General features: G+C 37.8%; 15 protein-coding genes and 1 long non-coding RNA gene across 32 annotated transcripts in view; 8 read left to right on the forward strand and 8 right to left on the reverse strand.

Moving 5' to 3' along the window:
- Positions 1-2,516: 2,516 nt before the first annotated feature.
- LOC127412256 (PDZ and LIM domain protein 1-like) lies at positions 2,517-9,576 on the forward strand. The gene is made up of 7 exons (XM_051648480.1): positions 2,517-2,735; positions 5,039-5,190; positions 6,791-6,878; positions 7,645-7,829; positions 8,120-8,265; positions 8,503-8,620; positions 8,874-9,576. Exons 1-7 carry the CDS (start codon positions 2,643-2,645, stop codon positions 9,058-9,060), a joined length of 969 nt encoding a protein of 322 aa, XP_051504440.1. The 5' UTR covers positions 2,517-2,642; the 3' UTR covers positions 9,061-9,576.
- Positions 9,577-10,145: 569 nt separating this feature from the next.
- neurog3 (neurogenin 3) lies at positions 10,146-13,277 on the reverse strand. Its single transcript, XM_051648428.1, has 2 exons — positions 11,723-13,277; positions 10,146-11,634 (listed from the first exon to the last, which is right to left on the reverse strand). The coding sequence occupies exon 2, from the start codon at positions 11,623-11,625 to the stop codon at positions 10,948-10,950; it is 678 nt and encodes a 225-aa protein (XP_051504388.1). The 5' UTR covers positions 11,626-11,634; positions 11,723-13,277; the 3' UTR covers positions 10,146-10,947.
- Positions 13,278-16,266: 2,989 nt separating this feature from the next.
- On the forward strand, positions 16,267-28,839 carry LOC127412264 (sphingosine-1-phosphate lyase 1-like). 2 transcript variants are annotated; one of them, XM_051648493.1, is made up of 14 exons: positions 16,267-16,442; positions 19,383-19,548; positions 20,361-20,428; positions 21,104-21,251; positions 21,460-21,539; positions 21,659-21,787; positions 23,315-23,403; positions 23,755-23,863; positions 23,976-24,074; positions 24,193-24,339; positions 24,604-24,842; positions 25,046-25,192; positions 25,495-25,615; positions 26,784-28,839. In XM_051648493.1, the coding sequence occupies exons 1-14, from the start codon at positions 16,431-16,433 to the stop codon at positions 26,946-26,948; spliced, it is 1,719 nt and encodes a 572-aa protein (XP_051504453.1). In that variant the 5' UTR covers positions 16,267-16,430; the 3' UTR covers positions 26,949-28,839. The 2 variants fall into 2 exon arrangements, with proteins under 2 accessions (XP_051504453.1, XP_051504452.1); XM_051648492.1 differs by lacking the exon at positions 16,267-16,442 and adding an exon at positions 18,877-19,008.
- A 5,169-nt stretch (positions 28,840-34,008) lies between these two features.
- LOC127412399 (pterin-4-alpha-carbinolamine dehydratase-like) lies at positions 34,009-37,573 on the reverse strand. Its single transcript, XM_051648715.1, has 4 exons — positions 37,351-37,573; positions 35,756-35,887; positions 35,458-35,538; positions 34,009-34,669 (listed from the first exon to the last, which is right to left on the reverse strand). Exons 1-4 carry the CDS (start codon positions 37,351-37,353, stop codon positions 34,577-34,579), a joined length of 309 nt encoding a protein of 102 aa, XP_051504675.1. The 5' UTR covers positions 37,354-37,573; the 3' UTR covers positions 34,009-34,576.
- Positions 37,352-86,885, forward strand: si:dkey-192p21.6 (uncharacterized protein LOC565246 homolog). The gene is made up of 20 exons (XM_051647406.1): positions 37,352-37,437; positions 38,594-38,604; positions 39,212-39,238; positions 39,339-39,433; positions 39,637-39,758; positions 42,410-42,528; positions 48,198-48,267; positions 48,386-48,452; positions 50,480-50,559; positions 55,082-55,158; positions 57,571-57,601; positions 58,981-59,141; positions 63,563-63,675; positions 65,897-66,018; positions 66,859-66,982; positions 67,186-67,272; positions 74,605-74,682; positions 83,824-83,894; positions 85,639-85,751; positions 85,867-86,885. Exons 1-20 carry the CDS (start codon positions 37,352-37,354, stop codon positions 86,046-86,048), a joined length of 1,836 nt encoding a protein of 611 aa, XP_051503366.1. The 3' UTR covers positions 86,049-86,885.
- LOC127412273 (uncharacterized) lies at positions 78,847-80,750 on the forward strand. Its single transcript, XR_007892401.1, has 3 exons — positions 78,847-79,058; positions 79,145-79,196; positions 80,532-80,750. It is a non-coding gene; the product is annotated as an uncharacterized LOC127412273 (long non-coding RNA).
- Positions 86,886-89,719: 2,834 nt separating the features above from the next.
- On the forward strand, positions 89,720-138,522 carry LOC127412272 (proto-oncogene tyrosine-protein kinase receptor Ret-like). Of its 3 annotated transcripts, none has more exons than XM_051648505.1 (20): positions 89,720-90,191; positions 116,283-116,528; positions 118,293-118,586; positions 119,775-120,013; positions 123,441-123,636; positions 123,735-123,934; positions 125,264-125,546; positions 125,801-125,932; positions 127,545-127,655; positions 127,983-128,093; positions 128,229-128,485; positions 128,666-128,813; positions 128,961-129,068; positions 129,165-129,379; positions 129,526-129,648; positions 130,109-130,179; positions 130,346-130,483; positions 131,034-131,133; positions 135,689-135,836; positions 137,707-138,522. In XM_051648505.1, exons 2-20 carry the CDS (start codon positions 116,375-116,377, stop codon positions 137,862-137,864), a joined length of 3,186 nt encoding a protein of 1,061 aa, XP_051504465.1. In that variant the 5' UTR covers positions 89,720-90,191; positions 116,283-116,374; the 3' UTR covers positions 137,865-138,522. The 3 variants fall into 3 exon arrangements, with proteins under 3 accessions (XP_051504465.1, XP_051504463.1, XP_051504464.1); XM_051648503.1 differs by lacking the exon at positions 89,720-90,191 and adding an exon at positions 93,710-93,914; XM_051648504.1 differs by lacking the exon at positions 89,720-90,191 and adding an exon at positions 93,710-93,914 and having other exon boundaries at positions 125,804-125,932.
- Positions 138,523-142,714: 4,192 nt separating this feature from the next.
- LOC127412054 (chondroitin sulfate N-acetylgalactosaminyltransferase 2-like) lies at positions 142,715-153,763 on the forward strand. Its single transcript, XM_051648089.1, has 8 exons — positions 142,715-142,821; positions 145,093-146,005; positions 148,891-149,107; positions 149,434-149,535; positions 151,230-151,411; positions 151,715-151,809; positions 151,915-151,996; positions 152,103-153,763. The coding sequence occupies exons 2-8, from the start codon at positions 145,354-145,356 to the stop codon at positions 152,393-152,395; spliced, it is 1,623 nt and encodes a 540-aa protein (XP_051504049.1). The 5' UTR covers positions 142,715-142,821; positions 145,093-145,353; the 3' UTR covers positions 152,396-153,763.
- A 151-nt stretch (positions 153,764-153,914) lies between these two features.
- On the reverse strand, positions 153,915-165,826 carry LOC127412053 (SEC23-interacting protein-like). 3 transcript variants are annotated; one of them, XM_051648088.1, is made up of 19 exons: positions 165,639-165,760; positions 165,114-165,198; positions 164,458-164,972; positions 163,039-163,246; positions 162,514-162,707; positions 161,687-161,776; positions 161,470-161,590; positions 160,490-160,579; positions 160,190-160,331; positions 159,829-160,037; positions 159,581-159,678; positions 159,282-159,449; positions 159,091-159,186; positions 158,819-158,992; positions 158,508-158,663; positions 158,246-158,348; positions 154,763-154,948; positions 154,477-154,642; positions 153,915-154,378 (listed from the first exon to the last, which is right to left on the reverse strand). In XM_051648088.1, exons 2-19 carry the CDS (start codon positions 165,187-165,189, stop codon positions 154,297-154,299), a joined length of 2,874 nt encoding a protein of 957 aa, XP_051504048.1. In that variant the 5' UTR covers positions 165,190-165,198; positions 165,639-165,760; the 3' UTR covers positions 153,915-154,296. The 3 variants fall into 3 exon arrangements, with proteins under 3 accessions (XP_051504048.1, XP_051504046.1, XP_051504047.1); XM_051648086.1 differs by lacking the exon at positions 165,114-165,198 and having other exon boundaries at positions 165,639-165,826; XM_051648087.1 differs by having other exon boundaries at positions 165,114-165,775.
- Positions 165,827-167,656: 1,830 nt separating this feature from the next.
- On the forward strand, positions 167,657-188,966 carry LOC127412363 (mini-chromosome maintenance complex-binding protein-like). Of its 2 annotated transcripts, XM_051648654.1 has the most exons (16): positions 167,657-167,827; positions 168,087-168,172; positions 170,083-170,223; positions 170,388-170,429; positions 170,580-170,669; positions 170,804-170,933; positions 172,436-172,590; positions 173,289-173,386; positions 173,468-173,637; positions 174,773-174,896; positions 175,053-175,170; positions 175,720-175,885; positions 178,924-179,057; positions 185,988-186,152; positions 186,260-186,348; positions 186,620-188,966. In XM_051648654.1, the coding sequence occupies exons 1-16, from the start codon at positions 167,770-167,772 to the stop codon at positions 186,744-186,746; spliced, it is 1,893 nt and encodes a 630-aa protein (XP_051504614.1). In that variant the 5' UTR covers positions 167,657-167,769; the 3' UTR covers positions 186,747-188,966. The 2 variants fall into 2 exon arrangements, with proteins under 2 accessions (XP_051504614.1, XP_051504615.1); XM_051648655.1 differs by lacking the exons at positions 167,657-167,827; positions 168,087-168,172 and adding an exon at positions 168,214-169,461.
- Positions 188,967-189,112: 146 nt separating this feature from the next.
- On the reverse strand, positions 189,113-220,729 carry inpp5f (inositol polyphosphate-5-phosphatase F). 3 transcript variants are annotated; one of them, XM_051648650.1, is made up of 20 exons: positions 220,289-220,729; positions 210,987-211,067; positions 209,348-209,484; positions 204,167-204,295; positions 203,892-204,059; positions 203,102-203,158; positions 202,812-203,010; positions 199,470-199,649; positions 197,362-197,429; positions 195,527-195,651; positions 194,241-194,318; positions 194,030-194,150; positions 193,455-193,583; positions 193,029-193,146; positions 192,716-192,908; positions 192,069-192,140; positions 191,898-191,971; positions 191,649-191,777; positions 191,179-191,266; positions 189,113-191,063 (listed from the first exon to the last, which is right to left on the reverse strand). In XM_051648650.1, exons 1-20 carry the CDS (start codon positions 220,383-220,385, stop codon positions 189,938-189,940), a joined length of 3,369 nt encoding a protein of 1,122 aa, XP_051504610.1. In that variant the 5' UTR covers positions 220,386-220,729; the 3' UTR covers positions 189,113-189,937. The 3 variants fall into 3 exon arrangements, with proteins under 3 accessions (XP_051504610.1, XP_051504609.1, XP_051504611.1); XM_051648649.1 differs by having other exon boundaries at positions 203,892-204,077; XM_051648651.1 differs by lacking the exons at positions 209,348-209,484; positions 210,987-211,067; positions 220,289-220,729 and adding an exon at positions 206,845-206,936 and having other exon boundaries at positions 203,892-204,295.
- A 1,757-nt stretch (positions 220,730-222,486) lies between these two features.
- LOC127412365 (BAG family molecular chaperone regulator 3-like) lies at positions 222,487-231,055 on the reverse strand. Its single transcript, XM_051648658.1, has 4 exons — positions 230,757-231,055; positions 225,771-226,076; positions 224,695-224,982; positions 222,487-224,419 (listed from the first exon to the last, which is right to left on the reverse strand). The coding sequence occupies exons 1-4, from the start codon at positions 230,946-230,948 to the stop codon at positions 223,718-223,720; spliced, it is 1,488 nt and encodes a 495-aa protein (XP_051504618.1). The 5' UTR covers positions 230,949-231,055; the 3' UTR covers positions 222,487-223,717.
- Positions 231,056-238,204: 7,149 nt separating this feature from the next.
- On the forward strand, positions 238,205-259,353 carry LOC127412368 (nucleolysin TIAR). 6 transcript variants are annotated; one of them, XM_051648661.1, is made up of 12 exons: positions 238,205-238,371; positions 249,133-249,229; positions 249,477-249,629; positions 251,781-251,835; positions 251,933-252,020; positions 253,515-253,590; positions 253,916-254,024; positions 254,164-254,259; positions 254,359-254,443; positions 255,023-255,146; positions 256,307-256,446; positions 257,996-259,353. In XM_051648661.1, exons 1-12 carry the CDS (start codon positions 238,343-238,345, stop codon positions 258,108-258,110), a joined length of 1,167 nt encoding a protein of 388 aa, XP_051504621.1. In that variant the 5' UTR covers positions 238,205-238,342; the 3' UTR covers positions 258,111-259,353. The 6 variants fall into 6 exon arrangements, 5 of the variants coding, with proteins under 5 accessions (XP_051504621.1, XP_051504622.1, XP_051504624.1 ...); XM_051648664.1 differs by lacking the exons at positions 238,205-238,371; positions 249,133-249,229; positions 249,477-249,629 and adding exons at positions 252,750-252,819; positions 253,031-253,098 and having other exon boundaries at positions 251,788-251,835; XM_051648662.1 differs by lacking the exons at positions 238,205-238,371; positions 249,133-249,229; positions 249,477-249,629 and adding an exon at positions 253,031-253,098 and having other exon boundaries at positions 251,933-252,819.
- A 195-nt stretch (positions 259,354-259,548) lies between these two features.
- On the reverse strand, positions 259,549-268,123 carry pkd2l1 (polycystic kidney disease 2-like 1). Its single transcript, XM_051648652.1, has 15 exons — positions 267,823-268,123; positions 267,196-267,309; positions 266,371-266,498; positions 264,701-264,954; positions 264,206-264,430; positions 263,745-263,973; positions 262,964-263,134; positions 262,682-262,863; positions 262,383-262,503; positions 262,191-262,289; positions 261,893-262,014; positions 261,656-261,773; positions 261,436-261,512; positions 261,016-261,154; positions 259,549-260,489 (listed from the first exon to the last, which is right to left on the reverse strand). The coding sequence occupies exons 1-15, from the start codon at positions 268,112-268,114 to the stop codon at positions 260,319-260,321; spliced, it is 2,442 nt and encodes an 813-aa protein (XP_051504612.1). The 5' UTR covers positions 268,115-268,123; the 3' UTR covers positions 259,549-260,318.
- Positions 268,124-273,139: 5,016 nt separating this feature from the next.
- On the reverse strand, positions 273,140-273,754 carry atoh7 (atonal bHLH transcription factor 7). Its single transcript, XM_051648682.1, has one exon. It carries the CDS (start codon positions 273,633-273,635, stop codon positions 273,225-273,227), a length of 411 nt encoding a protein of 136 aa, XP_051504642.1. The 5' UTR covers positions 273,636-273,754; the 3' UTR covers positions 273,140-273,224.
- Positions 273,755-283,333: 9,579 nt separating this feature from the next.
- The window catches only part of LOC127412376 (RING finger protein 122-like), a 15,944-nt gene continuing 10,919 nt past the window's right edge, over positions 283,334-288,358 (reverse strand). For all 4 annotated transcript variants that reach the window (XM_051648679.1, XM_051648678.1, XM_051648680.1 and 1 more), the window contains exon 6: positions 283,334-288,358. This exon is cut by the window's right edge and continues 2,276 nt beyond it. The gene's annotated coding sequence lies outside the window, so the exon portion shown is untranslated.

Raw genomic sequence — 288,358 nt, forward strand, 5'->3', positions numbered from 1 at the left:
CAAAGTTGACAAATTTTGCTCTATAACTATTACCCTTATTACATTATATCACTATAACCCCCAAGTCTGGGTGTAAAAGGCCCTCTCGCCACATAAAAAAAAGAAGAAGAAGAAAAAAAAGGATTTTAATCAAAATCAAAAGTTATTATTAATAATTATGTCTTTTTACACAAATTATGTTGCTCATCAATATTCAGTAAATGCATTTGTTCAATTTTGATACACTGCGACCAAAAAACAAAAACAAAGTACACATACACATTTATGTGTATACTGTATACTGTATATATGCAGGGTTGGGGAGTAACGAAATACATGTAACGGGATTACGTATTTAAAATACAAAATATAAGCAACTGTATTCCACTACAGTTACAATTTAAATCATTGGTAATTAGAATAAAGTTACATTCAAAAAGTATTTTGATTACTGAAGAGATTACTTTGTATTTTATTGTCATTTGTTTCATTTAATATTTAGTCCTTTCAGAGATGGAAAACATTTATACATTAAATGATGTGATCTAAAGTGCATCTGAACAGCATTGAAACACTTTCTTATGATGTGTTACAGTCATACGAGCACACAGAGAAGTAAGTTTGAAGTAAGTTTGGAGCAGAAGAAATAGAAATAAACCTTGTGTAAATTGTCAGCTTTATACTAACCTAAAATGCAATTTCTAGCCATTTTACATGCACGTTACCAGGCCAAAATCATATTTTTTTATCAAGAAAATTCACATTAGATCATAGTTTCTTTGCAGTCCTTTGATATTAGGGCAAAAATCATATTCTTGATAATAATTTTTGTATTGTTTTCCTGTAAAAATATCTAAAAATCCTTAAAACAAGATCAATTTGATTTATCTTGTTTTAGAAACAACACTGCATAAGATATTTAGGTTTTTCAGAGAATGTATTTTTAACATGTGTATTTTGTCTTTGAGTTTTTATAGTCAAAACAAGTGAAAAAATCTACCAGTGTTGAAGAAGTAATCCAAAGTATTTAAAATACGTTACTGACCTTGAGTAATCTAACAGAATACGTTACAAATTACATTTTACAGCATGTATTCTGTAATCTGTAGTGGAATACATTTCAAAAGTAACCCTCCCAACCCTGTATATATGGTAGAAATAGTAAGAGTAGTACTGTAGTATACCATTCTGAACTCAGCTATTATCAGAGGGGTGATCCCCAGGAACAGGAACATCTCAATCAATCACTTAAAAATGTGAAGGACACACATTCCCAAAGAGAACAGGTTAGATACAGGTAAACCACTGAATCAGGGACCACTTCCAATTTGTTCTTTATTAAGGGCCTAAGAGAAAGCATGGGGAAATATCTGTAGAACTTGCAGATGCCTCCGAGGCCAAGCAAGCGGAAATAGTATTCTATGAAGTCAGTAATTACACGTGAAATAGAAATGTCAGACCGTAACACGTTACAAGTAATGCAATGTATTAGTTAAAGGTAGGGGGAGAGATTACCTTTGTTTGTGTTTGTGTGTGTGTTTGTGTATGTGTGCTTGTTTAGCTATAGTTTGGGGACAATTCTGTATCCAAAAGTGAGCCAAATCGGACAAAACATTGCTTTGGCATATTTTGGGACGCCCTCATAAAAAAGAAAAATAAATAAATAAAAATAAATTTAAAAAAAAAGATTCAAACATAATTAAAATAATGATTTTTAAAATTCTAATAATTCAAAAGGGTTTCTGTTAGGGTTAGGTTTAGCATGTGGGTTAGGGTTAATTTCTAATAATTATAGTTAGCTTTACAAAAAAAAGTCTATGGTGTTTCCCCATTTAGATAGCTGAGCAACGTGTGTGTGTGTGTGTGTGTGTGTCCATGTATTCCCTACGTTGTGGGGACCTAATGTCCCCACAAGGTTAGTAAAACCTGAAATTTTCGACGTTGTGGGTACAATCAGTTGGTCCCCATGAGGAAAACAGCTTATAAATCATACTAAATAATGTTTTTTGAAAATGTAAAAATGCGTTTTCTGTGAGGGTTAGGTTTAGGGTTAGGGGATAGAATATAAAGTTTGTACAGTATAAAAACCATTATGTCTATGAAGATTCCTCATAAAACATGAAAACCCAACATGTGTGTGTGTGTCTGTGTGTGTGTACTCTCATATGGGCAGCTGCCTTGACGTGCTGTATCCACAGGTATTTAAATTGTTAATACAAAAGTATAGGCCTATAACTGCACATTGTATGTAAATCAAAGAAGTTACATTGTACTTCTGTTGTGTTCGTTTTGTCTAAACTAATTCCACTTTTTAAGGATGCTTGTGAGCTGAGCGCATAGACATCTCCTGCCAGGAATTCGACTGAATTTGGGGAGTGGCACGTTCCAATTCCCAGGATTTAACTCTTCCATACATGGTAAACTTCAATATATCATGGCGTAACGGCCCACCCCTAAACAAACATAGGAAATAAACTCTTATCAGCACAGGGACCTGAGATTATTCGTCCACTTTTGAGGAAGCTCCGCCCTAGTATCATTTCTAAAATGTGAACGCCCTGTCACACTACAGTTAAGAAACTAAAGACTTTATACCACAGTTTATAGTGCACTGGTTCAGGATTGAGAACACCAGCCGTTTAGGCTACGTGGTTGGAAGTATAATGCCTCAACGTGTTGTTTTACAAGGTCCTGGGCCGTGGGGGTTCCGTCTGGTCGGGGGGAAAGATTTCGAACAGCCCCTGACTATCTCGAGGGTAAGACATTTTTCGGCTTGTTTGGTTGTGTTTAGATTTTGAATTTAACACAAATGAGATGGCTTTCAGTAGGCTGTATCTCATACTCACTAGACCCCGGATAAAGTTCCCTCATTCTTGCAGCTTCCTGTCGAAACGAACATATTTTCAAGAATGTGACCGTAACGAGCAGAACGTGAAACAATGTTGCAACCATCACCTGGATTAAAGGCGCTTCTGTTTTAAGTGCCAGTCTCATAAAACAAATGGAAGTTAAAGCAAAAAATCTAAATATGTAGGGGCCGAACACGTTCTTTCTTGTGCTCTAAAGGGCGCAAAAATGGGGAATGCCACAAATGCCACAGGGGCGCCACACAAATTTCCTGTAATACCTTACAAGCGCGGCCACATGTAGGCGTAGGCATGGGCATGGGCAGGGGTGGGCTGAGCCCACCCAAACGTGAATCTTGCCAACCCAATCAAACGTTTGGCAATCACAGCATTAAATAAAATATTTTATTTTTAATGATTTATGCATTGGTTTAAAGCAATTTTGGGGCAGGCTATGTGTTGCAAACATTGAGGCTGGGCTGTACCGCCCCAACCAATCACAAAATAGCACCAGAAATGTGTAGTTTTTTTTTTTTTTTTTTATGTTTGTCATTGGCCGAAAGCAACGACACACTCAGGAAGCGACTGCTAAAAACCAGAGAGTCAGAGATGTCAAGTGAGCGAGAACTGTAATACGAGATATTTTTGTGCAATGCATAGGTTTTTAGTGCCCGTAAACAAGCCTGCTGGTGTCTCCAGCAGTGACTATGTTGCTTCTGTTAATGTACCACAGACACCCTCTTCCTGCTCATCAAATATCTCCCTCCTCCTTAGTTCCCCAAAATCATGCTGTGGGTGTTTGCGAAATACTGGACCTGAATTGTAAAGTACCATACCCGCCAATGATGGTACTGTTCGCAGCACTGGCTGGATATAATGTTTTGCAGGACGCGTGCTTCTATTTCCCCTGTTGTACGTTCGCTGTCGCTGAGAGATGCTGTCTTCACCTCACGTCTTACATCTCTTATTTATATATTTTTACAGTGCTGTGATAGTTTGTTGTTTTTTGTAATTATGCTTTAAACTACTCTGTTTTCACCATGAAAATAACCTGTGGTGCTGACATGACATTACTTAGTTACTTCATTACAAGTAACTAACTAACTGCTTACAAGTTACCAAAAGCACAATTTTAAACAATAATGCAATGAGGTATTTTATTTAACTTCTATTTTATCTAACTTAAAAATAGAATTTTAAATGTGTTCAAATATGTATTTTTATTTAATTTTTATATTTGATCAAGAGGTACCTTCATAGCTACCGCTCACCCTTTGTCTACCGACGTTGCTCAAAACATGACAAAAATGTTCAGAGGATGGATGCGTTCTGGGGGGCAGACCAGAAAAAGGAATATGCATTAAATGCATTAAAATGAAGAAAACAATGCCCAAGTGGATAAAGCGAGATTGGTAGGCTCAAGTTATCACTTTATCACTGAAAATCTTCAAGATTGTCTTGAAGTTAACTGACATTTAACATTGTCGAAATACAGATGGTCAGCTAACATAAATATCAGTTCATTTTCGAGTATCTTTTCTGTCACGGTTATGCAAAAAGTTGGCATATGTTTGGGAATGGGAGTCCAATTGCTTCACATTTAGAGAGAAATGCTTATTTAAAAAAGTTGTTTGACCCTCTGCCATGTCCAACCTATATAGGCTCCTCTTTAACTAACCATAACTAAAGTTGCTGCATTTTCCTACCTTCACCTTTTGTTGTCTCGGTCAAATTAGTAAATTATTAGGAATTATTAAACAACACCTGAATCAATTATTGACTAATTCCAAAATATTGGGCAAAGAAGTATGTGATGGAGAGGCATGCTTCATTATCTATCATGTTGAACAATTAAGCCTCCTCTTTATTTAGGATGGAAATTAATGATGCAGGCATGTTATGAGTGACTGTTTTAATAGAAATATGACACCTATGCGTGCACTTCCAACTGACGTATTACGTTACCATTGTAACTTCAACCGCGACTAGATGCCTAAAGGAATCCTGACACTTAAAGGGGGAAGTCATCGTGTCACAGGTGAAAGCTGTCCCCCAAAAAAACAACATACTGACATATTTCCTTCATAGTTTGGGATGGAAAACTGCATAACTTCATTCCAAAGCAACAATGGGTGATTTATTTAGTCATATTGTGATCATTGATACGTAACAGCCCTAGCCAACATGTGTTTTCTCTGAAATAACTGTTTCAGGTTACTCCGGGAAGTAAAGCAGCCCAGGCTGACCTTTGCATTGGGGACATGATACTGGCAATAGACGGAGAGCCAACAGATGGCATGACTCACCTGGAAGCACAGAATAAAATCAAAGGCTGCATGGAGGAAATGGTGCTTTCAATTGACAGGTTGGTGGTTACTCTGTAAAAGGGGACATGTGGAGGTGTATCATCATATGAATTGTCAAAGAGGTATAGTTAGCTATGAGTATGCAGAAAGCATGAGGTGTTCTTCAAAAATGGAAAGTAAATTCCAGTTGCCTTTAAATAAATTTTACAAGACATTCTAGGATTAACATCCTTAAAGGGATAGTTTACCCAAAAAGGCAAAATGTACTCACCATCATGCCATCCCAGATGTGTATGAGTTTGACTTTATTTCTTCTTCTGAACACAAACTAAGATTTTTAGAAGAATATCTCAGCTCTGTAGGTCCATACAATGCAAGTGAATGGTGACCAAAACTCCAAAAGCTACAAAAAGGAGATAAAGTCAGCATAAAAGTAATCCAAACGACTCCAGTGGTTTAATCAATAAATAAATCAATTATTCTGAAGCGATCAAGTTGGTTTTGGTTGAGAACAGACCAAAATGTAACTCTTTTTTTTTTTTTCACATTACATCTTGTCATTGCAGTTTCTTGGCACGATCATGATTTCACACACGATTACACTTCCTATAGCACCATCTAGCGCTCTGCCCATGTGTTAAGCACTAGGAATTGTAATCGAGCTTGAAATAATGATCGCAAAGGAGACTGCTGTCAAGATATAAGTGAAAAAGGAGTTATCTTTTGGTCTATTTCTCACCCAAAACCAACTGGATCGCTTCAGAAAACATGGATTAAACCACTGGAGTCTTATGGATTACTTTTATGCTGACTTTATTTCCTTTTTAGAGCTTTTGGAGTTCTGGTCACAGCTTCAAAGTTTTGGTCACCATTCACTTGCATTGTATGGACCTATAGAGAATCTGAAAATCTTTGTTTGCACATGCCCCCCTCAGATTTTTGAGCCGAGTACATTTTTAATGCAACTTAATAAATATTTGTATGTGATTATTGTAGGTTTGTGTTTGTCAAAAACATTGGCAGAAAACTTGTAACCCATTGTCAGTTTAGTCAGTCCACTAGAGTCACACCTTTTGCAGATAATTTTGTATTTAAAACTGAACATTCTGTCATCTACCAATGCTTATGTGTCGTATGTGATGTCTCTATCCCTGAGAAACACTAAAGGATTTAAAAAAATAAATATATTTGTTTCCATACACATACAAAAGAAAATGCATGGTGATCACTGGCTGTCAAATTTAGTCGCAATTATACTTGTTTTATTTTAAATATATATATTAGGTGTGGATTCAAACCTGGGTCCCTTTGCATGCTAAATGAAATCTATACCAATACACTAACACATTTTATATTATAAAGAGCCACTAAGTTGTTTGAAAGTGTTGTTTTCCATCTCTTGCCTAGGGAACCGGGTGCCTCCTCATTAAAATATGCCCCTGTATTCAAGGCCATCTTGTAGTGTTTTGTAGATTCCCATTTAATAAAGGAAAAAAAAAAAAAGCTGTGTAGTAAATCCTAGCTAGCTGGGAAATGAATATGTGATGGGTTGGGCGTTGGCCATGCTGCTGCAGTAGCATGTTGAAAGCATTTTATATTTTCACTGTAACAATTTAGTGATTGACTGTCTGAAAGCCTTTCATGTTTTTCTCTTTGTAGATCTGAATCAAAAATGTGGTCCCCACTGGCCACAGAGGAAGGAAAGACCAATCCATACAAGATGAATCTGGCAAATACAGACACACAGGTGTGTTTCAGCTTTACTCTGATGTGAGCTTAGGGATTTTTAAATGAACCTTAGTCTAGGTTCTGTAATTTTCAAATGAGCTTTATAGCCCTGCATAGCACATGAGACTATTGTACATACTGTAACAGGACTTTTACATAGCTGCTTAACAAATAAAGGCTCGGCATTGCAGGCTGCCAAAATGAAATCATTGTTTATGCCCTAACAAGCCTTTTCCATGGAAAACAGAGTTTATCAGCCAAAACCATGATGCAAGACCCACATCCTGAATGCTAAGTTGGAAATTTAGGGTCAAATTTGGATGTTTTGAGTTTGACTATATAGTTGTGGTGTTAACAATGTTTCCTGACTCATACAGAGGAGTGTTATAGAACATAGTGTGTGTTTAAACATAAGGAACAGTTGCTAAATGAGTTATCAGAGGAAAATTTCACAATGTCATTATGTGGCAACACTTTTTCGTGTCTGTTTTGCTGTTGTTTTATGGTCTTTGTTCACATTAGCCTTGTTAAAATATTCACAGTTATAAACAAAATAATGATTGATTCTCATATATTTTCTTGTCTGAATAGATATGTTATATAGTCCACTGTGCATGTCTTATATAATGATGTAATGTCTTTGCCTTTGTTTCTATTGTTGTGTTTTAAAGCTGTGATTTTCTGCAAGCCTCTGTTTGACATGCTTTTCATGTAGGCAAGCAACACCTGCCTTATTTGCTCCTCAGATACCAAGTCTCAAGAGTAACTGGCCTTTTTTTCTGTAGGAGATTAAACATATAGGCTCTGCTCATAATAGGAGTGCTATGCCATTCAATTCTGGCAGTCCAAGGGTGGTCACCAACCAGTACAATAATCCTGCTGGCCTGTACTCCTCCGAAAACATAAAGAGTTTAAACAGTACAGTGGGTGATGTCAAGACATCTGCTGTGCCGAATGAATGCAGTAGGAAGTAAGCTTGCTGTACACAATCACTGTTATTCTTGTGGACTGTGAGATCTGTTGCCTAATATAAGGCATCATTCATATTCTTCACTGCTCTGAGAACTCTGATATTTATGTGCTGCACTCATTCCTGAATTCCAGTTCTGTGTTGTTTTAGTATTGTTATTTGAATTTATGGTTGTCTTAGGTGCTGTCTGAAACTTGCCATTTGGGACTGGGTTGAATACTATAACACCTCTGAGATAACATTGTTTGTCTTTTGGCTGTCATACGTCTAACCTTTTTCCTATTTTATAGCTCAGATGCCTCAAGACCAGGCCAGCCAAAGCCTGCATTACCTGCTGACTCTGAGGTGTACAAAATGCTGCAGGACAATCAAGAATATAATGAGCCTCCTCGCCAGTCTGCTTCTTTTAAAGTTCTGCAAGAGATCCTGGAAACTGGTATAATATCATACACACCTTGCACACAATGCTACATTCTGTGTGAATTATATGAAGGTCATCAGGCATTTGCTTCTCTTCCCAAAATGAGTGTCTGGGGGTTTTGTTATTAGTAATGATCAGTTTCTAACTCTATGTCTTTGGCCACTGCTGTGAAACCTGTTTTTTAAACTGCATCAGATGGTTGTGCCTGTAAAAAAGGCTTGTAAAAAAAGGATCTCTCTTTTTCTGCATCAGATGACTCAGATAAACCCTCTGGCTTCAGGAGTGTAAAGGCCCCCACCACGAAAATTGGAGCCTCATTAGGGAATGCCGAAAAGCTCTCAGTTTGTGACAAATGTGGTTCAGGGATTGTGTAAGTTTCCCATCTTTTGCTAATTTTTGTCAGAAACATCATAGGTCACACATATTTGCGTGTATTCCATCATAACATGTGCAATTGTGGCATTATACAGATGTTGCCATCTAATGGATCATTTTGGAACTCTTCACAGCTTTAGACATAGTCTAAAATCCAAAACTATATTATATTTTGGTAGAGAGATTTCCAATGGTGTTTTGCTGTATTTTGACTAACTCTTAATTGTATTCTTTATTTGTCTGTAAAGAGGAATGATGGTCAAAGTTCGAGCTAAGTTTCGCCACCCAGAGTGCTATGTCTGCACAGACTGCGGGATCAACCTTAAGCAGAAAGGACACTTTTTTGTCGAGGACAAGATTTACTGCGAGAAGCATGCACGTGAACGTGTCACTCCTCCTGAGGGTTATGATGTCATCACTGTCTTTCCAAAGTAGAATGTTCCTCCAATGCTGCTTTAAACTGCACATTCCCTCATGTAGGGAATTCCATAGGAAATCTGTAACACTTTATGTGGATAGTCTTCTACTGATGCTGCTTTGATGGTAAATTCATGTGTATAACAACTCTTACATGCACAGTTATTAGTGCATGGATTTCAATGGGCATGGGCGAGAGTAATCAGCACATATTATGTGAATATGGAGTCTGTCCAGGTGAAGTGCTATTTGTTATCATACATTTCATTGTCTTTGTCATTGCATACATATATCATAGTATAAACGGCTCTCGTTATTGGTGCTAGGGTATCTTATATGCTAGTACCAAATACTGCACTAGTTATAAGTTTTCAATAATTAACCACTGAATGTATGCATAAGTACTTAAGGTCATATTTCTCATGCACATCTGTATGTAAAGTCTATTCCAAGTATGTATGTGCCCACCCCCCATATTTTTATATGAAAATAACTCCCTTGTTAGAGAAATAAAATGTTGCATATCTGTTAAAATGTCTTATGGTCCATTTCCTTAAATATTTGGTTTTAACAGTCTTTTATTTTTAATCTTTGGGCTTAATAATTGTCAGTGTCACTCTGCTAAAAGCCTTTCTTTAAATTTGTTATAACTATCTCTGGATAAATAAATGTTTTTATATACCAACTGCATTTACTAATTCGATATAAATTGCTATATATTGCCATAATTTAATATGTCTGAAAAGAAAAAAAAATGTGTTTTAAAAGTTTAACATAGCCCTAAAAGCTTAATTATGAAAATAATATATTAATTAAACAATGTTTATAAGTAATGCAACATATACGCACAGAAACTGAATGTTAATGCACTAACCTCAATAGGTCAAATTGTGTAGATGTGATGAATTACAATGCAAAAAATGGCTACTATTTTTGCAATTCCTTGCATTTTAGTAGTCTCGGGTTCTGTACAACTGCACGTATTTTGAGCATTTTTTTTCTGTGTTTTCTGTGGAAAGCACGTTCAGTTAAAAAAGGGCGGGTTTTTTTTATTTTTTTATTACATTGAATAAAATATATTTATAAAATAGAGGGAACAAAAATCAACAGTACAAACACTAACAGCCAGGGGGTAAAAATAAGTCTATACAAATAAATAGCATACATAAGAGAATAAACAAAATTCTATGTGAGCAGAGAGCCGTCAATGGGCGTGACTATTCCCCATTTTCATCAACGTGTTTTTATAATCAGTTCCCATAGCTATCAGTTACAAAAATGACCAAGGCAGTAGTTTCGGCAAAAATAAATAAATAAATAAATATTGGCAGATTAATACAATACAATTAAGGGAACTTATTAGTATAATGTAGTAGTGTCAGAAGAGGTGGGTATTTTATGAAAATTGCTAAACATCCAAATGAATTGTTTTTGCGGAATGCCTGACCTGACTCAAAAAGCTTAAATGCAGGACTCTGGACACTGCATGATCTGTGTTTCGGGTGATATCCTCTCCACAGCCCTTTATCGGAACAGTATGGCCTATTTGAGGATATTTTACATCAGAAATCTAGAATATGCGTCCAATTTCAGCACCACTGCTGAACGTGAATATGACAAACATGCCTCAAAAACTTACATGAAAAGGCTACCTATGCAAAAAATAAAATAAAATAAAAAACATTATTGTCAATCATTGTCAACAAGATTTAAAAAGTTGGAAAATCAACTAATATTAAATACTATATAATATTATAATATTAAATACATTTGGGATATTAAAATGATTAAATCCAAATGCTGTGTTTACTTATAGGCACAGACAATAAGCTAACATTTGTCTATTTAAGACCTCTGTCTCTGTCCGAAATTCGCCAATTCTGCTTTGCGAGAAAAATCAGTTTGTTACTCGCAGATAACGCTTTCCCCAGCCAGACGAAATGTCAAATTTTCCTGAAAATTGCAGTTAAATTTTTCCAGAAACAAATCAGTACAGTGGTATTGTGTTTCTTGCCAGTTTGTTGATGAGTTTGCGGAGGGCCAATTGGACATGCAAGCACCCGACGCGCTGTAACGCATATCCAAGCACACACCTGACACCGTGAGGTTCTCCTGATCTCTAACATGATTTGAAATGTGTCGAACGTGGTCTACAATTCTCAGTGTTTCTGCCAATGCCCAAATGTAATTGTGAGCGAATCTCAAAGTCTCGATTTTGGTCAGTTTCGCGTCATCAGGAAAAGTTGGAAGCACGCTTCTCAGTGTATCCAGCGCGGAGTTCAGCTTATGCATGCGATGCCTTTCTCTGTCGTTTGCCTTCACTCTGCGATTGCCACGTTGTTTGCTTGGTGATTTACCTGGCATCATTTTCTTCGGGCTTTTCTTACTTGTGTTGTCATCACTAAACGTAGAAGAGCATTCTTCAGTCGACGAGTCTAAGTTACCAGGCTCAAATTCTCTGAGGTTGACTTGTTGGTCTGTGGTGATGTTTAGGGATCCTGGTGTGAGATCTAACGTTGAACTCCAGTTAGATTTAAAGGTCCCATTTCTTCCTACTGAAGCGCACGTGGATTTGGGGGTCATTCTGTAGGCCTGCATAAAAATGCAAGAGGATGAACCCAGTGTCACGCGTAAAATCGAAACTATGAGAAACATAGCCTATAATATTTCTATTGCTTACCTTCTGCAGCCTGGCTCAGTGAAACCGAGGTTCCTTGAGAGTGCTGGTCTACAGCACCGTGTTCATTCCCTCAATATATAAATCAAAGAGACAATAGAGGGTGATGCGCCCCTTCGTCATTTATGTCCCTTTATCCTATCTGCGCTCTAGGACAAACAAATTTGGTCAAGTGTCCAATCAGAACTGAGAGAACACTTTCTAAAATTTACTTTCAGGTTTCAACGATTCAATTACCAGCCAGGAGGAAACAATGTCAGTTCACATTTCTATAGGCTGTAGTTTTTTTGTCGCCAGCAAAGTACAATTAATATAGGTTAATTTCAACACGAAAATGGTTAATTAAGAGGATATTTTTTTCCATATTCATCATGATTTATTAATGAAAAATGCATATTTTTTCTTCAAGCATCAGGCGCTACGAGTAGTAAAAAGTAATTGAACGTGAACATGCATATTCTTAATTATGGAGCGCAACGGATGACTCAGTGTTCTCAATGTTTAACATACTGGCCATGTATGTATTATTCACATAACTTGTTTACAAAGGTTTTCAGGATTTTTAGTAGCATCTGTATATTCCTTTACAATAAATTATATTTTCTCAAAGCTGAAAAATAGACTTTATTCCTTTTCATTGTCATTGCCGGTGTATACCTTTAGGATATTTCTGTGCGTAAAATGTGTGTTGGCACAAAGGCTGAAAATTATTATTTTTTTCATTAAAGAAAAATGTGTAAGAACTTGTGTATATGGGCAGTGCCAGTTCATGTCACTGTCCCTAACGCAATAAAAACACAGAATATTGTGTATTGAAAATTATGCATAGAAAATAAAATGCGTGCGCAATGGAGTCTCCAAATGGAGTCAGTTATTAAGAAGATCAAGTGCGCATCAAATGTATGATCACAGTTTCGAACTAAAGAACTTTCAACGTGGTCGGGTAGCACGAGTTTACACTTGGCCCCAAGTCTTGATAAATCTTCATTTATTGGAGAGACTAAGAGCACTGCTATGGGCGAAAAATGTTTACCATGGTCCCTAAGTGTCCACAAAGGCACCCATCGGCAGTCTAACTAAATATGTATTTTGTAGGGTATCTGATAACCATATGCTTCAATAAAGTGGACAAATAAGCCAAGGAGATAGGTGCTGTTGTAAAGGCCATGAAATTATCCAAAGTAAACCACATATTACCGCTTTACAAATAACTTTTGATGCCAAATCCATATTGGGATATCGAGGGACAGGTGTGGGTTTGGGACTGTCAGATTTGTCCCCCGATTTTTATCAGTGTCGAGTAATATCTTGCTTGTTATGCAAAGTATGGGCAAACACAGGCGACCTGCTGCTGTGGACATCCTAGATATCGCTAAGAACACGATTTAACAATATTTAACAATAAATGAAGAGCAGGTGATACCTGCCCTTGATTGATACTTCTTCAACTGCTGCACTTTACAATCTGTTGTAATTATTTATCAGACAAAATCTATTTCTTATTATTTTAGCAAACAGAAGTACCAGGTGGGGCTTTATTTTCATCCCCAGCCTTTGTTTGAAGGGCATCTGAAGAAGGCAATCAAGGATTAAAACTCGCAGACCAGATTTTTGCCATCCATTTGTCCCAAACTGGCAGAAAAGCTATTTAATTCTTCTCTCTTGTTCAGACACGGAAAAGGCTGCACGTAAAGGAGAAAAGGAAACTTCACCGTGAAGAAAAAAACAACAACTTAAAAACATTTAATTAGAACCCGGATGCCATATGTACACCTCTTGTTAAAGCTCAAACAATGTAAACTCTTTTGTGTGGTAAAACGTGCACCTTTGGAGACGTGTGCGCTTTTGGAACGGTGTGCGCATCGAGACCAGAAAGATCTTGAGTACACTTCTTAGAAGAAGTAATGCAGTTTTAATGTGCTGTTGAGGCTCCTTTTAGAGTCCACCCATTGTGCTAAAACGCATATGCTTGTTATGACCGAATACACCAATTATAATTGAATAGCCAAGAGCTTTTTGCTAAAACTCTATTTGGTTTGAGCAATCGGGGGTCACACTCAATAATTAAGCTTTGGTGCAGTGAATGCGTCGGTTCACGTCAGCCTTTCTCCACATAGTGCCATATTCAGTGGCTTGAATCGAATTTATCTCACATTGGTGTAACTTGCCATTATTAAAAAAAAGAAAGAAAAAAAAGATGAATTTGTATTATTTTTTCAATGGGAATTAGAAAAAATGGGGAGAAAATAGTAAGAGTAAAGTCACTTTGGTAAACTATAAATTTGTCATAATCTTTAGGCAACTGTTCAACAGTTTGCAGGTGTTACAGGTTAGTTGCATTATTATTGTTAGACCGATTATTTTTTGTTGGGTATGGTAATAAACATGGTAGCTTTCCTTTCTTTTTTTTTTTTTTTTTTTTTTTTTTTAAGACACATACCACCTTGACCCACACACACCGTGGCCTATATTCACTTTAAGGTACATTTCGCAGGGTTATTCTTTTCATTTCACATATCAGCAAAAATATTCAAAAAGGCCTATAATGACATTTACATACATTCTCTCTTAGCCAAGTTGCTTGAAATTAAATGTATACTCTTTGAATCTGGAAAAAGGGAAAAGAAAAGAAAACTTTGAGTCTTGGTCAGTCTGAACCAAGACTATAAAAGTAGCCTAATTATTATCCTGATACTTTATTGTTGTAAAACCAAATTATGATTTGGATTGAACACACTGAACATTGAAAAAACATTGAAAACATAATTGCCTTAAAAATAGGTAAAGAATCAATCAATCAAACAAACAAACAAACAATTAATTTAATGCCAACAAAACGTTGTGTTTGTCTGTGGTTTTGACAAAGAGGCCTCGTGCCACTCTCTCCCACCAGAACCCATTTTTTTCTCAAACATAAATGGTCTCGCCGTTTAAGAGAACATCGTTATTTAATTATAAATGTGTTAAAATGAAGGGTTAAAACAGAGCAGCAAAATAACCGGTTGATTGTTTTATTTTGAAGAGCATCATTAGCGCCACCTAATGGTCATTTGGTTAAAAGCTCATGATGAACAGTACCAAAACATACTGTAAAAGTTATCCAAGAGCGAACACCAATGCAACTAGAACCAACCCAACTCAGTAGAAAATCATGTATTGTAAATAACGTATTTTATGCATTGAATATGACTCATTTTTCTGTGTTGTCTCTGCTTAACCAGATAAAAAAGTTATCTGAATTTATAGATTTAAAGATCAGACATAGTTTTTAGTCTTAAATGTGATTTTTCAAATGATTAAAAATTTCAATCACAATTAATAATAAATTAAAGATGCAATAATAATAATAGTTGATATAGTATTTAAAAAAAGTAAATATTTAATTTAAAGGAATTCAATAAAAAATTAATTAAATGATTACCAAGAAGGTCTATGCTATATGTATCCTCCCTGAAAAAAGGATGATGATTTTATTTTAGGGATATGTTATAATCCACAAATGTAAGTGCCTTAAAACAAAACCATTATTATCTGTATTTTGAAAAAAATTCTAGAGTAATTGTAAATCCTTATGTTAAAAGAAAAAAGTGTTAGAGGATGCAGAAACATCGGACTTATACACACTCACTGAGCACTATATTAGGAACACTATGATCCTAATAAAGTGCCTGACATGGTCTTCTACTGTTGTAGCCCATCCGCCTCAAGGATATATTGTGCATTCTGAGATGCTATTCTGCTCACTACAATTGTACAGAGCGGTCATCTGAGTTACCGTAGCCTTTCTGTCAGCTCGAACCAGTCTGGCCATTCTCCGTTGACCTCTCTCATCAACAAAGCGTTTCCATCCGCAGAATTGCCGCTCACTTGATGTTTTTTTGTTTTTGGCACTGTTATGTGTAAACTCTAGAGACTGTTGTGCATGAAAATCCCAGGCGATCAGCAGTTACAGAAATACTCAAACCAGCCCGTCTGGCACCAACAATCATGCCACAGTCGAAATCACTGAGATCCCCCCCCCCCCGTGAACATGGATGTGAACATTAACTGAAGCGCCTGACCCATATCTGCATGATTTTATGCATTGCACTGCTGCCACACGATTGGCTGATTAGATAATCACATTAATAATAGGTGTACAGGTGTTCCTAATAAAGGTCTCAGTGAATGTATATATAATTGTTATTACGTATAATTTTAGATACAATAGGCTACATATAATATTTATTATTATTAGCCTATTGTTTTATTTTATTTTTTGTTTTGTTTTATGTGTGCTCTGTTTTTTGGGACTCATGTTTAATGTCATAATCAGGTTGTATAATGCCTGTAATTGTGGGTTTGGAGTAAATAAAAAATAATAATAATAAAATAAAAAAAGTAAAGCGTGACGAATCTGTAGACTGCGAAACGTTAGGACGTTGGACTTTCACAGCTTCTGATCTCATCTGCGCTAAACCATTCCCTTCGATGAAGGACGTTTTCGAGATGTAAAGATCTGCGAAAGCGAGGACCTGCCTGAAAGCAAATCGCGTTCCCTTTTCTCTCACACGGCACTTCCGTGTTCCGTTCCGCCTCTGATTGTGTCATGCAACGGGGCATTCGCTTTCAAAACAAGCATAATAAAGGTTTTTCCAGCTTTCTTCCCTATTTCTCCTGAAGAAGTTGAAGAATCGACATTTTTAGACAGGGAATAACCTTAGCAAACAAAATGGACTACATGGTGAGTGGGCATGATGCCAATTACAAAAAGCATCTCTTCTTTGAATCTGTTCCAGATATCTAAACACATGAGTAGACTACAATGACACAAGCTGCACGTGAACTGCGTTTTATAGCTGGTGTAAAGCTTATAGAATTTAGAATGTGGGCGTCATGTGTGGTCCATTGTATTTTGTTACTTTGTTTCGGTAGGCGACTTCATTTACATGTAGATCTGTAATAGAGTTACAGTGTAACTGAACTAGATTTGATACTACTTTGTGCTGGTGGAACATAGTTTGAGGTTCAGTTGAAACCTGTCAGTGGATCTTATCATGAATGTCATATTATTATATCATATTTCATAACATTATATGATATTAAACGTCCATTTGAAGTGTTTGAAATCAAAAGACTTTAATTATTATAAATATTAAAGAGTTAATATTTTGGCTACAGGGAAATAAACCTTAGCTGTTTATAATGCTGTCCTTTGTTGGCTATTTCTGTTACTTTGCATGATTGATGTTAAATTAGATTGCAACCAGGTGCAGAGATGGACATTTTTTTATGTTGGGACATTTCATTGTGTGCTTGTTGATCAGAAGACTTCCTGTGACGGACTCAAACACAGAGGAAGTGCTATTCTTAACAGGGCAGTGTACAATAGGGGCAGATCTGTTTTGACTGCTGCCCAACAGCATCTGCTGAGGCTTTTTTGTTGTTGTTGTTGTTGTTTTTTAGTCTGATGCTCACATGATGCAATATGTGATTTAATGTGTGATAATGGGCATCAGGTTCTATTAATGTATAAAGGGGGAAAAAAACCCCACATTTATCTATTTATGTATAATTGGTTACATTGGTAAGACAGAACTAAATTTCTTTTCTCATTTAGTAGGCTTAATTGTTTCTTTACTAAAACACTTTATCACAGACATTTTCACAGGACGCATTACTGGAGATGATGGTTTTATAGTTAAGGTGAACTGAGCTGTTTAACACGATAGCACTCTTTCTGTTTCTTTTATGAAGCTGAATATTTCCGTTAGAAACATGAGCTCTTTTACACTGAACAAAGGACAAAAAAAATCAACGCCTGGCTAGGGAGGGTGTGATTCTCTGCAGTTACACAAGGGGGCTTCAAACAAGTGCTTAGGGGCCACAGCTCCTTTCGCACTGGCTTTTCTCTTATGTTCCAATAACCTTTGTTTGTTGTTCAAAGTATACTCGTGCAAGTGCTTTATGTTTCACGTATGGTATTTTACCTCAGTCGTGTTATCTTTCATGTTACAGAACATATGTTGTATAACTAAGCATACGTGCAAAACCATTCATCTATTTTGCAATGTGTCTCAGCACTCTCTGCCTTTTGCCCGAAGATAACATAATATAATCTCACTTGTGCGATTGTGCATTGAATACTGACAGGCCACCTATAGGTCTTATGTAAAACTGAAAGGGATGCTATCTTTAAATATATGGGATCACTGCAAATGAGTTTCCACATTTCACACTTTTGTTTTATTTGGGTCTTCCGGAATGTATGATGTGCATCAGTCCCGGTCAAAGTTTAAGTTGCTCGCTCGCACGACCTGTTTACCTGCTCCTCTGAATCCGCTTTACTTTACAAACCCTGCCAAACCTGTCGGAAAGCTCATTGTGGACTCAAAACTGCATTCAGGGGGTGGTGTTCAGCTCTGTGATGACAATGCACAGAATGCCAGATTCCTTCATTATATATTTGATGACGGTGCACACTGCTGGAGTCATTCGTTATCTTCTTGACAAAACGATTAAAAATGTATACCCTTTAAAGTCCTTTTAATTGTCTAGCCTAAATACAAGTCAGTCATTGTTCTACATTAAAGATAAGATAAGGTTGCAAGTGTAAAAATCCACTGTGCTCTACATGCTAGAAGTAAACAAAATGTAAATTAAAGCTTTTAGCCAGCCTTTTTTAAATGAAGGGATATTGTATGTGTGATTGCAAGAGTTATGCAAAAGCCTTGTTGTAGCCTACTTGTTGCATTGTTAAAATTAGTATGAGATGACATGCTCATATGAATATTTTTAGCTAAGACATTCTTCGGGGGACCTTTAGCTTTCCTGTGTGCTGTTATGGCAATGCTATAAGGACACAATCTGCACTGTTATCAAGCATGACCATATTGTGCTGTAAAAATGAGTGATTGTGAAATCTGTCCACCAGCAAACAGATATGCTTCGTTTTACTGCCTGTAAAAGCGACATAAACTAACGGTTTATAAATATTCTTTTCTGTATAATGGGCTGGTAGCAATTATTTAGCGCATAGGGCATAGATTTTTGCACCAATATCTTTTGTAGCTCATTTTGGGTCTATGATGGTTGCCTTTGGTTTTGTATAACCAGAGTTTCTCTCATAATGAAAAAGGCGTGGCCAGAGGGAACAATATTTCATAGGGTGAAAGCAGTTGTCTGCTAAGCCATCCTGGATTCTTGTGGGTGAAGTTTGTCATAGTCACTCTTTCCACAGTTTAATTTATGTATCATTTATTAGTGAGTTCAAGCTCTTGAGAAGATTAAGCATGGCTCAGTCCGCTATAGTGAGTATTGTATTGTCATTTGGAATGATTTTATTGGTTTTTTAATTTGATACAGGCTTATACTACTCTGGTAATAGAATGTCAAAATGTTTGTAGTAGTAACACTTTAATCAGTGCCTAAACCTGAAGAATGTACCAACAAAGTTTTATTTTTAATCTTCTGTCAATGTTCATTGGTCATTGATTATTTGTACTGTATCTGCTGCTTGTTGATAGTAACTGCAGGCAAGGTGTCAGTACTTGCTCTCTGTATGCATGTTCTTATTTTATATCTGCTAAAACATTTTTCAGTTGATTGCTCAGAAGAAGACTTCCATCAGTATTTCAGTCTATATGCACTGATTGTAACTGCAGTATTACTTTTCCCCATGCAGAGTGCCTTGGAGGTGTATAAGGAGTTTTTAATGCTCTACACAGAGGAGGCGCGCCGCTATGTGAACTCTCAGTGTGCTGGTCTGGAGCCATGGCAGATCATTGGGACCACTTTGCTGTCCACCCTCGGTGCAGTGTGGCTAAAAGGCTTCCTTTTCCAACAGCAGAGTAAGTCAAGTGCTAGTTTAAAAAAAATCAAGAATTAATTGAACATCTGATAAGAGGCCTAAAGGGTGCTTTAGAATTGCATTAGACATATTACAGAATATGTTGTCAGGTACATACTGAGGTACTTTTATCAGGTTACTAAGAAGTGTTTTTCTATTAGCCAACCTTGAAATACAATGAAAAGAAGTTTTATCTTCTTTTTTTTTTTTTCTCCATACATTTTCACATTCATAAGCTACTGTGTTTTGGATACTTTGAATTAAAACAGCAATTTAAGAAACAAAATTATGTAGCGTTAGCTAATTGTAACAAGTGTAGCAAAGCCTGTGACATTGTCATTGTTTGGTATTCTTTAGCCTGGAAGTCTTTAGACAAAGACACAAAATGTCAAGGCCACTTTAACAATAACAAAATCTGTGGCACTTCATAAACTGCTGTTGACTGAGATACCCATTTCTTTGTATTTTTGTGTATTTTGATGCATTGTTCCATGTTATGGTTGATTCTTCATTTAAAAGCAAAGAATTTACATGAACTGTGGGGAAAAAGCAAGCATTTAATTTTAAGGGCTCATTTAGTAGTTTTATTGTACATTTAAAAATTCAATATAGTGTTTTATATTAAAAGTATAGTGTTATTTCTCACATTTCTGTTTATTCTCAATTGAAAATAAGGGATTGAACAATCTCAAGCAGTTAATGGGCTGGAATTTGTCAAAGCAACTCAAATTTAGAAAAAAAGAAAAATATTCTTTATATTATTTCATGTCTCGTCGTGACCACAATTTCTTCATTTTTTTTGGTGTTTTCTAGGTCTGACATCAAGAGTAAAGAAGCAATTCTTCAAACTCATCAGAAAAATCCCATTTGTCGGAGCAACAGTAAGCATATTGCGGTTTTCTAGTTCCCTTTCTCCCTGAAATTATCCAGACTTGTCATTCTGACTTACTGATGGGTTATTACATCACTAGCATCATGCTGAAGGGGAAATGAAACCTTTGACACACTTTTACATATGAAGAACCTGGCCTGTGATAATGTCAGGGTTTATCTCGAGTCATGTTCCTGAATGTAACATAGCATGTCTGATTCCAGCCAGAACTGTTTGCAGGTTGATTTTAACCTTTTGTCCTTTTAGATTTTAACTAGCAAAAATGAAAATTATGTCTCATCCTCATGTTGTTCCAGCCTCAATCACAATTCAGTTTCATTGTGTGGACAAAAAGAAAAAGAAAAAGAGGAGAATCAGCATTTCTCCTCTTTTGTTCCAAGGAAGAAAGTAAATACAGGCTTGGAGTGAGAAAATGACCACCGAATTTTCAATATTGGGTGAACTAACTTTTGAACATTGCAAATTACATTTGTCCTAAACACCCTAGGTCCATTTGAACAAGCCATTGGTTGAGAAAGTCACATCATGTCAACAAAAACAATAATTAATTAATTATTTATTTTCCATTTAATTCCTCTACGCTGTCAACTAATTAATGTAATTTTTTGGGGGAAAATTTTTGTACGATGTACACCTTTTGTTTTCCCCATCTTTCCCTCTTCAGATTCAAAGTCAGCTCAACAAAGCATTGGATGACATGTCACTGAGTCTCTGCACACTGAAGGAAGGCATGAGCTACACAAAACAACTTCCAGCACAAGGCCTCAATCACAAACAGCTCCTTGACAAGATCAGAGAGTATGAGACACTGAGTGAGTCACTTGAGCTTGTCCCGACTCCTATTTGTTGTAATGACGATGATCCCAAAGGGTTTGAGCGTATTAATCAAAATTAAAGTATCACCCTGATGTTCTCTAAGAAACAATTAGCCCGTAAGCAAGTTTATTTACCACACTAAAGTTCCACAGTTGTTCTGTTTAGGGAGCATCCTCATTAAATATTTTATACCTCTGGTTCCAGGTGAAGTAGACTGGGCTAAAGGCAAGGTGTCAGGTGCAGTCTACTGGGGAGATGAGAAGCTCACAGATCTCCTAGTGAAGGTATAATGCCCCTTTGCAACCATCCAACAAAGGATATTGAAAATTGCTCACCTTCAACCACAGCTTCTTAGAATAAGGAAGGCCGATAACATTCCATATTGTGTCTCTCTTATTTGTAGGTGTATGGTGATTTTGCCTGGACCAACCCTCTACATCCAGACCTTTTCCCTGGGGTTAGGAAAATGGAGGCGGAAGTGGTGCGGATGACGTGTGCTCTCTTTAACGGAGGACCAAACTCCTGCGGCACAGTCAGTTCTTCTCACTGTCTTTCTATATGCCAAGTAGGGCTGCACAATTAATCGTAAAAATAATCGAGATTACAGTTAAAGCTGCTGCAATCAAGTAATCATGAAATGTGTCAATTACAGAATGGTCAATTAAGGTCAACATCCATTTTGATAAATTTGCTATTTACAACATTTTTTATGCAGTGGTTGAGCATTGTAAATGATAAATGTCTTGTGTACATTAAAGGGATAGTTCACCCAAAAATGAAAATTCTCTCATTGTTTACTCACCCTCATGGCATCCCAAATGTGTATGACTTCCTTTCTTCTGCTGAACACAAATTAAGATTTTTAGAAGCACATAAAATCCACATAAAAGTAATCCATAAGACTTCAGTGGTTTAATCCACATTTTCTGAAGTTATATGATAAGTGTGGGTGAGAAACAGATCAATATTATGTCCTTTTTTACTATCAGTCTTTACTTTCACATTCTTCTTCTTTTGTTTTTGGTGATTCACATTCTTCGTGCATATCGCCACCTACTGGGCAGGAAGGATCATTTATATTAAAAAAGGACTTAAATATTGATCTGTTACTCACCCACACCTATCATATAGCTTCTGAAGATATGGATTTAACCACTGGAGTCTTATGGATTACTTTTATGCTGCCTTTATATGCTTTGTGGACCTTCACAATTTTGGTACTCTTTCACTTGCATTGTATGGACCTACAGAGCTGAAATATTCTTCTAAAAATCTTTCTGTGTTCTGTAGAAGAAAGAAAGTCATACACATCTGGGATGGCATGAGGGTGAATAAATAATGAGAGAATTTTCATTTTTGGGTGAACTATTCATTTAATGCAATGGAAAATCAGAGACATCCATAACACATGAAACATAAAGAAAATGACATGCTGTTTTTTTTTTTAAGTATTTACTGTAAATTGTATTAATCTGAATTAGTAATTGCAATTACAATATCAAGAGAAGTAATCAACAGTTATGATTTTTGTAATAATCGTGCAGCCCTATCAAAATCGTATCAAAGTCCCACAATTTACGGCATTTTGTTGAACCCTCAGTTTTCCATTACCCACTTGCAAAGGCCATTTGTTAAAAAGGTTCTGTTGCACATTATTTTCAAATACAGTTGTTTGTATGATATACAGTAGACTTGCGTTTGAGTGAATAGCCAGCTGTGGAAAGCATCTCGTATTATTTCCATTTGGGAGAAGTGAAGTTTACATGGATTTACACTTGGCCGAGTCTTGTGCATGTCTCAAACCACTACGATTGCTATCTGAGCATTTACCCTTGGTCCTTCCATGTAATTTAGTAAAAAGCATTAAGTAACCCATTATGAATACCCCCACTGAAATTGTAGAAATATTCTGTTCCTGCAAGTAATTTCCTGAAATGTGTTTGCTTATTCATCTGCCTGCTGTAATAAGTGTATTTTATAACATGAAGTTGCCATTTGTCATTAGAGGGATGTTCGCTTAAACAGAACCATTTGTTTCACTTGTTCCTGTCATAAAAAGGTTACTTCGGGTGGAACCGAAAGCATCCTGATGGCATGCAAGGCGTACAGAGACATGGCCCATGAGCGTGGGATCAAACACCCAGAGATGTATGTACTGTCTCTGTCTAGACCAAACATTCAGCCTTTCAGTCATAATACTCTCTTTCTGTTTAGTGTTATCAACAGTGGTTGCCACCCAAACTCATTCTATTGTTTGAGCCAGTGTTGCTGTGTTAGGCTGGATGGGATGCTCAAACAAACAGAGCAATGTTTTGATTTCACCACAGGGCCACAGTGTTTACCTTTTGAAATCAACCTATGAATGGCTCACTTAGAATTGGCTTTGCAAATTTAACCAGGATAAGAGAAAGTATTTAAACTCACTTCACATTTTAAAGCTAGTTATTTCATTCAGACCCACTGTATAAAGAGATTGTTGTTGTTTTGTCTATGCTGTAGCATTGCACCAGTGAGTGTCCATGCAGCGTTTGACAAAGCAGCACATTATTTTGGGATGAAGCTCATTCACATAGCTCTGGACAAGAAGACCATGAAAGTCGATGTGAAAGTAATGCGGTCTTGATCACCTTAAATAAACGGCACATTTTTATTCCTTCAGTATTGCCAACATTTATGAATGTTCATTAAGTTTTAATGAGTACCTTTTGCTCTGATCATAGGCCATGAGAAGGGCCATCTCTAAGAACACAGCAATGCTGGTGTGTTCAGCTCCTCAGTTTCCTCATGGAATTATGGACCCTGTAGGAGAAGTCGCAAAGGTAAAGGCCATTTTTTATTTGTTTGTTCAGATAACATGAAATCCAATGCTTACACATGGTTTTATATACTAAGCCAAGGTGTATTATATCCTTTCATTATGTATATTTTTTCTTTTAGCTGGCAGTAAAATACAACATCCCTTTCCATGTGGATGCTTGTTTGGGTGGGTTTCTAATAGTTTTTATGCAAAAGGCTGGTTACAAACTCGATCCTTTTGATTTCCGGGTTAAAGGTGTGACCAGTATCTCAGCTGATACGCACAAGGTGAGAACATGACCGTGAAAGAAATAATAAATAAATAAATTTTGAACTTTTATGAGAAAAAAAAATGATGCCCATAATCTACTGAAAATTGAAATTGAAAATAAAAGTTGACATTTAAAGATTATGTAGATGTTCAATTTGAAAAGACATTTCTCTGACTGAATTACAACTGACATTTGTATTGTTATATGTCCAGACATCAATGCAATGGAGACAAGTCAGTGCAAAGTTTTTTTATATTCTAAAATGTCTCTTTCCCCACAGTATGGCTATGCCCCAAAAGGCTCCTCAGTGGTGCTCTACTGTGACAGGAAATATCGCCACTATCAGTATTTTGTTGCACCTGATTGGCAGGGAGGAATTTATGCATCTCCATCCATGGCTGGCTCTCGCCCTGGGGGCATCATTGCTGCCTGTTGGGCCACTATGATGCACATGGGTGAGAATGGATACGTTGAGGCCACCAAGAAAATCATTGAGACGGCCCACAAAATCAAAACAGGGTCAGTAATAATGTAATGTGTGATTGTAAATAGGAGACACAGAAAAGGTGTTGGTTTGAATGTATAATCAACTCATTTAAAAATGTTCATATTTCAGGCAGCATTTGCCTAAATATGCAAGACATTATAATATTATAGAATGGATAGTGTGTGCAGTGAATCTGTAAAGAGAACAACCTCTAAAAAACTCTTTCTACTCACAGAATCCGTAAAGTGGAGGGGGTTTTTGTGTTTGGAGATCCAGAGGTGTCCGTGGTGGCACTAGGCTCCAATGTCTTTGATATCTTCCGCTTATCCAATGCACTGACATCAAAGGGCTGGAATCTCAACACTCTGCAGTTCCCATCTAGGTATGGTAAAAAAAGAGAATATCTATTTTTTGTTGGATCTCGACCACTTTCTATTGGTAAAAGGTTACACTCAAACACTCAAAAGTTATACATAATAACGGCGCTTAAATTGCATGAAAGTTTATTTTAAATAGCAAAACAAATCAACAAAAAACTCAATCAAAAACAGTTCTGTCAATGCATTAATTCTGTAAAAAAAACATTATACATTACACCTCTAACATTTTACAGTATTAAGAGAAAAAATGCACTGTTCAGAAAAGTTATATGGATCATTTGTTCTTTTGTTGTTCCTCTTTCAGCATACATATTTGTGTAACAATGCTTCACACGCAGCCTGGTGTAGCTGAACAGTTCATCAATGATGTGAAGAAAGAAGTAGCTATTATCATGAAGAATCCAAATGAGAAAACGACTGGAATGGTGAGCTTCCATTTTAGTAGACAAAAGTTCATATGGAAACAGGCTGTCTTGATTTGATGACATATTGCACATTACTTTGCAAAGAGATCCTTAGATATAGAGTACTGTGGAAAAGTTTTAGGCACTTGTGAAAAACATTCGAAGTGAGGATTTCTTAAAATAATTATGGCATAAACAGTTTTCATTAATCAGTTAATGTCATACAAAGTCCAGTAAACAGAAAAAGAGCTAAATCAATATTTGGTTCTCCTACTTACAACTGGACACTTGTTTTTCTTGGTTGTTGGCAGACAGGATGTTCCAGACTTCTTGGAGAATTCGCCACAGTTCTTTTATTTATTTAGGCTGTCTCAATTACTTCTGTCTCTTCGTGTAATCCCAGACTGACCCGATGTTCATGGCTCTGTGAGGGCCATGCCATCTGTTGCAGGGCTCCCTGTTCTTCTATTCTATTTGCAAAAGTAATGTTTGGGAGTATAAAATGTATATTTCCTATTGACACATTAAGTAGCAAATATAAATAACCATCTTAAGACAAATGTTTTTGTGAAACATCTTATGTGCCTAAGACTTTTGCACAGTACTGTAAATATATTTTTGCTGTCTAAATGCACATTGGCAAACCAGTCCAGTTCAGACTATTTGTGGCATGTATAGTCTCGACTGATAAACCATAATAAAATAGCCATTGTTAAAGGTGCTGTAAGAGGTTTTTTTTTTGTTCATGGAAAGAATGCAAAAAAATGTCTTACTCCCTGAAAGATTTTAATGAAATAAGTGCTGTAAGATATCTCAGTTGCCTTTGTGACAGCTCTAGACTCTGTAAACAGCAAATAAAAATGTGTCGGCGGAAAATGACGCTTTCGACCTGTCAATCATTTTGTGTGTTCTCATAGTATTGTAGTTGCAGTGAATTATTGAGGCTTACTGCCATTTTTTAAGTCAAGTTGTTCATAACAGTTGTCTGTTGAGGATGCTATTTTGCTGCTGTTGTTTAAACAACCCTGTCTGCATGATGTCGGCCTCAATAAAGCTAATTTATTATCTTTGGAGTGCTGTATTTTGGAAAGATGGGGTGTGGCTAATTCAACAGCTCAGTCTAGTCGAAGTAGAATGGCTGAAATCGCTTACAGCAACTTTAACTCTGTATTCATCTTCTATGTTTCAGGGAGCCATCTATGGCATGGCCCAGTCTATTCCTGACCGGTCAATGGTGACCGAAGTCTCACAAGGCTTTTTGGACTGCCTCTATAGCACTGAGGTGCCCAAGATGCAAAGCAAGACCCACAAAAATCATAAGAACCACATGAATGGCAACTCCAAAGTGCACTGAGATTGACTGTCAGGGTCTCCACCCTTAGCTGGCTGAAGGGATGTTCACCACAATCATCTAATCGTTCATTTACTTGTTTTGTCCATTCAGTCACCTATTTACAACTAACTAGTTTAAGTATAAGCCATAGTCACCTGATATTTTGGCATTTGTGACAGAGGACCATCCTTATTCCTCTCTATAGTACTTAAAACTATAAAGGGAGCTGCACAAGTATCTGTGTGAGTCTGTGAAGGTTCTAGGACATCTTAGTCTAATTTGATTTTGGTAACCACTGACTGCAGTTTTACTATTGTTTAATTTCTTCAGTTTATCCTTTTAATGACAGGTCTTCGCCATATGTAATTGACCACACTCCCATCGTGCTGTTTGAAGAAGTATTTTCTGACACTTAAATCTCAGGATACCATTGTCACAATGATTTTTCATCTGGTGAATTTGTTCCCCACAAACTATATTGACTGTTTCCAGGAATTAAAAATTGCAGATTCGGATAAAATCCAAAATAATATCGACATGGACTAAAGCCAATACTCCCATTATCTCCTTGTCAAAAGGGACTTGAAAAACATAACATACTGTTTTAGGATGGTATTACTGCTACTGCTCAGGGGAACCAGTATTGCTAATGTTTTAGGTTTATTTACCGTATTTATTTTTAATTCCCAAGAACAAGCATAGACTCACTGCAATTTGATAGCCTAGTCTCAAAACAGTCTTACTTTAGAAACAGTATCTCACTGATTTTAAATTACTTGTGGCAAATGATATCAGGGCATAACTTCACAAATTTGTCAAGCGTTTGCTTCAGGCTGTGTAGTTCATCCACATTTCCTGGTTCTACACTTGACAATTTCCCATGAATTAGTTTTTTAAAAAAAAATAATTTCCTTTCACCCTATCTACCTCAGATCTTGTTCAAACAATTGTACTTTTAATTATTGATTGCTTCCCCTTTGTTTTGGTCTTGAGAATTGTCGCTTAAGTGGATGATGTGTTCCTTAGTTTGGTCATCAGTCAATGCCATGCTCTAGGTTATGGTACTCACTGATAACGGTTTTCAAGAAATATGAGTCAGAGACCCTGCCTCCCTTGATTCATGAATCTCATATGATGATGTTGTGTTGTATTTGTTTGGGATCTTTTTTCCAGTTCAAATTGTCCGAATGACAGCTAAGCCCTGGAACAGCAAGAAGGGAAATTAATTTAGCATGAAGTGGGAGTCTGTGTTATGAGAAAGTGATGACATGGTACCATGGAAACATCACACCAGATCTTGTCAGCAATGTAATCCCTCAATGTAAGCACTCATAATATTTGTGACCACTGTGTGTGTTTTTATATTGTAAATCACTAATATATAACTAATGTCTCATATTTCAAGTCTGGTTTATTTGTAACTTGTTTTTTTTCCCCATTATGTTTAAACAGTTTTGAGGGCTTCAGTGGTGTGGGGGCAATAAAATGTCCAGGGCAGTTTTGTATGATACCACTGTAGTACAGTGTAGTTTCAACAACAGTAACATGCTTTAGGCTTAGACATAGATGTGGGTATTTGTCAAACAATTGCCCCTCTAGCTAAATGAAAGCATAAATGTCTTCATGCAGTACCTCTGTTATTACTGTAACTACCTGAAATGGAGGCACCTTGATCTCCTGAACTTTAAAGCATTGCACGACCTGTATGGATATGGTTGTATAAAGCACAAAATCAACAGCATTCACCTACATGCCTTTCACAGATGGTCAAGGTGTGTGCTATTAGGTTAACAAAGTAGCTACATCAGCCTCAGGGACTAGGCCTTTACCACATCATGCAATCCATTTCAGTTTTGTCCTGTATTGTTTTTGTTGTTCCTATATAAATCAATAAAGGTTGACTTAAAAATCAGCTTGACAGAATAATGCATCATTCATATCTTGTTAATATTTCGAGTTTAAAGGTGCACTCAGTAATGTTTTTCCTTATTAAATAATTTTTACTTCTAAAGAAATTGCCATTTAGAAACAACCATGATGACTCAAATTAGAAGAATGCAGTCATATCAGTAACCTTATAAAAGCTGTTTTATTGTACATGAAGAGGGTCCCTGTCGTGGAGGCTTCCATGTTAGGATCACATGACCTGCCAAATACTACTGGCTAGTAACCACCCTGCTATTAAACACTTTCACTTGTGGATTAAATTACTCATTGCTGACTGGATAGGGATTTTCTACATAGGTATTTTTAACTGAAAACCCTAGGTGTCAGTGTAAATCCAAGACAACATGAACAAAAACTTACTGATTGCACCTTTAATACCTCCCGACACAACACCCATGCAATGTACACTGCCTGGCCAAAAACAAAGTTACATACTCTAAAATTTGTTGGACCACCTTTAGCTTTGATTACGGTACGCATTCATCATGGCATTGTTTCGCCAACCTTATACAACGTCACAACATTTATTTCCATCCAGAGTTGCATAAAATTTTGGCCAAGATCTTGTATTGATGACGGGAGAGTCGAATCACTCCTTAACATCTTCTCCAGCACATCCCAAAGACTTTCAGTGGGGTGAAGGTCAGGACTCTGTGGTGGCCAATTCATGTGTGAAATGATTCCTCATGCTCCCTGAACCACTCTTTCACAATTTGAGCACTATGAATCTTGGCATTGTCACCCTGGAATATGCCTGAGCGGTCAGGAAACAAAAAATCCATTGACCAATGAATCAAATCCCTTTATTGTCACTCAACCATATACACAAGTGCAACAGTGGGTGAAAGTCTTGGGTGCAGTTCCAAGCAACATAGCAGTATGACAGTTACAATAAACATATAAACACAGTTTACACATCTTGTTACACAACACAATATAAAATATACACCTAATAATATACAATATACAGTATACAAAAAAATAATAAGACTGTACATAATAAAAATAATATAGAGTATACACAATAATAAGACTGTATCCAATAAAAATACATTGTTCCCCCCTCCCCCCATGTAATCAGTGGAAATAAATATGAAGTGTTGTGTCAACAATCAGCTGTTAGTTGCCAGTGTGTTAATAAGAGAAGTATTAAATGTGAGTCCAATCTGAGGCTAATAAAGTGCAGTGCTGATATATGTATCGTGAGCGATCAAGAGTTCAAAAGTCTGATTGCTTGGGGGAAAAAGCTGTCATGAAGTCAGCTGGTGCAGGTCCTGATTCTGTAATACCACCTGTCTGATGGTAGCAGTGAGAGCAGCACATGGCTCAGGTGGCTGGAGTCTCTAATGATCCTCTGAGCTTTTTTTACACACTGCCTAGTGCAGATGTCCTGGAGGGAGGGAAGCTCACCTTCAATGATGTGTCTGGCGTTCGCACCACACTTTGCAGGGCTTTGCGGTTCAGGGCGGTGCTGTTGCCGTACCAGGCAGTGATGCAGCCAGTCAGGATGCTCTCTACAGTGCTGGTGTAGGACCGTGTGAGGATGTGGTGGTTCATTCCAAACTTCCTCAGTTGTCTCAGCAAGAAGAGGCACTGGTGAGCCTCCTTCACAACGGCCTCAGTGTGGACAGACCATGTGAGTTCCTCAGTGGTGTGGACACCGAGGAACTTGAAGCTGCTGACTCTCTCCACTGGTGCTCCATTGATGGTGATGGGGCTGTGTTCTCTGTCTTTTCTTCTGAAGTCCACCATAAGCTCATTGGTCTTACTGACACTGACCAGCGTGTCAGAGCGCACACCTCCTCTCTGTAGGCTGTTTCATCATTGTCAGTGATCAGATCTACCACCGTCGTATCATCAGCAAACTTAATGACGGCATTGGGGCTGTGTGTTGCTACACAGTCATGTGTGTACAGGGAATACAGGAGTGGGCTGAGAACACAGCCCTGCAGGGCTCCAGTGTTGAGGGTCAGTGATGAGGAGATGTAGCTGCCCATTCTAACCACCTGGCATCTGCCTGACAGGAAATCCAGGATCCAGCTGCACAGCAAGCTGTTTAAGCCCAGAGCCCGGAGTTTCACATCAAGCTTGGAGGGCACTATGGGGTTGAATGCTGAGTTGTAGTCTACAAACAGCATTCTCACATGTGTTCCTGTTTTCCAGGTGGGAGAGAGCAGTGTGTAGTGTAGATGCAATGGCATCATCAGTGGAGCGATTGTTGCGGTAAGCAAACTGCAGTGAGTCCAGTGAGGCAGGCAGCACAGAGCAGATGTAATCTGTGATTAGCCTCTCAAAGCATTTGCTGATGATGGGGGTCAGAGCAACAGGACGCCAGTCATTTAAGCAAGTGATTTTGGCTTGCTTTGGTACAGGCACCATGGTGGATGTTTTAAAGCATGTGGGGACCGCAGACAGGGAGAGGGAAAGGTTGAAAATATCCATAAAAACACCAGCCAGTTGGTTTGCGCATGCTCTTATAACGCGGCCCGGAATGTTGTCCGACTTTACGGATATTCACCCGTCAGAAGGATCGGGTTATGTCTGCTACAGAGACGGAGAGTGAACTAACCTCTGTAGCTTCGGCCACGAGAGCTCTCTCCACAAGGGCTGTGTTGTTTCCCTCGAAATGAGCATAAAAAGTATTAAGGAATAACTGATTGATGGGATAACCTGGTCATTCAGTACATTCAGGTAGTCAGCTGACTTCATTTTATTGCCGCATAACATTGCTGAGCCTAGACCTGACCAATTGAAGCAACCCCAGATCATAACACTGCCTCCAGAGGCTTGTACAGTGGCCAATATTCGTAACGGGTGCATCGCTTCATGCACTTCCCTTCTTACCCTGACGCGCCCATCGCTTTGGAATAGGGTAAATCTGGACCCATCAAACCACATGACCTTTTTCCATTGCTCCACAGTCCAATCTTTATGCTCCCTAGCAAATTGAAGTCATTTTTTTTCCACGATTAGCCTCACTAAGTGGCTTTCTTGTGGCCAACAGCTGTTTAGTCCCAGTCCTGTAAATTCTCGTTGCATTGTGCATGTGGAAATGCTCTTTCATTATTAAACATAGCTGTGAGTTCTACTGTCGATTTTTTACGATCGACATTTCTTCCGCGAAGATGATGGTTCACCACTGTCCTTCCAGGTTTTAATAATACTTTGGACTGTTCTTAACCCAATTCCAGTGATTTCAGCAATCTCCTTAGTTGTTTTCTTTGCTTGATGCAGGCCAATAATTTGCCCCTTCTGAAACACAGTGACATCTTTTCCACGACCACGGGATACATCTTCTGACATAGTAGTTTAAGAAATGAGAAGCTACACACTGCATCAGTTAGGGTTAAAAGAATTGTTGCCAGCTGAAACATATTTATCACTGCAATAATGATCCAATCATAGGCTCTTAAGAATCTGCTTATTTTTATTTTATTTATTTTTTATCCCCTTTTCTTCCAATTTGGAATGCCCAATAAGTAGGTCCTCGTGGTGACACGGTTACCTCAATCCGGGTGGCAGAGGACAAGTCTCAGTTGCCTCTGCTTCTGAGACCGTCAATCCGCTTGTGATAGGAAGATCGGATCATTTTACTGACTTGGATCTTTGAGTCTCATTCAGCAAAATGATGAAATCTTTATTCAAGTCATTTCATTCATTTGAGCAGAATTAAATTAAAATGTTACATTTTCAATAACCAAATCCCCCCCAACACGTCTACTTACGCAAACTTTGATTATAGTCCCAATAAGGAAAAAATTATAATGCAGCCACAGACAAATTATGAGAAACAGAAATTAGTTCACCTCTGGAATCTGAAAGGTGAACTAATCATTTCTGTTTCCTGTACAGCGCCTATGTGGTTTTCACGTAACAAACGAATGGAGGTTGCGCAATGTGCATGCGCAACCAACACAAAATGAACGAATCACTCTCTGAGACTACTCGTTCTTCTGAGTCACATAAAAGATTCGTTCAAAATGAACAAATCGTTCATGAATGACCCATCACACACAATCTGCACATCTTAACACGTGGCTCCCTGTGCATGACACCGTAGAGACTCCCAGCATGTGGAGGCACATGCTACTCTCCGCGATCCACGCACAACTTACCACACGCCCCATTGAGAGCGAGAGCCACTAATCATGACCATGAGGAGTTTACCCCATGTGACTCTACACTCCCTAGCAACCGGGTCAATTTGGTTACTTAGGAGACCTGGCTGGAGTCACTCAGCACACCCTGGATTCGAATTCGCACTCCAGGGGTGGTAGGGCATCAATACTCGCTGAGCTACCCAAGCCCCCAAGTATCTGCTTATTTAAATCCAAACGGCAACTTTTTTTTTTTTGACCAGGCAGTGTATTTTTGTCCTACCGAGAATAAAAATAAAAATTCTATGTTAAGTTGTCTGTTAGAACAGTTCTCAACCTTTTTGACTCCAAAGCCCCCATTGTCGGAGAAAATATTCGAAATATTCATGTAGACTATTAGATATTTATAAGATATACCTATTATAAGATATTTCCTTAAAACTTGTGATTGCAGAAATGTCTAGAACTGTATATTCTTCATAAAAAGCAAGCTGTTGAAGGGAGTTATTACATTTTTTGAATTTTCAGTAAGTTGAATTATAATAATTATATAAAAATTATAATAATCTATCATATTTTAAATAATTTTAAGAGACCTTGAGGCCCCACTGGAAGTGTGCTGAGGCCCCCTAGTGGGTCCCGACCCCCTGGTTGAGAACCACACTGTGTTAGAAGACAATTACATTCTCAGATACTAATTTTCTAATGCTCAGATGTCATTTTCTTGTTTGTGTTGTGCTGACACCTAGAGTTGTAGATGGCATCATGGAAAAGTTGTCAGTAACTGATGCCCATAGAAATGCTCTGTTCGCAGTCAGCCCTCATTAATTTATACCATGATTTATCTGGTTGGTCCCATTCTATGTAAAATATAAAACAAATTTAATAAGAATATTGATATGACAGAAATCATTATATCGTGTGAGTCTACATGATTTTAAACATACTTTTAAAAGTATTCATCTCTTTAGGGGTAAATCTTTTTAATATGGGAAAATTACAGAGTGCACCTTTAATTATTTCTGTATGATAGGATTTATTTACACTGTTCCTAGATTATTGAAGATAAAAGAGAGTTTCTGTGCTATAGACTTTATTTGTGTAATGATTAAACAAAAGGCAGGTGATTTGACACTTGACATATGATGTATTGATCTCACAGTTAATGCTGGCTAATGTTTACTGTTTAATACGATTCATTGTTGAGGCACAGTGTCTGCCATTTTATCACTGTATCCTGTTAGGGATTACAGATCTCAGACTTTCCCCACATCAACAACAAAATAAAGGCACTTTATATTTTAGTAAAAAAAAAAAAATTGGCCAAAGAACACAGTATTACATATTGCTTTACCCGGTCTCTTTAGTGTTATTTAATGGTCTGATCTTTAATATGTTTACTGTGGATATGGAATGATTTTAAAGAACTTAACCACTCCATTAATACTTCTCAGGAAAAGGTTGATTGAAACAGGCAGACTTGAAGGAGACTATACAGTCAAAACTGATATACTGCTAATCGTGATGCATGAAGTCAGTGTTATTGGTCCAGATTCACAGGCTGCAAAGAGGTCGTCTGACAAGCTCTCATGAGAGAGGGTCCTCTCAGAGGACTGAGGCCTGATCTATGAAGGTCGCAAGGGTGATGTCACGCTGTGAAAGTCCTCCACACTCATGAGTACTGAGAGTGATCTGAACCTTCAGGAGAGCAAACAGGCAGACAGGATCATTTAAAGTGAACATGAAATTAAATTGGATCCTATTTACTTTCTCACTCTTTACTAAACTACTTTTTTAACTATTTTCACATTACCTGATTTTATTGTGAACCATTAATAAGATTCTCAAAAATTATTGTCACAGTCTTTCATCAAATGTAATGACTTGCTGCATCTCTGAAATTACTTTTTTTCCGACTGATGTCACCAAGCCAAAACTTACCATTACAAAAAATCTAGACTTCTTACAAACTTGCTGCCAATTTCCCACTCATTATTTTCACATGCAAATGAGCTTGCGATTTGCCGCAAATGTTTGCCAGAAGTTTGCAGCTCTATACCAGCAGTGGTGAACCTGCAGCAAACCTTTGGTGACAATGAAGAGTTTGCAAAGCTCATTTGCATGTGAAAATAATGAGTGGCGAATTTGTGGCAAGCTTGCAGCAAGTTTGCCAGAACTTGCGATTTTTGTAAGGGCATTTTTAATCCCTCCCCTCCAACCATCTGTCAAGTATCAACTTTTCATGATTTAATCAATTCTTGATTTATAAAATCAAGTCCCATCCAAAAATTTTTTCATGTTGAATATCCTGTTTCACTCTGAAATATAACACATTACATAAGTAAAATGGGTTGGTAAGATAGCTTCATATTGACTTTAATATAAAAAATTCTACACTTCCACTGCACTCCCAGTCATGAGCCAAAAACCCTTTAGATAAAAATGTAAAGATGGTGTACTACTGACAACCCTCATTACCAATTTACCTTATTATACACATTAAACCATTCAGGGTGATGATCCATTTTCTCAGCGTGTAGTGCTACTCTGGACATGAACCCAAAAGCCTAAAGGGAAAGCAATGTTATCTTCATGACTTGATGTGAAAGATTTGTTGTGTAGCACTGTGCATATATAACTGCAATATGAAAACAGTAGAATGCAGGAGGGTGTATATGAATTTAAGTTATCAATCATTATCATTACACAAAGGTAAATTATTTGTAAACTTTGAATAGTTTTACAGCTAATTTACTCTCTTGGCAGCTCTACAGATGTGATTACCTGGTTGAAGTCTTTGAAGAGGAACTCCTTGTAAATGGCATCCCTCCCCACCACCTCCACCCACTGAGCACTCCTCAACATGGGCAGAAGGTGCTCCCTTTCCTCCATAGTAAGAGTCTGAATCTTTCCAGCCTGGGTATTTAAAATGGTTTAATTCTGATTCGATTAGAAATTAGCCCATCTTTCCATGTACAGTATGTGGTTTTGTATAGAGTTTGTGTGGATGCATGTTAACACAGAGTAAAATATTACAATTTATGGTCAATTTTAGATAACTCAGATGGTCCACACAGAAATTATATAAAAACAGTACCGTATTTAAATGCAATTGTAGTACATACTCAAATACAATCATTATTTGTTAATAGCACAGATAATATTTGAACAGTTTTGCAAACACCCACTCTTAAGCAACCCTTTTGAGGGGGATGTTTCAGAAACAAGTACTCTGATTGGCTGCTGTGAACCCCATATGGAAACAATGATGACTTGCATTTCCAATTTTAAGAGCTACCACCATATTACTGTGGTGGCTCAAGCAATGAAATTCCAAAGCAACTTAACCCTTCACGTTTCCCCTTTCAGAACAGATCACATGAGTTTCAAATCCAGATCTGTTACAGATTCAAAGACATACAAATAAAGATTCATAAAAAGGTCAATGACATGAAAATGTAGGCTTTCAATAAAGTTATCGACGCGTTTTCACATTTAGTGTACTTGACACGTGAATGGGAAATTAATTTTGTGTCAGGAGTGCACTCAGCACTTTCCTTTGCACTATCCATCCTATTGTTCCTCACTGAACCAACAGTGTTACTTCATAGAGCCTGCATAAACAGATGTCAGTCATAATAGACCTTTTACACGTTACACAAAAGAAAAAATGCACTATTACGTTTGAATGACTTCCAGAAGAGTTAAAAAATAGAGAGCGGTGGATTAAGACAGTAAAATGGGAGAAGATGCCAAATTAACTGTCACTCTCTCAGCAGCTGTAATAGAAACCCCCTCGCAGCTGTGGTAATTCGTTTTTAAACCATATTATCCTGGAATTGAACACAAAACATAATGTTTTAAATTTACACTCAATATTTAAAAAATGTATAATATAAAAAAAATAATAAGTAAATAGATTTACGCTGATAAATAAGGCGGAAACGCGTCATCACAGTCCGTGAAAAAGGTCTAAGCTTAAAAGCTGACTGACATCAACAGGTCTCTTAGCAACAGTCTAATCTGCTGATCTAATGCTACTGCATGAACAGATACAAAATGCTGACATGAATCCTATAAATTGTGGTTTTGAGAAAATCTACGAACAAGGTTTTATGGCAAACCCTGGAATCTGCACAAACCCCCTTCTCGTGGTGTTTAATAACCTGTTCACGTAAATGAAAATCGTGTAGTAGGCAAATTAAACGTCAGATAAAATAATAGCACTAACTGTCCAGCCCATTACAATACACGTAAAGCATCTCGTTTGTGTCCATGCAATGCAATTATTTGGTCTTGAGTTATACAAAAAGACTATAAAAGTGAGTGTCTGCCCACATACTATAAAATTCAAAAAACGTTATTTGTATGATTCTTACCATGTTGCGTGTGCTGTGCGACCACCGTTCCCCTGGTCTCGTGCTTCACCAAACCCCAGCGCTAGCAGCTGGATTTCAACCTATGGAGTCTGTGGCCCGAGCGCGACTTTACCAGTCTTACTATGGTGAAGGGATATCTCGTTAATATTAATTAGGTTGCGCGATTGGACGCTCTTGAAAGGTTACCAAGCAACGAGTGCATAATCTATTTCCTATTCATAAGCTAAGCCTATGAGCCCTGTTGCTTTTCCGGCTGCCCTCACATGAGCCTGAACAAAAATACGATTAGACAAACCAGAGCCCTGATAAACTACTCCGTAGCGAGGATTATTGCTGTAAATCAAAAGATCTAGATGATGCAGCTGCACGGCAGGCTATGAGATAATCTATTGAGACCAAAAATAAAATAAAACTTTTGAATTTTTTCAAAACGTAAAATAAATAAATTATATATATATATATATATATATATATATATATATATATATATATATATATATATATATATATATATGGTCTTCGGTGAATTCTTAACTGTTAAGAAAATTATTTGGATAAATAAATAAATGAATGGCATGTCTAACAGCAACAGTATGTAATCTGAAAAAAATAAATAAATAATAATAATAATAATAAAAAACATGGCATTTATATGTTCATATGCACGTTTTATATTAATCGAATGACTGAACTGAACTGAAAGCTTTTGTCCACCTAGTTCACCCAAAAAGGAAAATATATTTCTCTCCCGCATGCAATCCCAGATGTGTATGACTTTCTTTCTTCTACAGAACACAAATTATTTTGAGTGAGAACAGACCAAAATGTCACTCATTTTTTACTGTAGGCTTGCCATTACAGTTTCTAGGCACGATCATGATTTCAAGCTTGATTACGCTTCCTAGTGCTTGACACATGCAGGGCGCTAGATGGTGATAGGAAGTGTAATCGAGCTTGAGATCATGATCCTCAAGGAGACCACTGATATCAAGATTTATTGTGAAAAAGGAGTTATATTTTGGTCTTTCTCACCCAAAACTGACTGGATCACTTCTGACTGGATCACTTCAGAAGACATTAATTAAAACACTTGAGCCTGATGTATTTCCTTTATGTGGTTTTTGGAGCTTCAGAATTGTGGTCACCATTTACTTGCATTGTATGGACATTCAGAGCTGAGATATTCTTCTAAAAAAATCTTTGTTTGTGTTCTACAGAAGAAAGAAAGTCATACACATCTGGAATGGCATGAGGGTGAGTAAATTATGAGATCATTTTCATTTTTGGTGATCAATTTCTTTAACAAAACAAAATTCAACTATATAGCTGAATAACTAACATGAAAGAGAGTCAGGGTTATTGACAGAGAACCAGCATGAGAAGTGCTATTTTGTCCTCTTGCCTCTTTGCTGAGAAAAAAAAAAAAAAAAAAAAAAAAAATATATATATATATATATATATATATATATATATATATATATATATATATATATATATATATATTTTATCATAAGATTAAAAATAATTTCCCCTATTTTGTCTTTCCATTCACAGAAAATAAAAGTGTGATTTGTGCTTATTCTGAAAATATCATCCTCACATTTGTATGCCATTTAAGTTGTGTTCTTCTGTATCTGTTTTAGCTTTGTTATCCATTAATTTATTATCTTGTGGTGTCTTCTGGTAAATTAACTCATTCAGAAACAATAAAACTGTTCTGCACATCTCAAAGATCACTGTTATCACATGTACAGTGATCTTTGTGCTCTCTTTAAGCCTTGAAGAAGAACAGCAGATTTTGAATTAACAATGAAGATAATCAATTTCCTTAATGTTTTCTTTTTCACTCTTCTCTCAGCAGGATTCTGTGAGAAACCACATGATGAAGGTAGGTCATAGACTGTTATTCAAGGTGTTTAAAATGGGTATAAATAGGTGTATGAACTTGAAGTGTAAGTTAATGCAAAAAAAGTGTTTTCTTTTTCTAGCTTACAAGCTGAAAATGGATGAAGCATTGCTAACCTTCTATAGTGAACTACCACACAGCATTATGGTTCACTACACCTCAGATTACTGTTATAAGGTACTGCAAAATTGTATTTTTAACTTGCGAGTGACTGACATGAGTGACATTGCAGCACTGCTGTCCATAAAGAGAAACAGAAATGCAGATTAACTTGTGTGAATGTATGTCACATGTTTTGTGTGTAACTTCATGTACTTGCTCAAACTTTAGTGCCTGTCTGAACTGTCAAAAATGCTGAGGACTATCTCTCTATTCTACAGTGTCTTTATCAGCCCCTTGCCACAGTTGAGAATGGGCAGAGGAATGTTTCTGTCGTGTTAAGCACTACATTCACACTGACCCTAAGAATCTCACCTGTGGATGGAAACAGCACTCTGTGCAGGTAAGGCTCACCTTGCAATACCCGTAAACCCTAACTTGATATTAAAGAGCTAGTCCACCCAAAAATTAAAATTATGTCATCATTTACTCACCCTCATGCTGTTCCAAACCCAAACCATTGGAGCACAAAAGGAGATATTAGCCATAATGTTAGCCTCAGTCACTGTTCACTTTCAATGCATGTTTTTTTTTTTTTTTTCATACTGTACATTGAAAGCAAGTGGTGACTTCGGCTAACATTCTGGAACTACACTGCCTGGCCAAAAAAAAAAAAAAATTGCATACTCTAATATTTCGTTGGACCACCTTTAACTTTGATAATGGCGCACAGTCATCGTGGCATTGTTTTGACAACCTTATGCAACATCACAATATTTATTTCCGTCCAGAGTTGCATTAATTTTTGGCCGAGATCTTGTATTGATGAAGGGAGAGTTGAACCACTACTTAAAGTCTTCTCCAGCACATTCCAAAGACTTTCAATGGGGTAAAGGTCAGGACTCTGTGGTGGCCAATTCATGTGTGAAAATGATTCTTCATGCTCCCTGAACCACTCTTTTACAATTTGAGCCTGATGAATCTTGACATTGTCGTCCTGGAATATGCCCGTGCCGTCAGGGAAGAAAAAAATCATTGATGGGATAACCTGGTTACTCAGTACATTCAGGTAGTTAGCTGACTTCATTTTATTGCTGCATAACGTTGCTGAGCCTAGACCTGGCCAACTGAAGCAAGATCATAACACTGCCTCCAGAGGCTTGAACAGTGGGCACTATTCATAACGGATGCATTGCTTCATGTGCTTCCCTTCTTACCCTGATGCACCCATCGCTTTGGAATAGGATAAATCTGGACTCATCAGACCACATTACCTTTTTCCATTGCTCCACAGTCCAGTCTTCATGCTCCCTAGCAAATTGAAGTCGTTTTTTTCCCGATTAGCCACACTAACAAGTGGCTTTCTTGTAGCCACACAATTGTTTAGTCCCAATCCTGTAAGTTCTCGTCGCATTGTGCGTGTGGAAATGCTCTTACTTTCACTATTAAACATAGCCGTGAGTTCTACTGTCGATTTTTTACGATGTGACTTCACCAAGCGTTTTAGTGATCTCTGGTCACGATCATTCATCAATCATTAATTTTTTCAGACCACGTTTCTTCTGCGAAGCGGATGGTTCACCACTGTCCTTCCAGGTTTTAATAATACTTTGGACATTTCTTAACCCAGTTCCAGTGATTTCAGCAATCTCCTTAGTTGTTTTCTTTGCTTGATGCAGGCCAATAATTTCCCCTTTTGAAGCACAGTGACATCTTTTCCATGACCACAGGATACATCTTCTGACATGGTTGTTTAAGAAATGAGAAGCTACATACTGCATCAATTAGGGTTGAAAGAACTGTTGCCAGCTGAAACATATTTATCACTGCAATAATGATCCAATCATAGGCTCTTAAGAATCTGCATTTTTTAATCCAAATGGTGACTTTTTTTTGTTGACCAGGCAGTGTATATGGGGGTGAGTAAATTATGAAATAACATATTACGGAACATATTAAGGTCCTTTAGTTAGAAACAGAGATTGTCCAACAAATAGTTTCTTCTAAAACCTTCAATTTAATAAAGCAAGTACGGGAGGCTCTTGCATGGACTAGATATATGGGTCTAATAGCAGATGATTGCTTTGACAGTCACTGAGAATATTTATGGCCATGTGTGTTTGAGTGTGACCTGACTTTAGTGCTGGCCTTTGGAGAATACCTCACTGTGCATTGATCGCACTGCATTTTGGGGTTAACAAGCTGACACTAAAATAAGACAACCCTCACAATCCCCAGCTGGGATGTTTAACAGAAAAAACAATTGCCATATTTACAAACAATCTAGGTCATCAAGGTTGAGGTTTGAGCCATTTTTAAATGGGTTGGCAGGGGGGATCTGATTTCATAAGACAAGCCACAGTTTCTCCTTCCACCCCTACGGCTGGGATCTACTCCTGGCTTCTTTAAGATCGATAGTGAGGTCCCTTTCCAGACCGAGCCGTTATCGATTTACCTTCTCCCCAAAAGAACGTGCTGGCCACTATGTCATCCCCAGGTTGATCAATAAAGATGTATAATGCACATTTTGGGGGGATTAAAAAGGGAAAGGTTGAATGGGCCTAAAAGTTGCACTTCTTACAGTAACCCTCTAGATGGCCCCCTTTAGCCTCTTGTGTGTTAATGCTTACGTTCCAGTTTCTCTATATAGTCACAGTTAAAAAGAGGCATTTCTACATACAATTCATTTATTAACTATATTAACAGTTGGTGATAAACTATATATCAGCCTGCATAACTTTTTTAAAATAAGATGAAATTAGATTTTTGGACATTTATAAGTAGTACCACAACAGGTTATTGTATGGGTGACATCAGTCAGCAAACAAATTATATGTCACAAGAAAACTGCATTAAAAGCATTCCATAAATTGGAATTTATCTGAAATATGAAAATGCTATGGGTGAAATGTGAAATAAAAAATGGTAAATAAATATTCTTAAAAAGAGGATGGCTTTATTTATTTATTTATTTATAACCATCAACTTAACTATAAGGATGTGACAGATAGATCTGTGTTTTATTACATGTTGATGACATTATTTCTCCTCCAGTCTGAGTCACAAATTTGAGGAAGCCGGCCATTATTCTCTCAGGATGAGGCAGTCTGACTTGCTAAATGATGTAACCTGTTCTCTCAGTGTGGATAAGAGTCCACACAATACATACCTGCGTAAGTATATGTATAATTAAAACAACTTACAACCATTATCCCTTAAATGCATGGGAATTTCAACAAACACTCTTATATATTCAAGTATTTAAAGAACCGGCACGTGTATCTATCACAAATGGATTTACAATATGCCCAGATGGTGTAAAATGTTCAAAATATTTTCAAAACAATTAGAAAATAATAGCATAAAATTTATTTTAATATATTTTGATGTTTTCTTTTCATATATAAAAGAGATAATGCAACAAATCAGTACAAATCTAGAACAGGATTCATTACTTTAACACAAAAATTTCATGAGATGCAACTGGCTGTTAAAACATATTGAGCATAACACATAAGATAAACACAAACTACTCATAAGCTACACATGAGTATATTCTCAGGCGCTTAATGAGACTAAATAGATGCACAGCTTACATAATTTCAGTAGTAAATCCAAATGTCAATAGTCATATCATACTGTTCATGTGTTGTACTTCATATAGTTTACTTCCATGTTGTTTCTTCATCATATAGCAATGTCAGATGTAAATCAAGCCAATCACTGAAACAACAGTGCCACCTTGAGAAACAAATAGCATGTATAACATGTATGTGTACACGCATATGGAATAATGATAATTCACCACTGTTGGCAATTCACTGTTGCACAGAAAATCAACATGATATAGTATTTATTTGTATGAATATAGTACTAATTCCACTTGTAATGTAAAAAGAAATAGATATCCTGTGATTATAAACTTATATAGATATGAAATAATCATAAAAATATAATTTATGGAAGTGAAAAAAAAAAAGACACTATTGCATAACTCTGGTCTCTAATGACCCTATACACTTTTGGCACTTAAACCATTATAATGAAAAATTGTTTTCCAATTTTGGAACTTTTTTGTGTTAAACTATTTATAAGAGAAATATTGAGGAATACTAAAGAGGTGTGGGCACAACTACAACAAAATGAATAAGGTACAGTGCATCCGGAAAGTATTCACAGCGCTTCACTTTTTCCACATTTTGTTATGTTACAGCCTTATTCCAAAATGGATTAAATTCATTATTTTCCTCAAAATTCTACAAACAATACCCCATAATGACAACATGAAAGAAGTTTGTTTGAAGTCTTTGCAAATTTATTAAAAATAAAAAACGAAAAAAATCACATGTACATAAGTATTCACAGCCTTTGCCATGACACTCAAAATTGAGCTCAGGTGCATCCTGTTTCCACTGATCATCCTTGAGATGTTTCTACAACTTGATTGGAGCCCACCTGTGGTAAATTCAGTTGATTGGACATGATTTGGAAAGGCACACACCTGTCTGTATAAGGTCCCACAGTTAACAGTGCATGTCAGAGCACAAACCAAGCCATGAAGTCCAAGGAATTGTCTGTTGACCTCCGAGACAGGATTGTATCGAGGCACAGATCTGGGGAAGGGTACAGAAAAATGTCTGCAGCATTGAAGGTCCCAATGAGCACAGTGGCCTCCATCATCCGTAAATGGAAGAAGTTTGGAACCACCAGGACTCTTCTTAGAGCTGGCCGCCTGGCCAAAGTGAGCGATCGGAGGAGAAGGGCCTTAGTCAGGGAGGTGACCAAAAACCCGATCGTCACTCTGTCAGAGCTCCAGAATTTCTCTCTGGAGAGAGGAGAACCTCCCAGAAGAACAACCATCTCTGCAGCACTCCACCAATCAGGCCTATATGGAAGAGTGGCCAGACGGAAGCCACTCCTCAGTAAAAGGCACATGACAGCCCGCCTGGAGTTTGCCAAAAGGCACCTGAAGGACTCTCAGACCATGAGAAACAAAGATTGAACTCTTTGGCCTGAATGGCAAGCGTCATGTCTGGAGGAAACCAGGCACCACTCATCATCTGGCCAATACCATCCCTACAGTGAAGCATGGTGATGGCAGCATCATGCTCTGTGGATGTTTTTCAGCGGCAGGAACTGGGAGACTAGTCAGGATCGAGGGAAAGATGAATGCAGCAATGTACAGAGACTCCAGAGCACTCTGGACCTCAGACTGGGGTGAAGGTTCATCTTCCAACAAGACAACGACCCTAAGCACACAGCCAAGATAACAAAGGAGTGGCTCCGGGACAACTCTGTGAATGTCCTTGAGTGGCCCAGCCAGAGCCCAGACTTGAACCCGATTGAACATCTCTGGAGAGATCTGAAAATGGCTGTACACCGATGCTCCCCATGCAACCTGATGGAGCCTGAGAGGTCCTGCAAAGAAGAATGGGAGAAACTGCCAAAAAATAGGTGTGCCAAGCTTGTAGCATCATACTCAAAAAGACTTGAGACTGTAATTGGTGCCAAAGGTGCTTCAACAAAGTATTGAGCAAAGGCTGTGAATACTTATATACATGTGTGGGGTTGTTGTGTGTGTTGTTTTTTTTTTTCCCGTTTTTTATTTTTAATAAATTTGCAAAGATTTCAAACAAACTTCTTTCACATTGTCATTATGGGATATTGTTTGTAGAATTGAGGAAAATAATGAATTTAATCCATTTTGGAATAAGGCTGTAACATAACAAAATGTGGAAAAAGTGAAGTGCTGTGAATACTTTCTGGATGCACTGTACATGGGGTGGAATGAGGTCCCGGGTCACAAAAGATCAGAGGTATGCGTTTAAGGTTTAAATAAGCAGCCTAAAAACATGTCTTGTGTTGCAAAGTTCTACAAGTAAGTGCCTCTTAGATCCCAGAAGTCAGATACAGACTGTATCGATCTGATGAACTGCCCGTTTCTTAAAAAAAAAACAGCTCAAAGAAAAGCTTTTCTTCCCTGTTTGTTTTGGAAGATGCCCTGGGAGGGGAGCATTGTGGGAAATACATTAGAGGAGCGTGAAGGATTAAAGTGTAATGGGGTTTTGAAAGCACCATGCTCCATAATGTGGAGTCTACTCTGCAATAGTGCAGATTATGTTGTAGATCAGACTTTTAAGGGCAAGTAGCCATTATCTGTCAGCTATATGGCTAGTGTGACTAAACTCCTGGCTATATAATGAACTTCCATTAGCTGGACTGGCTAGTAATTACACTCCAGCTCTAAAGGGCTCTCAAAGTGATTAGGAGATGTTAAGAAGAGCTGATGAAGAACAAAAGATGTTGTATTTTCAATTTGGTTGCACTGCCTAGAGTGATCAAATTAGTGGAAATTTTCAGGCAGATGTTTTAAGCCTATACAGAGACAACCTTGGTCTGAAAAATAGAAACCCTCACCTTAACCTTAGGTCTGTGATGAATGCAAGCAGTAAATTACAAATACACACAGCAAAAGGTCTGCTTAACCTTAGCTTTAAATAACTTAAGGATTGAACTGTGCATATTAAGTACATCTGAGTGTTGCTGACTCCCATTTAACCAATTGCAGTTGCAATAATTTACTGCAAAATAGGAGTAGGATAGCTTAATGAGGATTATGAGAGAGAGAGAGAGAGAGAGAGAGAGAGAGAGTTCAGCATAAATTGTATTTCTCTTCACTACAAATAAAAAGAATACAGCACTTGACCTCAAAATTTGCTCTCAAAGGATTGGTAGCTTTGGATTAAAGCACCTGTTTCATTATTTTCTGTCAATTTCTCACTACAGACTGAACAAGTTCATTTGCCTCTTAAGTTGAAGGACATCTGAGGCATGACGAACATGACAGAAGTACTCTTAAGTCGGCATAGTGTTGAACGTGCATGCAGTGTTTATTTATCTCAGGGCCAGTTTGCCCAGGCTCCTCTACTCAATCATCACTATAACATCATCACAGCTTTACTGTTTCCCCTCATGTCATCAAGTGTTTTCACACGTTGATCAAATGCTCCTTTCTGTGTTTGTTTTTCCACAAGCCTCCCCTGTTTCATCCAAAAGAGATCTCTTGACATCAGTGGGCACAAAGGGCCCATTTCATTAACTGTGATACTCTAAGTATTTGAGTGTATTTAAAGGGCTTTACTTCATATTTTGATCATAAAAGATGATAAACAGTAGGTTACCAATTTAGACATTATGTAAGCATTATGTAACTCAGTTTAGTTTCATGGCAGGTAAAATCGGTGCTTATTAAAAAAATGATTCTGATCTCACCTCAGTCTGATTTTCACTGGAAAGACAGGTAGTAAACAACTATTATATCAGACTCGTGTATAGCTTCCAAATAATCTTTGATTCCTGTTATAATAAACCTTCCCCAAAGCAGTCAGTATCATGGATGACAGCCTCTGGCAGCCAACATATTCCATTCCGTCATGCACTGTGAAAATATGGCCTCATTGCATGGCCTTATTGGAGACCCAAGGCTAGGGTTTCATAGATTGATTGTACGCCTATAGATTGGTTTCAGATTACATAAAAGGACACTGTTGGCTTCTTGAGAGCTCCCTTGTGGCACAGCATGGGTGACAGAGTCTGTTCAGAGAAGAACTAGAAACTTTTCCCTGGGATTCTACAGATCTAAATTATACACATTTGTTGGTGTAATTTTAACTTCTTTATTGTTTTAAAGGAAGGTTAAGTTCAATACAAGTTTAGCTCAATCAACAGCATTTGTGGCATAAAGTTGATTACTACAAAAATAATTTCAATATTTTGTTTATTTTTTGGTTCTAGTGAGGCACTTACAATGGGAGTAAATGGGGCCATTCCATAAATGCTAAAATATGCACTGTTTCAAAACTATAGCCACAAGACATTAACATTATGTATGTTACCATAATTGTAGTGTGAAAGAATAATTTACCGGGATTACAGGGTTTACCTGGTGTTGTGTCGTCATGATAACAAAGTTGTAATATTGGATATAACTTTAAACAGATAACATTAGTAAGCAATTTTATCACACTAAAATCAGGTTAATATGTATAATGATAACCTCTTGTGGCTATACTTTTGAAATATTGTGCATTTTATGAATGGCCCCATTCACTACCATTGTAAGTGCCTAACTTTTGTTATTAAATAAACAAAATATCGAAACTAATTTTTTGTGGTAATCAACATTATGTCACAAATCTTGTCAGTTGAGCTTAACTTTTGGTGGTAATCAACATAATGCTACAAATGCTGTCGGACATTGCTTTAATCTTATTACTGTTGAATTTTTTTTATTTTTTATTTATTAAATAAAAAAGATTATATTAGATATCCTTTTTTTTTTTAGGCAATTGATCTGCATGTTTTTGAGGTCAACAAGATTTTTACAGTGTGCTCGCAACAAACATTTTACAGAATCCTTATTGCTAAACAATCTAAAAAAGTTGTTTGAAACTCACCTCACAAGTATTCCAGGAACACTTTACAATAAGGTTCCATTTGTTAACATTAATTAACAACATTAGTTACATGAACTAACAATGAACGACACTTATTAAGCATTTATTAATCTTAGTTAAAAGTTGTATTTGTTAATATTTGTTAATGCACTATGAACTAACAAGAACAATTGGATTTTTATTAACTAACATTAACAAGATTAATAAATGCTGTAAGCAATATATTGTTAATTGTTTGTTAATGATACCTAATGCATTAACTAATGTTAACAAATGGAACCTTATGGTAAAGTGTTACCAGTATTTCAATATTCTATATGAAAAACAGCAGAAAAAGTTTATATAACAATTGTTTAAATATATTTTATATTGATTCCTTTTCTCAGCACTGTTAGTGGCATTCTTGATACTGGCTCTTACTGCTGTCATTTGGGCCTCATTTCCTTTTGTCCTCAGGTAACAATGGTAGCCTATTATTCTCTTTCAATTTTGAGTAAATATGTAATCATAGCTCTGTTTTAAGTTAATAGTGCATAACAGGACTGCATTAAAATTTTATTTTGTACCACTACAGATGTAGCTGTACTCAGAGGCTAAAGAATCTTATCTGTTGTCATGGGTCCCAAAACTCTATGGATATGGTGAGGGCAAAACTGTTTATACACATACAACAATTAATTTTGTCAGTTATGTATCAAACATTGTGCATTTGTTTATGGTCAGTTTATAGCATTGAATCCTATCCTGCAATTTCCAGGATGATCATATCTAACAAATAGCCCATACAGTGGGGTTTAAGAGTCAACTTTTAAAAATGCTTATTTTTATTTATTTGCGTTTTTATAAAAAAAAAAAAAATTTTTTTTTTTTTTTTATTACCGGTAAAAATTGTATCTGCATAGTAATTTGAGGGTACAGTTAAAAAACAACAACATCAATATGAATTTCAGATTTTCTTCTGGATTTCTTCTTCTGGATTTCAGTTTTTGGTATATCCCCTTTTATTTTATTGAAAGCATGCACTCAAGCTGGACTCTACAAGTTCGTGCAAAACTGATGATCCATGCCAGCATGATTTGAGAATGATCTAAAGAGCATCCTGTGTGCTTTAGTGAAAGCAAGGAAATCTGACCTTGTGGACAATGGATATAAAGGAATATTCCGGGTTCAATATTCCAGGTTAAGCTAAATCGACAGCATCTGTGCCATTATACTGATTACCACAAAAAAATCTTTTTGTCTTGTCCATTCTTTTCTTAAAAAAAAAAAGAAAAAGACAAAATCTGGGTTACTGAGGCACTTACTATGGAAGTGAATAGGGCCAGTTTTTGGAGGGTTTAAAGGTAGAAATGTGAAGCTTATAATTTTATAAAAGCACTTACATTAATTCTTCCGTTAAAACTCATGTATTATTTGATCTATACATTTGTTTAAATCTTAATTTTTACAGTTATTTTAGGATTTTAAGGTTTATTGACATTACATCGTCATGGCAACAAAGTTGTAAAATTGGCTATAACTTTACATAGAAAAGGTTAGTAAGCAACTTTATCACACTAAAATCATGTTAACACGCATATTGTTAGTGTCTTGTGGCTTTACTTTTGAAACAGTGAGTATTTTAACTTATACGGATTGGCCCCATTCACTTCTATTGTAAGTTCCTCACTGGAAATAAGGCTCAAGTCAAAATGGATTTTTATGCTAATCAATATTATGCCACAAATGCTGTCGATTGAGCTTAAATTGTATTGAACCCAGAATATTCCTTTAACATTGTCAATGCCACTAACTAGCTTGTTTATTTGATTAGTGACTCAGGAATAGTGTAGAATCTAGAATATTTCTCATTCATATTACGTCAAAACATTTCTTTGTTTTACTTTTTTTCAAAATCCAAAAACGTTCATTTTATTTCCTATTTTAAATTAGATTTTGAATCCCTGATTTTCAATGTGGACTTTCTCATTTAATTTTCCTTGTCTGAAACGCTAGTTTGATTAGCTTTGTCTATGGCATAACATTCAGTGGTTTGGAGAGCCAGAGCAGGAAGAGACTAATGCTAATTCCTCTGTGATGGATCTCACTGCCATCGCAAGACCATATGGCAAATGGGAACATCTTCCTTTGGAAATGAGAGTAACTATTTAGGCTCTCCAAACATGTACTAGGCTACTCAAGCTCCCCAAACATGACTAAATCAATGATTGCCATTGCCACTTTCATTTATTTAGAGGTCAAAATATAATAGTGAATTGTCAAGTCATTGCTCATAGGAAAACTCATTATTATCGGTACTCTAATAAGAGGTTCTGTGTAACTTTTCCCTGATGGGATAGTGTCACGTACACTAATATGCTCATCTCACACCATACATTTTAGTAATGATAATGTGTTTTATTAATTACATTCTTGTGCACAGATTTATGCAATAAGGAGTGAGAGGCTATGTTGTGAATCTAGTCATGGCTAAGGCATTGTTAGTTCATTATAAAAGCAATTAGTGTGCCTGTCTGTCTATTTTATAATATAGATTATATAATTTCAGCTAAAAGTTGTAGCTGGCTTTGCTAAATAGAAATTAAGTTACAAATCCTGCCAATGGCAATGATTTTGTTGTGTGATCCACCTTTTAATGCCCATACTGTATTGCTTTTGTTTACTCTAGGAGGAGGCAACTGATGATCCTTGCATGGACAAAAGCATATCAAAGTCATCAAGACTGAAGTCATTAGACACATTTAGAGGGTATGTGCCAAAGAATGGCTTTTCATTTATAGAGACTAAACAACTGTATTAACTTAATTTGGAACCTGTTTAACTCTCTCATTTCTACAGATATGCCTTTTTACTTATTATTTGACACTGGCTTAACCACCACATTAACTCTGTATTGTGTGACTAAGGAGATTGTAAGGGGTCACAGACTGGACATACACTCACTTGAGCCATTGTTTATAGAGGTTGCTCTAGGCATCGTCACTAATATCTTTTGCTTCTGTGGTGGAGAACAGAGTATTGCTTTTAAGCAAGGGTGATGTGATTTAATCTGGAAGCCCAGCTTGATTGTGACTCGGGCACAAACACAGTGCACACTTCTCCCGAAACAGGAAGCTGCTGTGGCTTTGACCTCTCACTTGCCCAGTAATTTATGGAATAATACAAGCAGCATATCAGCACATATTTAGCAGGCTGTAGATCTGGAGCTGAAAAGGATATGACATCTAAGATCAAGATTTGTGTAATGGATAATCCATGTGTGTTGCAAAAGTGCTTTTCAGATAGCTATCACCAGTGGAAATGTGTACTACCAATGACAGCAACAACAATAACCAAGCTTTTATTGCTCTGAGGTTCCTGCAGCTTGACTGATAGAGCATATTGCTAGCAACACCAAGATCACGGGACTGTTTCCCAGGATATTCACATTTACAGATTAAATTAAGTCGCTTAGGATAAAAACATCTGCCAAATCCATAAACTTAAACATAACATAGACCCCCCCCCAAACACACACACTTATTTGTGTGTTTCTTAACTTTAAGCTCAATACAATATATAGACCTAATCTAATACATATAGATGCAGAGGATGACTTCACAGCTGGTGTGTCTGTTGATTTGTGATGATGGCGAGTTACAGCAGAAGTAATGTTCTGTCTGAAAGTCTCTCAACCTTGATCTTGCAGGTACTTCATAATTACTGCAGGTCCAAAACAAAATCAACATTATTATTAATTACACATAAGATCTGATTTGGCTATACATACAACTTAATGCAGTTTGTATGTATTTTTTTTCTGATGTTTGTGATGTTAGTCTTTGGTTCTTTGTGAGAATATCAACCCAGAGAAAGCCCATAGTCATAGTGCTGCTGCTCCCTATAATGCTGTGACATGAAATATGGCCGGTCCAGCAGTGAGTCAAAACATTTCACTGAAGACAGGAGCATCTGTCGTCTGCCCACCACCCTCGTGAAATTGTTGCAGCAACGTTTTTTTTTTTTTCTCAGAACAGGAAAACAGCGCTCTCAATTCGTCAGATCCCATCAACATTAAATACACTGTAGTACAACTTTAGACTTTGTTTGCATTTACATTTTTTAAAATGGACTTGGTTTGTAATCTTGGCAGTTTAAAGCCCAAAGTCAGTTTCCTCATATTTGTGATGACAAGTTTAGGTTGATGGTTTTGTTATAAGTTACAATAACAGCAAATGTACTGTACTTCACAATTTAGCCCATTTAGTTAAATGTATTCAGTATATTGTACTATGTTTAACTCTTTAATCTTCTTAACTAAAATATTTAAAGTTTTGTTTTGTTCTTGATTATTGACATTTACTGCTTATGTCAATCATCAAGATTAATTTGAAGCCTTTTAATTAATTATTTTCTTATCATATTACTGTTGTAAGTAACCTGTGACAATTTTAAAACATTTTGTTCAACTCCTCAAATGAGTAGAAAATAAATAATTTGTCATATGGAAGTTTTCAAATTTTACTTGCACTAGTTTTATTTGATATACACCGATGAGCCAAAACTAATGTTGATCATCTTCTAACAAGGCCACATGTCAAGGTCTGGGTAGATTAGATGGTAAGCGAATAATCATTTCTCATAGTCAACAAGTTGAATGCAGGAGAAATGGGCAGGAGTAAAGGCCTGAGCGACTTTGACAGGGGCCCAAATTGTTATGGCCAGACAACTGGGTCAGAGCATCTCTGAAAAGGCAAAGCTTTTGGGGTGCTCCCGGTCAGCAGTGGTGAGTACCTACTGACAGATATCCGAGGAGGGACAAACCACAAACCGGCGACAGGGTGTTGGGTGCCCAAGCCTCATCGATGCACAATGCAACGAAGGCTATCCCGTCTGGTCCGAACTGACAGAAGGTCGCAGAAAATTTTCAGGATGGTTACGGGAGGAATGTCACAGTGCATTGCATGCTGCTGCGTATGGGGCTGTGTAGCCGCAGACCAGTCAGAGTGCCCATGATGACCCCTGTCCACCGTCAAAAGTGCCTACAATGGGCACGAGAGCATCAGAAGTGGACCTTGGAGCAGTGGAAAAAAGGTTGCCTGGCCCGATGAGTCCCATTTTCTTTTACATTACGTGGACAGCCGTGTACGTATGCGCCATTTACCTGGGGAAGTGATGGCACCAGGATGCACTGTGGGAAGACGACAAGCCGGTGGAGGGAGTGTGATGCTCTGGGCAATGTTCTGCTGGGAAACCCTGGGTCCGTCCATTCACATGGATGTCAATTTGACACGTGCCTTCTACCTAAACATCGTTGCAGACCAGGTACACCCCTTCATGGCAATGGCATTCCCTGGTGGCAGTGGCCTCTTTCAGCAGGATAAAGCGCCCTGCCACACTGCACACATTGTCCGTAAATGGTTTGAGAAACATGATGAAGAGTTTAAGATGTTGCCCTGGCCTCCAAACTCCCCAGATCTCAATTCAATTGAGCATGTGTGGAATGTGCTGGTCCAACAAGTCCGATCCACGGTGGCTCCAACTCGCAACTTACAGGACTTGAAGTATCTGCTGCTAATGTAATCTGCTTCTTGGTGCCAGATACCACAGGACACCTTCAGAGGTCTTATAGAGTCCATGCCTCGGCAGGTCTGCGCTGTTTTGGCGGCACGTGTAGGACCAACAGCATATTAGGCAGGTGGTCATAATGTTTTGGCTTATTATTGTATAAACATTTTACAGTGAAAATTGCAGTATACAAGTCACAAATGTTCCCAATTGAGGACTACCTAAAGCTAGGTAAAAAGCTTTTATCTAGGATAAAGTGATAATGACAAATATGCACTTGGAATTACTGCCAAAGTAAAAAAATGTTACTTTTTAACAACAATTGTTCATGAGACGCAACACACAAACACAACATTGTTTTTTTGTTTTTTTTAAATTGGCTATTTAAACAGTATAACTGTGTATGTTTTGTTTTTCTTTGTTTTTCTTCTTTTTTTGCTAACTTATAGGAATGACAAAAAGGAAAAAGGAAAAAGTTTTTTTTTTTTTTTCACGAAGTGAAAGCCTCCCAAACACTGAGAGGTTTTTAATTAAAATGATTGGCTATAACTTGCTAAACTGCAAATATTCTGCCTTAGTCTCATCTTGAAAATGACTTCACCTTTGTCTTTGTTACTATGGATACTAATGGTTGCAGTTCCAATGTGTGTGTGTGAGAGAAAGTGAGTGTATGTGTGTGAAAGAGAGAGAGACAAGAAGAAAGACAAAGATGAGCTTACTTTAATAGTGCTCTTTAGAGGATGGCATGTGATTAAAATCTTTTATCAGCAGGTTAGGCCTGAAAGTAGCAGTAATGGCCTGTGTTCTGCTCTCCTAATTGAATTTGGTGAGGAAAAATGAGTGATGGCCAGTTAAGATAGACCTTCAGATAAACTTCGCTCTATTCTAGGCTATTACTTTGCTCTCTCTGTGTGTTCTTATACAGAGCATGGCTTACCAAAGAACACACTTTAACACATGACCCATGTGTTGTCAGTTTAATACCTAAGGTGTTGTCTTAAAATCTGATCACAAAAATCTCTTCGTGTCCACGAGTATATTTATGCTCCATAGTGCAAACTTGCATTTTCTGACTTGCAATAAAACAGCTTCTCCTGCTTTTGCTAATTCAATATAGTGTTCCATCATGCACAATATGTTGCAACTTGGCTTCCTTGCGCTAAGTTACACATCTACAATAAATTACAGCAGAGGGCTTTAGTCAGCACTTCTGGGTGAGGCGATTCAGAGGACAACCGTTCATTTCCTGAGTGATCCATAATGCTTAGGTTGCATTACCCTGCACTGCATTTCTTCTCTGATATATAAAATATAGTACGCCCCACCCACTTTCCTCTGTATTATGATCTGATATACAGATACAGTTTACCTCAATTGCACTTTTGACAAGTGACAGTTGTTCTTATGAAGCAGCAGTAATTGTTAGGATAACATTTTGTTTATTTGTTGTGGATATGGTTAGACAAGCTTATAAATTGTAAGCAAATGCAGAATTTCATTCAATCAAATGAATAAAAGTAATAAACAACAAGACACAGAGGCTTCCAGCTGCTTCAGACATGGCCTCAGTTGAATTCTACTCATTAACAATATTTAGCAATAATAGGCTCAATATATGGGCCTTGCTGTGCTATGGAACAAAATAAATTTGCTTTGAATTCTTTTAGTTTAATGTCTTTGCTTCTTATGCTGGTTGAAATTTCAATTGTGTTCATGTTTACAGATTCTCCCTGACGATCATGGTGTTTGTGAATTATGGAGGAGGCGGGTACTGGTTTTTTGAGCATGCACCGTGGAATGGTGAAGTATATTGCTTAATGGATACATACGTACATAGCTGAATTTTTTAGCCATCAGAGAGGATGTGAAGGGACACTGATCCAAAGGGCAAACTAACTGTAACATTAACACAAAACTGTTACAAGCAGACCAGAATAACAATATACAATTACATGAGTGTTATACGATGTGGCATGGGGGCGTGGTCATGTGTCTGTCTGCGGGAGAGGGAAAGCGGTAAGGCTCGTCACCTGGGTTGTAATTACTCTATCACATGTCTCTCATTATAGTGATGCCACATACAGTTATTAATTAGGCACTTATATAATATATTAGGCACTTATATAACATACAGTGGCAAGAAAAAGTATGTGAACCCTTTGGAATTAGCTGGTTTTCTGCATTAATTGGTTATAAAATGTGATCTCATCTTCATCAAGTCACAAGTATAGACAAACACAATGTGCTTAAGCAACAACACACAAACAGTTATAAACTTTCATGTCTTTATTGAACACATCCCATTAAACAGTCACAGTGCTGTGGAAAAAATAAGTGAACCCCTGGATTTAATAACTGGACGATTCTTCCTTTGGCAGCAACAACTTCAACCAAGCGTTTCTGGTAGCTGCAGATTAGACCTGCACAATGTTCAGAAGGAATTTTGGACCATTCTTTCTTATCTGCTTCAACTCAGCCATATTCTTAGGATGTCTAGTGTGAATGGCTCTCTTGAGGTCATTTCACAGCATCACTATTGGGTTAAGGTCTGGGCTCTGACTGGGCCATTCCAAAAGGTGGATTTTATTTTTTAAGCCATTCTGTAGTGGATTTACTTCAGTGTTTTGGGTCATTGTCCTGCTGCATCACCCAACTTCTACTGAGCTTCAGCTGGGGCACAGCCACCCTGACATTATCCTGTAGGATATCTTGATAAACTTGGGAATTAATTTTTCCGTAGATGATGGCATCACTTCACCATTGGGATGATATTTTCATGTTGATGTGCGGTGCCCTTTTTACACCATTCGTAGTGCTGCGTGTCCTTCCAAAACAATTCAACCTTCCAAAACATTTTCCCAGTAGCGTCGTGGAGTGTCAAGGTGGTCTTTGGAAAACTTCAGGTGTGCAGCAATGTTTTTGTTTGAAAAGCAGCGGCTTCCTTCATGGTGTCCTGCCGTGGACACCATGCCTGTTTAATGTTTTCTATATGGTAGACTCATGAACAGAGATGTTAACCAGTTCCAATGATTCCTTCAAGTCTTTAGCTGTCACTCTAGGGTTCTTTTTCAACTCAATATGCATTCTGCGGTGTGCCCTTTGAGTCATCTTGGCTGAATGGCCACTTTTAGGGAGAGTAGCCACATTACTAAATCGTCTCCATTTATAGACAGTTTGTCTAACTGTGCACAGATTAATATCTAAGCTCTTCGAGATAACTTTGTAACCCTTTCCAGCTTTATGCAAAGCAAAAATTCTTAATTATAAGTCTTCTGAGATTTCTTTTTTGTGAGGCATGGTCCACGTCAGCAGATGCTTCTTGTGAATAGCAAACTCAAAATGCTTGAGTGCTTTTTATAAGTCAACGTAGCTCTAAACCATCTATTCAGTACTTACAAGAACAATACAATAATTTGTGTGTTATTAGTTAAAACAGATTTGTGTTTGTTCATTATTGTAACTTAGATGAAAATCAAACCAGATTTTAAGACAAATTTATACATAAATTCAGGTAAAAAGGATTTACATACTTTTTCTTACTACTGTAAACTCCATTCAGGGCATCCAGTATGACCCGAAAGCCAAAATAAAACCTAATTCATCTACAGACTTCGAAGAACCTCTGTACGTTCCTGATATCAACTATCAAAGAGACATTAATTCAGCATGAACTTTGTTCTTTAAATCAAGGGTTCGTCTTTTGGATGAACATCAGTGCTCATCCTCACAGGACGCAGATGAGAAGGATTGCATGTTAAATTTTAATGGGGATCTATTACGAAGCGCATCTCCAGGAGTATTAACAGATGAACTCAATTTAAGGCTCATAATGGCCTCTTCATCAAATCAGCAGAATTATATTGATCATAAGGGAAAGCAGATGGATTTTTATATTACTGTGAGGCCTCCTCTGTCATTGCTGTATGAGCATTTATAAATCATTTGCTGCCTGAAATTCGAAGAATAATGAGAAAACAGTGTTTTTGTGAAAATACAAACTTTTATCATCAGTTACTAGGCTCTGAGTGACACCATTTGTTTACAATTAAGTGTTATTATGAGGATAAAACTAAGTTTCATCATTTATTCAACAATAAAATTATGAATTTCCTACCTGTCAATCAAAGGCAACTTTCCAACAACTGTTGACAGACATGTACCAGATGTGGATGTGTGTTTATGTGTGTGTATGTCTTTTTCTATACGTTACAGGTCTCACAGTCGCTGATCTTGTGATGCCTTGGTGAGCTGCCAGCATGTATTTAATGAATCAATGGAGAATTATTATTTTCCATTTTTGAAATTAATATGGAAGAGTGTGTGACTTCAGTCCAACAGTTTGGATCTCCCTTCAAAATGATTCAGATTTAAGGCTTTTTCATCCCAGCACCACTTATATTGCTTTGCCCATTAATCTTTTTCCCTCTGAAAGTATACATAAAGCTAGCAAAACCCAGTGACGTGCTTAAAAATGTCCTGGATGATTAAATGAATGCATATGTCTCTATGTATGGAGGCCCAAATGCAGCATTTACCTTAAACTGATGTTTATTGGTATAAAACCTTACTTAGATTTTTTTAGGCAATCAGTTTGCTTTTTCTAATAAAACATACTTATTTGGCTCAAAAAAGTGAACTAAATTATTTAAGTACAGTTTACTAGTTCAAGTAAACTTAACTCATCTGTGATTAAGGTATTGTTGTTTTTATTTAATTATTTAAATGATAGTTATAGCACGTCTTATATCCCTCACAGCCACAATGTTGTACTTGATAATTTTGAGTTAGTTGTACTTGAAGCCAAATTTCAAAGAACGTATGTAATTGTTTTTTTCTTTTTTTTCTCCCCAATTTGGAATGCCCAAATCCCAGTGCGCTCTAAGTCCTTGTGGTGGCGTAGTGACTTGCCTCAATCGGGGTAGCGGAGGACGGATCTCACTTGCCTCCACATCTGAGATCGTCAACCCACGCATCTTATCACGTGGCTTGTTGAGCGCGTTACCGTGGAGACATAGCACATGTGGTGGCTTCATGCTATTCTCCACGGCATCCACACACAACTCACCACGCGCCCCACCGAAAGCGAGAACCACATTATAGCGACCACAGGAGGTTACCCCATGTGACTCTACCCTCCCTAGCAAATGTGCCAATTTGGTTGCTTAGGAGACCTGGCTGGAGTCACTCAACACACCCTGGATTTAAACTCTAGACTCCAGGGGTGGTAGTCAGCGTCTTTACTTCCTGAGCTACCCAGACCCCCAAAGAACGTATTTATTTAAGTTATGATTCCAAAATGTGACATTTCAAGTACTGTTTAATTAGGACCACTTGATTGTTTTAATTAATGACAACTTAGGGTTTCAAGAATAATGGTAACTTCATTAAAACTAGTATGATTAGTAAAAAATAAAGCTTTTCTTTATATTTGAGATAACTTCTAGTATTTACATACCCCCATTTGACATGCAAAAATCAATAATACACAACTGCATTAAATTCAGCATTTACCAGCCATGCACAACAGTTCATTTGTGAAAATTCACAGTATGTTTACAAAAGACACAGTATGTATTATATGATTATTATGTGCAATAATACTGTCTTAATTCTTTTTGCAAGGTTTGTGTTCATCATAGGAACTTCAGTAGTGCTAGCATTCAGCTCAATGCATAGGAAAGGTGTTTCACGGTTTCAGCTCCTTCGCAAGTTAACCTGGAGAACCATAGTCCTGATGCTCATCGGGTTCTGCTTTATAAACTACAGCCCAAGAGATGGATTATGTGAGTAGGCTATACATATTTTTTATTCACCTTCCAAAACAGTAGTAATGTGATGAAACTAGAGTGCACCATTAAAAGTAAATGATAACACAACACCATTATAACATAATTTGGTTCAAATATAATTTTTTGTTTTTTCTAGCAGAAACACCTTTCACCATTGAATTTGTCTCTTATAGCACAAGAAGTCTCATTAGAACTGATATTCTGCTCTGGTTAGTAGTGACATGCACCCTTCAATCTGCACCCTTATTACCAAGGATTCTTTCCTTCAGATAATACAAAAAAGTTTATTATACCAAATCCTCGTTTTGCAAATGAAGCTCATTAGCCTCCGTTAATGATGAAATAAAGGAAGCTAAACTTGCTGATCCACGGTCTCACCGCAGCACAAAAGGTCTGTCAGGGTTAAGTGAGGAGTGCAGGGAGGACCGCCCGACAGTCTGAGGCACTCATACGTTAGCCAAAGCAATGTTTCTATCTGGGAAAATGGATGTGTAACTACGTTAACAAAAATATTGTTATACTTTCTAGTGGTAATCATCATATCTGGGGACGTTTAACAGAGGTGCACAGAGCAAAAGCAAGCTCGGCTTTAATGGTCAATTATCAAAGATAGGGTTTCATCATCCAGATGGGCAGTGGATTTTATGGAACTTTGTGTAATGTAATTACAGCTTTTGCCATAAACTGCAAAATTTACTCTCTATTTGATACCTCTGCTAATATCAGCCTCTGAATCACTCAGAATGATGCTTGTGAAACATTTTCCCCCAACATACCTGCATTCAAAAGCAACAAAATTCCCAATCATTGATAATCATTTGACTAAATAGTCAGGATGTCTCTGCTTGGCTACAGAACCCATTTCCAACTCTGAGAATGAATTTAAAGAGGGGCAATCATGGAAACATAAGCATTAACGCTTGATAATTCTCGAGCAGGCATTAATGTACATAGTCTGTTATGATGTCTTTGGTATGGACAGAAGCATCAGAACCAAGATCTGCAGGTTCAGGGTCTGGTACGCATATTGCATTTTGACATGCAGCTGTTAATTTGACATTTACTAAAGACCACTATATAACCCTACATAGTGCCTAGAACTACAGTAATAAGTACCAAAATACATAATATTTTTTTATTACTCATTTGCTGCATTATGCATAGACCTTTACTTTCTATGCTTCCATTCTAAACCTAATTTACTCTTTATTGACACCTCTAATTTTCCTAAAGCTAAACTGCAAACCATTCTACATGGTATGTTCTTGTACAGTACTTAGTTCATTTGTAAAAGATCCACTGTACCAGTCACATATGCTGCATTAAAATGCGCATAATTTAAATTATTATTAAAACAACAGAATATTCAAAAAGGGAACATTTTGTCATCACTTACTCACTCTCATGTTGTTCCAAACTCGTATGACTTTCTCCAATGGAACACAAAAGGAGATAGTAGGTAGAATGTTAGCCTCACCATTCACTTTCATTGGAATTTGTTTTCCATATAATGAAAGTAATTTGGGTTTGGAATTTTTATTTTTGGGTGTACAATTCCTTGAAGTCACATGCTGAGTTACAGTAAAGACTGGTAAACACATTTAGAGTATATGTCACGGTCCTGTCACTCTGTCAGTCTGGGTTTTTGTCTGACAGGACCGTGGCATCATCGTCCCATGTCTGTCTTGTGTTTCGTTGTCTGTCTTTGTATGAGCGCACAGTTTCGGTTGTAATCCCTGCCGTGCGCTCTTCGGTCTGTCTTGCTTCATGTCCGGAGCATTGTGTCTGGATCCTGACTTCCTGTCTGGATCAGTTTCGGTCTGTGTCGGGATCCGGACACTCATGCTCCATGTTCTGTCTATTATTGACGTGGGTGCATCGCACTTATGTCATCTTGGCAGCATGCACTTGTGTCAATAGTTTATCTGTCTCTCGCGAACACGGGTGTGCTTCATGTTGTGCTCGTGTTGCGCGCCTGGGTCATGAGCTGTCTTCACGTTGTGCTGAGGTTTGGACAACCCACACAATGTTGAGGAGCTGGGTGACATATTTTTATTTATTTTTTTACCCCTTTGGGATCTGGTGGACCACGTCTGCCATCTTGCAGAGGTGGAGGTTGTTATGCAGAGATAGAACGCTAGATCCTCAACCCCTCTCAGCCTGTGCCTGTTCCCCCCGGGCACATCTCGGTCTTCACATCGCTGTAGGAGAAGGAAGCCCAGCCCTTCGGCTGATCCCATGGCCCCAGAGGCCATTCCCCTGCCAGCGTCCACATCCACTGTGCACTCTTCGGTCTGTCTTGTTTCATGTCCGGAGCATGGTGTCTGGATCCTGACTGCCTGTCTGGTTCAGTTTCAGTCTGTGTCGGGATCTGGACACTCATGCTCCATGTTCTATCTGTTATTGACATGAGTGCATCGTGCTTATGTCATCTTGGCAGCATGCACTCACGTCAATAGTTTATGTCTGTCTCTCGCAAACACGGGTGCACCTCGCATTGCGCTGTCCGCCCGAGTCGCGAGCTGTCTTCATGTTGTGCTGAGGTTCGGTCACTTCTGTCTGAGATTTCGGGTTTGTGTATGGCTGAACTCTCGCACAGGTGTCCTGTCTTATTTTTGCCTGTTGCGTGCATCGCGTGGTGTTTGCCTCGCGATGTACGCTCAGGTTTTATTTAATGTGAGAATGCATGGCATCGCTTTGTTTGGCATTGCTACGAATTTTCTTGTCTTGTTTGTCGGTTGGCATGGACGTATGTTGCCTTACTGTCTTGGCAATGTGCGCTCATGCCGTTCAGGTGTTTTGTTGTCTTGTGAGAGCACATGGCTTTGTGTTGTTGCTGTATTGCCGCATGTCGCTCTGCCTTATGTCATACCCCGCCTCCTTGTTTGCTTATTATTAGTTAATTTGCCTCACCTGTCCCCCGTTAAACTATTTGATTTCTCTCCCTATAATAGCCTCCTCATGTGTGCTGTCCAGTGCCAGTTCATCTTGTGTGTATTCCAGTCGGTCCTGTTCGTTGGTCATGTTAATCGGTCTTGTTTCCTGTCTCGTGCCGGTCCTGTTAATCATCCCATCCCTACCCGGTCCTGTCAGTCCTGTATCCTACGCCCTGTTTTCCCTACCCCGGCCTGGATACCCTTTTTCCCCTTCGGGTAGTTTATTGTTTTCCCCTCTTGTGGGAGTTTGAGTTTTTCCATTTATTTTTTTGTATTTAATAAATTCCTGTTTTTTTTTTACTCTGCTATTGGGTCCTGCCTCTGCATTCGTGACAGTATAAGGATGTTGATTGTAAACTGAACACAATTCCTGATTCTCAATACTGAAAGTGATAAAGTACAGAGCGGAATAGCTTTAGAAAGTGTGGAGATGGGATTTAATTGACAGATACCATTAGTCACCCAAACCACTTCCTGTCTCCATGCACAGAGGTGGAGTGTTTCCGCTTTTTATTTGATTTGTTGGATCAATGATCAGTATTATACTGTTTCTCATGGCCCCTTGTACGTGCCACAAAGAGGTTTTCGATTAACTAATGTGCAGATTACCATCAATCTCTCTCTCTGTATCCCTCACTCACATCACCTTCCATGCCAGATAAGCGTGATTAGTCTCTGGCAGGGTAGATCACACCTCTACAGTCCTGCAGTAAAAGACTTCTCACCTCAACTTTTATCTGTCAGCATAACCATCATTAGCATGTGTTATGAAAATAAATCTGCTCTTCAGACTGAGCACTGTGGTAAACACAGGACATTTAGAAGTTAATGAAAATAATTTGAAGACAGACATTAATGCTTACCTAAATTCAAACTACTGCCCCCAGTGGATGAAGCTGGAAGTATTGAGGAATGTATTGGACACCTGTGAGCTTCATTTTCCGGGTGAAATGTCCACAGAGTGGCACCAAAAGCAAGTAAACTATGTAATTTTTAGTTTTAAATGATGTAATATAGTCAATGTGAATTAACATTTTATTAACACCTAACCCAAACCCCAACACTAAACCTAATTGTCAGTGGAATCAAATTTTAATCTTAGGGGGAAAATGCAACCTCTGAATCGCGCTCATGTATTATGTGAACACGATTACTTCCTGGTTTCCACAGAACCAGAACTTATGTCTTCAAGGCTGCGTGCACAACGCAGGAAAAATCAGTTGCGCCACAGAAAAAAGTAAACATTTGAATTGATGCAGAAATTAGTGATGATGGGAGATGGCACTTGTCAGTAATTTGGCGGAATGGGGTTGATTTTGGGGTACTGTAAAATTGGGTAGCAACATGTCGATTTACTGTGTGATCATGTTGTATTTTTACAGTGGACTTACTTTGTGACTTTTGTACACCACTGTTTACTGAGGCTGTATTTTCCTTATATAGTTTGTATGAGAAATCTTGTATGTTCATATGTATCAGTATCCTGGTCCTGGCTACGAATACCCGGAGTGCTCCAGCGTTTGGGTTTCACCTATTTTGTCCTGGCACTGATGCAGACCTTCTCTCCCCACAGAGAGATCCCCTTGAGAGAGGTGGGTAAAACTCTACAGCTCACATTTCTGTCAGATCAAGCCTCTCAATGGGAAGACACTGGTTCTGAAATGATTAATTGCCAGAGGTTACAGTAACATAATGTCTCCATGCAATCCTGCTCATACTGTGTCAAATAATGCTTTATATTAGCCCCTTTTTCCCTCAGTTGTATGCACATTTTTTTATTTGTTAGTAGACATGAAAAACTATACTTTTGGGAAGTTCATATGTCCTGTTGTGTGACATGCTATACTCCGTTTAAAACAGCATTTTGCTAATTATCTTATAATTATTATGCATGCAACTTTTATGACCTCATATAATAGAGACTAGATTGGAATATTTGTACTTTTAAATAGTTGTCACATTTAAAATGAACTAGTGAAGGCAGAAAATGTATAAGATGTACTGTACACTGTATCTTATGCATTTATATATACAGTGATGGCCAAAAATATTGGCACCCTTGGTAAATATGAGCAAAGAAGGCTGTGAAAAAAAAAAATCTACATTTATTTATCCTAATTTATACTAAATCTAACCTTTAATTAAAGTAAAACATTGAAACGGGAAAATCTCATTATTAAATAAATATTTTTCTCCATTTGGCCATAATTATTGGCACCCTTTTATTCAGTACTTTTTGCAACCTGCCTTTGCAAAGATAACAGCTCTGAGTCTTCTCTTATAATGCCTAATGAGGTTGGAGAACACCTGGCAAGGGATCTGAGACCATTCCTTCATACAGAATCTCTACAGATCCTTCAAATTCAGAGGTCCATGTTAGTGGACTCTTCTCTCCAGTTCACCCCACAAATTTTCTATGGGGTTCTGGTCAGTGGACTGGGATGGTCATGGCAGAACCTTGATTTTGTGGTCAGTGAACCATTTTTGTGTTGATTTTGATGTTTGTTTTGGATCATTGTACTGCTGGAAGATCCAACCAGGGCCCATTGTAAGCTTTCTGGCAGAGGCAGTCAGGTTTTGATTTTTTATCTGTTAGTATTTGATAGAGTCTGTGATGCCATGTATCCGAACAAGATGTCCAGGACCTCTGGTAGAAAAACAACCCCACAACATTAAAGATCCAGCACCACATTTACCCGTGGGCATTGGGTACTTCTTCATCTCTGTGTGAGCCAAACCCGTCTCTAGTGTTTTCTGCCAAAAAGCTTTTTTTTTTTTTTTTTTTTGTTCCATCTGACCATAGAACCCGGTCGCATTTGAAGTTCCAGTAGTGTCTGGCAAACTGAAGACACTTGAGTTTGTTGTTGGATGAGAGCATTTTCTTGAAACCCTCTCAAACAACTTGTGGTGATGTAGGTGATGTCTGATATATTTTATTTTATTTTATTTTTTTATTTTTTTTGAGACTTTCTGACCCCAAGACCCAACTAATTTTTGCAGTTCTCCAGCTGTGATCCTTGGAGATTCTTTGGCCACTTGATCCATCCTCCTCACTGTGCGTGGAGACAATATAGACACACGTCCTTTTCCAGGCCGATTCTTAAGATCTCCAGTTGATTGGAACTTGTTAATTATTGCCCTGATGGTGGAAATGGGCATTTTCAATGCTTTGGTTATTTTCTTATAGCCAGTTCCCAGTTTGTGAAGTTCAACAACCTTTTGAACCATCAGAACTATATTCTTTAGTCTAACCCACTATGTTTGATTATTAAGGGAATATGGCCTGTGTGTTACCTCATATTTATACCCCTGTGAAACAGGAAGTCAAGGCTGAACAAATTCATGTTCCTAGTCACCCAGGTGCACTAAAAAATGTAAAATATGAAGGGGAATATACTTCAGATATATTTTACTCATAAGAATTTCTAGGGGTGCCAATAATTGTGGCCTACCTGTTCTGGAGAAAAATATTTATTTAATAAGGAGATATTTCTCCTCTTTTAGTTGTTTTACTTCAGTTAAAGGTTCAATTTTTGTGAATGTTTTTAATGAAAGATCAAAAGGATAACAAATTTTTTCATAGCCTTTTTTGCTCATATTTACCAAAGGCACCAATATTTTAGGCCACCACTGTATTTAACCTAAAATCTTGTTGTAGATAACAAAAAAGTCCATGGACATTATACGTCAGCTACCAATTATGTGTTTAACTTACTGTCTGTGTGTTTGTGTTTAACATATTTGAGTAGATCAAATATCAGTTACAGTAATGTTGTTTACTAACCCCCTGTGGTTTCTGCATGTTCCCTTCAGCACCACTGGTGGAGCCCAATTCAGGATGTGGTTTTGTACTGGCCAGAATGGCTCTTCATCGTGCTGCTGGAGACCATGTGGCTCTGTGTCACTTTCTTAATGCCTGTTCCAAACTGCCCAACGTGAGTTCATATTAGCGTCAGGCTTTGACCATATACACATTTGCTAAGAAGATTAACTATCCAAACACAATAATATATTATATAAATCCTGTACATCAAGTAATTAATGTGTTATATGTCTGTCAATTCATCTGCAGTTCATCCTTTTATAAACATAATAATAATGTCAATCATACATCAAGCTAATTCCTTTATAAGGTGACACATACATTGACATTATTAAAACACATGCCTCTGAGAATATATGTGGGATAGCGCTAATTTATATCATAATTCTGCATATGAATGCAGGTGCCGCAGTACGGTCATTTGTGTGCTGTTGTGATTTTGAGTGTGTGAATGCATGTGGGTGCATGTTGTTCAGCTCTCATGAGACCTGTGATTTATGAGTGTTTGGCGGCTGCTTCAGAGGGGATAATTAGCCAATCTCAGTCTGTCATGTGCACTAAAAGAAGGCAGGGAGAAAGGATTCATCTTCCTTTCTCTCCCTCTCTCCCTGTTTTTCTCTGTATCTGTATCTTCCGTTTACGTCCTCCTTCTTCTTGTCTTCTTCATGCATTTTTTCAATGTGTCTAACCCTGTATTACACTGATGCTCACATGCACAGTACTGATAAGTCTGCCTGAATTAAACACATTATGACCTCACAATCATTGCCCTTGTGTTGCAGCACATAATACAGCTTTTGAATGCTGCAACTACTCTTTAATTTATGTCCAAATACATCTCCATCTAAAAGTTTGAAATTAAAAGTGCAAGATACAGAGTGTAATGTTACATTTTAGTTATGCATTTATTTGAGTGATAAGGTAATCATCTATTGTTTTTGACCTCTGCTAGTGGATATTTAGGGGCTGGTGGAATTGGTGATGATGGTCTATACACCAACTGCACAGGAGGAGCAGCTGCATATATAGACAGATGGTTATTAGGGGACAATATCTACTGGCATCCATCATGCAAGGTGAGAATCATTTACTGATTGTCTTCAGTTCAATGGATTAAATATCTGATCCTTAAAGGTCAAATGTGTAATTTCGCACTTCACTTTTAAAACTGCATTCATATTGGTATTAAAGGGGTTATAATAAAGATGATAATATGTATCAGTTTTGTGTTCAGGTTACTGTTTGCATTCATTCACACCTCCGTTTTCTGTGTCTAAAGGTCTTGTATCGTACAACCCAGCCCTTCGACCCAGAGGGTGTTCTGAGTACAATTAATTCCATAGTCATGGGATTCTTTGGGATGCAGGTAAGTGAATGTATAAAATAATAATTAATATGTAAAGTAAAATCTGTAACGAACCCAAAAGAACTATTTTAGGTATTGAAGAGCAAAGCTAACTCAACAGAAGTGATACAATTACAAATGAGAATTAAGAGATAGATTAAGAGATACAGGGCCCTTTTTTTTCAAAGACTGCTGTTTGCTTAAGCGCAATGCTATGCAATACGTCAAACGCCCAAGTCAGTGGGCATGGCCATTAAAGGAATATTCCGGGTTCAATACTAGTTAAGCTCAATTAACAGCATTTGTTTACCAAAAAAAATGGTTTTTTTTGACTCATCCATACTTTCCTTTAAAAAAAAAAAAAAAAAGCAAAAATCTGGGTTAAGGTGAGGCACTTAAAATGAAAGTGAATGGGGAAAATTTTTTGAGGGTTTAAAGGCAGAAATGTGAAGCTTATATTTCTTCTATTAAATCATTGTTTTACAGTCATTTTAGGGTTTTAAGGTTTGTAGACATTACATCATCAAGGCAAAAAAGTTGTAAAATTGCCATTACACAGAAATGGTTAGTAAATGATTTTATCACACTAAACATGCATATTGTTTAGGTTTTGTGGCTGTACTTTTGAAATCGTGAGTATTTTAACGTTTATGAATTGCCCCCACTCACTATTGTAAGTGCCTCAACCCAGATTTTTGCTTTTTTTTTTTTTATTTATTTTTGTGGTAATCAATATTATGCCACAAATGCTATCGATTGAGCTTAACTTTCATTGAACCCGGACTATTCCTTTAAGTTTTGGCATTTTCATTAAAGTATGCGCTAAGTCTTAGCGTAAGTGGGTTGGCGAAATCGTGCACGAAAAGCGCAGGCAATATAAAGAAAGACAACCTATTCATAAGATATTACTTATTTCTCACAAAAATAGCAAATTAGGCTTTGTGCCACTTCATTTACATGGACCTCCCATATATTTTTGCGGATAAATCCACCGTTTGCCCGCATACGCTCACATATAGCTCGAACACTCCCACCCACGCCCAGTTGGGTGTTGCGCTGACACAAAAAATGCACTTAGATTTAACACATTCGCTAAAATTGGATAAGATGTAGCCACGGTCATAGTGCATAACATTGCGCCCAGCACGAGTATGAAAATAGAGCCCGAAGATCTTCAAGACAGTGGGCCAATGCACAGATTTTATCAGAGTCCCACCATGACTTGTTATCCAAACAATGTATTTTACGGTGACGTCATGAGAGAAGCAGACGTGTGAGCGACTGGCTCTGCGCACTTTGCTAGTTTTTTTTATTATTTTCATGTGATAATCCGGTGAGATTCGATACACTCAGTTACATATTTGCTCTTTAAGGTAAACATAGCAAAGTCAAAATCCTCAGACTCTGGAGACATTAAAAGACAGTTACGTGTTCAAGCTGAGGCCTCTGATGGGCCTGCAAGCCGGTGACTCGATTAGAATGGCGCATCGGGAGAAGATAGTCAACTGTCCAACATCTCGGTGATGCTGACGAAGGTTGTTGCTGACTTGGAGGATCTCGCTGTAATACGTCTATCGATTACGGCGATGGAAACAAAATTCGCTGAGTTGGTCACAAAAGTCGCAGATGTTGAGAAAGAATCGATTACCTGGAGTTGTCGGAAAGGGAATTATCCACTAATCCGCCCGCGTCCAAAACAGACTTCGAACACATTTTGGAAAAACTTAAAATATAAGCCGAAGGAATAACATACAAATTGTTGGAATTCCTGAGTATGAAGAAGGCAGAGATATGGCGAAATTCCTGGACGAGCTCTTCCCGAGTCTGCTCGACATAACAGGCCATAAACTGGAAATCGAGCGAGCTTGCAGATCTGCTGAGGGAGACAGGCCCCGATCAATTCTAGCCAAATATCTGAGATCATCCGATAAAGATCTCGTGTTGTGCCAGGCAAGGAGCAAAGGAAAGCTTTCTTGGAAGAGTCACGATATTTTCTTGTTCCCGGACATTGCGAGTTCGACATGAGAGAAACGCGATTGGTTCAAGGAATGTAAGAAACTCTTACATCAATGGAAGATCACTTTTGCACTGATGTTTCCGGCCAAACTGAGAATAGACACCAGTGACTGCTGTTCAGTGACTCGATTGTCTGAGGAAGCTGGGCGCCATTTTTTATTTTTTATTTTTTTTCGCGCTGGCTCCGTCTAGCGGCTGGAGTTTGTTTTGTGGAATGACTCCTTCAAGAAACTTTCGCATTGACGGAAGATCGCTTTTACACTGAAGTTCCCGGCCAGATTGAGAATGACCACTATGGATAACTGCAAAATATCTACATGCTCACATAATGGACGTCTTTTATAAAGTTGACGGGCTGAGTATGTCATGATGTACTTTTTAATGCGGTGTCCGAGTGAGTTTGGCTCTTGATCATCTGAGGAACTGGGATGCCTGTTTTGTCTGTCCGAGGAAATTTAAAGGCTTTATATCAGCTGGAAGTTGTTTTGTGGAGGAATACACCTTCAAGAAAGTTCTGTGAATGAATCTACACGTTCTTTGTGTTTGTTCTGCCTGTTGGCTGGGGTCTGTTTTGCAAAGTATTTTCTGTTATGTAATTTTGCCTCACAAAATTTGTGCAGAAGCACTGGACTTGAGCAATCCGACGGCAAAGTTGTCGCGGGGGTTCTCATAGGCGTACATGGACCTTTTAAGTTTAAATGGATGGACGCTGGTTGGCGCTGTTGTGCGCGAGGTTAATGCGCACGTTTTCCTTTTTTTCTGTTTGTTTTGTTTGGGGGGAAGTTTGGGGTTTTATTGTTGCTCTAATGGGGAATGTGGTCTTTATAATCTTGTTTTTGACACACAATTTATTTTTTCTATTATATCAATATGTCAGTTATTAATTTGAGTGGATTATCTCTCTCCACATGGAATGTGAATGGGTTGGGGCACCCCATAAAAAGAAGGAAAGTTATTTCATTTCTTAAGCGTAAAAATATGATATAGTGTTTCTTCAAGAAATACATCTTTCCCCGCAGGAAGCGGAAAAATTTGGGAAGATATGGGGTGGACATGTTTTCTTTAGTGCTGGCTCAAGTAAGAGCAGGGGAGTCATTACACTGATAAGTAAGCATCTACAATTCAAATGGCTCCAACAGATTTAAGATAAATTAGGTAGAATCATTTTTGTTTTAGGAGAAATTCAGGGGCAAAGGTTGATTTTGGCTAATATTTTCGCACCTAACACTGATGATCAGGGCATTTTTATAGATCTTGAACGGATGTTGCAAGCCGCTGGCACCCCTCATGATATAATAGTGGGAAGAGACTTTAATCTTTTGATGGACTCGATCCTTGATCATAGTGAAGCAAAAATATGTAAGCCCCCTAGAGCAACATTGACACTTCACAGGATGTGTAAAAATCTTGGTCTTGCAGATATTTGGAGACTTTTGAACCCATCTGGTAGGGACTATACATTTTTTTCATCAGTCCATAAGATTTATTCTAGAATAGATTTTTTTTTTATCTAAGTCCCTCATTTCATCTGTTGTTAATTACTCAATTGGAAACATCTTAGTCTCAGATCACACCCTGGTGAGTTTAGAGGTGTTGCCGCATATGGAGAAAAATAAATCATATAGTTGGCGCCTTAATGTATCCCTTTTGAAAAATCCTGATTTCCAACGAATGTTAAAGACTGAAATCAATGTTTATATGGAGACCAACTGGTCCTCAGTATCCTCTGTGGGCGCGGCTTGGGAGGCACTTAAGGTGGTTCTTAGGGGTCGGATCATACAGTATGCCTCATTCACCAAAAAATCCAAAGCACGATAACTCGTGGAGTTGGAAGGGAATATTAAAAGTGCAGAGGCAGAGCTGAAGCACCAAATGTCATCTGATGGCCTTAGAGAATTGACCTGTTTGAAATACAGATATAATGCTATTTTGTCGCGGAAAGTGGAGTTTTGGTTATTCAGGGCAAGACAGTCATACTTTGAGTCGGGTGACAAAGCAGGGAAGCTTTTGGCTAGATATATAAAGCAGAGAGAGTCTTTTTCTACCATTCCCTCAGTGAAATCTGCTGGTGGTGAAATATTTACCTCGGCCATTGATATTAATAATGCTTTTAAAGAATTCTATCTTGATCTTTATAGTTCCATGTCTTCGTCTACTGATGAAGATATTAGAAACTTTGTGGAACCATTAGAACTCCCTAAACTGACGACTGAGCAGAAAAATTGTCTTGATTCTGAGATAACCTTGGAGGAGCTTGATGAGGTAATTAAGGCCCTGCCTACAGGCAAGGCTCTGGGGCCCGATGGCTTTGCCGCAGAATTTTTTTAGATCTTATGCTACAGAACTGGCTCTAATTTGGTTAGAAGTTTATACGGAATCATTAAAGAATGGAAAGCTTCCGCCAACCATGACAGAAGCCCGGATCAGTCTGATTCTTAAAAAGGACAAAGATCTAAGCGAGTGTAAAAGTTACCGTCCAATTTCCCTGATCCAGCTAGATGTAAAGAAGTTGGCAAAAATTCTGGCTGACCGATTAAGTAAAGTTATGACATCTCATATACATATAGATCAGGTGGGGTTTATTCGGGGCCACAGCTCTTCTGACAACATTAGGCGTTTCATTAATATCATGTGGTCAGTGGCGAATGATCAGACTCTGGTCGCTGCCATCTCACTTGATGCCGAAAAGGCATTTGATATGGTAGAATGGGATTATCTTTTTAAGATTTTGGAAATATGTGGGTTCGGAAATACTTTTATTGGATGGATTAAGTTACTTTATAGACACCCTGTAGCAGCGGTACAAACAAATGGATTAATTTCAGATTATTTTACTCTGGATAGGGGCACTTGGCAGGGTTGCCCTCTTTCCCCATTATTGTTCTGTCTTGCCCTGGAACCATTAGCAGCCACAATAAGAAAGGAGGATGATTTTCCAGGGGTGACGGCGGGAGGTGTGGCCACTTTAAACAGATGATATTTTGTTATTCGTTTCCGACCCCACTAGATATATGCCTAGCCTCCACAGAATTATCAATTCCTTTTCAAAATTTTCGGGATGCAGAGTTAATTGGTCTAAATCCGAAGCTTTAGCTCTGACTGCGTACTGCCCAGTAACGGTTTTTCAACCAGGTGCCTTTCAACAGCCCAAACAGGGCATTAAGTATTTGGGTATTTTATTCCTTGCAAATGTATGTGATTTAGTTAGAGTTCATTTTGATACTTTAATAAAAAGGTTTTTGAGCGATGGTGGTAGGTGGGCTTCATTACATTTATCGATGATTGGGAAGGTTAATGTTATTAAAATGAATTGTATTCCAAAATTCAACTACCTACTACAATCTCTCCCTGTAGATGTCCCTCTCTCTTATTTCAAGCAATTTGATAGCATAGCAAAGTCCTTCATTTGGAATGGAAAGCGTCCCAGGTTACATTTCAACAAGTTACATAGGCCAGTTGACAAAGGTTGGCTAGGCCTTCCTAAGAATTTGTTTTATTATTATGCATTCGGTCTCAGACATTTGGCTCATTGGTCGCTTCCACCTGAGAGAGCCCCTCCTTGGTTTTGTATTGAAAAGGAAGTTCTTGACCCTATCTCACCACTGCAAAGCCCTTCTATCAAACTAATTGGAGAAGTTAAGTCACACCCCGTTATCTCGCATTTACACTCAATATGGACAAAGGTGTCCAGAGTGTTTAACTCGTATATTTATTTAAATGTAGCCTCGAGCATATGGCTGAACTCTAAACTATGTATTAATAAGTCCCCTTTCTGTTGGTCAGACTGGATTGTGAGGGGGGTTAATACACTTGGTGACCTATATGAGAGTGGAGTATTGAGATCTTTTGAAAATTTGATTCAACATTTTGGGATTCCCAGATCTCAATTTTATAAGTATTTACAGCTGCGCCACCTGCTCTGCACTGTTTTTGGGAGTAGCACGCACCCCCCTAGAGCGGTAGATACTCTGGGAGTGGTGATTGCTGTTTTTTGGAAGGGTCATGAGGCATCAGTGTATTACTCACTGCTAATTCAGAGTCTGGGGGACGGAGCTTTAAATTCTCTCAAAAGATAATGGGAGGAAGATTTAAATTTGTTATTGGAGGAGGGAGTGTGGGCAAGGATTCTTAAAAACGTCAAGTCTGCATCTAGAGATGCAAGGGTTCGCCTTATGCAATTTAAGATTTTACTTAGATTTTATTGGACCCCCTCTAGATTGTATAGGCTTGGTCTTAAGGACACACCCATCTGCTGGCGATGCCATTCTGAAGATGGAGACACCACCCATGTTTTTTGGGGGTGTCGTAAGATCCAAGAATTTTGGCTGAAGGTGCAAAGTTTTGTGTGTGATGTGTTAGGCATTCAGGTCTCGTTCTGCTCCAGACTCTGTATTTTGGGAGATGGGGAGGTCATGGACTTTGAGGATAAGTACACGAAGGATGGGGAGATGGGGAGGGTGGCTGCCTTTCGAGGAGGTGTCGAGCATAAGGATGGGAGTTAGGGATTCTTACAATAAGAAATGGGGCAATTACTTAGCATTTTGGGGGAACTGTTTTTTTGTTATTTTATGAATCAATAAAAATGTTAATAACAAAAAACAATGTATTTTACAGACTATGGATAATTTTTCACATATTGATTAGCATCACCTTTAATTCAAGTCACAACAAAAAGCTACTATTGACCTGGATTTACTGGAGACAGACAGCTGTTCTCTGTCAGTGGTTCTTGTTGTTGAGGACAGATGTGTGCGTCTCTGGCAAAGGTCTGAAAAGTTTCTCGCCCTTTGATGGTGACAGTTCCCCAGTGACTGGTGAGAACTTGACATGCAAACTCGGTCACATTGCTGAAATCCCTTTGGGCAGAGGCAAAAAACAGTTAGTGCCAGGCCTGTCAATCAACGTGTCTTAGAGAACACGGCAGGTGTCTGCCTCTCCGTCTGTGTTTGTCCGCTCCAGCGTCCTCGGCTGAGGAGCATTCGTCATCACCAAATTAATCAGTAAGCGCGGCCAGCTTCACAGCCGCGCATGGCTGCACAGGGAGTATTGAAACTTGAGCCTTTTTTCAGGGACACAACCAACACTCACATCCTCTTTCTTTGTCCAGTCAACATGATATTAGTATGACGTATGAAAACCATTGTTGTCCACCGGTCTATTTGATGTTAATTATTTTAGTTTACTTAGATGATCATGACCTAATGGGGAAGCCTTACATTATATATTATTTTTTGACAGTAAAATAAATATTTAGCTGTTTACATTCGCTATTAAAAATTTAATGTTTAAGCAAAGTATTAAGTATAACCCAAATATTAATCCTTGTCTTTTTTTTAGGCTGGAAAGATTCTTCTGTTTTATCGTAATGTGAATGGCAGTATCCTGACACGATTCATGATATGGGCCCTCATTCTGGTACGTGCACACAAATATACATGAAAGATTTCAACAGCAAGAAATACACAATACAGCTAAGCCCTGTCTGTACAAGTGTTATATTGCTTGTAGTTGTAGACAGTTAATGAAATAGATAGACGACATATGATATGTGTAAATGTATAGGCACTGCATGAATTCCAAGGCAGAGATTGGTATCGTACCCCTCTTGAGACTGAACAAGATGGCTTGTTCGGCTCATGGATGTCTAGTGTTTTTTGAAGGTAGAGTTTTACTGATAATATTGCTTATTAGATTCGACTGGTTCTCTGGGTCAACATGACACAGATGTTAGAACCTTTAGTTATTTAGTATGTTTTTATGTAATAAAATATGTTGTTTCAAACCCGTATGATGTGGGTAGGAAGTCATACTGGTCTGGAATGACATGAGACATGAGGGTGAGTAAACATTTTCATTTTGTGGTTAACTATCCCTTTAAACTAACTATGGTATAAAAAATTAGCTAGCAGACTATTTGGGTGCCTGGTGAGGCTGAGATTTGCGCTCTTAAAACAAAAAAATTATTTGATTTTAGATTGAGTTGATGATTGTGAAAGGCTGGCAGCTTGGTGAGGTAAGTGCTCCATTTGGGTGGTCCTACAGACAAAGGGAGCAGAAGCTGGGCTGGCTAGGAAGGGCATGAGGATGTTTAAACCTGTGTCTCAGGATACATGGCCATGTGCTACTAGAAATGTTTTCCAGTTCTTTTAGAGCTAGTGGGACAAAGAAAGTAGAGTTCACTTAATGTTGTTTTAGCCTTACAGTAAAGCTGTTTATTTGCACCATGTGGGGTGTTTAACCCTCTGGGAATATTGTGTCATTTATTCACCCTCATGTTGTTCCAAACTTGTATGACATACTCAGTAACTATTCACTTTCATGGTATGGAGAAAAAAAAGACACAAGGAAAGTAAATGGTGACTGAGGCTGAAATTCTACATAACATCTTTTTTATGTTCCATGGAAGAAAGAAAGTCATATTGGTTTAGAACATGAGGGTGAGTAAATGATGACAGTTTTAATTTTTAGGTGAACTATCTTGTTAAGCAAGCTCTGTAAGTGACACGTTTAATCTTAACGAATCAAATTGTTTAGTCAAGGTTTTTAAGGAAGAATGTATTTGCATAATGCAGCATATATTGATCAGAGGAACTACAGGAAAAGGGAGCAGCACATTGCAGGATTTTTTTCCATGAAAGACCTTGCTGCTGTGATTTGTTTTGGAGTTCTGGTGGCAGAGCTGCAGGAATGCCCTCTCTAGAGACAACAGGTGCTGATGGAGGGGTTTTGTCTGGCTAGCTCAGGACATAGACTGGAAGACTGGAGCAAATGACCTGCATTTCTCAGCGTTGGCTTTGCTTGCTCTCTGTCATTCTTGCACGAATGGTTATATTAATAAATGCCTTCAACGAATAAGAATGTTGTCTTAGGAAAGCTTGCATCTCATGTGATTTATAAATCAAGATCTAAAGATTTGATGATAGGCCATTCTGAAAAATTTCCCATTTAAACGGACATCTGTTTTATGAGTCCAATTCATTATATTATAAAAATAAAAACTCTGCACCTCTGGAAAGCTGACAACGTCTTGTATGGTTTCTAACTCAAAGGATCTCTTTCTTTTGCCAAGACACATAGACTCACTATTTTATTGTTTCCTGTGGAACTTTTTTTATAAAGGACAGATTTTTTCAATACGTTTTTTATTTTTACCTAAGGTGATGTAATTTTTTGGATGTTAAAATACTTTCTCATAAATGTCCTATATGCTTAAAGGAATATTTGGGGCTCAATACAAGTTAAGCTCAATCGGCAGCATTTGTAGCATAATGTTGATTACCACAATAATTTAACTGACTCCTCCCACCTTTTCTTAAAAAAAATAAAAAAAAAAGCAAAAATCAAAGTTACAGTTGGAAGTGAATGGGGCAAATTTTTGGAGGGTTTAAGGTCAGAAATGTGAAGCTTATAATTGTATAAAAACACACATTAATTCTTCTGTTAAAACTCGTGTTTTATTTGCACTGTAAATTTGTTAAAAATGGTCATTTTTACGATTGTTTTAGGGTTTTTAGCTTTATGCCTTCATGGCAACGAAGTTGTGAAATTGGTTATAACTTTACACAGAAAAGGTTAGTAAGCGATTTTATCAAACTAAAATCATGTTAACATACATATTGTTTACATCTTGTGGCTATATATATGAAATAGTATTTTTATGTTTACAGATTGGCCCCACACTCAAAAAAGAAAAAGAAAAGAAAAAAAAAAGCTTGATTTAACTTGATTTAATCATGGACAGTGGTTCCATGTGTTTGAAATTTGGTTTCCTAACTTATAATTACTATGTAATCTCAACAGGAACACTTGTGAAAAAAGAATCTAGTTGAATTGGGTAAACACCAAAACATTTGATGTGTCAATATTACTCAAATCCAATAGTAACAATTAGTGAAAGGGAATGTTATCATGCTAAACACATGCTGGTTGGAAGCACTACAGAGTTTATTTTAGTAACTATGCAATGGTTAGCACAGCAATTGCTCAATGAAGTGAGCAGTCGATTTTATGTGCAACATACCTGTCCTCTTTGTTAACTCAAGCTCCACTCTTCACCATATTGGTAATCCCCAAAACTCCAACATAACAGGAACTCTTCTAAATCTCAACATAACAAAACATTAAACACTAACAAGTATCGAGTCCCATGCAAAGCATGCTGAGAAGTAAAAATCCACTGCCCAGTTTCATCAATGCTACATTAACACCATAAAAATAATTAATGTACTCCCAACACAAATGGATTAAGTAAACATTAATTTTTAAAATTTAAATGGATAGAATGCAATGGAATCCAGTTGTGGCAAAATGTTCTAGAATTAAGTACATTTTAATTGTATTAAGTAAATTGAACAAGCAGCAAAAATCATTTTATGAGTGCATTTACTTCCATTGTGAGTGCCTCAATGTAACCCAGAGTTTAGGTTTTTTTTATTATTAAAAGAGGGACGAGTCAAAATGACATTTTGCGTAATCAACATTATTCCACTAATGCTGTCAATTGAGCTCAACCCTACACTCTTGGAAAAAAAGGTTCTTTGAGGTTATATAGAAACCTAGGGTTTTTTACTCAGCTCCAAAGAACCCTTTATGCCAAAAAGGGTTCTTTGGTTGACAATTGCTTAATGTGAGTATGTATGTATGTATGTTTATGTGTAAATTACATTATTGAAAGTTTTGTTTATAAATAATTTTTAACACTACACTACATTACTTATGCATTTGCATTTCATACTGCAGAAAAAAAAAAAAACTTTTTCAATGTACTTCTACAGCTTTGGGTTTGATTAGAAACAGATAAATGACAAAAGATCAGATCCAATGTCCTTCCTCTTTTAGATGACAAGGTTTAATATACAGTCTATGGTATAGTCTATTCTTGACTCATAATTCAACAAAAGATGCAAAAAATTGTGTTTATCATAAACAGTAAACAACTTGAGCATGTAGCGCTGTTTTCTCCCCTCCTATCTTCAAAGCGCAACGGTGCATTTAAGCCATGCGCTCAAAGACGTGCAACTCTCCCGAGTGATCAAAACGCGCGAGTATCTTATTTCAAATTTTAACGGTCACGGAAAGTCGGTTGAGCTGAAAGCTGAGGGCAACGTTACCCTGGTAAATTAATTTGTTGATTAATTGTAGGCCTATGTTATTTTTTATTATTTTGACCTAATTCCTTGTCATTTATGACTTACGCGTTTATTTCAGCAAGCACAAAGAATAATGTCGACAAAACATATTCTCCGATAATCTCCGCCAGGAGGTAAGTAATTTCAAACTTGAATCACTAAAATCTCTGTTGTGGATTGACTAGTAATCCTGGTACCAGTTTATGTTATAATTTCATTTTCTTTGCACATAGAGAGCATGGAAAAAATGAAACAAGTTTCCAGGAGCACATCACAGCATTGAATTAAGCCGACTGCACTGATATAAAGAGATTAATCAAGCTCTATTCAAGAGTGTGAATATGTCAAGTCTCCACAGTTAAAGAGAGGAAGTGATGGATATGTTTCAATTTCTCAGCTTGTGAGTATTTGCTGTTTGTAGTTTTATTGTCCTGTACAAAATATGATAATTATGTATTTTTTATTGAAGATGCCATAATAATTTAATGCTCTCGGTGGGGTGCGTGGTGAGTTGTGCGTGGATGCCGCGAAGAATAGCGTGGGCCTCCACACGCGCTACATCTCTTCGGTAACGCACTCAACAAGCCATGTGATAAGATGCCAAATTGGGGAGAAAAGGGGAGAGAGAAAAAAAAATCAATGACATAAACAATGTCATAAGAAGTACATATTTTTGTATTATTTCTCATTATTTTGCATTGCATCAAGGTTTTTATGATACTAAATAATTGTTAATTTCTGGAGTGCAGCATTACTAGTTTGACCATCTTCATCCAGATAAAACACAACACTCCTATTCATGTAAGTTTTAAGATGTACACTGGCAGCCAAAAGTTTGGAATAATGTACAGATTTAGCTGTTTTGGAAGGAAATTGGTACATTAATTCACCAAAGTGGCATTCAGCGGATCACAAAGTACAGTCAGGACATTACTGATGTAAAAAACAGCATCATCACTATTTGAAAAAAGTCATTTTTGATCAAATCTAGACAGGCCCCATTTCCAGCAGCCATCACTCCAACACCTTATCCTTGAGTAATCATGCTAAATTGCTAATTTGGTACTAGAAAATCACTTATATCACTTATATCAAACACAGCTGAAAGCTATTTGGTTCGTTAAATGAAGCTTAATATTGTCTTTGTGTTTGTTTTTGAGTTGCCACAGTGAAATAGACTGGCATGTCTTATGGTCAATATTGGGCCAAAAATGGCAAAAAAGAAACAGCTTTCTCTAGAAACTCGTCAGTCAGTCATTGTTTTGAAGAATGAAGGCTGTACAATGCTTGAAATGGCCAAAAAACTGAAGATTTCATATAAAGGTGTACACTACAGTCTTCAAAGACAAAGGACAACTGGCTCTAACAGGGACAGAAAGAGATGTGGAAGGCCAGATGTACAACTAAACAAGAGGATAAGTACATCAGAGTCTCTAGTTTGAGAAATAGATGCCCCACATGTCCTCAGCTGACAGCTTCATTGAATTCTACCCGCTCAACACCTGTTTCATGTACAACAGTAAAGAGAAGACTCAGAAGTGCAGGCCTTATGGGAAGAATTGCAAAGAAATAGCCACTTTTGAAACAGAAAAACAAAAAGAAAATGTTAGAGTGAGCAAAGAAACAGACATTGGACAACAGATAATTGGAAAAGAGTGTTATGTATCTTAACCCCACTGAGCTTTTGTGGGATCAGCAAGACTGTAAGATGCGTGAGAAGTGCCCGACAAGACAGCCACATCTATGGCAAGCGCTACAGGAAGCGTGGGGTGAAATGTCACCTGAGTACCTGGACAAACTGACAGCTAGAATGCCAAGGATCTGCAAAGCTGTCACTGCTGCACGTGGAGGATTTTTTGATGAGAACTCTTTGAAGTAGTTTAAGTAGTTCTGAAAATTTTTTTTTTCCAAATTGTAATAGTAATTTTTCAATTTATTAATGCCCTGACTATACATTGTGATCAGTTGAATGCCACTTTGGTGAATAAAAGTACCAATTTATTACCATAAGAGCAAAATCTGTACATTATTCCAAACTTTTGGCAACTAGTGTAATTCAGAGAGATACCAATTTCTTTGTTTTTAATTACTTGCCATACTGACAGCAGGTCTATTAAATGTTTCACATACTTACAGGGATCAGCACATCCATCCTCAACCTGATCTTTTATATGGTGTCAAGACCCCTCATAGAGTGCAGAGAGTCGGCATCAAACCGATGACATGGAGATGGCTGGAGTGAAGTGAAGTTTTGTTTAATTTGTTGTATCCTGAAGACCTCACTCACTTTGTCAGACCAGTGGCAACAAAACGATTCTGTATCTGCCCCAGTGCTAAAATAGTTTAACAGCTTTTCATTAGTCATTTGTTTTTATTATTTACTTAGTTTTTTTACTTATTTATTAATCTTAATTATGTCTATAATGTTAACTTATAGTTAATATTAAATTATTTAATGTTTATGATTTTTATATAAATGATATTAATACTAATTAACTTTTAGCTTATTGTTACAAACCTGTGGATTTATTAAATAAATTCTCATAATTTTTGCATTATGAATTGTGTTAATTATTGCTTGTGTTGTTGTAAATAAAAACTATTAAAATACTTTACTTAATAATACTTAAATATGTTTTATATGGTTATTTCACTTTCTTAGTGATATAGTATATTAACTATTCAGTTTGCATATCAATTAAACGTTCTTCTGGTAATAAAACAAAACATATATTTAAAAACTAAACAAAAACCAAATGTTACGGTTGCATTTTGGGAACCCCTATATAGAACCTTTTCAACTGGCTCAAAGAACCATTTACGGTTCTATATAGAATCTTTTAGGGATTCCAAATATGAAGCGAGTGATAGAACCTTTTAGGGTTCAATATGGAACCTTTTCTTCTAAGAGTGTAAATATTCCTTTAATGTCCTGAGACAACCATAAGTAAGATATTCGTAAGTTGACTTCCTTGTAGTGCTCAAATATTGTCTGAGCTCTTGGGGGTCCCTTATCGCAATGAGGGAGAAACAGTCAGGGGCTGAATAATTTAGTAATTATGTCAGATGCATTATTCCATGAAATCCGAAGACTTGCTTATTACATCTGAAGTATGTTGTTGTTTTATACATTTTTGTAGTTTGTAGCCTAAACACAAAGTCCTTCCTTCTTCTCACACTGAAATATGCTTGGAGCGTGTGCTTGTTGTGAACCCAGACCCAGAGTACGCAGATGCCTGATCCTAGTATTTTAAATTCCATTATTCCCAAGTCCTATGACAAATTGGGGCATTATAGCTGTATCTTGAATCATATTGGCCGGTTTTATGTGGCCACACTGCTCGAGGTGCTGAAATAAATGAGCAGAGATATATTTCACTTCACCTAGAGGTGCTGCATGATCAAAATAAACTAGCCAACAGCAAATCATTATGGCACCACTGTTCATACGCTATTCCTGAGCCTCTGATTGAAAAACACAAAGAAGGAGGTTTGTATATAATATAGCAAATGCAGAATGTTTACATCTATTATCCTATTTGATTCAGATAATTGTAATAAGTTATTATATTTTGAAGATGCCAACAGAGAAAATAGCAAGCTTGATGTTGTGCTGTGAATTTATACTTATAATATAACCTTCCCTTAAAATGTTTTATGCCTAACCTCTTAGCTTTTCCAAAAGTTTCAGTACCGGTCTGACGTCAATGAAAATTATGGATTAAGGACCACAGAGCATATAATTCAGGGTTCAGGCAACCAACAAGACTGTTAGAGGCTTCATAACTCATGATAAACCATGTGCATCCATATCACAGGCAAAGAATTAATTATCATTGACGTCTCTGGAGAGCACTGAGGTTTGAAAATGTTTCAAGTAGCACATCTTGAACAGCCTCTTGTGTGGTTAATGTGCTCTTGACACACGTTACATCCTGGTTAAGCAAAAAATTACCTCTCAACACATCAACAAAGTCATAAAACTCTGTGTAGGGGGGAGGGGTTGTCTCGTCACTGTTTACATGAAACCTTTGTCAGATTGTGGGATGATTTTAACCTGTTTGTGCTCCAGTGTCCCAGTAAACAAGGGCCCTGAGTTAATTAAAGTTCAACGATCACTACTCCACAGTTTGAGATTAAAATTGAGCGACTGTCCCACATAACAATGATTATCCCATATCCTGCCTGCATAGCCTGGAGACTCAATCTAGAGCCAGCCAGGCTATTTCCACACCATTGATTCTGTCATCTATACAAATGATGGATATCCTCCTAACAAGCGGGTTTGGATGCTGAACTGTCCTCCCTCACAAAAGCAAAATATTATTTTAAATTAATGTGCTGCCCGTTTGAAAAACAATATACTTTATCTGTTTGAGAGATTATGCTTTTAAGGATTGGTGGGTAACACTTTATTATAAGGTTGTATTTATTAACATTAGTTAATGCAATAGGTAGCGTGAACTAATAATGAAAAATACTTTAACAGCAGTTATTAATCTTGGTACATTTTCAATTTACATGTACATTAAAAGCTGTATACTTTACCATTAGTTAATACATTAACATGGACTAACGATGAACTGTATTATATTTCAAATGTAGTTACGTGATACAGAATGCATTAACTAAACTTAACAGATAGAAACTTATTGTAAAGTGCTAGTAGTTTGGTGTGCGTAATGTGCATGTATGTAAACTGAGAATATAGGGCAGTGTAAAAACTAGATAGGTAAAGTTTGTAAAGACAAACTTTGATGTTGGCTTGACAAAGCCTTTTTCTAAAAGTTTTTTAAAGATAGATGGATAGATAGTGAAGTAGACCTTCAGATAAAACCTTAAGTAAGATACATAGATTTTGTATTGTAACCTAAAACCATGATATTGCAGACCTTGTGTGTTTGTTTACATTTTAATTTTTTGACAGTTGGAGTTTGAATTGACAAGCATTCCAATTGCCCTTTAAACATTCTGTCAATGTAAGTCCATGGGATCTTTTATATATTTGATGGTCTGCTGTGCAAACATTTTTATTATTCAGATAAGTAAGAAAATATATAGCAACATGATTCAGAACAGTCTGAAGGTCTGTGCCAAGTTTGGTGGATGTAGCTCGAAAGCTATAGGAGTAGTTACAACTGAGAATTTGTGTGTGGGGGACAAATTCTGTATAATAACAGTATGTCGGCTTTGTTAAGCCAACATAAATATGGCCCAATGTTAAACATGAGAAGACTGAGACTGCTTTTTCAGTAGGCATGAGGAGATGGATCTGTGTTGTAGATGTTTGTTTGAGGGGCTCGATCACCTCCCGGGAACGTCAGCTTATCTGCTTGATTCTTTATGGTGGTTCTGCATCTCTGATGTTTGATAATGCTTGCTTTACAGGTCTGCATTGATTTGAAATCTGTTTTATTTTGACCCTCAGGGAATCTCCGCAGCCATCCTTTCTAAGTGCACAAGAGACGAAGGATTTATACCTGTCAATAAAAACCTTTGGTAAGTGCTTCCTGACCCTCTAAATCCAGCCACTTCTCCTTCCACAAAAGAAGGGATGAGACTCCAGCAGGCACAAATCAGAGGCTGATAAAACACGTGTTTACTTACAGTACCTCTAACAACAGAATGCCCTGTAAATATTCACCACCACTGGCAGAGGAGTGAGACGCAACGAGTGATACATCCACTGTGCAACTAGATCACTCTTCTTTACAGCCAAGAGAGAGTGAGCGGTTTTATTTCCCCAACCATATATCCTGCCAAACTCTGTCTTATCTCATCAGCTTGTTGTGAAATAGAGTAGGATGAGGTCAGCCCATCATCTTCAGACCAGTGCACATTAAATTATTTGTTACCTAACACCTCAGAGTAATAAATGGCATATCAGTGAGAAACAACTGGATTTGTTTCAGGAGCCAGATGTTACATTGGGCAAGTGGCGACCCAACACACAAACCAAATGTTTTAGCATATATAAGTAAACAAAAATGTTCTTAATAGAAAACCTTGAAACTAATTAATATTGACTCTTGACGCTATGCAAAAAATTATTAATATGACATAGACTGAATAGGAAAATTGACAAGGCAATTTTGTAAATGCATAAACAACAGCGCTGTTATTTACTGTGTTAAAGTGTTTGATTTCTAAATGTCAATTTAATTTTGTTTTGGAATTTTGTTTCATGTTATTTTGGTTGCCAATAACTGTTGCAACACATGATCAGAACCACTGGCATATCCCATTATATTCCATGGTCAAATGAATTTACATTAATTAAATTAATTCATTTTGAATTTAATGGATTTTATGCTTCATGGATGAAATCATACATTATATTTGCATATAATTTGACCTAATCTTGCCTTAGCTGTATATGCTATAGTATTTAAGTGTCCTTGAGACCCTACTCTACCTGTTTTAATACAGGCATGAACCTGCTTGAATTTTATGGGTAGTTCATCATACGCAGCTTATTGAACCCCTGAGTATGTCTGTCTTCATCCTTAAAAGTAATTAACTTCCATCCAAGAGTCTTTTTTGGCTCTGCTTCAGCTAACAATGCCTGTCCATGCACTCTGGGATGCGGCCATTTTATATTAGATAAAATTTCATCGAGCATCCTGGCACTTAGGAACAGAGGGGTACATGACTTATTAACATGTTTCTACTGAGCAGGTGTCAGGGATTTGCTTTGGATGCTCTAAGCACTCTATCCATTATTTAGTTCTCTGTCCTGCTTTGTGTTGTTTACATTGTTACAAAAAGTATTTGACCTAAGTATTTGAATGCACCTCTGAAGCAGTAGTTCACAATCCTGGTCCTGCAGTTTTGAATGTCTCCTTTATCTGACACACCCAGGTCTTTGGTTATCTGTTAATGAGCTGATGAGTTTAATCATGTGTTAAATAGGGGAAACATCTAAAACATGCACCTCTGCTCTAAGGGGCCTTGGTAGGGTTGTTATGTCAGTTTTGTCTGCTAATTTCTGCTTATTTAAATTCTAAGAACAGTTTGCTACAAGAAGAGCTCTGTCCTCAAGGTTTATTGGAAATAGATGTGTTTTGATAAGTGTTAAATGTTCTATCTGCAGACAGAACTAATTTTTTAAAGCCCAACACTGAAGGGCTGTGTGGTGCCTGCTCTTTATTTTTATTTTTGTATGTTTTCAATTTCTGTATTATCAGTTTGTTCAGATCCTCTCTCTTTAGAGACTCAATTTTATGTCTGTCTTTCATTATAGGTCCCTGTCATTTGTGGTCTGCATGGGCTGCATGGCCTTTATTTTGCTGGGTGTGATGTACTTTGTCGTGGACATTAAGGAATGGTGGGGTGGCCAACCTTTCATTTATCCTGGTACGAGAATGCAAGAGACACTTATGTTATGCATCATTTTACATATACAGTAGTATTAACGAATCCGATTTTACTGTGGGGGGACATTTTTTTTTTACTATGCATTTGTTTACAGGAATGAATTCCATTTTTGTCTATGTGGGCCACTCTTTGCTGGGCTTTTACTTCCCCTTCAGCTGGGAGATGTGTGTTCAGGACAGTCACTGGGAGAAGCTGTTCCAGAACCTGTGGGGTACCGCACTTTGGGTCTGCATTGCTTACCTGCTGTATCGCAAGAAATTTTTTCTCAAAATCTGATTCTGAAGTGCACGTAGTGACAAGCTCAGTACATCAAGTGCTGTTGTTACAAACTACCCCACTACTGTGTGGGCTGTTTAAATTTTGGGCATGAATTTATTGTCGATATTAAATTTATTGCTGTGACACCACCATTTGACCCCTATTTTATTTTAAGCATTATTATTCAAAATGGTAAGCAAGTCCAAAACACACCGGGGACTCTTATTTTGAAATGAAGAAATGATGAAAAAACTATCCTCATAGTTTTGCTGATAACCGATAGTTCCAAAAAGCAACTATTGGCACTGATTAATTGGTAAAACCGATATATCAACCTACCTCTAGTCCATATGACTTGTGCGCTATATTTAACCTTTAACCTTTTAATCAAAGCAAGTAAAAACAGCAAATAAAATTGGAAACAATTATTTAATAAAAATAAATTATAAATTAAACAGACTAATTACCCTTACAACATCATTCTCAAAACTGTAGGAAATGTATGCTCTCCCATTTTGTGCAATAATTGTATATCTAGTAGAAGATTTAAAAAGAAAACTTGTAGATGTTATATATCAAATTAAACAAGATAACCTGCTGTTTCCAATTATACAAGGTCTGGCATTTAACATCCATTAACGTGATTGAGAATCACATTATAAAGACGAGATATTTTACTTTCTTACCCCAAAATTCTTTTTCTTTTTTTTTTTTTTGGTGCTGAAAATCTCCTATAAAAAAATTTACACAGAGTATTACACCTACTGCTGTCACCCCAGGAGTGTGTACAGTAGTGATATCACACTTGTAGCTCATTTCTAATGGGTTAAAGGGATAGTTCCCAAAAATCCTTTACTCACTCTCATGCCATCCCAGATGTGTGTGACTTTCTTTCTTCTGCTGAACACAAACAAAGATTTTTAAAAGAATATTTCAGCTTTGTAAGTCTTTACAATGCAAGTGAATATGTACCAACATTTTGAAGCTCCAAAAGCACATAAAGGCAGCATAAAAGTAATCCATATGACTCCAATGATTAAATGCATATCTTCAGAAGCTGTATGATAGGTGTGGGTGAAAAACTGATCAATATTTAAGACATTTTTTACTATAAATTCTCCTCCCTACCCAGTAAAGGGTGATACACACAAAAAATGGGAGTCACCAAAAACAAAAGAAGAAGAATGTGAAAGAAGTGGTGATTGATAGTAAAATAGGACTTAATTATTGATCTGTTACTCACGCACACCTATCATATGGCTTCTGAATATATGGATTTAACCACTGGAGTAACATGGATTAATATTATGCTGCTTTTATGTGCTTTTTGAACCTTCAAAGTTCTGGCCACCATTCACTTGCATTGTATGGACCTACAGAGCTGAAATATTCTTCTAAACAATCTATGTTTGTCTTCAGCAGAAGAAAGAAAGTCATACAAATCTGGGGTAGCATGAGGGTAAATAAATGATGAGAGAATTTTTATTTTTGGGTGAATTATCCCTTTAAGCTAATGGTATTACAATTTACACCGTGTTACAACACTCCACAGTCTCTCCTAATCCACACACAAAGTTTTTTTATATACTGAACAAGACAATCTTTAATTAAAATCATTAATATTTTTACTCTTTTGAGTGATTTCATAAGTGATCTCTTAGTCATGTGTGTAAAACTGGATTTGGTGTATTCCTGTGTTCAATTAGTTAATAGGCATATGAGCTGAGACCAGGGAATCAGATTTACTGTCTTCCATGGACACCTGTAATGTTTTATTTGATGTCAGTTGTGTTAAGGTCTGAATGTAGTGATTAAATCAAATTCGCTGAAGTGGTACTTAACAAATTAGAACAAGCAATTCCACCACTTGAGGGGTAGCTATTAACTATCGGTTGCCATGGCAAACCCCAAGCCCCCCCTCCCCCGTGCTGTGAGACAGAGAGTGGGTACCATCTGCTCTTCAGCTGACAGCCCTTTAATAGGGGTCAAGGTGGACGGCACACTGAGGAGTGGTTGTGAGGCCAGCACTTTCATGCTCACACTAATGCAAAATCAAGGAAATGACATTGCCAGCACACATGCATGTACATATGGAAATTACCATGTAACATAAAAACTAATGTTTTCTGTCAAGTCGTATTCATGAGACTGAATAAATTCACATGACTATTCTGATAGGATCACAGACAGCAAGGGAAAGATAATACTAAATACAAATAATAAAAAGCAAATAACAATATAAACGTGCATAGTTAGGATAGCAAAATATATAATCTTGTTAACGCCTCATATATCTTTAGGCCATGTGTCCAATCAAACTCAACACTATTTTGCCCCAAATTCAGCTGTCTCTTGCCAGCATGGACAAGTTGTGTGACAAGCCCTCATTCTCGAAAACCATGAACAAAACTATGCAAAGGAAAAGAAACTGTGATGCATTAAATATTGGTTCCCTTGCAACATGGATAAACATTGTTTATGCCAACCAAAATATGTTTCATGCTAAATAAATACATTTTATAATTTGGTTTTAAGGACTTTTTGTTAACTTTCACAAGATAAACATGTTGGTATTGTGTTGGGTGGCAACTTGATGTCCAAAGCAAAATCTGGGATCTGAAGCAAAAAGTGATTTAGAGTGATTTGCTCTAGAGTAATTTATTCATTCAGCAATTAGTCATTGCACACCATAATAAATATAATTTTTGCAATATGTCCAAATCCTGCTCTGGCACTAAGTGGTCAGAAGATGAGAATCTGCCAGGATGTAACGATTTAATCTCTCTTTCTCAGAATTGGCTCCATGCTGACCTCTCTCACTTATAAACAACTTCTACTGATAAACTGTTCAAGGTTTTGAACTCAAACAAACAGGCTTAATTATGTTATGCATCTACAGTATTTTTATCCTCTGTTATACTGAAGCAAAAAAAATAATCACATATAGTCTAAAATTATAGTTTGATATACTCCTTAATCTAGTGGCCAAGTGCTTCAAAGTATTGAACTTGTTGTAAGATATATATAATACTGAAGGGGCTGAAACATTTGAACCTGTTCACTCTGCATGGAACTCAGTTGAACCCTTTTCATTTTGAGAGGATCATATTACCCATTTAAACTGAGCAGAGCCAATAAGTGAAGCAAACTGGTCAACTGATTTTAGGAACAGACTAATGATTAGTGTTGTGCTACACTCTTATCTCCCAGTTGGAATATGGACTTAATTTAAGAGGTATAGCTTCAACTACAGCAGTAATCACTTTTTGAATCAATATAGTTTTAGTCAAGTACATCATTATTATTTAATGTGAGATATACAGATGCACAAACAACTATAGGCCTATCATGTAAACAATGTTTTCCTGTTGTCTTCTTATGCAATACTAATGAGAATCTGTTTGACAGAATCTGACAGTAAAAATGTTGATTTTTTCTACTGTATCTATTGAGTAAGCTTTTACCTGAAAATTATCTTGTCAAGCAACCACATTAAAAAGGAAACTCAGTGTGGTGGTGGTATATGTCATGAATATGCTTTTGCATTGGCTTGTCTATATTGATTTACATTGACCATATGTCTGGAAATACCACTGTGTGTCTGGTTTAGAGTAACCTGAGCTTTCTTAATATGCTTCATGAAGATATGGTTATGTGCCTTTTTACATAAAGCTATGTAAACAAAACCATTCTGTGGTTAATATGCAGAATAAGTGAAATATTTATACGACATAACATACATCTCGTATATAATCAGTGAAACAGTTTAGCTTAAAACAATACCTTTGCACATTTCGTATTTTTAGGGCCAAAGTCTGTAGTTTCATTGACCCCTATTGTATAATGTTCCAAAAATATCTGACCTCCAGTTTTTATTTCCCTGTAATATGTATTTATAAACAGTATGAGTGCATGCAGTGTGACCAACAGAAAAGCTGCTTTATCTCAAAGTAAGAACTGGTTTAACCTCGTGCGACCCTGCGTCCACATGTGGACATTGTATTTTGGCTTCGCTATACACAACGCATAATTTAAATAAATAAAAACTGACTGAATACTGTTCTCAAGACACTAGACTGTCATTTAAATTCACGTAAAACAGCATGCCGTCGATTTCCTTGATGTGCTCCTAAGGACACAGCACCAACAAAAATACCTCTGGTAAGAAATATCTTTACGTTTTTTCATTGAAACCTGTTTGGTTGTAAAGAGTAGTGTCTCTAGTTTTGTTTGATATGCCGCTTTAAAAAATCTGTTCATTTTTCTCACATCAGCACACTGATAAACATAATGTCTAAATAGGTGGACACTGGCACCGTATTTCCTCAAAAGTAGAAAAAACATGTTATTTTGAATAACTTTCAACTCTAACACATCTGTGGGTCATTTAGCTTCATTTTAATATACATTTTGTTTTGTTAAATTTTGTTATCTCAGTGTAATACAATTCTATTCATTAACATTAGTAAATGCATTCCTATATATTTCATGTGTTTTCACATTGAGAATCAATGGGTTTATCCAAAAGCTGAAAAATGTTGCTTTCAGAGGCTATATATGGAGTTAGGATGAAAATAAGGTGCATTTTTAAATGTTCTGAGACCAATGCAGACAGACAGCACACTGGAGGTTAAGTCATTCACTAAATAGTGAGCAAGGGAGCATCCTATAGCTTTCTATGCAGCTAAGTGAATTCAATCCTAAAATCCAACCAAAAGTTCAGTTTCAGGCTTCAGATGATGTTTGGACCACTCAGCATGTTTGGCAGACATGAGACAATGGTAATCAGTAAATAGATTCAGAATTTATAATGCTACATTTTATTTTAACATGGGTGGCAGTGAATGGACAATGCTGGTCATTACTTTGAATAAGAATGATTTTTTCAGCTTTACAGAAAATCAACTGTAATGTCTGTAACGTCTCAAAAACATGAATAACCAACACTCATGGAAACATAATAAACAATTTGATGAAAAAAATATGACTTTCTAGCTGAGTGTTATTTAAAATTTCACAACGTATTCTCACTGTCCACATATGTGGACATACATTTTTAGGAAAACTATTTGCTTATTAGGTGCTACTAGTTACAAATCAAAAAAGGAAATGGAAAATGCACACCGCAGTGCTCGGGTCACAGGAGGTTAATTATTGTCTACACAAACATCATAATATAATTTTTTACCATAGTCATATTGAACAATTTTGACACATTGTCACATTTGGATATAACTGCACAACTGTTTATATATACTTCCATTGAGTTCATTTAACTCTGTGGTACAATTATGAAATAATGATCTGGTTCTGTATTAATAATCTTTTTGCCAAGAATTTCCCATACTTTTGAATGGATTTAATCAATGTAAAGCAGCTCAAGTAACTGTTTTCAATCTAACCTAACAGAGCCAGAGCCTCTTTGGGTGCCCTCTTTCTCTTATGTATGCTTAATTTGAGGTCTCCACTATTGTTGCATTTGGCATCCATCAGGGCAGACGTTGATTGGAGTGATTGCCCTGTGATGCACTGGTGGGCTGCCCTGGAGGCAATGTGATGCATCATGCTTACCCCTCTTCACAGAGAGCTAAGCAATCAACTGGTCCAAGAGCTGTACACTAGCACAGATATAGACTGGCTCAGACACTGCCAGCAAACATCAGGGCCAAAATGGGTAGACACTATCTTGAACTCAGAGCAGCCCTCTTAAACATTGGCCCCTACATTGAGACATTTGATAACTAACGAAGAAAAATGCTCAGTTAAATACACTTCCTAAAAGTGACAAGCAATAATTGTACCAAAGTCTTGAAATAAAAGACTGTGACCAAATTCTTGTCAGCAATGAGTTTCAAATAAAAATCCATTGTGCTGTTCTGACAATTTTAGAGTACCTGAGGAACAATAGGCTTGTGTGTGGCTCATTCCTAAATGTGGCTTTTTTGTTGATCCTTGTTTCTGCACCTGATTCAAACACTGATGTGCATTGAATGGAATGAAAATGTTCCTACAAAGTAACTGAAGGGATGCCCTCTCACTTCCATTTATTTATTCTAATGTTTTTTTTTTTGTTTTTTTTCTCCCCAATTCCCAATGCGCTCTATGTCCTTGTGGTGGCGTAATGACTCACCTCAGTCCGGGTGGCAGAGGATGAATCTCTGTTGCCTTCGCGTCTGAGACGTCAATCCGTGCATCTTATCATGTGGCTTGTTGAGCGCATTACTGCGGAGACCTAGCGCGTGTGGAGGCTTCACGCTATTCTCCGCGGCATCTGTGCACAACTCACCACGTGCCCCACCGAGAGCGAAAACCACATTATGGCGATCACGAGGAGGTTAACCCAACGTGACTCTACCCACACTAGCAACTGGGCCAACTGGTTGCTTAGGAAGCCTGACTGGAGTCACTCAGCACGCCCTGGATTTGAACTTTCGACTCCAAGTGTGGTAGTCAGCATCTTTACTTGCTGAGTTACCCAGGTCCCCAATTCTAATGTATTTATTTTATCATGAATTGGCTTGACAAATCTTATTTAGAATGGCAGCATGCAACTGTTATCTTAAATGAATATTTTGGGTTCAATACAAGTTCAGCATTAGTGGCATGATGTTGATTACCACAGACATTTGTTTCACCATTTCCGACCATCCTTTTTTACCTTTTTCGACTATCCATTCACTTACTGTAACCTCTATTTTATTTTTTATTTATTTATTTATTTATTTGGTTATCAACATTAGAAATTATGTCAAATTTAACTTCCTCAAAATTAAGTCCTTAACATTAGTTTTGTTAGTGTATAACCAAATGCAGTGTAGGTTTATTCAGACATATTTAAGAATATTTTTGACTAGAATCAAACCAGTTCATTTAGATTCACATTTTAATTCAATTTATTTAGTTAACATTGTTTCCAGTGTACTTTTGCTCCTCAGTTTGACATACAGTTTAGACATATTTGTGCATGCAGGTTTTGTCTTTAAAACACCAAACATGTTTAATAATTTAATATTATGTATAAAGCACAGATATCTGTCAATGTATCCACAGACTACCCATCTAATTATTCTTTATTGAACTGGAAAAAGTGGTATTACCTGCATTTGTTACCTCAAGGATATATTTCTACTTGATCTTACCTATAAAAATTACTTTCGTTGGTGTAACCTAATATCTCAGGCTGATTTAGTCAGATTAAATAGCATTTTTGACTTGAATAAAACTAATTAATATAAATGTTACCAAATGGAACACATTTTTAGGTGACCTGACAAAAAAATGTTCAGTGTGTGTTCCTTGTGCTGCATGGGGTATACATGTGTCTGCACTGCAAATTTAGAATGATAATGTGCATGTTTATAAAAACGATCAATTATGAATAATAAAATGCATACATAACATGATAACTCTAATTAGTTTGGTTCATTGGACAGCCGCTGATGTGATTCAGGACCGGAACACACATCTGAGGAAATTGGCTGGATGTGATGTGAACCTCCCCCTGCTGCGCTCTGTCTCTCTCTCTCTGTGTGTGTGTGTGTGTGTGTGTGTGTGTGTGTGTGTGTGTGTGTGTGTGTGTGTGTGTGTGTGTGTGTGTGTGTGTGTGTGTGTGTGTGTGTGAGCGCGCGCGCGCTGACGGTCCAGCAGCAGTGGCAGCGCTGCAGTCACCGACCCGTCAATGAAATACTAAGGTTAAGGACTTTTGTGGCTCCTTCGCGCGCAAGGCGTAAATATTCTAAAGTTCTGCTTTTTACCGATTCAAAAGAGATTTTCACGTGCGTTTGTTTTGCCTGTTCGTTTTGAAATTACACTTATGATTGACAAGCATGGGTACAGCGCGTGGAATCGTGGATATCGCCGTGGTCCTGCTTCTCCTTTCTGAAGGTAAGGATTTTACTTTACCTTACGCGAAGTGTATATTGTTTTGGCTTTTTAGTTTCGTATAAGCTAATTATTAACTGGAATAAGTGTATTACTGTTCAGAGAAAGTGTTTGGTCGATACACTTGTCCTAGGTTACTTTAAGTTAAACAGAATTGACGTCTCAAGTGTGCATCCTTTAGTAACCAGTGACAACACGTGGGTTGTGACCCAAATCCTAGGTCGCTGACTACTTGGATTACATCATTTTTGGGGCAGCATAGGCGCGTGCAGCATTTTTGGGCGCATTTCAGCTGACCCGGATCACGGAACGCGCGCCTATTATGCCCAAAATGCTGTTTAGGTAGGCAGCTCAGTAGGTTTTGAGAAACGTCATGGTCAATGCAACGGTATCATAACATAACCATGGAACATGTTTCTCTTTGGATGTTTTTTATTTTTTTATTTTATTTTATTTTTTACTTTTACTTTGGATAAAAGTATAAGACGTCAAATATTAGAACATGTGACCTTTTTAAATACAATCTTGAAACACTGGAGTAAAATTAGGAGGGCGGAAACCCTACAAAATGGTTTTTAAAGATTTTTATGACGTTTTCCCACTGAAGGTTTTGACTCATATCGTCATCATACCATATCGTAGGTTCTTTATTTTTCGAAAAGTGTATGAAGATATAACAGCAGCAAAGAGATAGTAATGAGTCAGTTTTACTTTTTGGAATTTTTGATTTTGATAGATTGTTTCTGAGTGGTGGAGAGCAAAGTCGTGTATTTCACCATTGTGTATTTCACTATTTATTAGAATGATACACAATTTTCAAAACATTTTATCATAAAAAACTATTCTTTTTTACTTTATTGTCTTACATTTTGTTTGTTTTCACATGATATTTTATATTTAACTATGGTGTATACATAAAGTTTCATGTAAAACACCATATGGTGTATAGTTGTTATACACAAACAACAGACAATACAGAATTCCTTTGAATTACCAAGGGACACTTTAACTGTACACGCAGAACACTGAACCTTACTGCAGAGATCTAACAGTTTCATAGGGGCAAACTGGTACTGAAGCCAAAATACTTGCAACCCTAATGTGCCACATTGTCCATGCAACCAATATGAATGTCTCTTTACATCATTATATTATAATCCCATTTAAAACCTCTCTGTCCAACTGTACTAACACATCTCTCTCTCAAAATAACTTGTTCCTGAATAGATTCTAAATCTCAATGTGTGGCCAGTTGCATAGGGAATGGTCACATTGTGACAGCTTGAATATAGACAAAAGTGTAACATGTCAGAGGTTTCACAGCTATTCTGATCATTCGGAAGACATGTGGCAGTGTGTGAATGCTGAAGTGTTGCGTTTCTGTCTTAGCTCATTAGCTGTGGTTCCTGAATTAAGATGATGGTGCAGAGGTTGTTTAATGACTAAATGAAAAACTTATCTTAAAAGTAAGAGAGTCAAAAGTAAGTTGGTATGAAGACAAATAAAACTACATTCTATCTCGGTGCAAACTACAGTAGCATACCATATTGATGTTAAATGAATCTTTCAGTCTTGTGAAATTGCATTTTTATGGACTGTTTGATTCATAATGTTTTCATCCTTCTAATAATCTATCAGGAATTATGAATTCAATTGCAAAATTTAGCACCAGTATTATTAAGTCCTATTGGAAGGAGTTTATTCTTAATTCTTTAAATGCGACATTTAGACATGTAGTTGTTTATTTTGTCATGGAAGGTGAGTTACAGACTACATTTGGCCTTTTTGAAAATGCCGTTACTAGATAGAATAATACAGATTGCATTGTGTTGTGTGGTCATAATGGATGGGGTGAAGGGGGGCTACAATAACTGTAATAATAAAGCATTTTATGAGTTAATAGGATTCAATAAACTGTAACCGTATAATATGTTAATGTTTAGAAAGAAACAGAAAGAGAAACCTTGTTTTTCTTGTTGATATTGTCATGATTTTAAGTGCTCTATATTAGTTAATAATCACTTTATACATCCTGCCATTTATTATTTTCTGAATAGATTTGACTATTTATGTATGGGTTTGTCAGTGTCTGTTTGTTTATTTATTTAAATAAGAATTTTAGAATGTACATTAAATAAACATTTCACGTAAATATTACCTTATTATAATGACCAGGTGAAAAAAGAACAATAAGATTAGATTTCATCCTTATGAATGGCTCTTGTGTTAACCTTTGTTAGAGATTGTGTGAAGAAACCTTGATTCTTTGCCGTGAGGAAAAACAAAAGCCTTGTGCCGAGAGGTGGTCAGAGGGCAGGTGTGCAACAGGAGTGCTTTGCTCTGGGCAAACATAATGTGTTTGTCTTCCGAAAGGAAAATACTGGCAGTAAAATAATAGAGTACACAGCACCTGATAAAAGATGAGGCTTAAAAACCCCTCATTAAAGACACAGGATGGTTGGCAGTGCCTCCTGAAAAATAGATCTCATCTATTTTATGACAAGCCATTCCTTGAAAATGGATGATGACAAAAACAATGGGTTTCGTCCATACTGGGGACAGATGTAATCTTGTATCACTGTCAGGTGTCTCCATGCTTGCTTTAATGGGTTGACATTTAAACTACAGTTTGTATGGCAGTGCTGTACAGTTGTTTGTCCTTGAATGAGTCATCAGCAGTGTAACAAGAAATTTTACACCGATATAACACGTTTGTGTCATTTGCTCCATGTAAATATTAAATATATATAAAAAGACATATGAGAATAAATAAGTATTTATAAAAAAATAAATACATTTAAATGCCTCTTAGAACAAGATTCAAATTTTTAAAGTAATGACTTAAATAAACGGACAATTAATATGGCTATGAGCTTCTTATATGAAGGAGAGTACGAATGTGATTGATTATCAAATAAATCCTTTGACCCCTATAGTCACACAGCTGTCCATAGCTCTCCATCATAGTAGTTGTTTGCATAAAATAAGTCCAGAAACCATGCTGTGTATTGTGTATGAGGCATTGATTTGTGGATACACAGCTTTGACCCGGTTACTTTATCTGTTGGAGTGCCATGGCTTTTGACCTTTTCAACCCTCACCCAAGTAGTATTTTCTCATGATCAGGACACAAGAGATTGCCCATCCGATGGGAAGCAACATTAGGTAATCAAGTTCACACCAGCCTGCTATCCCTCCCCACCTCACTCCATTCTGCATTAGCACAGTCATTTTTGTCAACTGTTAGTGCTTTTGTGACAGTGCAGACCGATAAATCTAATTTGATACATTAGTCTATTTTATTTCCAATTTTATTACATTATATGACTTAGTTTGGCTTGTGTCTTGAGTTGCTCAAAAAAGCTTATAAATCCTGCCAGTTTCCTCTGCCATCATCACTACTTTTAGCATGATTGGAAAAACACAGAAATGGTTTAAGAAATTTTATAGCGGGGTTACTTTTATTTTACTCTATGCAGATTGTTCACGCCTAAAAGGAAGGAAAAAGAAAATCTAGGCCTTTTCCAATTGGATCAAGATTTTAAACCTTTAATGAAATGGAACTGTACATTGAGATTTGATTGCCAAAGTAGAAAAAACATTGTAACATAAAAGTCAAATCAAGTCAAATAATTTTTATTTATATAGTTTTTTATTTGTGCTTTTACCAATACACATTGTTCCAAAGTAGCTTTGCAGAAAATCATATGTAATGTCTGTAACATCTCAAAAACATGAATAACCAACACTCCTGTTATAATAAACAATTTGAAAAAAAAAATCTAACTTTCTAATGCTTGGTATTTTTTTTTCTCCCCCTTTTCTCCCCAATTTGGAATGCCCAGTTCCCAATGCGCTCTAAGTCCTCGTGGTGGCGTAGTGGCCAATCCGGGTGGCGGAGGACAAATCTCAGTTGCCTCTGCAACTGAGACTGTCAATCCACGTGGCTTGTTGAGCGTGTTACCGTGGAGGCTTCACACTATTCTCCGCAGCATTGACGCACAACTCACCACGCGCCCCACCAAGAGCAAGAACCACATTATAGCGATCTTGAGGAGGTTAAATCTATGTGACTCTACCCACCCTAGCAACCGGGCAAATTTGGTTGCTTAGGAGACCTGGCTGGAGTCACTCAGCATGCCCTGGATTCGAACTCGCGACTCCAGGGGTGGTAGTCAGCGTCTTTACTCGCTGAGCTACCCAGACTCCAAAGCTTGGTATTATTTAAGATGTCATAATGTAGTCCTGCTGTCCACATATGTGGACATACATTTTTATGAACACTTTTTAAAAAAAATGTTTATGTTTATTAGTTGCTACTAGTTACAAATCAAAAAGGGAAATGGAAAATGCACACCTCGGGTCTCAGGAGGTTAAAACTTAGATGCAGAATTTCATATTACTTAAAGGTAATATGTCGAATTTCTAGGTCACTAGTGTCACCTAATAACATTGCAAAACAACAGTGAATATTTTCAGACAGGTTTCCCAAACACTCCCCCTGTCTTCTATTGGTCAGCCAATCAGACAGCCCCACCCCAAACTTACACCATTGGTGGAGCCAATATTGCTATGTCGGGATGGTTGTAATGCTAAAAAAAAATGAAGTTATGTTGAAAGCACCACAAAGCTACAGTGTTATTCTTTTAGGGGAAATCAACATATGAATGGTTTCTAAATATTTATAGTTTTCTCTGCATGTAAAACTGGTATAGGAGAAAATATATATATATTTTTTTAAATAAATACACACAAATAATCACCTTAATGTTGAAGTGTGTGATTTCTGCACTACTACTGCCACTAAACGGAACTGCAAAAATAAAAAAAATTTCAAACAGCTTTTCCGAACAAACAAATAGTCCTGCCCCAAACTAAAGCCATTGGCTGAGTTAGTATTGCTGTGTGTCGGGCTGGATGGGCCATTCAAACATAGCAATATTTATAGGACCACAAAGAGACAGTGCTGTTTGAAGAAATAAGCCTACGAATGGTCTCTACGTCTACGTCTCTGCATATTAAGCTAAAATTGGAGAAAGGATTTAATCGAAAAAGTTACACAGTTGAGCTTTAATGTTTATAGGCATCACAATTTAATAGTTTGATAGAAACCTTAAGTAGATCTAAATTGTACTGGGCAGATTGGATTCTGATTCAGTTTCATGGTGAAGACTAAGAATACTGTTGTTCTAACGATTAATGTCTATTCTACATTAACTATAGTGTGTCTATCACAAACCAAATGACCAAGTGACCAAGTTTTGACCAAGTGGATTGTTCAGTCCACAGCTTCTGCACCTTAGAATCATATCTCAGGTCCTTCAACTAGTTATGGGTCACAATTCCATCCCATGCATCAGTGCAATCTAATTTGCTTTGGTGGAAGGACAAGAAGACATTGATCGAAATTGTGTCCCAAGGGCGTTCAGGGCTCTCGATTTCTACATGGGTCTTTACATGTTATTTTTTAGTGGTCATTGATGCGTGGTGTTTTTGACTGATCATTTACAACAATGAGCAACCAACACAATGGCTTAGTTAGGACTTAACTGTCGCTGTCCTCTGGTCTGTGAATGCTTGGAGGGGGTGGGGTGCTAAAATATTGTGGCTTGCAATTGGTTTGTGAAATTTCCTTTTAAGAGCCATTCAGTACCGCTAGAAGAGTCAGTGGGGTTTAAAATTTTTAAAACAACCATATTCACACATTTAAAAATGCACACTCACCCTTGGCATCATAATAATTGATCCTGCCCCCATCTTCCCTTTCATCTCTATCATCCTATATGGGTGGATTTACATTGCATGCTTAAAATGCAAGACTTAACATTTATGAAATGCCAGCTCTTGATGACTTAACGCCTTTAACTCACTAGCCCATGTAAATGTAAAAACCGAGAGCATATGTAGTTTGAGGCAGTGGAGGGGAACACAGAGGAACATACTGCGCTCTTGTTCTGTAATGGGGTTAACTCAGAGTAATGGATCATACTGGACGGTGACTTCACAAATGTGAGAAACTGCAAAGAAAAAAAGAGAAGTGAAAAGGAAACGGAATGCTTTTTATAATGATTTTGTTTCTGTGTTTAGTCTAATCATGATTGTTGTTTTGTCTCTGTCTCAGGCTTGTATTATAACATTAAGTGAATAATGTTGGTAATTGCTTATGGTAATGATACCATCAAAGAGAACATGTTGTTCAAAGGTCTCTCATTTATAAGCCCTAATATCCCATCCAATCCCAAAAGAGATTACAAAGTAAATTTAAACATGCTGTCTTATCCCATAGGAGATTTTTTTATTAGATTTCTTAATGACTGATCCTTTCTGTGCTCAAGTTTATGGGACTGTGGATTACATTTCTGATTATTATAATTGATCATATTAGGCATGGGATTCTGTGTTTATATCCTTTCCAGTATGCTGTATCCATACTGGAATGTCATGGCTGTTTGATAACAGCTCGCTAATGCGATCTTCAAATCAGAAAATTTGAAACTAATAACAAACTTATAAAAGTCCTGTAATTATAGGCCTCAGAAGTTATATCAATCAAAATGTGAGCTGATTGTTTCAGACTGATCACACAGTGAAATCGGAAACAGTAGGTTAACTTTATCTTTAGCTAAAATTGTGTGCTGATCGATTGTGCTTACCGATTTTATAAACAAGTGCACATGTGAGCTCCATTTTCCAGATGAAATGTCCACGGAGGGGCACCAAAAGGGAGTTGTGAAGAAGTTGTTTTCAGATGTACAGGCTGTAATACAGTGAAGAAAAATGCATATTTTATAAACTGTACCCCCAAACCAACCCACAAACCTTAGCCTAACCATCAGTGGAGTAAAAATGTAATGTTAGAGAGAAAAATGCAACCTCCGATTTGCACTCGTCACTAACTACGTTTCCATCCAAGGATTTTTTGCAAAAAAAGTTTTAGCGCATCAAAATAAAGCTGATGGAAACGCTAAATTTCATAAGTGAAAATTTCATAAGTGTCCACACAATATTTTACCATTTAACTCTAGCGCATAAACTCTATGTCGATATTTCAAATGTTCCGAAAAACTGGTTTGGAAACACTTTTTGTTGAGAAAATTGGCATTAATGCAAAAATGTAGTGTCACATGACAGAATTTCCCCCAATCGTTAGCCTGTGTTAATCATGACGACAGTATACATCCTTGAAAGCCAATTTATTATACGTGATTATGGATTGATCTTAACGGCATATAAATCTGATGCTGCAAACATGACACTTCCAGGAGTGCCAACACAAATATCTCGTATCATGCACATCGACAAGTGCACGGAGAACAAATGAATGGCCACTGTTTGCGATTAATTTAATCATGGTAGACATCCGTTTATTTATTAAAGTTTTTTACACACCATTCAAAATAATACACGGCAGTCACGGAATTAGCCCACAATACAAAAATCATACCATTTCTGTGCAAAAAAAAATTAAAAATAAATACACAATACTAGGAGAAAAACATCAGTGTGCTTTTTTGGAACACTAACATATAGCCCAATTCTATAAAATGATTGTTTAGTTTACTTTTGAAAAAATCCCGGCAAAGTTCCCTGTATGAAATTAAATAAATTACCAAACAAAATTTTTTATATTTTTAGACCTATATATGCCTTTTCTTTACACAAACTTAAATTAGCTTTACCCTGTTCTGTAGACAAAATGTTTTTTTTTTTAATCTAACCCTCTTTTACCTTGGATCGCATTTGCTGAGCTTCTTCAGAAAATGTAAATTTCATTATGACACTAAAATTTATTTGAGATGACATTCAAGTTCAGTTGGTCGTTAAAAGTTGCTGGAGAAATATGCGGGACATAATGCAGTTGTGATGGCGATGCTTTAGATTAGATGATTGTTCAAAACAGCCTATTGAATATCAGGAATGTATCATATGTAAACCCTGATATTACACTACATCAGTGTTTCTTTAATAGCTATGCACACAGCATATACACATGGATAGATGGTCCTTATACTAACACTGAAAGTTCCCCCCACTACTTGGTGCAGGTTGCCAGCTTGAACAGGGCAATGACGATTTTCTTTCGGGTCGGAACCGGTGGCAACCTGCGATAGACCCAACATCAGGACCAATATTACAGTCCTATCAGAAGGGCAACTGTTCCCTTTTGATTGCAATTCCTCGTCTTCTGATTGCATTTATTTGTAAAATTAAAATGACAGTAAGCAAGCTAATTTCAATGAATTGTCTCAATACTCTCCCCATTTTACCAAAACTTAGGAGGAAAAACATTAGGGACATCTGGGAGGCGATAAACACACATTTCTGTATGGAAACGGCTTAAGGGCAGATTTATTTTGCAACAAACCAAAACGTATTCGACAAAGTGTTTTTTTTTTAGGCATGACGTCATCACGCACACCATTTTTATCGATAAAAGGCCATTTGTATGGAAACAGGCTGAAGACGGCAAATTTTGCTAAATTTGTTTTACGCATTTTCACTTTGTCGATAACAAAATAGCGTGAAAAGTGGATGAAAACTAGGCTACTGATTATGCAAATGCAATTAATTCCTGGTTTCAACACAGGTTTTGAACCTGGGTCTCCCACACTGTTGGCACAACAAGGTTACAGTTGTGCCATGGTTCTTGTGAGTGGTGAGTGGGCACAATGTGGCCAATCCTAGGGTAATCTCAGAAACAACATGCCAACTTCCGTGTTGCCAATTTGGGGAAGTTGTCACCAAATTTAGTGAGTTTCTCATAGTTGCTGCGACTTTTAATGATGCTTTGCGACAAGGAGCTATTTTGGCTATATTTAAATATACTTGATTTTTTTGTCGATTTTGGCCAATTAATTATTAAACACACACGCAAAGTCATACTTTGTGGTAAGAAGTCACATCTAACAAAATATGCATTGACTACTAAGCACATTGCAAGTGCAAAACCCTTTTACGATCAAAAGCAGGTGCGTATGGACTCATTTGCATCACCTAGGAATTTGTCTGTTGCTGAGACTGAATACCTTAGCCCAGTGGTTCCCAACCCTGTTCCTGGAGGCCCCCCAACACTACACATTTTGGATATCTCCCTAATCAAACACACCTGATTCAACTCATCAGCTCGTTAGTGGAGACTCCAAGACCTGAATAGGGTGTGTCAGATAAGCGAGAACCACTGCCCTTAGCCCTTTACATTGCTGAACATGGATCAATAAATTTACCACTTAGAAGATTTATGTAAAGCCATTTTAAAGCTGTTGCCATCAAATTAGACACTTTGTCATTGAACACTTTTTATCTGATTCTATTATAGAAATTTACTATGTTACTAAGTTTGAGCAACATTAAGTTTGTGCTGATTATTCAAATCTTGCCTTTTGTAAACAGCTCTCCCATCTCAAACCTTCTCAATGTTGGATGCTACAGTATGTGATATTCTGAAGCAAGAGACCCATGCAATGCACATCAAGAACAGAGTGAGGGGATTGTAACCATAATAATCAATAATAATAGTCCTATATTGAATTATAGCATAATTGGCAGCCTTTTAGTTAATTAAATCGTTGTGGTCACAAAGTAATGATTCTCATTACTGTGTTATAGAGACAGGAGTCTGAATTTCATTGTAATTAAGTAGGTTTAGGTTGATTAGTCTTGTAACTATATATTCATAGTGTCTTCTATGTGTCTTCTATGGCTATTAGACTAAGTTAAGAAACAAGACAATTAGTTGTTGTTGTTCAAAATCATCAACACAATTAAAAAAAAAAAATTTTTTTAATTTAAAGTGGCCCTATTATGCTTTTTGGTATTTTACCTTTCCTTTAGTGTGTAACATAGCTCTTTGCACAAAGTCCATGCAAAAGGGAGTTATTCAAAAGGGAGTTATTCTCTCCCACAGCTCAAGAACTACAAGAAACAGCTGGATTGTAGTCCAGCCATTTCATCCGTAAAGTATCTACGTCACATAATGCCCGCCTAAGGGCTACTTTGGCCCCGCCCTCAAACAAACGTAGTGATAACCGAGGCCAGGATGAATTGGGTTAGTGTTGTCGCCATGTCGAGAAGATGCTGTTTTCTTCACTGCGAAAGCAAAACCTCTTTGTTTGGACTTCCAAAGGCAGACGAATTGAATTATCAGTGGTTAAATTGTATGTTTACTACTATTCCTCAGCAGGACAACCACAACCAATGCTGGATTTTCAAGACGGTTACTCCTGAAACATGGTGCAGTTCCCAATTTGTTGGGACAATCTGGCGCTTCAGGATCACAACCTGTTAGTATGCTTGATTATTTGTAGATTTATCTGCTACTGAGAGTTCAAATGTGGAGTTTTGTGTTGTAGCTAAGGTGTACACCCAGTGCACAGCTGTAGGCCTCTGCTAACCTGCTAGCTAATGTTATTGTGTTGAAAAAGTTTTGCTATCAGCTGCGGGCCCACTTTTACCTACAAATGTGTAGAATTATGGAGATTGTTTTTGAATAGTGATCAAGTGTGAAGATGGATTTATTTTTACAAATGGTAATTTTACGTCTGCAATCCACGGTAGTGCTCGGCTAACTTGCAATGTAATGGTATTGTTTTGGTAAGGGTTTGCTATTCAGCTGTGGGCCGGCTTTTACCTAAAACTGTGTTACAAAATGGTCGATCTCAAGAGTCTTATATAATTATATAATTACAAGCTGTAATGTTACGGCCGCTATCAGTAGTCCACGGCTAACTTGCTCACTAACTCTCTAATACACCCTGTAATGTCCAACCGGGAGTAAGCCTCTGTTCTCCGTTCATATCTTGAGCGAAAAAAGTTCGGCTAAACCCATTCCAGCAGAAGATGACTAACTTAGATGCATTACGTGTCTTTTACTTGAAGCTTTGTTAGTCTCACAATAATCAACAGTGTACTTGTAAGAAAGCTACAAAATTAAAACTTACCACTGTGAAACGTCCTGCTCAAGTCGTGCTTGCGAAGGTGGTTCAGGTCGATCAGCTTGTTCTTCCAAACTTTCGTTATTTAATTCATTATCGGACTCGGGCTAGAGCTGGTAAGGCAAAAACCGATGCCACTGTTACCATAGTTGCAGTAGTGTTTACAGAGCTGCCCAGGAAGACTCGGGAGCTGAAACTCGGTTATGGTAAGGGGCGGTACATTTCCGACACACGCTCTATGCAGTTGACCAATCACAACAGAATAGGCCAGCTTTAAAGAGACAGGAGTTAAATCAGAGTGTTTGAGCCAGAGGATGAAGAGAGGGGAAAATAAATGTACAGTATGAGAAAAATAATGTGTTTTTTGAACATTAAAGAATAGTTCACCCAAAAATGAAAATTTGCTGATAATTTACTCACACTCATGATGTAAGCTCGTTGGTAAGGTCACGCGTCACGTGGAGGAGGAGGCAGAAAGCGCGTCATTGTTTACAAGAGGAGCAGCGCTGTACAAAAGATTGTCTTTGCTGTAGATTTGTATTGTTCAAAATGGTCGTTTGGCCTGTGTGTATCCTGGATGCTTCAACCTTCAGAAACCCCAAAGAAAATGCATGCTGAGAAAAATATTAACTTTTTCATCGATTGCCTATACATGATCATAAGCGATTGAAGCTCTGGCTTATCACGCTGAACCTGGATATCAGCACACCCCTACATTCTCTCAAATACTGGAGGGTGTGCAGTGAACATTTTACCCCTGAGGATTTCAGACCATTGAAAGAAACAAAGGGTCGATATCTGAATTCATCAGCTGTGCCGTGCTGTTTTTCCAGTGAACTCTGGTATGTGTGAAAACGTTGTCATTGTTACGCCTCCCTCGGGCTCTGCACCTCCTCAGTGCTCCGCTCATAAACTGATTTCTAATTCACAGCACCTGCACTCAATTCACTCGCTCATCACTGCCTGCATAAATAAGTTTGTGAAGCTCCTCCTCTGTGTGATATCACCTGTACCATTGATCTCACCGTGTAAACCCTGTAAATCCTGTGAATCTCAGTAAACGTTCTCGCACTTGGTTTCACTAACTACAACTTGTGTGGATTAAATTACTGACAGTCATATAGCCTATTTATTTCTGCTAAAGAAAAAGCACAAGTAGATAATGCAACGGCATTGCTCCGACATAAAGGATGGTTATTTACTGCAGTAATGTTTTTTATTATTATTTGGAAATTATTTTTTATTTTCATTTTATATTGTTTTGAAATTGTTTTGGACTGTTTTGGTTTGTGAACGGCACTTGGTCTGTGGTCTGTGCAAGCTTCTCTTGTAAACAATGACACGCTTCCTGCCTCCTCCTCCACATGATGCGTGACCTTACCAACGAGCTTATGTTATCCCTCTCATGAGCGCGCAGAGATGTACGGAAACGAACATTTGTTGTTAAAAAGTATATAAGTATTGTTTTGTTTCTAAAAATAATCAATCGTTTGGGTTCAGAAGAACACAGAAGAATCGTGTGGATTATATTGATGCACCCTAAATATGCATTTTGGACCGTCAAAAATGGAGGACATTCACTTGCATTGTTTAAAGGAGGAGGCCTGAAATGAAATCCTAATAATCTTAAATTCTGTTTTGATGAAGAAAGAAACTCAGATACATCTTGGATGGCCTGAGGGTGAGTAAATTATCAGCAAATTTTCATTTTTGGGTGAACTATTCCTTTAAAGCATGTAAACCTATTCCAGTAGACCCCCAAAATAAAAGTATGAACCTGTAAATTAGCATAATATGTGCTTTATAAATATTTTTTGTTCTTTTTTTTTGCATTCTATTATTTATTACTCGTACACATTGAAATGGAAACAGGAAACTAAGGTTACATTTTTTAAATTCTGAAGATTAAATTTTAGTTTAGTAATTCTTACAATACAGTACAATACAATCATACCATAAGTAGTGATCCACAAGGCTGGACTTAAATTGAACTACATTTAACTTTGCAAATCTTAGCTGAATGGCCTGTGAATTACTACACCTATTGCCTGCGTAGTTTCTGAGAGCCTGGTGGGATCCTTTAATTGTGCATTTGCTTAAATGACATGTGCTGAAGACAGGACGGATATCGGCTGAAGCATGCTTGGCTGTTGATTAATATTGCTATTGATTGGCCTGCTACTTTTCAATTTGGTCATCACTGGGGACAGATGCCCTGCACATTGACCTTGGCGGAAAGGGCAGGGGGCGTGTTTTCTCTGACATCAGCATGCTTTGCCAGCAAAGACAAAGGGATAAAGTAGATTACCTGAAGTTATCATTGCCAGCCTGAAACATTATCAAGACTACACTAAGAATATGGTGATATTCACAGCTGTTTTAGCTGCAGTTATGTAGCTACATGAGAACAAATGGTAACTGCAACAAACACATCCCTGTGTTTACATACAGCATGTCATGAATAGAGCCCTTTGAGGAGTAAGTGGATTATGGAAAGTAGATTGCTCTGACTGCAAGCTTGTTTCCGCTCTCTGTCGAGTTCAAGGGAATGGCAAGAAAGAGCCATGCTCTCTTCCAGCTCCCATGATCTCATAGATGGTAAATTTCTGCGGCGGTGTGCATGTTCAGCTAATTGAGTTCCTGTCTTTGTGCAGGCCGCTCCAAAGGTCCCCTCCCATTAACCTATTCTCTCGCTAAGAGTTCTTGCTGCAAAACATGCAAACCTCACCGTCATGGTGATTTACTCTAACTCTGGACAACATATTCATCCATTTGTCCATATGTTTTCAGATTGGTGCTCTAAAACGTTGCAGGATTTATTTATATTCAGAACTGATTGGGCTTGTGTCATTCAATTAGCTTGTGGCATCATTAGAAATGTTTTCAAGTAGCTGACTTGAGTCACTTTAGGTTAAGATGAAGAGAGCTGGAACACCTTCTTTTGACCCATAACAAGAGTGAACAAACCGCTGATGGAAATTATATGCAGATGTTTTACCTAATGCAGAATTAATATTTCACGTGATTTTACTTGTTAAGCTTTTCCTGTCTGTGTATGTATTTGTGTGCGTAAGTGTGTGTTAGGTTCAAAGTCAATTCGCCTGTGAGCTGAAATCAATATGTCAGATTGCATCATATTGTTTAAAGCCATTATCTATGATGTGGCTGTGAGAGGTCAGAGCAGTGAGCCCGATCTGATCAACTGGTCAGCCATAGCTCCAAAATGTCCCCTCACAACTGCCGTTACCTGTGTTTCACAGATAGAATTCCCAGAAAACATCATGTAAAACTTCTGATGTCAAAAAACCATTGCTGCTGCGTGCTGCTTTTGACTCTATGAGTTAATTAGCTTGATATAAACTGCTTTCTGTTGGCTTCCAGCCTGGAAATAAATCGAATTTGAAATGATTCAAATCAGTTGGATAAGCTGTAGTTTGCAGCTGCCATTTGCAAAAGCTCTGAACTCAAATTACTTGAACTTTGCTAAAGATTATTTCTTACCCCAGACAGGACAACTCAAACACTGATGAAGCTTACAAGGCTCTCAAAAGAGGTTTTGTGTATGTGTAACAAATCTGAAGTAAAAATGGAACATACTGAATATGCACTTACTGAATAGTCACTCTAAACCATATAGAGCAGTGGCGACTGGTGCTTTTCAAAAGTGGGGAAGCACAGATTATTGCTTTTGGTGCTCTTTGCACTTTGGTCAACAGTTGTTGTTTTTAAATGTGCTATATAAATAAATGCGCTATATAGACTGACTGACTGCTCAAACTGCACAAATTAAGTACTCAATCAATGAATGTTCTTAATGAAAATAGGCCTAATAAATTAAATAAATGTGTTACGTGTGTATCTCTGAGCCGTAGAAATCTGTGCTCATCATCCACACTTTTACATTTCATACCTGTCTATCAGGTACATCACCATTTTGTATTATTGCCCCACCCATTTCAGAGTTCGGCCAATCATCCCAGGCTTTCAGGTGTGAAAAAAATACATTGATTGAAGACACGATGTCCAAAAAACCATTATGCAGCTTCCATAGACTCCCAGAGAAGCACAGTGTCCAGGCGGGACCTAAAATGAAGTGTTTAGTGCCTCTCGTCCATTGAACATTGATCTTTTGCTACATTGATTTGAATGGTACAGGTATCTGCCATAGACCCCCATAGGAGCATGGCTTCAATGGGGCTTTATGGACTATGTGTTCACTGACTTTGAACATATTCATGTAGAAAAAAGCAGATTGTGTTACTTAAACATACAGCGCAATAGTGATGTTTGATGTTTTATATTTTATTGGCTAAAATATAGAAATGCACAAAGAGTAATATGTCATATATAGAGAATGTTTGTACATATATTTAACTTGTCATATTGCCACATTTCTTAAGAAATGTTAGGGGATACCACCCCTGGAGTTCGCTAGTTCGAATCCCAGGGCGTGCTGAGTGACTCCAGCCAGGTCTCCTAAGCAACCAAATTGGCCCGGTTGCTAGGGAGGGTAGAGTCACATGGGGTAACCTCCTCGTGATCACTATAATGTGGTTCGTTCTCGGTGGGGCGCGTGGTGAGTTGAGCGTGGTTGCCGCGGTAGATGGCGTGAAGCCTCCATACGCGCTATGTCTCCGTGGCAACGCGCTCAACAAGCCACGTGATAAGATGCGTGGGTTGACGATCTCAGACGCAGAGGCAACTGAGATTCGTCCTCCACCACCCGGACTGAGGTGAATCACTACGCGACCACGAGGACTTAAAAGCACATTGGGAATTGGGCATTCCAAATTGGGAGAAAAAGGGAGAAAAATAAAAGAAAATTAAAAAAAAATAAATAAGAAATGTTAAATAAGCAGCTTCAGTTAGCCAAGAACCACCCATTTAGACAGGTAAAGACATCTAGCAGACATGTAAAGCGACCAGTCACAGTCAGTTTTGTCATTACGGGGTGTTTAGGGGCGGGGTTATTGGAGATGTATCATACCATAATAAAAGACCGACATGGGGGAAAAGATAATTGATATAATGGCGCACGAGTCTCTGTGGGCGATTGCACAGAAAACTCATGGGAGAATAGCAGAAAATGTGTAGAGAGTCTAAGTACAGCACAGAAAACCTCATCATAGAGACATTCACAAACATAACTAAGTAAACGAACCAAAAAATGCAGCTTTGCTCGTGGATATCTGCTTCACTTTCTGCTACGTGCCTCAAATAAAACTCTGAATATCTTTAAAATATTTGATGTCACTAACCTGGCAAACTTGGCAAATTCTGTGATTATTTCATCCTCAAAAGCACTCATTCTATCAATGCGGAACCTTGTGAACACAACTCGGCTTTCAAGTGGACTGATGAAACGTCATGTGTACATCTACTCATGGAAGTTCCATCAGACCAGCCAATCAGATTTGCGCTGAGTGTATCGAGAAAGTGTTTTCCAGTTTTGTGTGCTATAAGCATCACAAGGTTAGTGCACAGACTATGTGTGTTGCAGGGGCATGCCGTGTAATGCTGAGACTAGGGGAAGCCGTGCAATCGCCACTGAGACAGAGTTATATGTATTTAAGCATGTTCTCTTGAAAGTTAAAATTAGTGCTTACTTTGTTCTTTGTTAAATTAAATTGCACAAGATTTAGGTGAATAATAAGAAAACAAACTTATCAATACATTGAAATTATAGTTTGAACAGTGTTGTTAGAGCAATTTATTCAAGTTTGTCTACATTTGGTTGTTAATCATTGGAGACATTTGTTTTTGCCAACACTTCTTAAAAGAATATACTTCTCTTAGGTTATATTCAGAATAAAATACAATCTTACTACTTGCTAAATACTGTACAGTGCAGTATACACTGTATACTGCTTACTAGTCTTACTATTCTTCACATAATCTCTGTTCAATAGTATGTAAAATAGAACACATTATACAATGATAAACATTTCTATCAGTACTTTCCCACATTGTTTTCAGATGACCTTATTGTCCTGTAATCATCTTGGAAATAAAAAATGATGAATTTCTCTTGGCAATCCAATCAATTAATGAGTAAGAAAGAGATATTGCGGATGATATTACTTTTGGTTACTTCCGTATACTGTGCGCAATATACATATATATTACAGAAATTGTAGAAGTAGTGTGGTAATATGCAATTTCAAACATAGCCAGGATTTTAACTCTTCCATAATTGAGCTGTAGAAAACATATTTGGATATTTGAATCAATGAGGAATATTTGGATAAATGAGTGCCCTCCCCTGTATACTAAAATCCCTTTGCCCAAATATCTTGTAGAGTTTCCAGACATAAAAAGCTGTCAGTCACCATCCCCAGAGTTCTACAGTGGAGCGACGAAGCAAAGGGTTTTGCTTTCATTATCTTGTTCTTAGTCTGGGGATCCTTGTCCCAAGAGGACCAACACAACGACTCAAATTTCATGTTTATTTAAGTACAAATGAAAGTGAATGTGTCTCTCTTGCTGCACGACTCTGAATGCTATTCGGACTGCTGTGAATCTCAGAGCACTCCACCTGATACACTGACACAGGATAATAAACAAGTTTCAGAATAAATTCAGTGGCTTGTTCAACACAGTATCTGAATCAGTTTAGATGAATGCTGTCATCCCTTAGCTCTCCTGTGGCTATGGTTTATGAACCTAGCCCTATTGACTTTCTATTACTATTGACTTACTTTGAAAAATGCACATGAAATACAACATGTATCTCACCTAATGCTGCTCAGAAGTACATTCTGCAAATTTGCTGAATTTTGTAGGTTCAGGTCCTTATTGTGGCACATCTGTTACATAATAATATTTATGACTTATGTTGCATAAACTCAGGCAATCTACCATATTACTGATATATTGCGTTCAAAGCAGATGTGGTTTGTTGCATCATGTTCTTAGATCATCGGTGTGTCATGTAAGCAGGATAATGTGTCACTCAGGATTTTTTTCTCAGTAAAAAGTTTTACACATGAAGAAATACATACTGATATGAAAAAATTTTTAAAATCATCTACACTTACACAGTAGGCTTTATTTTAGATGGAGTGGGTCGCCTCATGGGGCCTGCCATGTTGAGATCACATGAATCACAACTGAATCTCTGTAACCCCTTTTTATCAGACACTTTCACTCAAAATGAATTAATCATGGCTAAATGTGAAATGTGCATTTCTACAGTGGCATCTATAACTTTTGCGTGATGCTCCATCCACACCACTAGGTGTCAGTATTAGTCCATGACCACTGCCATATCTGCCAGCGCAACATAGAAGAAGAAAATAATAATAATTGTGAATTGAGGGTTGTAGTGTTCCCGAGTGTATCTCCATCCTTCAGGAAGGTTGGCCACACTGTATCCATCAATCTGGCCTGCTGTCATCCCAGCACAGCTAAATTAAATCAATGTCTGAAACCAGAGACAAGGCCTCAACTGCACCAACAGAAATAGAAAATCTAGTTTTGCTGTCTGCTAATGACATTAGTACGTTCCTAAGTGGCTGCCCACCGTCGTTGGAGAGGAACACAGGAGAGATATCATTACAGCCTGAACACTTGCATCTCCGTTTACTGGTAAAACACATGGGGATCTTAAAGTGTTTTATAGATTACTGCTATATTACCCCCCCCCCATCCACACTCGTTCTGCAGGTAATGATTCATTTCTAGCCAGTATTATGTTATCCACTGTAATTAAACTTCCCAAGGTGATCCCAAGGAGTCTCTGAGACCGCATTATATTGACTATGTCAGAAATTTATTAAAAGACCAGTGTCAATGTCATATGAGAAGCTGTTTCATTTTTCGATGACAGTGGAGCGAGGGCTATTTCAACAGAAAAATGTATGTGTTTGATTAATTAATTCTGTAACTTGCCCACTTGTATGGAAGTTACAGTTGTACAAAAGATTTGAGATAAGAGGCAGATCAATAAGGGGAGATTTGATGTACTTTATTGCAAACTGTTGACTGCATCACAAGTTCCAGAGGTTAAACTGTACAATTGAATGAGTTTTTAAAATTTTAAAAGAAACAGCAGCCTATGGGTAATTGAAAAATAAGGTTGTCCAAGATAATAAAAATGAGAAAATTACATTGCTTAAAACTCATGTGTCAAATTCATAGAAATATAATTTTTTATAATTTGTTTATATTTTTGAAAAACATTAATAGCATTCTCTATTATTATTATTTTTAATGACTTTTAAAATGTCATGTGGTTATTTAACCATAAAGTAAAAGGTATTAAAATACTTTCCTTGCTGCTTAAAGGATTATTTCACCCAAAAATGAAAATTCAGCCATTGTTTACACAACAGTAGTTATGCAGCATGCGCAAGATGGGGCGTTCAAGCGAAAACCCATTTTGTTTCGTTTCAACAGGACTACAAGCGATATTAACAACAGAAAACACAACATAGCTGCACACAAACCAGAGAACAGAACTTACAAACATGTCTGTAGTGAAAGAATAGATGCATTTCAATGTCCAATATTTCAATGTTTCAGAGTCCTGGGGGCCTGGGTAGCTCAGTGGTAAAAGACACTGGCTACCACCCCTGGAGTTCGCTAGTTCGAATCCAACCAGGTCTCCTAAGCAACCAAATTGGCCCAGTTGATAGGGTGGGTAGAGTCACATGAGGTAACCTCCTCGTGGTTGCTATAATTTGGTTCATTCTCATTGGGGCATGTGGTGAGTTGAGCGTGGATGCTGCGGTGGATGGCGTGAAGCCTCCACACGCGCCATGTCTCCGTGGCAACGGTCTCAGACGCAGAGGCAACTGGGATTTGTTCTCCGCCACCTGGACTGAGGCAAATCACTACGTGACCACAAGGACTTAAAAAGCACATTGGTAATTGGGCATTCCAAATTGGGAGAAAAAGGAAAAAAAATATATATATATTTCAGAGTCCTCCAAACAGAGAGATGGGGCTGAAGGTGGCTACAGTCACACCGTGTCCTACTCAGAAGCCAAACAACACGCAATAAAAGTTATCTTGTCTATGTTAATCAGAGTTTTTTGTCCTAAGCAGCTACGACAAGCAACGGGACATTCTGTTGATCGTATGGCTTCTATATTTGCTGTCACGCCCAGTAACCCCATCCTATGAACTGGCACCGGTCCAAAATGTGATGCGTGGTGCGAGCACGAGGCGATTATCTGTGTTCCGCGACTGCTTTCGAGTCCTTGAATAAGGTATAAGGTGCGTGTAAAGGCAGCCGGTGGAGTTTCTGTTGCCCCCCTAGGGAGTTGGTGCCCTACACAGTCTGTTAACTGCGTATAGGGAGCGGTGGTACTGGTAGCTACCTTCAGCCTCCTCCATCACACTTCTTGATGGAAGACTCTGAAACATTGAAAACGGACATTGAAATGCATCTATTCTTCCACTACAAACTCCTCAGACATGCTTGTAAGTTCTGTTCTCTGGTTTGTGTGCACCTATGTAGAGTTTTCTGTTGTTAATATCACTGGTTGTCCTGTTGAAGCAAAACAAAACGTGTTTTCACTTGAACGCCCCATCTCGTGCGTGCTGCGTAACTACTGTTTCTCTCGTGCAAAGATGTTTAAAGCTTGCATGCAGACTCATGAATGCACACAGGAGATCAACGGTCAGTGAATATTTTTACGAAATAATACATTAGATTTCGGTTTGTTTCGCACCAAACATTATCGTATGCTTTTATAACAGTAATGAGTCTCGTGGAATAATTTATTAGACTTCTGAATTATACTTTTATGTCCTTATGAAGATTAAAGAGGTGGTCACCATAAGCTGTCATTGTATGACCACTGAGAACAACATTTTTTTCACAATTTTTCCCTTTGTGTTAAGAAAAAGAAAGAACGAATGTCAAATGGGGTTAGAACAACACAGGGGTGAGTATACAATGACTGAATTGTCATTTATGGGTGAACTATACCTTTAAACACATAAGAGTATGCACAACTGAATCATTAATTAAAAAAATAAAAGTAAACTTTTTTTTTTTTTTTTTTTTTATAAATATGAACTTTTGAGTCAAGAATATCAATAAGTTTTCTCAGGGTTACACCATATGAACAAATGTGCCTTTTTTTATAATTTATTTTTACTTTGCACATTGTCTTGAGAGTCCTCTCTGTTATATGTTTTGGTTTTTGTTTTTTTGTCACATCCTACATGTTGGTTATACCACCTGACTTAGATTTAATGGACAAAAGTTTTTTTAATATTAATATTTTAAAACAAAATTGTTTCACTGCTTATTGAAGAAATAATAATACAAATTACTCTGCACAAATGTTTTTTTTTTTTAATGGACGAACTGTTACGCCACATGACATTTAGGGTGCTTTCACACTTGGTTCGATTGCTTGGACAAAACCCAAGTTTGTGTGCCAGACCACCTTTTCAAGCGGACCCGGCTGTGCACCCGAGTTCAGAAAACAGCGTTCACATTATCCAAACGAACCGAACGTTGACGTCATTCGACCCCGGGTGCACACCAAAAGTGCTAGTGTGAAAGCACCCTTACTTTAAGCCCCAGATTTTTTTTTTAAATGACTTTGAACTCAGTAATTGAAAACATGTTCATCATTTTAAAATGTTTATTTAAGTAATTGTTTTTTTGTTTTTGTTTTTTTTTTTTTGAAAAACTTAGATCCAGTTAATAAGATCCAGAATAAGACCCCCCCCCCCCCCCAAAAAAAAATTAAATAAGACAAAAGAAAAAAAATAAGACAAAAAAACATTTTTTTTTTTTTTGCCTCACATCATTGACCCCTATTATAAATGTTGCTTCACCAAGGTATCCACTGTCACAAAACATCTATAAACGCTAAATAATTTTTAAGATTGATGCCAAATTAAAGTTTTTCTCACATATTTAATTCAGGGTTCCAACTTCCCACTCTTTTTGACCTGAATTTCCATGACCTTTCACATTGTTTGTGATTACAAGCTAAGGATTTTGTGGTCCCAGTTCGCCTACTTATACTATGTCCTAAAAGTGTGTACTGTTTTTGTAATGGAACAATACACACTTTTAAGTATGTAGCAAAAGGTGTGCAATGTTTGGGACATACTAATTCTAATCTCTAATCTATTTAGTGTGGATAAGGTTGCGAATTAGCAATAATCTAATAATCTAATAATAATGAATCAGTCAGGGTGATTTGTGAACAGGTTTGACTAATTTTAAAGAACCAAATCAAGAGGATTCGCTCACAAATCACACATCACTAAGGCCTTTGAGCAAGATTTACTCTACCCAAAAGCAATTTCTAACCAATTAAATATTTTAGAACAGAGTCTAACTAGAAAAAGAAAATTTACTAAAGAAATGTCCTTTTCAGGAAAAGACAGGAATCAAAATGAATCAATCAGGAATGACTAATCTCCGCAATGCACGAAGTGTATGACATTTCATGTGTATTTTGTACAGGTTCACTTGGACTTTATTTTCCTCAAAGCAAGTACTCGGATAGCATCTACGTGGGTCAGCAACAGGGTTCACCAGTGCTTCAGGTCCATTCTATGCTGGAAACCCCTGCAGAGAGGCCCTTTTTTTCACTGTGCTGGAGAAATCCCCTGAGAGCCCCTCCTTATGCATCATGGTTCCACATGGATGAGGCTTCTGGAGTCCTTTCAATGAACAAATCCCTGGAGTGGAGTGACTTTGGTAGTATATGTGAGTTTAATATACAATTGACAGTATTTGTAGCAAGTTTGACATGCTTCCCTGTATGACAGTTTCATCTGTTTAAATTTGTATACAGGTAGTTCACATAATACTTTTTCCTGCAGTGTGGAATGCTATACTCTATGTAAAACATTTTTAAACTGCATTTTGCACAAAGAAAATATTTATTGTGCATGTAGTTTTGATGACCTCAAATTAATTGAGAGACTACATGAAAGACAACTACTAAACCCTTGCATACGTACTGTCACACATATGTGATGGTTAATAACTAGGCCCCTCAGAGTAGCGTCACACATATGTGTTTCTGCAACATCCATTCACGTTACAAGCTGCCAGATTCAAATCGGCTTTCGCACCGACACAGGCTGTGCTGGTCAAGCGTCTGTTATTTATATTCGCTCAAACAGTTACTCATACAGTATTTTAAAGCACAGAATACGTTTATTTTATATACATACATCCAACTCGTCACCAAAGTACCGCGATAAAAAGTTTACAGCTCTTAGACACACAGTCAATACATAAAACGTGATCTTCCTCCGATTCGTGCTGCCATTTGTTTACATTAGTAATGGTTGTCATTCATCAAACAAACAGCTACTCAAAGAGTCTTTTCAAGCACATAATATGTTTATTTTATGTAACAAACAGCCAAATTGTCACCAAAGTACCACAATAACAGTTCACAGCTTGTTTATGCACAGCCATCATATCTAAATGTGATCTTCCCATACACGCAGCCACATCTGCTGATTAGGTGCAGATGCAGTTTTCATTCACACAAACAGCAACTCAAACAGTCTTTTCAGGCATATAATACGTTTGTTTTCTGAAACAGACAGCTACACTATCACAAAAGCACCACAATAACAGTTTAAGACTTGTATACTCGCAGTGAAAACATGCTGATCGAGCGTGATTATCCGATGCATGCAGCCAAGTCTGTTTACAATAGTGCTTGTCACACACACACACACACACACACACGCACACGTCTGAGATGTCAGAGAGTGCATAGGCAAACCGGACTGCTGATATTATTTGTTCATTTGTTTTTTACAGCTATAATAAATAAAACAAAAACAGTACAGCAGACATAACCCATTTGTTTGTATATTTACTATATTATATACAGTATTTTTGTTTTACGACAAGAAATAAAAAAATAAATAAATGATACTCGTCTACACTCTGCCCCCCTCTACCAGCTGTGTCACGTGCAAAAATAACTCACTCCAGGGGGCACTGCAGAGGAATTTAGACCCAACTCTTGAAAAGGTTAAATTCAATTATCACACCGCAAGACCATTTAAAATGAGTAAATTAGTGAAGGCAAAAAAGTTATTAAAATACACACTTTCACTATACATTGATCAAAAATTATGTTTACCTAAAATGATCCAAAAAAAACTCATAGACTTGTTAGGTGTCAACGAGCTGTACTCAAATTGCTTTCAGATTGTGCATTATTTAAAGTTATTCACTATTTTGCTGGTGTATCATGTTATCCATCATAGAATATTTTTTTCAATTCAATTTGAAAACAGTCTCCAGTATCCCTGAAGCTGAATTTTAGTATTATGCATGTAATACAATTTCAATTAAACATTACATTTTGTTGGATGTATTTGGGAAACGACTTTTCTAACACAGTGTCTTAATGAAACTTGTCAGGGAAACACAGTGATAAATGACATCCTTGTTAAAGGACGCATTACAAAAACATGTCTCGTGATGTCTGTCCTCCAGACACCAGCTCAGCCAGCTCCTTGAAGAAGCTCACCCTGAAGGTCACAGCCTCCCTGATGCCTGTGCAGAAAATGTTGTGCAATCTCCTTCCCAAAGTGGAGGTCAGCCTGACATTCATTAATGCAACAGCACCCTCCTGTGGTCAGATCAAGCTGGAGAATTTGTGCTTCCCCGACAGGGATACAAACCCCCACATCAGAGAGAACCGTATGCCAGGGGCTCTGCGGCAGCTCCAGCGTTTTACACGCATGAGTGTTTGCCCCAACTATACCATCAGTTATCGAGTTGAAGCAGGTACGAAGCAAACCTGATGTCAATCTCAAACTACTGTTGAGAAATTGCATCTTATACTCTAGCTGTTATTGGTGTGGGTTGATTTAAAGTCATGTATGCAAGTAGTCATATAGCAGACACTTTAATCCAAAGAGTATTACAGTACACATATTATGAACAATATAAAGGCAATCCGCTTGGAGCAACCTGGGGTTAAATGCCTTGCTCAAGGACACAATTGTGATCCTGACTTGATCCTTAAGGGGCTCAAACCAGCAACTTTCCAGTTACCAGCCCTGACAAATTCACCACTTAAGCCCCATTATGTACTGTTTATCCATTTCTGGAAGAGCAATTAGGTCCAGTACATATTTAACAATTAGTTTGGAAATTCCATATGGGAATGTCAGTGTCAGAAATTAACTGTTTTTTATATTTGCCCATCTAGAGTTGATTTTCAAGGGCATTTTTTAACCTTTATCGGGGCATATTTTTTATAACATTAAAAAACACAATGTGTATAATCTTTATTTGTCAGATACTTCAATCTAATTAATTTGTGTTAATTTTATATATATATATATATATATATATATATATATAGATAGATATTATATTGTATCTAATATATTAGATATTACAATTTTTTCTTCTTTTTTTTTTTCTTTTAATTTTTGGCCCCTACATTAGGAAATTGGGGGGCACTTTTGTCCCTTGTGGTGACATTTTTGCCTCATACCCCCATTCATTTCTTACCTAATGTAAACTCTTTCACGGTTCTCTTAAAGATGAACTTAAAGGGATATTTCATCCAAAAATGAAAATGCTCACATCATTTACTCACCCTCACGCCATCCCAGATGTGTGTGACTTTCTTTCTTCTGCAGAACACAAAGAGAGATTTTTAGAAGAATATCTCAGCTCTGTAGGTCCATATAATTCAACTGAATGCAATGCAATGCCTTTATGTGATTTTTTGAGCTTCAAAAGCCTGATCACCATTCACTTGCATTGAAAGGACCTACAGAGCTGAGATATTCTTCTAAAAATCTTCATCTATGTTCTGCAGAATAAAGAAAGTCACAAACATCTGGAATGGCATGAGGGTGAGTAAATGATGAGAGCATTTTCATTTTTGGGTGAACTATCCCTTTAAACATATATAATTTTATTGCTTATAGTTTTATTATTATTGCTTTTATTAAACAGATTCACCAGTTCCGTTTGCGGTCGATGGCTCCACTTCAGAGCTGGTGGTCACAGCACCTGTTGATCGTGAGGAGAAGGAAGTGTACCGTCTGGTTATAGTTTGTACAGTGCGGAAAGAAGAGACGGTGCACACACTTGTCACTCCTCTGCACGTGAACATCTATGATGAGGACGATAATCCTCCCTATGTAAATGGAACCGACACTGAGGACGTCATAATAGAGTTCAACCGCAGTGAGGTGTGGATCAGGCACCATGACCACAACTGTCAGGCCTCACATCTTCATAGTCTTTTTGATTTCATATTTTAATACAGGGGTTTTCAACCTTTCTTAGGCCAAGGACCCCTTGGTGAATACAATATATATGTAAAAATTTGAGTGTTGCATTCTAAGTCTGGCTTATAATAACATGCGTAAAGTACTATATTTATTTATGCACAGTACATACATAAATTATTGTATTCATATTATTTAAATAAATAATTAAATCATTGTATTTATATTTATATATACATAATTGCATTTAAATAATTGTATTTACTAGGGATGTGCATGAAGCCTAATAACTTATTCGGAAAGGCACGAATAATGACTTCAAAACGAATAATGGATTCATCCGAATAATCAAAAAAATATTAATTATGATTATCCAAGAGGCACAATGATGAAACAACATTTTAAATAAACATATACAAAATTATAAAGAATTTATGAATCTGTGCAGCCAATATTCCTAAAGTGTAAACCTTATGAATGAAAATGCGCACGTTGTTATTTCAAATCAGATGGGTGCGGTCTCGGCTACGTTTGCAGTCTGTTAATTGTGCGTGTCTGGAGCTTATCAAGTTTAACATTAAGATACGACATCATACACTTTCCACTTCTTGAAATGTCTCTGTTAATGTATCACACGATTCACACGTGTTTCCTATGTATTTATTTATAGCCTAAACCTGAGTGCAATGTTAAATTCCTGACCTGAAGTGATGATTTCACATTGGAGCCCATCTATCCGTCTTTTAAAGTTGACCACATTTATGTAAGCATCAGTGATCAAGGAAATTATCTGGTAAATACTTTATTCTGAAAATAAAAGCTAAAATGCTCCATAAAGGTTTAAATGCTCCATAGAGTATTCATCTATTAGGAATATTCCTCCTTTCTTCTTCTTTAAACTGTGCTACCTCTGGTAAGGTGCTATATAAATGTAACATTATTATTATTATTATTATTATTATTATTATTATTATTTAACTAAATAATGGTGTCTTATCATGAAAATTCCTGATAGATTTATGGGATTTTCACCTGTTTGTAGGTTATATTGATTTTATTTTCATTTATTTTAATGTTTGAATTTGTATTTATTATTCACTGCAAAATGTGTGCTTGACATTTCGCATTTTGCTTGACAAAGCAAAGGCTTGATCTGCCTTCAGAATAATGTTGCTGTAATGCATGCACAGACAAAAGAAAATTCTGTTTCATGCAGATATTAAAATCAGAAATACCAGGAGATACCACAGTGAACAACATATTCCACAGTTAATGTAGCTTACAAATTCAGCTTCATCTAGTAAGAAAAAAAAAAGAATAAAATAATATTTTTTAAATAATAGTTGTATAATAATAATTATTATTAATAATATTATTATTAGGCTATTGTTATGAAAGGGCATATACAAAGAATATTTTATTCATAGAAACTATAAATGTAAGAGTAGCATAAAATTAGGCATTTTATTTAGTTTTGACGCACTTCGGTTTAAGCCCCGCCCACACCCAGTTCTATCAGAGACAGACACAGATAATTTTGTCACATGAACAGATACAAATACAGATAATTGCTTTGCTGCATGCCCCTAGTATTTATATACTTTGTTATGATGCTTACATTGCAAATCCATAAAAATAATCATTACTGATGTACAGAGTCATAAATGTATAAATTATATTTTAAATTGTCATCCATTTTATCTTCTTAATGTTTGCGTTAATTGAACTTGATATTGTATTTTTGTTTAACTTATATTCTTTTTCTCATAAAAAATAGTTCAAGATCAAACAATAATTAGCAAACCCCCTGCATGACTGCCAGTGTTGGGTGTAATCCAATTACAGAGTAATTAGTTACTGTAATCTAATTGCTTTTTGGTATTAAAAAGGTAGTTTAATGCATTACATTTAATTTTTTTGTAATCAGATTACAGTTAATGACTTTCAATTAATTTAATTTTAAGTACATTATAGGGTTATGCTTATTTTTAATATATTATTTATGTGGAATACATGAATTATGGCCACACAACGAGTCACTGTGAAGGAGAAATGTAAGGTGCTGAGTGTATGGTTAATGAACAAGAAACAAGAAAGAATATAGACATTATTTAGAATTTGTTGAGCGGAAAAGTGTTTTAGAAAGTTACTTAAAATTAAAGTAGTTAGTAATGTGATTACTTTTTAAATTAATTCATTAATAAAGTAATCTGATTACAATTTTAGATAAATAATTAGTGTAACAGATCTCTACTTGTTCGGGAAAGGAGGAAGCAGGAATTGGATAACAATCCACAGACTTTTAATAAAACACTGATGAAGACTTAACATAAACAAAAGTGCACACACACACGAACACTGCTATGTGTGTCTCTCTCTCTCTCTCCCTCTGGTGTCCCCGTCTCCTCCTTTTATCTCTCTTCCGCTGATTGGGCGACTCAGCGCTGGGCGTGCATCCTCTCGGCCTGGCCACGCCCTCCTCCTCGTCACATACCCCCACTGCCTGATTCAGGCCGGGTAACCCATCTGACATACTCCCCCCCCCCCCCCCCACTTCCTGGAGGAAAGGAGTTGCCCCTTTGACCATTCTGTCGCCGGCTGGTCTTCCCCGCCTCCTGGGTACCTGGGTAGGACGAGGGGAGGGGAGGAGAGAGAGAAAGAGAGCGAGATAGACAGAGAGAGAGAGAGGGAGTGAGAGAGAGAAAATAAAATAAAAAATAAAAATCTGGTTATAGACCACGCCGCCAATCGGTCCTCAGCCAGCTGTCCAGCGATCCTCCATGACACCGGGCGATGGCACTGGATTCCGTCCCCTGGTGGAGGCAATGGCTCCTTCGCTTCCTGGCGGATGGCAGTGGCTCCTCCGTCTCCTGGTGGACCGCTCCAGTACCATCGAACCAACCCTCCTCGGCTTCGCGATCCTCCGTCAGCGACGAGGGCTCTCTGACGGCGCGTCTTCCTCCAGTCTCGGGTTTCGGCACCAGTGTAACAGATCTCTACTTGTTCGGGAAAGGAGGAAGCAGGAACCGGATAACAATCAACAGACTTTTAATAAAACACTGGCGAAGACTGAACATAAACAAAAGTGCACACACACATGAATACTGCTGCGTACGTCTCTCTCTCTCTCTCTCTCTCTCTCTGGCATCCCCGGCTCCTCCTTTTATCTCTCTCCTGCTGATTGGGCAACTCAGCACCGGGCGTGCATCCTCTCGGCCCGGCCACGCCTTCCTCCTCGTCACATTAGTCATTTGTAGTGGATTTCTATTTTTAAGTAACTTACTCAACACTGATTACTGCCATGAACCCTATGTTGAAGATCCCTGTTTTAATATGTGAATTAAAGAAGTGGAATCATAACCATAATCATTATCTTTTCTTTTTGTAGGGTACAATCTGTGGAAGTCTGTCTGTATACGACAGGGACACAACACCTGTTTATCCCAGTGATCAAAGTCAGAATAAATTTGTTGGTACCCTGCTGACGAATGACCCCTGGGTCAGAAACACATTTACTATCGAACCGAAATTCAGGGAAGAAAAAGCTGTCTTTAGCAATGTGCGGGGGACAGTTCATGAATATAGTGAGTAACAAAAAAAGAATACACATTACTTAAAGAATTCTGTGTTTTTAAAGAATTGGGTGTTCTGAATTGTCCTTCATCCTGTTGTGTGCCCTCAGAGCTGAAGCTCAGTCAGAACGTGTCTGTGACAGAGACACGCTCATTTCAGTTGGACTACCTGGTCAATGACACCACTTTCCCAGGCCCTGAGGGAACAGTGCTGTTACATTTCAATGTCACTGTTCTGCCAGTTCCTATTCATTTCACCAATATCACCTACTTCTTCACCATGTCACGGAAATCAACGACATACTCCCAGGTGCTTAAATTACGTTTTAGTCATTATTATTGGAAATCTGTACATGTGCTAGTAGGGGTATAGAAGTGTGATTTTCAAGGTTCCCAAGGCAATGGAAAACATGGAAATATCATGGAATTTTAAATAGTCATTTCCAGGATTTAAAAAGTTTATGAAAATCTCTTAAGTGGCTATACATTTTTCTAGTTATGCTTAGATTTAAAATATTTAATTGCCTAGAAATTGCTTTGAAATTGAAATAGCTGTGAGTTCAATCTCTATCAAATGATTTTAAAAATATCCTTATCCATTAATCATGAACCCAGGACAATATTACAATCAATATTATTTAGAAAATATCCTGGTTGATGTCTCCCTTCTCAATGGTGTAGATTTGGTTTGAAAATGGGGGGAGGGGACTCCAAATGTGGGTCATTGGGGTTGTAATGTTTCATTACAACACATTACACAGTGCATAAAAACAGTTTATTACATGAGGAAGGCTTGAAATGCATCTGAAATGCCTGTCTGCTTTCCTCACCCTGAAAAAAAAAAAAAACTAATAATTTCTATGGACGCCATTAACAACTCACTGACTCCACATAAGACTCTATATTTCATGTTTTCTAAATACATTAAAAAAAATTGTGTGGGTAACAGACCTACTGACCGAAAGTGCACATGTTGTCAGCCACTGACTGTGTCTTGTGAGAAACAAAGTTTTATTCCTGCAGGGGGCACTTGACGTTCTGAAAACCGAATCCTCCATGCATCCACATTTAAATCACTGAACGTTTTATATCCCTTAGTTTGGAGACATTTTACACTGGATAGTTATTTTTTATAAAAACTGATAATCGCAAGGATTCATACCTGTGAATAGAAATCCACATCAGCATTTTCTAAAAAAAAATTTTTTTAAATCCTCATCCAGTAATAAGACATGACTGTGATTTTTTCAGCACTTTAAAAAGTAACAGGTACCACGTGATACCACCATCTACACTAGAGGGGAATTGCGCAACACTAGTTGAGCGATAGATACAAACTCGTATAACGGACGGGGGACATCAGTTTTTTGTCTGATTATGACAGACTTACAGTCACGCAATTGCAAGGTGTCTCATAACTAAATTATTTTCAGCATTGATAAAAAATATATAAACAAGGACAGATGCATGATTGGTAACCCCACCCCTTCAATTCTACGGAAAATATTTTTAGAAAATATCCTGGTTGTTGTATCCCTCGTAGATAAAATGAGTTCTATGTATGCAAGTTCAAGTGGGATTATATATATTTTTTTCAGCCTAATGTGTGACATAACTCTGTTGTTTTTGTCTTTATTAGATTGCAAAAGTCTGTGTGGACAGCTGTTTGAAGTTTAAGGGCATTGAGGTTGGATATCAGCTAGAAATAGTGGACAGGAACATCTCTGCTGATGCTCAGTCATGCTACGCAGCAGTTAGCATTGCACAGAGCCAAAACGAGATGTCTGGTGTTCTCTATGTAAATGACACTGATGCGTTACGCAGAGCAGAGTGCCAAGAGCTCCAGTATGTGGTTATTGCCCAAGAGCAACAGAACCAGCTGCAGGCCAAGACTCAGCTCATCATCATGTTCGAGGGTGAAGGTACAGTAAGTCAGCAAGATGACCAAGAAACAGTTGACTGTTAGGGTTAAAAGTGGTTCAGTGGTTGAATTTGTGCCTGTTCAAGACAGTAGTGTTGAACAGGATTAACATGTTCGAGACATAGGAGTGCTGAACAGTATTAACATGACCATTAATCTAGCTCACCTACTCTCAGAGTGTTGCTGTGTTGATCCAGGTCCTAGAGAGATTATGACTTTGTCCTATGCTTTTTCATATCTGGCTGTGTCTTGTAGCAGATCTTATGAGGATGGACGAGCAGCGGGTTTTGGCTTGTGCAGAGCGGAGACAGCGAGGGGAGTGTGAGGCGTCTCGAGGCCTGGGAGCCCCCACAGGCAGATGCCAGTGGAGACAAGGCAACGATAAAGGTTACCCACTATTTTACTTGATTTCTCATTACTCTAATGTAGTGTTGTATTTAGGGCTGAAATGATTAGTCTACGTTATCGACAATGTCGACAATATGGTTGCTTAGGAGACCTGGTTGGAGTCACTCAGCACGCCCTGGGATTCGAACTAGCGAACTAGCGAACTCCAGGGGTGGTAGCCAGCGTATTTTACCACTGAGCTACCCAGGCCCCATGACAATAAAAAATTGTTGACAAAAATTTCCATTGTCGAATATTCGTTTGATCTCATTTAATGTAATATGAGTTCATATTAAACTCTAATGATGACGTGCGAGAACAGCACTGCAGTTCACGCCTGACTGAGGAGAGGAAGAATTACACAGATCACAGTCCAGATGCACTCTAAACTTTCCAAGCAGCTTCAGGTTATGTAGATTGCAAAATATGAGGGAATTATAATGCAAAAATACAAAATAAGTAAATACAGAAGCCACCCTCGTTGTGGAATAAGCAGAGCCGGAGCTCTTTAAAGGAAACACCCTGGCATTACATCTTAATCGCAGTTATATTTAATGCATTATAGCTTTATTAAAGTTCAAATAATATGGAATGTATTATACATGTGAATAACTATGTAACACAGTTCAATGGAAAGGAGGAGGCGAGACCGGCTTAACAATTTAAATAATAGTTTAATAACAAACTTAAACAAAAAGACAAACACATGCCGGGCAGCTGCCCGTAACTCTCTCTCTCCCTGGAACTGCCGCCTGTGGTTGCCTTTATCCCTCTCGAGGGCTTGATTAGCCTGATTAGGGGCCGGGTGTGCAGCATCACGACCCGGCCCCGCCCTCCTCCCTGCCACAAACTCCAAACTCCGAAACTGTCATTCCTCGTTGCGGTCAGCGCCTATTTTATGAGTTGCGCGAATGTCCCGATCTAAGGGGGAGAGATTGAAACTGCATCCGGCTGAGGCACACTCTGTTGCGGGGACACTCGTCCCTCGAGTGCTGGCTCGCGACTTATTGAATCATAATATATGTGTCACTGTGCATTTCTTGTCATGAAGAAAATTGGCAATATACAGCTTTATTAATAAGAGAGAAGTTTAAGAGTTAAAGATGGATTGAAGTGAACAAAAAGGTGAGAGAGGGTAGTCTTTGCCCCATTATACACTGCAACAAAATACGTTTTTGATTTGTTTTTGTTTTGACTTGTTTTCCAATATAAATATCTAAAACTCTTTTAAAACAACGTACATTTTCTTTAGCAGCTATACTGCAGAAGAAAAAAATAGTTTTCTGAGAATGTTGAATATAATATTAAAAATACAAATATTTTAAAATATCTAAAAATCCTTTAAAAAAAGATGCATTCACCTGAGAAGCAGCATATAAGATATTTAGACTTGCTTTTAGAGAATAAATCTTGAATATAAGTATATTTTGTCTTTACTGCACTCACAGAAGAATAACCATCTTTAGTTGCAGCCCTAGTTGTATTGTATTAGATGAAATCTCAAACAACATGGAATCAAATACACTGCACTTACAATATTACTTTGGAACTGTTTCCACAGTTTTTACCTGTTAATATTAAATCATTCTGTATCTTTCTTTTACTTTTGCAGGAATATCTGAAAAATATTCCACTTGTTCCCCTGACCTCCGCACATGTCCGGATGGTTACTGTGATGTAATTGAAAGCAAAGATATATCCATATGTCCTCAGGATTGCACCAGTGAGAGAAATTTTAGCTTTTATTGTGTGACTTTTTATATCAGTTCATTCATTAAAAAAATGATTAAAATATATTTAAAAGAAATAATACATATTATTGATTAAATATTTATTTAGTATTATTTATTATTAAATATTAAAACTTTTTAGTGTTTTAATTCATGTTATTATAATAAATAAATAGTAAATGTATTATTATTATTAATAAACATAATAATATATTATTAATATTAACATATTAATTTACATTAATTAATAGCCCTTTGTAAATCCGCAATTGTGCTTTAGGAGGGGCAACAACTATAACAACAATATGTATTTTTGTCAGGTCAACCCATAATCGGGGGTCACGAGAGAGGCCTATATGGAATTAAAGCAGGATATGGGACTTGCTACTGTTTCTCAGAGAAGTGCTTCTGTGAAAAGGATGAAATGGAAGGTGAGCTAAAAGATTTTGGATGATTTAAATACCATATATCTGATGTATTTTCTATCTGTAAAATACCAAAATTAACAAATTGCTTTGTTGACTCATGTGATTGTACCTAATTGTGGTTCTGTGTCTCTTTTTCAGAGGCTATCTGTGACGACATGTGTAAGACAGTCATTGCAACTGGTGTCCTCCTCTCCTTCATTGTCTCCATCCTCCTGTCCTCGTACGTTTTCCACCGTTTTCACAATAGCACACCCAAGCCGCCCATCGCCTCAGCTGAAATGACCTTCCGTCGGCCGGCTCAGTCTTACCCAATCAGTTACTCAGCCAGTAATATTCGGCGAGCTTCTCTAGATTCCATGGAAAATCAGGTGGCCATTGACACCTTCAAAATACCTGTGAGTTTGTTTGCTTGGTTCTTCCATTTTAACATATTTTTTCACTTCAGAGCCCATTACTTGTTGATCTATACAACATAAAGTTTACCTGGTGAATGATATGATTGAGATTGTTGAGAGAGCAGTTTGCTTCTATTCTGTTAAACTTTACTGATTTTTTCCCCTCATTTCTATTAACAGGAAGATCCAAAATGGGAGTTCCCACGAAAGAACCTGGTTCTGGGTAAAACTCTTGGAGAAGGAGAGTTTGGGAAGGTTGTGAAGGCCACTGCATTTCGTCTTAAAGGAAAAGCTGGATACACTACAGTTGCTGTAAAAATGTTGAAAGGTATCACATAACTTAAAAGTAGGAGTAGATGCAATTTATCCTCAAAAAGGACTAAAATATGACTTAATTAATTTCAAAGCTGGATCTGCACTGAAAATGGTGTCTGAAATTATTTGCTTAGCATTCATTATTTTCATTTTCCCACAGAAAATGCCTCTCACAGTGAGCTTCGGGATCTTCTTTCAGAGTTCACATTGCTCAAGCAGGTTAATCACCCTCATGTAATAAAGATGTATGGAGCCTGCAGCCAGGATGGTAGGATGTTATATAAAAATATGATACAATAAATACAATAATACAGTGATTTCTGTTTTATTTTCCCTGTGTGCTTACAAAACTCAATCTGTTCAGGTCCATTATACTTAATTGTTGAGTATGCCAAGTATGGCTCACTGCGCAACTTCCTGAGAGAGAGTCGGAAAGTTGGACCCAGCTATATGGGCAATGATGCCAACCGTAACTCCAGCTACTTGGAAAACCCAGATGAAAGAGCGCTGACCATGGGTGATCTCATCTCTTTTGCATGGCAGATCTCCAGAGGAATGCAATACTTGGCAGAAATGAAGGTATGTCAGAAGTTTATGGAATGTCCACCTTTTTTATTTGTTAAGGAGATTACAGGTTTTGTGTTTTAAAGATGTAAATACTTAGGTTTGAGTTTGAAGTTTATGGAGTGCAGCAGTGAAAGAAATGTTTATTAGTATGCTTTTAGCTTGTTCACAGAGACCTTGCTGCCAGGAACGTGCTTGTGGCAGAGGGAAGGAAGATGAAAATATCAGACTTTGGTTTGTCTCGAGATGTCTATGAGGAAGATTCATATGTGAAGAGGAGCAAGGTGATAAAACTGTTTTTTTTTGTTACTTTGCAGCTGTTTTCTTAAAAAAAAAAAAAAAAATATATATATATATATATATATATATATATATATATATATATATATATATATCGCAAAAGATGTAATTAATTGCAGCAATCAAGAAAACCCTATGTTACAGGTTTTGGATATTAGTTCCATTATGTAGAAAATATATTGAGATGCCATTTTTTTCTTGCATATGGTTTAATATTTTTTTTTTGAATAATTTGCTACATTTACATGTGTTCTTATTGTACTTATACATTCTTAATGTACATGTGTACTTATTATATGTGTTCTGCAACACATGTAGACTTAATACTTTAGTTCCATACTCAAGAAACCCTATTCAGAACCCTATTTTAATTTCATTTGCATTTTTACAGTTTGTTAGGCTTATTACAATACATAAATGTCATAATGTGTTCTCAATTTCCAGGGTCGTATTCCTGTCAAATGGATGGCTATAGAGTCTTTGTTTGACCACATCTACACCACACAAAGTGATGTGTAAGTCATTGCAGAGTTGCATGAAACACACATAACTACTGTATAACCTGAGACTAGTTTTAACGCATATTTACATGTATAGTTACCATCTATTATTCACATTTACCATATGAAGAATTAGTCTAAATAGGATTTGTTCCATTCCTTCTCCTTTTTCTCTCATTAGCTGGTCTTTTGGTGTTCTCTTATGGGAGATTGTGACACTAGGTGGAAACCCCTACCCAGGCATTGCTCCAGAACGGCTTTTCAACCTTCTAAAGACAGGCTACAGGATGGAGAAACCAGAGAACTGCACAGAAGAAATGTGTGTTTATTACTGATTTTAAACAACAGACATTATGCCATCAGTAGAATCATTTTATTGTATTGTAATTTTATTATAAAGGTGAAGTGCGTAATTTCTGTGCCGCAAGTGGTACCAAAATAATTTTCAAACAGATTTCCCTAACACTTCTCCATCTTCCATTGGTCGGCCAATGTTGCTGTGTCAGACTGGTTGGGATGTTCAAACAAACAGAAATGTTTTGATGGTGCCACAGACACACAGTGTTTATGCTTTTCAGAGAGATCGGGATAGTAGAACATATTGAAAAAATTACACACTTCACCTTTGAAAAGCTGAAAAATTTAATAGTTCCCAATGTCACCTAGAGTATTCACCATTTCAACATTTCAATTAGCATATTTTTCAGTTTATGATTTTAGAAACCGTGAAACAACAATGTACTTGTTTTTTTATGTATTTTCTGCATTTCTCTTAAAAATATACCATTTATTTAGGCACAACAAACACAAATATATATAAAAAATATATTATATATATCAGGTAATAAATGCTATGTTATTTAATGTAGGTACAATCTGATGCTTCGTTGTTGGAAACAAGAGCCAGATAAGCGTCCCAACTTCTCAGACATCAGCAAAGAACTCGAGAAGATGATGGTGAAAAGCCGAGTAAGAATACAAGGAATACTTCTCTCACAAAAAAACATACAGATGCAAATCCACACTCACCAAAACTTTGTAGGGTAAACTTGTGTTTCTGATAGAAAGCTGATACAAATTTGGTACAGTAGAATGTTATACAGTTATCCTTAAAAGGACATGCCATCCAAAGCTGAATAGTCAAGCTAAGTATTTACTCTCACTAATTGTTTAATATATAATATGTTTATTCATGTTTTATGGTAATGATGAAGAATTCCTCAAGGTAAGTGACAATGTTTAAATTAAACCAGTGGATAAACAAAACGACATGCATGGAGATAGTCTAGGTTCTTCTAGTTTGTAATTTTTATAAATATTCATTATTCAGCCTTCATTAATAATAATACCTCTAGTGAGCTGTTATTCTTGAAACTCCCTGATGTATTATTATACATTTAGTTGTGCTGACATTTTTCACAAATTTTGCAATTTCCCAACCTGCTGTCTAGTTAAAGGAATATTTTGGGTTCAGTTAAAGTTAAGCTCAATCGACAGCATTGGTGGCATAATATTGATTACCACAAAAATGTATTTTGATTTGCATCTCCCTTCAAAAATGTGGGTTACATTGAGGCCCTTACAATGTAAGTGATTGTGGCCAATCCGTTAATGTTAACATACTCACCATTTCAAAAGTATAACCACAAGACATAAACAATATGCATGTTAACTGTTTTAAGCAACTTACTTCCTGGGTATTGAAGATCTGAGGCTTTACTGCGAGAATACGACAAAATGTAATTAATTTAATTAATTAAATTTTAATTATATTTATTTATCACACATTATACATTTGCACATATACAGTGAAATTCTTTTTTTTTCACATATCCCAGCTAGGCTGGGGTCAGAGTGCAGGGTCAGCTATGATACGGCGCCCCTGGAGCAGATGGGGTCAAGGGCCTTGCTCAAGGGCCCAACAGTGGCATCTTGGTGGTGCTGGGGCTTGAACCCCCGACCTTCTGATCAGTAACCCAGAGCCTTAACCACCCCCATGACAACCCCCAACTTCCAATTCACAAAGATATTCCAACTCTAAGAATCCAGAGACTTAAATCGAGGAAGACTCCCATAATTAAAACTGAACATTTGAGTGTAAGCAATTACAGTTCTAGAGAAGAGTGGACATGTTTATGGAATTTGCAAGTAGATCCTCATTTAGCAAACTGGTTTGTAAATTACAATCAGGATATTGCCGGTACCCAACTCAGTTGTAAGTTATGGGTATCCCTTAACAGAATCCGTACCGGTCATGGTAAATGTGCAGATTCTCTGCATAAGTGGGGAAAAACATCTTCCCCACAGTGCGACTGTGGCACACCAAACCTTGCATTCCATCACATTGCCACTGAATGTCACCTCCGATCCTATCAGGGAAATTGGGTCGATTTTATGGAGGCAGTACCATCTGCGTTAAATTGGATCAGACAACTGGATATTGATATATGATCATTTTAACTATTCTGTTATATTGTTACTTTTATATTTTGAATCATATGCGCTTATACAATGTACTAAACAATCCTTTTATACTGCATGTAAACCATACGCTACATAAAATTAATTAATCTGCCTTTAAACCCTCCAAAGAATTTCCCCATTCACTTCAATTGTAAGTGCCTCACTGTTACTTTGATTTTTATTTTTATTTTTAAGAAAAGGAGGGACAAGTCAAAATATTTTTTTGTGGTAATCAGCATTATGCCACAAGTGCTGTCGATTAAGCTTAACTTGTATTTAACCAAGAATAGTTCTTTAAGAATGTTGACTAGTGCATACTGCCCAGTAACAGCTTTTCAACTGGGCACCTTTCATTGGCCCAAACAGGACATTAAGTATTTGGGCATTTTATTCCCAGCAAATTTATGTGATTTAGTTAGAGTTAATTTTGACCCTTTAATTAAAAGGTTTTCGAGTGATGTGGGCAGGTGGGCTTCATTACATTTATCAATGATTGATAAGGTTAATGTTATTAAAATGAATGTATTCCAAAATTCAACTACCTGCTACAGTCTCTCCCTGTAGATGTTCCCCTCTCTTATTTCAAACAATTTGATAGCATAGCGAAGTCCTTTATTTGGAATGGAAAACGTCCCAAGTTACATTTCAATAAGTTACATAGGCCGATTGACAAGGGTGGGCTAGGCCTTCTCAAGATTTTTTTTTATTATTATGCGTTCGGTCTGCCCCTCCCTGGTTTCTTGCCTCTATTTCGCCATTGCAAAGCCATTCGATCAAACTAACCGGAGAAGTTAAGTCACACCCCATTATTTCGCATTTGCACATGGTTTGGACTAAAGTGTCCAGAGTGTTTAATTCGGACATTTATTTAAATGTTGCCTCAAGCATATGGCTGAACCCTAAATTACATATTAATAAGTCCCCTTTCTGTTGGTCAGAGTGGATTGGGAGGGGGGTTACTACACTCGGTGACCTATATGACAGTGGAGCACTGAGATCTTTTGATAATTTGGTTCAACATTTTAAGATTCCTAGATCCCAGTTCTTTAGGTTTTTACAGCTGCGCCACCTGCTCTGTACTGTTTTTGGGAGTGGTGTATATCCCCCTAAAGCGGCAGATACTTTGGAAATGGTGATTACTGCTTATGGGAAAGGCCATGAAGCTTCTGTGTATTACTCCCTGTTAATTCAGAGTCTGGGGGATGGAGCTTCGTCTTCTCTCAAGAGATTATGTGAGAAAGATTTAAACTTGGTATTGGAGGAGGGAGAGTGGGCTATGATCCTAAAAAGCACCAGGTCTGCATCTAGAGATGCAAGGATCTGTCTGATGCAGTTTAAGATTTTGCATCGGTTCTACTGGACCCCCTCTTCATTGTATAGGCTTGGTCTTAAAGACTCACCCACCTGCTGGCGATGCCAGTCAGAAGACGGGGACACAACCCATGTTTTTTGGGGTTGTATTAAGATTCAGGAATTTTGGTTGAGGATCCAGCATTTTGTGTGTGATGTACTGGACACTCAGTTTTCATTTTGCCCCAGACTTTGTATTTTGGGAGATGGAGGGGTCCTGAATACAGGAGATATATACATGAAAAACTGGGTCCTAACCAGCGTGATGATTCGCAGACAGCTAATCCTTAGGGTATGGAAGTCAACTGATTCACCCTCATTTCGTGAGTGGTGCACTGAGTTGGGTAAAGTGGCAGCTTTAGAGGAGATGACTTCCAGACGGCTGGGGAACCTGGCAGAAAATGGGGCAGTTATTTGTCTCATTTGGAGAGGTCCTAGTGTGGGGCAGTGGAGGGAGACCTTTTTTTAATATATATATATGTTGAACTTTGTCTTTTTTTATGTACTTATGTATTTCTATTTGTGTGTCTGTTTATATGTGGGTATGAAAATCAATAAAAAAAATTAATAACAACAAAAAAATTTACTTGTAAGCTATTACATTAATGTTAACATGATTGAATTAAGTACAAATGTAGAATTTACTTAATATTTTCAAGTTCACGCTTAAACTAACGTATCCAATGTTGAAAGTATCCTACTTGAGGGGTTACTTCGCTTGGGGGTGGTGGTTCTCTCATCATTTGCTCACCAGACCGGGATTTTTGGAGGAGTGTCTCGGCTCTGTGGATCCATGTGGTGCAGATGGGTGGTGGTTGGGCCTTCGGGGCTCCGGGGGGCAGATGAGGTTGGCATGGATGTGGTCTGCCGGATTCCGGTGGTTTGGTCTGTGTCTTCTGGGGCGATCCGGTTGGTTTTGGGTGGGAGCGGACCGGGGTGTGGCTCCTTTTTCACTGTACATCTTGACAGCGGTCTCCATGGCGGTGGTGGTTTCAGGCTCGATTACGCTTCCTAATGCGCTTTCTAGCGCTCTGCGTATAAGTCGAGCGCTGGGGAGTGTGATTGAGCTTGGAATCATGGTTGTGTCTGGGTACTGCAATGGCGGGATGTGCAGTGGGGGGGGGGGGGGCTGTTATGTTTTGGACTGTTTTCCCCCGGGGCCGGCTGGGTCGCTTCGGAGGACGTGGATTGAGCCGCTGGGGTCGTGTGGATTACTTTTGTGCTGGCTTTGTCTCCTTTTTGGGGCTTCGGGTGTCTGGTCACCATTCACTTGCGTTGTGTTGACCTGCGGAGCTGGGGTATTCTTCTAAAAATCTTTGTTTGTGTTCGGCAGAAGAAGGAAAGTCATGAGGGTGGGTGGATTGTGAGGGAATTTTCATTTTTGGGTGAACTATCCCTTTAATCTTTTCAGCTATATTTACTTCATCACAAAAAAAAAATTTTTTCAATGTACTCTCTGCATAGATATTTCATTGTATCTAAGGATTCTAAGTCTGATATAAGAACATGTATTAAAGTAGTATTTTGGACCCCCCCAAAAAAAGAATTTTGACTAGTGAAAATACCATTATGATTTAAATCTGCCCTTTCCTGTTTTTGACATTTTGCTTAACAAACATTTAAATGTTTCACATGAAACATGAGGTATGACACTGAACATAGTTATGGTACATATACTCTCATTTTCATAACTTTGCTTTCCCTTCATCAGGACTATCTGGACCTTGCGGCCTCCACACCGGCAGATGCCCTGCTATATGACGACTCCCTCTCTGAAGAGGACACACCCTTAGTGGACTGTAGTAACGCCCCTCTCCCTCGAACCCTCCCCTCCACTTGGATTGAAAACAAGCTCTATGGTAGAATTTCCCATGCATTTACTCGATTCTAATACAGGGAACAAAATCAGTTGATGTTTATGGCTTCCATAAGAAGTGCTATGATTGTGCTAATGGCATGGTAGCCAGTGATCTTTGAATACTGCTTGTGTTTTATAGATGATTGAGTTAGTGCTGTAGTGTTTGGATTTAGGGATCAGATGCTTAGTTTGGACCTGCTTCCGATGTACTCTTCTATTTAACATTTTTAAACATTTATTTCAAAGGTATGTTGTCCAAGTATTACCACTGATAAAAAACAAACTCACTTTTTAAATACATTAATATGTATTTTGTTCAATGAAAAAAATAAATTTTAAGATGCATTATTTGTGGATTTTCTACATGGTTTGCAGCGCATTAGGTTAGGTTTACATTTGAAACAGGTCCTGTGTGCTCTGGATGTACTCTATCTGTAATATCCTGGTCATATTACAGAAAATGAATGATGGAATCAGTGCTGAAAAAAGAAGCAGTAAGGCTTTTGAATGAAACAATTCCAAATAAACATACATATGCAAGACTTTGTTAGCCTTCCCCCAGATTGTGCAAAACTGCAAAGGGTTTTAATTGTAGAATTACTAAGCAATAAATGGGCAGCAGAAATGCAGTTGCCATGCATAGACTTCTTAATGTCTATTGTTAATGAGAGTAGAAAAACTTTTTAGGAGAGCACAGATTTTCTTCTGTTTTATTTAAAAACATGTACATAAAATGCCAAAGATGACAGTAGCCACAGTACTGATGTCATGATGGCATCATAGAATAGATGATGTCATAGGGTGACCAGATTCCTGCTTGTGGAAATGTATGTATCCTAACCTAGGCGCAGATCAATACGAAGTAGAGGGTGGATCCACATCTGTAATTGTTGTTACCTTGTACTTTTCGCTGGCAGCAATTTTGCTCCGTGTGCGCTTGACTTTCAAGAGTTTATCATAAAATGCAGAGCAGAAGATGTTTGAAAAGCATTGCCTTCATGACTGTTACACTGAGTCGAGATTTATCCGGTGTCCATGCTGCATTCATTAATATGAGAACACACGCTCCACAGATGCAGATGTCCCAGGCAGGCATAAAACAAACTCCACGATCTTGGCTAAGACTCCGAAGTTGATGGTCTTGCTCTCCAGCTCAGGAAAAACGTCTGTCCATCTCTCAGACAAGGCCGTCTTATTCATGTTCCACTTAGTGATGCGACAAGTGACAATGTTTTTTGCGCAAGCCCACTCATCAAAGAGCATGGTTTCGTCAATCAAACTGAGAGCGGGGGTTCTGGAGTAGAAGTGTTCGAGGCTGCTCTGAATGTCTTTCCATTCTGGGATGTCTCACAGTAGGGCCCACTCAAGTTTTTCTGTGTTCTCCAATGAGCGGCTCCAATTTTGGATAGTTTAATCTAATCATGTACTTCAAATAACACGGTGTGATTTTATTGGTTTTACAAGCTATATCCTTGGCTACCTTTGATTAGAATACTCACGTGACTGAGAAAGTCACATAGGTGATAGAGAAATTTTAGGAGAGGGGAAATACGGGACAAAATGCGATTTTTCTGAATAAGTCGAGACACTAGAAAAAGTGCTTAAATACGGGACTGTCCCGGAAAAAACGGGATGTCAGGCCACCCTATGATGTCACCACAGTGGGTTATTGACATGAATGACACTATAATGTACTCCATGAAAATATCAGGACCAAAGAATGTTCATGTTTCTATCACATGTTAGCTCATCAATTTTACTGACCTGTGTTCAAAACATGCAACAAGCTGAGTTTTGTTTGAGAGCCTTACTGTCTGGACTCTACTTCATGCTTCCTCAATGCAGAAAAAATGATATGTTCTCATTTTTAGGCATGTCATACCCGAACTGGCCAGAGAAGAGCCCGGTACAACTCAACAGACTTGATGCCACTAACCCTGTCTTTACAAGATATGCCAATGATAGTGTTTATGCAAACTGGATGGCTTTGCATTCTCCTGCAAAAATTTTGGACACGCTTGATAGTTAAAAATGCAAACCAAAAATCAGTGGTGGAAAAGACATGGGGGAAGATGTGTATATTTATATAATACTGTATATATCTTACATGATGTTAAAGTCAGTTCCCTTTTATTTCTGCTGTAAAGCCTTTTGTGTAGATCACAGGAGGGGTGGTAATAGATTTCAAATTGGCTGGAATTGCACAGAGCACGCTTCAAGCAGCTCATAGGTAATTGTTACCACAAGAGCCTGTCGGCCGTGTTGTATCATTGCATGACTCTGTACAGTTCAATGTCCATGTTTAAGTGCCTGTGCCGCTTCTGTTATACAGTAGATCACCAGTTACAAATGCATGACCGAGAGATTTTGGTCCTAGTCCAGGAATTAAAGGGAGCTTCTTTACCATCACCTACTGTAGATGTTTGCCAATGATTGTGAAAAAATTGAAACATTTGTTTGAAAATGTACTTATTTTTTTTTTTAATAAATATTGACTCTGCGGTGACCACAAGATATGAATATTGCCATAACAGAATGTCTTTAATTTAATGTAATAAGGTGATTCAACTTCCATTCCTTGTAAACACATTATTTGTGCAACAGTAATGACAATACATACAGCTGAGTGTGATTCCTCATTATATGTTGTTAAAACATTATGTCACAATCAATAAAACTGTTAGATGTCCAAGTGTATACACGTGTTTGTGTGTATAATGCTATTTTATTCTCATACTTTAAGAAAGATCAATAAGGAATTAAAAGTCAAGATCATTATTTCCACATATAAATTCAAACCTGATAATACAGTACATTTTCATCCATTATAGCGTCCATCAAAAACGGTTTGAGTCATGTATTCCATGACATTTTCTATTCTCAAAATTTGTCCAGATAGAGAGTCCACACACAGAGACACATAAAACATACCAGAGCCCCTATATTAAACCACCCAAAATGACACCACTGTTGTGATATGAACATCAAGCCCAATGTATTCTCTGTAAATGTAAAATGGACCTAAGTTAAGTAACTTTTAAAGTAAATTCAATATGAAGCTGTTATGAGTTGTGTTGGTTAAGTTCATAAATACAGTATATCTAAGTATTAAATACAAAACTGTGCAAAAGTTTTAGGCACTTAGTGAGGATGTCTTCAAAAACACTGCCATAAATAGTTTTCATTTATCAATTAACTTCATACAAAGTCCAGTAAACATAAAAAAAAAATAAAAAAAGCTAAATCAATATTTGGTGTGAGCACCTTTGCCTTCAAAACAGCACCAATTATTCTAGGTACACCTGGACAGTTTTTCTTGGTTAGTTAGGAAGTTACAAGCTTCTTTGAGAATTTGCCACAGTTCTTCTATTTATTTAGGCTTTCCCAATTGCTTCTGTCTCAGCACCATCGCTGAATAAATAGACACTATTGTTCATTTTCGTTAAAGATATTCAAACATACAGTGTTCTTGGCATAACTAAGAAATAAAAATATATTGGAGTGCATTTTAAACCTTCTTTTAACAACTCAAATATGTAAAAGATTGTTTCACTTTCATGGTAATTATGAATGAAAGACATTACAAACTACATCTCTTTTAAGAAAAAATAGGGCTTGGACTTCATAGTTTTACACTTGTGTTCATCTTCTAACGACTTGAGAGACTTCAGAAGACATGACGACGTTTCCGGTAAGGCAACATAGTGAGCAACGATACTCCCTGGTTTTTACGGTGCATTGTGGGATTTTTAGGGAGCGAACGTTTTGGTGCACTGGAACGATTTTGCGAATGAGACAGCCCTAAAATCACTCCCTAATCAGTGCCCTAACACTGAACTAGGGAGCTGATTGAGATGCACCCATAAATAACCATCTTAAAACAAATGTTTTTGTAAAACATCTTATGTGCTTAAGAATTTTGCACAGTTCTGTACATGACAGAATTTTCATTTCGGGTGAAATATTCTTTTAATCATTTACTCATACCGCTCCAAACACTTATGACTTTTTAAAATTTGTGGAATACCAAAAAGTGAATTGTTAAGGATATCCTGGGAATATTCATTTCAATACAATGGAAGTGAATGAGTACTGAGGCGGTCAAGCTCTAAATTGACCCCAAAAAAAAAAGGTATTGTAAAAGTAGTATCAGAAGTGGTTCAAACGACTCATTAGGTATATTCCAGCACCTCTGAATTCATACGATAGCAATTGTTTAAGAAAATTATCAACATTTTAGTTGTTATTCACAAATGATATTCCAATGAGCAGAAATTATGAATATGCATCCATAGAACCACAGCAAATTGGATGAACAGATCTTTTTTAATAGAAACCACTAAAAAAGAAACACTATACTGTATATAGCTCAGTAGATGACAAATAACATATGTCCAACAGCTTTTTTCCCAACATGAAGATGTTAGGTTAAAATGTACATGCATGCATAAAGGAATATGTGTATTTTAGGTGCTGTGACAAGTCGTCATTTTATCGCCTTATTTTGATCACCTTTCAGCTTTTTTTCTAGAAGTACAAATAAACTAGTGTCTCAATTAAAATAAGGTCATGGAAACTGCAAGTATATATGTAGAAATTAACATTAAATAAGATTATTAAGTATTGTTCATTGTTAGTTAATGTTAACTAATGTAGTTAACTAATGTTAACAAATACAACCATAAGTGTTACCCATTGAAGTAACACAAAATAAGAAAATGTTGTTTCAAATAGTTTTAGATAGATTTAATTATACAGGACACTGCTGACAATGCTTGAAATTTCATTTCAACAACCCACATAACTATGTGCAAATGTTTATTTAAAGCAACAAAATCAATGAAAACAAAAAGTTGTCCAGAATGTGTGCAAAAGTGAATAAAAGTTAAAACATCAGGGAAAATAAGGTAACTGCAGCAATGTATAATATATAATGTATAATTATGTATAAATAAAATTACATATTTTAAATAGGGCCTATAAACCCAATGCCTTGAAATATATTTGTGAACAAATGTAAAGAATAAACACATACCTCTTAGAGAGCTGACATCTTTGCAGATAGGATGGTTTGGTTATTTTCCCGATTAATTGCTCATATTTTCACTCTATGTGTTTTTTGAGTCTTTATATCGGCAGTGTCTGAATTCCTTCCTGTCTAATAATACTGTGAAAAGAAGCCGCGCTCTAGTTCCCAACAAAGATTTGCGTTATTAATAAATTATGCAGATTAGTGTGATTATTCAGAGCTCATTTTATATGTAATATGATGTTTTTAATTTTCATCATCATTATGATTTGTATGTTAAATGATCAGGTCCATGCGCGTAGCACAATCTCTAGCGTAGAAGCGCTCTGGAAACCATTGGATTGCGGAGAGTATCAAATTAAAAGTCATCAATGTTTTAAATTCCATGATTTGTTCATATGCTTTGCATGTGTTTGCGGGGCCCTGTCAGATATGTCGGCACCCCAGGCGGTCTCCTGTATTGCCTGTTGGATGGGCCGGCCCTGCCAGTGAGCTATTAAGCGCTTCAACTGAATCACTGAGTGAACTGGATCAATTGATTCACTGAAAAGATCTGACTCAAAAGAACGATTCATTCACAAATCAACTACCTCTGTCGTGAATTCTCATGAACGTGCTGAGGAGAGCGAGCTGGAGTGCATGTTTTCAGTCAATAACAACAAATTTCAGTCTGTTTCTCATATAATCGCTATTTCAGAAGACTTAGAATATAATGCACGAGTCCTGTAGACCACTTTTATAATATTGTATGCAGTGGTCGATTTGTAAAAAGAATTTACAGGGGGGTGGTGTAGTCAAAGGGGGTCTAATACTTATGGGTTATTGACAAATAAGGTTGTAAAAGGTGTTATAATGAGAAATCTTTTAAAAATCTAGTTTAAAACTTGTGTCAAGTTCTCAGAAATGTAATATTTGTGTCCAATTTGGTTTCATACATTTTTGAAAAACCTTTATAGCATTTTCTACAAAGAAAATAATAAAACAAATGTAACTTTAAAATTGTCATGTGGTGTAACCATTAAGTAAAAAGTATTATAATACTTTCTTTGCACCTTGAATACATGAGAGTTTAAACAACTTAATCATTAATTTCCAAAAAGTTTTCAAACACATTTTTCAAGATAATTATTTTTATATATATATATATATATTTTTTTAGTCAAAAATATCAAGAAGATTTCTCAGGGTTACACCACATGAAAAAAATGTGTCTTTTCATATACATGTCAAAATAAATATCAGATGTTTTTTAAAACTTCATGCTCAGTCTTGAGGGTCTAAAGGTGTCCGGTCGGTTTTATGGTTTTTATTATCAACATAAACAACAAAATAATGCCCTGATGGTTACACCCACTGAATTGATTTGGTGGACAAAAGTGTTTTTAATCATATTTTAAAACAATTGTTTCACTGCTTATTTTTTTTAAGAAGTAACAATAAAAGATTATTCTGCACTAGTCATGCGAACCTTTCTTTTTTCAGGAATTTCAGCTTTTAATAAGACTGACTTATTTTTTTTTTATTTTTTTTGGTTTTACAAGGAGAATTTCTTGCAACAAGGGGGTTGGTATACCCTCGCATCCCCCCTCAACTCGAGCCCTGGTTGTATTGTGTTTTTTTGGTCATTTTGGACTGTCAAGCCTAGTGCTGATTCGCTTATTACATGGAAAATTGTGGAAAGAATGTTGTTTAAAAAAAGAAGGAAAAAAAAGTTTGGAGCCACACATCATGTGAGTAAATGATGACAAAAATGTAATTATTGAGTGACCGATACCTTTAAAGACTTTTATTTTGAAGTGCTATGGCTCACAGCGGAAGGAACTTGCGTTTTTTTGGCACTTCCTTTTTTTATTGCCCCGTGGCGTTCGGTTCTCACATTTGTTATGCTCGGGATTCTAATGAATGGCTACATAAAGGAAACGTTTGCCGAGAACCACATACAATCACAACTATTGAGGTAACTGTCGCACTTTTAATTTTGCTTTAATCCAAGAAAGTGACTTCAACCTCGAGTGATTTCTTCTGAAGGTTATTTAAAATTTTGCTTGAACATTTTGTCATGTTTTTACAATTAAAGCCCGGTGCACACTGTACGATTTTGGCCACGATTCTGCCGTCTGAGACAAATTTCGGGAATCCTAAAGGATTTCTGTCGTCGTAGGGCAAAATCGGTAATTTTACAACGTATATTGTGTCATGTTCACCGACGGTCGATTAATAGTCTTTGTGATGATTTTTAGCCTCCGACCAAGTTCTGGCAGTGTCCGAAATTTAGCGAGTTAAGACGGCCAGATGAGATCTTTCGCTCCTCTCTCGCACCCCGGTTCACTTGGAAAGAAACCTGCTCCGCGTCTGCACCACCATAGCAACATTTGTGCCCATTAATTATCACTCTGCTCAAGCTCTTTCAGTGTTTTTCTTCTTTTCATTTTATATAAAAAGTTTTAATAAAGAAATAAGCAGAAAATACTAGGAGAAAAGTGTAACACTTCAGCAGTATGAAAGGATTATTCCCTGAATTAAATATATACAGAGCTTACAAAACGAAAATAAATTATTGCATTTTCTTAACACGTTTTTTTCTTTACATTTATCATGCATCTTCTTTACAACTTTATTTTGATTACTATTTTACTTTTAATAAATTTATTTTAAACGTCTGTAAACTAAGATTCACATCACTCTAATTTTATTTAAAAATAATAATAATAATAATAAAAAGTTTGTAAAGTTTTGGCCTATAGGTTACTAATCTAAAAGAGGAGAAAGACGTACTCCCCTTTATTACCCCAATGTGAACGCACTAGTCTTTTTATTGCTTGTGTTAGCTAATTATAACTGTAGGCTTCCTCTCGCACTGGCGTTCATTCTCAACATCTGTAATTTTGTGTATTTGTGAACAGGGTGTCTTATTAAAGGCCTATTTGACAGGTGATGGAGGGGTATTGAAGAAACCGAAATGCTGATGCCCTGACTTTCAGAAAGAAAGAAAGAAAGAAAAAAAAAAAAAAACGCTCCTCCGGGCAAATCTCGCCGTTTCGCTACTATTAATTGTTACAGATTATTATATTAACGGTCACGTTCACTGATCGGGACGATTGGGACCACTGATGTGTATCGTGCAGTCTGACAATGTCGCACAGTGTGCCATTACGATCTCAATGCGTTCATATCGTACAGTCTGACAAGTAACACTCTTAAAGGACTGTAAAAATCCTATAGTGTATAGCGAGCTAGGCTATGGGATCAGTCAGCTGTATGTTCTTCTGTTAGCAGTAAAAACTGTGGTTTTATTTGTAAGCAACTTAAATGTTAACAAGCCTAATTGATATTTATTTTTTAATTGTTATTTGTAAATAATTAATATGTATAGTCGTCATTGCTGGAAAAGTACATGTTTTTAACGTATACAGTTGTTTTCCTTCTTAAAGTTATTATGTTATTTTAATGGAATATTCTGGGTTCAATACAAATTAAGTTAAATCGACAGCATTTGTGTCATTATGTAGATTAGTACAAAAATACATTTTGACTTGTCCCTCCTTTTCTTTAAAAAAAAGCAAAAATCTGGGTTGCAGTGAGGCACTTATAATGAAAGTGAATGGGATCCAATCTGTAAACGTTAAAATACTCACTGTTTCAAAAGTATAGCCACAAGACATAAACAATATGCATGTTAACATGATTTTAGTGTGATAAAATCACTAACTTACCTTTTCTTTGTAAAGTTATATTCAATTTTGTATCTCCGTTGCCATGACGATGTAATGTCAACAAACCATCTAAACTTAAAATGGTGATTTAAAAAAATTTACAGCTCAAATAATGCACAACTTTTAACAGAAGAAATCATCTAAATGCTTTTATAAAATTATAAGCTTCACATTTCTGCCTTTAAACTCTCCAAAAATTGGCCCCATTCACTTCCTTTGTAAGTGCCTCACTGTAACCTCCATTTTTGCTTTTTTAAAGAAAAGGAGGGACGAGTCGAAATTAATTTCTGTGGTCATTAACATTATGCCACAATGCTGTCGATTGAGCTTAACTTGTAGTGAACCTGGAATATTCCTTTAATATTTGTTTTGATTGCTTCCTATACGGGCCACAGTACTATTTCAAGATTTGTCAGTTTGTGTTTTGACGAAATAAATATACTGAAGAGCAAATATCTCATCAGAACAGTTACTTGACTTTTATGTTGTTGATGAATTTTGACATCTCTTTTTAGATTAGTTATTTCTCTTGAAAGGAGCAATATGGTGCAAGCAGGATGCATATTTACACATTCCTTGAATTTGAGCCCACTGAAATGCTGTAATGTGAGAAGAGAATGACCATTAGAGAAATGTGACACTTATGCACTCTCAGACTGTCTCCACTTCACTTGGGAATGGATTATTGTGATTGACTTCATCCCTCCTTAAGGTTAGATATTGACCAGGTGGGAATGCAAAAGTCTGGCTGGTAATAAGCACCCTGCCTCTCAGACATGCCCAGACGGGGGCTTCCTCTGCAGGGGCGGGCACGCTGGCTACTCCTGGGTATATTCTTGATCTTGGTTCTGCTACTTTTTGCTTACCTGCTGGAGTGCACCCCGCCTGCAGATGTGAGTCAGGTGCTGCCAGGCCTGGGAGTAGAGCCTTATGGAAAGGAGTACTACCAAACCCTCCTGCAGGAGCAGGAAGAGCGGCATCTTACCCGAGCAGCCAGTCTCAAAAGGCAAATTGCACAGCTCAAACAAGAACTTCAGGAGATGAGCGAAAAACTTAGGGTTCTTCAAGAAAAGGAGGCGGCTCCGGGGCCACAGAGCCTGATTGATGGCAGGGATCAGGAGCCCCATGACCTGTTGGAGTACCTGCACTCACAAATTGATAAGGCGGAGGTGAATACCGGGGCAAGGCTGCCGAGTGAGTATGCACTGGTTCCCTTTGAGAGCTTCACCACCTCGAAGGTCTACCAGCTTGAGATGGGCTTGACACGCCATCCCGAGGAGAAGCCTGTACGGAAGGACCGGAGGGATGAGCTGGTGGAGGTTATAGAAGCAGGTTTGGATATTATTAATAACCCAGAGGAAGATGATGGACACAAGGATAACATCCCCATGGTGAGACAAGCGTTCACAGAAAGCCACTTTTTTGAAGGTAAGAGGTGTTCAGTTGAAGTTAGCAGAACTCTTAAATCAGTATCAAAGGAATGGGTTAAAAACAAATGGCATCGACAGCATTTATGGCATAAAGTTTGTTACCACAAACAAATATTCGAATCGTTTCTTGTTTATTTAAACTCAAAATGGAAGTGAATGGGGCAAGTCCTTAAACATTTAAATACACAGTTTCAAAAGTATAGCCACATGATGTAAATATTATACATGTTGACATGGTTTTAAAGGGATATTTACCCCAAAATTAAAATTCTCTCATTTACTCACCCTCATGCCATCCCAGAGGTGTGTGACTTTTTCTTCTGCTGAACATAAATGAAGATTTTTAGAAGAATATCTCATTTCTGTAGGCCCATACAATGCAAGTGAATGGTGACCAGACCTTTGAAGCAAAAAATAAAAAATAAATAAATATATATATATATATATATATATATAAGACAGCATAAAAGTAATCCATGACTCCAGTGGTTAAATCCTTATCTTCTGAAGTTATATGATTGGTGTGAGTGAGAAACAGATAAATATTTAAGTCCTTTTTTTTTTTTTTTTTAAACTATAAATCTCTACTTTTACTTTAATATTTGTCTTGTTTTTGGGGATTCACATTCTTTGTGCATATCGCCACCTACTGGGCATGGAGGACAATTAATAGTAAAAAAGGACTTAAATATTGATCTCTCACCCATACTATCATATCACTTCAGAAGACATTAATTGATCCACTGGAGTCGTATGCATATCTTTAATGTCGCCTTTATGTGATTTTTGGAGCTGCAAAATTCCTGCCACCATTTACTTGCATTGTACGGACCTACAGAGCTGAGATATTCTCCTAAAAATCTTTGTTTGTGTTCAGCAGAAGAAAGAAAGTCGTACATGTCTGGGATGGCATGAAGGTGAGTAAATTATGAGAGAATTTTCATTTTTGGGTGAACTATTCCTTTAATTTGATGAAATCACTTACTAACCTTATCTGTGAAAAGTTATATCTAATATTACAACTTTGTTGTCATGACGGTGTAACTGTGATTAACCCTGTGATCTGGTGAACACTATGATGTTGGTAAATCATCTTAACTTTGTATAATGTTTAAGTCTTGTGGCTATACCTTTGAAACGGTGTATATTTAAATGTTCATTCACTTCTATTGCAAGTGCCTTTCTGTACCTACGATTTTAGTTTTTTTTTTTTTTTTTTTTTTTAAGTATAAATGTGAGATATTTCAATAAATTTTTGTGGCAATCAACGGTATGCCACAAATGCTGCCGATTGAGTTTAACTTGTATTGAACCCGGCACATTCCTTAAAGTTGGCCATGGACTGTTCACATACACGCGACAATTCAAAATCATTTCTCTGCGGTCAGGGATTTGCGTGTACTAAACAGTGCCTGTTTGTAATAAGGATGTGCGCTACGACTAATCTGACTGTCGTTTAAACGGAAGTTTTGTAACCGACTAGTCGACTAGTCTAAAGAGAAACCAACCTTCAGAAAACAGTAAAAAAAAAAAAAAAAAAAAAAAAATTTATGCACCCATTTAAAATACTTAATCTATTCCAAATCCGATGCTAAATTCCACTGAAAAGGGGCATTTATCTGCGACTTGCTCGCCTTGAATTATGATCATTGTACATTAAATATAGAACATGACACACATTCACTGAATCGAAGTCAGCGAATATTTAATAGACATATTTATTGAAAACAATTGAATGAATAGTGCAGGATCAATGGAGCAACCCTAAAAGCCTGTTCTAAACGGAAATCACCAAGTAAACGTTACTTAACATATTAAAACAGTCAGGACATTGTTGAAAATAATTAACAGGTAGACTAAGCCAAATCTATAAGAGAGAAAAAACTGCGCTGAAAAGTCACGCGTATTTCACGACGTGCAGTCGTGCATTAGCCATTGATCTAATATGACAGCTGCTCGGTAAAGAACGTCAACCAATAACAGTTACGATGTAAAAAATAAAATAAAATGTAGCTATAGGATAGAAAAAATAGGCCTGTGATGTAGCCTACAATAAACCTAATGTATTCTAAACATGACGTGCACACAGAATAAAAGAGAGTTTAACCTGTTAAGCAGTCGGCATATTGTTGAAAATGGCCTTCTTAATTAGCAGATTAAAAAAATGGCATACCTAGTCTAAAACAGTTATTTTCTAGGCTACTTACTCAAAAGCATACATTTTTTGATGAGTAAAATTAACCCATCGACATGGTCCAGTGAAAGACGGGACTTGACTCACCTGAGGCGATTGTCCTGCACTTGAAAAAGCCCTCTCAGTGGAAAAATAACGTACAAGCATGCACAGGTTTAAAGAAGACACAAATGTGAAAACATCCATAGGGACTTTCAAACGTTTGGAAAGTCGATTCCCGCACCACCGAAGTGATTTTATAACTACTTTGCTGAGTTTGCTTGTCTAGTGAGAGGACATTTTCCTGCGCGCGCCGCGAGTGAGAGAGGGAAGAAGCACGCGCAGCCTGAGGTGAAATTAAACTTTATATCTGCTCCAGATATCCTCTTTTTTTTTTTTAAATAATATTTGTATTATTAATTCTATTTAAAATATGTAACATTAATATGACAGTAATTTAAGTGCAGCCTCTGTACAAATATAAAGCCAAATATAAATGTGTACAAATTATTATCAGTTTAATGGGGGGAAATATTAACCGACTAGTAATTCCAGTGTTCACTAGCAGCATCAGAACCGTTTAGTCGACTAGTCTCGCACATCCCTAGTTTGTATTTGAGAATAAAAAAAATGGTTGTAAACTTTGATAAACTTTGCACAGCACTAGAGTTACTCTCTTTGCTCACTTGTGTACTTGCTATTCTTGGCAGGACTGTACAGAACAGAGAGGGACAAAGGTTCACTGTATGAGCTCTATTTTGCTAAAGAGAATTCCCACGAATACCATCACGTCACCCTCTTCCGTCCATTCGGGCCCCTGATGAAAGTGAGAAGTACCTCTGTAGACACTGCCAGCAATGTCATTAACATCATAGTGCCACTGTCAGGCCGAACAGAAGCTTTTGTTCAATTCTTAAACAACTTCAGGTGAGAAGGTCACTCTTAAAAGTTCAGTGCCACACCTTTTGGGAAGTAGCCTATGTGAAGTACACATTGTAAAATATTACACTCATGCTAGGAAAAAAAAATAATGTAAGACTGACATTCATGGATCAAGTCTGGAAATGTGTGTGTGTCCATGTACTTGAGCATGCTGCAAAACATGTGGTTGAACTTATAAAGATGTGGAAACAGCAACACAGAGCCAGATTTTACGTAGTTTCAAAAGGAAATGTTTTCCAGTAAAATTTCCCTTTTGGAACAAAGAGTGCTGGAAAACTGTGCACAGAAATGACTGTGTTTTCTGTCTGCAGGGAGGTTTGTATACAACAGGACAAACGGGTACATCTCACAGTGGTGTATTTTGGGCAGGAGGGCTTGCAGGAGGTGAAGGCGTCTCTGCAGAAAATGTCCAGGTTTGAGCTTGGCAAATATTTTATGTTGCATGCACAATGCGTAACTAAAATATCTTCGGTCTGCCAACCTCCTGAATGGAGAAAACCCAAGGAAATGTTTTTTTCTGTTCACCCATCTTAGTTGGTTAGTAGACATGTTCTGAATTAAAATGGTAATTGCAGTGACCAGCAAGAAAAATGCCTAAATTGTTTTAATGTTAGAAAGTATTGCTTTGGAATCAGTTTATGTAGATAGGTTAAAGGGATAGTTCATCCAAAAATTAAAATGCTCTCATCATTTACTCACCCTCATGCCATCCCCCAAATGAAGATTTTTAGAAGAATATCTCAGCTCTGTACAGGTCCATTCAGTGCAAGTGAGTGGTGGCCAGAACTTTGAAGCTTCAAAAAGGAGATGAAGTCAGCATAAAAGTAATTCCTCAAGCCCCGTTCACACTGCCAGCGACTTTGTCGCTTGGTGTCCCTAGAGTCTGCGATCTGTGTCGCTAGTGGGCATTCCTACTGTTTGTCACTGTAACGTTATTCGAGGACTGCACGTTTGGCCATAGCTTTTGAAAATTTGAACACGGATGAGACATAATACCAGTAAAATTAAGATATCATTACAATTTGACAAGGAATCAGGTCTCTTGTCTCTAAAAATGTACATTCTGCAGTGTAGTGTTTTCTAAAGTGTGCATTAGTGTTCAGTGCATTAAATCATTAACAAGACGGTCAATCTACCATTAATGAATGAATCAAACTCACTCGGAATGCAGACTGTTTCTGACACGCTTTTCCACGCATCAGTGTTTTATTATATCCATGCATGTGGTTACAAACAAATGATATAGAACAGTAAAAATCCCTCACGATGCTGAAACATATCCGTCTTGCCTGCAGTAGTCTACAATCTGTCAGGAGATGGATGACGTGAGCTCCGCTGTCTTCACTCTCTTTGGTAGTCACTCACGAATGTCACTTGTCATTTGCATAAAGTTGAAATTTTCTCAACTTGTCATATCGCTCTCTACAGTGATCTCTGTCAACAATGGCCGCGGCAGCTCGTCACCAGAAGTGAATGGGGCTTCAGGCTCCAGTGGTTTAATCAATGTTTTCTGAAGCAATCCAGTTGGTTTTGGGTGAGAACAGACCAAAAGGTAACTCCTTTCTCACTGTACATCTTGGCATTGCAGTCTCTAGGCATGATCATGATTTCAAGCTCGATTACTCTTCCTAGTGCTTGATGCATGTGCAGAGCTCTTGATGGCGCTATAGGAAGTGTATATAGTGACTGCTGATGTCAAGTTTTATAGTGAAAAAGAAGTTATATTTTGGTCTGTTCTCACCCAAAACCAATTGCATCACTTCAGAAGACATTGATTAAACCACTTGAGTCATATGGATTACTTTTATGCTGACTTTATCTCCTTTTTGGTGCTTCAAAGGCCTGATCACCACTCAATAGAATTGTATGGATCTACAGAGCTGAGATATTCTTCTAGAAGTCTTAATTTGTGTTCAGCAGAAGAAAGTAAGTCACGCATCTGGGATGGCATGAGGGTAAGTAAATGATGAGAGCATTTTCATTTTTGGGTGAACAATCCCTTAAAGATCAAGGGCAGTGTTGCTATCTTATTACACCGTATCATTGCCAAAAATCCATTTGTTTCTTTTGCAGTAATTTGTTGCAATTTACTCTGATAATTTTCCAGTGAGGAAAACTTCAGTAACTACACCCTGATCCCTGTGGATGAGGATTTTTCCCGTGGCCGTGGTCTGGACATTGGAGCTCATGCCTGGGAGAAAGGCGGTGATGTCTTGATGTTCTTCTGTGATGTCGACATCTACTTCACACTTGAATTCCTTGCTACCTGTCGACTCAATACAGCTCCAGGTATGTAATCTCAACAAGCATTCCAACTGAAAGTTCATGGACCCATTACTAGATAATACATTCATATTTCTTACATCTTGTACTCTTTTGTTTGAGTACCCTTTATGTGCATATCATGATGTATGTTTGACAGAACAAAATCCAAAACACAAGTCTCGAACAAAATCAAAGTCTCCACCATAATCATCACAACTTTTCCTCTTACAAACACAATGTTAATACTGTTATTTATTATTTATTTTTTTAATGTTGCTTAGTGTATGACTAAATATATATATTTTTTTTCTTCACTCTCCCTTGAAGGAAAGCGAGTTTTCTATCCTGTGGTATTTAGTTTGTATAATCCAGCCATAGTTTACGGAAATCTTGACTTGCCACCCCCTATTGAACATCAGCTGGTATGTAACATCAATATTTTAATTTGTAGCTTTTTTAATATCATTTATACAATATAATTAATATATTATACAAATGGGAATCATAAAATGTTATGCTGTTTATAGATTCATAAAAAAGATGCAGGATTTTGGAGGGATTTTGGATTTGGAATGACTTGTCAGTATCGTTCAGATTTCCTCAGCATTGGTAAGTTTATAGGTTTAAAGTAGAATAGAAAGTGTACTTCTTTCTCATATAAGACAGGCTGTATTGCTTGTTTTGTATTAATGAAATGGCAATTTGTCTATTTTAGGAGGATTTGACCTGGAAGTGAAAGGTTGGGGTGTAGAAGATGTCCACTTGTACAGGAAGTACCTACGGAGTGACCAGATTGTGATACGCACGCCTGTGTCAGGCCTGTTCCACCTTTGGCACGAGAAGCTGTGTGCTGACGAGCTGACTCCAGAACAATACCGCATGTGCATCCAATCCAAAGCCATGAATGAGGCGTCACACTCTCATCTGGGCATGCTTGTGTTTAGGGAGGAGATTGAGACTCACCTTCGAAAGCAGGCCTTCAAAACTCAGAGTAAACCAACAGAATGAATCAAGTACACAATCAGATATTCTTTCTGTACACTCTCAACAGTGCACAGCAGGGAGCTCATTTTTTTGTAAATGACTGCAGTGATGACATGGGTCTGTTGTTGAGACATGTCCAGATTATTTCAATTGTTCATTCCTTGTTAAATCGAAAATAATCCATGGATTAAAGAAGACTCTGTGACAGCAAGAAGAATTAATCGGCTGGGAGAATGGTACTGATTTGGTACTATGTAAACCGTTTACATCATTAAGACTTTGATCAACATTCTGAAATTTGCAAGGACTTTTTGGACATTAACTATGTATATATATATGTGAATAATGATCAATTCCTTTAGGAAACTAGATTTACTACAGATTATCTTCTCTTGCACAGAAAGTGTCTTTTCTTCTCATAAATGCAACATTGAGAAGACATGCCAGGAGTAAAGCATGACTTAGTATTTTATTTTTGCAACTAATTGACAGAGCCATACCTTGCATTTTTATTTTTATATTATGACTTTTTAATTATGTGCTGTGACAAAAAAGGATCTAATGTAAATGCTGAAAGGGACAATTATCCACAAATGGATGTGGTTAAACTTGCCATGCTGGAGAGTAATTCAGGAAATAGGCAGTTTGGTAGGTAATGTACTGTTGGAACAGTATATAGACTTTTCCCCAAAGCTTTCCATGTTTTTTGCTGCATGGTCCTGATATGCATTTTTATGCATGAGTCAAACTCTTAATTTGCACCATGTGGGAGGATGCTGGTTGGTGTCATAGCATTCAGTATTAGGGGTTGATGGCAAATGTCAAATGCTGTGACCTTTGCAACCTCTTAAGTCTGTGGTATCTAGTAAATCTTGATTGAAACTAAACCATTTACAACGCTAAAGAACAGATTTGCCTGTATGTGCCTGATGAGAATAGATACTCTTAATGCCACTTGAATATAGCCATGGCTGTCTGTTGAATGGCCTCAAATTGACCAGGATGTTGCAATTGTTCCATTCCTAATTTTTTTTGTAACAAATAAAAGGAATACAACCAGTCATTTTTTATGGTGTTTGTCCCCTTTATCAAAATAGACTAGAGGTCCATTTAATCATACTCAGCGATCACATTGTAGGGTCTTGTATTTAAATCAGTTACAACTTCCACAAGAACGCACTGTGGTTCAGTCACGGGGACCCAGGTTCGAGTCTGACCTAGTTCATGACCCAATCCCACTACCCATCTCTCAACCCTACTTGCCTGTCTACACACAAATGTCAAAGTTCTTTTTAGCACTGTCTACCTATGGAAACTTGTTACAGATGCATTATTTGTTAGATCCTGGAATGTGTTGACCCAAAAGTTGTTGTTACAGAGATTACACTTACTATGGCCTTGAGCACCTGCTGTTCTTAGCAATTTTTTAGCTCAATCTAAGTGCCGATTAATGTAAATTCTCAAACAAGTACTTGTTATCCATGAGAACATTGTTATACCTGTAACCATCTACTAAAAAGACAGACCAAAGCAACACAATGGCTACCAAATAAATCAATTTATGACTTTTTTTTTTCTTTTTTCTTATACAGCATAGGTAATATATCATCTTAATGCTAAACAGTAGTTTCTGTTAATATTATAATTCACATTTGACTCCATTTGCATATGCACTTTTGCAGCTCTATAATTTAAGCTATAAAAATGTCATTTCAAACCGTTGTGGTGGCACTGAAATCCACTGTTTCGTTTCTTAATTTAAGACATATGGAATAATACAAGTGTATTCATTTGTATACAACAGACTACAAGAATACAAAAAAAAAAAAAAACTTTGTTCAACTAGAGTTGAAAACTTTAAAATACTGATTTATCTTCAAAGTAATATGGTTTTTGATGCTTACAAGTTTGAGTGATTTATTATATCAATGCACTGGCTGATCTGGGTGAATGTTCATAGTCTTATAAATTTCCTTGAGAATGAGCAGAGCTGTATCCTCCGATTCCCTGATGAAAAAGACAAAACATCTGCTTGTAAAAAGAAGCAAGAGTACAATTACATAAAGACATTCTTATGCAAGACATTGATGCTTTATATCACATACCAGTAACATAAATGACTCTGGAGTGCAAACAGGTATTCATTGAAGCTTTCGATAGGTTTCTCTTGCAGGACGTAGTCAATGCGATTTCCTCCATTCAGCAGGCCCACTTTAACTTGAGTCTCTTCCTCCTTCTGAGGATCAGGACTCTCAACCATCTTACTCGCCTCTACAAACAACATTGCGATTCAGATGTTGATTCAGTTTCAGAATTGTGCACAGTGAGCTACTGAAACCAAAAAAGGATATGCTTTGTTGTTGTTCAATGGCAGTTCCTTCAATGACTCACCTTCTCCTTCCTCCTTTTCCACCTCTGCCTTAATCTGACTGGCTACCATGGCAAGCTGTTCATGCAGTTGAGCGGAAGAGGTGTGAGCACGAGCAAAGTCATTCAGAGTCTGCCAAGCACTCTTCAGAGAACTGATAAAGCCTTGCTTCAGGTCAGAGCCCATCCTGGACAAACTCTCCTTTAGTTCTAAACACAAGACATGCATAGACTTAAACATCACTCCTAGGAAACTAGGAAAATCATGCCTTCTTATTACAACTACAATAAATGCTTCTGTATCCCATTTTATATTACTGCTAACTGCAACTACTTAACAACACAGGGTTAAAGGGATAGTTCACCCAAAAATGAAAATTTTCTCATCATTGAGTCACACTCATGCCATCCCAGATGTGTATGACTTTCTTTCTTCTGCTGAACACAAATTAAGATTTTGACAAAACAGAGATTCAGCTCTGTAGGTTCATACAATGCATGTGAATGGGTACTTAAATATTGATCTTGTTTCTAATCCACACCTATCATATCACTTCTGAAGACATGAATTTAACCACTGGAGTTTTATGGAGTACTTTATGTTGCCTTTGTGTGTTTTTGGAGCTTCAGAATGTTGGTACCCATTCACATTGTATGGACCTACAAAGCTGAAATATTCTTCAAAAAATCTTCATTTGTGTTCAGCAGAAGAAAGAAAGTCACACATCTGGGATGGCATGAGGGTGAGATAATGATGAGAGAATTTTCATTTTTGGGTGAACTATCCCTTTAAGTTCTGTCCTATTCTGGTTCAGGATGGTTTTCGAATTATTTACCTAGGGATGGGCGTTGAGTAATTTTGTAGTACTCTTAAAGAAAATGAGTAATTGACGGGCGTAGCGCCGTGCGAGGAGCGGACGTGTGACTGGAAAGCTCTGCGCACTTTGCTAGTTTTAATGCTATTTGTGTCATAATCTTGTGAGATTCGATACACCCTGATTCTTGACTGTTCTAGGAAGACAATATGTCAAAAAATTAAAAATCCTTGGGCTCTGGAGACATTAAAAGACACTTACAAGCTGATTCCCTGCAGCGGCAGGCTGGAAGCCCCGGATTCAATTCTGACGGTGAACTGAAAGAAATCCGGCTTGAATTGATGAATGTGTCGGCAATGCTGACGAAAGTTGTTGCAGACTTGGAGGATTTGGCTGTAATACGTCAATCGATTACTTCCATGGAGATGAAGTTCTCTGAGTTGGTTAAAAGATTGTTGGATGTCGAAAGAAGGATCGATTATCTGGAGTCAACGGAGAGTGAATTAGCTGCTAATCCACTAGCGACCAAGGCAGACTTGCAACGCGTTTGGAAAAACTGGAGGATTTGGAGAATCGTAATCGACGAAACAACGTCCGAATTGTTGGAATTCCTGAGCATGAGGAAGGCAGAGATATGGTGAAATTCCAATACGAGCTCTTCCCGAGTCTGCTCAACATAACAGGCAATAAGCTGGAAATTAAGTGAGCTCACAGAGTCCCGGCTCGGAGATTCGCGGAGGGAGACAGGCCCCGATCAATTCTGGCCAAATTTCTGAGATCATCTGATAAAGATCTCGTGTTACACGAGGCGAGGAGCAAAGGAAAGCTTTCTTGGAAGAACTACAGCATTTTCTTGTTCCCAGACTTTGCGAATTCGACAAGAGAGAAACGTGAACGATTCAGGGAATGCAAGAAGCTCTTACATCAACGGAAGGTCGCTTTTGCTCTGATGATTCCCAGCCAAACTGAGAATAAATACTAAGGATGGACGTAGAGAATTTGCCCACAGCAAGCACTATCCTTCATAATAACATTGGAGTGAGTAAGCCATTTGGTGATTTTCATGTTGCCGCCTAGTGGACCGACTCATTAAACATACAATCGACTGTCCAAGGAAGCTGGGCACCTTTTTTGTTTCTTTTTGTGCTGGTTTCACCTAGCAGCTGGAGTTTGTTGTGTGTAATATCATTTCTTCAGGACAGCTTATGGATGAATCTGCTTGTTTTGGGTGCTTATGCCTCCTGTTGGCTGGAGTTGGTTTTGTTGAATATTTCTTGCGGGACATTGGAATGAGTTTGACTGCCCGAAGAACTGAACAGCCCATTTTTTGTTTGTTTTGTTTTTTGTGCTGGTTCCGCTAACGGCTGGAGCTTGTTTCGTGGAGGAGCACACCTTCGAGACAATTAAATGGATGAATCTACATGTTTTATTTATTTTTTTATTCCGCTTATGGGCTGGAGTTTGTTTTTTAGATTATCTTCTGTTGTGTAATTCTGTTGTACAAATTTCTGTATAGAAGCACCGGACTTGAGCAATCCGACAGCAAAGTTGTCGCAGGGGCTCTCGTAGGCATACATGGACTGTTTGAGTTTAGAGGGATGGACGCCGCTTGGTGCTGTTGTGCACGGGGTTAATGCGCACGTTTTTCTTTTTTCTATTTGTTTTGTTCTGTGGAAAGTTTGGGGGTTAATTGTTGCACTAATGTTGGAATGTGGTCTTTATAATTTTAGTTTTGACACTATTTTTTCTTATATGTCAAAATGTCAAATGTTAATATGAGTGGATTCTCTCTCTCCACGTGGAATGTCAATGGGTTGGGGCACCCCATAAAAAGAAGGAAGGTTATTTCTTTTCTTAAACGTAATAAATATGATATTGTGTTTCTTTAAGAAGCGTATCTTTCTCCACAGGAAGCTGAAAATTTGGAAAGATATGGGGTGGACATGTTTTCTTTAGCGCTGGCTCAAGTAAGAGCAGGGGAGTCATTACATTGATAAGTAAATATCCATTACTATTATTTGTATTTATATATATATAATTATTTATTTATTTTTTAATCTGTGTGTGTACTCGGACTTTGGCCACAGGGATGTTTGTTGGGGATCGGAGGGGGGGAAGGGAAACAATGGGGTTTAATGGTTGACTCTGTATATGAATGTTTTGTTTTGTGTCATGTTGAGAAGCAACCAATAAAAATGTTAATCTGAAGAAAACGAGTAATCAATTACTTAAAATTTAGAATTTAAGTTCAAACTTGAACTTTTGAACCAGTATTTCTTATTTAAAAATGAGCACTATGCATAAACAAGTACATCTAGTTTCAAAAATGACAAAAAGACATTTGCACTCACACAGAAACATATTTTCAAAGTCTTTTAAAGCAATACAATCACTTTAAATAATGACATTTAAATAATGAATTTTCTTTATGGTTGAACTATTCCTTTAACAACGTCATGCATCAACAGCGCCATCCAATGCATCGAGTTGTAACGGCAAGATTTAGGAGAGAGTAGCAGTTTTAATTGCTGCCCACAGAAGGAAAAGGCACATAGAAAAATCTAATTGCAATAATCGAGTAGTGTTTTTACTAGTCAAATATTTAAAGCTGAACCAGTACTCAATCGATTACTCGTGCACATCCCTACATCTAACACATGCATAAGATGCACATAAACTCTCTAATACATACCGAGATGAAGTCTCTTCCTTCCTTTATGGTGAGGGATCAAAACAGGGTCCAGTTCAATGTCTGGTAAGATCATGGGCTCGATTCTGTATGCAACTGGATCCAGCTGAGAGCACGATCAAAGAGAAACATCTCAATTTGTGGCAATTTTCATGTATAAGAAACATATAGATAATCATAAGAAGGTTATAAAGTTAAAACAAATCTGTGGTGTTATTCATTATTCTCCATTAAACTTTTACACTTTAGTTGCTAAAGCACTTACTGGATGATAGATATTGAAGAATCCTTTGCAGGTGGGAAGCTGGTAAGACTCCTCAATTTTCTCCACTCCACGTACAGTCAGAAACATCCCGATGGGAGATCCAAGAGCAAAGAAATTCAGCGGCTCAAAGTCCAGAGCATGATACACCACTGAAACCTGTGGGAGAACAAACATGTTTAAAGATCTCAGAGTACAACCATGTATCATCAATTTCTGACAAAATTGAAAACAATCTCATGCCTTCATTCCAACATATTCTCATCCACAGACCAATTTGGAATGGTGTGTGTGTGTGTGTGTATCAGCTTTACCTGTCCTGTGCCTATTTCAAAATAGTTGTAATCCACATGGATTGAGGACATGTTTCTTCCCACTGGCAGTTTGCTGCTGGCAGAATCTGGTGTGGGCTCTGTTTGAAGGGGAGGTAGGGTCTCTTTCGGTTTCTCTTGTGCTACTGTCTTTTCTTTCACAGCCTGTCGTGCTGCCTGCCAAGTAACAAATGTATTTTTACAGCATCACATCACACTGGAAGTATGATAATGGTTATCAACACCTGATGCAATATTGCAAAGTGAATATGTACCTGTTTTGCTGACTTCTCTTTTACAAACTTGGCAAGTTTTTTACGTGGCCCCAGAGGAATACCCATTTCCTTAAGATCATCTATTGTGCACATGAGCTGCAAAGAGAGTTGGAGAAATTATAGTGATGAGCTGCTTTTCACTATGAATGTAATATAAAACAAAGTTTACATAAAGAAATAAATTTGCTCACAAGAGACTCCACGTCAATCTTTTCATTTTCAAAAGTGCTCAGGTATTCAGACATGCCCAACATCTCCAGAACAGATGACAGGTCGCCAATCTCCTCTTCTTCCTCCTTAGACTCCTCCTCAACAGCCGCTATGGTAGGAACTTCATTGGCCTGGATGACTGGACTTATCTAAAACAATTAAATGCACAAAAATAAGCTTATCATGTAATCTCAGGTAATTCAACAAAACAGACTTGTATTTACTAGTTTATTAAATGAAAAGCATTTTTAGGTCATTTTTATCCAAAAAGTACTGATACCTGTTTAGCATTAGGCTGAGCACTCCCATTGGTTGTTGTACCTGATAAAGGTGACCCGGTCTTCTGATTGGACAGTAAGTCAAAAAGTATCAAAGAGCCTGTGAATTAAGACAACTATAGATTAAAACAGAGAGCAGTACAAGAAAATATGTGGTGCTCCTTTACGGAATGTGTATTTAGTTAATCAGTGGTGTTCTTTCACAAAAATATTGCATGAGTTAAAGCACAAAGAAGGAAGGGATTCTAACCCAAGCTGTGTCCACCCACAGACACTCCCCCTTTGAAATCTGGGTTTCTCTGCATGAACAGTGCATGCAAGCGGTTGATCTCAAAAGCCACTGTGTCCATAATGGTCTGGCAGTAAGTAGGACTGTTGTAGAAAAGCACGTCTAAGAGGGTTTCGTTAGTGAAGTGACGCAGACGACCTGTGCTGGGCAGGGTAATCTTCTTTATCCGCCTGAATGATTAAAAACATATAGGAAACAAATAACCTTTTTAATGTAAAACCATATTTTCACATTCAATCAAAATTACTTATAGGCCTAATTTACAGCATCCAAAGTTAAACTACTCATCTCTCCTGAATGTGGATTAACGTTATGCCTGTACCTGTCAACACCTGTAGCGTCACCATGCAGAGCTGTGTGCCAGTGCACAGGGAGAAATTCCACACGGCTAATAACATGATCATCTCGGGCCCTCTTAAAATGACTCTGCAGCAACTTTAAGGACACACTGCGAAAGTCATCCACTGTAAACAACAACAATTTGATTGAGTCCAAGGACTGTATAGTACAATTCATGAATATTCTATATTTATATTTAAGACATTTAGCAAACACAATGCATTTGGTTGTCAATTTGTACATTGATGTGAATGTTAAATTTGAGTTGGCTTGTGTAACATACCACACTCCACCATGCTCCTAAATCTCAGGTCACAGACGGGGCCAATGCCATGCACCATAAACACCAGATGGTCCACCTGTGCCATCTCACCTAGAGAAGATAGGGCAATATTCTTCACTAGTTCAGCCAAACTATACACTCACCTTTTAGATATACTTGATATTATACAATATTGAGACAATTAAAATTTAGAGCTGGTTTTTTTTTTATTTTATTTTTTTTATATTAACATTTTATTGATTCACAAAACAGGACTGAAGAAACAGAACATACACACACCGAATCAAATTATATATCCCTTCCCCTGAATGCATTAACTAGTGTTAAAGGTGCACTCATGGTGCCTCTGGTTGAATGCACTTTGACACCAATAGGGCATTTCGTGCCCTGTGATTCATAAGCGAGGGCGATCGCATCAACGATCCAGTGAGAGAGCCTTTGTTTGGAGACAGACATTCCTTTTGTGCATCCCCAATAACAAATAAAGAGCTGATCCGACAGCCTAAACTGATGGGTGCACTCGACATATGTATGCAATGCCCTCACCAGGCATAATATATGCATAGATTGCTTTTCATCCAAATTAAACAGTGGGGGAAAAGGCTTTCAAACGAACCACCAGGATTTGCGTGATTGTATAAGGGTTTCCGCAAGGTCGTGTAGAAGGACACTCCCCATAGTGCTTACAGCAATGTGGAGTGCACTGAATCGAAAGGGAACTAATGTTAACAAATGGAACTTTATTGTTAAGTGTAACAGTTTAACATTGAACTGTTTTTCACTTGATATGCTGTCTTATAACACAGTGCACATGGTGCACAATGCTTTAAAACAGTGAGCCATGTCACAATGGTAAAAGACATCTGTCTAGCATACATTTACTTTTTTTTTTTTTTTTTTTTTTTTTTTAAACAGCACAGATGGTTAGGACAGCCCCTGAGGTAAGACATTAAGAACTCTAGGTCACAAGGTTCAGTCACCATCAGGAACTTCATCTTGATCATCATCCACACCCCTCTTGACTACTCTAGGTCGAGTCTGACCATCCTGTGTCGTGCCCCACTCATCAGGCATTGCAGACGGCTGAAACTGCACAATCACCTGAGGAGCAACCAATCAGATTTATGCTACAAGAAGAACGTGTGTACTATTCACATGCAGTATTACTCAAATGTCTAGTGTATGACGAAGTTGTACCTTTGGATTGTGCATTACGATGGTTTCACCAGATGGGAATTCCAGTCTGCGGTGCCACTGATTAGTAGTAACAGCTTTTTTATATTCTGCCTGTTTTGATCAGAAAAACATGCAACGGAGTTCACAAAGCATGTTCAAAACATGTGATTACCCTATAAAATCTAATTCTGTTAAAGGAATATTCTGGGTTCAATACAAATTAAGGTCACTCGACAGCATTTGTGGCATAATATTGATTACCACAAAAAATAATTTTGGATTGTCCCTCCTTTAAAGAAAAAAAACTAAAATCTGGGTTCCAGTGAGGCACTTACAATGGAAGTGAATAGGGCAAATCCGTAAATGTTAAAAAAAACTTACATATTTCAAAAGTGTAGCCACAACACATAAACAATAAGTATGTTAACAAGATTTTAGTGTGATAAAATCACTTACTAACCTTTCTATTTTTTTTTTTTTTTGCCATGATGATGTAATGTCTACAAACCCTAAAACCTTCTACAGCTCAAATAATGCATGAGTTTTAACAGAAGAATTCAAGTTTGCTTTTTAAAGAAAAGGAGGGACGAGTCAGAATTAATTTTTGTAGTAATCAACATTATGCCACAAATGCTGTAGATTGAGCTTAACTTGTAATGAACACAGAATATTCCTTTAAGAAAGTCATAAAGAACAAATATGATAAGACATGACTAGATCAAACAACATTAGTACAAGGTTGCTGAGCAACCTTGCTTGTAATGATGACACAACATACAATTTAGTGGTTAATATGTCATCCTCATTTTAGGAATACATGAAAAATGGCCAAATAGGGCATTACAAACCTCCAACTTATCACTGAAGTCTTCAGAGTAGGGGATAAAGCGACTGTCTGTGTCTCCTTTGTAGAACCAGGTGCAGCGGCGGACCTCGGTGGGCTCTTCCTCCCAGTACACGGCGGTCCGTGCACGATCATACAGCTGAACATCATAGCGCCCTCCATCCGTACACACAATCACATTCTCTGGATCTGGCTGAACTGGAGAAATCAATTATGCAATAAATGTCAGTAAAAGAGTCAGTAAAATATGTTATGAAATAGACTAACAATGGCCACACTACTTTGCATAACAGTTCTTTGCATACACACAAAATAATTGATCGCATTTTATTTAAAACAAATAAAGTTACAGTGACAGAAGTAGTTCCATTTAGCCGATAGTTACATTACTACACTTCCTTACCCTTAAAAATAAACAGCAGGTTTCATATATCAAAAACTAGACAACTAGCAATAAAATATCAGCAGCACCTTGTACAAATATTCCTGCCAGTGTTCCTAGATTTACTGAAACCACTTCATGCCTCACCCGAGTTGAAAATCTCTTCCAGACGAATGGTATCCAGAACACTAAAGGGAAGCCAGACCATCTTTGACTCCACTTGTTTGCAGTAGAACCAGTGAGGCTGAACAGGTTCATAAACATGAAATGTGTGTGGCACCATAGAGTTGGCAGGGACCAATGGCCCAGCCATGCTGGTTGCTGCAGGGGGTGGTGGAACCTTTGTTGGAGGAGTCTGGAAAATAGCATAGCAGTATAAAGACAAAGTAAAATCACTTTTAGAACTGTTATTAAATATGTTAGCTCCTTTAAAAGAATAGGTAATCTCAAAAAACAAATGCAAAAAAACTCTGTAACTCAAATACATTGGCTATGTCAAGAATTTTAAACCTCATTGATTTTCATCACGTCTCATGACCAAATATCATGACGTCATGTCGCAAGAATCAGTGAGGTTTGACGTTATCAACGTACCCGCCATATTTGATTTACTGAATTTTTTAATTATTTGATTAGAGAGTGAATAACCACTTAAGTTTTGTTCTGTTCATCACACAAAGTGATCATATGGCTTCAGAAGACATGGTATATAGTGTATGTACCAATATGTACCAATTAATTTTACAGCAGTTTTATATATTTTTTTTTTTGGTCCTTTTTTGAGCTTGAAAGACCAGTCACTTTTTTTTTTTTTTTTTTTTTTTTTTTGCATTATATAGCAAATAAAGTCTTAAAATTCACCTTTTGTGTTCCACAGGGGTTGGAGCAACATTAGGGTGACTACATAATGACAGAATTTCATAATTGGGTGTCCTATTCTTTTAAACATACCTTTAAAACACACTTTATTGATTTTGGCTAAAAAAATAAAAATAAAAAACACAATTGATTTTATATGTAATATCACAAACACAACTGACAAAAATCTACATACTGAGCCAAGAGAAGAATTTCACTTTAGAGAATATATATATTTTTTTCCTATTTATGAATACTCACTTTTATTATAACTAGAGTCAGACTCTGAAGAAACTAATAATCACAGCAGACCATATTTCAGATATGTATTTAACTCTTATGTAACTGCGTAATTGTCGCATAAAATGTCTATGAGCTATTTTATATATATATACATATATAAATTACATTTAGGTGATTTGACTGGTCAAGATTTCTTTTAAGATTCTCACCATTTTCATAACCTTTCTGCCTTCACTAGTTCATTTTAAATGGTCCTGTATGTGACAAATACATTTTTAAAAATGTGAATATTCTATGCAGTCTCAATTAATATAACAGACATAAAATTTATAAAATAATTACCAAAATAAAATAAAAAAAATTGTTTAAAAAGTACAGCATGTCACATCGCAAAACAAGTCAACCACCCTTAAAGAAATGAGCATATGGTGACTACAAGACAAAAATGACCATTAGATAACCAACCTTTGTGAATGCTGCAGGGGGAGTCTGGAATAAAGGAGCAGGTGTAGCCTGAGAATAGGGTTTTAGGGTTTGCTGGGGTGTCTGGCTCGGGGGCTGCTGCTGTAATTCAGGAGCCATTATGTAGGGATTTGCTTTGCTACTGGCAGCTGTGTGACGATATGGATTATATGACTGCTGGGAGCTCTGAGGAGGTGGAGGAGTCGGTGCATTAGGTGGTGGAGTATAGGTACCCATAGGGCTTTGATTAACAACACAGCCATACTGCTGAACAGGGTTCATGTGAGATATTGGTGGATTTAGAGGCAGACTAGCAGCAATGGACGCAGGTGATGGCCCTGTTGTCGATGGAACAACAGTGGGTGCTGGAGGTGGGCATGGGTGCTGTCCTATAGAGGCAAACGGGTCACTGCTGCTGGTGGTGGTACTTGAGAAATAATTGAAAGTGGAGGGTTGGGGAACTGCTGATGATGTCTGTCCAAGAAAACTGTCTTCTTCTCCAACTTCACTGACATCATCTTTACAGAGGTTGATAAAGAAATGTACAGAATATTAGTCTTTCTTAATATAATCTACAACAACTTCTATCCAATGGCATAAAGGCAAAGTGTTTACAGTGGAACTATTAAGGGATAAAAATTCTGTCATTGTTTACTCACCCTCATGCCATTCCAAACCTGTATGACTCTTCTGTGGAAAACAAAAGTTAGGCAAAATGACAGCCTCAGTCACCATTCACTTTCACTGTATGGAAAAAAGATGCAATGAAAACGAATGGTGACTGAGGATAACATTCTTCTAAACATCACCCTATGCATTCCACAGAAGAACGGATCTGGATACTCAGTCAAAATGTACAAAAAACTGGATTTGTCCAGATTAGACAGATTAGATTTGGACAGATTAGATATAATAATCTGCATTTATACCCCAAAGTATCACAAACATAAACATCATCAGATGACATTTACAAAATAAACCAACACAAACATTCTTGAAATATTATATCTTGAAATAATTGACAACAGTGTAACAAAAGGACATTTTCACGTAATTTCAGAGACGATTTAGCAAATATATAAAATGTATTAGCTATTAATCGCAAAGATCTGAGAACAGAGATAAGCTAACATCACTAGCCACTGAAGCAATTTATTTCTTCCCCTCACACTTTATAACCTCACCTCCAGATAAAACCGCAGGGCCAGTGGCCTGACTGACAGGAATGAAGGGCAGGCTGAAGTTAAACTCTGGGGCAGCTGAAAATAGCAGGTTTGCGCTGCTACTGGGGATGTTATTGGCTTTCCTATCAGCCATTTTCAACCAAATATTACACGTAGCTTGTCCTCCTGTCGGAACAGGCAGAGCTCCTTTACGTCGCTTCCTGGTTCGTCACAGTACAGACAACGGGATGCTGTGAATTTTCACTGATTTTTACTTCTTTGATAGTCTGAATGGTTTGTACAGTAATCTAATCTAATGACTAGTAGATGATATATAGATCTAAGAAAAGTGCGTCACCAATATTTTGACGTACAAAGGTAAAAGTAATCAAACGACGAACAATCCAACAACTCACAACTTGTAGTTTCATTTCTTTCTGTTCTTTTTAGAGATAGTGACAGGGTACAGAGGGGCTAAGGGCACAGCTTAAGGAAAATCAGCTTTTTTTCTGGTCACAAATGGAATCAAGATAGAAAAAATACATTTATTTTTATTAATTAATGATGGAGCTAAATAATTAGTTTGAAAAGAAACAACTACAATTTTAACAGGTGGCAATGGGACCTTTTACCTCACACCTGGAGTAAAGGCCCCCAACACATGGGGTGAAAGGTCCCCAGGGGGGGTTGTAGTGTTATCGTGTAAATAAAGGCACAATAGTTATAGGGCAAAATTTGTCAATTTAAGCAAATAATTTTGAGACTGCAAGATGCTTTTTTTGAGTAACATATTAAGAGAAAGTTTATTCAAAATTATTACTTATTCAGAAAAGGGTGCACAATTTCCTGTTAATATCAATCACCTTTGACATTTCATAACATCTCAAGTATTCTATAAACAAATTAATCTCCATTGTGATTGGATCAGTCAATGTGAAAAATTACCTTAAACCTTTAGACACTGCATGCAATGATCTGGTGGATCAGGAATATTTTGCAGTGTATAGTGACAAACAGGTGTTAAGGAAAGTACTGTGGTAGTTTTTGTTGCTATTTAGTGTTTTGGGAGAAAATAAAATCAAATGTGCATTTTACCCCTTTAGACCCTTTGTACCCTACTAGAGAGCAAAGAGTTTCCATAATGTTAATAAATATGTACAACTTAAAGAGTCTAGTTGAATGGGTAAATGAATATATAAATAAATAAGCTATGATTGTTATAAATCAAAATGACTTGGTCCTCAAAAGTGGCTGAATTTTATGGAGGAATCATTCTGTTGATTTCATCTGTATTTTTTAAATTAATAAATGCTTTTATTTTGGATTTAGAAACAGTACAGGGGATATGCAGCAACAAATGCATAAATGAATATAAATAAAGAAAATAAATTTACAAAGATAAAACAACAAAAATAAATAAATAAATAAATGTTATATATTATACACAAACACACACACAAATACAATTATAAAAAACAAACAAACAAACAAACAAACAAATAAATAAACGCTATGGCCGAACTTTGAGATGAGAGTATCTTAATCATTTGAAGCAAGGTTTAGCTCAATGTTTACTATAATTTAATTTTTATTTAAATTGTTCCATACTATTGAAGAATGAGAGAAAAAAGTTTGTTTGTTTTTTGCACAGTATTTTGCTGAAAGGGTGCGGTCAATTACATTGTTTATAAACTGAAAGGGTGTGTCTTTGAATGGGTAGGACTATTGTTTACAATTGAATGAATTTAATATAGCGTTAAACATTTTTTTTTTTTTTTTTTTTGGCAGGCAGGCAGGCAGGTGACTTTTTGAAAACGCTGTGCAATATATACAATATATCACTAAATGAACTCTAAATAGCTTAAATTTGAATCACTTTTTATTTTATTTTATTTATGTATTTTTTTTTTTTTTTTTACTTTTGCGGTTTTGGCTGTTGGAGTAAATCCATTGTAAATATCTGTGAGCTACTGTCTAGCCTTCACATTCCGCATTACGTAGAACATATGCCCAGGTCACATGGTAGTTTTTCATGACGCATTTTTCCCGCCACGGTGTATTGTGTGGTGCTGGGTTGCAGAAACGTGCTTGTTGTAGTACATATCAAAGGCATATTAGTTTGGACTTTTCTCTGTTTGTAAATCCAACAGCGATGCCTACCATTCATGATTGGATCAATAATCCACTGGGTGTTGTTGATGGCTTTTTTGGTAAGACAACGTTCAAAATGCTAGTTTTCTACGAATGCATTTAGATGCAGGTAGAGAGGAGCATGTGAACAACATGATTTGTTTTGCTTTTTAATTCTATTTGTGGCTCATTTTTACATATACTGACCAGTTTTGATTTACTTGTATAGATTTTGTTAAGTTCTATTTAAAGTAACATCATTGTTGTTGATTAATGTAAATAGCCATGCATAAACTAATGAAGCTTACAGGAAGTTGGTTATACTTTGTGTTCCTTCAGCCCAGAGTAACTCCAGTCCAGACTGGCAGAAGAAAGTAGTGGAGTACTTCAAAGAGAAACTGAAACAAAACGACGCTCACACATGGGTACCTGACCTGTCAAATGCTTCTCTGTTTTGTCAGTCTTGTATACTGATATACAGTTGAAGTCAGAAGTTTACATACACCTTAGCCAAATACATTTAAACTCAGTTTTTCGCAATTCCTGACATTTAATTGTAGAAAACATTCCCTGTCTTAGGTCAGTTAGGATCACTACTTTCTTTTAAGAATGTGAAATGTCAGAATAACTGTAGAGAGTGATTTATTTAAGCTTGTATTTCTTTCATCACATTCCCAGTGGATAAGAAGTTTACATACACTTTGTTAGTATTTGGTAGCATTGCCTTTAAATTGTTGAACTTGGGTCAAACGTTTTGGGTAGCTTTCCACAAGCTTCTCACAATACATTGCTGGAATTTTGGCCCATTCCTCCAGACAGAACTGCTGTAACTGAGTCAGGTTTGTAGGCCTCCTTGCTCGCACACGCTTTTTCAGTTCTGCCCACAAATTTTCAATTGGATTGAGGTCAGGGCTTTGTGATGGCCACTCCAATACCTTGACTTTGTTGTCCTTAAGCCATTTTGCCATAACTTCGGAGGTATGCTTGGGGTCGTTGTCCATTTGGAAGATCCAGTTATGACCGAGGTTTAGCTTCCTGGCTAATGTCTTGAGATGTTGCTTCAATATATCTACATCATTTTCCTTCCTCATGATGCCATCTATTTTGTGAAGTGTACCAGTCCCTCCTGCAGCAAAGCACCCCACAACATGATGCTTCCACCCCCATGCTTCACAGTTGGGATGGTGTTCTTTGGCTTGCAAGCCTCACCCTTTCTCCTCCAAACATAATGATGGTCATTATGGCCAAACAGTTAAATTTTTGTTTCATTAGACCAGAGAACATTTCTCCAGAAAGTAATATCTTTGTCCCCATGTGCACTTGCATGCTGTTGTCTGGCTTTTTGATGGCAGTTTTGGAGCATTGGCTTCTTCCTTGCTGAGCAGCCTTTCAGGTTATGTCGACATAGGACTCGTTTTACTGTGGATATAGATATTTGTCTAACTGTTTCCTCCAGCATCTTCACAAGGCCCTTTGCTGCTGTTCTGGGATTGATTTGCTCTTTTTGCACCAAACTACGTTAATCTCTAGGAGACAGAATTCGTCTCCTTCCTGAGCGGTCAGATGGCTGTGTGGTCCCATGGTGTTTATACTTTGGAAATTGCTCCCAAGGATGAACCAGACTTGTGGATGTCCACAATCTTTTTTTCTGAGGTCTTGGCAGATTTCTATTGATTTTCCCATGATGTCAAGCAAAAAGACACTGAGTTTGAAGGTAGGCCTTAAAATACATCCACAGGTACACTTCCTTTCAGAAGCTAATTGTCTAAAGGCTTGACATCATTTTCTGGAATTTTCCAAGCTGCTTAAAGGTGCAGTTAACTTGCTGTTTAATTGTGATATAGTCAATTAAAAGTGAAACAATCTGTCTTTAAACAATTGTTGGAAAAATTACTAGTGTCATGCACAAAGTAGAAACTGTAGTTTGCTAATTTTAAATCTGTGGAGTGGTTAAATGAGTTTTAATGACTTCAGCCTAAGTGTATGTAAACATCTGACTTCAACTGTACATGAAAGGCTTTGTTATATGCTTGCAGAAGTAAATGAATATGTGTGCACATGTTTAGAGTAAAGGCCAGTAGTCAGCAACAAATATAAGGAGTGATTTGTTTTGACAGATCAATATTAATTTCATTATCATCCATTAAACTAGTTCCCCTGACATGCAAAGTGAATTGGGCACCACCTAGCATGATATTTTCAGAGTTGTGCTTAAAATTAAAATTAGCCAGTATGTTAGTATGGGATCAGTCGCTCTATTTCAAAAATCTTGAATGGCCATCAGATAAGCAGTACACCTGTTTAACTTTGTCTTTTTGTCTGCTGGGTTATCTAGGTTCCATCCCTGAATGATGTTCCCATGCACTACCTCAAGCCCAATAGCTTTGTGAAATTCCGCTGCATTGTCCAGGATATGTTTGATCCAGAATTTTTCATGGGGGTTTATGAGATGAATGATCCCACATCAAACTCAAAAGTAAGTAGTTTTAACAATTGTGCAAAGAATCCCTTTTGCACTAGTATATTTGCTATGCCATTTAATGCATTTTTGTGTGTCTCACAGTGGCGTTCATAACAAAAGGTATCAATTACTTTTGTTTGCCATTTTAATCTAATTTCTGCAAATGTCCTTGTCCACAGCTGTTGAAATGTGGAAAGTACAAAGATGTAACAGAGTGTGGGGTGAGTTAATATTTGCCTGGTTAACATGTAAACATACAACCTAGACAGTGCAGTGCACTTATGTAATAAGATAGGTACATTTACATAATTTATTTTGGATTATAGTGAAGAGCTGAATAGTGAAAAGCATGTTTAAATAAACATTAACAGGTGGACTTTAACTCAAGAAACACAGTGACATCAGAGAGACAGACCTTCTATTGTGTCCCCATCCCAGGAGAATCTCAATGGGTGAAGGAAATATCCTTTATTTGTAGCCAGTACCTGTCCTGTAAACTGTTTTGATGTCATGGTTCACTTTAGTTTTCCCTTCAATGTTTGTTTTATCAGCATGATTTAACATAAGTGTTCATGGATCTTTAATGGCTCAGAACAGCTATGCAGGCACTAGTCAGGCACGAGTGGTGCCTTCCACATCTTATGCCCCGAATCGGCATAAACGCAGCTATGAGGAGGATGATGAGATGGACACGCAGCCACAACTGATGAAAGATCTTAACCAAGGTAGGAGGGAAATCATGTATAGAATGTCAAATGTGAACTGACTGCTTAGTTCTGGAAAGTGTTTAATAAATAATTTATTATGCTGTTCTAATGAGTATGTAGACATGTAGCTTATAGATAGTAGATGAAAAATAGTGTTTCCACAGTCTTGGAAAACCTGGAAATCTCAGTGAATTTTACAATTGTTATATCCAGGCCTGGAATAGTCATGGAAGTTCATAGAGTCTTTAAAAGTTATGGAAACCGCATGGAAATGTATTTAGTGAATATACAGCGCATATAGAAAATCATCATACCCCTTTGGAACAGTCACTTTTTTTTTGGTCTTAAAGCCTGAAATCAAAAAAATTACAGCTTTTACACATTTTTCTTTATAACATTCAAGTAACGGAAAAAAGGCAATAGTTCCAAAAATGTATAAAAGATGAAAAACTAGAAAAACAGGGTTTGAAAAGTGATACTACGTAGGGCAAACTTTTGCTTTGACAGCCATCAGTCTGTTTGGATATGTCTCTACTAGCTTTGTGCAAATAGCTTCTGGAAATATTTGCCCATTCTTCCTTGCAGAGTTGTTCGAGTTAAGTCAAATTGTGGGTGAGTGGCAATGGACTGCTCTCTTCAAGTCCATCCACAGGTTTTCTAATGTATTTAGGTCAGGGCTCTGACTTGGCCACTCATGGGCTTTGACCTTCCTATCCTTAAGCCACTGCATTGGTGGTGTGTTTTGGGTCATGCTGAAAGTTAACCCTCCTGCCCATCTTCAGTTGTCGAGCAGAGGGTCAGATATTTTCCTCAAGAATTTGGGTGTATATGGCAGTATCCATTTTCTCTTCAACCTGACCAAATCCCCGCTGAAGAAAAACACCCCCATAATGTTCTCTCCACCATGCTTCACAGTAGGTATTGTATGTTCTTGGTGATGTGCTGTGTTTGGATTCCTCCAAATATAGTGCTTTGAGTTCAGTCCAAAATGTCAAAATTGTCTCATCTGACCATTAATCCTTTTGCCACATGGCATCAGAATTGAAAGTGTTTTTTTCGCAAAGTGAAAACGAGACTTAGTCTGGCACTTTTTCAGAAGAGGCTTCTTACTTGCCACCCTGCCACACAGGCCAGCATTGTGTAAAGCTTGGGAGATTGTTTTCACATGCACAGACTGATCAATCTCACCCTTAAGAGCTTGTAAATCCTTAAAGTTGCCTTTGGCCTCTTGATAGCATCCCTGATTAATATCCTCCTGACACGATCACATGGCACGACAATTGATAATTATTTTGAGAAGGTATGATGACTTTCTATAGGCACAGTACACTTTTTAAATGCTCATTTCTAATATATTTAATTACTGGTTAATTGCTCCTCTTAGTGCAATCTTTTTAAAATGTAAAAAAAACAAAATCTGGGGAAATCATTGAAAATGGATGGCTATTCATTGGTCAAAAGTAGCTTGTATATTGGTTCATGTGCAAGAGAAAGGATTGTTTGCATTTGTCTTTGATCAGGAGCTCAGAGTTCTGCAGATTCTCATGGCAACATGGAGCCAAAGCGTCAGGAGACAGAAGCCCCCAATCAGAACTCGTCCACTTCATGCTGCACCTCCAATCTGGATCTGAACTTCCCTTTGCCTGGGGAGAAAGGCCCTGCCTGCCTTGTTAAGGTATAACTCGTAGCTCCCTTAAAGATGCTGTAAGTGATTTTAGCCATTCTAGAATTTCCACAAACTGAGCTGTTGGATTAGCCACGCCCCCCGTTTCCAAAATTCTGCACTCCAATATACCAAATGAGTTTTATAGAGACAGACTTAGAGCAGAAACAGTTGTCAGAAACAACAGTAGCAAAATAGCGCATTCAACTGACAACTCTTATCAACATGGCATAAAAATGGTATTAAGCCTCAATAATTCGCTGCAACTTCAATACTATGAGAACGTGCAAAATGATTGACAGGCAGAAAGCGTCAGAGACAGCGCTCTACGGACACATTTTTGTTTGCTGTTTACAGAGTCTAGTGCTGTCAGAGAGACAGGTGAGATATCTCACGAAACTTATTTCATTAATATCTTTCAAAAAATGTTTGCATACTTTTCCATGAAAAAATCGCTTGCAGCACCTTTAATCTTAAACTTTTAAACCATCTTTTTGACACACTCAATTAAATTGTTTGCCTTTGTCATTTATTTCATAGTATGTCATTTACAATACAAGCTCTTTAGACTAAGGGTATAATCAACTTGTCTTTAGCCAACACATTAACCTTGTAATTTACTTGCAATAATATGATGGTTCACAGCATTGAATTGTTCCCCACCTACACGTAGACAGTCATCCAACTTGGCCGTTCTCTGTAATTGACAGGTATATGAGGAATGGGACAGTTTCAAACTGAATGAAATGTTAGAAGTATTTGGCATTCTCTCTGTGGACCCTGCATTGAGCATGATTGCAGATGAGAGGTAATCAATGATTTTTGGAAGCTTGTAATTACAAGACGAGGTTCTCTACAATTGCAGCTTAAAATTGTTTCCTGTTTTAAGAGAGGTATCTTCACTGTTGGATCCCACAGAAGGCATGGAGACTGTAGAGGAGCAAAGAGTTCACAGCCCACCAGCGTCCCTTGTACCACGAGTGCACATGTTATATGCCCAGCCCCTACTACACAACAACCCATTACTGCCCCCTGGTACCTTGGAGGATAACGGAGACTGTAAGACATTGAACGCGTTTACGTATACTTAAGAAAACTGTTTATTCCAGGGTTTTGCAGAAAGTGGCATTCTGAAATGTAAATGAAAACGGCAATTTCCTTAAGCAGTGTTCTTAGAGGTTGCGCGATTTCAGCCCTATTGTTGGCAAAAGAAGTTCCTCTCTGTTTTCAAATCGCTGGGACCAGATTGTCTACACCCGCTGTCGAATAGGTCACTCCAGGATGACACAAGTTTTTAATATTGGGAGAAGATTCACCAACAAGTACATTCTGCCAGAATCCATTATACCTGAAACAAGTTTTATTAGACCGTACTGGTCTTAACCCCGTGAGAAACCTTTTATATTCAGTCAGCACTCTGGAAGAAATTTTTAACAAAGTCAAACCGAACGCAATTTTAGAGTTTTTAGGAAAAATAGATTTTAAAATCCTTTTATAGAATTCCTTACACATTTCTCGCCATGGAAATAGCCATAGAAGCTGGCATGGCGTTAAAAACAAACAAACAAACTTAGAGGTTGCGCATGTTCGTGGAACATACCGGATAACTACGAAATAGAAAAGAGTTCTACATCATGTCAACAAGTCAACACAGTGGAAAGATTTAGACATTTCTGGAAGTACACTGGAAAAAGGAAAAGCACATAAACTATACCCATTTATACACACATTTAAAATATCGACTACTGTCCCCCACGTCCACGTATATGCGCTCAAGTGCTTAAGGGAAATCCCACTTTTGCAGCGCAATTCAGCTACAAGTCGCTATGGAAAATAAGAAAACAAACAGAGAACAAAATAGCGAAGTCTTCCTCTAATGTCATGTTTGTTATTTACACAAGTGTTGCAGGGAAATTACGTTGCTGTGGAGAAAGCTGCTTACTGATTGAGCCACATGTATACTGGCGTAAAGAGAAAGCCAGTAACGCAGTGCATGTTAATGCGTATGTCGATTTCGAATCTTAAGCAGCTTTCTCGTAATAAACAACTTTATGGTGTCCCTGTAAACAAGCTCATTGCCCTTAAATTCTGACACATGATACAACGTTTATAAGATGATGTCCAGATATTTGTCAAAGCAATGTTGGTTTTGTGTGTGTGTGTGTGTGTGTGTGCGCGCGCGTGCTCTCCTCAGATTTAAACAGTGTTCTTGGAGAACTGGCTGCAGTCAGAGCAGAGCTGCTCACCTACCTCACACATGTCCTGCTGGGGGATTCACTCGCTGCAGAGTATCTCATTCTCCATCTCGTCTCCAAAGTGTACGTTTCTCATTACATTTCTAGAGTGGCTTTTTAAATGTTTATATTCCATATTTTGGAATTGTATGCAGTGCTTAATGTCACTTATTTTTCAGCTGTTTATAGCGATTTCTCACAAAAACAAATTGTGATTTCTTACAAACCTCTTTGTTTTAGATATAGCAGACGTGATGTTCTTCCTTTGGGCAAATTTACTCTAAATCTGAGTGGTTGTCCGCATAGCACTCAGTACACGGACCATCTCTACAAGGTCATCCAACAGCTTGTGCCATCTGTAAGTCTGCTAGAATATGTTTTTCAAGATCTTCAAAATGATCTTTAACTATAGAAACAATTGATTTTAAAGGAATTTTTCACCCAAAAATGGAAATTCCATCAATTTACTCAACCTTATGTCATTTCAAACCTGTATGACTTTTTTTTCTTCTGTCCGTCTTTTCAGTACAATGGCAGTGGATAATGCCTCACTTTTAAGGCCTAAAAAAGTAACCAAAACTTTTATAAAAGTAGTCCATGCAACTTGCATGTCTTCTAAATGCATACAATAGATTTTGCTGAGGAACAACCCAGAGAAGCTTGTTCATAGTGGCTTGCATGTTTATGCAAGAACCTGTATTGTTTTCAGTGCTCAACTGGTAAACTAGGATAATCTATTCCTTGAATACTGCAATTTGTAATTGTACTATCTGCTATTGTCACTAATGTTATGTGAGCTATGCACCATTGTTTTTTACATTAGCTTATCAGCTCTATTAGTTCTATTATTTATTTTTGCTTTAGAACTGTTAAGAATTTTAACCCGTTCATTCACCTTTCTTGCCAGTCATACCGATTATGCATGAGCTTGCATAATATGAATAACCAGCACATGGTGCCAAGGAAAGACTACACAGCTAACCGCCTGGTGAGTGGGACTCTTCAGCTGGCCAATAACACATCCCTGTTTCTGGATGAGACACAGCTGGAACAGGGCCAACTTAACACCACAGGTGAGTGAGCACTGATTTGTAGTTGGGAAAAATACAGTGCTAAATAGGAGACATACAGTTGAAGTCAGAAGTTTACATCCACTTAGGTTGAAGCCATTAAAACTCATTTTTTAACCACTCCACAGATTTAATATTAGCAAACTATAGTTTTCGCAAGTCGTTTAGGACATCTACTTTGTGCATGACATGAGTAATTTGTCCAACAATTGTTTACAAACAGATTGTTTCACTTTTAATTGACTATATTACAATTCCAGTGGGTCAGAAGTTTACATACACTAAGTTGATTAGACAATTAGCTTCTGATAGGAGGTGGTCAGAATTGGAGGTGTACCTGTGGATGTATTTTAAGGCCTACCTTAAAACTCAGTGCCTCCTTGTTTGACATCATGAGAAAATCAAAAGAAAATATCCAAGACCTGAGTAAAAATAATGTGGACCTCCACAAGTCTGGATCATCCTTAGGAGCAATTTCCAAATGCCTGAAGATACCACGTTCATCTGTACAAACAATAGTATGCAAGTATAAACACCATTGGACCACGCAGCTGTCATACCGCTCAGGAAGGAGACGTGTTCTGTCTCCTAGAGATGAACGTAGTTTGGTGTGAAAAGAGCAAATCAATCCCAGAACAACAGCAAAGGACCTTGTGAAGATGCTGGAGGAAACAGGTAGACAAGTATCTATATCCACAGTAAAATGAGTCCTATATCGGCATAACCTGAAAGGCTGCTCAGCAAGGAAGAAGCCACTGCTCCAAAACCGCCATCAAAAAGCCAGACTACAGTTTGCAAGTGCACATGGGGACAAAGATCTTACTTTTTGGAGAAATGTCCTCTGGTCTAACAATTTTTTTTTTTTTTTTTTTTTTTTTTTTTTAAACTGTTTGGCCATAATGACCATTGTTATGTTTGGAGGAAAAAGGGTGAGGCTTGCAAGCTGAAGAACACCATCCCAACCATGAAGCATGGGGGTGGCAGCATCATGTTGTGGGGGTGCTTTGCTGCAGGAGGGACTGGTGCACTTACACACACAAAATAGATGGTATCATGAGGAAGGAAAATTATGTGGATACATTGAAGCAACATCTCAAGACATCAGCCAGGAAGCTAAAGCTCAGTTGCAAATGGGTCTTCTAAATGGACAATGACCCCAAGCAGCTTTGCGGAAGAAATGCGGTCAGAAAAAAATCTTGAGTGATCAGAGATCACTAAAACGCTTGAAGTCACATCGTAAAGAATTGACAGTAGAACTCACTGCTATGTTTAATAGTAAAAGTAAGAGCATTTCCACATACACAATGTGACGCGAACTTACAGGATTGGGACTAAACAGAAAGCCACTTTTTAATAAGGCTAATCGGAAAAACTACTTCCGCTATGGAGCATAAAGAATGGGCAGTGGAGCAATGGAAAAAGGTCATGTGGTCTGAGTCCAGATTTACCCTATTCCAAAGCCATGGGCGCATCAGGGTAAGAAGGGAAGTACATGAAGCAATGCACCTGTCATGCATAGTGCCCACTGTACAAGCCTTTGGAGGCAGTGTTATGATCTGGGGTTGCTTCAATTGGCCAGGTCTAGGCTTAGCAACATAATGCAGAAATAAAATGAAGTCAGCTGACTACCTAAATATACTGAATGACCAGGTTATCCCATCAATGGATTTGTTCTTCACTGACGGCACGGGCATATACCAGGACGACAATGCCAAGATTCATCAGCCTCAAATTGTGAAAGAGTGGTTCAGGGAGCATGAGGAATCATTTTCACACATGAATTGGCAACCACAAAGTCCTGACCTTTACCCCAATGAATGTCTTTGGGATGTGCTGAAGAAGACTTTACGGAGTGGTTTGACTTTCCCGTCATCAATACAAGATCTCGGCCAAAAATTAATGCAACCTTGGACAGAAATAAATGTTGTGACGTTGCATAAGTTTGTCGAAACAATGCCACGGCGAATGCACACAGTAATCAAAGCTAAAGGCGGTCCAACTAAATATTAGAGTATGCAACATTTCTTTTGGCCATGCAATGTATATTTAGATCTTGTTAGTCTTTGAGTTGAGAATATACAGTTACTCAAAAGTTTGCATACCCTGGCAGAAATTGTGAAATTTTGGAACCACACCGTCTTTCCAGAGCAGCCTGTATTTCTCCTGAGGTTACCTGTGGGTTTATCCTTGTATCCCGAACAATTCTTCTGGCAGTGTGGCTGAAATCTTTCTTGGTCTACCTGACCTTGGCTTGGTATCAAGAGATCCCCAAATTTTCCACTTCTTAATAAGTGATTGAAAAGTACTGACTGGCATTTTCAAGGCTTTGGATATTTTTTTATATCCTTTTCCATCTTTATAAAGTTCCATTACCTTGTTACGTAGGTCTCTGCTCCCCATGGCTCAGTATCTAGCCTGCTCAGTGCATCCACGTGAGAGCTAACAAACTCATTGACTATTTATACACAGACACTAATTGAAATTTAAAAAGCCACAGGAGTGGGAAATTAACTTTTAATTGCCATTTAAACCTGTCTGTGTCACCTTGTGTGTCTGTAACAAGGCCAAACATTCAAGGGTACGTAAACCTTTGATCAGAGCCATTTGGGTGATTTCTGTTATCATTATGATTTAAAAATAATAAATGGCTTCATATGATCACTATCCTTAAATAAAATTTAAAAAAAATTTTTTGTTTTGTTTTTTTGCATGATCAGTCATATTTTCAAAATCAATGCCAAAATTTCACAATTTCTGCCAGGGTATGCAAACTTTTGAGCACAACTGTATATAAGTTGCCTTGAAAAACAAGTATCATCTTTTGAGTTCTGTATTCGTAACAGCAGTAAACTTACATTGACCATACACAACTAAAACGGTTCAGCCTCTTTCAGAGGAGGGGTGTGTCTCTGTTAAAGGGACTGCAGCAGCTGGCATTTCATTTAGACTGAATGAACAAAACTGAGCAATACAATGCATTTGCGAATTGCATGTGGTTCATAGTACATAAAGCCTTGTGTCTCTGTTTGTTCTTGGTGTAGGTGTGCAGAATATTACTGCACTGGGGAACTTGATCTCCTGGCAGAAGGTTGATTACGACTTCAACTACCACCAGATGGAATTCCCCTGCAATATTAACGTGCTTATCGCATCCGAGGGCCAATCCCTCCTCCCGGTAAGAACATCAGGCCTAAGTCTCTTTCACTTGGGTTTTGTTATTAAAATATCAGCCACACATATTTAGACACAAAAGGGTGGAACAGGGAGACCCCACCCTCTAAAGATATTTAGGCAGAATGCTAGCCTTAGTCACCATTCATTTTCATTATATGGACAACAGATGCAGTGAAAGTGAATGGTAACTGAGGCTAACGTTTTGCCGAACATCTCTTGTGTTTCATAGATGAAAGCCATACTGGTTTAGAACAATATGAGGGTGAGAAAATGAGGGTGAACTATCCCTTTAATTCCAACAGGTGAAAATGTGTTGTTGGGTCAGATGTCACTCCCAGGAGACTGCAGTAAGAATGGGAGTAGTTGTTCCCATAGGCTGTCTTTACAACTGCCCAAATGTTTCCATTGCAGTCCACAGTGTCTTCGTCAGCACCCTGGCTGGGCTCTTATCATGACTTTAGTGTGATGCTAATATCTTGTGGAATGTGCTGTGCTATTCCTGTACGTCAGCTCTCTAGTTGCCATGGCTGCAACTCTACCACAAGGACATTAGAGGGGCTAGGAAAGCCACTTATTTAATGGCACAAAGCTGGCCACACAGTATTTTTACAGTGATGCAAAGTTTAAAAGGCAACCGAATGTTGTTGAGAAATAGTTTTTGGCTTTTTTTAATGTCTTCTGACTAGGCTTGGGATCAATGCCTTTTTCATGCATCGATAATCAATTTTTTTCCCCAACAATTAACTAATATATAGATATACACACACACATACAGTGTGTGTGTGTGTGTATATATATATGTATATATATGTGTATATGTATATGGGGCTGCTCGTTGCAATAGTCTTTGTCCCTTTAGACATATTTCTCAACAAAACTTTGTGAGCGGCAGAGTAAATTTAAGGGGGGTCAAACACCGGACATGTCTGGCAGAGGATATGACGTGTTCTGAAATTCGAAACAATTCTTTTCAACTGAGGTACGCACACACCACCCCCACCACTCTCCGTCTCCAGAAGCTGCTCAAAATTTTTACAGCGCCACAAAGAGAAACTCCCATACTTTTTGTTAAAATTTGACCCAAATCATCAAGACAAAAATTGCTCTAGCCATCACTGGATGATATACTGTGTATATGTATCTTTCATATAGCCCACACAATTTATTTTCAGTTACAATCATGTCTTTTGTGGTTTCAAAGCTTCAAAGCTGCATACAGATATATTCCATAATAACTTCTAATCTTTCAGTTTGCACAGTTACAACAGTTCTCTTTCATCTCATGTTCGAAATCCACCTATGGGAAGGGCATACGCACCTGACCTCTGCAGAAGCATCCAATTGTACCAAGTCTGGCTTGACAGAGAGGAGCACGTGTCCAATGCCACTGTAAGGCCTCGCCCTTACATGAAGGCATAAAAGGACCTGTACGCACTACTTTACTCAGTTGATATTTGCTTCTTGCAACCTCTGTACATTTATCTCACAGCTCGATTGGATTTCACTTGTTGGCTTTCATTTAACAGTCTACAGGAGGACATATCCTAGGATCAGCCTCCGCTAGGCATGACTGCCAAGGAAGTACCGGTCAGTTGCTGTTTTATCCTGCCTACAAGCCGCCCATGCTCGCTGGCTCTCGCACTTTTACGGCTGCCCGTCTTTCTTCATTGCTGTTTTTCCTGCATCTCGGGCTAACCACCTGCTGATACTTTGGGAATAAGAATTAAGTGGTTTTCCACAGCATGGCTCAGTCGAAACCCATGACATCTGCGAACTCCGGGAACCAGCAGTCGCGAGCATGCCCGGCCGCTTGTGGAGCCCTAATTGCAGCGAGGGATATCCATCCCTTCTGCATTGTGTATGGGGTTGAAACATGCAGAGGAATCTCTTTTTCTGCCCGAGAACGTTTGCCTCGCCTTGCCCTGGAAGCTCCTACGCCATAGACTCAAGGTAGCTGCTACCCAAAGCAGCGAACTTTAACATGATGACTCGGATGGTGGAAATGGTGACAATGCTGCAAATCTGGGGTCCTCCCAGACTTTGCCTGCACTTAGTTGGGCTGACCAAACCAACTTGTGTCTACTCGAGGACACTACTCTTCCTGGTGTTTCCTCGTTAGGGTACGAGCTGCCCGGCTCTGGGGAAGATAAAGATGCCGTGCTTGAGGGCTCAGGCGATGTGGAGGCCATCCCGTTGGCCCAGGCTTCACTAGTCAGTGGTTCGGCAGTGTTACCGCACGTGATTGTCCTCGAAGTGATGGGAAACTGTTGGGTCACCACCTGGTCAGAGGAAACAGCTCTTGCCAGTCCTCCCTGCGTGTGCAAAGTACATGAAGTTCTACTGGGGAGACCCGCTCGATCTGAAGCATGGTCTTGGGGGCTTTGACATTAAGGATATGGCTGCGGGGCCTGGGTAGCTCAGCGAGTATTGACACTGACTACCACCCCTGGAGTCGCAAGTTCGAATCCAGAACGTGCTGAGTGACTCCAGCCAGGTCTCCTAAGCAACCAAATTGGCCCTGTTGCTAGGGAGGGTATGGTCACATGGGGTAACCTCCTTGTGGTCACTATAATGTGGTTCTCGCTCTCGGTGGGGCGCTTGGTGGGTTGTGCCTGGATGCCGCGGAGAATAGCATGGGCCTCCACACGCGCTACGTCTCTGCGGTAACGCAACAAGCCACGTGATAAGATGCGTGTCTCAGACACGGAGGCAACTGAGATTTGTACTCGGCCTCCCAAATTGAGGCAAGTCACTACGCCACCACGAGAACTTAGAGCACATTTGGAATTGGGCATTCCAAATTGGAGAGGAAAAAAAAACATTTGGCTGCGCATGGTATGGGTGACCCTCCTGCTATTGATACTTTGATTGCCATGATTTGATTACATGGAGGCTTGCTCGCTCCCCCGAAGCCCACTCTCCCTAACAAGATGGACCGCTTTTCCGTCTCCATTTTTCAGAGCTCGTACAGAGCTTCCGCTCTTGCCATCTGAGCTCTGAACATTTCCTCCTTTCAGCCTATCAGGCTGAACTTATGGAGGACATTTGAAAACACTTGGAGAAAGGCACTCCTTTGCCCACACTTTGGAAGGAAATTGTGACCGTTAATGACCTTGTCCTGCGTAATGCCCATCAGGCCATCTAAGCCTCTGGCCGCTCATTGGCGTTGTCAGCCACGGGTGAATGCACTGTGGCTAAATCTCTCTGGGAGATCTCCTAAATCTCTCAAGTGCTGCCCAGGTTAAGTCTTGTCTCCCACCATGCAGTGTTAAGAGTTTTCACGCTGGTAAGAGACTATTTCAAGTGCACAAGCAGTCACCACACTGTATGCACAACACCATTTTCACACTCCCTATAAAGGCCACTGCCAGTGTGTGTTTGAAAATAAAAAATAAAAAGAATCAAATGAATCCGCAGTCCCACATGTCACCCCAAAGTTGCCCACTAGATGGTGCCATTGTATCACAAATGAGCGTACTGCCCGCTATGGCAACCCATTGCAGTGCCCCAGCTCAGGTGGGAACGCTCACAAATCACATACAAGCCTGGCACACCTTGTCGGCTCCAGAGTGGGTTATTCAGACAGTTACTCATGGCTACAGGCTTCAGTTTGCCACAAAATCCTCACATTTCGGCAGTGTAATTTTCTCGCAGACGAACAAGTGTTCTGCTCATTTTCTGGAAGAGGACATTTCTTCTCGTAGAGAGGGCAGTTCAGGTAGTTCCCCTGGACCAGTGTCAACAGGGGTTTTATTTCTGTTCTAGTTCCAAAGAAGGGCAGTTCACTGCTCCCTATTTTAGATCTCAGAGTGTTAAAAAGACATTTGAGAAAATACCATTTCAAGATGTTAACATAAAGCACTATTTCGTTCAATACATCAGAGCGATTGGTTCACATCATTCAATCTGAAAGATGCTTTCTTCCACGTCAGCATTTATCCCCACCTAGAATTTATTTTTTTTTCCTATCATGGCATTTGTTACAAATTCACGGTCATGCCGTTCACTCTCGCCCTCAGCCCACACTTATTTTGTCTGTGTGTGGAAGCAGGATTAGCTCTGTTACACCTAGTAGGGCTGAAAATCCTGACATATATAGACGATTGGTTAATCATAGCCAATTCAAGGGAGAAAGTAGTGCAGGACACACAACTAGTGCTTTCGCACCTTGCATCTCTTGGTTTCAGAATAAATCTGAGCAATTTCACTCCGTCCCAGAATGTCACTTTTCTGAGACTGGAGCTGAATTCCACTGTGATGCGCACTCGTCTGTCAGAACGTTACAGTGACTTGCGCTTGCACATCAACATTGCGCCACTGGACGAGCACGGACTTTTATGCCCACGGGATGCCTCTAGGAGCGGTTATGTTACGAAAAGTGGTAACGATAGGTGGGGTGCCACCCAAGAGGGCAGAACAGTGAATGGGCCATGGCTGACTAAACTATTCTCAGATCACATAAATTATCTAGAGCTCCTTATTGTATGGAAGGCTCTAAGACATTTTCTGCCTTGCCTTCAGAGGAATGTTCTAGTGTGCTGCGACAATACCACAGCCATAGCGCATATCAGTCGCCAAGGAGGGATGCGATCCCCTCAGCTTCACTGCCTAGCCCACAAACTTTTGGTATGGAGCAGTCAGCACTTCCTGTCGTTACGTGCGACTCACGTCCCGGGTGTTTTGAACTCTGTTGTGGATCTCCTATCAAGGAGAAAGGCAACCTCTTAGACCTAATCCAGCCTTTATGCCTAAGTGTTTCCCTAAATTCACATGGGAGGTGTTAGAGCTCAGCGATTTTCATCCACCTCCTTTCACCTCTGTGGAAGATGAGAGGCTGAATGCCTTGTGTCCTGTGCGTGCACTCCACATGTATATGCGTAGGACTGAGACTATCAGAAAGCGACCAGGTCTTTGTCTCATGGGCCTCCTCCGACACTGGTAACGCCATTTCTAAACAACAACTTTCCATTGACTTGTGGAAGCAATATCTTTGTCATATAGTTCTAAGGGTCTCCAGCCCCCCTCAGGCCTTAGGGCCCATTCCACAAGAGGCATGGCTGCTTCCTGGGCCCTGTTTCAGGGAGTCTCTCTGCAAGACATTTGTTCAGCTGCATGTTGGACTTCCTCTCCACACTTTTGTCAGGTACTACTAACTTGATGTCACCAGAACCCCAGTCGTGCATGTGGTTTTGTGTGTGGGTTCTTCATAATGGGTTCACCCATAACCCTTTCTCCCTCACACTGTGTATGTGTTACCCCACAGGTTTCACTCCGAGCACAGTGCAGGGCCTCTTCTCCCTGCTTTGTTTATTGTTTATAGAGCCTGCTAATATAATAAAGTATGTGTCAGGCACTGCCTTTAATTAGGAGACCATCCCTTTGGCTGACAGCATCTCCATGTGAGTGTAGAGGGCAATCAGGGAGTTGTCCATATATTCCCATAGGTGGATCTCAAACACGAGATAATGAAAGAGAACGATAGTTTACCTTTTCTGTAACCCCAGTTCATCGAGTGGAGAGATCCACCAAGCTTGCCCCGCTTGCTTCACGAGAAGCAAATATGCTCACTGCGGATAGTAGTATGTACAGTTCCTTGTATGCCCTCAGGTAAGGGTGGAGCCTTACAGTGGCATTGGACATGCGCTCCTGTCTGTCAAGCCAGACATGCTTCTGCAGAGGTCAGGTGCGCATGCCCTTCCCATAGGTGGCTCTCTCCACTCAATGTTTCAGCAAACTCATCTTCACTTTGTTGATTCTTGAAGTACAAAAACCTTTGTATCTTAGTATATCGACTACGCTTCTCATCAAGTGTGTGACCGGTTTCAGTTAGTTATATCCCCCTCTTGTGTTCTCCCAAAGCTATTACGGCAGACTAAAATAAACAGACCTGAAGCAGCAACTGAGTGAATTGGAAAGCACTCAAATTAGGCTTCTAATTTAAATGTCGGCTAATGTTAATATATCGATGCCTCAAATATATGTTGATAAAATAACATGCTGATCAGTAATCAATATTTTATGACATGCCTACTTCTGACATTTCTATAGTCATTTAAAATGTTATGTGTGAAGTTATTTTAATGTGTTTTTAAAAAACAAAACAAATTTGTATCCCCTTTTCTCCCAATTTGGAATACCCAATTCCCACTACTTAGTAGGTTCTCGTGGTGGCACAGTTACCTCAATCCAGGTGGCAGAGGAAAAGTCTCAGTTGCCTCCGCTTCTGAGACTCTGCATCTTATCACATGGCTCGTTGTGCATGACACCGCGGATACTCCCAGCATGTGGAGGCTCATGCTACTTTCCGCGATCCACGCACAACTTGCCACTCGCCCCATTGAGAGCGAGAACCACTAATCTTGACCACGAGGAGGTTACCCCATGTGACTCTACCCTCCCTAGCAACTGGGCCAATTTGGTTGCTTAGGAGACCTGGCTGGAGTCACTCAGCACACCCTGGATTCGAACTCGCGACTCCAGGGGTGGTAGTCAGCATCAATACTTACTGAGCTACCCAGGCCCCCTAATTATTTTAATGTTAAAATACTTTTGCCTGTCCCAGTTTAATATACAGAGACAACTCTTAAGTAAGCTATTAGTAGGTTAGTTTTCCCAAAAAGTGTCAAAACTGTAGCTCTCTGGCACTATCAAAGCATTGCTCTGTTTGTTTGAGCATCCCATCCAGCCTGTTATAGTAACATTGGCATAACCAGTGGTGTGAGTTTTTGGCAGGACTATGTTTGTCTGACCAATGGAAAATACGCAGAGTATTAGGGAAACCGTTTTGAAAACCTAGTTTCTCTCACTTTGTGTTTATGGAAGTACATAAGAGACATAAGCAAAGCATTGTTAATGTGGAAGAAATTTTTTTTTTTTGCTGAGACCTATTGCAAAGAAGTTTTTTGTTCATTGATTTGTATTGCTTTCTCAGTCTGACTGTCAAGTCCACCTCCGGCCCACACTGAATCCACCTAACCTTGAGGAGTACCTGAGTGCAGTGCAGGTAGCACAGATTCCACCTCAACTAAACAAATATCGCATCTACCTGAGCGTAGCACGTGCCCTGAACTACACCATCTCTGATGAGATCACAAAGGTCAGATGTGATAGACGTGTACACGTTTTTGCCCCGAGTTTCTCCAGTATAAAGTTTTCTTCTCTCGTGCACTTCTCTTACACACTAACTGCACTCTTGATCTGTAGGCAGTGGAAGAAGACTTTGTAGACATGCGTAAAGATGACCCACAGAGTATGTCTGCAGAAGATCTTCATAGATTGCTGGTAGTTGCGAGGTGGGATTTTAATTGCCCAAACAGCTAATCAAGTTCTCTAAACCAGGGGTCATATTACAGACACATCCTAACTCTAGAACCCTATCTTATAACTGGTATTTAGGAATCCTATCTTATCAATGCCAGTTAAATCCTAACTTGATCTTGTCAGATCTTAACGTAATTGTACATTTCTATAATATGGCCCCAGTTTTGCAAATATTTATTAAACATAAAATAACCAAAGGTTGTTTTTGATATTAAATACCAGTTTGTGTTCTCATTCTTTCAGATTGCTGTCATTAAGTCATGGGCAGAACACACTTTCTAGAGATGGCTGGATGAAAGCCAAGCAGCTGGAGGCCTTGAGAATAAGTAGAACACAACAGCAGAAATGTATGAATGGAAATGAGCCTTAAAATATTTTACTTATTGCAAATACTTAAAGAATCACCATACTTAGTTAATATGTTGGTTTAAAGTTTTCATACACTTTTTTTTTTTTTTTTTTTTTTTTGTACAGCTCAAATTTTTTTACTTAATTTTAAACATTTGGGGAAAACTTGCAGACACTGGTGAAGTACATTTTTGCATTGTGGAATTTAGTTTTTGATAAATCTGAAAACATTTGAATCGTATGTTAACATTTTATAAGCAAATGCAAATGTATGTCAAAGTATAACTGCCTTACCGCAAATATTTACACTTTTTGCACTTCTGGGTATAAAAAAAATTACGTTTTGTTAACCAAGTAATACATCTTTCTCTCTCTCTGCGTGCGTGCGTGCGTGTGTGTGTCAGCATAACAGTAACAATATGTATATATTATCCTTTGGAAGCCTTGTCATTCTCCCAAATTCGTAAACCATCCAAGTGCATGATTTCATTGTAAAAGATGGCAAAGGCCTTACTACAAAGACACTGCCCATGCTGACATGTTAATGTGGTATTTGTTTTGCATGGCAACACCCAAGCATTCTTCTCTGTTCAGTTTTGCATTCCATCGACTGACTATGGAAGCCACAAACTTATCACACAACATATGAATGTAAAACATCTATTACAATTTATCCCAGGGCTATTAAGAGGGAAGAAAACAAATTCTGTAATTGTAAGACCTACAGTTACTTAAAAAGGAAAACGTTGTTTCAAATGTGAAAATTATGCTGTTAAAGGAAGCATATATTCTATTAATTCAATCATCAATGTTCAGGTGCTAATCAAAACTGTAAACGAATCAAATGACAACATTTCTTTGAATTATTTACTTAAAAATCCTCCCAGATACATCCCATTACATTTTAAAATACAGCAGTTTACACAATAGTTAAGTTTTTTTTAACATAGGAAAATACTGGGGAACAAGCATGTGAATGTTTAAAAAAAATAAAATAAAATACTCTGCAATAAAAACCTGGGTAACATAGATGGAAACAATACGTTTATGAAAAATGCTGGAAATGAGTGCTTGATGTGAAAGTCTTGGACACATTCAAAAACAAAAGACAGTAAGATAAAGTAATACAAAATGAGATGTCAGTTCAGTTACAAAAATGAAAATAAAACGTAAATTCAAAAGCACTTTTATGATGTTTAGGGAACAACAAGGGACACACAGGGACAGTGCAACTTTTTATGCATAGAAAATGAAAAATACATACATGATCAAACAATCTACCCCACACCCGAAACGAGAAATGTTTATAAGTACTACTGATCCAAGAAATCGCAGCATAAACCTCTGCCAATGAATAAAGTTTCAAGTTCAAAGCAAAGAAAAGGGTGCAGTCTAGTGCACGCTGTCTTAAACAGTAAAAAAAAAAAAGTCGGCTTACTGCCAAAACCCTATACTGTATCAGTATTGCATAACAGCCACCATATATTAAAGCTCAAGACGGTTCCTATCTTGGAAGGTAATTAAAACAATGTACCGGCTTCAGGAATGTTTGCATGTGTATGCATTTCAACAGCATTGTGTAACCCACTGCCTTGCATGGTACACAAGAGTATATGCTATAGTACATGTGAGGGAGAAAGATGAGAAGGTACAGAAATTACCTGTGTGAAATGGAATGTCAGAAAAAGTAACTGTGGCCCTAAGAGCTGATAAGCCACCCACAGAAGCCTTTATTATCTTCATAATCATAATTCCTGGCTTGGACATGAGATCACAGTGTCTTAGGCAGGCCTTTTGATATCAACTATTCTTGTAACCTTAATACCCAAACATCAATAAAACCCCAATCCCACAGGATGTGCATTTTAATTCCGTTAATTAATGCATAATTAAACTAGGATTCCCTGGACACCATCCAGACAGGCTTTGTTCTTCCTGCAACAAGAATATATGAGGTAAGGCAGTCTCAAATGATGATCTAATCTGAATCACTTCCCTATTTTTTAACAACGACCTTCAGGTCAGAGAGAATCTGTAAATGATTATCTAAAGACATGGCATAAATGCATACTATCTACACTGCAGACAAAAAAATATATCCTGAATGAGTTGAATGAACATATCAGTAATATGAAGATAGACTTGTCAGAAATCTGAATTTAATATTCTGGTATGGCTTGCTCTTGCCATGTATGAGTCCACCACATACAACTGAAAATATTAAAGTAATATTTTAAGACAAGCTTTTGTATAACATTATGACAAAGTTATTGTCATAACTTCTGACAATATTTAACTGTTTTAGTCCTTTACTAACCCTATGAAACAAAAGTTTCCCATTGGACAGAGTTCACTGATTAAGTTGCATGATTGAATAAACCGAGCCTAATCAGCCATTTTTAATTAACTTAAGAGCATGTAAATATAACTTTGTCTATAAACATCTTAATTGAACAGTTCTAAGGTAACTGCTACAGTACGTACATATAATACTTACATTTTGAATAATATAATTTGACCATAGGTCCAACACAACTATTCTTGTTCTATTTTGGTATGACACACCACATCAAAGATATCCACATAACAATGTAAATTTACGGTCCGGTTTTCTAAAGCGTAATATTAAGCTGCCCACTGATAGATATTAAAATGTGGTTATACGGTCGAAAGGTTTGAGTGATAGCTACAACAGCCAGTGAATTCAAAGAAGCGTACTGCGCAAATGGGGTCACATGAGAAATCTAGGTCTTGGGTTTTGACATGCAGTTAAACTTGCCTGCCTTATTCTACCTCATAGTTATCCTTTTCTTAACATGCAAACCAGCAATCTATAGATGTTTAGGATTAGTCAGGTTAAACTTAGGCCATGTCCACACAAATACATCTTCCATTGAAAACTCAATTTTCCATTTCCTAAAGTCATCGTTTTCCGAAGTACGTAGTACAAGAGAACATTTTCAAAAACGCTGTTTCTGTGGATATAAGAGAAGTGGATTGAACAAAATCAATGGGTTTTCAACCTAAAAATGTCTTAGTGTGGACATGGCTTTAGATGTACTACATACTACAACACTGGCTGTAAACTTTGGTTTGGTTAACTGAAAGGGAAATTAGGAGTGTGGCATGTTAATATTCGATTTAATGAGTTTATGCTACCGTTACAGTACTTGAAGTCACAATCTAACACTAAAAATACAACTGCTGACAGCACTATATCTGAATGATCCTAGTCTGGCACTGTGTAAACATTGCTCGCAATTCATTTTCTTGAGTTTCATTGACAGCATCTGGCTCTGGGCTTTTCTGAACTTTTGCCACGGCAAAATTGATTCCTTGGGTAAGTCCTGCCTGGGTCAAACTAGCAACCTGGACCATGGAGCTCTTGATCTTAGCAAAGGGTGACACGACACGGCTTCCATTGCTGTCTGCTGGGGAGGGTCCTATATTGCCTTCCAGACTCTTTTGTGACCCGCATGATGTGGCAGAGCCTGTAGGCTGGACAGTCAGGAGATTCCCCCCAGGAACAGAGGAGTCCACCTCAAGCTGAGATGGTCGAGGGAGCTGAGGTTGAGAATGTGAAGAATCCAGCCTTGCATCTGGAGCTGATGGGGCCTTGGTCCCTTGAGGTGTTTGCAGTTTGGGTGGTACTGCCACTTCCTCAAACACCTCTATTGGTTTGGTCCTGGCATCCTGGACGAATTGGTGGCAGTAAGCATCGATAGGAGTCCCAAAGTCAATCAGAATGGCTTCTTCTGCCTCTGAGGCTGCCCCAGGAGACTGGTCATCTGGGTCAGCTGACAAGGTGTCCGCAGTCTTGTTATCACAGCCCGTGACTCGAATGACAGAGGGGACTGCAAGCTCAGCACTGTTAACAGATTGTGAGCGACTGCCAAGTCGTGGTGCAGATGCTACAATTCCACAGCTAGGAAGCACATAGTCTACATTTTCCCGAGATCCTGAGCATGGATGCACATCCGAGTTGTAGGAATCAGAATCAGAGATCTCTTCAGAATGTTCATCATTAAGGTCTTTCAGGGCTGCCGAACCAGTATTACTATCAGAAGTCTCTAAACTGCTGTCGGATTTCCAGAGGTTCATATGCAAGTTGGGCTTTAGGAAGTTCACTTTCACCTCAGGCTTTGAGAATGTCCCTAGTCTCCCTAAAGGCTTGAAGTTTCCGATGTTGACGTTGGTCTTTGTCTGCTTAACTTTCTGGTTTAGCGTTGAGAACTTGTTCAAGAGGAAGCTTTTGCCTTGAGCCAAACCAGACCCAAGGACTTGGTCCACGGCCTTTCCTTGTATTCCCATTATATCCTCATGTGGTTTACTGTGTCTCCTGAGACAAAACAAGATTTATCAACAACCAAGTATACAGCACAATTTGTAGCATGAAATCAGATAATAACCATAAAGTTCTCTGAAGCAACCCATCAACCCATAAAGTTTTTTACCTCTCTAATTTCTTCTCAACGACCTGGACATCAAGCCCCATAGCTTGCTTTGTAATTTGAAGCATTTCAGCAATGCACTGGAGTGTGTCTGAAATGCAAACAGTCCAACAAGTGTAGAGGAAAGGATCAATAATTTAACACGAACACCCTTCATGTTGTGCCAGCAGAGACCAAGCCAAGTTATCTTGTATCAACTTAACCAACTTAGAATTATGCAACCCTGCTAAAAAGATAATCTTAACCAGCATGCAATTTTCATGCTGGTCTAGGCTGGTTGGTGCATATTTGATGCTGGTGGATCTACATAGCCATGTTTTTTTACCAGCAAAACCAAAACTGGTTAATAAGATAAAAAGTATTTTTGGAACACCAGCATTCCATGACCAGCTGTGCGGTTTTATTTATTTTTTTTTCAGCAGAGAATAAACATGAACTAGATCCACTACAAATCATGATGTACAAGACCCTACCTTTTCCATCATCCTCTGCATTCCGCGTGACAGCTCTAAGTGTATGGAAGTAACCGCTTATTTCCCCATTCTTATAGTGCAGTCGCATGCAGCAGTACTTAGGCTTTCCAAACAGAGTAGGTTCTGGACCTAAAAAGACCAACATTGGCAATAGCTGTCATGATATCAATCAATCACAACATAATACTTTATTTTATAGGACAGAAATTCAGCCCGATGAGGCCCACAGGTTTTTATATATGTTCTTACCAATTTCAATCCTTTCAAGGCCTTCTAAACTGAGTCTCTGGTACTGGTTGACTTTGTCTGCTTCCTCATCATAGCTAAATAGCAACAATAAAGTGGAATGGTGTTACTGAACCAATGTCAAGGAAAGGATTTTTACTCTTTTAATCAGAAACACTGAGAAAATGCACTTACTAGGCTACATAATATGCACAGTTGGACAGCAGAAGAAGAACATCAACATCTTTGTGCGTGGCATCTATTAGACTATAAGAATGGCATAATGAACAGTCAAAACCTTGAAAAAGAGGCTTTGCTCAAGAATAGTACAATTAAATCCTTGGCATATAAAAACAAGACAGACAATGAAAAATTTATGGAATTGCATTAAAAGGTATTTCATACATATCTTGAGATATGTGTGAAAGTATAAGTCAAATAAGCATCACATACTGTGGTCAGAGTACCTCAATATTTAATCAAAGATTTAATCAACCTCAGAAGGAAATTCCAAAAAACCAGTAACTGTTTTTAGGTATCCATCACTGAACACCATGACATACCACCAACAAATGCTCCAAGGATTTGAGGAAATATGGCTCCTTCACCCAAAAAATTATTATAGCACCAAATGGGGGGAATAAAAAAAACATATGAACGAGTACCTTTGAGCCATTGAGAATAAACTGTAGGAGGAAAAGTATACTAAGAATATAATTGTTTTTGTCTTTTTTTTAATTATTATTGTATTGTATATGTTTTGTAGTATTATGCTTTACAAACATTGTGCTTAAAATGAGAACAAAGCATTGCTAAAGAATGGTGACATGTGGAGTGCTCACCTTGGATCGCAGTCGATAAGGGCCCACCCACCATGGAACTTCTCATCTTCAGGCAGCAGCAGCTGCATGTATGTCTGCAGCAGAAGGCTGACCTGCTCCTGAGCTCCTCTTTGGCTCTCCTTCTCCTCATGCTCCTTCTCTTTGCTGAAGATGGAGTACAGGTCTTCCGTAACTGGAAGCCCCATCATGAGATCTGGAAGAAGCAGAGATACATGAATGATAGGGTACAGATAAATACAAGATGGCCTATTGTATGATTTTTTAAATATGGAGTCAACTGAATATGTAACGAGTCACATAACATAATTCTCACCAATGACGGCCTGTCGGTAGGCGTCTCTGAAGCGGTTCAGATAGTAACGATTAGCTGAGTTCACACCATCCTTCATCACCCCAGCCAACTTTCGCTCTCCTGTTCGTGTGAAATCACCCTACACAACAGATTACACACATCAAAAGGCTTTAACTTTATATTACAAAATAACCAAAAGATAATTGACTGCTCAAATAAATAGAAGCCTTTAATAAAGACTTAAAAATCTAAAGATAATTGACTATACAGTATTTAATATAGTTTTTTAAGCAAAAGCACCCTCACTGAGATCTGTGTGTTATTTCCAAAGTGAAGTCAAAGGATAAACTGACTTATCAAGTAGGCTAAATACTGTATGCTGTTGATGCTGTTGAAAGATAAATCAATGTCAGCATTAAATCAATGGCAGGCATTCTATCAATTTACCTTTAGGGCAGCTGTGCCAGCATACTGACGGCTAATGGTGTCTCCATTGTTGGCCCACATCACCTGATAGATCCTGTAACACTTGAGGGGCAGTGGCTGCTCGGGTGGCATTACACCAAGCTTTTTCAGCTGGAACCAAAAAGATCAAAAGGCTTTTATAATGTACTGGCCTACCTGGAATAGCTGAGTGTAACCAAGTCACTATACTATTCTGTGGGTGCAGTATGGCAGTGCTTTTAGAAGCCAAATGTTTATTTACATTTATCATTTATTTTAAAGGGACAGTTCACTCAAAAATGAAAATTCTGTCACTATTTACTCGCCTTACAAACCATTTTGTAAGGCGAGTAAATTTTTCTTTCTTCTGTGAAACACAAAATTTTAGCCTCAGTCCCTATTCACTGTCATTGTATGGAAAAAAGATGCAATCTATGTGAATGGTGACTGAGGATAACATTCTGCCTAACATCTCTATTTGTGTTTCACAAAAGAAAGATGACTTAAAATTTGCTTTAGGTTTTATGTTTGAGTTTATCTGTGGAATGTATTCCAAGCTCAAAGGTGAACTTGCATACCTGCTGCTCCATGACAACACGGGCGATAGCAGCCTGTACCACATTAGTTCTATCCAGGCAATCCATGCAATTAACACGGAAGATGCCCTCCTGTTGGCAGATGACTCCTGCTTGGTCCACCCTATTTGCAAAACAAAGCAGATGGACTATAATAAATCTGCCGTTCAAATGACATTGAAAGAAAGGCAAAAATGGAGAAAAAACGACTCACCAGGCCCATCTCATGTCTGTGATGATGTCAGAGATGGCATCAGTGAGAGTCTGCACATTCTCAAACTTCATCCCTCGACTGGGAAGAGATTAAGAAAATCTGTTTGTTCTCTAACTGATAAGATTTCACCATAAGGCTTGTTTCACACAGTATGCATGGCACATATTTATTTAGACCATGTTAACGGGTTAAAGCATTCACACTTCATAACAGAAGCTAAAATCTGCAGAAAACATGTTGAAAATGGACTAAACCTAAGTGCTGTAATACTAAGTAGCAAATTGCTCAGAGAAGCACTCTTTTGTTGAGAGAGAGATATTTTTTTTAAGAAGAAGAAAGAAGACAGTTCTTGCATCAAATGCTCACAAAGGAGATGCGTCTTTAGATGTTTCTTGAAGGTGGCAAGAGAATTAGCTGCTCGGGTGGAGTTTGGCAGGTCGTTTCACCGGTGAGGAACAGCTGAAGTGAAACTTCGGGAAAGTGATTTTGTGGCTCTGTGAGATGGCACCACAAGGCTCACCCGCTGATTTGTAAGATTCTTGAGGGTACATAGACTTAAAGTAGCGAGTGTTGATAGGAGGTGCGGAGCCAGTGGTTGTTCTGTAAGCAAGCATCAATGGCTTGAACTTGATGCAAACCATTGGCAACCAGTGCAGCTCGATGAAAAGAGGCTTGATGCGTGCTCTCTTTGGCTCGTTGAAGACCAATCGTGCCTCTGCGTTCTGGATAAATTTCAAAGGTTTGACTGTACATGCAGGAAGTCCTGCCAGAAATGCATTGCAGTAGTCCAGTCTAGATATAACAAGAGCCTGGACAAGGAGTTGTGTAGCATGCTCAGATAGGAAGGGTCTGATTTTCCTAATGTTATACAGAGCAAATCTGCATGATTGAGCAGTTCTTGCGATGTGGTCCGTGAAGTTCCATTGGTCGTCAAACACAACCCCAAGATTTCTGGCTGTCCTGGATGTCCTGTGACTGTTGACGAGTCTAGTTGAATGGTAAAGTTATGATGAACTGATGGGCTTGCAGGAACAAGAAGCAGCTCCATCTTTGCTAAATTGAGTTGGAGGTGGTCATCTTTCATCCAACACGAAATTTCAGATTACCATTTGGATGTAAAAGGTAATTTACATCCAAATGGTAAATTAGATTTCATGATGCTCTCCAGGAATGGCACACTCCCAAAAACCAATTTATGTTATTTCATGCAATGGCAATTATTAAATGAAATAAATGTTAAACTAGAAATCACTTTTATTTTCTGTACATAGAGTTGAGTTTCTTACCAGTGCTCATGGAAGTCAAATGAAACGTATGTTAGATTGGGATTATTGTACAGCAGCACTTGTTTGAGGAATGCATCACCAATAATCTTCTCACGTCCATTTTGGTCCACTAAATTAATGATGACCTGATGACAAAATGACTGCATATTACTGAAAACCTCAGCATTAATTACTTCTATTTGCTTTTTACACTACTTAAAATTGAAACATTAAACTACAGGTGCATCTCAATAAATTAGAATATCGTGGAAAAGTTCATTTATTTCAGTAATTCAACTCAAATTGTGAAACTCGTGTATTAAATAAATTCAATGCACACAGACTGAAGTAGTTTAAGTCTTTGGTTCTTTTAATTGTGATGATTTTTTCTCACATTTAACAAAAACCCACCAATTCACTATCTCAAATAATTAGAATATGGTGACATGCCAATCAGCTAATCAACTCAAAACACCTGCAAAGGTTTCCTGAGCCTTCAAAATGGTCTCTCAGTTTGGTTCACTAGGCTACACAATCATGGGGAAGACTGCTGATCTGACAGTTGTCCAGAAGACAATCATTGACACCCTTCACAAGGAGGGTAAGCCATAAACATTCATTGCCAAAAAAGCTGGCTGTTCACAGAGTGCTGTATCCAAGCATGTTAACAGAAAGTTGAGTGGAAGGAAAAAGTGTGGAAGAAAAAGATGGACAACCAACTGAGAGAACCGCAGCCTTATGAGGATTGTCAAGCAAAATCGATTCAAGAATTTGGGTGAACTTCACAAGGAATGGACTGAGGCTGGGGTCAAGGCATTAAGAGCCACCACACACAGACGTGTCAAGGAATTTGACTACAGTTGTTGTATTCCTCTTGTTAAGCCACTCCTGAACCACAGACAACGTCAGAGGTGTCTTACCTGGGCTAAGGAGAAGAAGAACTGGACTGTTGCCCGGTGGTCCAAAGTCCTCTTTTCAGATGAGAGCAAGTTTTGTATTTCATTTGGAAACCAAGGTCCTAGAGTCTGGAGGAAGGGTGGAGAAGCTCATAGCCCAAGTTGCTTGAAGTCCAGTGTTAAGTTTCCGCAGTCTGTGATGATTTGGGGTGCAATGTCATCTGCTGGTGTTGGTCCATTGTGTTTTTTGAAAACCAAAGTCACTGCACCCGTTTACCAAGAAATTTTGGAGCACTTCATGTTTCCTTCTGCTGACCAGTTTTTTTAAAGATGCTGATTTCATTTTCCAGCAGGATTTGGCACCTGCCAACACTGCCAAAAGCACCAAAAGTTGGTTAAATGACCATGGTGTTGGTGTGCTTGACTGGCCAGCAAACTCACCAGACCTGAACCCCATAGAGAATCTATGGGGTATTGTCAAGAGGAAAATGAGAAACAAGAGACCAAAAAATGCAGATGAGCTGAAGGCCACTGTCAAAGAAACCTGGGCTTCCATACCACCTCAGCAGTGCCACAAACTGATCACCTCCATGCCACGCCGAATTGAGGCAGTAATTTAAAGCAAAAGGAGCCCCTACCAAGTATTGAGTACATATACAGTAAATGAACATGCTTTCCAGAAGGCCAACAGTTCACTAAAAATGTTTTTTTTTTTTTTTATTGGTCTTATGATGTATTCTAATTTTGAGATAGTGAATTGGTGGGTGTTTGTTAAATGTGAGCCAAAATCATCACAATTAAAAGAACCAAAGACTTAAACTACTTCAGTCTGTGTGCATTGAATTTATTTAATACACAAGTTTCACAATTTGAGTTGAATTACTGAAATAAATGAACTTTTCCATGATATTCTAATTTATTGAGATGCACCTGTACTTGAAATTGCTATAGAACACTTACCAATTTTTTGTAAATCTCAACTTGCTGTTCAAAGTGAGAGGCAAAGTAAGGCATCATTTCCCTCTCTCCTGCAACATAAAACAGCCATGAGATAACATGCTACAGTTCTGCACATAAGCTTACATAACATTTTCTCATTGGTTTACATGCCCCTTTCAGAATCTGCAAGATCCTCAATGTTTTGTTAATAGGATTAATAATATTAGATTGCTTATCTCCAGCTCAGGATCCTTCTGTTCCTTTTATATGTCCTGCTGCTTTTAACTAGTTTGAGCCTGTTACTATTTCTTTTCTGGCTGAAATAGTAGATGATTTGAACTGTCCAAATGACATTATTCCATATAGATTTTTCAAACAAGTTTTTAATACTATTGGGCCTGGTATCGTGACTATAATTAATAGTTGTCTTATAACTGGGTCTGTGCCGACATATTTTAAACATGCTGTGGTACAGCCTACTCTTTTAAAAAAAAAAAACCTAATATGGACCCAACAGTTTACATGAACTTTAGACTGATTTTGAAACTGCCTTTCCTTTCTAAGGTTTTTGAGAAATTTGTTCTCAGTCAATTGCAGAGTTTTTTGTATACAAATGCTGTTTTTGAAGTCTTCCAGTCTGGATTTTGGCGCACCATAGCACAGAGTCTGCACATTTAAAAGTTCTTAATGACATTTTTGTATCTGTTGATTCTGGAGACTCTGTGATTCTTGTGTTATTGGACCTCAGCATTTGTGCAGCATTTGATACCATAGATCATGGTATCCTTCTCTCCCACCTTGAGCAGTCAGTAGGTATCCAAGGACCTGATCTCAAATGGTTTAAATCTTACTTGGCCAATAGAAGTTTTTCAGTTAACTTTGGTCAAGTCTCATCCTTTTCTGCCCCCCTCACTTTTGGGGTTCCCCAAGGGTCCATCCTTGGTCCTACTTTGTTTTCATTGTATATGCTGCCCTTAGGGTCCATTTTTAATAAACATGGCATCTCTTTTCATTGTTATGCGGATGACATGCAAATTTATCTGCCACTGAGAAAAAATATTAGGAGTGCTCAAGAATCCTTACTGACCTGCTTGGATGATATTAAAGCGTGGATGTCTTTGAACTTTCTAAATCTAAATGAAAGTAAAACAGATTGTTTGTTTTGGGGGCTTGGACATCCTCGATTCATCAAACCTGGGCCCTTTTGCCCCTTTTTGTAAACCAGTTGTGAAGAACTTCGGTGTACTGTTTGATAACACTCTTAAATTTGACAAACGGATTAACTCAGTTGTCAAATCTAGCTTTTTTCATTTAAGATTACTGGCCAAAATTAAGCCTTTTCTTACTTTTATTGATTTTGAGGGAGTGATTTACACCTTTGTTTCCACACAACTGGACTACTGTAATTTTCTATATGTAGGAGTCAGTCAGTCATCACTGTCTCATCTGCAAATGGTTCAGAATGCTGCTGCTAGGCTCTTGACGGCTACACGCAAGCGAGATCATATCTCTCCCATCTTGGTGTCTATACATTGCCTGCCGGTGTGCTACAGAATAGATTTTACGCTCGTATTATTTGTTTTTTAATCACTGAATGGTTTAGCCCCATCTTAACTTTCTAATCTATTGCAGCTACATAATCCCACAAGGTCTCTTAGGTCCTCTGGACAGAGAACTTTGATTGTTCCCAGGTCCAGGTTAAAGCAAAAGGGTGACAGGGCTTTTGCAGTAGCCACCCCAAAACTCTGGAACAGCTTACGCTTGTACATAAGAAATTTTTATGATATCTCTTAATTTTTAAAGATGTATAACAATCTTACAGATTCTTCAAGGGCTATGAAAACTTATTTATGTTGGAAACATAGTGCTGCTGTTGGATACAAATATTAAAGTCACAGTAAAGAGCTGATCTGTCACCACTGAGTCCTGAGTACCATGTTCAACTAAGAAGCCTTGAAAGTACACCTGGTCCACACCTGACGCCATTCACAAAATATAACTTTTCCAAACAATAACTACACTGATGCATCAAAGTGATAACTTTGCAATAAACAGAAATGCTAAACTGAGCTGTGAGTAAGGTCTAATTTCTGTCTTAGTCAGAAATTGATTACACAGATACGCCCCACCTTTCTCTATCCGAGGTCTGGGGTTGTAGCGGTATCCAGCTTGGCTCCAAAACACTGGGACAGAGCCTCGTGTCTGTACAAAGGACAGCGTGTGACTATGAACATGAATTAGCTGCTCGGTCTCCACATAGTTGGCCACATGTCCGTCTGTGTCCACCCCCCTCCGCTTGTAGCGCATTCCTTTAGTGGAAAGCACATGATAATATTACCATAAGACCAAATCCTTTTGAATGTACACTGAGTAGATTCTATTTACTTTATTCTCTTATGTCAGTGGTTTTCAAACCGTGATAAAATAATAAAAAAAACAAAAATGTACATTTTAGTTATTTCATATTTATTTCATTTATTTAAATGTTGTTGTTTTCTCATTTCTGATTTATTCACAAGTTTAATATACTGTAGCTTTGTGCGTCTCAGACTCTATTACTTTGGGATTGCGTGATTTTTGCTCATTTTAAGAGGCAACTGATATGAGAGGAAGTGGTTAAGTCAGATGGTGTTCTTGCAGAGGAATTTAATAAATTCTATACTAGATTTGAGAAGCAGAATCATAGTATGGATAATGTAGTTTCTAAACACCTTATACAGGATGGTAGTAAAATAGCAACTTGTTTTAAGGATGAGTGTGTTATAAAACTGTTCAAACAGTCCAAAACTAATGAGTCCGGTTCCAGATGGAATTGGTGGTAGGGTGCTCTATCAGTGTGCAGAGCAATTGGGTCCAATTTTTACCTTTATTTCTAATTGGTCCATCAACACGCATTATGTTTCGAAACTTTGGAAACAGTTCATTATAGTTCCTATTGCTAAACATAATCGCCCTAAGAGTTTGAAAGACTATAGACCATGACTTCACTTGTTATGAAGACATTTGAAAAAATTATACAATATAATTTAATAGAAAAAACAAACAACTTACTGGACCCGATGCAGTTTGCCTATAGAATTGGTAGATGTGTTCAGGAGGCAACCCTGACCTTGCTTGATTTGTTATACAAACATCTGGAGGCAAGCGGTAATCATGCAAGGTTATTATTTGTAGACTTCTCTTCAGCTTTTAACACAATTAAGCTGACTTTGTTGGCTCCTCAGGGGTGTGTACCTACTCCGCTCCTTTATATTCTTGACACCGATGAATGTCGTAGTCAATTTGAGAATCGGTATACACCGATCAGCAACAACATTAAAACCACCTGCCTAATATTGTGTAGGTCCCCCTCGTGCCGCCAAAACAGCGCCAAACTATTCTTCTCACCACAATTGTACAGAGCGGTTATCTGAGTTACCGTAGTCTTTGTCAGTTCGAACCAGTCTGGCCATTCTCTGTTGACCTCTCTCATCAACAAGGCATTTCTGTCCACAGAACTGCCGCTCACTGGATGTAATTTGTTTTTGGCACCATTCTGAGTAAATTCTAGAGACTGTTGTGTGTGAAAATCCCAGGAAATCAGCAGTTACAGAAATACTTAAACCAGCGCATCTGGCACCAGCAATCATCCATGCGATTATCTAATCAGCCAATCGTGTGGCAGCAGTGCAGTGCATAAAATCATGCAGAAACGGGTCAGGAGCTTCAGTTAATGTTCACATCAACCATCAGAATGGGTAAAAAATGTGATCACAGTGATTTGGACCGCGGCATGATTGTTGGTGCCAGATGGGCTGGTTTGAGTATTTCTGTTACTGCTGATCTCCTGGGATTTTCTCACACAACAGTCTCTAGAATTTACTCAGAATGGTGCCAAAAACAAAAAACATCCAGTGAGGGGCAGTTCTGCGGATGGAAATGCCTTGTTGATGAGAGAGGTCAACGGAGAATGGCCAGACTGGTTCAAACTGATAAAGTCTACAGTAACTCAAATAACCGCTCTGTACAATTTGTGGTGAAAAGTATAGCATCTCAGAATGTTATTCGGAGATGCGGGTTGGCACTGTTTTGGCGGCACGAGGGGGACCTACAATATATTAGGCAGGTAGTTTAAATGTTGTGGCTGATCGGTGTATCTTGAAGTATGCTGACGACACAGTAATAGTGAGTTTGTAGGTTGGTGAGGAGCAAGTTCACAGCACTGTTGCTGAGTGTATTTTTAAGTGGTGTTGTGAGGCAGGTCTATATCTGAATACTGGAAAAACAAAAGATATGTGCATTGTCAAAAAAAGAAAAAAGATATGTGCATTGATTTCTGGCGTAACTGTATTGAAACTGTGGAAAGCTATAAGTATTTAGGTACTATAATAGACAACAAATAAAATTTTGAGATGAACACAGAGAGAGTGTGTAAAATGAGTCAGCAATGACTCTCGTTTGAGGAAATGTAATATTGACAGGACATTGATGAGTGCTTTTTACAGGGCCTTCATTGAATCGTATCTGACATTTTCAATGATTTGCTGGTTTGCTTCTCTAAGAGTTAAACAAAAAAATGCACATTTGAGGGTTGTAAAAATGTGTAGAAAAACTGTAGGAGTTAATCTGCCCAGACTGTCTGATCTATTTACTATGCAGCAGCTTAAGAAAGCAAACAACGTTATATCTGACAATACTCATTCTCTTCATGATGCTTTTCAGATACTGCCTTCAGGGTCTTTATACAGGGTTTCTTTAGCTAAAACAAATAGATTTAAATTTTCATTTGTACCATATGCTATTTCTCTGCTTAACTCAAATCGAAAAAGGTAGCCTTCATATCAAGTTTTCAGGCTGTAATGATGATTTCCAGCTGATGTCCTGTTGATTTTATTCTTTTAATATTTATTATATGCTTTTAGGTGTAATTTGTATTTGTATTGCTTTTTTCTATGTATGTGTTGTATTTCACTGCTGCAGAACAAATTGCCCTCACGGGGGACAATAAAGGTTAAGTAAGTACGTACGTATGCAAGATATGATATTATATTGTATGCAAAATACAGTATTACTCTATTTAACCTCAAAGGCAATTTTATGAAGGCAAGCTTTAAACGTGGGCTGTTTTGACTCAGAAACACTATATTCAGCACTCAAATTTACTTTAGTCAATCGATAATGTAACAAGTCTGTTCCTAACGCTTCTAGAAAGACAGGAGAAGTTTGCAATATTTATTATTTATTTGTTTGAAATTTGCATATTAACTTGTGGAGTTACATTGTAATCCTTTCTAAATATTATATTATGGTGTATGTTTTTATATGCCACTCTAATAGGGTCCTTCCACAGATATGCAACTGCAGGAACAACATATTAATAAAAATATGGCATTATGAGCATGGCATGTTACGGTCCTTAAGCTTAGGCTCAAAGCGAATGAAAAAAATCAGAGGGTACTTTGTTGAGAACCACTGTTTTATGTGTACTGTACCTGCACGGTGACGGCTTCGTCTGGATATGAGGGCCACGGTAAAACGTGGGTGAATATCATCCACACAGGTGGGTACCTGCAGAGGCGTATCCGGGCTGCTCTTCTCTTCATCAGAGCTCTCGTTGTAGTTTACCACAAGCTCCTCCACCTGCACAAAGCCTTGGATGATAGGAATCACCCAAAAGTCCACCTGAGGCACCTGTGAAACAGGACATCTCATTTCATGAACATGCAGGGCTGGTTTACATTTTTGAAAAGAAAATATTTAAAATATAGAAAAACGTCTGAACCTGCAAGTTGATAAGGTCTTTGATCATGTGTTTGTTCCAGAAGAATCTATCATCCACCTACAAGACAAAACACTTGGTGATCGGTGCTCTGTGAATTTTCTAACATTATTTATGGACTTTTTTGCCTAATTCATTGTTTTTGCATTAACTTTGTATTGCTGTTTAGAATGATTTATAAATAGTGTATTCTTAAAGAAAGTGGAAGTGAAACGTATCTATACCTGTGTATCCTGTATGTGTGGGATGAGTGCAAAAGAGTTAGCAACATCATCACATACATAAAGCTAACAGCAGCGTTTCCTATACCGCTATTCTGTGCCGCTGCTGTATATACAGACACATTGAGAACTTGGCAGTGCAATACTGCAGATGTTTTTGACTTTAGTATGACAAATTGCTCGCTAGCTTCTCATTTGGAAGTCGCTTTGGATAAAAGCATTTGTTTACTGACTAAATGTAAATTTAAATACACAGTACCATGGCAAATAAAAAAACACTGTATATATTTTATGATATTGAGTTGAGAGTTTGTCTAAATTGAATCTGATGAGATAAAAAGACTGAATACCACAAAATAGTGCAAAGGCAAAACGTCTTGCTATATACGTCTTGGAAATCTAGAGGGGCAATGCCCCCCTAACCCCTACCACCCCCCACCTTAAACATGGCCATGCATGTGATTGCTTTAATATATTCTAAATTTTGTCTTAATAAATAAATCACTGTTAAACCACAAAGCAAAAATAATTACTTTTTAATGTTTTACTTCAAAACACTTGGAGGGTCTCACCTTTTTCCAGAGGGGCAAATCTGACTTGCCTAACATTCCCTGTCGCTGGACTGTATTGGTAAGGTCATAGGTCAGACTATAGTAAAATGAATCAGAGTCCATGAATATCTTATAGAGCTCATCAAGCAGCCGCCTCTCCAGACGCTCCTTCTCTTTATTTTCTTTCACCTGAAAGGCAGGGGTATACTGGATGGGAGTGAACAAACAAAGTGAAGATAATGACATCTGCCAAGTTCATTTTGATGAATTGAAATGATCCTTCATCAATCATCAACCTTTTTCTTGATGGGCACGGCAACATTAGATTTGATCTGACTCAGTGTCTTGAGCAGGAACTTTGACTCATCCGGTGACTGGGTGATTTTCTCAGGTTTGTTGATTCCAAAATGATGTTTTTTACAAAGCTGAAAGAGAATGAGATGAAATGTTTAGCAAATAGACTATTTCAATGTAGAGGGAATTGTTTATTGCAAATACAGTAGAGTGTGTTGCTGACAGAATGATTTGCTATCATCAGTGATGAAGCAAAAAAGTTTATTTTTATATTCGGTTATAGGAATTTATCGTTTTTTTTCTGCATTTTATCTTGAATGAAGTCACAACAATAGACAAACATACAAACAATGATACATTCATTTTTATTGACCACACCATGTAAATCTTTACAGTGCTGGGAGCAAATTATGACATATATTGTCAATAAAGGCATAATTGTTTGTGTGTTTAAAGGGATAGTTCCACCAAAAATGATAATTCTCTCATCATGTACTCACCCTCATGCCATCCCAGATGTGTATAACTTTCTTTCTTCTGCAGAACACAAACAAAGATTTTAGAAGAATATCTCAGTTCTGTATGAAGTGAATGTGGCCAGAACTTTGAAGGTCCAAAAAGCATATAAAGGCAGCATAAAAGTAATCCACACGACTCCAGTGGTTCATTCCATGTCTTCTGAAGCGATATGATAAATGTGGATGAGAAACAGATCAATATTTATGTCTTTTTTTCTATAAATTCTCCACCATGCCCAGTAGGTGGTGATATGCACAAAGAATGTGAGTCACCAAAAACAAAAGAAGTGGAGATTTATAGTAAAAAAAGGACTTAAATATTGATCTGTTTCTCACCCACACCGATCATATTGCTTCCGAAGATATGGATTTAACCACTGGAGTCATATGTATTACTTTTATGCTGCCTTTATGTTTTTTTTTGGACCTTCAAAGTTCTGGCCACCATTCATTTGTATTGTATGGACAAAGAGCTGATATTCTTCAGAAAATCTTCTTTTGTGTTCAGCAGATGAAAGAAAGTCATACACATCTGTGATGGCATAAGAGTGAGTAAATGGTGAGAGAATTTTCATTTTTGGGTGAACTATTCCTTTGAGCAGACAGTGTTTGTCTATTGTTGTGACTTCAAATTTTATAACCAATTAATGCAGAAAGTCATGATAAAGGTTTAATATACTTTTTCCTGGAACTGGAGGTGAGACAGATGTAGAAAATGTAAATCCTTCTGAGAACCTGCTTCTCTGGGTAAAAGCTATCAGAAAATGCTGTATATTAATTGCTCTAATTAAAACCAAAAGGGTGCCAAGACGCATACTAAAACTGGCCTGTTGATGCCAGTGCAGATTCAGCACCCATAAAACAGAAATAACGACTAGAGTCAAACTACCCAGGAAAGCTGCTATCCAAGTTAAACAAGGGCAATTATGACTCTGACTGTTTCACTTACATTTTCCTTTCAATTCAAGAGGCTCTCCTGAGAGACTGACTCCTTAGAAACATCATGCTTCCTCTGGAACCTCTTAGAAACACACACCACTACTCTTCAACTAATTGTACACTGCCTGGCCAAAAAAAAAAAAAGTTGCATACTCTAATGTTTAATTGGACCGTCTTTACCTTTGATTACAGTGCGCATTCACCATGGCATTGTTTAGACAACCTTATGCAATGTCACAACATTTATTTCCATCCAGAGTTGCATTAATTTTTGGCCGAGATCTTGTATTGATGATGGGAGAGTCGAACCACTCCTTAAAGTCTTCTCCAGCACATCTCAAAGACTTTCAATTGGGTTACGGTCAGGACTCTGTAGTGGCCAATTCATGTGTGAAAATGATTCCTCATGCTTCCTGAACCACTCTTTCACAATTTGAGCATGATGAATCTTGGCATTGTTGTCCTGGAATATGCCCGTGCCATCAGGGGAAAAAAATCCATTGATAACCTGGTCATTCAGTACATTCAGGTAGTCAGCTGACTTCATTTTATTGCTGCATAACGTTGCTAAGCCTAGACCTGACCAATTGAAGCAACCCCAGATCATAACACTGCCTCCAGAGGCTTGTACAGTGGGCACTATTCGTAACGGATGCATCACTTCATGTGCTTCCCTTCTTACCCTGACGCACCCATCACTTTGTAAAAGGGTAAATCTGGACTCATCAGAACACATTACCTTTTTCCATTGCTCCACAGACCAATCTTTAAGCTCCCTAGCACACTGAAGTCTTTTTTTCCGATTAGCCACACTAACAAGTAGGGCTGTGTCGATACAATCAAATATGGATATATTGCGATACTTTTTCTCACGATATTGTATCGATACTTAGATCCATGTATCGTGTTATATCGTGATATTTTCAGTGCTGTCAGAGACGCTTCTGAGGCACTAAAGAGAAAAACTGATCCTGCAGGATTCACGGTTTCTCTCACAGACATGTTGGATCTCTCACGCGTTTGGATCTAGGGCCAGGCAAAAATATTGATTTTCTACTTAACCTTCATTTGTACAATCCCAATGTCGATTCTTAAAATGCCAAGATCGCTCTTTCTAACTATCTGCAATCCCTAACAATAAGATGTGTGTAAATACTTCCCATTTGCTACAAATAAATGTCTGTGATTAGCCACTGACTTGTAATTTTTTAGATTTCACTCACCAGTGTTTGAGTGGTGTAGTAGCGAAGAAATTCAGCACCGAGATCTTTTCACTGCATGCTGAAAGTAAAAGCTTTGACTTTCTGTGTAATGTGAGTCCAAAGGCTAGATCCAAGCAAACCATTTGTTGTTAAATAATGTCTCTTTTAATATCCTTTCTGTTCTCTACAGTCAGTTATTTATCAAAACAACAAAATAAATATTTAATTCTAATCACATATAGCATGGATGCTGTAAAGAAGCCATTCAAACAAAAAAACAATACAGTCAAATTCCCTGCCAAAGCTCTTAAAGAGACAGTACAATTTTAGCACTTGTTCTACAAATCTAAGTAAATACTTAGAATAGTACAAATTAGTCATGTAAACAACAAACATGTAACAATATACTGTATATATGCAATTTCAATACACCATATTTATTGGTGTAATACATGGACTACAGTTTTTAAAAAGCAAAAATGTCACCAAAATGATGGATTTTTTTTTTTTTTTTTAATGTCCTTAATTCAACAAGTTAGAAGGTCCCCTGTATAATGAATAACAGCATTAGCTGAAAGAGAATTTCTTTCATACTGTATGTAAGCAAAATGGACATTATAACTGAACTATACTCAAATGAATTGAAATTAAAAGCGAAATCTGACCATGATAATTCGATGTATCGCAATATATAAAATCGTGACACGTGTAACGCAATATGTATCATATCGTGAGGTGGCTGGCGATACCCAGCCCTACTAATAAGTGGCTTTCTTGTGGCCACACAGCTGTTTAATCCCAATCCTGTAAGTTCTCGTCGCATTTTGCGTGTGGAAATGCTCTTACTTTCACTTTTAAACATAGCTGTGAGTTCTACTGTCGATTTTTTACGATGTGACTTCACCAAGCATTTTAGTGATCTCTGATCAAAATCATTCAAGATTTTTTCAGACCACATTTCTTCCATGAAGCTGACGGTTCACCACTATTCTTTCAGGTTTTAATAATGCGTTGGTCAGTTCTTAAACCAAATTCAGTGATTTCAGCAATCTCCTTAGTTGTTTTCTTTGCTTGATGCAGGCCAATAATTTGCTTCGTTTGAAACACAGTGACATCTTTTCCACAACCACAAGATACATTTCAGACATGGTTGTTTAAGAAATGAGAAGCTACACACTGCATCAGTTAGGGTTAAAATAATTTTTGCCAGCTGAAACATTTTAATCACTGGGCCTGGGTAGCTCAGCGAGTATTGACACTGACTATCACCACTGGAGTCATGAGTTCGAATCCAGGGTGTGCTGAGTGACTCCAGCCAGGTCTCCTAAGCAACCAAATTTGCCCGGTTGCTAGGGATGGTAAAGTCACATGGGGGAACCTCCTCGTGGTCACAATTAGTGGTTCTCGATCTCAGTGGGGCACGTGGTAAGTTGTGCGTGGATCATGGAGAGTAGCATGAGCCTCCACATGCTATAAGTCTCCGCGGTGTCATGCACAACGAGCCACGTGATAAGATGCTCGGACTGACTGTCTCAGAAGCGGAGGCAACTGAGACTTGTCCTCCGCAACCCGGATTGAGGTGAGTGACTGCGCCACCACGAGGAATTAGTGGGAATTGGGCATTCCAAATTGGGAGTGATAAAAAAATCACTGCAATAATTATCCAATCATAGGCTCTTAAGCATTTGCTTATTTAAATCCAAACAGCGACTTTTGTTTTGGCCAGGCAGTGTATGTCAACCATTCACTACACTAGAGGGCTAAAATATCTAATGGGTTGCCATGGGCCTAAGTATCAACTGGGCACATTAACAAGTGGGAATTTGGAAGACTGTCCAGTAAATTCTATGAGGATCCAATGAATAATGACAATAAATAACTGTTAAAATGTTAGAGCAAGACATCTATATTATGAAATGTAAAGATGAATACACTAGTGTATCTAAGTTTTACTTTCATGGGTTTGGTTTCATTCTATACTTACAGAAATTTAGTACAGAATCAGAGCTCAGTCAGTTGGGCTGAGTGATCGAATATTCATGATATATTCACAGTGATTTTGTTATAAATAAAGCAACATTGTGAATATCCCAGTGATTTTAACATGATATTTTATTTACACATTAAGTTCCCTAAAGACTGTGTTATTTACTTGTTTATTTTTAACCAGATTTTAACTGTATTTTACGTCTTGCATTTAACATTTTAAATCTACTTGGCTACAATGGCTGTTTGGTTGAAATGACGGTTGCTGATTAGAAAGAAAACAAACATTTAATGCCATTTAGAGCAAATATATAAACATAGAATCATCATCAAAAGGCTTAAAAATATAAATAAAGATATAAGGAGATATATGATATATAATGGGATATTTGTTTTAGCAACAGTATATTGCCCCGGCCCTAATTGCAATATAGTTGAATTAAATCCAGCATGGATGATGTTTGCACAATTTGAATTTTTTCCACTGGCTGAATTTAATAAAGCATAAAAGCTATTACTCCTAGTGAGTCTTATTCACCTCTAATTCCAGATCTTGTGGTTCATCCTCAGAGAGTGGAATTACTGCTATCTTGGTGATCTTGTACACTTTGTGGTCTCCTGGCAACTGGCCCACCAGTGCTTTCTGGCAAATCAGAATCAGGCCCAAAGGAAGATCTGCCCAAAAGGGGAAGGAGTGTGTTATTAGTGCAGAGTTCCAGTCCAGACACACCTCAGACTATGACAGCAGATTTCTCTGCTCTGACCAGCATGGAGGCCCAAGATGATGATTCATTCTAATGGCAAATATTCTTATAACAATGACTTCACAGATATTTACATCGAGGTGCAGTGCAGTCATACTTTCACTAACAGCTCAAAACTAAATCAATAGACTAAGGCCCTCCCTGTAGCAGGCAACTCTGAAATGTTTGGGTGGAAAATGTAATGAGAAAAGCCTAAGCTCTTTGTACGTACAGAAGGAAATATCAGGTTTGCCCACCAGATTATGTTACAACATAAGGTATGTAAAGTACATAGCTACAGAATCCTGATATGTCTCATTTATCTGTGTAGTCTTCCTTTGAAACCGCATAAGAAAAGAAAAACACAGCAATCAAGCACGAAAGACCAACCAATTATTTTACTATATACATACATAGAGATGTCAGCACTAAACACTTAATGAAAGTATTGCTTTTCTCACACTAAAAAAGGAAAAGAGACCCACACTGATGCATCAAATGCCAAATAAAGTCAACCTGTTAACAAAGCACAGAGGCTCACTTCTTAATTCATCCACTGAATGACGAAATGAAAGTGTGGTGTATGCCATCATTTAACTTCTATGCAAACAATTACTCAAGACTTTTTTATAATTCTAACCTATTAAGAAAGGCATTTATTTAGTGGAATGGTATATACAGGGTCAAGAAATCATGACCCTTCAATTCACCCTCTCTAGTATTACACTTTTACACAAAAGTACCATGGTCTTTCTGTTTTGTTTAGCTTTCTTCTTCTTTGAAAATGTATTACTGTGAATCCTGTAAATACATAATTTAGTGCCATGGTATATCTCAAAGAACCATGGTATCACCATCTGATATCTTCACTATACCATTGTATCGCCGCACTACTTTTCTGTAAGGGCAAGTGCAAGAGTAAATCTTTTTGAAATGATGTGTGTCATTTTTTTCATGTTTAAATACCTTTTTTCTCCTATCCAAATGTAATATTTCTCTCTATTGGTTAGTATATTAGCTACATTTATATGCTATGTAGTCTTTGAAATGCTATGCAGTTCAGATGTTTTGTCTGGTGATAACTGGTTGATTGCTGGGCAACAACACACTGCAAGTCATTTAGCAGTTTCAAAATAATGGTAAACCAAATTAAACTGACATTTCTGGTGCTAGCTGAAGCTGCCTTTCATTATGTTAATCATTATCATTACCAGAGTCTCTGGTACCCAGTTGCTTCCTTCTACAAGCTCAATTAAAGCAGATATAAGCACATCTTCTATTTAATTAGCTTGTAAATGGGATATCAGAGAGATGAACATGCTAAGACTACATGTTTGGACATCTTAGTCCAAGAGACACTGAATTTATTATGATCATTACGATCAATTACAAATGTACTCTCATCCTTTATTCACTAATATACCAGTGACTTACCAGCATGAAGCTGTATTTTTCCAATAACACCCTCCACAAGTCCCAAACAGACAGGGTTCCAGGCCAACAGCAGGTCAGTTGCTAAATAAAGGATGAAAAGAAAAGTCACTTTTTAACTGAAGAGCCATCAACATCTTTTTCAGTTCCTAACTGAGTGTAATAGGGTTTTCGATTTGTAGAGGAATTAATACAGAAAACCAGTGGAGCTGATAGTCCAATTCTTTAGAATATGAACTGGTAACTCAAAAGATGCAGGTCTGATTTCAGGTAGGGGTAGTTAAATCATTGAGACCAAAGTCTTGCACAATTCTGCATGTTGTGATCTTCAGCCATTTAAGAGCTGCAGGGTTCTGTCCCTGCAATTTATGTTGTATTAGATAAAGAAAATTTCCTTAATGACAAGCAGGAGTCCATTGATGACAAAGGGCATTTGTTTGACACGAGTCATTTCAACTTTTACTTCTTCACCAAAAAATCCCAGTAATGGTGAGATATGATTTGTAAAAATAAATAAAATAACAAAAGAAGACTTCTGTCACTACACTACGCAATAGCATCTAGTTTGGTGGTTCTCAACTGGTTTTGCTTCAGGACCCAGATTTTACATTGGATGTCAAGTTGTATCAACCATTACCCAACACAGTACCAAAATTATTTATCATAAAAATAAAAAATAAAAAAGTCCTTAAAATAACATTTTTGAAGCTCCAAAAAGCACACTAAAGGCAGCATAAAAGTAATCCATAAGACTACTGTGGTTAAATCTATATCTTCAGAAGCAATTTGAAGTGAGTGAGAAACAGCTAAATATTTAAGTCCTTTTTTTACTATAAATTCTCCTCCCTGACCAGTAGGTGATGATATGCATGAAGAATGCGAATCACCAAAAATAAAAGAAGAAAGTGAAAGTGAAAGTGGAGATTTATAGTAAAAAAAGGACTTAAATATTGATCTGTTTCTCACCCACATCTAGCATATTGGTTCTGAAGACATGGATTTAACCACTGAAGTCTTATGAATTACTTTTATGCTGTCTTTATATGCTTTTGGAGCTTTAAAATTTTGGTATCCATTCACTTGCATTACAGAGCTGAAATATTCTTCTGAAATCTTTGTTTGTGTTCAGCAGAAGAAAGAAAGTTATACATATCTGGGATGGCATGAGAGTGAGTAAATTATTATACTCTGAATTATAAACAAACTATTAAGTACTACGGTGATATAACATCGCCATTTCATGCTGCCAAGTGAGGCATTACACATATTATAAGGAAATCTTTCAAATGAGCTGAGACTGTATCTATGCATCATGCATACAGTGGAAACCCTTTTCCAGTTAAATAATGGAACAGCAGTGCAACCTTAACCCGATCAGCCTGGCTGCACACACGTGGTAAAGAACAGCTAGACCTCATTCAAATCTTCACAGGCTACATTCTTCCTGATAAAAGCGAAGGACCAACTGTCCATCTAGTTTTAGAGGTCCTAAAGGACGAGACAGGCAGGCTCAGGGAGGGGTGTGGACTTTCAAAGGTGTGGTAGAACTGGAAAATTAGATGAACAAAAGCATAATGTGCTCCATAAGAAAGGCATTGGTACTGTATAACATTGAAAAAGTCTGCCGTGGAAGGCCTTTTGGTAAAAAGGTTTGCAAAAAACATCTGAGTGACACATTTCAAAATGTTTAAATAACATAAATACAAGTAATTTCCTTTAAAGGCCTAGGTAAGGAATATAATGCATTTATGGGAGAAATTCCCACATGGCCTAAGGTTAAAGTGAGTGGTGAGTCTGTACCAAGCACCTTGTTGGTTGAGTACCTGGGCAGAGAACAGGGCATCTTATACCATTGTCCACTGTAACAAAGGTTCGTTTGTAGGACAGATAAAGAGGAAGCGGGAGCCAGTTTCCACGTTCCACGTGAGTCAGGTTTTATTAACAAAATAACAGAAATGGCTTCACAGCTCACACTCAAAACAAAAGTCTGCTTTGCAGCATAAAAGGGTAAGAAAGATCAGCTTTTCAGCACAGCAATCTATAATACAGAAATGCAGTCTCTGGCGTGCAACTCCCTCTGCTCTCTCTGTGGACTGGGTCGCCTTTTATCTCCCCTGTCTCTCACTGAGAACATAGAAACGGTAATTAGTAGCAATTCATCTCAGGTGGATGTCCTTACTGCTTTCTCTCTCCCCCATACGGGTGCTCAACCACGCCCTCACCTCCACATACCCCCACCACCCGACTCAGGCTGGGGGACCGTCCGGACTGCCTACTCCCCCCCCTTTTCTGGAGAGGTAGTCCACGACAGCCATCTGTGCCCCGGTCTGTGAACCACCTCAAACTTAAATGGCTGGAATGCCAAATACCAACAGGTGATCCAGGTACTGGCATCCTTCATGCGGTGGAGCCATTGGAGCGGGGTGTGGTCCGAACAGAGGGTGAACGCTCATCCCAACAAATAGTAGCGGAGAGTGAGGGCCACCCACTTAATGGCCAAACACTCCTTCTCTATGATGCTGTACTTCGTCTCTCTCATAGAGAGCTTTCGACTAATGTACAGCACCGGGCGCTCCTCCCCCCTCCACCACCTGGGACAGAACAGCACCCAGCCCCCAGTCCGATGCGTCCGCCTGTAAAACAATGACTCTGTCCACTGGACCGGGTCTGGAGCTCCCTTTTTAGTGAGATCAGTCAGCGGGCTGGTGACATCCGAATAATTAGGCACAAACCTTTGATAATAGCCAGCCAGCCCCAAGAACTGTCTCACCTCCTTTTTGGTCTTAAGACTCAGGCAGGTCGCAATCGCTGCGGCTTTATCAATTTGGGGTCGCACCTGCCCATGCCCCAAGTGGAACCCCAGATACCGTAGCTCCACTCGTCCAATTGCGCACTTCTTCAGGTTTGCCGTGAGTCCCACTCTTCGCAGCGACCTCAGAACGGCCCAAAGATGCTGCATGTGCCAGCGACATATGCAGCGTGACGTCTGAGGACTTGGTCCATAAGACGTTGAAACGTAGCCGGGGCCCTAAACAAACCGAATGCAAGGGTCACAAATTGGTGTTATCCAAACAGTGTTGAGAAGGCCATTTTCTCTCGGGACATCGGCGTTAAGGGGATCTGTCAATAACCCTTAACCTATGTCCAGTGTCGAGTAAAAGTGAGCTGTGCCCAACCGATCGAGCAGTTCGTCAATACGAGGCATTGGATATACGTCAAATTTTGACACCGCATTGACTTTCCTATAATCCACACAGAACCGGACCAAGCCATTGCTCATAGATACCAGAACAACCGGGCTGGCCCAATCACTGTGGGATTCTTATATTACCCCCATTTCGAGCATGGCCTTTAATTCTTCCCGTATTACCTGTTTTTGTGTTTGGGTAAGCGGTAGGGCTTACTGCTAACTTTACTTTATCGGTTAGCCAGAATTTTTGACAATATTTTAACATCTAGCTGGATCAGGGACATTGGATGGTAACTCTTACACTTGCTTGGACCTTAGTCCTTTTTAAGAATCGGACTTATCCGGGCTTGTGTCATGGTTGGCGGATGCTTTCCATTCTTTAATGATTCCATATAAACTTCTAGCAAAAGTGGAGCCAGTTCTGTGGCATAAGATCTAAAAAATTCAGCGGCAAAGCCATCTGGCCCTGGAGCCTTGCCTATAGGCAGGGCCTTAATTACCTCATCAAGCTCCTCCAAGGTTATCTCAGAATCAAGAGAATTTTTCTGCTCAGTCGTCAGTTTAGGGAGTTCTAATGGTTCCACAAAATTTCTAATATCATAATCAGTAGACAAAGACGTGGAACTATAAAGGTCAAGATAGAATTCTTTAAAAGCATTATTAATATCAATGGCCGAGGTAAACATTTCACCACCAGCAGATTTGGTAGAGGGAATGGTAGAAAAAGACTCTCTCTGCTTTATATATCTAGCCAAAAGCTTCCCTGCTTTGTCCCCCGACTCAAAGTATGACTGTCTTGCCCTGAATAGCCAAAACTCCACCTTCCATGACAAAATAGTATTATATCTGTATTTCAATCGGGCCAATTCTCTGAGGCCATCAGATGACATTGGTGCTTCAGCTCTGCTTTGGCACTTTTAATATTCCCTTCCAACTCCACGAGTTCTCATGCTTTGGACTTTTTGATGAATGAGGCATACTGTATGTTCCGACCCCTAAGATCCGCTTTAAGTGCCTCCCAAGCCATGCCCACAGAGGATACTGAGGACCAGTTGGTCTCCATATAAATATTGATTTCAGCCTTTAACCTTTGTTGAAATTCAAGATTTTGCAAAAGGGATACATTAAAGCACCAACTATATGATTTCTTTTCCTCCGTATGTGACAACACCTCTAAACTCACCAGGGTGTGATCTGAGACTAAGATGTTTCCAATTGAGCAATCCACAACAGATGAAATGAGGGACTTAGATATATAAAAAAATCTGTTCTAGAATAAATCTTATGGACTGATGAAAAAAATGCATAGTCCCTACCAGATGGGTTCAAAAGTCTCCAAATATCTGTAAGACCAAGATTTTTACACATCCTGTGAAGTGTCAGTGTTGCTCTAGGGGGCTTACACACTTTTGCTTCACTATGATCAAGGACTGAGTCCATCAAAAGATTAAAGTCTCCTACAAATATTATATCACGAGGGGTGCCAGAGGCTTGCAACATCCCTTCAAGATCTACAAAAAAGCCCTGTTCATCAGCATTAGGTGCGTAAATATTAGCCAAAATCAATCTTTGCCCCTGAATTTCTGCTAAAACAATAATGACTCTTCCTAATTTTTCTTTAATCTGTTTGAGACATTTGAATTGTAGATGTTTACTTATCAATGTAATGACTCCCCTGCCCTTACTTGAGCCAGGACTAAAGAAAACATGTCCACCCCATATCTTCCCAAATTTTTCAGCTTCCTGCGGGGAAAGATGTGTTTCTTGAAGAAACACTATATCATATTTCTTATGTTTAAGAAAAGAAATAACCTTCCTTCTTTTTATGGGTTTACATGAGTGTAACAAATGCCCTAATCTATGTGCATGTAATTATTTCACGGCCATCCTTAATATCTGTTCTCAATTTGGCAGGGAACATCAGTGCAAAAACGACCCTCCGTTGATGTAAGAGTGTAAGAGTTTCTTGCATTCCTTGAATCGGTCACGTTTCTCTCTTGTCGAATTCGCAAAGTTTGGGAACAAGAAAATGCTGTGGTTCTTCCAAGAAAGCCTTCCTTTACACCTCGCCTCGCGTAACATGAGATCTTTATCGGATGATCTCAGAAATTTTGCCAGAATTGATCGGGGCCTGTCTCCCTCAGCGGATCTCTGAGCCGGAACTCTGTGAGCTCGTTGATTTCCAGCTTATGGCCTGTTATGTCGAGCAGACTCGGGAAGAGCTCGTCTAGGAATTTCACCATATCTCGTCCTTCTTCGTTCTCAGATATTCGAACAATTCGGATGTTGTTTCGCCGATTACGATTATGATTCTCAAGGTCTTCCAACTTTTCCCAAATGCACTCCAAGTCCACTTTGGTCGCTAGCGGGTTAGCAGCTAATTTCCTCTCCGATGACTCCAGATAATCGATCCGTTTCTCAACATCCGACACTCTTGTAACCAACTCAGTGAATTTTGTCTCCATGGCAGTGATCGATCGACGTATTACAGCAAGATCCTCCAAGTCAGCAACGACCTTCGTCAGCATTGCCGTCATGCTCGACAGTTGACGCTGGATCTCTTACAACGCACCGGCCAAATTGAGTCCCGGGATTTCAGCCTGTTGTTTGGGGTTCAGCTTGAGCACGTAAGTGTCTTTTAATGTCTCCAGAGCCTGAGGATTTTGAATTATTTGACATATTGTCTTCATAGAACAGTTATGAAACTGAGTGTATCAAATCTCACCGGATTATGACACAACAAGTATTAAAACTAGTAAAGTGCGCAGAGCTCACCGTTCACATGTCCGAACCTCGCATGGCACTACGCGACTCCCAACACACAACACTTTTAACAATTTGGGAAAAGCCAGCCAATTAGTACCCAAAATTAGTGGATGGGTGAGGCGGGAACTAACCACAGCCTCAAATTATGCTTTTGACCCCAAAAAAGAATAATGACGGTCATTGCAGTATAATCATAAATATCCCTGTGCTCACACCTCACCTTCAGCAGATTATTTGTATTCAATGCCCCATTTTGAACCAAGCATTGATGAATAGAGGTTTGGTTACAACCTGAACCCACCAAGGTTTGGTATGTACCCCCCCAATACTCACGGGTATTTGGCGGCCTGTGGAATATCAGGGACCTGTATCAACATCTCCACCTCCATCACCGGGCACTGTTCGCGGACATGACCTGGCTCCCCGCAACTCCAACAGACCAGCCCGAACCTCACACCCACACTAGTGGCGGCAGCTTCCCCCACCCGAGAGGAAGAATGGGTAGAGCCGGGGGAGAGAGAAGCAGGAGGGTTAATACACCCCCGAGGCCGGGGCACCGGGTACGCCGCTAAATGGTCCTCTACCAACTGTATGGATACATCCAGCGACTTCATCCAGCTCCTCAGCCAGCACCCACCGCCGGCAGGCATCACGGAGCTGTTGAGCGAGGGCAAACGGGTGGCCGACTTCGCTCATCGTCAGGGATCAGAACCGCTGGTAGTGCTCCTCTGGACTGCGGCTGACCCACTGCAGGATGCTTTCTTCAGCTCTGGGTACCTCAGGAGGTTGTTGACCGGGAGCTGTTGTGCCATGAGTTGGGCCTCCCCGGTCAGCAGCGGTAAGAGGTGGACTGCCCATTACGCCCGCAGCCGTTCCAGAGCTTGGGCCGTGCACTTGAAGAGCTCCAGAAAGACCTCTGGATCGTCTTGCGCCCCCATCTTAGCGAGCAACAAATGAGGGTTCACTGCTGCCGGGGTCGCGGCATGCACCCCCTCCTGAGGCACCAAGCATCCGCAATGCTCGAAGCGCTGTTGCTGCTCTGCCCGCAGATCCATGAGGGCCTGGTCTTGAGCCTGGTGGATGCTGGCGAGGGATCGGAATACTTCCTCCAGCGGTGAAGACGACTCCATAGCAGCATAACTTTCTCTTTTTTTTCTGGGTTTCGGCACCAGTGTAACAAAGGTTCATTTGTGGGGCAGATAAAGAGGAAGTTGGAGTTGGTTTCCACGTTCCACGTGGGTCAGATTTTATTTACAAAATAACAGAAATGGCTTTACAGCTCACACTCAAAATAAAAGTCTGCTTTGCAGCATAAAAGTGTAAGACAGATCAGCTTTCCAGCACAGCACTCTATAATACAGAAATGCAGTATCTGGTGTGCAACTCCCTCTGCACTCTCTGTGGACTGGGTTGCCTTTTATCTCCCCCGTCTCTCACTGAGAACATAGAAATGGTAATTAGTAGCAATTCATCTCAGGTGGATGTCCTTACCGTTTTCTCTCTCCCCCAGACAGGCGCTCGACCACGCCCTCACCTTCACAGCCATCTACCACTGCTTTGCACTGCCCTAACACACCTAACACTTTCTCCAGAAGCAAAGTCACATGGCTGACCCCTGACTTTAACCATCACCATTTAACAGTTTTTTTTTTTTTTTCACTTGTGAGGCATGTGAGGGAATTAGATAGTGCCCAGCATATTTAGAAATAGGCCAAATCGCTGATCAGAGTTGATGTGGTGAATATTTAATGTTAATTATATATATATATATATATACACCGATCAGCCACAACATTAAAACCACCTGACTAATATTGTGTAGCCCCCCATGTGCCGCCAAAACAGCGCCAACCCGCATCTCAGATATTCTTCTCACCACAATTGTACAGAGAGGTTATCTGAGTTACCGCAGACTTTGTCAGTTCGAACCTGTCTGGCCATTCTCTGCTGACCTCTCTTATCAGCAAGGCATTTCTGTCCACAGAACTGCCGCTCACTGGATGTGTTTTGTTTCTGGCACCATTCTGAGTAAATTCTAGAGACTGTTGTGTTTGAAAATCCCAGGAGATCAGCAGTAACAGAAATACTCAAACCAGCCCGTCTGGCACCAACAATCATCCATGCGATCATCTAAATAGCCAATCGTGTGGCAGCAGTGCAGTGCCTAAAATCATGCAGATACGGTCAGAAGCTTCAGTTAATGTTCACATCAACCATCAGAATGGGGGAAATGTGATCTCAGTGATTTGGAGCACGGCATAATTGTTGGTACCAGATGGGCTGGTTTGAGTATTTCTGTAACTGCTGATCTCCTGGGATTTTCTCTAGAATTTATTCTGAATGATGCCAAAAACATCCAGTGAGCAGCAGTTCTGTGGACAGAAATGCCTTGTTGATGAGAGAGGTCAACAGAGAATGGCCAGACTGGTTTGAACTGACAAAGTCTACGGTAACTCAGATAACCTCTCTGTACAGTTGTGGTGAGAAGAATAGTCTCTCAGAATGCTGTGCTGAGATGCGGGTTGGTGCTGTTTTGACGGCATGAGGGGGACCTACACAATATTAGGCAGGTGGTTTTAATGTTGTGGCTGATCGGTGTATACTCTTTATGTTTCTGCCCAATCAGACAGTTTTCATTTCTTAAATTATTAAAGTAATAATATTTGATCATAGCCACTTTTCTCCCTTTTTGATATCACATGTGAGAGTAAGATGTTCACATGTGACCCACATAAACGGATTAAACATTATTATTATTATTATCAGATACACACAAACGGCTTGGCTAACATTTAGTAAGGAAATGAACGAAATTCTCAGCTGACATCTAAACGCCCTTGACCAAAATGTATTGACCCCCTATCTGCATGTGTCAAGCACTGGGTGTTAGAAATAGTAGATAAATGTATTTATGGGACAACATTTTGCCAAAACATCATTGGAGGAATCCACTGACACTCATGTCATCCACGCACCTCTGTTGTGAAAGTAGGGCAATGAAAACAGCAAAGAGATGAATGTTTGGGCATCTTTCAGAGAACAGCCTTCCTCGATAGATGAGAAACAGACATGTCAATCTATTTAACATCCACAACTTAGGCTAATAATGATTTTCAGATCTCCCCCTCTCCGGAGTACAAATCACTCCTCTCAGCCTATGTTTTGAAGCTCGTTTTCAGCAACTGTAAGCGAGGAATGACAACAATGTAGCCAGTGAAAATGTAACATTGTAACACTGTTAAAACACGCGTATCAAGACATCTGCGTTCTGTTCTATTCGTGAAGCCGAGTCTATCATTTTGAACGACCACTATACATGTAAGTGACGGAGTTGAAATGTAATCATTACCAGGTCTCACGATCATAGATCCATCTTTCCTGCTGCACCACAGCGCGTTATCTCCGCTCTGGAGAATATAATGATCTTTAGCTTGAAACAGCTCCATGCTCCCCAAAATACCAAAAGATGAGAGCGCGTCCCGAAATCAAACAGCTGGATTTGTTTCCGATCCGAGAAACGAGGAATGATGAAGCGGCTCCTTTGACGTCTTACTGGCAGTCTCTGTAAACGCCAGCAGCCTGGTGCGTTGGACCAGCTAACCTGCTAGCTCCGTACCTGTGTAAATGTTTATAATAATCTGATAAAGCTCGGCATCGTGTCCCTATGTTAAGTACTGGGCGACCATCGAAAATGAGTTTTTGGAGCATTTAAACGCCGGCGATGTCAGTTTCACAAGGTCGACAATGCTGAAGTGGTTCAGAAATGTGCCGACCGGTCTAGGATTTTCCACTGAGGGGAGCAGCGGCGACTGAAACAATTTCCTCCAGCAATACACGCACGTGACCTCCTCCGTCACACTGAACATCATACAGTCGTTCATCTGCGCTGGAGATGCACATGGACTTGCACTACTTGTTTTTCAATCCAATGTTATTGGTATTTTTTTATGTATTACTTTAACTATACATTAGATTGTATTTATTTTTAAATTGAATTGTGCAGTGCTTTCCATCACTGATGGGCTGTTTTTAATATTATATTGCTGATACTGTTTTAATGTTTGTAAAAATGTATATTATCAAAATCAATCAATCTATAGTCCTGTGGGTCTAAATAGGATAAATGATGAATTCAAATATAATGTAGATGCTGTTGATATATAACCTATATCTAGCTAAACCTTTTTCTTATTTGAACATGATGGTAATTCTTCATTTTGTTTGTGAATATGGATTTTTTTTATATAATTTATTTGCTTACAGAAACTAGATGGGACTTTATGATTCTTAAAAATGTTGATGCATTTTATGCTGCTAAGGTCCAACCTTAGAGAGCATGATACTACAGTAATCCTAGCCTATAACACTGTAAGTACTATATAATAATAATAATAATAATAATAATAATAATAATTCATTCAAGCTTCTCACACCTTATGACCGGTGAATTTCCATGACTATCCCATGACATTTCCAGACTGGAGTCTAAGGATTTAAAAAAAAAATAATAATTTTATTGCACTCACAAAGGAGAAATGTCTCGTCAGTGAACAATTAAACATTTGAAAAATTATAATTATTATAGAATTTTCTTTTTAATAAATTAATTACAAATCTACAAATCCAGGATTGGAAATCAAATTTTATAATTCCTTTATATTTCCAGGTTTTCCATGACTGTGGGAACTAGGGCTGCACAATTAATTGAGATTACAATTACAGCTGCCGCAATTAAAGGAATATTCTGGGTTAAATAGAAGTTAAGCTCAATCAACAGCATTTGTGGCACATTATTGATTACCACAAAAATTGTAAAAAAGTATGGATAAAAGCACACACAAAAAAGTGAGTGCTTTTATAAAATCATAAGCTTTACATTTCTGTCTTTAAACCCTCCAAAAATTGGCCCCATTCACTTCCACTGTAACCCAGATTTGTTCCTTTTTCTTTTCTTTAATTTTTTTTTATGAAAAGGAGGGTCGAGTCGAAATTATTTTTGGCATTATGGCACAAATGCTGTCGATTGAGCTTAACTTGTATTGAACCTGGAATATTCCTTTAATTAATCTTGTAAAGTGTCAATTACAGCACTCCATGTAGATCTACTCCCATTGCATCAAAATGTTTTGGTCCATTGTGTATATGAATGCAAAGTCAAAAGTTTGTAGATTAGTCTAAAGGCATGTCAGTAATGCTCACTTTCTGTGTTTAATTTATTTAAAGTTTGAATAATACTTTTGTTATTCATGCAATTAAAATAATGAAGCAATTAAGGAACAGTTTTCAGCTTGTTTTGAATGTGTAGCCTACATATAAAGCATATGGCATTGCCCCACACTAAATTCTATTAGTATCTAGCAGTATCAAGGGAAATAATCGATAAATATGATTTTTGTCATAATCGTGCAGCCCTAGCGGGAACCCTATGCTTTACTTTCCAATTTGTATGGACAAGTATGTTGCAGCATGAGCAGACAATGCCACTGTATGTTGAATACTGGAATTATTCTATGTGTTCCTTTTTTAACTGTGGTTGTAAATTAGAAATCATGCAACTTAATGTCAGCACAGTGCTTTATTATATTTTATTTGCAGTCATGCTTATGTGACCAAATTATGTCTACATTTTAACAAACTGCAAATAACCAAGCTGGGAACACTGGACATTGCATACTATGTCACAAAACAGACTTTGCAACTGGTTCTGGTTGCTTTTTGTACTACATCATAGCTAGTAACGAGTCAAAGAGATAAAAATAAAATAAAAAAGCCTCACAAAAGTATTTTAAACTGAATTTAGCTGACACATTATACAAAGTAACTTTTAGTACACCAATTGCTAGCCCTCCTGGAGCAAGTTTGGGCTCAAGGGGACAATGGTGATCGAATAGGATTGTTATTTCTGTACCTCGCTAGTTCATGAATCACCCCTACTTTGGACTGGAACCTGGATGCTTTTACAAACCAAGTTCTTAACCATAAGGCCACCACATGCATGATAGTTTTATGAATGTAATTTATTTTCTTTTAGATTCTACACATTTATGGAGATGTGGAACATTCTTACTATTGTAAATGTTGATTTTGACACAGAAAAATAGAATAAAAATATAGTATTATTTGTAACACTGTCATTCAACAAATAACAATACTGACAAGCGTTCAAACCATCACAGGCAATTCTGTCAGTTAAAAGCTCACACTCATCAATGACTTATTGTCTTGTATGTTCAAATGTTTATATTCAAAGTGTCAAGAATAGACAAGGCATTCATTTTTATATAAAACAGAAAACCTTCATATTTCAAAACCAAAATGAGAGTCTTTACAGACTCATTTAAGATGAATGTCCTTTCTCTTATAGCCCACGCATGAAAATGTTTAGAATCAAATTGTTTTTCACGTTGATAGCCCACTACTTCAAAAACATCATAAGTTCTTAAGGAATATAGGCATTTTGTCATTTATTCTACATGGTACAAAAGATACATTTTAGAGGTTAAAATACTTTTGTCTGGTTCAAGGCCTCTTCTTCATGTATGTCTTTGAATAAAACTTGCCAACACCATGTCTGTGCTACAAGACACTGGCATGATGAGATTCAACAACAGTAGCATCACATAACAGCACACATGATTGCACTCAGTAAACAAATCACATGTTAGATCATTGCCAACAGAAAACTTCAATTATTTGTGCATGCAACTCATAATAATTGCACAAGTAAAAACAAAAATGGGGATTTGATTACAGTAGTGTTCCTCTCCAAATTGTGCAATTATGATATATCTTTTGCCTTCTCTGTGTTTGCCCGGTCAATCATACTCAGCTCTCCTTTCTGGGTTGGGTTATTAGCCTCAGGGTAGATATCACCACCCACTCCTTCTAACTGCTCACCAAACATCTCCAGTTCTTCTAGAATGGTCTGAACTCTACGAACGCCATCCCTCCGAGCTTGACGCACATCTACGCGACCTCCAGGGTCTACAGAATCCAGAGCAAGCAGTTCTTTGGTCAACATCTCCTCCAGCAACATGTATCGCTTATCATTCTTCTTCCCATCAAAACATTTAACCTCCTGTGCTAGTTTCTCCACACGTTCCAATATCTGCTGCACTTTGATCAGTCCTGGGTGGCTCAGATCTTGTTCCAAAGTCTCCTCAGGCTGAACTTGTGGAGGTGGAACCTCTTGAGGTGTTTGAGGGGAAGCTGATTCCTGGGGTTCTGGTGCTGAAGGAACTTGGATGGTGATATTGGGTGTCTCTGATACATGCGGTGGCAGCTGTACAGGTTGCTGTGCTTTTGCTGGAGGTGTTTGTGTAGGTTGTTGGTGGTGTTGTTGTACTACCGGGTGATGTGTGGTCTGTGGCACATCACTCACTCTCTGCATTGGGATCTCAACTGAAGAACCTCTGATGGTTTCTTCAATGGGTTGTTCAGCTTTAGGTGGTATCCCTGTGTGTCCAATATGTTGCTGGCTCTGGCAATGTTAACAAATTCACTTTAGTTTAAAACAAAGTAAAACAAATCTAAGAGAAAAAATTACTTCTGAAAACTTGTATTATGACTTCAGTCAATATTATAGAATTGAAGATACAGTACAAGTGTAAGATGCATGTGCAAGCTGATGGCTTATATTCTTATTACTTAATTTTCTTTTTGTTTCTTTTACTTTAATATATTTTTCAATGCACACTTTGAGCATTTGTTGATCAAGACCTAATAATTATAGCTTTAAGTGCTCTTCACACTTACCTGTGGTCTCTCTCCCATGATCTGAGACCTGACTGGGGACTGGGCCCTTATGAGGCTGGGACTGGCAGTGCGATTCTGTTGTATTTGAATGGGCATTTGTTCACGGTAGATTGGGATTTTTTCTCGTGTGGGATGAGAACTTTGGCTAGGCTGGAATTGTAAGGCCCCTCCTACACCTTCATGGATTACTGGAATGGAAATGTAGCCTGCCCGAAGGCCTGTGTTGCTAGGTCGGTGCTGTTGATGAAGGCCACTACTTGGTTGGTGTGTCCCCTGTGGTTGATGAACCTGAGGCAAAGAAAAATGCAATACAGAACTTGATTTTGGAAGCATTTCGTCAGGCAAGATTTAAATCCCCATTATACATGGGGAAGGGTTGACACACCAATGTGAAGTGCCATTGTAAATACATATAGAACATATAAATCAGCAATAATGTATTAATATGCATAGCACAGCAACTTTTAACAGGTTTCATTTTTTTTTTTTTTTTTTTTTCAAATACAGAACACTGGAGAAGTATGCATTTCTATATGCAGTATATTTGTAGAGACTATATGCAGAGTCTGTTAATTACAAAAACCTTTCCAAATATAAATTTAACAAAAGAGTAAATTTATGCACAATACAGTCAAATACAGCCAGGGTATTTCTATGACTTTTCCAGTTGATCGCAATTACCAAACAGGAATTTATAAAAATCAGTTTATCAAGATTGCACACAAGAAGTATAGAGTAATTTACTTTATAATACTTTAGAACTTAGCATTACATAAGACTATATTGACTATAGGTATTTCCATGACTTTTCAATCACCTTTTAAGATTTTATTATTTTAAATAACTTTTTCAGGCTTAGAAATCAGTATCACACTTTTAAAATGCCCTGACATTTCCAGGATTTTCATGACTGTTGTAATCCTGCATAGTAAATGTATTCATATGAACCCAAAGCAATGAATACATTGTCTAACAGAGACTATGTCACCTCAATGAACTATTAAAACAAAGTCCAATTCATAATGAGTGTTTGCTTCAGCAGCACATATTCTAAAATTGGAACATAATGATCTTACCTCAGGTCCATGTGAAGCAGGTGAGCAAGACAAACATGTTTCTGATGGAGCCTGCACTGGAGATCTAGGCCGACAGTATGCTGATGGGGTAGGGGAAGGTGTTCGGCCATCTGTTCTCAAATTCTGCTGCACTGCTGGATGGATGTACGAGAAACTTGGATACTGCAGCCTGGGTTCAGTGTTTTCATGGGAGACAGGGATGGTGATGTAGCCCTGGCGTAATGTTGGCTGCCTCATTTCTTGAAAAATGGTTTTGTGCATGTCCTCAGGAGATTCTGAGGACATAGAGGGGCCATTTGAAAAAATCTGGGGAGAAAAAATGCATAATATAAAATGAGTAAACAGTTGTTTTACCAAAAGGACTTTTAAAGACATTCTGTTTAGACTTGTTGACTGATATATTTGCTCATGATTGTTCAAATAGTTGTATCCTCATGCAATGAGAAGAAATATTAAGCACCATAATGCTAGTAATGCTTCAACATTTAACATTTGCCTAACATAGGGAAATACAAAATGTGTCATGTAAACTGTGCATTGCATCCATATACATATATGTTTGTATTTGTCCAACATATATGTTATATACACTGTTCATACCATGTTTGATCAACGTTGGTCACTTCTAATTATGTGGTGAGTTCAAAGGTCTCTTGTTCAAAGGTCTAAGTATTTAGTAGCTATTCGCCAAACTGTTTAGCAGGAGAAAACAAATTAAGAAAGCATGTGGTTGACAAGTTACAAGTTGGGGACAAAGCGCAGACAAAAAATTGTAACAGCCAAACGATTCCAGTAGCATTTTCACTAGAGCACGGTTCGGCACGGTCTGATTACAAACAGCACGGTTTGCTTACTGTGCTCAACTGTGCTGGTGAAATGGTTTAAGTATGTGGCGACTCACGATTGTCAATTTGCCAATGCCAAGGTAACTCTAGGTAGCTGGCCATTACATTATTTTTCTACACACTTTTTTGGTCAGGGAGGTAGATTAGGCTAGCTGGCTCATTAAAATGCATATAATATATCAAAGAATTGTTCATCTAATATGTCCTTTTCAGCTGGGAACTTTTACCTTTATGTGTGTTCGTGTCTGGTGAAATGCACAACCCCTTAGAGCAAATGATGGTAAACCTCTTGCCTTTTTCTCTTTGCTTTCCTTTTTGCGACATCAGACGTGACTTTCCTGTGCTTTTGCAGAGTAAAGACTAGGGGGGGAAAGCAGTCCTAACCAAAATATGTGATCATCCTCCATAACGCATGTTTACCTCTCACGCGTTTCCCAACGAGAACCATTCGGCCCGATGGTAGAAAGTGGCATAACATTTGGCCAAAATTATTTTAAGTCAGAGATAATGGTTTATCGAATAAAAGAGACCAGGGTAAGTTTTCTGAGCAAGAAAGCAGCTCAGGGCCGGAGTGGCTAATCAGGAGGACTGGGAGAATTCCCGGTGGGCCGCTCAAAAATTGGGCTGGCAGATCTGCATGTTGATTAATAAACTTTCAGTCATGTGTGTTGCATAACAGTTGCCAACCATCCGTATAACCCGGTATATAAGGGATCAGAATTGCATTCCGTTTTATAGCAGATGCCGTCTCTACCGTATTTTATCATTGAAACACTGGCTGTTGTGGCATCACAAGGATGCTTCACTTGACAACAGGGAAAGGATCAAGGTAGTTCCAGAGAAAAAAGATACTATAAGCTGAATGAATGAATGTTCTTCAGGTATCAGATCATCACAAGTTCAATACTGACTGTTCTTTTAATCTTAATCAGTTAATCTCTGAAATTCTTATTCCTTGCATTGCAGAATGATAATAAAAATATTCTTTACTGTCACAAAATAAAAATGTACTTAAGTAAATGAATACAGATGCAACAGCACGACACGGTTTGAAAATAATACGACTTTACAAAAGATTAAACTCAACGAAACAAACTGCACAGAGTGCCTTCAATACTGTATTACGCACTTAAGCCCGAGACAGTAACCATATTGCTGGCGTCCATAACATTTACATTCCAAGAAAAAGAAAAACAGATTTGTAATTTTTAGTCTTTTTTTCCACTCTTATTGATGGAATTTGGCTTTTCTCTTTTTAATGGGATATAAAAATGTAAAGACAATTACTCAAGCTTCAGTAAGTTTCTTGAGCTTCATTGAGGTTCTGTTTTATTGCTGCAATGTTAATTAAAATGTAAAAAATACAAAGCACTGAAAATTTGAATTGTGCATCTGTAAATCTTGAAATATTTATGTACAGTTAGTGTTCTTTCGTGTTAATATTTGCCTAGACTTTAAAATACACGACATTAAAATTAACTTATTTTTACAACAGATGCAATGAAGTCTTATGTCAGAAAACTCAAATCTAAGTGATTTAAACCCAATATGTGGTATAAAACATTTTCTAGTAATTGCATATATTGTATATTTTTGAAATGTTGTCTTGGCTGACTTGGACATGAAATTCCCATTCTCTGGCTGAATATCAGTCCCAATATGGCCCTGAAGCAGCGAATGTAGATGTGTTTGCTATTTTGTGAAAAATTAACTCTCCACAATCAGTAAAAGGAAAATTATAGGATTGTTAAAAGGTATATAACACAGTTAGCCCTTAATTTAAATCTTGTCAAACATTAGAAGTGATCAAACAGAACATTATTCCCATTCACGATCTACAATATAGAAATCCCTGTTGTGCTTGACATCTCATAATGTTTTCAATTAACTTTGAACTAAAAGTCACTCTTGTATTATAAATAGTTACTCCATATGACCTTCTGTCACATTCTTTGACATGATTTACTGTATTTTACACCAGCTAAATTGTTCATGTTAAGTTTCACATCATTGTTAAGTGTAGGCTTTTACAACTAGTCATACTCAGTCATATGTGAATTTCACCCATTGTAAATATTTTTGCAAAGTAATTGTATCTTTTATTTTATTGTTACTCTATATAAACATTTTAATGATATATACAAATAGCTTATTGCCAGCAGTTGCACCTGACCTACTTGATTCTGGGTTTTAATCACTGTATCAATATCATACAACAAGCTCAATCCAGGACAGACATGTAGAGTTCAGCTTTAATATGGCCATCTCCTCTCCTTATCTGTTTGACATGCAAAGGTCAGTCCACCCTCTCTCAATGACGAGGCATTCCAGGATCAACCATGCAACATGAGTGGGTAAAAACTCTTTGCACAGCAACTGTTGAGATTGGGTTACAGCAGGTTATACCCTATATATGCTGCCAATTCTAATGCAATGACTCACTCTAGGTGTGTGTCACAGGCATACAAGCATTTTTCAATGGGCTCCTGTGCTGTTGACACAGTGGCTTAAAATATTCTTTGTGAGGGGGAGGGCCTCCCTTACTCATAAATGTAAATCAGTGATACAGACACAATAAGCATCAAACAAGATACAGTCACTAACATATCGTCATTAAAGGACTATTCTGGGTTCAATACAAATGAAGGTCAACTGACAGCATTTGTGGCATAATGTTGATTACCACAAAAAAATATTTTGACATGCCCCTCTAAAGTGAGGCACTTACACTGGAAGTGAATATGGCCAAACCGTAAATGTTAAAATACTCACTCTTTCAAAAGTATTTTTACATGCACAATACCATGCACGATCATATTTTTTTTTTATCAAGAAAATTCACGTTAGATCATAATTTCTTTTTAAAGACCTTTGATATTAGGGCAAAAATCGTATTCTTGATAATAATTTTTGTATTGTTTTCCTGTAAATATATCAAAAAAATCCTTAAAATAAGATCAATTTGATTTATCTTGTTTTAGAATCAACACTGCATAAGATATTTAGGTTTTTCAGAGAATGTATTTTTAACATGTGTATTTTGTCTTGCTGTACTGGCAGAGTTTTTATAGTCAAAACAAGTGAAAAAATGTACCAGTGCTGAAGAAGTAATCCAAAGTATTTAGAATACGTTACTGACCTTAAGTAATCTAACAGAATACATTACAAATTACATTTTACAGCACGTATTCTGTAACCTGTAGTGGAATACATTTAAAAAGTAACCCTCCCAACCCTAAGTATAATAATGGTTAGGTATATATGACCTCCTGTCCTCTACTTTTTTTTTTTTTTTTTTTTTTTTTTGACACAGAGAAGCCAAAAGTTGTTCCCAGTTTATCTCCTGGCAGCTGTGTCTTTCCAGCAGACTCTTGGTGACACTAACTTCGGACAGTGTTGATCTGTTTAATGAAAGATGCCAACTGGCAAGCCCCCCCCAACCCCCCCTACTAAAACATCATGCTTAGAGGAACGTTTTGACACTTCTGGTGCAATGAAACTGAGTAACAACTTAATTTTACGTGCCAAGTTTCAACTTTGAAACCCATTCATTTGGGAATGACATATTCAGTGAGTGGGTGGTTCTTCCTCAAATCCCATGTAAGGAAACTTTCAGGGACGTTGTTAGTCCTGTGCAGTTTCAGGGATGTTGAGATCGAGCGCAGTCTGAGTAGTTCTTGAGGCTTTAAATAAACACTGTGGAGTCGTTCTACCACTCTGAGGCATCACATATGACTGCAGTGCGTCACACACCAATCACTCCAGCTGAGACCATGACACAAATATATTTCAGATGGTTATTTCAGCGGATGTGACTGCGATTTTCGCACGAACTAAAGGGAATATCAAGTGCGTGGTGGTTGCTCTACGCCTGTCCGTGTCTGCTCAAGCAGGATTTATATGTCATGAGTGGGATCGTTGCCTACGCACTCAACATCATTGTCCTTTTCGATGTAACACCCTCGTAAAATATTAAAACCCAAAGTAATACATTAAACGAGCCATACAAAAACAAAACATCAACCCCGTCAAGATGACACCAGTTATAAACTTGAGGAATGCGTCCAACTAAAACCGATCAGCGACTTGACAGCGCAACTTACTGCGAAATCGAGATTTTGCCTTGTCTTGTCTGTCTTACCTTTTTCGTGTCATGCCTCGGATCATTCCACGTCGTTGTGCGATTGTTGTGATCCACAAAAAACGGCCACCCTGTATGAGGGTCAATTTTGATCTCCCACCCGGGTGGTAGAGGATCGTTAGTTGCCATCGTTTCGACTGGAGACAGTGTTTTCATACTCTGATATTGCTTCGGTGCCGAATATTGTGCCATTACAGCGCCTACAGACTCTTTAAGGGATCCGTTTGATGACGTACTGTAAATGGGGAAGGGTTTCTCGAAGCAGCAAGGTCCCTCTCTGAAGTCTACCGAGAAAGTTCTAGCTGAGGGTTAACTGTAATGCCCACGTGTGTGACCGAAAATTACCCCCTTGACCCCCACCAGTTTACTGGACTGAGCCCACTTGTTGCACTCATTGTCAAACTACCAAACAGAAAGCATTGATGCATTTCAAGGCTTAAAGAACTTTAATATTCTCCCCATTTTGGTTTTACATAATTCAAATAATTTGGACTATACTGTATGTGGAAATATGTCTTAATTCCCATACACTCCAAAATAAAAGTATAGCTTGTTCAGAAAAACCCAGGGTTCCCATTCCTTTTGACATATGACAATCTCATGACTTTTCCAATAATTCATGGTTAATGGATAAGGGTTTTTACAAATCATACATAGATTGCTAGGCTGGATTTCCATTTGTATTTCAGTTACTACGTGTTTGAATTAGTATATTTAAACAACTCTACTTATTCGTGTACACTATCCAATAAAAAAAAAACATAAAAAAAAAAACATTGTGATTTTAATTTATACTATAGCTTACTCACAAAGAGCAAAATCTAGCCACTGAAATATTTTAGAGCAGAGCAAAGGAAATAGACATTTCTGTGACTTAAGATTTTATTGATTTCAATTACTTCTCTAGGCCTGGAAACCACAATTTAAAATTCCTGGATGTTTCCAAGGGAACACTGAAAACCAGGGTCAGAAATTTAGGAGGGCTCAGGGACAAAATGGCAAAAAATAAATAAAATAAAAATAAAAAAAAGACAAAATTGCCTGTGTGCTAAATTTATTACATTTATAGCATTAGTTCTTAATATTCTATTATAGTCCTGGTAATATATGTCCCTAGTAATACATATTGAATTAAATATAAATTGATGTTGATTTAATTAATAGGTAATCAATTCTTAATAAATTCTTAAAAAAAGGATCTGACATAAACAGATGAGACACAGTTTGTTTTAAATGTTTAGAAAAAAATATGCCCACATTAGGTAATAAAATGCCCCCAAAAATCAAATCCAGGGGTCAAATATTCCCCCCAATATATAACAGGGTAATTCATGGGATTTGTTAATAATATTTCAGTTCACCAGCCTTTTTAAAGTGGTGATTCACTAAAATGAAATGTTGAAAGCTTTTTACAAGATGTTGATATTTCCTTTATAATGAATTAAAAGAATTATTGCATTAAAATAATCTTTATCATTAAATAACTTTTTTTATCTATCCTCCTTGATGCACGTTACTAAATTTGTATCTAGAAAAAAAACGTATAAAATGTGCACACTGTCTACAGTATAATTTGTCATTAATGTAAACGTTTATATTCTTTTGCTTACAAAAATGCATACATTTTATAAAAAACCAGGGCCCGTATTCACAAAGATTTTTATCTTACCACTAGGAGTCTCCAAAGAGTTCCTAGCTAGGAGTTTTTGTTTAAAACCTATTCACAAAACTGCTAAGAGCAAGTTTTAGTAAGGAAATCTTAAGAGTGAATTAGAGTTGACCTTGTTGCTATGGATGACATCACGTTTTATTAACGTGCTCTTTTAAATCGCCCTCAGTGATTGGTTGACAGGGAACAGCTATTTGTAAGCTAAGACAGACAACATACATACATACATACAGGTGCATCTCAATAAATTAGAATGTCGTGGAAAAGTTCATTTATTTCAGTAATTCAACTCAAATTGTGAAACTCGTGTATTAAATAAATTCAGTGCACACAGACTGAAGTAGTTTAAGTCTTTGGTTCTTTTAATTGTAATGATTTTGGCTCACATTTAACAAAAACCCACCAATTCACTCTCTCAAAAAATTAGAATATGGTGACATGCCAATCAGCTAATCAACTCAAAACACCTGCAAAGGTTTCCTGAGCCTTCAAAATGGTCTCTCAGTTTGGTTCACTAGGCTACACAATCATGGGGAAGACTGCTGATCTGACAGCTGTCCAGAAGACAATCATTGACACCCTTCACAAGGAGGGTAAGCCACAAACATTCATTGCCAAAGAAGCTGGCTGTTCACAGAGTGCTGTATCCAAGCATGTTAACAGAAAGTTGAGTGGAAGGAAAAAGTGTGGAAGAAAAAGATGGACAACCAACCGAGAGAACCGCAGCCTTATGATTGTCAAGCAAAATCGATTCAAGAATTTGGGTAAACTTCACAAGGAATGGACTGAGGCTGGGGTCAAGGAGCCACCACACACAGACATGTCAAGGAATTTGGCTACAGTTGTCGTATTCCTCTTGTTAAGCCACTCCTGAACCACAGACAACGTCAGAGGCGTCTTACCTGGGCTAAGGAGAAGAGGAACTGGACTGTTGCCCAGTGGTCCAAAGTCCTCTTTTCAGATGAGAGCAAGTTTTGTATTTCATTTGGAAACCAAGGTCCGAGAGTCTGGAGGAAGGGTGGAGAAGCTCATAGCCCAAGTTGCTTGAAGTCCAGTGTTAAGTTTCCACAGTCTGTGATGATTTGGGGTGCAATGTCATCTGCTGGTGTTGGTCCATTGTGTTTTTTGAAAACCAAAGTCACTGCACCCGTTTACCAAGAAATTTTGCTTCCTTCTGCTGACCAGCTTTTTAAAGATGCTGATTTCATTTTCCAGCAGGATTTGGCACCTGCCCACACTGCCAAAAGCACCAAAAGTTGGTTAAATGACCATGGTGTTGGTGTGCTTGACTGGCCAGCAAACTCACCAGACCTGAACCCCATAGAGAATCTATGGGGTATTGTCAAGAGGAAAATGAGAAACAAGAGACCAAAAAATGCAGATGAGCTGATGGCCACTGTCAAAGAAACCTGGGCTTCCATACCACCACAGCAGTGCCACAAACTCATCACCTCCATGCCATGCCGAATTGAGGCAGTAATTAAAGCAAAAGGAGCCCCTACCAAGTATTGAGTACATATACAGTAAATGAATATACTTTCCAGAAGGCCAACAATTCACTAAAAATGTTTTTTTTTTATTGGTCTTATGATGTATTCTAATTTTTTGAGATAGTGAATTGGTGGGTTTTTGTTAAATGTGAGCCAAAAGCATCACAATTAAAAGAACCAAAGACTTAAACTACTTCAGTCTGTGTGCATTGAATTTATTTAATACACGAGTTTCACAATTTGAGTTGAATTACTGAAATAAATGAACTTTTCCACGACATTCTAATTTATTGAGATGCACCTGTACATACATACATACAATAGACAGACAGACAGACAGACAGAGACAGATAGATATTTTTTTCAGTTGATTGATGAACATTTCTTCATCCTGTGCTGGTGTAATGAAACTAGCTTGGATCCCATCAACAGCATCAAAACACCAGGTAGCCCCGCGATTGCCATGATTCCCCATGAATGCCCCCTTTTTTCTCTGCAGCGAGCACTCATCCACAAGAAAAAATAGGCTATGAATTTTTGGGTGCAGTGCAACCTGGAGAGAGCATATATACATAGCCTGATACTTAAGAGCCTATGATTGGATTATTATTGCAGTGATAAATATGTTTCAGCTGGCAACAGTTCTTTTAACCCTAACTGATGCAGTGTTTAGCTTCTCATTTCTTAAACAACCATGTCAGAAGACGTATCCTGTGGTCGTGGAAAAGATGTCACTGTGTTTCAGAAGGGGCAAATTATTGGCCTGCATCAAGCAAAGAAAACAACTAAGGAGATTGCTGAAATCACTGGAACTGGGTTAAGAACTGTCCAACGCATTATTAAAACCTGAAGGACAGTGGTGAACCGTCAGCTTCACGAAAGAAATGTGGTCTGAAAAAATAAAATGATTGATGAATGATCATGATCGGAGATCACTAAAACACTTGGTGAAGTCACATCGTAAAAAATTGACGGTAGAACTCACAGCTATGTTTAAAAGTGAAAGAACATTTCCACACACACAATGCGAGAGGAACTTACAGGATTGGGACTAAACAGCTGTGTGGCCACAAGAAAGCCACTTGTTTGTGAGACTAATTGGAAAAAACAACTTCAATTTGCTAGGGAGCATAGAGATTGGTCTGTGGAGCAGTGGAAAAAGGTAATGTGGTCTGATGAGTCCAGATTTACCCTATTCCAAAGCGATGGGTGCATCAGGGTAAGAAGGGAAGCACATGAAGCGATGCATCCGTTATGAATAGTGCCCACTGTTCAAGCCTCTGGAGGCAGTGTTATGATCTGGGGTTGCTTCAATTGGACAGGTCTAGGCTCAGCAACGTTATGCGGCAATAAAATTAAGTCAGCTGACTACCTGAATGTACTGAATGACCAGGTTATCCCGTCAATGGATTTTTTCTTCCCTGACAGCACGGGCATATTCCAGGACGACACATGAATTGGCCAACACAGAGTCCTGACCGTAATCCAATTGAAAGTCTTTGGAATGTGCTGGAGAAGACTTTAAGGAGTGGTTCGGCTCTCCCGTCATCAATACAAGATCTCGGCCAAAAATGAATGCAACTCTGGACGGAAATAAATGTTGTGACATTGCATAAGGTTGTCGAAACAATGCCATGACGAATGTGTGCTGTAATCAAAGCTAAAGGCGGTCCAACAAAATATTAGAGTATGCAACTTTTTTTTGGCCAGGCAGTGTAGTTTGATAAAGGATTCTGCTGACGAATGACAGAAATTCCCAATTCATCCATGCTAAAAGGTTTCATTTTGCCTGTGGCCAGGTAGTTTTTAAAACCTTTATCTCTGGTGTAATTGGGTTTTTCAGTTTTTGGAAGAGGTAACTGCATCTCTAACTAAGTTTACAATAATGAAAACAATCTTGCAATTCAGGTGATACCTTTTTTAAAAGTCAATGTCAACATTAGAATATTTATAATATGATATTATTAAAATACATCGACTTAATTGTGATTCAGGCGATACCTTTTTAAATGGTCAATGTTATAATAATATTCTAATATATTGTTTTTAATGTGGCTTGATGACAGCAGTCATGCTACAGATTGTTTGAGTCACACTTAGGGTGTCAGAAATCCTCAGGAGTACTTCTAAGCTGTCGTGAATTACTCTTAGATGAAAATTTTACGAGTCCTTAAATTAGTGAGTGACACGCCCCTAATTTTTAAGAGTTGCTCCTAAATTTCCACGTTAGGAGCTACTTTTAGCCTTAAGATTTTTTGTGAATATGGGCCCGGGCTACAAAGTTTTGTCCCTCAGTCTGAACTCAACCCCGTCACACCAACCATTTTCAACCCATACAATTTTTGGATCCATCCATTATAAACCAGAAGTGATATCATTCTTCAACAGTAGTGTAGAAACAAATAAGAAATATCATAATTTGTATTTATATTTTGAAGTGTATTATAGTCTGATGGGTCTCGTCAAGCTCAACAACTCAACCCCGTCACATGAAATTAAGATATTAAATCAGTACTTTTCATGTACTGATATTTAAATCCATAAATATACATAGAATTTATCAATTTCATTCATGTGTCCTAAAACACACAAGGAACAGTGGCCATTTTGAGCATAAAAACACAACGTCACACACAACCCGTCGAGTTATTCACTAAATTTATGAATATTGACAAAAATATGGAATAGTCAATATATTATAAATTACAAATTCTATATATTTACTTCAATGAAACATGGTGTTAAAAATGTGTGGGTGCACGTAGCCTAGTGGTGGAAGAGCTGTGACAGGGTTGAGATGAGTATGATAATACTGTATAATTAAGATGGGTACACATCTAAAAATTAATGTATTGTTCGCTGAGTACAGCCTGACATGTTAAGGGTTAGCACAAAAAAGTTGGGGTTTAAGATAAAAATATGAATTTACTACATTTGAATCAACAATAATGAGACCACAGACACACAATTTGACTTGTTGTAGCCTCATCACATAAAAATAAGAAAATTGTCATAAATGTTATATTTGTAGTAATTAAATTGGTATGAGGGACACATGAGCAGACAGTAGATCATTATTTTATAACAAGTATTGTGTAGAATCATTTTCAAACCATTTTGTCTGTGACAGGGTTGAGAACAAAAGGTGTCCAAATCAGAAACAAATAGATAGATATATTATATATATATAATAGAATATATGCCTGAGGTGGGATAATATGATTTGTTGGAGGTTTAATATGTGCCTAATGGAAAATTCCATGTTAAAATATTACAGAATCCCAGGAATGACCCAAAAGTTAATGTCTGAGACAGCTGGTAAACACACTTTAATTTACTATCTTACATTTATTTTATTTTTGCTCTTCAATGAGTGTAGAGAGTTTTTGCCCTAAGAACTGAACTTGGTGATGACATTTTTAGACTTTTTCAATGCCCCCTTTAACCCTTGTGCGTCAATTTAAAAAAGTTACTCAGAGGTCCTTAGGGGACAAAAACGTCTGCGGCAAAAAAATGCCATAATAATATTATATATTAATATTATTTTCCACTTTCAATAAGTACATTTTTTTAACCAACATCAGTCCTGATCATAACTACCAAATATTCATTCATTTTCAGGATTTTAACCCTTTAAATGCCAGTTTGTTTACATAATACCACTGCTGTTTTTTACACACACACATTTCTAAATACACACATACAAAACACACTCTGACATCCATACCAACACACCCACACAATTTTAGCTGCATCATTTATTCAATTGGCCTGCAGTGCTCTATAATACAGCAAACAGAAAATAGGAAAAAAGCATGTATTTGCTCCATAGGCTAAACATGAGAAAAAATGGCGCCATTTGGTGGAAAATATTTAAAAAAATGACATTTTGAAGCCAGGGCTCCGGAATGAAAGCATAATATCACAGAATTCATGATTTTATGCTTTAATGGCACTGGGATCAAATGTTGCTGTTTTAATGGGTTTCAATGGGGACATTTTTGTCCTTAAGGTCCTGAGTGTAACTATTTCGTGTACATAGTGTATTATAGATTTATTATAGGAACTGAGGTTGAAATTCCAAAAATCCCCCCAAAATACACACCTTTGTCAAAATTTATGCCGTTGGCATTAACACAGCCAAAATGATAGAGAAAAAAAACAAAAATGAAAAAGACAAAAATGTCCCGAAGATCGGACAAGGGTTATTTAATTTTATAAAGCCTCATCCTCTCTGATTTCTGACCGGTCGTCCTCTAAAGCTGTTTAAGCGCATGCGCAGTGGCCGTCTTCCTGACTAGCCGGGTTCCGCCATTTTCTACACAAGACTGAAAGTAACAACAGTCCTATATTGTTCGTCCTAAAAATAAACCCGCAACTGAGATACCGAAAACAAGTTTTGTTCACACTCCCTCCGGCATCTGAGAATGGAAGACGAGAGCCATCCCAAAACCCTGTAAGTAGCTGAAAACACAGTCCCCGTCGGTGCTCAATGAATAGCCACTCTATCTTTAGCGTCATTGCCACATTTATAGCTAGCAGCTAGCTCCGAAAAACGACGTCCTATTAAAGTTATTGACCTTATATGCAGTAACCACCATCACCACATATTATTGAAAACGTTTCGGTGAGTAATTACTTCTCACCTTTGTCAGGGTAGACAGGTCGTAATGTTTAAATGTCTTTCCCGCGAGCGATTTAAGAGTAGCATGCTTAAGCTAAAATAGCCGCTAAGTATAAGTCATGAAAACAATAAAATGCAGGGTAAATACAAAGAACATCACATGTTTGAATTGTATAAACGGAGTTAGAGTATTAGGGTGTGATACGTTAGTAAATAAATACAGTGTTTTTAAATGAGTGTCGTTGTCTCGCTGGTTTAGTTAAGGCCTGTTATTTAATCTTAGGGCCTGCTGTCATTTCGAGAAGTTTGGATTTTGTGTTTGGTGCCACACTTTCAGATAAAATATCTCTCCTCAATTAACTCGCTGTTCAACCACAATCATGATTTCAGTAGTTGTGTTTTGATGGTATATGTGTGTGTTCCTGTGCTGAGGTCATATAGACATAAAGGGGCTGTCAGGTTGGTCTATGTAAGGCAAACATCGGTTTACTACTGCACTTCAACTTGAAGGGTGTTATTTCTGTTTAGAGCTGCACGATTAATCGTTAAAATATCGCGATCTCGATCTTCAGACACCCACGCGATCTCATTTCTAAATGACAACGATTCTGCAATATATATTAAACGTTCCAGTTACATTCATTTGTAAGGCGGTCAAATTTAAATGAGAGGTTCAGTTCAAGACGCGTTTTTAAATGCTTTTCTACAAAACACAGAGGCTCCTGCATGAGACACTGAATAAACTAAAACGCAACTGCCAAAGAAGACGTTTGTTCAGCATAGTGGTTTACAAACTGCAGGGTGCAGCCATGATTAGCTAGGAGTGTGACGGAATCTCTGCTCAATTCAATATTTTAATAGCCACTGACCATGCTACAAAAAATACCCATGTTGTGTCAAAGTCTGTTCTCCCTGTTCTCATTGTTAGTGTTGCCCGTAGCGCCGTTAAACATAGGGGGAACAGACTTTGACATAGGGGGAACAGACTTTGACAAAGGGGAAACATAGGGGGAACAGACTTTGACAAAGGGGAAACATAGGGCGAACAGACTTTGACAAAGGGGAAAAATAGGGCGAACGGATTTTGACAAAGGGGAAACATAGGGGGAACAGACTTCGACAAAGGGGAAACGGGGAACAGACTTCGACAAAGGGTAAACGGACTTCGACAAAGGGGAAACATATGGCGAACAGACTTCAACAAAGGGGATACAGACTTCAACAAAGGGGAAACATAGGGTGAACAAACTTTGACAAAGGAGAAACATAGGGGGAACAGACTTCGACAAAGGGGAAGCATAGGAGGAACAGACTTAGACACAACCCCCTATGTTTCCCCGGTTAGTGTTCCCCGTGTTGCAGTTAAACATTAAACATTGGGGTTAACAGACTTCAACAGAGGAGAAACATAGGGGGTAACAGACTTCGACAAAGGGGAAACATAGGGCGAACAAACTTCAACAAAGGGGAAACATGGGGGAACAGACTTCGACAAAGGGTAAACAGACTTCGAAAAAGGGGAAGCATAGGGGGAACAGACTTCGACACAACCCCCTATGTTTCCCCGGTTAGTGTTCCCCGTGTTGCCGTTAAACATTAAACATAGGGGGTAACAGACTTCGACAAAGGAGAAACATAGGGGGAACAGACTTTGACAAAGGGTAAACAGACTTCGAAAAAGGGGAAGCATAGGGGGAACAGACTTCGACACAACCCCCTATGTTTCCCCGGTTAGTGTTCCCCGTGTTGCCGTTAAACATTAAACATAGGGGGTAACAGACTTCGACAAAGGAGAAACGTAGGGGGAACAGACTTCGACAGAGGGTAAACAGACTTCGAAAAAGGGGAAGCATAGGGGGAACAGACTTCGACACAACCCCCTATGTTTCCCTGGTTAGTATTCCCCGTGTTGCCGTTAAACATTAAACATAGGGGGTAACAGACTTCGACAAAGGAGAAACATAGGGGGTAACAGACTTCGACAAAGGGGAAACATAGGGGGAACAGACTTTGACAAAGGGGAAACAGACTTCGACAAAGGAGAAACATAGGGGGTAACAGACTTCGACAAAGGGGAAACATGAGGGTAACGGACTTTGACAAAGGGGAAGCATAGGGGGAACAGACTTCGACACAACCCCCTATGTTTCCCCGGTTAGTATTCCCCGTGTTGCCGTTAAACATTAAACATAGGGGGTAACAGACTTCGACAAAGGAGAAACATAGGGGGTAACAGACTTCGACAAAGGGGAAACATAGGGGGAACAGACTTCAACAAAGAGGAAACATAGGGGAAACAGACTTCGACAAAGGAGAAACATAGGGGGTAACAGACTTCGACAAAGGGGAAACATGAGGGTAACAGACTTCGACAAAGGGGAAACATGGGGGTAACAGACTACAACAAAGAGGAAACGTAGGGGAACAGACTTCGACAAAGGGGAAAAATAGGGCGAACAGACTTTGACAAAGGGGAAACATAGGGGGAACAGACTTCGACAAAGGGGAAACGGGGAACAGACTTCGACAAAGGGGAAACATACGGCGAACAGACTTCAACAAAGGGGATACAGACTTCAACAAAGGGGAAACATAGGGTGAACAAACTTTGACAAAGGGGAAACATAGGGGGAACAGACGTCGAAAAAGGGGAAGCATAGGAGGAACAGACTTAGACACAACCCCCTATGTTTCCCCGGTTAGTGTTCCCCGTGTTGCAGTTAAACATTAAACATTGGGGTTAACAGACTTCAACAGAGGAGAAACATAGGGGGTAACAGACTTCTACAAAGGGGAAACATAGGGCGAACAAACTTCAACAAAGGGGAAACATGGGGGAACAGACTTCGACAAAGGGTAAACAGACTTCGAAAAAGGGGAAGCATAGGGGGAACAGACTTCGACACAACCCCCTATGTTTCCCCGGTTAGTGTTCCCCGTGTTGCCGTTAAACATTAAACATAGGGGGTAACAGGCTTCGACAAAGGAGAAACATAGGGGGAACAGACTTTGACAAAGGGTAAACAGACTTCGAAAAAGGGGAAGCATAGGGGGAACAGACTTCGACACAACCCCCTATGTTTCCCCGGTTAGTGTTCCCCGTGTTGCCGTTAAACATTAAACATAGGGGGTAACAGACTTCAACAAAGGAGAAACATAGGGGGAACAGACTTCGACAAAGGGTAAACAGACTTCGAAAAAGGGGAAGCATAGGGGGAACAGACTTCGACACAACCCCCTATGTTTCCCCGGTTAGTGTTCCCCGTGTTGCCGTTAAACATTAAACATAGGGGGTAACAGACTTCGACAAAGGGGAAACATAGGGGGAACAGACTTTGACAAAGGGGAAACAGACTTCGACAAAGGAGAAACATAGGGGGTAACAGACTTCGACAAAGGGGAAACATGAGGGTAACAGACTTCGACAAAGGGGAAACATGGGGGTAACAGACTTCAACAAAGAGGAAACGTAGGGGAACAGACTTCGACAAAGGGGAAACATGGGGGAACAGACTTCGACAGGGGAAACATGGGGGAACAGACTTCGACAAAGGGGAAACATGGGGGAACAGACTTTGACAAAGGAGAAACAGACTTTGACAAAGGAGAAACAGAGGGGAAACAGACTTCAACAAAGGGGAAACATAGGGGGAACAGACTTCGACAAAAAGGAAACAGACATCGAAAAAGGGGAAGCATAGGGGGAACAGACTTGGACACAACCCCCTATGTTTCCCCGGTTAGTGTTCCCCGTGTTGCAGTTAAACATTAAACATTGGGGTTAACAGACTTCAAGAAAGGAGAAACATAGGGGGTAACAGACTTCGACAAAGGGGAAACATAGGGCGAACAAACTTCGACAAAGGGGAAACATGGGGGAACAGACTTCAACAAAGTGTAAACAGACTTCGAAAAAGGGGAAGCATAGGGGGAACAGACTTCGACACAACTCCCTATGTTTCCCCGGTTAGTGTTGCCGTTAAACATTAAACATAGGGGGTAACAGACTTCGACAAAGGGGAAACATAGGGCGAACAAACTTCGACAAAGGGGAAACAGACTTCGACAAAGGGGAAACATACGGCGAACAGACTTCGACAAAGGGGATACAGACTTCAACAAAGGGGAAACATAGGGTGAACAAACTTTGACAAAGGGGAAACATAGGGGGAACAGACTTCGACAAAGGGAAAACAGACATCGAAAAAGGGGAAGCACAGGAGGAACAGACTTGGACACAACCCCCTATGTTTCCCCGGTTAGTGTTCCCCGTGTTGCAGTTAAACATTAAACATTGGGGTTAACAGACTTCAACAGAGGAGAAACATAGGGGGTAACAGACTTCGACAAAGGGGAAACATAGGGCGAAAAAACTTCGACAAAGGGGAAACATGGGGGAACAGACTTCGACAAAGGGTAAACAGACTTCGAAAAAGGGGAAGCATAGGGGGAACAGACTTCGACACAACCCCCTATGTTTCCCCGGTTAGTGTTCCCTGTGTTGCCGTTAAGCATTAAACATAGGGGGTAACGGACTTCGACAAAGGAGAAACATAGGGGGTAACAGACTTCGACAAAGGGGAAACATGAGGGTAACAGACTTCGACAAAGGGGAAACATAGGGGGTAACAGACTTCAACAAAGGGGAAACGTAGGGGAACAGACTTCGACAAAGGGGAAACATAGGGGGAACAGACTTCGACAAAGGGGAAACATAGGGGGAACAGACTTCGACAAAGGGGAAACAGACTTTGACAAAGGAGAAACAGACTTCGACAATGGAGAAACATGGGGGAACAGACTTCGACAAATAGAAAACATAGGGGAAACAGACTTCAACAAAGGGGAAACATAGGGGGAACAGACTTCGACAAAGGGGAAACAGACATTGAAAAAGGGGAAGCATAGGGGGAACAGACTTAGACACAACCCCCTATGTTTCCCCGGTTAGTGTTCCCCGTGTTGCAGTTAAACATTAAACATTGGTGTTAACAGACTTCGACAAAGGGGAAACATAGGGCGAACAAACTTCGACAAAGGGGAAACATGGGGGAACAGACTTCGACAAAGGGGAAACATGGGGGAACAGACTTCGACAAAGGGTAAACAGACTTCGAAAAAGGGGAAGCATGGGGGGAACAGACTTCGACACAACCCCCTATGTTTCCCCGGTTAGTGTTTCCCGTGTTGCCGTTAAACATTAAACATAGGGGGTAACAGACTTCGACAAAGGAGAAACATAGGGGGTAACAGACTTCGACAAAGGGGAAACATAGGGCGAACAAACTTCGACAAAGGGGAAACATAGGGGGAACAGACTTCGACAAAGGGTAAACAGACTTCGAAAACGGGGAAGCATAGGGGGAACAGACTTCGACACAATCCCCTATGTTTCCCCGGTTAGTGTTCCCCGTGTTGCCGTTAAACATTAAACATAGGGGGTAACAGACTTCGACAAAGGAGAAACATAGGGGGTAACAGACTTCGACAAAGGGGAAACATAGGGCAAACAAACTTCGACAAAGGGTAAACAGACTTCGAAAACGGGGAAGCATGGGGGAACAGACTTCGACACAACCCCCTATGTTTCCCCGGTTAGTGTTCCCCGTGTTGCCATTAAACATAGGGGGTAACAGACTTCGACAAAGGGGAAACATAGGGGGAATAGACTTTGACAAAGGGGAAACAGACTTCGACAAAGGAGAAACATAGGGGGTAACAGACTTCGACAAAGGGGAAACATGGGGGTAACAGACTTCGACAAAGGGGAAACATGGGGGGAACAGACTTCGACAAAGGGGAAACGTAGGGGGAACAGACTTCGACAAAGGGGAAACAGGGGGAACAGACTTTGACAAAGGGGAAACAGGGGGAACAGACTTTGACAAAGGGGAAACAGACTTTGACAAAGGGGAAACAGACTTTGACAAAGGAGAAACATAGGGGGAACAGACTTCGACAAATGGAAAACATAGGGGAAACAGACTTCAACAAAGGGGAAACATAGGGGGAACAGACTTTGACAAAGGGGGAACAGACTTTGACAACGGGGAAACATAGGGCGAACAGACTTCGACAAAGGGGAAACATAGGGCGAACAGACTTTGACAAAGGGGAAACATAGGGCGAACAGACTTCGACAAAGGAGAAACATGGGGGAACAGACTTCGACAAATGGGAAACAGACTTTGACAAAGGAGACACATGGGGGAACAGACTTTGACAAATGGGAAACAGACTTCGACAAAGGAGAAACATAGGGGGAACAGACTTCGACACAACTCCCTATGTTTCCCCGGTTAGGGTTGCTGTTAAACATTAAACATAGGGGGGAACAGACATTGACAGAGGGGAAACCTAGGGGGAACAGACTTCGACAAAGGGGAAACATGGGGGAACAGACTTCGACAAAGGGGAAACATGGGGGAACGGACTTTGACAAAGGGGAAACATAGGGCGAACAGACTTTGACAAAGGGGAAACATAGGGCGAACAGACTTTGACAAAGGGGAAACAGACTTCGACATAGGGGGAACAGACTTTGACAACGGGGAAACATAATGGGAACAGACTTCAACAAAGGGGAAACATAGGGCGAACAGACTTTGACAAAGGGGAAACATAGGGTGGACAGACTTTGACAAAGGAGAAACATGGGGGAACAGACTTTGACAAAGGGGGAACAGACTTCGACAAAGAGGAAACAGACTTCGACAACGGAGAAACGGGGAACAGACTTCGACAAATTGAAAACATAGGGGAAACAGACTACAACAAAGGGGAAACAGGGGGAACAGACTTCGACAAAGGGGAAACATGTGGGAACAGACTTCGACAAAGGGGAAACATGGGGGAACAGACTTGGATAAAGGGGAACAGACTTCGACAAAGGGGAAACCTAGGGGGAACAGACTTCGACAAAGGGGAAACCTAGGGGGAACAGACTTCGACAAAGGGGAAACATAGGGGGAACAGACTTCGACAAAGGGAAAACATGGAGGGAACAGACTTCGACAGAGGGGAAACATGGAGGGAACAGACTTCGACAAAGGGGAAACATAGGGGAAACAGACTTCGACAAAGGGGAAACATAAGGGGAACAGACTTCAACAGGGGAAACATAGGGGGAACTGACTTCGACAAAGGGGAAACATAGGGGGAACGGACTTCGACACAGCCCCCTATGTTTCCCCGGTTAGTGCTCCCCGTATTGCCGTTAAACATTAAACATATGGGGTAACAGACTTCGACACTAATCTAATGGGAAACATAGGGGGAAAAGGCTTCGACAGCGCCATTAAAAATTAAACATGGGGGAAACAGACTGTTCCCCCTATGTTAAATATTTAACGGCACTAAGGGGAACACTAACCGGGGAACAGACTTCGACACAACACCGGTGTTGTGTCGAACTCTGTTTCCCCGTCGGGATCTGTTTCCCCTCAGCAGATCTGTATGGGGGGAACAGTATCTGACAGTAACATTCTCCGCTGTAAGAAAGTGTTCCCCCATGCACAAACCTAAGCCTAACCCTTCCCTACCCTAACCTACACTACCCACCATAACCGCATACTCTGTCGGGCTGGGGGAAACAGATTCCGATGGGGAACACAATTCGATACAACATTACCCAGATCTGACTCAATTTGCTACTCGTGCGCTGTTTGATCACAGCCGGCTGCTTCAAACGCTCACATGCGTGTGTCTGTCCATACACTAGTGTCTTGTGATGAATGCAGCGCTCCTGCACGAGACTCTGCACCATTTTTAATTAAAACACCCCTCTTTGGGTGTTACAGACAGGATTAAATCTGCGCTGTCTTGACGAGATATTAAAGCAAACACAGACGATAATGTATAAGCAGACGGGACAAATTCTTCAAAGTATTAGATCTATGTGTTGTCTAAATGTAGTCATTAAAAAAGCTGCATGCTGTCTGTTATAGGCATTCAGGCATTCTTCATTCATTCAAATCAGTATTAATGTAGCCTATATCAAATAATCGCACAGTAAAGTGTCAAATATTTAAGTAGTTTCATTACTTTTTTAATGTTTTTTTCATGTTTAATTACTGTTGTTAAAAACTTAAAGCACTGTTTACTCTGTTCTCTTTAATTACTGGCTCTTGAATAATTTCTTTAAAAGCTTGAAGCAATTTTTACAAGAGACACTGAAGGCCACATTGTTTTAGTATAAATTGTTCATATATATATATGTATATATGTGTGTATATATATATATATATATATATATATATATATATATATATATATATATATATATATATATTATTATTGTAAAATAACAGTGTTTTATGGCAACACTTGTGCAAAACTAAGTTGACAAAACTGTTAATGAAGCTTTTTTCCACTCGTTTTGCTTTTTTTTTTTACTTAGCATGTGAGAAACAGGCTAAATCGTTTCATTTATTTTTTATGCACTTTAACAGAATTAGTATTTTTTATTTATTTTGCAATAATTACAAGGTGCTGTTTAGTGTGTAATGTATTCGTTACGCCCTCTTGTGGACTTAGGACATTTTAAATTTATATATTTGATGTACAACTTTATTGCATTTTTGCATAGATTGAAGTAGAGAAAATTTTGTTAGAACCTACAGTACATTACATGTGATTTTGTTTAGTACCCTTATGTCCAGGTTTTGTAAATCACATCGGCATTTTTTTCATCAGAATCGTGATTTTTATTCTAAGCAAAAAAATCTTGATTCTCAATTTATCCAGAATCGTGCAGCTCTATTTCTGTTTATGGTAGAATACAGTATTAGGGATGCACCGATCCGATACCTGGATCGGTATCGGTATCGGCTCCGATACTGATGTTTTTAAACAGATCGGGTATCGGTCCGACGAGCCCAATCCAAATCCGATACTGTGTTAGTCATGTTCGTCACTGTCAAGCTCAAAAAATGACATAAAAGAACCATAAAAACACAATTAAAAGTAGTCCATATGATTCATGCATTTTATTCAAAGCCACTTGAAGACGTGCGAAAGCTCTGTGAATCACAAAAGGCTGTGTTTAATAAGTAAATATATGAAATGCACGCACAGCTCCAGCGCGTCAGTGAATGGCGCTGCTCTGTTTACACACACCCGTGGCTATTTTTAGCCTTCACAGCGGTGTGCAATATTTGAGCGCTACTCACGAACAACATCTCAGATGTAGATGCTCGATAGTTCAGTTCACTTATATGCATTTAGAACGGCACTGGAGGTGCTTTTTTTTTTTTTTTTTTTACCAGAATTTGAATAAGAAGCGAATTAAACTACTGTGAACTTGCCTACAAACGGACACACTTACAGGACTTCCTGGAGAGTTCAGAATTTCAAAATAAAAGCATGAGGGTTTAAAAGTTAAAGGTGTTACGGAGAGACTCGCGGAGGCAGAGATGTGAACTCAGTGGCAGGGTTTATTGAACAGATGATTGAAACAGTGATGTAAACATTGTGAGTAAATGCAATTGAGCAGAGTGGCAAACAGCAGGTGAGTAATATTCAGACAGGGTATAGACACAATGAACAGATAACTCACAACAGTCTTACGATACTTGCTGGCAATAATGAAGACACAGGTATGTTTGACAAAGTAGAAAGGTCTGGAGATACTATCGATGAGAACAGACAGTGTGTGTGTGAAAGCATATATGCAGTCCTTGATTAGCCACTAATGATATGCAGGTGCATGCGGGGTGGGGGGGGGGGGGGTGGTGAGTGCTGATGGCAGTGAGGAAGAAAGAGAGAGAGAGAGACTGGTGGATCCGTGACTAAAGGTGCGTGATTGAGATATATTACTATTATAATATATTATTATTATTATTATCATTTGTTTACAAATGATAATAATATTTAAGTTGAATGGGTTCTAAAAAATAACTGTGAATAAAAACTAAATTGAAAAAAAAAAGAGATCTGAATCCTTTAAAGTCCAGATACAAGTTGAAAAAAAAAAAACAGCTTCTTTTCTACTGATGACTTATACTGGAATTACTGTTAATTTTGCTGCTACATTATCCAGTATACTAGTTAACAGTAAAGTGTTTCTTAATAAGCTATACATTTATATTGAAATAATGTGTAGTTAGAGGTTTGTGTTTCTTTACATATTAAAGAGTACACCCAATTAGTTCCACACAATAATGTAAAGATATTCTAAACTGATTATGCAAAAAAACAACACTGGTAGCAGATCAGGATCGGTATCGGCTGATACTGAGATTTCCGATATCGGATCGGAAGAGAAACAGTGGTATCGGTGCATCCCTATACAGTATATGTGTGTGTTTTAACAGTTTCTTGAAAACTGTGTTCTCAAATAAGCAATTACATTTTAATTGTTGCGATTGAACTGGAAAAACTTAGAAGCAACGCTTTTTTTTTAAAAGATCAGTGCCTCCACAAGGGTATGTTGATGTCTATAGTAATATGATCCTCATTCAAACTTTTCCATGTTCTTTTTGAAAACATCTAAATAGATATTAAATAGTTGGATTAATCTGGTATGTTCATCATGAGGTCCAGACTGTTAACACTGTGTATTTTCATTAAAATATTTTTTATCTGCATTTTCAGCTATGTGGGGAACCTTTCAAGAGATGTAACAGAGCACTTGATCCTTCAGTTATTTACTCAGATTGGGCCATGTAAAAGTTGTAAGATGATAACAGAGGTAAACATCCATCTCATATTACACATTGTCAAATGTTCACTGAAATATTCTGATGCCCAGTTTTTGAGTTTAAATGGGTGTGCGTGGAAACACTTGCCAGAATCTACATCGGTAATAACATTGAAATGTAATTGACTGTAAAATTATTACTTAAATGATCAGACTCTAGGCAAAATGATTTAAGAAGAGTGTTCCACACAAGACCCATATCTCTGCAATAATATATTTTCCTGGCTTTTCTTCTCAGCAATCCGATAGCAGCAGGAAGGTGAACTCTTCTATTGGATTTTCTCTTTTGCAGCATACAAGCAATGATCCTTATTGCTTTGTGGAGTTCTTTGAGCACAGAGATGCCGCAGCTGCTTTAGCCGCTATGAACGGAAGGAAGATTTTGGGAAAGGTATGTCTTCTTTCATCAGTTCATAACATAATAATAGCAAAATTTGGATGGTCTGAGGTTGTTTTTTTAATGAAGCCTTGTACCCTATATCGGGTATCCTTTTACTAGTGATGTCAAAAGTACCAGTACTTCAGTACCAAGTCGATACTAAAATGTAAAAGATGTAATGATACCAGTGTTTCTACAGTACCGGTAGAACCGAGCACCGACTCTATTCGGTCCCCGCTGGCTGTCTGACTGACAGACGGCTGCTTACAAATGCTAACGCGCTCATTTGATCTGATACTCCTTTTACACAGAAATGGACAATTAATCAAATTAAAATTGTGATATGTCCTAGTGTGATTATTAAACCGCAACTTGATATGATTTCATTAAATAAATATAGAGTCTGCATGTGCTGTGTGCTGCAAAGTGAATGTGTTAAGCTGCATATATGCTGAAAACACAGACTGATAAAAAAAAAAAAAAAAATGTGCTATGCTTGTTGTAGTTGATGACAGAGTGCTCATCTACTGTGATGCGCGGAGTGCCTGCAGACTATGAATTTTTATCATTAAAATCACAGCGTTTTACGCTTCAATAATCACACTGGGTCATATAACCGTCTTATCCAGAAGTGTTAAACTACTGACTTCACGTCAAAATAAGTTTGATTAAAAATAAAAGCGCAAAATGTAAGGAATTGCAACAGAAGTCTATTTCTAGTGTTTAGTAAAATGTATTTTATTATTATTACTATTATTATCTCACAAGCAATACTGGATAGAAGTTTTCATCAATGTTTTCATTTATAATGTGATGCTCTGTTGTGCAGCACTTAATTTGACAAAACATGACCAATGTTGTATTTAAATTATGTTGTCAGGATATTTACTAAAGCACTTAATAAAAAAAAAAATTTTTTAAATGGTTTTGTTGAAAAGTTAAAGTTCTATTTTCATTTGATTAGACACATTTTTATGATGAAATTAAATGAAACTTTAAAACATGCAATTCAGGGAAAAAAATTGGAAAATGTAGAATTTGGGGGGGAAATTGAATAGAATTTAGAAAAAATCATTTAGAAACACTCGAAGGAAACATGCTAATTGTTTGATTTGAATTTAATATTTACATTGCAGTTTAACGGTGCGGCACGGTGGCTCATTGGTTAACACTGTCGCCTCATGGGAGTCTGGGTAGCTCAGCGAGTAAAGACGCTGACTACCATCCCTGGAGTCGCCAGTTCGAATCTAGGGCATGCTGAGTGACTCCAGCCAGGTCTCCTAAGCAACCAAATTGGCCCGGTTGCTAGGGAGGGTAGAGTCACATGGGGTAACCTTCTCATGATTGCTATAATGTGGTTCTCACTCTCGGTGGGGTGCGTGGTGAGTTGTGCATGGATACAGTTTTTTTTTTTTTTTTTTTTTTTGAGTGGCTTATTGAGAGCATTACCACGGAGACATTGCGTGTGCGGAGGCTTCACGCAATTCTCTGCGGTAACGCACTCAACAAGCCACGTGATAAGATGCTCAGATTGACGTCTCGGACGCAGAGGCAACTGAGATTCGTCCTCTGCCACCCGGATTGAGGCGAGTCACTATGCCACCACGAGGACTTACAGTGCATTGGCAATTGGGCATTCCAAATTGGGGAGAAAAGGGGAAGGAAAAAATAAAACACTGTCGTCTCACAGCAAGAAGGTCCCTCGTTCAAGTCCCAGCTCAACTGGGCCTTTCTGTGTGGAGTTTGCATGTTCTCCCCGTGTTCGCGTGGGTTTCCACCAGGTGCTCTGGTTTCCGGACATGCAGGTTAAGTGAATTGGAGACTCTAAACTGCCCTGTAGGTGTGAGTGAGAGTTCCCCAGCCACTGGTTGTTGCATCAGGAAGGGCATCCGGCATAAAACCTGTGCCAAGTCAAATATGCGGATCACGGATGGTCTGCTGTGGGACCCCTAACAGAAGTTTACATTGAAATGTAGCATTTTAATAGGCTTAAATCAGTGTGTTCAATAGCATATTACCTATTTTTTTTCTGTGGTTTCTAAATTGGTATAGAGAATTGTGACATTGTGCTGGTATTGGTACCGACTACTGAAATTTTGGTATCGTGACAACACTACCTGTTGCCAAACGTAATGCCTAAAACAAGTGTATTTCTATTGACAGGAGGTCAAAGTAAACTGGGCAACCACTCCTAGCAGTCAGAAGAAAGACACATCCAGTAAGCAATTTTATTGAGTTTTATTTTTGGATCAATAGTGGTTAAATTGTTTTCTTAATCCATTGATTTTTTTTTTTTTTTTTTTTTTTTGATGCAGATCACTTTCATGTTTTTGTGGGAGATCTGAGTCCTGAGATCACAACTGATGACATCAGAGCTGCATTTGCACCTTTTGGGAAAATCTCGTAAGTTCCAAGAAGTTATACCTTTTTGTGGAACATGTTTGGGTTTTGTCTAAATAATGTCGATGGGTTGTGTGCTATCTGTATATATTATTTAGCCCCTGTCAGCCAGACTTTCATAAAATTATGGGCAAAGGTTTAATTGACTTTTTGTTACTGCTGATAGTTGGTAGTTGATAACTGCAACACAATCACAATTTTGAGAATGTATTGATACAAGATAAAACAAACATTTTTACATATTATTTTACATTTTTTATTTTCTTGAGGTGCTAGCGTTAGCTTGTATGCAGTCACACTTCTGACAGAAATGAAAGTTTTGTTTCACAAAATTGTTTTATTCTTCACAGACTTACACTTTTCACATTTCAATTGTTGTTGTTTAGTTTTACTACAGTAATTCTTTTAAAAACGTGATGTTATAGCTGGAGACATTTTGCTTTATTTGCATTAATGATATTTGAATCACATAGGCTAATCAGTATCACCAATAAACACAGGGCAGTGTAGTCAATATTGTGTCCCCAGATCGATCTGTTTTAAAGTGTACCATACATTTTTTCATCACTAATCTCCTTTGCTATGCAGAAATGGGTAAGTAGCTTTGATATGCTAAAGCAGTTCAATATTTGGTTGAAAACACACAAAAATATATGCAGTACTACTCTGAGAAATTTTTAGATTCTCCTTTAGCTCTGAGTGTCAGTTAATAGAGCTCTGGTTATTTTACAGAAATGCTCATAGGATTGGACAGGAGATTGAAGGCTAACAGCAAGGAACTGTGCACTCTGGGAACTCAGATGTAGATTTTTTTTTTCTATTCACTCTTTGCTTTTCATATTTGTATACTGTAATATTTTCCCATTAACGTTGTCGTAGTGTAGACTTTTAACAAACTTGAGATAATACATGCATATTTACTTGTAAAGAATTATTCATAATGGTTTTCCTAGTTGTGTTGATAGTTTGATTCTTCTAAAATTCTGAAAATGTTAATTTTTCAAAATTTGCAGCTTCCCAAACTCCTTATTGGTGGTAAAGAATTGACCAGGAAAAATAAAGAAATCTGTTAACAGGCCATGTATGCCGTTTAATTCCTTTTTCTCTTTTGATATTTCTATGTAATATTATGAGTAGAATTATAGACAACAGTTTAAATTAGGAATGCATGGTAATGAAATTGATGAATTTTACTGACATTAGAGTTTAAGGCCTAGCCGTTAAGATAAAATTAGGATCACTTTGTTTTCACAGAAGATAAAAGAAGTTAAAATCTGTGCAGGAGGATTTAAGCAACACACTCTTTAGTTTAAGTTGCATGACTTTGTACTTGTAACAGTAATAAAAAAGATGCAGAAGTTGTTAATATAATGATTTGTTATTTGTTAGGATATTGTAACAGTGTCTCACTCAGTGTGTTTGTGGTTCCTTTCTTTTTTGTATCCTCTAGCAGGCCATCAATGAACTGACTTTTCTGTCGCTACATTTTTCTTTCAGGGATGCACGCGTGGTGAAGGATATGACAACAGGGAAATCAAAGGGGTATGGATTTGTGTCCTTCTATAACAAACTGGTAAGGCTCCAGTACAGGAACACAGAGTCAAGGTTATTCTATTTCTGTTTATTACAATTCATATTATAGCTGTATTATTATAGATATTGATCCTACTGAATTAAGTTAGACTTTTAAAGTTGAGTTTTATGTTTGTGATTTTAGTCAGATTATTAATCAATTAAATGAATAGAAAGTAAACTTAAGAAATTTACATGGAAAGTTCCTTATTACGCAGATGAACCAATGAAAGGCTAGTAGTGTTGCTTGGTAAATCTATTAGTTTCTTGGTTTCTTTAAGTTGAGAACCCAGAAAGGAAGCCAGTTTTTTTTTTTTTTTTTATAGGATGCTGAGAATGCCATAGTACACATGGGGGGTCAGTGGCTTGGTGGGCGACAAATCCGGACTAACTGGGCAACTCGTAAACCACCTGTCCCCAAGAGCGTTCAAGAGAGTAAGTCTGTTTTTAATCTTGCTGTTTTAGAAACGAAGACCACTTTGTTTTATTTCTCTGACTGTCTTTGCTCTTGAGGCTGTATCCTCTGATTTCAAGAATAAAAAATTAACATGACTGTAACTGGGAAAAATTTCAGATAGTTCCAAGCAGCTAAGATTTGATGAGGTGGTGAATCAGTCGAGTCCGCAGAACTGCACCGTGTACTGTGGTGGCATTCAGTCAGGTCTCACAGGTAAGTTTGCGAATCCCAATTACTTTCCTCTTCTGGCTGTTTACCTGTAGGCTATCTGAGTGTTTCAGGATAATGACTTACACTGTTCTCTTCTCACAGAACACCTTATGCGACAGACATTTTCTCCTTTTGGACAGATAATGGAGATTAGAGTTTTTCCTGAGAAGGGCTATTCTTTCATCAGGTATCATTTGCAAGGAATTGCACTTTTGTTGCATTTAATACTCTGTTCTCAGATGTTTTGTTAGCATAATTATATGTAGTCAGTCGATGTTTTCCACAGGTCATATTCATGGTTTCTTGTAATGATCAATTTATGTGGGCTTTGGCATCAATGGACAGTGCTGATATCTAGAGAGGGCAGTGTGGCTACCAGCTGTTATAATACCATTGTATAATACAATGTAATGATGGCAAATAATTATTTATTATTATTGGCTTATGTCATAATCTCAATTAGGCTAAATATTGGCCTATCACTGAATATGGGGACATGTAAGGTCTCGACCTCAAGCATGAAATGTGTGATTACACTGATTTCCCAAATGGGGGCATCAAATAAACTGATGCCAAACATCTTTTGACCTCTTAGTCTTGACACAGATTTATGTTAGGCAGTGATTTTTGTTAAGTAAATTGTTTCTTTAATGTAGGCCTTAATATAGAGAGAAATATCATGGTTTAAGTAACTATGTGGCGACAAGAACAACACAATATTGCTGTATTAAAAAATGTTTTATGGTCCATCATTGTTTTCTCTCAGGTTTTCCTCCCATGAAAGCGCTGCCCATGCCATTGTGTCAGTGAATGGGACCACCATCGAGGGTCATGTTGTGAAGTGCTACTGGGGCAAAGAGTCACCTGACATGGCCAAAAACGTCCAACCGGTAATCAGGGTTCCTGCGGATCCTTAATAACTCTTAAAATGTCTTAAATTCAGGTTTCCAACATTTAAGGTAATATGTTTTAAATATCTTAAATGATATGACAAAAGTTGTAATTTTTATTTAAAGAGGTCTTAAATTTGGGGCGGAAAGACAAGAATCGTGATATAACTTAATGTGATTATCAAACTTCAAAATAATACAATTTAATTAAATAAATGCATGCGCTGCGTACTTCAAAGTGAAAATGTGGCACTGTTGTATTTTCTCCAAGCATGCGGGTGCTTATGAGTGTTTCCAGCTGTTGCAGAGCAGTTCACAATCATTAAGCCATATCGGAAATTTATGACAGGTGATTACTAATGATCAAATGTTGATAACGATATAGAGTTGATGAAATATGGCAATGTTTACTTTTATTGTTTATATTGTAATACGTTGTAGATTATTGTATGAGTACACATTTTATATCACTTATTTGTTTGAATGAGCAGCTGGAAGCAGTGAAGCGCAAACATTTCAAAATAAGAGTCCCCGTTATATTAAAGTGCTTTAAAGTTAAAAGTTCCAAGCTATGAATCAAATGTAAAAATAAAGTGCATCCTGAATTTAATTACATTTGGACTCTTGTAGCCTCTGTCTGGCCCTCCCCATCACAGGAAGGAAAGACTAAGAACATTTAATATAGACTAAAAAAAATATTGGCAAACTAACTGGCTTACTTTCAACACATTATCGAATCAGCACAATCAGAGTCGACGTCTAATTTGTATTTATTTATATAATGGTACATAAACCAATTTTAATGTGATATATGTGGAAAACATGTATTGAGTATTTTAAACTTGCATATAGCCTACCCCGTTTTACTGATAAGCGACGTTAAGGCCATGTTGAATGTGTGCCCCTGTCTAAGTAAGAGTCTGTGATACATGATTTATTTTGGTATAGGGATACAGTATTAATTTTATTTGTTCAGGTCTTGGAAAAAGGTCTTTAAAAATTTTGAATTTTATTTTAAAAGCCCTGCAGCAACCCTGGTATTGCATCCAGTGTTCAGGAATTTTCCCTTTTTTTTTTTTTTTAAATATGTCAGTGTTCTTTATTTCTCTTAACTTTCATTAAGTAAAAGTTAAGCATAATTCTCAATGTTGATCTCTCAGATGGAATATGGCCAGTGGGGACACTGGAATCAAATGTATGGCAATCCGCAACAATATGGTCAGTACATGACGAATGGCTGGCAAGTACCATCCTATGGAGTATATGGGCAAACATGGAATCAGCAAGGATTTGGTGTAGAGTAAGTTTTGTGTGTGTGTGTGTGTTCTTTGTTGATTTTGCTAATGATTTGTTCATATGCTTATATACCATTGTAAATCAGGAAAAACAGGGAACTGCTATGTTCAAAAATTCTGATTTTCAAAGATTTAATGGTCTCCTTGTTTTTCTGTAGGCATTCATTTTTTACAATTGAACAATTAGAAAAAATTTATTTCAGCGTTTTTTGTTTAATGCTTGACAATTCATAAGAGAAAGGTTTAGTAATACTAAAAAAGTGGGGCATAACTCAAAAAATGGATAAGGTAAATGAGGTGGAATGAGGTCCCAGGTCACTAAAGACCCAAGGTATGCATTTATGGTTTAACTGAATTCTAAATTAAGCTTGTCCCTTTTTAGCTGAAGCTGCCTTTGCTTTAGCTTTTACAAGCTCATCATATTCCTTGTGTCGAGCTTTTAGGTGAGTGATATAAATTAGTTGGTAAAAGTTTTAATGGTAGTTCCACCATGTTATATTCTAGCATTGCAAAACTTGCAAATTGCAACTCTGCTGTCATTGTCACCCAATTCAAGTTAATTGTGCACAAGAGACATCTCTTTCACACACAGCATGTGTTATAGGCTAAAACTATGTCCACATTAATCTGGATAAATTTGTAAACGGCGTCCACACTGCAGTTTTCAAATGTTTTCCAAGCATTGCTTGTCCACACAAAAACATCTGAAAATGCTTAAATACACTGATGATACAGAGAGTCACTAACATCCTAAACTTCTCACGCCATTCTTCGGGCACAACTATTTCGTTTAATTTACTAAATTGTCCCACCACGCACTAGTGTGTTCAGATCGCACCCAAAATTGCCATTCCATGTTCTGTCTGAAATGAAATTCTCCTCGTGTTCCGCTGCCAGACTGCAATTCTCAGTTAACTTCCCGCTGCCTTTAAAGAAATGCAATGTGAAGGTTGTACAAAGTAACATTTATCTTTAACAACACTATCAAAGCACAACAACTCTGCTACAATGTAGGCCACCATTTTGATTGTTTTGAGTTGAATGGATCACATGACTGTGTCACATGACAACAAATAAGTCATCGTTTTCGAATATCTAAATTTTCCCAGTCCACACTTCAACAAGAATACATTTTCCAATGTATCGACTTGGGAGAGCGTTTTCAAAAAGCTCAGTTTTCGCTGGACAAAAACCCAGTCTCAGTGTGGACGGAAGGCCAAAACTCAGAGAAAAGATGTGTTTTCAAATGAATCCAGATTAATGTGGACGAAGCCTAATTGTCTGTGTTTTTCTGCCTCCTTTTGACAGGAAATCTGCATAAAATGCATCTCTAATGTATACAAATTGAAAATCTCTAAAGGGATTTATTAGACTGTAATGTCTCTTTTTACAAAGCCCCTGTTCTGACAGAAGCTGCTCAGATAATGCCAAGATGGTAAAGAATTATTATAATTAAAAAAAAAAAAATGTATGGCCCATTATGTTTTACCTGTGGAACAACTTGAAAATAACCTATAGGATCCCTGTGTTAATCTTCACTTTTCTCTACTCTAGACAGTCACAGTCCCCTGCGTGGGTGGGAGGATTTGGGACACAACCCTCTCAGGCTCAGCCTGGCCCAGTGATGAACCAAGCTAACTTTGGCATGGCAGGGTACCAGACACAGTGATTTGACCTTCACTCTCCATAATACACATCTCTTTTCACTTGTTTAGAAACTGCTCTCATGGGGAGGGTAGGTAAAGACTAAAAGGAGCTCATCTTTTTTTCCCCACAAGCATTGGGTCTAAAGCTGGATTCGCTTTAGTGTTAAGACACATTTAAAATTAAACAGGCAACAGGGATGCACTGCTTCAATGGAATTCTGAATTCATTTACAAGATATATTCCTGTTTTAATGGAATTGGAGAAGTTGTGTTGTATCTATTGCCCCACCCTTTTTTTTTTTTTATTCTACATATCTTGAAGAAAACTGCACATTTTTCTCTTAAGCCCAGCTTTAGGAAATTCACAGGTACATTGCAGAAAACCCATGGTATAAGTTATCTGAACATATTGTTTTTTGAACAATGAGTATTTTCATTTTTCCCCTTCCTAAATAGCTGGTCATGCATTTGCTTGTTCATAACAGTTTGGACTTGAAGTTTTGTACAAAAACACAACAAACAACACAAAAAACTAAGCATTCTGACTCTGCAAACAAATGTAAGTAAAGGCACTTTTTGGGGGTTCATCGAACCTGTGTCATGTAAATGTTGACGTGTAAATGAATTTCTATGTGCAGTGGTGTTTATTTAATCCACATTAGCTCCCCATTCGCCTAGAAATTCTAGCGCTCTTTGATACTGTATGTATAATGTATCTTTTTACTTAGATTTACAGACACAGTAAAATATCTCCCATTCACAATGGAGGAAGGGTGATAATGGCCAAACCTGTAAATATCTTTTGATAACTTGGTCTGGAATAATGGTTTCAAAACATGCGTTCTACTTGACAATTTTGCAGAACTAATGCAGCATGTGTTAGACAAATATTTATGTGTGACTGACATGCTGAACAGATTCAGTGAAATTCACAAGCAAGCCTTAATTTTTGGTCAGTCACACACAATTCAGTTTAACACTTTGAGATCCTTGTAAAGAGCTGTATAATTGATTTTAGAGCTGACTGTAAATTCATCCCTTTGCTATTTTAACAAAATGCGTGCCATTTTTGAGTAGCCAGAGAAAAAGATGTTTGGATATTTTTTTTTCCTGGGCACAGTAAGGAATTGCATGTTTCAATCTATAATATTGAGTTTGCTCAAAGCATTGAATGTAAAAAGCAGAAATGTTTGAATACAATGTAGCATTTAAAGTTTTCTTTTTAGTCTAAATGAGTCAATAAATGAACAAACCATTGGACAAGAAATATTTTGAATTCTTTTTTTTCCTTTCAAACTGAAGAATGCTCTGGTGTCCATGTAGTAAATTAGGAAATCATTTGTTTTGTAATTTCAAGTATTTATTTACCTATAATTATTGTTAAACAGGAAAAAGAGAGAAATATTACAATCTTTTTTAAATACACATGATCTAGCCATGTTGTTCAAAGATTAATAAATATATAAACTGGCATTCACACTGTAAAATACACTAAGAACAATCAGGATAAAGAGATTATGTCCTTAAGATATCTTTAAAAGTAAATGAGAACTTTCCCAAGACTGTTTGTTATAAAAGTATACATTTCACTTTGTGTTTTCAGAGCATTATGATAAATGTAACAGTCATGCTGTACCATCTAAATTTAGCTCTCCACGAAGCTTCCATACTATATGATGGGAAAGAATACAAGACACAAATCTAATCCGCAAATTTGCCATATGATTAAATATCAACAGAGATACGAAATCAGCATTTACTTAAAATATGATTTAGCTCTGGTTCTGTACATAAACACTTGTTTCACAATAACTAATAGTAATCATGAAAGCTCAGTATTAACAGAGAGGAAGGTGATCAAATTAATAATAGTAATCTAAAGAGATCTGGCCTGATATAGTTTAAACTCCCAGAAACAAGTTGAAACGGTTTTTAAACACTACAATACAGCAAGTACACTGTGCCAAACCATTAATCAAGCGGTTCTGTGGAATATAATCAGACTGCCAATCATATCACCTCTTCTTAAAGTGCATTAGAAGCTGCACAAGTGTTAAACAGTCAGTATTATAAGCATATTTCTGTTTCCACTGCTAACATAGGGTACTAACATATATTCTAAAAAATAATACCGTCCTCTCTACTGTCAGAGTCTGGGTCTGTTTATCCACAGATCAGGCTTGGATTAAACCTCTCATATTATCCTATTTCAAAACTCAGTTTTTGATGAATCAGTGACGTGCAGAACTACTGTTCTCAGTGATGACTGGCCGTCCTACATCTGGGAATAAACGATTCCTTACATTTCCCACTGGAGCAGCTGGTGACCAGGCTGGTAGCCCCTGTGCCAGGACTCTTTCCAGGTTTACATGAATATTTCCTCCTGAAGCTGGCCTTGATTCCTGTCACAATACAGCAGCAAAGTGTTTTTTTCTTTTCTTTTTTTTTCTATAATACAAATATGATTCATGTATTTTATATAATCTAGAAAAAAAAAATATCAGTGACTGTAATTACAATATGTCCTGGTTCTAATATGAAGCACATATTTTTCATGTCTTTGGCATGAAAGAATTCCTTTGTATTATAACCTCAAGAGTACTTTAAATAATATGAAGAAGTATAATGTAACCATAATAAATGTTAAAGGGTTTGTTCACCCAAAATTTTAATCCTCTCATCATTTACTCACCCTCATGCCATCCCAGATGTGTATGACTTTCTTCTGCTGAACACAAATTAAGATTTTTAGAAAAAATATCTCTGCTCTGTAGGTCCATACAATGCAAGTTGAAATAGTATTCTAAAAATCTTTGTGTTCAGCAGAAGAAATTAATTCATACACATCTTGGATTGTATGAGGGTGAGTAAATGATAAGAGAAGTTTTCTTTTTGGTTGAACTAACCCTTTAAGATCTAAACACTCACATCATCTCTAGTCATCCTATCCATTGTGTCTCTGTTTTCTGTTTTGGAAGTCTGAAGTCTCATTTTTTCCATAACGGCATCAACTTTGGATGTTATAGTGGCCACAGCATTTTCAAGCTGAGCAACTTTTTGAGCAAGCCTGGTGTATATATATAAAAAAATTAAAAAAAACATTAGACCATGTACAATGGCAGCATATCAACAATGGACATTAGTGGATATACTGTACAGATATTATATAGTTTTTATATATTTTTTGATAATGTATGCAGTTGTCAAGTCAGAAATCAATCAAGCCATCAGTAAGTTTCCATATAAATCTAAACCCTTAACTTTTCGCTTAAATTTAATTCTAATGAAGTCGATTTAGGCATTAAATTACGACACTAAGAGAACACGTTTCAGTATTCTGTACAAAACCTTTGAAACTCCTCTGTCTTCTCTCCATGGTCCTCTGACGTGTTTCCAATATTACGAAGCTCTTCATTGAGCGCATCCTATTTGAAGAAAAAATTTTTTAAGTTAAAATGTATTTAGAAATATCTAAATCTTTCTCTCAAAACCTAATCTGACACTCAAATAATCATTTATATCACCATGCATATTTTTCATAGAATTAAAAAGCCCAAGCAAAGCACACCCTTTTTTCCTCCAGATCTTGTCTCATTCTCTCCTGCTCCTGTTTGTCCAAAGTCTGGTTCCCATCTTGGTCAAATGTGTTGAAAGCAGCTGAGATCTCCTGATCATCATGACCCATTCTGACAAGTGGGATACACAAAGAGAATAAATTCTCTGTGCATCATTACTGCTACTAAACATCAATGGTTTTTTTGTTTTGTTTTTTGTTTTTTTTAAAGAAAAAAAGATTTTTACTTACTCTTTCAAAGCATCCCTGAAGTCTTTAAACTCCAGGTCAGTTGAACCTGAATCCAAAGCTTTCTGAACATCAGAGATCTTTTCCTTTTTAAGTTTCAGTTTCATAAAGGTCTTTGTATAACTCTGAAATTGAAGCATAAATTATATTTATTCACTTTTAGTGCACTTTTTACTTGTGCATTAAAACAGTTGAAACACAATAATACTGGCTTTTACGGTGGCTGAACAATTTTTCAAAAATAAACTTGGATTAACACGTAGCTAAGGTCCCATGCTCTAGATGACCTTTCATCACTTGCCTGTTTGATGAGGTCCGAAATCTGGAATTCAGTTTTCTGAGAAGCGAGCTCTGACTTCACCTCGGAGTATGTGTCATTAATGATGGCCAGAAACATGTTCTGTTAAATCAAAATCACCAGGTTAATTGAGGCATTTATGCTGTAGAAAAATTAATTCATTGTAAATTAATTGTTTGACTCCGGATGACTTACCAGCAACACAAAGAAGACAAAGAACACATAGGAGAAAAAGTATATTGGTCCAAGTACTCTGTTTGCCCTGTCAATGGCATTATAGTCAAAATCCCCAAGGATGATTCGAAACTGGGTGAAACTGAGGACAAAAAAAATGATTAACATTTGCTTTCTTAAAACAGAGGATATGACTTGTATTTATCTATTTTCTTTAATGAAAGTTTTATAAAGATTTTATAATATTTCTGAGTGCCTCAATAAGCATACAAACATTTATTTATACTGTACATAGAATTCAAACAAAAAAAAATCCTTACATGCACTTGTTAAATGTGCTGAATAATTCGACTTCTGTTCCAAAGAGCAGGTAACCCAGCTGAGCATATGCAAAGAACACAATGAAGAACATAATAGCAAATCCAAAGATGTCTAAAGCACACCGTGCCAGGGTGGATGTGAGCTGGGTCATCGTCTTATTAAAACTGACGTACTTGAATATCTGTAGAGATTAAAACATCATAATATCAAAATTGGTTAATTTGAAACTCCCATTTTATGGAATGTTATTTTAAATATTTTTTTAATTTAAAAAATATTACCTTTATCCAAGCAAAAAACAAGTTTACTGCATTCATGTTGTTGTATTGGGTTTGCCAAAATGCAAGAAACTCAAAATCAGCATAGATGTTTGGTTGTTCTAGAAGCTTTCCAAGTAACTCATTCACTTTCACCGTCCGAAATGCACTGAAAGCTATTGCAACAACAGCAAGCTGCAAAAGAACACACAGTTACTTGATTCTGCTGTTTTCAAATAATGTTTACCAACGGTGTTGGGTATATCCGATTAAAAAGTAATTAGTTCATGTAATCTAATTACTTTCAGTCAAAAAATTAGTGTATTACATTACATTTTAAATTATTGTAATCAGATTACAGTTACTGACTTTCTATTAATGTAATTACTTTTAAGTACATTAGTTGCACTAAAGCAATATGTGTAATACATTTAAAATTTGAATTCATATGTACGTCTGTTAGTGTTTCTGTGACAGCTGAAGGGTGTGCAACAATGAATGAGAAAATATAGGCATTTTGAATTGGAGTGGAAACCAAAAACCTTTCTAGGAAAAGTGATTTTAAAAGTAACTTAAAAGTAAAATAATTTGTAATGTGATTACTTGTAGATGAAGTAATCATTAAAGTAATCTGATTACATTTTTTAGAGAAGTAATTAGTCATTTCTAGTGGATTACTTATTTTGAGTAATTTACCCAACACTGTTTACAAATATATGTGATAAATATTAATAGGGACATTTACTAAGACCAGAAATTATATATTAAAACCAATATTTTGTGCTTATGATTTATTTTCTCATACCAGTATCACCACTAAATCTAGAATGTTCCAGAGGCTGCTGAAATGGGACAGTTTATGGATTCGGAATTCCAGAATTTCCTCCACAATGTAATAGAATATGAACACACAGAACACAATCTCGCAGCCGATGATAAAGTAATCCCAGGTGGTGACATAACGAATCAGCTTCACAGTGCGAATCTGGTAGGATGGAATTGCTCCACCAGTAGCTGGAAATTCCACCACTAATCTAAATGAAGAAGAAAACATTCTTTTGAGATAATTAATTTTACTTATCAGAAATTATGTATTTTTTCTGCTTTGTACGTTGAAAAGAACAGATCGTGTTAAATAGATGTTAAAAAAAAATGCTATTTCATTGACTAAAATAACAAAATGTCTGACCACATGTACAATTTTGGACATTCAGAAAAATGACTCAAAGTGCATGTATGGTGTTGTTTAAGGTCAAATACTAGTACCTTACAACACAGAAGAGATTGATATTGGCATTGTATGTAGAAAAGTCAACAAACAGAGCCCGAGTTCCACGATCAAGCCACAGGTTGTCTTTGAGATCCACCAGAATAGAAGCACTCTCTTCTTTGGTCTTTGTCAGGTCTTGGTAATATCCTGCTCCACTGTATGTGCTCAGCAACCCCCAGTGATTTGACCCTTTAATCTCCCTTTCTGTGTGGTACTGCCAGCTGCAGAGTAATGACATTATATTTTATAAGTAAACTCATTGCAAAACCTTAATAGAGAAATTTGAGGACACATTTCCAAATTTCTACTATGCAATATCACAAATTTCACAGAGATTACTATGATCTGAGTAGCAGGAGACCCAATCAGGAGCAGCAAATTCTTCAGTTGCTCTAAATGTAAACTCATTGCTGTCTTGCAGAAACAATCGAGATATTAAAGAGATCTCATTTCTGATTTTTCTTTTCAATGGGAAGACAGATGTTACTCACGCTGTACCATTGATCAGCCCAAACATGCTGTCGTCCTCTTTCTTGTCACTGTACACATCGAAACAATCTGTGATTTCCTGCTGAAAGTCTTTGTGCACCTTGCAGGAGTTGTGCTTCACTTTTAGCTGTCGAATGCGAGGGACACCTAACAACATATTCTCATAGTAAATGAAGGACTGATTTCCATTCTCAAGAGGCAAGTCATTATACCACTTAGTCCAATACAGGCTATCAAGTAGAGGGCCTTCCATGTACTGAAAAGAGTAAAGGTAAAAATGCAGGTTAGAGGGGTGGTGTTATCACAAATCTGTCCCATTACAATTTCAAACTGAGTATATTAGTGTAGGTTTTCAGGAATGGCCTAACATAACCTGACATTTTATTATGTAGTAATTTAATCCTTTTATTAAAAAAAATGCAGTGGCCCAGTTTGGACACTAAGTCACACATAAAAATGTATTGATTTCATTATATACAAAATATTAAACCAACTGGCATCTGCAAACAATTGATGCTAGACCTTTTTTTCAGAGCCACATTCTCTTTTTTGAGCCATTTATTCAATACTTATAATCAACTGATGTCAAAGAGATTTTTAGTGGATGTTTCAGTCAGTTCACACAGGTGTACTGGCACACTGTAAACCTAATGCTCAAAATAATTCATTGTTTTGAGTGAGGAAAATCACACAAAAAACCTTATTTAGAACGTTCTCCTTCTTTTGAGTTCACGAAACTGACACCTTTTAAGTAACCTGAATTGTTTTGAGTTTAATGAATTTGTCTCTTTAAATTTACAGGAACTTAAATTTAACTGAAACTGGGCAGGGGATTTCTATTTCACGGCATGCTTTGCATGCCACTCGACAATGTTCAATGTAAATGTTCAAATTAAGTGTAATATAATGTATGTTTGTGCAAGATGAATGTATGTTTAATGTTTTGTTGGGTTATTTAGAAGAGTTTCTGTTATGTTACAGTTTTGGGGGGGTTACCATTACGGTGAATAGTAGAGATTGAGCTTAGGTTGAGGACAGGTACAATTTAAAAAAATGTCTACAGTATATTGTTTTACTTGTGCAATTACAATGCTAATCAAAGCATATTGTTTCCAAATAGCATGCATTTAGCATTCTAGTATTTACTGCTAGTTAATTTCTCTTTACTTGAAATATTTAAGTTGAGCTTACATGATAATTTAAAGCTCAGCCAAAGAGTTACATTTAAAGTTAAGTGCCATTAAAATGTATGAGGTAGCATACTCAATATTTCAAGGCAGGAGCAATTAACATGCATGCTTAGTACCAACTGAAAAAAAAACTGACTGCCTCAAATTTTTTGAGTTCTGCTAACTAATTAGGTGTAGTTTATTACACAAACTATGGACATGTTTCAACCAAAAAGTGTCCAAATACTATATCTATTGTTTTATCATTTGAAACATATAATGTGTGATATTGTGAAATGTTTTGCTTGAAAAGTGTGTTTGCACTATATTTCTTTAAAATAAATGCCATTGATTTGATATTTTGTTACATAATGCAAAGATATTTATACATGTTTGAGTCTGGGTTTGGTGTCCAAATGCTTTTTGGGACCACTGTATGCTTCAAATCTGACTTCAGACCTGACTTTATTCACTTTGGAATAAGATAAATAATTAGAACTCACTATCCAGACATCATTCATACTGCCAATGGAAGAAAAGCTGACTCCACTATCTCCTGGTAAATTCACAAAGAGATCAGTCATTGCTTTTGTGTAATAGTAGGTGGAGCTGCTGGTCATACCATAGGTCACTGCAAAAGAAACATGTTTATAATCAGTCAACAATCATCACTTATTGCTCTTTGCACAGGCGTGCTACACCATTCACTCTCACACAGATAAAAGACATCAATTCATTTTAAGTTTCATCCATTAGCAGTGCTCACGTCACGCAAGCTGGTGGCACGGATGAGGAGAGGGTCATTTGTTTAAACAGACACAAATAGCTTGCTTGAACAATGTGAATCCAGCATAGACAAAGCCTCAATTGCATGAACTGAGCTCTTATCAGTAAAAGACAGCAGGGTCCAGCTTGTGTTCCTTTCAGGCCTTATTTTCCACCGGACAATGCCGGACATTTTATAATAACCACTTAGGCTGATACAGATCTCTGGTGATAATAGCGCACAATATAGTGGGAGGAACAGGGATCAGTTAACCAGCACAATAATTGACAAAAGAGCAATCTAAAGACATTTTAACAATATTACATTAATACATATTAATGTCAAAGGATTTCATGGAATTTCCACAAAGTGATCTTTAATATCCACACCTACTGCTCTGTGTATTTATTTATTTATTATCAATTATTCATTTCAGTGTTTCCAAACCCCTACAGGTATTTATGATCGAGATCGAACTTTCCTAACAGGTAGCCATAAATGAAAACACTGTATTTAGACAGGACATATTATATCTGCTATATTCATCTAGCCTGATACTTACACAGACACAAATCCACTAAGAAAACGATGTAGACCAGCAGTTCTTTGAATTTGTTTTTGACCAACAGCTCAGGATTCTCCTTCGTGTCCTTGGTTAGAGCTGTTCCCCACAACCCTACCAAATCAAACACTTTTTTATTTGATGCAATATAACACAAAATCATATGAACAATATTAGGTACACCCCAAATATGATCTGGGTTTTGTTGGAATACATTTTCCTCTCTTCCAAATCATAGAAAAAGATAACAATGCTTCAGTAAATATAGAAATGTAGAAGTGTAAAGTTTTAAAATAAAAGAAGAGAAAATAAGGAGATGTGTTGCTCCACTTTTATCAATAACAGCCTTTAAAAACAATAGTCAAGTAGTTGATGGCACAGTACTATCATGACATTCTTATCATTTACTAGCTGCACACTGTAAAATGTTTTGTCTAGTAAACTATAAATGTATTTTATGTAGTAACATCAAAATAAACTGGTTTTATTCAAATCAAAAAGATTATTTTATATGAATAAATCAACCCGACAACATTAGGTTACACTCAAAAAAGTTATTTTTAAAGGTTAGATCAGATAGAACAACAACAATATGGTAGCGCTTTCTACAGACACATCCTCCCTTACCTTTGAGTGCTCTCAAAATAAAGGAACAGCATCCAGATTTCTTCTCGCCAGTCGGCTGGGCAAACACTTTATTCTCGGCCGAATAGGGGTTAGGCATATTCACTTGGTTCATGGCCTCCAAAGAGCTGTGGAACATAGGCTGAGGGCTGTATATGGTGCTGATGGGGTGTTTGATAGGTGGAGGAGACCCATTATAGGCCTGATTCACCCAGGCTCCTTTTCCAAAGTTGTCCAGCTCGCATCCCACTGTGCTGCCTAGTTGATTCTCTGGCCGGTTATTAAGGTGTTGCATGGTGGTGGTGAGTAGAGAGGTGTAAGTAGATGGGTTTAACAAGTAATACTCAAGTGAAGCCTTTGGCCAAGGATAGGCTCCACCTGCATTTATACCTTTCTGCTCGAACCCACTCGAATAGAGCAGGGCAATGGTTCTGTGGAAGGAGGGGCTGATCTTTTGTTTACAGATCCATTAAAAATCACAGTCCTTCAATTAAGAATACTGAGATATTTGCTTGAGATCCAGGAATAGCATCACTGACAATACAGAACTCGTGATTTTGCATCATATTGTTTTAGACATGCAAAGACCGTGATGAATACTTTTTCATAGATGCATGTAGAAATTACAAGCTTTTAAACTACAGTGTAAAAGTGAACATGTGTTGTTTCTACCTGATCTAACCTTTAAAAAGTACTTTTGTTGGTCGAAACTAATGTAGGCAGGTTGATTCAGGCATGTTATATAATACTTTTGACTTGAATAAAGTCAGTTCATTTAGACGTTGTTGCAAGAAGAACAGTTTTTAGGTTATCATTTTTACGACACCTGATATATTTTGATCAATGGCCATCTGTTTGTGCTTACAACATTCATATTATACTAATGTTGATTAGTTATTGTGATCAAACTTTGGTCAATGGATATAAGGATATTCCATCAACTACAGTATAACACTGTAAAAATATAACAGTATATTTATATACAGTATAACACACATAACTTTTGAGTTTGTAGTGCCCTAGATTGATCTTGTTGAGATAATTCAATTATCCAAGTTTTTGTTGACTAAACTTGTGATAAGTTATTGAACTTTTAAAATATAGATCAATTGAAATATGCAAATCACGCTCACGTATTCGGATTCCCAGCATTTTCTGCAGCATGAATACATTATATTGCAGTGTTATTATCTTACTTTACATTTTTTTTACTGCTTGCTGATTTTATTTATGCTCTTGGTTGTAGTGTTTGTTGTCACCTCCAGTTATTTGTCATGCAATAATTCAAAGCTCATATATTTACTCGATGTGTTTGGTGATTGTCACCATCTGTTGAAGGCCATGTGTGTCTCCTTAAGCTTAAGTCTGAGTATGATAGAGGGGTAAAACATTGATCTCTTATTTTCAATTGGCCATTTCTCATTAAATTATAGTTTATTTTAACTCTGACAATGGTATAGCCCCAATTGCTTCATGGTTATCATCAGTAATATTTAATGATAGTATAAGTAATTAAACTGCTATATTTATTTCAGTTGAAACAGAATTAAGTTGACTGAGGAAAGTCAAGTTTACTTAAGAAGACATAAAGCTCTTTTAACAAGTTATATTGATTTCAACTTTGAAAGTCAACTTTATGTTCTGTTGACTTTCCCTCAACCTTCTCTCTTAAGTTGACACAACTTAAAATTTTACAGCAGCACAAACACTTACTTTTTTAAGTTGAAACAATAAGAATTAGTTTTGTTTTTTGTTTTTGCAGTGAATATTATCGCTCTCTCACCAGTTTATTTATTTTGTCAACTAACAATGATCATACATCACAGGAGAATTCTGCAACGTTGTCAACATCCAGGACAGTTCCACCACATCTAAAATTTTCTGTGGTGTTTTTTATAGTATTCTGTAATGGAAATGTTAGGGGTCAAAGTGACATTTTATACATTTTTGGAATAAAATGGAAGACTCCCTTGTCTTGCTCATTTCATACCTACCATTGTATGTATCCAAATACATTTAAATAACTTTTTTTCACACTTCATGCATAATTAGACAAAATTATAAATGATAAAATTAGACAGCTTGATAAGAAATGACCCATTATAAAAATATTCTATTAACAAGTGATATTTGCCTTGTTATTTCTTTCATTTCTTCACACATATCTCAAACATGCTTTCCCACTTTTGTCTCCTTGATAACTATGCACACTAATTTTGATGTGGTTAATATGACTGCAGTCATAATTTATCATATTACAGAAATAAATTTCATACAATACATTTTAAATGGTTTATGAATGTTTCACTCCTTGTTAAGATTATTATGGTTTTTAAATGATAATAAATTATGTATATTATATATTTATGATGGATTTTTTTATTTAAATGTTTAAATCTGTATATGGAATAACACTGAAAATAAAATGGAGTGAGGTTTACTTAAAAAAAAAGAAAAAAAAAAATTGGAAAAAAAGATCACAAAGAAATTGCTAGTAAATTTAATAGACCATATTTTTTATTGAAGCATTGAATAAAGCAAGTGTACTGGCATTTCAATGCTTTTTTTTAATGTAATAAATCTGGTACCACATGACACATGGAAGTCTTCCACAGGAAAGCGAAAATAATAGAAAAAAAAAAAATCCAGAGCTGCGTGCGCTCGCAATACTTGGTGCATAAAGCATGATGACAGTAACAAGCAACAGATAATGTTTTTGATCATGAACATGTCATTTTGAGTAGACTTCACAAAACAAAAAGTTAACAAACGTAAAAAAGATTTTAAACAAAATTGGTGTAAATCAACTTGCAAACAGTAAAATTATGCAAGCTAATTAATTATTCAAGCCCGGTGCATGCTGTGAACACCAGCTTTGAAAAGTTAAGTAAAATTTACTTATTTTATTTACCTGTGAAATTTGCTTACAATTAGCAAATATATGACAGGGTTTTCTCCTTTAGGTTTCATATAGGATGATGCATTGTGAAGATAACAAACAATCATAAATAATATTTACTTAAGCTAGAGCATTCATTTTTACATGTCTGAATTAAGTACAAATGTAGAATTTACTTAATATTTTCAACTTCAATCTTAAACTAACTTTGTATTTAATACTAACTTGTACTTAATATTTTCTGCTATATTTATTTACCACCCACAAAAAAACATAAGAAAACTAAACACACATAAGTTGTTTAAAAAGTAGCATGGTAAAAAGTTTCCAAGACTTTAATGTGACCTTCATATAAAAAAAGAAAACTTAAAATCTATCAACCCATGCCCCATCAATGTGCCTGTTGTTGAAGAAATTCCCATAAATAAATGAATATAAACGAATTACTGCATAAATAAAAACTGCTTTGTGGCCATCAATTAAATATGGATGCAATATAGGTTCCCCCTAATTAATAAACATATATTCATTGATGAAGAACATTAACTTATGGATGACCACCTGTCAGAGAGCATACAACAACAGTCAACCTAGCATCAGAGTCATGGAGGCCATCTGTAGAAGATACAGCACACAGTACCCACACTAAACCACTTGCAACTGAGCAGAAAAATTTAATTAAACAGTTTAATCAATACCAGTTTCAAAAATGTTCCTAAATTAGTTAATTAACAGTTAAATCTGAGGTTCTGACATATTTTTGTATTCTGAAATGGTTGTCATTTTCCTATGTTGAATGTTTCGGTATGTTGATCATTTTGGTGGTAGCTTTTTAAATCATAAACTTGAGAGTTACTGGGCTCACAGGCATCATTGTGAACTTAAGCCAGATACTTAACCAGGTTACTGTAGTGGACTGATGCTGAAATGTGTTCATCGTAAGTTCCACAGAATGACAGAAACCATGATAGAATGTTCAGTGCAATATCCCATGTAATCAAGTATGGATGAGTGGTGGCCTAGTTGAGAAATAATTTTAACAGGCATTATAAACAAGATGCAAGGAAGTGGCTTTCACTGAGATTAGTGTGTAGTGATCATGACATTATGGTTGCTCGTAATGACAGTTGAAGGATGTATCAAGCTTCACGGACACGCTTTTGGCTGAGCACTGGCTGTTCACGCCTCATTACCACCGAATAGACATTTTATACACAGTCATTGGACAGCAAAGATTTTAATCTCTTTTCTAGATTAGGAGTAATTATAAGGATGCCGTAGTCAAACTTGTGCCACTCTGTCTGAAAATATAGTTTTCAACTATATTCTTCACTGTCCTGATAATCTTTGACCTATAAATACAGAACGTTCTGTTGGTTTAGGAAATGAGCCGAACCAAATAAAAATGACTATCAGATAGAAAAGGTACAAATTTGGATTATTTGGTTATTTAAATGATAAATTCTTAAACTTTTAATTCCCCTTCCTTTTTTATAGTATCTTTTAAACAGCTAAATAGATACACAGGTCAGTTCTGACGTCATTCAGTGTTGTTTAACCATTATTTACATCTTCACTTTACTGACAGCAAAGACATTTGTTTGGTGCAGTCTTATCTTGGGACACAGAGGGTTTCACTGAAATGTGTTTATCTCTTCCGTGTGGCTACAACACCAGAGAGACTATTTATTTGTATTAAAAAAAAAAAGAAAAAAAAAAAAGCAATAATAAAATTTGATTTCATTGCTAACCTTGCTGTTTCAAAATAGAGGGAAATATATATTGTTATAACAACAGCATAAATAGACTAACGAATAATGTAGCATTTTATATATAATAAAATTGTGTGTGTCCAAAATTACTTGTTAGATTTTCAGACTGTTACTTGTTATTACTACTTTCAGACTGTCATTTATTAACAAAAAATGTTGTTGAAATATTTCTGTAAAAAATGTGCTGTTTAACTAGACAATGAAGTATTTAATTGGCACAAGGTCTTTGAATTCAATGTTTATTTGCATACTGATGAACAGCACTATGTACAAAATACAAAACATTTAACATGTTGTATTTAGTTCATGATCATGCATTGTTAAATTAATGTTTTATAAGATGCCATTTTGGCAAAAGACGATCACAGTGTAGTTCTCATATCTTATTCATCTTTATTCACAAAATATTTTATACAAAGCAATAATAATAATAAAAAATAAAAAAACATCTGACCTAGTGATTCATTGACAAATGTGATTTTATGGAGTCATCAAATACCATCACCTGGTGGAAGATTTTATAAAAGTGCATAGAAAAAACTATTTTATTGCAACAATTATGCAACTCTACCCCTAGAATTGTTCAGACTCCATTAAAGCTAATCAAACACTTGATTTTCTGAACCATAAATATTAAATATTACATAGTAATACAAACATATTTACTGACTCCTGTATCTACGTAAAGAAAGATACAAATTAACGCACCATTGCGTATGAGTCAAAGTGAGAACTTAGAGACTTTCGTAGTCATAGGAGAAAGAGGAATGCATGCAGTCATTTTCCATGGACGAGTTATATCGCATAAAGCAAGAATAGGTCTCTGGTTGTAGGTCTTCAAACTGAAGATTCAGCCAGTCCTTTTGAGGAGCTGTGTGTCTACTGGCATCGGTCAGGATCCGATTGAGGGCCATGATATAGCTCAGGGCCATCTGCAGGGTTTCATATTTAGAGAGTTTTTTGTCCTGGCCCCACTGAGGAACAACCTTGCGCAGGCGATCAAATGCCGTGTTCAAGCCCTGCATTCTCTTCCTCTCACGAGCGTTGGCCGCCATCCTTCGCCGTACTGCACTCTCAAACTTCTCTGGATCTCTGGAATCAGACTCAGAGCCAGAATCTGCACAGCTTGGTCTGCGGGGCTTCATGACTCCTGCACACTGGGCCAAAGGTCCACCAAGGCCAAATGAATCCTTCAAAACTATATCCAGAATTTTCTAATGCACAAGAATATAGACAAAACAAGACACAATGTTCTTCTGCTCACCAAAAAAAGTACATCCAGATAGTGGTGCAGTCCTTGAGTCTAGTGGTTAAGGCTTCTGGTTTGCAATAAGGATGAGTGATGCTTATATAGTGCTCTGGTATAAACAGGTGGCAGCAGGTGGAGCCCCACCCTTGTTGGTCCATCCAAACATCCATTATTATTAATGAAACACACATATCCAACAGCAGGACTAGTGCACTCAAACTAGCGTCCCACTCCAACCCCCATTACCTCAAACTTTAATGACATTCCAATTAACTTTGGCTGCTCTATCAGTCAAGGCTCCACTGAAACCATGCGTTACAAACACAGATAACATACCATCTGGCCAGGGCCACTAAAACAACCAGGGGTGAATGACAAGGACCATTACCTAATTAAAAGTGCAAGCATCTTCAAGAACAATGTTTGCAAGGATTTCGGTTTTTTTTTTTTTTTTTTTTTTTTTTACTTTATTTTATCGGAAAAGTATTAAGTGGTTATATAAAAACAAGCAAAAAAAAAAAAAACAACAAGCCCTTGGATTTAAAAAAACAAAGCAAAAAAAAACAAACAAACAAAAAAAAAACACACATATTGGACAGATATCAATGCACAATATTGCACCTCTCAAAAGTTCTATTTATGTTCATGCTGTCTGAAAGACTGTAGCCTTCTAATATAATTACTGATATTAACTGATAACACATTTTAATTATAAATGTATTATATAATATGTTAATTATTTTATATTAATATTTTAGAACCAGTCACACCTTTATGAAACTGGAAGTTTAGATGCAGGATTATCTAAATCGTTTTACAGTCTTTGCTTATAATACTGTAACAGATGTCAGGAAAGTTTCATTTTCTAAAATCACCAGTAAGCTCTGATGACAATGCCATATGATAAACATTGCTGGGACAATAAATAATTGATCTGATTGTCTGAGACAGACAGAAGTCTTCGACAAGCTGTCAGTCTTTATCAGTTCAGTGTTAATCAAATAAAGCTGGTCATAGATGGTCACAATTTCATCCAAAATAGCCTGTTGAGGAATAAACTACATTGACGGTTCAGTGAAAAGATTCATTTAAAAGGAATAGTCAAAGAGAATATTCTTTTTTCATTTTGGGATTTTTAGAGAGATTTTAAATTCAAAAGTTTTCCTAAATGAATTTACAGAAAAACATTAATTTTGTACTGCTTCATCTAGTATAAATAATTAAACATAACAAGTAGAACATATTATTGGAAAAACATATCATTTTCATAATTCATACTGTATATAATTTATTAAGTATAATTTCATCAACATTCCGAGCCAATTTACTCCAGTTTTTTAAGCACACTGAATTGGTGGAATTATATGTCACAGTGCATGATCAATGTTTTCCTATTATGGCAAACTTGGTCACATCAAAGTAGAATATTCTATGCAAAATATACCTCTAAATACAAATATAAGTAAATTGGTTTCGTGACATACATTTGCGCAAAATAGAAATCTCTGGACTCGCTGCATAATTCATGTCCCAGCAGACCACGATTCAGGCCATATAAGCTCATGCTGTCATTTTGCATAAGGCAAGTAAGTTTGCTGTTCAGCTGGGCAAATAAACCAAATTCACAAGTTTGATTTCATTGATTGCAGATTGGCATGGTTGGCCAGCTGCTGCTTGTCTTGTTTAAGGGGCTTGGTCCAGACATGTAGAACAGTCTTGTTTTCCTCTTATTCACATGATCAGCTTGTCTGGAGTTGGAGGCTGCCCTATGCAAAAAGGCCATATGTTACAAGCACGGCCTGTAACTTTGAGACAGTGTTGAGCAGATTAATTTAAGGATTTACTCAGTCTTGAAGAAGGAAAAGTGAGAAGGTCTATTATCAGCATAAGGGCTTAAGCCAGGAATTAGTAAATCTGATTTTCATGTAATTACCATCGATTGCCAGAGAGAAAACATGTTCTTAAAAATCTAAGCATGTAATCCTCAAAGCACAAGTAAAAGTGACAGTCATTGATTAAAAGGAATACAATTAATTATTGCTACTTAACATTTCACCCTCTGACAGCCAAAACACAGGCCTAAAATGTACTATTGACTGGTTCAATACTGCTGCTGAAAATGATTATCGCCATATTATCAAATATTATCACCTGCAGAGCTGTATGTTTTTTGAGAGTTCAGCTATGCTACATGATCTCTGAGCTAAACTGTTGTGGTATGAAGTCGTTTAAACATAGTCTTTCAAGCATCATATCACATTTAAATTATATATCATTAATTTCAAGTAGAACTGCTGATGACATCTGGAGAACAGTTTTAGGTTTGCAGACAATTTTAAAACAGAACAATTTATAGATTTTTTTTATTTAAAAAAATAAAAATAAAAAATGGCATACTGACCAATGAGGTCATTCAGAGGCATACTGTGAAAACACTGACCCTCATACATGACTAGAATTTAAGCCCAAATTCACCCCCCTCCACCCCCATACACACACCACCACCATCAAAATGGGGCATCTGGTGAGATGAGGCTGTTGACTGTAATTAGGTCAAGCAAGGTGCTTGTGATTTCATGCCTATTTGAACCTTTTTGTTCCCCTTCTGGTTGCTGTGTTTAATCTTAACTGGTCAATGAACCAATGTCCAATTGTAGAGCCAGTCAATTAGAAAAAATAATCAATTTACAAATTATAATACAAATTACATCATATTGCATTAATTAGACAAGCCACAAGATTTTATGGTCACAAGTAGTATGTTCTCTTATTTTATATTTCAGCCTGTTAATTTAACTCATCTTGTATTGAAGAGAGCACAAGTTAATGCATGTCCTGTGTATGTAATTTCTCCAGGATTTTTTTTTATTAAATTAAGATGCAGCAAAATGTATATTTAAATAACTTATTCATAACAAAGATTTTCATTTCCATTTTTTAAATGAGCTTAGCACTTACAAATTAAAACCTGTTTGCCAAAAATCCAAAACCATTATACCAAAATGCTGTCAGATGTCAAGATATAAAACTTTAAAAGGTCATATGAGTTATTGACAAAATGTGTTCCTAGATTAAAAATAGGCTAAAAACTGTTGCTTTTGCAGCATGTTTTAATCATAGTATAGTTTTAGAGACCATTAGTCACTTTTATAACATTCGAATATGCCATTGACATTTAATAAAATATTATTGCACATATATAGGCTATCATTGACATTGTTAATATATATTATTAGTTATTACATGTGGCTATAAGGATACTCACAAATGTCTTCACTTTGCTGCAACTGCCTTCTTTGGTTCATACTTCAATAAATCTGATTATTACATATTTCTATCACAGGATACAGTTGTGCTCAAAAGTTTGCATACCCTTGGAGAATCCATGTACCATTTTTAAAGAAAACATGAGTGAGCAGGCAAAACAAATTTCTTTTATTTCTTATGGGATTCATATTCAACTGTAGGTTATAACAGAATGGCACAATCATAAAACAAAACATGGCAACAAAGAAAAAAATGAAATGACCCCTGTTCAAAATCTGCATACAATTAGTTCTTAATACTGTGTATTGCCCCCTTTAACATCAATGACAGCATGCAGTCTTTTGTAATAGTTGTCTATGAGGCCCCAAATTCTTGCAGGTGGTATAGCTGCCCATTCGTCTTGGCAAAATGCCTCCAGGTCATGCAAAGTCTTTGGTCGTCTTGCATGAACCGCACGTTTGAGATCTCCCCAGAGTGGCTTGATGATATTAAAGTCAGGAGACTGTGATGGCCACTCCAGAACCTTCACCTTTTTCTGCTGCAACCACTGGAGGGTCAACTTGGCCTTGTGCTTAGGGTCATTGTCGTGCTGGAAAGTCCAGGAGCGTCCCATGTGCAGCTTTCGTGCAGAAGAATGCAAATTGTCTGCCATTGTCTGCCAATTGTATTTTCTGATAACATGCTGCATTCATCTTGCCATCAATTTTCACAAGATTCCCATGCCTTTAGAGCTCACACACCCCCAAAGTACAGTGAACCACCACCATGCTTCATAGTGGGGATAGTATTCTTTTCACCATAGGCCTTGTTGACCCCTCTCCAAACATAGCGCTTATGGTTGTGACCATAAAGCTCTATTTTGGTCTCGTCACTCCAAATTACAATGTGCCAGAAGCTGTGAGGCGTGTCAAGGTGTTGTCGGGCATATTTTAACCAGGCTTTTTTGTGGCATTGGCACAGTAAAGGCTTCTTTCTGGCAACTCGACCATGCAGCTCATTTTTGTTCAAGTATCGTCGTATTGTGCTCCTTGAAACAACCACACCGCCTTTTTCCAGAGCAGCCTGTATTTCTCCTGAGGTTACCTGTGGGTTTTTCTTTGTATCCCGAACAATTCTTCTGGTAGTTGTGGCTGAAATCTTTCTTGGTCTACCTGACCTTGGCTTGGTATCAAGAGAACCCCAAATTTTCCACTTCTTAATAAGTGATTGAACAGTACTGACTGGCATTTTCAAGGCTTTGGATATCTTTTTATATCCTTTTCCATCTTTATAAAGTTATATTACCTTGTTACATAGGTCTTTTGACAGTTCTTTTCTGCTCCCCATGGCTCAGTATCTAGCCTGCTCAGTGCATCCACGTGAGAGCTAACAAACTCACTGTCTATTTATACACAGACACTAATTGCAATTTAAAAAGCCACAGGTGTGGGAAATTAAACTTTAATTGCCATTTAAACCTGTGTGTGTCACCTTGTGTGTCTGTAACAAGGCCAAACATTCAAGGGTATGTAAACTAATGATCAGGGCCATTTGGGTGATTTCTGTTATCATTATGATTTAAAAAGGAGCCAAACAACTATGTGATAATAAATGGCTTCATATGATCACTATCCTTAAATAAAAGATGTGCATTTTTTTTGCATAATCAGTCATATTTTCAAAATCAATGCCAACATTTCACAATTTCTGCCAGGGATTCAAACTTTTGAGCACAACTGTATCTATTTCTTTGTTTTTTGAAAGAAAAATGAGTGCCATATTCATAGAAATTACTACAATATCATGTTGATTTTCTGCACAATGGTGGTGAATAACAACATACAGTATAATATGTATATGTGCGCACATTTGGGATACAGATATCCCATATGCACGCACATACATATTATTCTGCATGTTGCTATGTTATTTGTTACTCAAGGTGGCACTGTTGTTTCAGTGATTTACTTAATTTACATTTGACATTGGTATTTGACAAAGAACCAACCTGGAAGTAAACTATAGCAAGTACAACACATGAACAGTAAGATATGACTATTGACATGGGTGTACTACTGTTATTATGTAAGCTGTACATCTATTTAGACTCAATAAGTGCCTGAGAAAATACTTGTGTAACTTATGTGTAGCTTAAAGTGATAGTTCACCCAAAAATGAAAATTCTCTCATCATTTACTCACCCTCATGTCATCCCAGATGTGTGATTTTCTTTCTTCTGCTGAACATAAATAAAAATTTTAAAAAGAATAACTCAGCTCTGAGGGTCCGTACAATACCAGTGAATGGTAACCAGACATTTCAAGCTCAAAAAATCACATTAAGGTAGCATAAAATTAATCCATATAACTCCACTGGTTAAATCCATATCTTCAAAGAAATATGACAGGTGTGGGTGAGAAACAGATCAATATTAAATAATTTTTTACTATAAATCTCCACTTTCACTTTCAGATGTGAAAGTGAAACTAAAAGGCTGCCACATGTGACTTTCAGATGTGAAAGAGAAAGTGGAGATTTATAGTAAAAAAGAACTTAAATATTGATCTGTTTCTCTCACACACATATAATATTGCTTTTGAAGGAATGGATTTAACAACTTGAGTCATGTGGATTACTTTTATGCTGCTTTTATCTGCTTTTTGGACCTTCAACTTTCTGGCCACCATTCACTTGCATTGAAAGGACCTGTAGAGCTGAGAAGGTCATACACATCTGGGATGGCATGAGGGTGAGTATATGATGAGAGAATTTTCATTTTTGGGTGAAATATCCCTTGAAGTGTTAAATGTTGTTCAATATGAGTTCACAGCCAGTTGTGTTTCATGAAATTTCAGTGTGAAAGTAATTAATCTGGTTCTATAATTGTTGCATCATCTCTTTGACATATGAAAAATAAAAACACCAAAATAAAACAGAATATATTCTATTCTATTATTTTCTAACTGGCTTAAAATGCTTTGAAAATGTTACACTATCTGGGCATTTTGTAGATCCATTTGTGACAGATATAAGTGGTCGCTAAAGACCAGAGGTATGCAATAATGTTTGTCAAAACGCCCATGCATTCAATGATTAAGATTGTTATTAGCAGTAATTTGCAAAAATAACTAGACTTTTTTTTTTTTTTTTTAAATCACTATAACATACACTGTCTTAGCCTACTATAGAGCAAATTGTTACACCTACACCATTGCAATACAGCATGTTACTTGACTGTATAAGGTTTAAACTGCTGGTTTTAAAAAAACAAACAAACATATATCTTAAGCAGAGCTAAAAATATTTGACCCAGACATGCTATACAGCTATATTAATACAAGCTTGTGTACATGTTGAAGACTCACATTTCTCACAGTGGTGTATGAATTACAATACTTGGCAAGGCCTGTAAACTGGTGTTGGCCTCCAGCGTCAGGTTAACACAACATAAGACATTCTCATATTCTCACAAATTCTATTCCTCATGCTTTATAGTACTCACTAAAGACAGTTTAGCTGCTTTATAAATATCCTGGTGCAATAGTCAAGCTGAGAGGGGATTTTCAGAAAGGTGTTCCTGGCCTGACAAGAGTTTCTCACTTTATTCAAGGTGAATTGACAGTCATCTTAAATCATCACGGGCAGATGCATCATGTATATCTATGTTAAGCTAAAATAATCTTTATGAAGTATAAAGACATATCAAAATACTGTTTTAAATCTTCCCTAAAATATTCGTGCCTTTTCTTATTCGTGTTTTGCTGCAGTCTTGTATGACTTTGTGATAAATATCGCCACCTACCGTCCAGTACAAAAATGTAACACTCCAAACTACAATACCACAGTTGCAACATAAAACCATTATACGTTAATAAAAATGGCATAACTACGTTTTACGACCCTTTAAATGTCATGAACCATCAAATGTAGCAGCCACAACGGTTTTCGTCATTCGGCAAATGTTTTCATTATTGAACATCATCGTACTGGACGTGGTCAAGATAGGCTACTACCGTAGATCTCTCAGCAAACAACGAAATAGCCACTGGGAAACAGGTAGCTATGCTCTTCTTAATACATATCATCTACACAAAACTTTTATTGTGTTTTTCAGTATAGAAATGCTATAGTATGTAGGCTATTGTCGCAAAATTGCATTTAATTATTTGTAAGGGTTTTACGGTCCCAAACGTGAAACCGTCGCTTTCAGGTAAAGTGGGACACTTTTTAAACTGTGAATGAATAATATTATTATAATTTGACATGAACCATGTCATCATTTGGGAATGCCCTAAATTGCCTCAAAGATCAAACATTGGCTGGCAAACAATGTTTTATAATTAAATAAAAGTTCTGATTTTAGGTTCTCCACGTCCTCCATGTCCTGGTTGCCCAGTTAGGTCCTCTGTCATCAAATGTACAAGATCATGTGAGGAGTCTTGGAGTGATTGTAGACTTTAGACTTTTTCCACCTGAGATCTATCGCTAAAATAAAACATTTTCTTTCCCATAATGACTTGGAAATTGTGATCCACTTACTTATTACATCAAGGTTACACTATTGCAACTCACTGTACATGGGTCTGCCCCAAACTAGGTTATCCCACCTACAGCTAGTTCGAAATGCGACATCTAGGCTTTTAACAGGGTCAAGAAAGAGGGATCACATCTCTACATTGGCTTCCAGTGAAATTCAGGGTCGATTTTAAAATTCTGATTTATGTCTACAAGGCACTATCTGGTCTCGTGCCCCAATATATCAGTGACCTTCTACACCCTTACTCCCCCACCAGAGCACTCAGGTCTTCTGATCAACTTTTGTTGAGGATTCCTCATTGCCGCTATAGATCTAAGGGTGACTGTGCCTTTTCTGTGATAGGTTCTAATCTCTGGAACAGTCTCAATTCCGTGTGAGTTCAGCTTCATCATTAGCCATTTTTAAATCTTCTTTAAAACATTTAGATTCTGTAGCTTTTGAATAGATCATTGAATAGTTTGAAATGGATGAATACATGATGCTGTATTTAAAGGTTTTTATTTATTTTATTATGTTTTATATTTAACTTTAAATCAATCTGTTTTTATATCACTCTGTCATTATTTATTAGTTTGATCTGTTAAGCACTTTGGGTCAACTTCTGTTGTTTTTAAATGAGCAGCAGCTAGAGCCAGGATATTTACTGAAGATTGAGATTACATATTTTAGCCTATAATTGTTACCCTGGTTTATTGTTTCTATAGACAAAGCTGGTCATTCATTTTCTGGGTGGTCCAACCTGATCAAAATGATGAATCAACTGGGTTACCAGCTGATAGGGGCAGAGTTTGACCTGATGGCCAGGATGGTTAGGGCTGGTAGATGACTTTGAACCTGTGACAAACCATATATGTAGTACATACCATGGACCAAAACCCAGCTTATAGCTCTACCTTAAGCTCATAACATGACATGGTTTTTGTTTTCTTCCCCTGAAGGAACATATACCATATTTGAAGAAATTCATCTCTTATCACTTTTCATAGAAGACTATTTCACTAGTTTTGTTGTATAGTAGGGTACAACAGGGCTAAAGGCACACCTTAAGGACAATGTGCTTTTATTCTGGTCACAAGATATATCAAAATGGAAAAAATAAATGTATTTTTTATTGAAAATTGATGGAGAAACATCATTTGTGTGAAAAGAAATAATAACAGAAGGTTGTTTTCATTAAAATTCTTAAAAAAATACCCCACTTCAGGTGGGGTAAAAGTCCTACACACTCAGGGTAAAAGGCCCCCAGGGGGGTTATAGTGATATTGTATAAACATAGGGACAATAGTTATTCACCTTATGCACCAGAGAAACTAGCATGCAGCCATCTTGAAAATTTTGTCTCTGAACTTACGTTCTAGCGGTTTTATATAGATATCTATGGTGTTGATGTCAAAGTGTAATTATCTAGTGAAGTGGATTTACAGGTTATAGAGTTGTCAAAAGCTATCATGAGTATTTTAAAGTGTTCAGGGGATGTCATAACAACTGGAAGGAGAACAGGGAGATTTTAAAACAAGAGTACATCGTTCATAAATACACAATATCCTACCTTCATGCTGTGGATGTACTGATGTGCCTCTGTGCTCATGAAACTTCAAGAGACAACAAAAAGTCATTAAAAATATCTCGTAAGACACTTCTGGCCATCTTCTCATGTCATTCACCCATCGCGTTATAGTTAAGGTGAGTAGATTTTTTGAGTGTTAAACCGGGACGGGGAAGGGGTGCAACTTCATATTTATACACACACACACACACACACACACACACACACACACACGTGAAAGTGTAAGCTTTATTTTATATTCCGTTTACAACAATTTTAATCACATTTAAGCCTCTAAAACATGTAGGGTGACAAATTAATTTTAAAAAGTACAAATATAATTTTCTTTAATGTTGAACTTGAATGTGTAATAATATGAGCTGTCACTGTTGGAAATTTCATATCAATTCACATTTCAACTCAAATTATTAACAAGTTGAAACCTAAAAATTAAGCAGAATTACACGTATAACAATTAAACGCTTGTATCATGAAAAAGTGCAGTGTGTCATAGCTGTCCGAATGTGATCTGCCAGGTCCAATTTACCTCCACAGGTGTCGGAAAAAACAAACATTTAGAGTGACAGAAAAAACACCTCACGAGCATTTTCATGTAGTAAAAGGGGGTTGCAGACTCACACCATCAGCTCTTGCTGAAAATACTTTCTGTGCTCCATTTTGATTGACTCTTCGTAGTACACTCTAATACAAACAGGAAGTTAGATGACAAAATTCGGAAGAGCGCGGAAAAGGGGTGGGGCTGAATAAGGTGATTTGCCAATTTAGGTAAATGCTTTTGAAACAACAAGATGCTTTTTTGATTAACAAATTAATTAATACTTATTTAAAATAACCACTTCAGAAAAGGATCAAACATTTTCTGTTAATTTCAATCACATTTGACATTTCATAACATCTCAAGTAGTCTATTTTATAAACAAAGTAATCTCCATTGTGACTGGTTCATTCAGTGTATGCCCACTTTGAACATTTTTCATTACAAATCTATTTGTCCCACATAAGAATAACAATGTTTTGGGAGAAAATAAAATCAGAATTGCCTTTTACCCTTAGTGGGCAAAGTTGTACTTTTTTTTCAATAGAGTGTTTGTTAGAAACTTAAAACTGTCCCACTTTTGCTGATGATCTGTCACAGTTTATCTGAAAAAAGAAAAACAGTTAGTGTAAAAAGTGCCTAAATGTGCTCAAAGGTAATTAATTATCACTCTGAAGTTATATTAAATATTATTTCAATACACTGACATTTAGAGGGGTTGTAGAATTCCAAAAGAAAAAAAATGCTGAGTGTAAAGTTTTTTTTATTTTCTTTTATCTGTCTTGCTTTCAGCAAATCTACCAGAAACTGTCCCAATTATGCATACTGTAGTTCACTTTATGGGCTGACCTTCAAACAGGTGTGAGTGGCTTTCACAAATCTTCTTGCTGTTTTGTTTAATTTATATTTTGCTGACAGTTGTGGCTAAAACCTATAGGTATGTTGCCTACCGTGGTTTCCATGGTAAAGTTTTGAAAGAGCATGAAAAAAGGCCCCTTAAAAAAGTGTAATAGGTCATCTTAATTTCTACCTGTGTGTGTCAGTTTTCTCAAAAGGTTCAGCCACACGATCACAGTGCCATTGTCACAAAAGACATTTTTAACATGTTCTCTCCCATGCTGAGTGACAAGTAGATAATTGTTTTGTGTCTTAAGTTATCTTTCAGTGAAAGATGGGTTTCTTCTAGAAAAAAGCTCTTTACTGAATTTTTCCAGTCTGCTCATCTCTCTCTTTTCATGCATGCCTTCAGGTGTCTGATCAGCAGATAATGCTTTACAGTTCAAAAAGGTTTATGGGCTGAATATTGTTAGACATAATTTTGACCTCCAGATGGCTCTCAGTTTACCTTTCTAGGTTGTCAGTAAGGAAGTACACACTACAATGCCATACATCCGTATATGTCATATTCTGCCCTGCCCTACAGAATGCAATAACTACTTATTTTTTCAAAATTGAGTTATAACAATCAATAGAAACTTTGAAGCCGTTTTTTAAAGCCGTTTCATTGTTGCCATAGTTACAGCTTTTCATCTTTGTAGAGCAGTATTGTTGTGTGTCATAATTTTTTGACTGCATTAATTTTGTTAAGCAAAGGAATGCTATTCTTTTCTTTTAATAAGAGCATTGCTCACACCTTCCTCTATCCACAATGGAGTACTTACCCAATACACAGAGAAAAATAAGTCTTCTCTGTTCTTCAGCTGAGATGATGACTAAGTTAACACACAATGAGCTACTTTGTGTTGAGCCATGGAATAGGCTTATTCTAGGGAAGCATATGATTTAAGGGGAAATAGAGATTGTGCTGAGACAGCAGCACCAGAGACACATTTTAAAAATATATATACATATATATTATATGTATTATATACATTTTGTTTTTAATAGTGCTATTTTCAAGTTGCCAGTTTCTCTATACCGACATTTTAACTTCTTCCAGTTCTCTGGTTTGCAGCTGCTCTCTGGATAGGATTAGCTTATAAGAAGTTTTATTTACACTCACTGAGCACTTTATTAGGACAACTATGGTCCTAATAAAGTGCCCGATGTTGTAGCCCATCCGCCTCAAGGTTCGACATGTTATGCATTCTGAAATGTTAGTCTGCTCACTACAATTGTACAGAGTGGTTATCTGAGATACCATAGCCTTTCTGTCTGCTCGAACCAGTCTGGCCATTCTCCGTTGACCTCATCAACAAGCCGTTTCTGTCTGCATAACTGCCACTCACTGGATGTTTTTTTTTTTTTTTGGTTTTTGGCACCATTCTGAGTAAACTCTAGAGACTATTGTGCATGAAATCCCAGGAGATCAGCAGTTACAGAAATACTCAAACCAGCCTGTCTGGCACCAACAATCATGCCACAGTCAAAATCACTGAGATCAAATTTTTTCCCCATTCTGATGGTTGAGGTGAAAATTAACTGAAGCTCCTGACCTGTATCTGCGTGATTTTATGCATTGCACTACTGCCACACGATTGGTTGATAAGATAATTGCAAGAATAAATAGGTGTACAGGTGTATCCTAATAAAGTGCTCAGTGAGTGTACAGATATATGCACACATAAAATCTACGAACCATGAAGCAACATGTAAACTCCACCCAAATATGCTTTATATCCTGCCATTGGAGGCAGAATTAAATGTTACAAACTTTATCTCTTGATTGTCTGCATCCTTCTCGTAGACAATAGGTTCAGCCAGCTGCAACACTCTTTTGGAAGGAAGATTTCTATAGCACAGTCTTATAAACACTGATTAAAAAATTGTTCTGGACAGAACAATCTCCAGGAAGTCCATCTTTATTTAGAAATAATGCAATTTTCTTTGTTAAAAAAGAAAAAAAAAGAAAATTGATATTATTTAAATTCAAAATGAACAAAAAACACAAATATTTGTTCCATCTCATGAATCGATGACATGATTTCAAGATGGCGCCGCAGATGGCTGCTTCGGTGTGGAGCTCTCTAGCATTTTTGTTACTTTTGTTTGTTTGTCATGTTTTTTGTCACTCTTTCCCGATCAGTTTCACCAGGGATGAACTGCAGAATATTTGGCAGAGCATACCTGATAAGTTTTTGCCGGTGTCTGATTATTCGGACATATTAGACATCTTAGTTGGAGGCACAGCGGTGCTCTACAAGCGATCCAAAAGACGCACGTGAGGGAAGCGAGCTAGCAAGCTTGTGAAGCTTCATCAACGTGGCTTTAGGGCTCCGCTGCCTTGTATTCATCTGGCGAATGTCCACTCCCTTGTCAACAAATGGACGAACTGCTTCTGCTCACTCAAACAAATGAGGACTTTTCTAACTTCGCTGCTCTGTGTTTCACGGAAACCTGGCTAAATGAGGCCATCCCGGACAGCGCGTTTCATCTGCCGGGCTTCCAACTGTTCAGAGCGGATCGCGTTGCGGAATCATCTTGGAAAACGAGGTGGTGGAACATGCTTTTACATCAGCGAAAGTTGGTGTACAGAAATAACAGCATTGAAGAAGATTCTCCTAATTTAGAAGTGCTCTTCATCAACTGTAAGCCTTTGTACTCACCGCGGGAGTTTTCCTCATTCATTCTGGTGAGTTGGTGAGTGTTTATATCCTGCCACAAGCATGAGTGAATGCAGCATTGCAAAAGCTGGCTGATCACATCACAGATGTGGAGCAACAACATCTGGACTCACTTATTATTATTCTGGGAGATTTGAATAAAGCTAACCTCACCCGTGAACTGCCAAAATACAAACAACACATCACATGCCCCACCAGAGACAGAAATATACTGGACCACTGCTACACCACTGTAAAGGATGCATATCGCTCTGTCCCACGTGCAGCTTTAGGACTCTCTGATCACTGTCTGGTTCATCTTCTCCTGACCTACAAGCAGAAACTAAAATCAGCTAAGCCTGTAGTAAGGACTGTAAAGAATGGACTAATGAAGCAAAGCTGGAACTACAAGCCTGCTTTGACTGCACTGATTGGAGTGTTTTTGAAGCTGCAGCCACAGACCTGGACGAGCTCATAGATACTGTGACATCATATATCAGTTTCTGTGAGGATATGTGCATCCCTACTAGGACATTTTTATCATTCAATAATGATAAACCATGATTTACAGGAAAACTCAGACAGCTTCGTCATGCCAAAGAGGATGCTTACAGAAGAGGGGATAAAATATTGTACAACCAGGCCAGAAACACACTGACTAAGTAAATCAGAGTGGCTAAAAGAAGCTACTCTGAAAAGCTGAAAAACCAGCTTTCTGCCAATGAACCTGCATCTGTGTGGAAAGGCCTGAAAAGCATCACCAAGTACAAGACACTTCCCCCTCACTCTGTAGAGAGTCAACTAATGGCTGATGAACTGAATGTGTTTTACTGCAGGTTTGAAAAGCCCAGTCTCACACCCATCTCTGATCTTCACTTCACACACACAACAACACCTCCTGGAACCCCCTCCTCCCCCCTCCTGCTACTCAGTTTGCACTTATGATCTGTGAGGAGGATGTGTGCCTGGTCTTTTGGAAACAAATGTCTAGGAAAGCTTCAGGCCCAGACGGGTTTTCACCTGCCTGTCTGGAAGTCTGCGCTGACCAACTGGCCCCTATCTTCACACAGATCTTCAATAGATCACTGGAGCAGTGTGAAGTTCCCTGCTGTTTCAAACACTCCACCATCATTCCAGTCCCCAAAAAACCCAAAATCACAGGACTTAATAACTACAGACCTGTCGCTTTCAC

The sequence above is a fragment of the Myxocyprinus asiaticus genome, chromosome 21, assembly GCF_019703515.2.
Source record: "Myxocyprinus asiaticus isolate MX2 ecotype Aquarium Trade chromosome 21, UBuf_Myxa_2, whole genome shotgun sequence".
NCBI lineage: Eukaryota > Metazoa > Chordata > Actinopteri > Cypriniformes > Catostomidae > Myxocyprinus > Myxocyprinus asiaticus.

Excerpts from the sequence above, each read along its gene's own strand:
- inpp5f (XM_051648649.1), bottom strand. The coding sequence starts at position 220,385 with ATGGAGCTGTTTCAAGCTAAAGATCATTATATTCTCCAGAGCGGAGAT. Across the intron at positions 197,430-199,469 it reads CAGACCTCGGATAGAGAAAG|GAGAGAGGGAAATGATGCCT; the intron begins GTGGGGCGTATC and ends TTTATGTTGCAG. Across the intron at positions 194,151-194,240 it reads ACAGACATGAGATGGGCCTG|GGTGGACCAAGCAGGAGTCA; the intron begins GTGAGTCGTTTT and ends TTTTGCAAATAG.
- si:dkey-192p21.6 (XM_051647406.1), top strand. The coding sequence starts at position 37,352 with ATGTTGCGTGTGCTGTGCGACCACCGTTCCCCTGGTCTCGTGCTTCAC. Across the intron at positions 39,434-39,636 it reads CCTCAGATTACTGTTATAAG|TGTCTTTATCAGCCCCTTGC; the intron begins GTACTGCAAAAT and ends TCTATTCTACAG. Across the intron at positions 42,529-48,197 it reads TCCACACAATACATACCTGC|CACTGTTAGTGGCATTCTTG; the intron begins GTAAGTATATGT and ends TCCTTTTCTCAG.
- LOC127412368 (XM_051648661.1), top strand. The coding sequence starts at position 238,343 with ATGGAAGACGAGAGCCATCCCAAAACCCT. Across the intron at positions 254,260-254,358 it reads CATTCAGTCAGGTCTCACAG|AACACCTTATGCGACAGACA; the intron begins GTAAGTTTGCGA and ends CTCTTCTCACAG. Across the intron at positions 255,147-256,306 it reads TGGCCAAAAACGTCCAACCG|ATGGAATATGGCCAGTGGGG; the intron begins GTAATCAGGGTT and ends TTGATCTCTCAG.
- LOC127412363 (XM_051648654.1), top strand. The coding sequence starts at position 167,770 with ATGCCTACCATTCATGATTGGATCAATAATCCACTGGGTGTTGTTGAT. Across the intron at positions 173,638-174,772 it reads CTTGGAGGATAACGGAGACT|ATTTAAACAGTGTTCTTGGA; the intron begins GTAAGACATTGA and ends TGCTCTCCTCAG. Across the intron at positions 175,886-178,923 it reads GGGCCAACTTAACACCACAG|GTGTGCAGAATATTACTGCA; the intron begins GTGAGTGAGCAC and ends TTCTTGGTGTAG.
- LOC127412365 (XM_051648658.1), bottom strand. The coding sequence starts at position 230,948 with ATGGCACAATATTCGGCACCGAAGCAATATCAGAGTATGAAAACACTG. Across the intron at positions 226,077-230,756 it reads CGAGGCATGACACGAAAAAG|ATTTTTTCAAATGGCCCCTC; the intron begins GTAAGACAGACA and ends TTTTCTCCCCAG. Across the intron at positions 224,983-225,770 it reads CTGCTTCACATGGACCTGAG|GTTCATCAACCACAGGGGAC; the intron begins GTAAGATCATTA and ends TCTTTGCCTCAG.
- LOC127412264 (XM_051648492.1), top strand. Across the intron at positions 21,540-21,658 it reads TCACAGATCTCCTAGTGAAG|GTGTATGGTGATTTTGCCTG; the intron begins GTATAATGCCCC and ends TCTTATTTGTAG. Across the intron at positions 23,864-23,975 it reads CCATGAAAGTCGATGTGAAA|GCCATGAGAAGGGCCATCTC; the intron begins GTAATGCGGTCT and ends CTCTGATCATAG.
- LOC127412272 (XM_051648503.1), top strand. The coding sequence starts at position 93,857 with ATGGGTACAGCGCGTGGAATCGTGGATATCGCCGTGGTCCTGCTTCTC. Across the intron at positions 123,935-125,263 it reads AATCAACGACATACTCCCAG|ATTGCAAAAGTCTGTGTGGA; the intron begins GTGCTTAAATTA and ends TGTCTTTATTAG. Across the intron at positions 129,380-129,525 it reads AATACTTGGCAGAAATGAAG|CTTGTTCACAGAGACCTTGC; the intron begins GTATGTCAGAAG and ends GTATGCTTTTAG.
- LOC127412399 (XM_051648715.1), bottom strand. Across the intron at positions 35,539-35,755 it reads TCTTCAAAGACTTCAACCAG|GCTTTTGGGTTCATGTCCAG; the intron begins GTAATCACATCT and ends CTTTCCCTTTAG. Across the intron at positions 34,670-35,457 it reads GGTTTAATGTGTATAATAAG|GTTCAGATCACTCTCAGTAC; the intron begins GTAAATTGGTAA and ends GCTCTCCTGAAG.
- LOC127412054 (XM_051648089.1), top strand. The coding sequence starts at position 145,354 with ATGCCCAGACGGGGGCTTCCTCTGCAGGGGCGGGCACGCTGGCTACTC. Across the intron at positions 149,108-149,433 it reads CAATTCTTAAACAACTTCAG|GGAGGTTTGTATACAACAGG; the intron begins GTGAGAAGGTCA and ends TTCTGTCTGCAG. Across the intron at positions 151,810-151,914 it reads CCCCTATTGAACATCAGCTG|ATTCATAAAAAAGATGCAGG; the intron begins GTATGTAACATC and ends TGCTGTTTATAG.
- atoh7 (XM_051648682.1), bottom strand. The coding sequence starts at position 273,635 with ATGAAGCCCCGCAGACCAAGCTGTGCAGATTCTGGCTCTGAGTCTGAT.
- LOC127412053 (XM_051648086.1), bottom strand. The coding sequence starts at position 165,771 with ATGGCTGATAGGAAAGCCAATAACATCCCCAGTAGCAGCGCAAACCTG. Across the intron at positions 161,777-162,513 it reads ACTTCAGTGATAAGTTGGAG|GCAGAATATAAAAAAGCTGT; the intron begins GTTTGTAATGCC and ends TGATCAAAACAG. Across the intron at positions 154,379-154,476 it reads CAGAGTCATTTATGTTACTG|GGAATCGGAGGATACAGCTC; the intron begins GTATGTGATATA and ends CTTTTTCATCAG.
- LOC127412256 (XM_051648480.1), top strand. The coding sequence starts at position 2,643 with ATGCCTCAACGTGTTGTTTTACAAGGTCCTGGGCCGTGGGGGTTCCGT. Across the intron at positions 6,879-7,644 it reads TGGCAAATACAGACACACAG|GAGATTAAACATATAGGCTC; the intron begins GTGTGTTTCAGC and ends TTTTTTCTGTAG. Across the intron at positions 8,621-8,873 it reads AAATGTGGTTCAGGGATTGT|AGGAATGATGGTCAAAGTTC; the intron begins GTAAGTTTCCCA and ends TTGTCTGTAAAG.
- pkd2l1 (XM_051648652.1), bottom strand. The coding sequence starts at position 268,114 with ATGCAACACCTTAATAACCGGCCAGAGAATCAACTAGGCAGCACAGTG. Across the intron at positions 261,513-261,655 it reads AAGATCTGGAGGAAAAAAGG|GATGCGCTCAATGAAGAGCT; the intron begins GTGTGCTTTGCT and ends TTCTTCAAATAG. Across the intron at positions 261,155-261,435 it reads AAGACAGAGGAGTTTCAAAG|GCTTGCTCAAAAAGTTGCTC; the intron begins GTTTTGTACAGA and ends TATATACACCAG.
- neurog3 (XM_051648428.1), bottom strand. The coding sequence starts at position 11,625 with ATGACCCCCAAATCCACGTGCGCTTCAGTAGGAAGAAATGGGACCTTT.